General features: G+C 44.4%; 6 protein-coding genes and 1 non-coding gene across 10 annotated transcripts; 3 read left to right on the top strand and 4 right to left on the bottom strand.

The window, feature by feature from the left end:
• The first annotated feature begins 14,350 nt into the window (after positions 1-14,350).
• On the top strand, positions 14,351-41,775 carry DAP3 (death associated protein 3). 2 transcript variants are annotated; one of them, XM_065420031.1, is made up of 14 exons: positions 14,351-14,477; positions 16,991-17,052; positions 18,321-18,367; positions 26,406-26,528; positions 27,880-27,981; positions 30,306-30,414; positions 30,683-30,775; positions 31,259-31,389; positions 31,901-31,981; positions 32,414-32,572; positions 35,374-35,433; positions 37,013-37,102; positions 38,178-38,295; positions 41,374-41,775. In XM_065420031.1, exons 3-14 carry the CDS (start codon positions 18,326-18,328, stop codon positions 41,457-41,459), a joined length of 1,194 nt encoding a protein of 397 aa, XP_065276103.1. In that variant the 5' UTR covers positions 14,351-14,477; positions 16,991-17,052; positions 18,321-18,325; the 3' UTR covers positions 41,460-41,775. The 2 variants fall into 2 exon arrangements, with proteins under 2 accessions (XP_065276103.1, XP_065276104.1); XM_065420032.1 differs by lacking the exon at positions 35,374-35,433.
• A 4,689-nt stretch (positions 41,776-46,464) lies between these two features.
• Positions 46,465-61,156, top strand: MSTO1 (misato mitochondrial distribution and morphology regulator 1). 3 transcript variants are annotated; one of them, XM_065420062.1, is made up of 14 exons: positions 46,465-46,557; positions 47,301-47,436; positions 48,539-48,608; positions 54,883-54,958; positions 55,916-55,970; positions 56,970-57,111; positions 57,272-57,389; positions 57,484-57,618; positions 57,902-58,054; positions 59,210-59,341; positions 59,647-59,831; positions 60,204-60,308; positions 60,420-60,535; positions 60,874-61,156. In XM_065420062.1, the coding sequence occupies exons 1-14, from the start codon at positions 46,465-46,467 to the stop codon at positions 61,110-61,112; spliced, it is 1,755 nt and encodes a 584-aa protein (XP_065276134.1). In that variant the 3' UTR covers positions 61,113-61,156. The 3 variants fall into 3 exon arrangements, with proteins under 3 accessions (XP_065276134.1, XP_065276135.1, XP_065276136.1); XM_065420063.1 differs by lacking the exons at positions 46,465-46,557; positions 48,539-48,608 and having other exon boundaries at positions 47,360-47,436; XM_065420064.1 differs by lacking the exons at positions 46,465-46,557; positions 47,301-47,436; positions 48,539-48,608; positions 54,883-54,958 and adding an exon at positions 55,497-55,533.
• A 275-nt stretch (positions 61,157-61,431) lies between these two features.
• Positions 61,432-112,873, bottom strand: LOC135892820 (GON-4-like protein). The gene is made up of 32 exons (XM_065420616.1): positions 112,800-112,873; positions 112,031-112,606; positions 107,968-108,189; positions 106,184-106,380; positions 104,667-104,741; positions 104,266-104,316; positions 103,762-103,812; positions 103,056-103,151; positions 101,312-101,431; positions 99,714-99,884; positions 98,560-98,752; positions 96,095-96,196; positions 95,285-95,325; positions 94,436-94,539; positions 91,569-91,767; positions 87,450-87,536; positions 86,283-86,454; positions 85,308-85,452; positions 84,612-84,762; positions 83,945-84,061; positions 81,437-83,173; positions 80,600-80,861; positions 73,921-74,102; positions 73,333-73,530; positions 72,712-72,855; positions 72,096-72,239; positions 71,685-71,804; positions 71,219-71,332; positions 67,807-68,014; positions 66,025-66,853; positions 63,454-63,556; positions 61,432-62,024 (listed from the first exon to the last, which is right to left on the bottom strand). Exons 2-32 carry the CDS (start codon positions 112,578-112,580, stop codon positions 61,875-61,877), a joined length of 7,035 nt encoding a protein of 2,344 aa, XP_065276688.1. The 5' UTR covers positions 112,581-112,606; positions 112,800-112,873; the 3' UTR covers positions 61,432-61,874.
• A 1,376-nt stretch (positions 112,874-114,249) lies between these two features.
• On the top strand, positions 114,250-141,970 carry SYT11 (synaptotagmin 11). The gene is made up of 4 exons (XM_065420239.1): positions 114,250-114,411; positions 133,018-133,841; positions 137,460-137,580; positions 141,584-141,970. The coding sequence occupies exons 1-4, from the start codon at positions 114,378-114,380 to the stop codon at positions 141,895-141,897; spliced, it is 1,293 nt and encodes a 430-aa protein (XP_065276311.1). The 5' UTR covers positions 114,250-114,377; the 3' UTR covers positions 141,898-141,970.
• Positions 141,971-154,012: 12,042 nt separating this feature from the next.
• On the bottom strand, positions 154,013-179,769 carry RIT1 (Ras like without CAAX 1). Its single transcript, XM_065420035.1, has 6 exons — positions 179,644-179,769; positions 179,374-179,497; positions 177,318-177,374; positions 166,615-166,688; positions 165,835-166,026; positions 154,013-157,979 (listed from the first exon to the last, which is right to left on the bottom strand). Exons 2-6 carry the CDS (start codon positions 179,465-179,467, stop codon positions 157,749-157,751), a joined length of 648 nt encoding a protein of 215 aa, XP_065276107.1. The 5' UTR covers positions 179,468-179,497; positions 179,644-179,769; the 3' UTR covers positions 154,013-157,748.
• A 1,003-nt stretch (positions 179,770-180,772) lies between these two features.
• Positions 180,773-202,145, bottom strand: KHDC4 (KH domain containing 4, pre-mRNA splicing factor). The gene is given in 15 exon segments (XM_065419878.1): positions 180,773-182,595; positions 183,614-183,705; positions 184,553-184,665; positions 185,997-186,152; positions 186,708-186,961; positions 187,219-187,276; positions 188,525-188,585; positions 192,431-192,642; positions 192,969-193,132; positions 196,101-196,153; positions 197,431-197,510; positions 198,652-198,780; positions 201,573-201,813; positions 202,008-202,117; positions 202,119-202,145. Coding segments are annotated over 15 exon segments (1,950 nt in total). The 3' UTR covers positions 180,773-182,395.
• LOC135892862 (small Cajal body-specific RNA 4) lies at positions 192,739-192,866 on the bottom strand. The gene has a single exon (XR_010562315.1). It is a non-coding gene; the product is annotated as a small Cajal body-specific RNA 4 (non-coding RNA).
• Positions 202,146-203,024: the final 879 nt, after the last annotated feature.

The raw sequence follows: 203,024 nt of genomic DNA, 5'->3' as shown, positions 1-203,024 counted from the left end.
AAATAGATCAAAATTAAAAAATGCTCAAAACCCATAATTTTGTGCAACTGCAAAATTTTAAATCAATCAAAATAGAAAAAGTGCTTAAAAACATCAATATCAGTCAAAATGATAAAAAAAAATCCAATTCTGACAAGACTAAAGATACTTTATGTGAAAAATGTTTGTACCCCTAATCTTGCATCTTTCTTTAAGACAGTGAGATCTTTGGGGTGGAAACAGCTTTTTACTGTCTGTATAGCACCTAGCACAATAGAACTCCAGATTCTAACTGTAGCCTCTAGGCACTACTGTAATCCAAATAATACATCAGAACAGCTAGCAAACACTGAAATCTGATTGGACAGGAAGCAACATACTGCATTTTCAAAGCACTGAAATCTACTCAGAGCTTAAGAGTATGTTCAACTCACCAACAGAAACTAGTGTTAGTTGATGAGAAAATACAGCAGAAATATTTAAACCACAACAGTTACTAGACAAAATCTTCATGGTAATTGTCTTTCTGCACTGAGCATGTGTCATTTCTAAATTGATGACTTGCTAGTTCATTTGCCATTTGAACAAGCAGATGCAGTAACCATAGGCATGACTTTTCTGAGGCCCTCTAGTGGTGAACAATTTCTAGAATTAATTTTCTTCAGCTAAGCCTTCCAAATACTTGTTCTTTGGAAAATAAATGCATCACGCTGTTTTCAATACTCTACACGTATGTGAGCTGCAAACCACAAACAGCTAAGAAACAAAATGTAAGCAGTTTAAGAGCCTATATCAAAACTTACAAAGTACCCAAATTGCAATTCTTTCCATGATGGGTTGTTCTGTACTTGGCTATTACTGCTACAGAAAGACAATTAGCAGATAAGGCATCTATTTTTCAGCTCTTCATGTGCCAGCTTACAATTAATGGATCTGATTAACAAATCCTCAACTACAATATATGAAGCTATATCTGCAAAGAAAATTGATAACACTAGTGATCTCACTGACCCTAAAGAAAATCAGCCAGGACTTGCGGTATTGAACACAAACTTTCCTGCAACTCATGTTGAGTACCTGAAAGCTCCTGGCAGATGCTGTGGATGAGCTGGTGATGCCTGAGACACCGGCCTCCATGATTAATATCTCCCATTCTACCTCTCTAAACGCCTCTCAGCTGAACATGGTGACATGCTGTAACCATTGCTGATGAGAGCTGGAGATCCTCCTGGAAAGGATGATCTTATCCTAGTTCTCTGGAAACTGAGCTCCCTTTCTTAAAAGGAATAGCAAGAGAGACTTAAAATGTAACCTGGCCCGGGGCACTAATATTTCAAAGATCACTAGCTTCCCTCTAAGATGAAACAATCTTATCTGACCACTTTGTTTTTTTAAATTTTGCTCACTCTTTAGACAGACAGATCATTTCTACAGTTATACTCAAGTGATCCCAAAAGGTTCATCTTCTGTTGTGGGGTTAAAGAACCTTTGTGCACAAGTACTAGGCTCTGGATACATTCTAGACAGTTCAGATTACTGCTAGTGCTGCTGGACATGATGAAGGTTGAATGAGTCAATTACGCAGACATGAGACTAATGCTATCCCTTTCTTTCCTTAGGGTACAGCTTTCACCCACAATTTTGGTTAAGATCTTTGAATATTTAAGCCAGAACAAAGAGCAGAGCATAATAGTGGACATGCTGAGAACTGAAGAAAGAATGAATATTGCTGAGGACACTGGAGATATAATGTAAGTGAACATCTTGGAGATTCACTGATGCCAATAACCAGCTGGATTTATGGACAGAATAATGGGTTTTGAGTACTAATTTATGAATTGTCTTGTTTGCAAACTGGTTTAACATTCAGTCAATCCTCAATTTATTCTGAATAAAAATAAAATGGGCACAACTTGTCAGCATCTCTTAGATTCTGACATTGCAAATGTTGCTCATGTACTTTTTGGGGGAAGGGGATATAGGGGCTTGGATTCTGGCCCTCTTTTCTGGTATCTGGAGAGACAGAAGTTACCTTTAAATAACAGAGCCATTAATTTTATACTTTTCTGAGAGATCTTGGATAAACTATTCTATAAAAACCCACACAAGACATAACTTTTAGTGAGGCCAGAAAGTAATCTTGTGCCATATAGGAAACTGGAGATAAATAACATGTTTGGATTTTTTTTTTTTTAAATTTTATGGAGCCCCATCAATGTGCTTATTCAAGGAACTGTTTGGAGATACAACACCTTTCAGGGTATGTCTACACTGCAATTAAAAACCCAGGCTGGCCTGTGGCAGCTGACATGGGCTTGTGGGACTCGGGCTAAGGGGCTGTTTAACTGAAGTGTAGACATTCGGGCTCAGGCTCTGGGACCCCTTCCCCCTTGCTGGATCCTGAATTATTGAATTTAAACTTTCTAATTGTTTCATGGGACTTTCGGTCCCCCGTCCTTGTCTAAGGATGGTTTCCATCTTCAGCTTCTTATTACCTATACAATTGTCCTCAGTGTTAATCCATAAGAGATGCTATTAAAATAGAGGCAGAAAGTATTTTTTGCTCCAACCAAGCACCTACCAGCCAGAGCTTTTCAATCCCAAATCCTCTTCCAAACAAGGCATCTTTGATGTTGCTGCTCTCAAGCTTTCAGAAAAGATCCTTATAAACATCAGCAGGGGAGCAGAAAACCCTTGTATTTTTTTTCTGAATTCTAAACTGCTATTTAAAGAGCTGTCTATCAGAAACTAGATTTTTTTCAAATTAGTCAATTAGTCAAGTTGAAAGCATCTCTAATTAATCCTCACACCACTCACAGGAAGTAAATTGATAAGTATTATCCCCATTTTACAGATGGGAAAGTAGACACACTGCTTGTGATTCGCCCAGGGACACAGAGCAAGTCAACAGCAGAGACAGAATTAGAACTCAGGAATTCCTGGCTCCAGTCCCTATATTCAAGACATAAGACCAAACTGCACCTCCAAAAGTGATGTTTTCTACATACTGATATGCAAATAAAAACTTGGTGAGAGAATAGATTTAAGCTAGCACATGAATTTTCACGATCTAGAGTTAAAGTACGGAATGCTATGGAAACTCCATGTAATACACACCTCTTGGATCTATGCCCACCCAAGTGTTTTTTCTCCTTCTCTGTTCTCCTAGCGAACACTATGCAAAATACCTCCAACTCTTTACAGCTGTTTACTTGCAAATGAAATTTGTTGAATCCACCAGCTTGTAAAAGAATCAACACATTTTTTAAGTGATTGAAATCTTACTGTACTGTAGACTAAGCTGGATGTGAATAAGCACTTTGTCTCTTGCTGCTACATCTGGCTCCGCATTTATTCAAAATAGCAAGACTTTTTTTTTTTAAAAGGGTAAGAAGAATCAAGCTCACTCACACTGAGCTTGCAATTGGCAAGACCAGGGTAAAGTTCACATTCAGATTTAGAGGCTGAAGGAAAAATTGACTGAAACCTGATTTAGCAACAATGAAATTAGTAACTATATTCTAAACAAGTTCACAAAATTGATAACACTTATGAACACATGCCAGGTTCTATTATTTACTCATTAATTCCTTTCTATTCAGATAGCAAAAAACTCTCATCTGACCACTTATCGTTTTGCCTTCATTACTGCAATCTACTCCTCTTTGACCTCCCTGACACCCACATAATCCCTCTGCAATTCATACAAAATGCACCTTGCAAGATGATCATTTGCCTAACCTGATCTGACCAAAGTTTTCATTTATTTGAATCCCAGTGATGGCCTCCCTTCTTCACCTCATCGAATTCAAGATTCATGTAACTGCCTTCAAGCCCCTACATAAAACTTTGCCAATGCCTCCTGGTCTGCTCCTGTACGCCCTCTCTGCCTCATGATGCCAGCTTATACGCCCTTTAGTCCGCTTCTCCAGCTAACATCTCCATGCTTTCTTCTGCACTGCTCCTTACACATAGAACACTCCCTGAAGAGGGTGGATAAAAATCAATGATTTTTTAAAAAAGCAGATTTTTATAAAATTTAAATTGCATTTTTTAATTTTAATTAAGTACATTTTTCTTTTTTTAAATACTTCTATTTAAAATTAATTTGAAATTATGTCAACCTATGTTAAGACCTAAACTTATTACAATTATTAAAATCATTCAAATTAAATAAAAAATATTAAGCAGTGCACATTTGGTGCTAAAGTTTTAAAGAAAGTCAAACGGTTGAACTATCTAGTTGGAAATCACTGGCTAAGCACCTGGAACCAGAGTTTGTTAAACCTGCTTTTGTTGGCAGTAGCCTTTTCTGCATGCTCAAAGAAAATATTTTCTTCATTTCAGTTTATTCAACTAGTTCAGTTATGACTAATTCATTCAAAGTTAAGAAACCAGGAAGAAACTGGAAAAGCAGGAAAGCTTGTTTTCCTCTTTCTATGAATAAACACTAGGTGTCAGAATGAAATCTACTAATTCTAAAAACATTCAAAGACACAGGTAACCATAAACAATCAGTGCAATTCTCTAACTACAAATAACACTTCCTTTGTTTAATAAATCTGTTAGGTTTAAAGAATAAATACATTTTGATACATTTTTCTTCTTATGTCTCCAGCATATTTGAGGTAGTTTTATTTAAATTATAAATTTAAAATGCTGGTTTTGTGCAATTTTTAATTGAATTCCAATTTTCATCCAAGTAGAGTTTGACATAAGTCATGAGTAAAAATTATTAAACATCTAGCAAATAAGAAATGCATAATTCACCATTTTTAATAATTAAAATGTAAAAATTAAGAACTCAATAAATATATGTAAAGCTATATAATCGCTTAAATAAATGTGTACATATACGTGTTTCCTTCTGGTTAACAAAGCACAGAAATTAGTGTAAACTAATGGTTATATTTAGTTTCAAATGAACATGTTTTAATGGTTACCAACCTATGAGACAACATTTCATTAGGAAAATAATTAAAAAGTGCAAACGCAAAACACGATCATTTAAATCAAGGTTTCCTGTTTGCTGACTTAAATCATGATTAAAATCAGTTCTTTAAATCGATCCACCCTGTTCATCAATGAATCCACAAGACCATTACCCTCTCTTCTTTCAAGTCCCTTTTTAATTCCCACCTCTACTGTGACCCCTACAAGAAATCAATCAACGAATGATAGCTATGGTTGAGAGGCAATTGGGGATAGCTTTTATTTATTTATTTTAAAAGTTCAAATATTTGCAACTATAAAGTTGTGCAGCAGGTAACTATCTGATGAAACCATGTGATGTTATCTACATTACCCATGCTCTCTCTTTCCAATGTTTGCTCTACTCACTATGAAGTCTTTTTTCAAAATCAGACAGTAAACTTTTTCAGAGCAGAGAACATGCCTTCCTATGAGTTTGCACACCACCTAACACAACAACGTCCTGATCAAGGCCTTTGTGTACATCCATAATACGATAAGTAAATAGCAACAGTAAATACATTAATCTGGTATGCCCAACATGACTATGTTAAACCAGAGCGATGAATGCTGACTTATGGTCCATAATCATGATAAGATAATTGTTTAAGACTTTTATACCTTGTCATTTAATCATACTGTTTCTCACCTGTTCCTTTCTATTTTTGTTCTAGGGTATGTGTAGTTTCTGTGATTTTATATGAGAGTTTACGGAATTTTTACTTTATAAAAAAGAAGCAAAGATAACCTCTTACTTCAGAAAGGAATAGCTTATAGTATTCTGAAGCTTTCAACTACTAAGTTCAATGAATTTATTACTGGATGGTTCAAGTCACGAGACATTACTGTAGATTTTGTTACCTCCTCCAATCCCTTTCAACATTCTTAAGTCACCGTCACTATTCTGATCCAGAAGCCAGCTCTTATACCCCCACTATTATATTTCTATTCTTATTATATGGGACTTTTATCCATTGAGATTCTCCTTCATGGCCCTCTCTATTCAGAACTTCTCTTTCAACAGGGTATAGAACACTTTACCTATTTCAAGCGCATTAGTTTGTAGGAGGCAGTGTGAAATAGTGGCTAGATCACTGAACTGGAAGCCAGGAGATCCTGAACTGTATTCTTTTTGGTTGTGCCAATGACCTGCTATGTGACCTTCAGCAAGAAATTTTACCTCTCTGATTCAGTTTCCCCATCTGTAAAACAGGTATATGTATATAGTCTACAGATGAGAAATGTTATAGGAGTTAAATATTATACTAAAAGACAGAATGAGGGTTGAATAGGTCTATGGTGTATATATGAAATATAAGGGCTGAAATGTTAATTTCACTGTTTTGTCAATTAAGGATGCATTACAGAATATGACATGGTTTTATAGGGGTCACATGTGGTGGGTGATGCACATATTAGAATGTCTAATGAGAGTTCATGGTTTATATACTACTAGATGATGAAGATGTACAGAGTGCAAACATAAGACTGTCTCATGCCATTGGGCTCTAGAGAGTGGGCAGAAGAATATGAGAGCAGATTTAAGGTTCTTTGGGCTACCTTACCTTTGTGTTTCCAATTTTTAATTAAAAAGTGTTACTTTAATTTCCTTGATAACAATGTTGCATTTTTTTTTAAAGTTAAGTTCTCTCACCATCCTTTAATTATTGATATATATTTACTATCTTAACTCGAGCTTTATTATTTATGCCCTGCTTTATGAAGGATATGGTACCAGAGACAGTAAATCAATATTTCATTTTGAATTCTTTCTATACTGCAAAGAGAATGCCTTTAGTTATGCTGAACAAGAATTGGATTGCAATATGGAAATTAGGAACAAAGATTCAGGTTTTGTTTTCTAAATGTGTTATGCTAGAAGATCAATTTACCAAACTTTCACCAGCTATAAGATCAGAAGCATTATCAGGTTAGGATAAGAGAATCAGGCTCATAATGATGTAATTCTGCCTCTCTCCAATTGTGGGGCAAAACATGCAGTCTACATTCCACCTGATATTAATGTCTACTTAACAGCACTGAAGTTCTGGAGCAATATATTACATTTAATTTTCCATAATCGTAACAGCATCATGATTTGTATCAATGGCCCTGTGGCATGTCAATTGTTTAAACTACTTTCTATACACTCATAAGAGTTGTAGACATGAACAGTTTCAGTTCAGCAACAAACAATGAGAATGTCTTCCTTTTTATAAAGCATTTAGTATAAATGCATTTTGCTGTTCAGTATTAATGTTATATTAAGTGATTTTTAGACAATTGTTGGCTCCCAGGAGGAAATCAAGTGGAACTGAAATATAAAAATTTTGGAATAAATTTGTCTTTAAAACTGGGGGGAAAAAGCCACCACCACAAGAGACTTTTTCTTACATTTACATCTTAGAAAAGCTAATGTGTTTTTAAAAAAGCATAAGTTTTGTTTTTTTTTTTTTAAACACTAGGAACTAATCATTCTACTAATTTTACTATACTAATATCTACTAGAGAAGGTTCCTGGTTTCTGCGCTCTTCACTTCTTGCTAAACTGTGGAAGAAATTCATTGCATAATAAGAGAGATTAGAATGTTTGTTGTAATATTATTAAGGAAGTTCAAAACAAGTGCCATTTAGCTTAACTGTTATTCTTTATTGTTTAGTTACCTTATAACAAAATTCCAATTACTTTATAACAAAACTGATCTGGAGAAATAAATCTAACCTCTACTGAAACAGCATACTTGAAATGATATTTTGAATGTTTCCACAGGAATCCTTCCCTTATTCACTACGCGTATTGTATATAAATGACTTATTGCTTGTCTATCTGACAGACAAACAGAGCAATACACAGTGGAAGAGGCTATAAAGGTGCAACTAGTGTAGAAAGCACTTCTAAAAATCAGGCCAGCTCTATTTAAGTAACTAACTATGATTTAGGAGCCTAATCTTTAGATTTGAAGATTACAAAGGGGGCAAAGTTAAGATTGCACGAGCAACCCTAACACTGGCATTTCTTTACTCCTAGGTACCATATAAACACAGAGTAAGAGACAATCCTGCTCCAAAGAACTTCATTCACCTCATCCACATACCATGGGCCCAGGTTCATGTACAATAACAGACTGTCCCAGAAATAATACAAGCAACAGCCCCTTTTCCCTTCCACGGCTACCAAAAAGGCAAGGTGAATTCTCTGTGGAATCTGAAATGTCCAGATAAAGTGTCCAGTTAGTAAATAAAAGATTATAGATAAGAGTAAAGATTAGATGACTATACAGATCTATAACCATCACATAAGAACAGCCATACTGGGTCAGACCAATGGTCCATCTAACCCAGTATCCTGTCTTCCAACAGTGGCCAATGCTAGGTGCTTCAGAGGGAATGAACAGAACAGGTAATCATCATGATCCATCCCCATCACGAACAAAGGGGATTCATTTGAAGAATAACGAAAGGGACATTTCCACTGACCACTAGCATTTTCCCATTAAAATATGCAGCTGTGGTCTATTCTGTGGCCCATCCATCCCAAGAATTCCCACATAACTTAGGAGAAACCACAGAGCCCCTCAACCCTGTTAAATACAGGCTCCACTGTCAAAGGGCCTCTCAACTCCACCAACAAATTGCTGACCATATTGTTGAGCAGTCCCCCACAAAAAGTCCCATAAAATCTGCCACTGCGCAAGGAAGTAAGAACTCCAGCCCTTCAAAATAAAACAATCTACTAGGTTAACATGCTCCCACTCCTTCACAAACATGAGTAAAATCCCCTTGCCAAACAGGCCCAACAGACTAAGATCCCTTCCCACTTGTTCAAACACAGGTTTAGCTGCATCATGGGTTATCTTGCAGATAGCAGATGACTTCAGGGAACTCGGAAACATACTGAAGAAGAATGTCCAAATTAACTTTTCTGTGATCCTTCCTGTCCCATGAGCAAAGGAATACAGAAGGCAGAAGATTCTAAAAGAGAATCACTAGCTAAGTGAGTGATGTAAGGTGGAGGGTTTGGGTTTGTGAAATATTGGTCCACCTTCTATGCTGACAGACAGATGTATAGTTTGGATGGCCTCCAACTCAGTAGAAGGGGGACCAATCTTCTTGGGGACAGGCTGTCTAGAGTAGAGTAGTTAAACTAATAACAAAGAGGGCGGGCAAAATGAGGGAAGATATGAGCACTTAGCACAACAATCGAGATGATGAGAACATAATTAATCAAGGAACCTAAGGACATGAAGAGAAGAAATTATTTAATTGCCTATAAACCAAAGCTAGGAGCCTGGGCAACAAACAAGAGGAAATGGAATTGTTCATTTATGATCATAAATTTGAACTAGTTAGTATTACTGAAACTTGGTGGGATGATTCTGATTGGAATGTCAAAATCAGTTGTTATAATTAAGGCCCTATTTCATTTGCGATATTGCGGATCCTGCAATATTAGGGTTCTACCGCACTTTTGATTTTAATTAGCTTACTTTGCACAGTCCATTTTGAGTATGCAATTAGTACTGCACTAACATTAAATGCCTGTACAATGTAAAAGGCTAAAGTGACTGGACTTGGACTTTCTACAGCAGTTGTGTTAAAACTTTTAGTCTTCTGAATTTTATATTGTACCGGTCACTTTTTATTTTTTAAATGAATGTAATATAGTTGCAGCAAAATGTCTGGTTATCAAAAAAATTAGTAGGCATAACATAATACTGGAGCGTTTATATATCATTCCAGCAAATATTTCTTAAACAAAAAGGTCTACTCTGGCTTTTCCAAACTGCAGCTATTAATAAAGGTCCATTATTACTTTTCTGCGATTTTCCATGTCTTGTCCTCAACTCAGCTGCAATTATTTTACCTCTGTGTTTGGCACTGCTGGAATACTGTGTCCAGTTCTGGTGTCCACAACTCAAAAAGGATGTTGATAAATTGGAGAGGGTTCAGAGAAGAGCCAGGAGAATGATTAAACGATTAGAAAACATGACATACAGTGATAGACTCAAGAAGCTCAATCTATTTGGCTTAAGAAAGAGAAGGTGACTTGATTACAGTCTATAAGTACCTACATGGGGAAAAAATATTTGATAATGGGCTCGTCAATCTAGCAGAGAAAGGTATAACATGATACAAGGGTTGGAAGTAGAAGCTAGACAAACTTAGGCTGAAAATAGGGCATACATTTTTAACAGTAAGAGTAATTAACCATTGGAACAACTTATCAAGCATCGTGGTAGAGTTTCCATCACTGACACTTTTTAAAAGACGACTTTTTAAAAAAAGATATGGTTAGGCATTATTTTGGGAAAGTTCTATGGCCTGTGTTGTACAGCAGGTCAGACTAGATTATCACAATGGTTCCTTCTGGGCTTGGAATCTATGAACTGTTAGGGAACCAACCTCTGAATCACAATATTTCCTGACTCCTGATTGCCCTATACACCCATGTTCAAATATAGGCCTGACCATCAACAGTCACCCCTTCTCCAAACACAGGCTTGATCCTCATGGATCTCCTAGTTACTTACACTGCCCTATCACCATCGTACCCGAGCACCTCAAATATTTAAAAAGAGAAAATCTCTCTCTCACGCATTTTCCAACAATAGGAGAAATAGTCTGTGTTGTGAGCCTGTCTCTCTGTGCACAAAAAGCTTATTGAGGGAAAGCCAGGCCTAAGATGGATTGTGCATGGAGTTCTGTGGTCGTTTTATCTACTGCAGGAGAGTTCATAGACTAAGTCTACCTCCAGTGCAAGTTGAGTTTCTAAGGCACGAGCTTTGCCTATCAGTCTGCCACCCAGTCCCCTTCAAACACATGTCCTACTGCCAGGATCCCGCTCTCTGCACCTCAAATACAAGCCACAAAGTCAAGTATTCCACACCTCGCACTGGCCTGTCAGGATTTCCATCTCCCTTGCCCAAAGCACAGGCATCTCTGCTAGTGATCTTACAACACAGGGCTTCCCAACAGAAATCCCCATCTCCAACACAAAACTGATTGAACATGGAAGAGAATTCCTGCCAAATACAGGCACAACCATCAGGGATCCTTGGCATCCAAACGTCCTACTTTCAGAGAACCTTGTCCCTCAAACACAGGCAAGACTGTCAGTGATTCCCCCAATCCCATTCTATGTTATGCAAGAATTCAGGCTAGATGATCAAATGATGTCTTCTATCCATAAAAAGTATGAGTTTACCAATTCCAAATATAAAATCAGTTTGTCAAAAAGCCCCTCATATCTTCGTCTAAAACATAGGATAAACTGTTAAGGTTTCCCTGGCCACCAACCACAGGTTTAAGGAGGGGACATCCGCATCTAAACACCAGCTGAAATGTCAGAGGATTTCCTGCTCCTTCCCCACAACCACAATCTTGCTGGGAACCTTCCCTTTCCCAAACACAGGCTCGGCTTTCAGGGGTTCCCCTTGTCAACCCAAATAGAACAGATTGCCTGGGATTAATCCTGCCAACCTAAACACAGGCTAGAATGTCAGGTAGCCACCTCTCTTATCCCTTTTGACACAGGCTGGTCCAGGGATTTCCCTCCACCAGAACCACACAGATATATGGAACTGTCATGGACCCACCCCCTCTCCACTCATGGGACTGACTGACCGAGGTTCCCCACACCCACAGTCAGGAACATCAGTGATCCCTTTCCTCCCAAACATGACTCCCAAATATAGGCCTTATCAAGACTCCTCACAGGCCTCAAGGGGTATGTCTACACTGCAGCTGGGAGCAAGCCTCCAAACCTAGGAAGACACTTTCGCTATCAGGACTGGAGCTACCATGCAAATAGCAGTGTGGATGTTGCAGCTCGAGCTGGAGTTTAGGCTCTCAAGTCTATGGGGTCAGATGGGGTTCAGAGCCCAAACCACAACATCCACACTGCTATTTTTAGTGCACTAGCTCAAGCTCTGCTAGCGAAAGTGTGTCTTCCTAGGTTGGGAGGCTTGCTCTGAGCTACAGTGTAGACATACTGAAAGTCAATGATCCCCGATCCCTCCAAATGTAGACCTATCAAGGATTCCTCACCCCCACACTAAAAGCAGGTCTGTAAGGGATCTCCCCTGCAAATACAGACCCATCAGGGATTTCACTCCCCCACATACTCCAAACACAGCATTTCCCAATCCAAGGTCACGTCCCCAGGAAGAGTCAGACTAATGCAGTGAGGATACAGAACAGATGAGAAGAACTGGATGACTCTGAATCTGACTACTGATCCATCCCCAATAAAAACACGTGGCTGTGGACATTTCTGTGAAAGGCACTTGCTTTCCACCCCTACTACCAAAGGGCTCCTAATTGGCCTAAATGCTCTCACACAAGCCTGATTACTTAAGAACTCCCTGCTTCCTAATACACAAGCCAGGTTGTGATGGATTCCCTCTCCCAAGGCACAGGGCCTGGCTCTCAGGGAACTCCCCCTTCCCCCAGTGCACCGGGGGTGAGGCTGGCTGTCAGGGATCCCCCCCTCAAGGTACAGGACTGGCGGTCAGGGACCTCCTCACCAGCCCCAAGACTCAGGCATGGCTGTCAGGGATCTCCCTCATCCCCTCAAAGCACGTACCCCAGCTGTCAGGAATATCTCTCATCCACAGGCATGAGGCCCAGCTGTCAGGGATATTCCTCCCCCTTCCCCAGGCACGGGACCCGCCTATCAGGGATATCCCCCCTCCTAGGCATGGGACCCCAATTGTCAGGGATATTCTCCCCCGGGGCGGACCTGGCTGTCAGGCATATTCATCCCCACACCACCACCACCACGCAGGGGCCCTGGCTGTCAGGGATATTCTCCCCCGGGGCAGACCTGGCTGTCAGGCATATTCATCCCCACACCACCACCACACAGGGGCCCTGGCTGTCAGGGATATGCCCTGCCTCCAGCCCGCTCCCAAGCACGAGCCCCGGCTGTCAGGGATATACCCCTCCCCGCCCGGCAGGGGCCCCACGGCTGTCAGGGATATCCCCCCGCCCCCCACAGACACGGCCCCGGCTGTCAGGGATATCCCGCCTTCCCCCCCCCGTCAGGGGCCCCACGGCTGTCAGGGATATCCCCTCTTCCCCCCCCCCCGGCAGGGGCCCCACGGCTGTCAGGGATATCCCCCCTTCCCCCCCCCCCCGGCAGGGGCCCCACGGCTGTCAGGGATATCCCCCCTTCCCCCTCCCGCCGGCCGGCAGGGGCCCCACGGCTGTCAGGGATATCCCCCTTCCCCCTCCCGCCGGCCGGCGCCCCACGGCTGTCAGGGATATCCCCCCGTCAGGGGCCCCACGGCTGTCAGGGATATCCCCCCGTCAGGGGCCCCACGGCTGTCAGGGATATCCCCCCGTCAGGGGCCCCACGGCTGTCAGGGATATCCCCCCGTCAGGGGCCCCACGGCTGTCAGGGATATCCCCCTTCCCCCCCGCCCGCCGGCAGGGGCCCCGGCTGTCAGGGATATCCCCCTTCCCCCCCGCCCGCCGGCAGGGGCCCCGGCTGTCAGGGATATCCCCGTTCCCCTCCCCGCCCCCCGGCAGGGGCCCCACGGCTGTCAGGGATATCCCCCTTCCCCTCCCCCCCGCCCGCCCGCCGGCAGGGGCCCCGGCTGTCAGGGATATCCCCCCTCCCTCCCCCCGCAGGCACGGGCCCCGGCTATCAGGGATCCCCGCGCCTCTTCTCCGCCCCCACACAGGCCTGGCTGTCAGGGATCCCCCCCCCCGCCTCTCGCCCGCCCCCACACAGGCCTGGCTGTCAGGGATCCCCCCGCCTCTCGCCCGCCCCCAGGCACGGGCCTGGCTGTCAGGGATTCCCCGTACGTATCCAAGGCCCAGGAGAAGGGGCTGGTGAGGGCCGGGCGCCGCATGCGTGTGTTGTTGAGCACCATGTTTATCGGGGACAGGGTGGGGCGGTACCCCCAACGCGGACCCCCTGCCCAGGCTCCCCTCCCCCCGGTCTCCGGGCCTGTGGAGGCTCCAGTCCCCGCCCGGCCCAGCCCAGCCCGACACGACCCCCTCCTCACCGTGTCAGCGACAATACGGCCAAGGCCGGGGCCGGGTTCCTCCGCGCCGCATCCTCCCGGCCGCCCTCAGGGACGGGGCCAGGGCGGGACCCGGACCAGCCCGCCGCCGCTTCAGCCCCTTCTCAGAGAGCCGAAGCAGCGAAACCAAAATGGCGGCGGCAGCGGCAGCTCCTGCCTCAGCGCGAGCGAGCGCCTCGTGCCCCGCCCTCCTCGCGTCTGTCCACACCCCCAGCAGACACACCTCCTGCTTTGCTCGGCCCCGCCTCCTCTGCAGATCCCATTCCCTTCCAGGGCTGGGGGAGGCTGAGGGCGGGTTTAATCTGCTGGGGGTGGGGCTCAGAGAACTCTAGTCCCCGTCTCCGCGCGTTTTTGTTCGCCTTGCTGGTTTGTCCTCTCAGAGCATCCGTAGTAAGCAGATGTCTTCATGACTTCCTTTTCTTCTCCTGTAAGATGGCGGCGCCCAGGGGCGCGGTGGGAGCAGTCTAGTGGCTTGTGCGGGGTTCTTATCTGCCGGTGAGCCCTCGCGAGGTCCCGTGCTTGGGCGAGCGAGACAGGCCCTCCGGCACGCGGGCAGCTGTATCCCGCCATTACCCGCGTTTAGGGAGGGGCTGGGGACGCTCGCGGGATGGTGATGAAGCGTGTACACGCCCCTGCAGAACCTGTGGCGACGCGAATGGGGTCCTAACAGGGCTCGGTTGTCATGGGCCCAGGGAGGCAGCCGCCTAGCTCGCAGCACCGCTCCGGCGTGGCGGGGGGGTGCTGGGTCTCTGAGTTTTCAGAGGCCACAGCTGCGTGCCCTCGAAAGTTCCGGGGAGAGCGAGCCAAAAACACCATCGGGACAATGGAGCTGTGACCCCAAGGCACCCTGCGGGCGAGTGGCTTGGGGGGCAGGGCCCCAAGTTTAACGCCCTCTACCCCTGGCCCTCACTCATGGTGTCTTCTGCTTTTGCCCTCATTTATATTTGTTCCCTCCCTACAGGATCTTCCCTTTGCTATGACCTCTTCTCTATCTCCCGCACCCAATAGTGTGGCCCTTTGGAGTCTCACTGGATCCTAGCTTGGTCCATCCAGCTATTGCTTTGCCTCACAGTGCTGAACTCTGTTTGGCACAGCTGCCACTTGTCTGTTATATTTGGCTCCTAATGTGTCTTCCTTGTTGCCCTCTCAGTAATTTCCACCTTTTCCCTCCAAATGCCATGAAACCTTTGGGTCCCAGTATCCCTTTGCCACTCTTCTGAAAGGCCTTCACCCCCAGATTTGAAAGCCTCAGATTTTAGTGTTGTGAAGAACCTTTGCAACGTGGCTGACTCAGTGATGCTATTCATAACAGACATGGCAGTGATTATGCTCAATGATTCCGAAGCGGCCATTGAGCGAAAACTAACCAGTATCTTCAGTTTTTGCTGCTGCTTTTGGGACCTCTGTGGGCAGCAGTGACGTTGATAGTCTGATCACGCTGTGCTGCAACCTGCAAAAGCTCTGAATAGACTAAACACTGGAGCTAGTCATCGGGGAAAGATGGGAATAGCAGTTTGGCAGAACTGTCAGCATTTTCACTTTCCTTGCCTTCTGGGTAGATTGGGGTCACCATTTTTCACAGCAGTCTGAGACTATTTTTAATTCTTTGCCTATTAGATATCTGAAACCTTTGTAAGTGCATGTGGGGTAGCGTGAGAGGGAGAGATTGATGAGACACATTAGAAGAGTATGGTAAAGAGATATTTGGGGAGGAGCAGAGGGAGAGCATATGTGAGTGGGGTAGAAAACACACTGTAGGGAGAGAGGAGATTCAGTATGTGAATCTGCCATGGAGGGTGTGTGGCTTCTCCTGCCATATCATTTCATTTTGGGGTTCTTGAATCCAGTGGTAAATACACTGGTACTAAACATCCACTTTTTAATACTTATAAAGAAACTTGATTTTCAGATTAATGTAGGGAGAGGGACACCAGATTAGGGTTTCTCTGAGGTGGAGATGCTTGTATGTGTAACCTTCAGGCTACTTCATAGAGTTTTCACTGGTAAATTAATTGTGTGGCTGAGATGCCTCCAAAATTGCTTGCTGTTTACTTTTTAAAATTACTATTCACAAGCAATTTCAAAATAAGGTGCACACTTTAACAGTGAGGGTAACTAACCATAGGAACAATTTATCTACTAACATGGTGGATTCTCCATCACCTGAAGTCTTTAAATCAAGATTAGATATCGTTCTAAAATATATGTAATAGCTCAAATGGAAGTTATGGTTTGATGCAGAAATTATTGGTGAGGTTCTTTGGTTTTTCTCATACAGGAGGTCAGAATAGATAGTCAGAATGGTCCCTTCTGGCCTTGAATTCTATGACTCAATGAGCTGCCTCTTGCTCTCCAGAACCAACAGTAGTTGGTGTTGGTGTAGGGCCTTGTAATGATCTTCAGTGACACCCCTCTCCCACACTCACATATATGTTGGTTCAAAGCTATGCCTGGTTTGAGATGGATTCTCCATGTCTAGAGGAGGCTTCCAAGTAGCACAGTTGATGCTGCTGCTCTGAAAGTATGCTCAAAAGACTGAATTCAGATTTCCTTAGTGGCAGAATGTGAGTGGCATCCTGGATTGTTTTTGAACTTAGTCCTTATTTTAATAAGACCAGGCACAAGTCAGTGAAATAGCTGTTATAGTAGAGAAGTTCATGACTCCTAGACAAAGGGGTTAAACTCTTGTGAAAAGTTGAATTACTCCTTTCTGTTCCTCACCAATGTCGTCTTATCCTTCTATGTGCTGGCACTGGAGAGTAGAATGAACTAAGAATTTTGGCAAGTTTTTTATGTGGCAAAACTAAAACTTGCTCTTTTAAATTTGTTTCTTACTGATTGCTCAGTGTGAGATCAGAGGACCTCTTTACAAGGCTAATGTCATCCTTCCTTAAGTGTTCAGTTATTTTCCTTCCTCCTCAGCATAATGAGAATTCCAGATACGATTCCACCCAGTTAGTAACCTTTGTCTTCCTTCATAAATTAGCTTTTGTGTTTCCTCTGTGCAGAAGCTGTTAACTACAGGAAGATCAGAACCTATTGGTTCCTGAAAGTCATCCACTCCTGAGAGGTTAGTAGCTTGCTTTGAATGTATTCTATAATAACTTCTCACAAGTGAAGAGTTTTTTTAAAATCTGTTACATTTTATGTTGTGTTCTCACATGCTCTTTAGGATAGTGCTATGAAGAAAGCCTTGGGCACAAATACCCTGATTGAATTGATTTTTGGGACCCTCTGTTCTTGCCTCAATCTGTCTATTGTGCATTTTGCTGCTTTTCCTTCTGTCATGGTAACCAAAGCTGGCTGTTGAGCAGCGGACTCTGACAGATGTAGGAGCAGGAGCGAATTGAGAAGCTTTCTATGTCTCTTAGTGTTGTCTTGCATGATTCCTGCTTCATAATATCTAGTAATATTAAACTGACTTCTCTTATTCAGAAGGGGAATCATCTTTTGATTCTGCCTGTTAAAATCACAAGGAAAGGGGAATATCCATCCCTCAAGATAGCTGAGCACAAGACCAAGGCTTTCAGTCTTTAAAGCTACTTATCAAGTATGGTGCTTATTGCAAATATCTCTGGAAAATACCCTTCTCCATTAGATGCAACTGCTATGCTGTCCCCCAAGGCAGTGCTGCTGTTTTAATAACCTGCTTTACTGCTGTGAAGCACATACACACCACCTAATGCTTTGTCGGAATACTATTGGTCTATTTAGACGGTAAGCTCGTTGGGCAGGAACAGTTTGTCCTCTATGTTGGGTATAGTTGGCACTAAACAAAAATCATATATTTCCCAAAGTCCTTCACCTTGGGATTTGGGAGATGTTTACATATAAAGTTTTTGTATGATATTTGACATATTTTTAGCTAACTTTTGGAAGAGCGTGGACATAGGATTCTGAGTAAAGGAAAACCAATTGCTTGCAAGTAGTTCTAAAGCCAGAAGGAGACCGTGCAAAGTTTGTCTTCACTCTCATTGACATAAGAAATACTTTATGCCCATCTGGATACATGGTTAACCTGACTTCATTTATTCTTTTGGGAGCTCACTAGGATTCTCTCTTCATGGAACAGGCTCACAGCATGACTGATGAGGGAGAAGATGGAAGAAGAGCTCTGTGTAAACTCGAAAGCTTGTCTCTCTCACAGGCAGAAGTTGGTTCAATTAAAGCTATTACCTCCCCCACCTTCTCTCTCTAATATCCTGGGACCAGCAGGGCTACAAGAACACTGTATACACCATGGCTGATTACAGTTCCTAAGACACGCATTTGACAACTTGATAGGAGAGATCAGATATTGTGAATTGCTGAGAGTAAACTCCACTCTTGTCTTTGCAGGGATAATGCTGAGAAGCGTGAAAGGAGTGATCTGCCAGGGGCCCAAGGTGAGTCCTGCACTGGATCTGTGAAGTATCCCCTTTGCTGGATCTCTGTCTTGGGATCTGGAATGATTATCACTATAAAGGGTCCAGAATGCTATTTTTCACATTGTATTTCATAATATAAGTCATTTTGAAAACAGAAAATCTGCTGGATTTGCACTAAAGGCATCCTTTCTCAAGAACATTGAACAGCACTATTGATAAGAAGATCCACTACTGATGATGGCCTTGATTCTTTACTGTGCCTCCTGAGGGGGTATGGCCCAAGAAGGGGGGGTAAAGATGGGGCAAAGATGGCTTTTATATGTTCTTTACACCTCTGGGCTTGGCTGCAGGCCTATCTGCCCCCAGTGTGAGTTAGAACAACTGTAGGGGCCACTTATGGGTCATCCTCTAGCCCAAAGTAGCTGAAGTGCAGAGTAATGTGGTCCTGCTCTGGCCTGGCATGCCCCTATCCTGGGGACTGTGTTGGAAGTAGAATCATGGGGTTATCTTAATGACCTTATGCTTGCTAGGGAAGCTCTTTCTGCGCTGGGCTTTGTCCCTGGGGGCCAATTAAATTGGCTCTGTGGCCCCTTTATGGCAAATAGCAGCACAGTTGTGAGGACCTTTCTCTTCAAAAAGATTTAACCCTCAGAGTAACAGCCTTTTGCATGTCAGTCTAGTCATGTGACTACCTTCCTGCAGCTCTTATGGCCTTTTAAATCTCAAATGTCCAGTGACTGAGGTATGTAACTTCATCTGTCAGCAAACCTGCAACCCTAAATTGTTCCAAGTGGCCAGGAAGCAGGCTCCCAGCTTCTGAAAGCAAATGGATTATAACAGCAGCTCATCTTGCCTATTTTCAAGCTGTAAAGTTGTTTGTGCATTTATGGTTTTAATTGTAGGATTTTTACCCGCTTGTGTGTAAACTAGGAATTTAAAAGCCAAGGCTGGATTGAAGCATAGATACTTTAGCCCATGTCAAGGTCCCCATCTTTTGGAGCCATGTTACATCAGACTCTAAACTATTTTTTGAAAAAAAATAAGGGCTTGTCGACATGCAGTTTTTGTACCAATTGAACTGCTTGAAACCAGCATAGTTAAAGCAACCAATACCCCCCTTGTGTGGATGCAGTTATACTCGTATAAAGGTACCTTCATACCAATAGAACTCATCCATATTAGGCAGTTATGTTGCTTTAACTCTTTTGGTAAAAAGTAGTGTCCCCAGCCAAAAAGGGGAAGTTTGGTACTACCCAAACTGTATACAACTACATGAAAAAATACCGGGCCTGAGTTTCTAGCCCTTGTGATGGCAAAGAAAAGCTTGAATATGTGAACCAAATAAAACCAAGACAGCAATATCTTCCAGAATACAGACCGCATGAAAAAATGAGGTATGAATTGCCCTGTGCATCTCAATTAGATGCTAACTCCAAGACCGAGTGCTGGATGGTTAAGAAAATGCCAGTGCCACCCCAGAAGAGGACTGTGTAGCAGGAGGTGAAGAGTGCAGTGGGCCCAGCAACCCTACCCAAGCAGATACATCCAAGTTGCAAGGGGTCCTCCTTACTGCTATCTCTCTCTGCCTTTGTGGGAAGTGAGGAGGGGGCTTAGTGCCACAGCCCTGCCTATTTATGGATAGAGTCCAGAGTCTCAGTCTGTTTTGCACTAAGAATACTCCATTGCATCACTAGCTCAAAGATTAAACTTGCACACTCGGCATGTGCATCAGTACATAGTCTCAAGATACAAACAATGAGCAGGATTTAAAGACCTAGTGCACTACCTCAGAATGTAAAATCTACAGCTTTGTGAACACAATGCTAATGCATTAGCTTTGCCCATCTGGGGAGAATCATTAATAGTGAAGAGGATCTTCTAGTTGTTTGTTCTATTTAAATCAGGGTGACCTCTTTTGAGATGACTTCTAAATGCCCTTTTGTCAAGGACTGTATCATTCCTGTGCTGCAGAGGGAGAATATACAAACTGTTTGTTTCCAGAGAAAAGATTCCTATTGTGCAGTGCCATATTTATCACTGAGACCTGCATAGAATGTAGGGAATCGCTTTTATGGTGATTTATTGAATAAGTGCATGGCCGGTGAGGTGCAGGGATTCATGTAGAAACAGCTCCACCTTATGGCATTTGGTTTCTTGATGAATCCCTGGTTTAAGGTGTGATAGGTGGCTTGCCATTTAAGAGGTTTGAGTTAGATTACTGTCTTCTGGCCGACAGCAATTTAATATAAACGCCACTTGCTAGGACTGAGATGAATTGTGTTCAGATCGCATTTGAACAGCGTGTTCAGTTTACATACCTGTTTTTCAAAATTAAATAAATGGAATCCTATGATGAACTGAGGAGAGACATATACAAGTATTCCATGTGAATAGCTTTATAGCCTTGAGGGTGAAGTTGTAATTTTAAAAAGTCAGGACATGTAGTATGTAAATTAGTGGTGGTCTAGGTGTAAACCTTTTGGGGTACAAAATAAAAATAAAACTTTAAAATTCCCCAAACAATAACCGGCAATCTTTATCAATACCTCTTCCTGGCTCATTTGCTCTCCGTGACATGAGAATCTGTCAGTTCCAAGGACTGAGTGACATTTGTTGCTCCCATACAGGAGCATCATTACATGTAGAGGGGGGAAAAGGAACCCTTGGTAGTACAATGCCTAGTGAGTAGGGTGACCAGATGTCCCGATTTTATAGGGACAGTCCCGATTTTTGGGTCTTTTTCTTATATAGCCTCCTATTACCCCCCCACTCCCTGTCCCGATTTTTCACACTTGCTGTCTGGTCACCCTACTAGTGAGTTACTGATGATTTTCTCTATTTGCCAATGGTAACTCCTTCTGAACATGAGACTGAAAACGTTTCTATTCAGGTGCAGCAAGGTGACAGTTCGAAGACTTGATTTTGTTGATGTTGAATTATTGTAGAGTATTGGGAATGTTTTAGTTTAACCACTTAAGTGGCTTGCAAAACCAAATTGACCAATAAACCGCAGTGAACTCAGAAAATGCAGATGTGCATCCTTAAAGCTCTAGGACAGTTGTTAGAGCTGTTGCGTTGTGTTTTGGGGTAGATTGGTGCCCATCACTCAAGAGGCTTGTGATTTGGTTCTCTATCCATTCTAGCACATTTAGATGGACTTTGTGTCCAGATATATTAAAAGCTGCATCTATGGGATGGTGCAGAAAGGAGTCCCCAGATGGAAACTGCCAAAGCAGTGTGACAAATGAGGAATGTTGTGCAGGTGATCCTAAGAAATACATCATGCTATCTCCTGCCTTTTGGATCATCTGTCTTTGGGACAAAGAGAATGATCTTCACTTCATGTAGAATCCAAACTTTACTGAGGCCGTGGGATTTTGCTTTGGGAAAAGTGGAATTGGCAGTGCTGGTCTCAAAGCTGTGTAAAAATGGAACCAAAATCTTATCCTGTTTACTGGAAGACTTATGTGGGCAGGCATTGGGAGGAGTGGGATGGGGAGCAGGAAGTCTGGCAGAAGCTCTTGGTTATCCTGACTTGTCTATATAGAGCTTAGAACCTGGCTTTCATTCAAGCCATGGTGGATGTCGGGGAGGGGGCCAATAGCGGACTAGTGCAATAACTTTTCATTTCTATGACCCAGGCCAAGATTTGAACCGAGTTCACTAAAGTCCTGACTTGTCTACATCACTGATCAGCCACCCAGTGTGAAGCACTTTGAAGTCTCAAGCAGGAGAGATGCATATTTGGAGTAGCAGGGGATGTTGCAGGGCAGACTTGAGCTGCATTGGCAAGGCTGTGAGGGAGGGAGTCAGGACCAAAATAGCATGGGTGGTAGATGGTTGAAACTGAGGTACCATTGGCAGAGACTGGGAGGTTGTGGGGATGGGAAGGACTAGAACTGCAGGAGTTGTACCAGGTCATGATTGAGGTGTACTAGCAGAGCAGGCGAAGGTACTTTCACAGCCCCAGTTGTTGACACTGCTTGACTTAAGTCAGTGCTCTTAGTTCCTTGCTCTCACAAGCACCAAAATAAGTCATACATCTCTAGGTGAAAATAAAATCTAAAAAAAAAAAAAAAGGCCAAATGAGACATCTCTCCAAATTGTGTGGTGCTAAGGAGAAAAGGGCACCCTTGGGGCAAATAGAGACCACCTAGCCATATGATGATAAACCTGAAGATTGGTGGTATAAACATGGAGGGTGTTTACCTGCATAATGCCCTCTATCACTAAGGTTAGTTAAATAGGTATGTAGAGTGGAGAATACAAACTGGTTTTGTTCCTTCCCTAAGTAGAGAGAGCTGAAATGCTGAATCAGGAGCACCGTCATATTTAATGTGGATGTGGGTTAATCTGAGCGTTCTGCTTTCTTCAAAGCCCTGTGATGCCTTTCAGGTGACCCCAAGTAAGACCCTCAAATGCTGATGGCAGAAAAGCTGCATGACACAATGTGGAATTTAAGCAGCTGTTCTGTGTCTAAATCTTGGTGTTTTGGCTTTACACAGTGCTGCTCTCATCTGTGCTGGGGAACAAATGGACTGTACAGGGAGGCAGAGCAGGAAACTGCTTTCTTTGTATCTTGAGTTGGAGACAGCAACTGTTGCTGTCTGTAATGCTTAAGCAGGTTTTCATTTCTGTTTGTTTTGGCCTCTCCTCAGCCTCTCTGCCCTGAGTGTGTGGGACAGTTAATTCCCTGTGTTATCTCTGAGCTCAGCTTCTACATTCACCTTTAACATTTTCTTTCACCTTGGCCTACTAAAATCTCTTCTTTTTATTCCTTGCTACCCTTAATCCTCTGCCCTTTCTGGTTGGGACTTACAGGCACGCTTCATGAGTTTCCTATAGAGTAGCTTGTATTCGCTTAGCTGGCTGTTTCAGTTTCTCCTTCATAGTTCTGTTTTAATGAAAAATTCTGTATGCTGGGACACAGTTAGCCAGGAAATCAATGCAAGGAGTTTAATTATAAATACCAAATAGTGGGCAGTGCTGCATTAATCCCGCAGTAATTGAAGCGATTGTGGATTACTAGGCAGCTTGAATTTGCAAGGTACTAGCTTCCATTCATCACTGTAGGCAGAAACTTTACAGGAACTTCTCAGCTATAAGACTTTAATGGCTGCACTGTGCTCTTGATCTGTCCTTAATGAGATAAAAACGAGGAGTCCGGTGGCACCTTAAAGACTAATAGATTTATTTGGGCATAAGCTTTTGTGGATAAAAAACCCACTTCTTCAGGTGCATGGAGTGAAAATTACAGATACAGGCATAAATATATATTGGCACATGAAGAGAAGGGAGTTACCTTACAAGAGGAGAACCAGTGTTGAAGGCCAGTTCAGTCAGGGTGGATGTGGTCCACTCCCATTAAGGACAGCTATTATCTATATCTGGCTATTTGGACTCTCTCCTCAGACCCTACGCTACCAGCACTCCTAGCCATCTTTGAGACATCACCGACTTCCTGAGGAAACTACAATACATTGGTTTCGGAGTAGCAGCCGTGTTAGTCTGTATCCGCAAAAAGAACAGGAGTACTTGGGGCACCTTAGAGACTAACAAATGTATTTGAGCATAAGCTTTCATGGACTACAGCCCACTTCATCGGATGCATGTAGTGGAAAATACAGCAGGACCACAGAGAGAGAGAGACACACACACACACACACACACAAGAGTGATCAGTTAAGGTGAGCTTTTATCAGCAGGAAAGAAAAAGAACCACTACAAACAGTTCTTTTTCTATCCTGCTGATAAAAGCTCACCTTAACTGATCACTCTCCTTATATTGTGTATGGTAACACCCATTGTTTCATGTTGGGTGTGTGTGTGTGTATATATATGTATATGTATATGTATATGTATATGTATATATATATATATATATATATATATATATATATATATATATATATATATATATATATATATATATATATATATATATATATCTTCCTACTGTATTTTCCACTACATGCATCCGATGAAGTGGGCTGTAGTCCACAAAAGCTTATGCTCAAATAAATTTGTTAGTCTCTAAGGTGCCACAAGTACTCCTGATCTTTTTACAATACATTGGTGATCTTCCTGAAAACACCATCCTGGCCACCATGGATATAGAAGCTCTTTACACCAATATTCCACACGAGGATGGACTACAAGCTGTCAGGAACAGTATCCCTGATGAAGCCATGGCATACCTGGTGGCTGAGCTTTGTGACTTTGTCCTCACCCACAACCACTTCAGATTTGGGGACAACTTATACCTTCAAGTCAGTGGCACTGCTATGGGTACCCGCATGGCCCCACAGTATGCCAACATTTTTATGGCTGACTTAGAACAACGCTTCCTCAGCTCTCGTCCCCTAGCACCCCTCCTCTACTTACACTACATTGATGACATCATCATCATCATATGGACCCACCAGAAGGAGGCCCCTGAAGAATTCCACCTGGATTTGAACAATTTCCACCCCACCATCAACTTCAGCCTGGACCAGTCCACACAAGAGATCCACTTCCTGGACACTACAGTGCAAATAAGTGGTGGTCACATAAACACCACCCTATACCGGAAACCTACTGACCGCTATACTTACCTACGTGCTTCCAGCTTTCATCCAGGACACATCACACGATCCATTGTCTACAGCCAGGCCCTAAAATACAACCGTATTTGCTCTAATCCCTCAGACAGAGACAAACACCTACAAGATCTCTATCAAGCATTCTTAAAACTACAATACCCACCTGGGGAAGTGAGGAAACAGATTGACAGAGTGAGACGGGTACCCAGAAGTCACCTACTACAGGACATGCCCAACAAGGAAAATAACAGAACACCACTGGCCATCACATACAGCCCCCAGCTAAAACCTCTCCAGCACATCAACAGCGATCTACAACCTATCCTGGAAAACGATCCCCCACTCTCTCAGGCCTTGGAAGGCAGGCCAATCCTCGCTTACAGACAACCCCCCAACCTGAAGCATATATTCACCAGCAACTACACACCACACCACAAGAAAAACTAACCCAGGAACCAATCCCTGTAACAAACCCCGTTGCCTTCTCTGTCCCCATATCTACTCTAGCGACACCATCATATGACCCAGCCTCGCCATCAGGGGCTCATTCACCTGCACATCACTAATGTGATATATGCCATCATGTGCCAGCAATGCCCCTCTGCCATGTACATTGGCCAAAGAGGACAGTCTCTATGTAAAAGGATAAATGGACACAAATCAGACATCAGGAATGGTAACATACAAAAGCCAGTAGCAAAACACTTCAATCTCCCTGGACATTCAATAACAGATTTAAAAGTAGCCATTCTTCAACAAAAAAACTTCAAAAACAGACTTCAAAGAGAAACTACAGAACTACAATTCATTTGCAAACTTAACACCATCAATTTGGGCTTGCATAGGGACTGGGAGTGGCTGGCTCACTACAAAAGCAATTTTCCCTCTCTTGGTATTGACATCTCCTCATCAATTATTGGGAGTGGACCACATCCACCCTGACTGAATTGGCCTTCAACATTGGTTCTCCACTTGTAAGGTAACTCCCTTCTCTTCATGTGCCAATATATATTTATGCATGTATCTGTAATTTTTACTCCATGCAGCTGAAGAAGTGGGTTTTTTACCCACGAAAGTTTATGCCAAAATAAATCTGTTTAGTCTTTAAGGTGCCACCGGACTCCTCGTTGTTTTTGTGGATACAGACTAACACGGCTACTCCTCTGATACTTAATGGGATAACTCATTTAGGTAGAGAGCTCAGCTCTGTAAGGGTGGCAGATGGACTTAAGTGAATTGAAGGGGTTTAGAACGATGCAATTGAACTTGCAGTAGGGTTATACATAACATTGAGCTTTACACAATGAATTTCCTATATGTTCTAATTGCTGTGACCCCTACTTCCAGAGTAGTACATGTTACATTGACTCTTCCCTGATGTGTATAGTAAGTGTGTAAAGCTTCAACAGTTAACTGGATTTTTGCATGTAATTATGATCTTTCAATTTCTGAGAAATGTTTTTCCTCTGTAGTTGGATTCTGGATATTTTCTCCGTGCCAGTGCCAGGGCTTGGTTAAGTGCTGCGGTTAATCAGGATGTCCAAATCCCAGCAGAGAAACCCAGAACAGTATTCCGCACCAGTGAGAGCAACCCGGTGAGTTACTGCCATATTTACTATTATGTCAACTAGCCAGTTCCCTAAGTGCATCAGTGTCTGTTCTTAGGCACCCTGGACCCAGTGGTGCTCACTGACTGAGATCATATGCTACTTATGAGTGGGAATGAAGGGAGTAGGTGGTTCTTCATAATAGCCATGCCCTGCTCCTTTAGGGTGTGAATAACAAGCCTTCAAAACAGGGCCGAGACCCTTTCTGAAATCCCTTTGGAACATGTATTGATTCTTTCTCTGCAGCTGTACAAATGAAATGGGTCATGTATTGTAGCAGCTCAGATGTGGGTGAACTTGGCATCAGACACCTTTAATTTCAACTTCAGGGTCATTCTTTTCTGACTAACCTCCCCAGATTGGCTATTAAGGGAAAAAATAACCCAGCACACCCTACAGGCTTTATAATTCCAGCTGTAGTCTCACCCTCTCTCAAGCACAAAATGAAGTGAAATAAATGAATGAAATAAGCCTTTGAGGAGCTTTTCCACTGCCTCTGTAATTGGAGTCTCTTGCACTGCTGATTCCTTTGAGGTCTCTATGGAAACAGCAGCATGCAGATGATCCAGTCATGTGATCAGAGCATCTCTATAGACTGCACAGAGGAGCCCAGATGGCAAGAATTGTCTCCACTGTCCTAGGTCTAGGATTTATGTTGCCAAGCAACTGGCTTCAGCATTCCGGTTGCACATGTCTGATATATGTTTGGCAACAGCAGCCAATGCTTCTTAATGAATCAAATCCATGTTCCTCAAGCTTGTCCATATTGTGGATCCCTTCTTATGCTACAGATTCTCCTGTGGTTCATCTTCCCACCTCATTCCACAACTTTCCTCTAGAAGTTAAAATGCTTGGTTACAGGGAAGTTTCACTAAACAGCACTGAGGCGACAACATGAAAGCTAAACTCTCAAGAGAGAATGTAGAAATGGCACCTTCTTACTTAACAGCCCTGGTCCCTGTGTGTATCCCCAAATAATATCTTGATAGGGTGGAGGTATGATTGACTTGTCTAGATCAAAACTGATTTTAAAAAATAATAATTTGCAAATCCAGGAGACGCCCTGGACTGTGCTACAGCTAGTAGGAAGCACTGCTGCTTCCAGACTTGCATATACTTCACCACTGTAAAAGAAACCATTTTGTGGACCACCACCACTGCTAAATAAATAAAACCTAGAATCAAGTGTATTCTGACTCTGAGCAATATGATAATTATTCTGCCTGGGTTGTATGTTACTGCCCCACTCTTAAGGGAACCTCTGTACACAGACAGATGTGATGGCTCATCTAGAGTTCAGCCTCCCATGGTTGTTACAATTTGTATTTTAACTTCACAGGCCAACCATGCAGAGCAACATGAGGGTCAGCACTACAGCATCCCCCTCCAGGAGGTGAAGGTGGTGTTTCCACATGGACTGCCCTACCGCTTCCAAATGCAGGTACTCTGTTTCAGCGCTGGTTGGGGAGATGTGGGGAGCACTGGATGTGTAATAGGACTGTGATGCGAGGGACAGTAGGCAGCCACATTCCTGAGGCACCTTCACTGAGAAGAATACAGTTGTTTTGGGTCCATAGAAAGCTGGATTTTCTTTGGCAGTGATGGCATACAGGCATGAGTGATCCTTCCGTGGGAGGGGGCTGGGTTGAGAGAAGATTGATCTTGCTTTGCATAGTGGAAGGGGGCTGGGGAGTGGAGATTAGTGGGATGTGATTTAAGTTTCCTCAGTCTCTAACTTCTGAGTCTATAATGTGCTATGGGTCCAGACTGTCTGAGCACAACCCCTCTTGGGGACTTGGATGGTGTCATTTCTGTGTAAAATAGACTTGCTCATAAAATGGCTTTCGATCAGCAAAAAATATCTTGCTCTTTCTTTCCATCTGTGACACAGATCTCATTGTGGTGGGGTTTACTCTGCAGCTATAGCATGCTGTTTAAAATGCATTTCTGGACTCAGAAATGATCTGTGAATCGTTAATGTAAATGAACCAATGACAAGGAAGCAAGGCACCTAACACCACCTGTTTAAAATAGTCCAAGAAATTCAGTGAAACATCCTATGCCTGAGCACAGCGAGGCTCCTCCCCTTAACACTGTCATGGCTTTTCTCTTCAGGCTGTGCTGTAATTAATACGTCAATATCGATTTCCTGGCTTTGGTTTCTTGTTGTTAGTGATGATATGGTACAAGGAAAAATAAGGAAAATAGAAAGTAGAGACAACAGTAGTCTGAAGTGGGAAAACTTTGTGTTCACTGATCATTTCCCTTTCAGCTACTGGTATAACATTAAGATTGCAACAGGGTCCCATATATTCCAGGATTGCAGAATTCGCTGTCAAGTCGTCCTTTACTGCAGAATTGTGCTCCAGAATCTAAGCGTTCATTTAAAATAAAAATTTCCAGTACTCGTGGTTATGAAGAAAACTTTAGAAATGGGAACCAAATGTAACCAAAGCAATGTTGTCTTCCTGAGTGTGCTAACTGCCTGAAACAATACCTTGGAAAGGTGCAAACTGTCCTGTACAGCTTAATGAGTTGCTGACTGTGAAACCTAAAGATGACAACACAAACATCCACTGTAACTAGTATAGCCCAAAATTCCAAAGTGCTTCTCATGCCTTCTCTGCTGCCAAAAGATGCAAATGGCACTGTCAAGTGGCCAAAATCTCAAGCTTCCCTTCTCTGTTCCCCAACCTTCTGATATGCATTTATGCACTGTCAAGAAAAAAAATCTGACACATCAAAACAAACTACACCTCTGTGTAAAATTGAACTGGGGGTAAAATCCTGGCCCCAGTGAAGTCAATGGAAGTTTTGCCATTGAATTTAATTCACCCATAGTATGAAAATAAATGGGCTTCTGTCTTGGCACATATTTCATATTTAATTCTTTTAAAATGTTAGTTTTAAATTTTAAATGCAGCTATTGCAGAATTTCCAGTCTGCCATAGCAGAGTGCTGCTGAATTTAAGTTGTGAGCTACACAGGGCCATGGCTAGGGAGTATGACTATCTTGGGCCTCAAGACATCCTCTGATCCCTTTAAGAGTTGTAAGGAAATGTTTCCTACCATGTGCAGCATTGTATGACTGGTTTAGGAGCATTAAGGCGGGAAGACTTGAGGACTGGGGTTGTTATCTTCTTCCTTTGAAGCTTTGGGTATTGGCCACTGGCTACTGGACTTTGAGGGCATGTTGCAAGTTCTAGCTGGTTACTCAGGCATTGGGGAGGCAGGCAGGCAGAGGTATTGTTTAGTGTAGCTGGTAATTTTCTGACTTCAGACAGGGAGTAAATTATTTAATTTTTGGCAAAGATGCCTATAGCCCTTGATAGGTGCTCTTTTGAATATATTGTAAATCAAAATAAATTGGTCTGTTCCAATCTTGGCAGGTCCTATGAGATTGGGATTTTCAAGCTGGTTAGTTCTATTATAGCATTAATAGTAAATTTGAATTTTAAACTAATCTCTGTAACATGTTAATGTGGAAGCAATTAATAGATTTCAAGGCCAGAAGGAACCTTTGTGATCATCTAGTTTTTAGGGTACTTATCAGGAAAGTGCTTCTGAATAAGAGAGAGCAGAAAAAGTGAAGGAAGGTCATGATACAAGCTGGAAGGATTGTGACACAAAGTACAGTACACTTCTGTCAGGGCTGGTGTTACTGCAGCCCCGAAAGACTATTGTATAACTCAGACATAATCAGGGTAGGAGCTGCTGATGTGTGCTTAATACATGGCTCCTTGTTCCTATTCTGTCTCCTGTCAGATGAAGACGTTCAATGAAAGCTGCCTGATGGTGCGGAAACCAGCTCTAGAACTCCTTGGTTATCTGAAAAGCACCAACTTTGCCCACCCGGCTATCCGATATGTTATCTGTATCCTTTCTTCATTTGCCCTGCTCTAGAATGTGAGTTAAATAAGGGCAGCTGAGCTTCCTGCACACTGAGAGGGAGATGGGATTCTGACTTCATGTTGGGTGGCATGGGTCAGCCTCCCACCTTCCCCACCAATGCCCTTTCCTCACATAGTTAGATGGGAAGAAGAGGCTTTTCTGCACCCCCCCCCCCCACCGCCCACCCCAAAAATAAATCCATAGCCTGGAGACTCTCTATCTGAGGTTTTCCTTGACAGTTTATGCTGGAGATGGGGAAAAGGGAACGGGGAAAACAATGACGCTGTGCCATGCTGTTCATTACTGTGCAAAACAGGACTGGCTGGTGCTGCACATTCCAGATGGTAAGTACCCTGGTGATACCTCTGAATGCATAATGTTCTGTGCGCTGTAACTAACCTATAGGGAAGGCAAAGCAGCTGAAGACATTATAGAGTGGGAAATTTTATTCATCATGGTTTTCCCATGATTGGGATATAAAAAGTTATTAAATTAAGAGCAAAACATAAAGAAGAAAACAGAGGCGTTGAATAGTGTTGTTTCCCCTGTGCGCGCACACACAGCCTCATGCTCTGTCAGTACAAACTAGTCAATCTGGTATGGGTGCCCTGAGTTATGGATCCTGCTACATTTGGAGGTTGTGGCTAAATCCTGGTGAATGTTTGCTGTGTGGCTATTTCCCCAAGGGTGGGGTATGCTCATTATATGGCATAGTGGTTTTCTGTGGTGAATACAGAAGAATGAGGAAAAAGGACCAGAAAGAAAGCATGCAGTTACTCTTAGCTAAACAGGACAATTGTTTGTCTTGTTTTGTTTCTGCTTCACAGCTCACCTCTGGGTGAAGAACTGCAGGGAGCTTATGCAGTCCTCCTATAACAAAGAGCGGTTTGACCAGCCTCTGGAAGCATCTACCTGGCTTAAGAATTTCAAAACTTCAAATGACCACTTCTTAAAAGAGGTCAGTAGATTCTATCGAGCCCACTGGATTAGGAACCAGGGAAAACCTACAGGAACAGCTTCTTCTGGAAATTTCATGGGGATGTGCTCCCTCACTTGGAACGTCTCTCCAGTGGAATGGGGTCCACAGTTCTGTTTGTTTTTTTGAGAAGCATTTCCTGTGTTGATAGTGAAGTTATCCAATGTGCATTCACATTGGATAACTTACCATTAATCATGTAACTTATTTGGATGTAGGTTTCAGTGGGGTTGGAAATGCATTAAAGATCCCTGTGTTTGCAAAGGGGTCCCACCACTGGGGGAAATCTGAGCTTTTGGTCATTATATCACTGAGGGATGCTGCACCACAAAATACCATTCTGCAGCTGTCTTTCCCACCACCTCTGGAGCAGAGTGGGGGCTCCTACTGCCCAGGTTTGTTGAGTTGCCCCTGAAGTGGGAGCTTGGCAGTTCACACTCTCCATCTACGTTCAATTACCCTACCCCCTGCCCCAATTCTCCTTTTATTACAGATAAAAACACAACAGACATACATGTGGAGCAAACGTGAAAGCACTGAGAAGGGCAGACCACTGGGTGAAGTGGTGGAACAGGTGAGGGAATGACAACTGCCTATGGTATTGCTGGAAACTGTCAATAATATGAAAATGAGACATGAAGCCCAGTGAAGGGAATGGGAAGAAGAACTATATTTAGTGCTTCTAAAGCATTGTGCAAATATTAGTCCTGGGAAGTTGGAAGGGTTGTTATCTTCACCTTGTAGATGGGAAGACCAAAGCATGGAACTAGACCCCTCAAGGAGGGGAGACACACAGTCTGTGTCAGAGCTGGGATTAGAACTCAGGAGTTGCTGACACCTATCCCTATGCTCAATCTATTTATTAGACCATGCTGCCCCTTTGGGAGGGGAGGACAGAGTCTTAGGTCTTTTTGCTCCTCATAGAGAAGTTGGTGACAAGGCTTCCTGATTGCACATGGCCTGCATTCTCTCCCTTTGCTAATGTTGTGTACCCATCCATTTGTAGGGTTTAACTCGAGTGAAGAATGCCAGTGATGCTGTGGGGGTTGTGCTGAAAGAGTTAAAGAAGCAGTGTCCTCTTGGTTCATTTAGACTTCTGGTGGCGGTGGATGGAATCAATGCTCTCTGGGGACGGACAGCGCTGAGGAAGAAAGACAAAAGTGCTGTAGGAAATTACCTTCCTTTCTTGTGGCTAACACAAATGGAGAAACCTAAGGGGGAGGTTTTGGTTCCACCTTTGGATGATGATTGTTTCCAGGGCTGTTAAATTCTAGCAGTAATAAACAATATACCAGCTTCTCTAACTCAGAGGATTCTGCAAACTGTAGCTCTCCAATGAGGATTCTGCAATGCAGAATATGAAAGTGAATGACTTCACACAACAAAGAACAGGAGGGCATTTATTTTGCTCAACACCCTTGCCAATATACAGCTTTATTTTGTATCGTTAATTTCATACAATCTGCTTCTCCAAAATTCTTGAGGTTAAATACAATGACAGTGTTAAATAATAGCAAAGGAAGAAGGCAGTTACATGATATAAGCAAACAAGAGGCTTCCAAGCTGGATTTTGAAGGAATTGGAGAGTCACTGAGGCAGAAATATGCAAGGAGCATGGTTCAGGTGGAAGGTGCTGCAGAGGAAAAAGTTCTCACACCTACGCTGCTGAGAGTGTGAAGGCAGGAGGGGGGGCCAATGCTAGGTGAGATGTGAGGAGAGTAACATTGTATAAGGGTTCAAAAACAGGGAGGGCAATTTTGAATTGGATCCTGAAATGCAAAGGAATCCAGGTCAGTATGAGGAAGAAGCTGGGATGGGGGTAGCCTCATTGATTTGGAGAGGCCTTATCAAAATTGATAAATGCAAAATAATGCACACTGGAAAAAATAATCCCAACTATAAATACAAAATGATGGGTCTAAATTAGCTGCTCCCACTCAAGAAAGAGATCTTGGAGTTGTCGTGGATCACTCTCTGAAAACATCTGTTCTGTGTGCAGTGGCAGTTAAAAAAACAAAAACAAAACTAACAAAATGTTAGGAACCATTAGGAAAAGGATAGATAATAAGACAGAAAATATCCTAATGCCACTATATAAATCTATGGTATGCACACATCTTGAATACTGCATGCAGTTCTGGTCGCCCTATCTCAAAAAAGATATATTAGAATTGGAAAAGGTACAAAGGAGGACAACAAAAGTGATTAGGAATATGGATCAGCTTCGGTATGAGGAGAGATTAAAAATACTGTGACTGTTCATCTTAGAAAAGAAATGTGTAAGGTGGGTGGCGATCTGATAGAGGTCTATAAAATCATGAATGGTGTGAAGAAAGTTAATAGGGACGTGGTGTTTACCTCTTCACTTAGCACAAGAATCAGGGGGTCACCCAATGAAATTAATAGGCAGCAAATTTAAAACAAACTTCTTCACATAATGCCCAGTCAACGTATGGAACTCATTGCCAGGGAATGTTGTGAAGGCCAAAAGTATAACTGGGTTCAAAAAAGAATTAGAAAAGTTTGTGGAGGATAAGTCCATCAATGGCTATTAGCCAAGATGGTCAGGAATGCAACCCCATGCTCCAGACAGGGCCGGCTTTAGGCCGATTCGGCCGAATTGGGCCCCGCGCCAAGAGGGCCCCGCGCTGCAGCTCTCCACCCCGCCCCCAGCTCACTTCCCCCTCCTCCCCTCCCCTGAACGCTCTGCACCCTCCCCTGCTTCCCGCGAATCAGAGATTCGCGGGAAGTCTGAAAAGGAGCAGGGGCGGGCCGGCAGCAGCACATGGTAAGCTGGGGTGGTGGGGGCGCGAGAAGGGCTCCGGGGAGGCGCCGCCCGTTTCCGCCAAGCACGCAGGCCCGGCTCGGGTCCGGCCCGGCCCCCGCAGCGCGGCCCGGGTCGGGTCTGGCCCGGTCGGCTCGGGTCGGCTCCGGCCCGGCCCCGACCCGGCCCCCGTGGCGCGGCTCGGGTCGGGTCTGGCCCGGTCGGCGCGGGTCGGGGCGGCTCCGGCGCGGCTCCCGCGGCCCGGCGCGGCTCCCGCGGCCCGGCCCGGCTCCCGCGGCGCGGCTCCGGGTCGGACCCAAGTCCGGCAACCCCGGCCGGAGCGCGGCTCGATTCCTGGGTCGGGCCCCGCTCTTGCTAAAGCCGGCCCTGGCTCCAGATATCCCTAAACCTGTGACTGGCATGAAGCTGGGACTGGACAACCAGAGATGGATAACTTGATAATTGCCCTGTTCATTCCCTCTGAAGCATCTGGCATTGGTCACTGTCAGAAGACAGGATACTGGGCTAGGTGAACCTTTGGTATGGCTGTTCTTACGTTAAGCATTTTAATAGTCCAGGTGAGAGGGGATTAGGGCCTGGAGGAGGTCTAGTACATGACTAGATCTGCAGAGATGTGGAAGAAGAGACTGATATCAAGGATGATGCCTGGCCTACAGAGAGGGAAAGCAAGTGGAAGTCCTGAGTTGAGAAGGGTTACGAGTAAATAACAGTGTTAGTCTGTTGAGACGCCAGAGCTGCTCTTTGAGGTTCTTGATAGGTGGAATATTTTGCTCAGTTGTAGCTTTTCCCATAGAAGGGTGACATAATTGCCTTAATCAAATGAATTCACGTTATGTTTGCCATGTGGCTAATGAATTCAAATTTAGTAGTGCCTGTATGGCATGGAATGGATCATCTTACCAGGATCCCATTCCCAGAAACTGATCTAATGGCAGATGGCTGCCTGTGGAAAAGCTTCTGCCTTCTTCCTGTGCATGCTTGTGTTTTGGACAGCCCCTAAAAATCTCAATGGCATCTCTGAAGGAAGCTCCAAATAGTTCTTGCACTGCAGCCACTGTTAAACTGTTGTGCTCTGGGGTTTTTTACTTGTTTAAGCATCCAAAGGAACCTCATGGGTGGTAGAGGAGCTGGGAGACAGTGATTTCTCCAGCCAGCTGTACCTGACATTCTGTCGTCATTAGGTATCTCCAGAGGAACTGACGCTAGTCCACAATCTGAGGAAGATGGTGATGAATGACTGGGTGAGTGCATGTGTGGGCTTGCTGGCAAGTCATTGCACAATGTTCAGAGCTAAATGCTGACATCCAGAGCTGTGAGACCTACTGAGGGGCTTCCTATTGGGAATTTACAGAGCTGTGAGACTTGGGGGAGTTCCTTCTGTTTAGTAGTTTTATACTTATTCCATTTCTTCCTTTCATTGACAGATGTATTACAGGAAAAGCTTTTAAAGAATGTGGTGGAGAGATGTTTCAGTTGAGAGCTTTTTAAACAATCTTGACTGCATAACAGATGCCTCACTTTATTGCAGGGGTGGGCAAACTTTTTGGCCCGAGGGCCACGTTGGGGAATAAAAATTGTATGGCAGGCCATGAATGCTCACAAAATAGGGGTTGGGGAAGGGGTGGGGCTGGGGATGAGGAGTTTGGGGTGTAGGAGGGTGCTCTGGGCTGGGACTGAGGGGTTTGGAGGGCGGGAGGGGGATCAGGGCTGGGGCATGGGTGCAGGTTCTGTCTGGGGGGGTGGGCTCTGGGGTGGGCTGAGGATGAGAGGTTTGGGGTGCAGGAGGGTGCTCCAGGCTGGGATTGGGGGGTTTGGAAAGCGGGAGGGGGATCAGGGCTGGGGCAGGGGGTTGGGGCGTGGGGAGTGGCTCGGGGGATGCAGGCTCAGAGTGGCGCTTACCTCAAGTGGCTCCCAGAAGCAGTGGCATGTCCCTTCTCTGGCTCCTACGCAGAGGCGCAGCCAGGCAGCTCTGCATGCTGCCCCATCTGCAGGCACCACGCCGGCAGCTCCCATTGGAGTGCGTAGGATCCAGAGCAGGGCCATGCCACGGCTTCTGGGAGCCGCGTGGTGCGGCCCTGACCCTGCGGCCCAGCAAGAGCGCTGGAGCAGGGCCGAGCCGCGTGGTGTGGCCCCGGCCGGAGCGGGGTTAAGCCGCGTGGTGCAGCCCCCAACCCAGCGCCCCGGCCGGAGTGGGGCCAAGCCGTGTGGTGCAGTCCCAACCCAGCGCCCCGGCCAGAACAGGGCCAAGCCGTGTGGTGCAGCTTGCGGGCCGGCTTAAAACAGCTTGTGGGCCGTAGTTTGCCCACCCCTGCTTTATCGCCTCCAGATAGCTTTTTATTTTGTGCTGAATTTCTGCTTGTAGTGGCCAGGCCTGGAATGACTGGGAAACCATCATAGCCTCTTCTCAGATTCTGTACAGTGCCACCTAGTGAAAAAGCTATTTCAGTTCCAGCTTCTCCCAATAGAGGTAGTGTGGAGATCCTATAGCTACTTCACTCCCATCCTGAAGTCTCTGTAATCAGTGCTTCTGTCCCATTCCCTTCAGCACTGTCCCCTGGGAAGAGCTGCCCAAGAACCAGTGCTGCTTCCTTACTTACTTTCTGCACTGCATCCGGCTGGAACTAGAGTAGTTGGGTGCTCTTCACAGCCAGTACTTCTGCTCTGTTCCACACACTGCCTAGGAGAAGATGGGACTGAAGGTAATTACAGGATCCAGAAGGAAAATGCAGGATGATATCACAGGAGACAGTTAATGATTCTAGACAGGTGAGGTGTATGTCCTATACCTAAGGCTCCTTCTAATCCAGCTCTTTGTTTCAGAATGGAGGTGCCATTGTGACCACTCTTAGCCAGACAGGCTCTCTCTTCAAACCACGTTCTGCTTATTTGCCCCATGAGTTGCTGGGAAAGGTGAGTTATGGCTTCTGGCTTCCTCTGCATTGGTACATGTAAAGCAATGGAAATAATAATACTGGTTTGGGACCTACCTCCGCAGTAGATATGATGGGCTGAATCAGTCTTGCTCTGTTCAGTCATTCTTGAATGCTGTCCCTTATGCTTGGCTCAGTCTCCCTCAGGGCCATCCCTAGCTATTTTGATACCCTACGCAGCCCCCCGTGGGGGCGCTGTGTGGGGGCCCAGGACTCCGTGGGCGGGGGGAGCAGGGGAGGCTAGCCCCAGGACTCCCGGGGGGAGGGGGGATGGCCACTTCCTGCAAGAAGTGGAGTGACCCGGCCCCAGCCTGCTCTGCTCCCCTGGCTCCCAGGCTTGGGGGGAGGGGGGAACCGCCCCCCAGCAATCGCTGGCAGCACGGCTGGGAGCCAGGGGAGCGGAGCAGGCTGGGGCAGGGTCGCTCTACTTATGGGTGAGTGCAGGCCCAACCAATTCTGGAGTCCTCAGGGGAGTGGGGGTGGGGCTGGGGTGGGGCGGGGTGGAGCAGGGGTGGGGGCCCTGGGGAAGAGGTGGAACAGGGGCTGGAGCAGCACGCAGCTGCGCAGGGCACCAGGAAGTTTGGTGCCCCACGCAGCTGCGTACTTTGCGTATGGGTAAGGACGGCCCTGGTCTTCCTATTGCCATGTGGCTACCAACCTCCATATCTTTCAAATTGTTCCTTACACTCTTTATCTAACTTTGTCGTAGTCTCATTCTTCAGCTTGGCCTGTGTGTGAAAGGGATGGGGGGAACTTGCCTTTGAACATGGTGAAACAGGTTGTCCAGCCCAGTCTGCCCCAGTGCTCCTGCTTTTTGACTTCTCATTCTCAGCTTTTTGCTCTTTCACTAGCCCGCTTCTGCACAAATAACCAGAGTATTTCAGAGTTCACTTATTCTCTCCGTTTTAGTTGCCTTCCTGGGTTACACGAACCATAGAGCTATTCTTTTTTGAAGTAGTTCTACTTGAGCTTGCTTATGGCTAGACTGTGCCTTATCTCTCCGCAGCTCAGACCATTCCCTCTGTCTGCCTCACAGTTTCACTTTTCCCTTCCAGGAGGGTTTCGACACACTGGACCCTTTCATTCCCATCCAGGTTTCCAACTACAGTCAGCGAGAGTTTGAGAGCTGTTATCAGTATTACCTTGACCGCAAGTGGCTTCAACATGAGAGAGGTGAGTTCTGCCCCCCTCCCATGTGAAGGAATGAAGACAGCTGCATATACTGCAGTACTTTCAACTTCCATCTCCACCACAGAGAAAGATGAGCTCTGAGCCCTTCATACCATTATTCCAGCTGTTAACCCAAACCAAGAAACTTGTTGTTTTTAAAGCTAAGTGCTAACAATAAAACTACCTATTGTATTTACAAAATCCAAGAATTTAAAGGAATAGGGACAATCTAGATCTTACATTGCCCTCATAATAAACCTACACATTATCATCAAGCATAAAGAAATGCATATTTCATCAAACTCAAACCTTCTTTTCCCAATGGATTTTTTTTAAAAGGTCATATTTAGATCCTGAAATGAAGGTAATCTTTTATGGGTTATAATTAAATAGAAAATAGCATTGCAGTATCTTGCAATTTACATTCCTTTTTTAGAAAAGTGCTTAAACATTTCAACATTCTCAAGCAATTATATCAAACCACATATACAAAGTGTATAGTTAAATCTACATGTAGATGTGATCTTGCATTTGAGGCTGATCAGGATGCCATTGATATGTATGTTCCACATTCTTTCAGAAGGGCTTTGTGGATATATTTTGAGGTAAGAATACAGATACATTAGTAGTGCTATACTACAGCTCTCTAGATTTAGAAAAATATATTGAGTGCATAATACTGAGAGAGATCAGAGGCAGCAAATCTAATATGATGATGATGATGATACTGGGGGACATTAGTTACCCACATATACACTTGCCACATGGCATAACAGCACAAAGTTTAGAGAAGGAATTTCTCATCATTTAAAGTGTTTCCTGGCAGAGCTATTTCTTGACCACAGAAGAGGAGAGGCTATTCTCAACTTACTACTTAATGCTTGGGTTTAAGAATGACAGTTGCTGAGCCACTAAATAATAATGACCATAACACCATAATTAGGTTCAACATCCTATGGGGATGTAGGATAACAAAGTAACACAGCTACAGTAAACTTTAAAAAGGGAGACTGCACTAAAATGAGGAAACCAGACACAAGGTCCTAAAGTCAAAAGCAAAGAAAGTGAAATCCTTAGATATGACATGGATGCTACTTAAAACAATATAAGGCCTGAAATAAACCAATGTGGCTCAATGACAAGGTTGAAAACTTAGAGAGACAAAGTGAGTGAGGTAAAATCTTTTATTGAACCACCTTCCCTCACATACCTTGTCTCTCTAATATCCTGGGACCAACACTGCTACAACAAGGTTCAAAACTTGGAAATCTAACCCTAATGAAGCCAATAAACAGGAACATAAATTACAGCAGGCAGAATGTTGAACTACTCAGATACCTTCAGCATTCTGAATTAACAGTATCAACTCAAAAAAAGACCTGGACACCATTGTGGAGTGGTTAATGAAGAGCTTGGCTAACTGCAGCTATGCTCAAAAAAGCAAACTGTTACAATGCATAAGGAATAGGATGGAGAATAATACAGAAAATATAATGTTATAAGTCAATGGTTTGTCTCTTCTGGAATACTGTGAGCAGTACTAATCATCCCAACACAAAAAGGATATTGTAGAATTAGATGGTTTTGAGAGAAGGATAATGAATTATCAGGGGCCTGGAAAAACTCTTGTATGAGGCAGATTTAAAAGATTGGGATCACTTAGCTTAGAAAGGAGATAAATAAGAGAGGGTGTAGTTTTAAAAAACATAGTGAAAGGTAGAGTGGGAGCTTCTGTTCTTGTTTCATAACATGGGCTATTCAGTAAAAGTGAAGGGTGACAAATTCAGAACTGGCTGTGGAATTCAAGAATTAGCAAGAGTCAAAGAGGGATTGAACAGTGATAACAACTTTTGGATATTCTTGTTATAGTTAATGTTGCCAAATTTTGGAAGGGATATAAGACCTCCTGCTTCAGGTTTTAAGCCAATTGCTAACTATTAGGACTAAGTGGGAGTGATGGGGGCAGCAAGGGTCTGTAACAGGTCGCTGACATACCTAGATCAATTGGTAATCTAGGTGCAAACCAACTATGTGTTTGAATATGGCTAAATGTAAGCATCTAGCAACAAAGAATGTAGGCTATACTTTCAGGATGGAGGACTCAAGCTTAGAAAGCAGTGACTGAAAAAGATTTGGGCGTTGTGGTGGATAGTCAACTGAACATTTGCTCACATTGTGATGCTGTGGGTAACAGGGCCAGTACAATCCTTGATTGCATAAAGAGGGGGCTCTCAAGTGGGAGTAGCAATGTTATTTTACCTCTGTATTTGGCACTTGTGCAACCACTGCTGGACTATTGCGTCCAGTTCTGCTGTCTACAATTCAAGAAGGACGTTGATGAATTGGAGAGGATTCAGAGAAGGGCCTTGAGAACAATTAAAAGATTACAAAATGTGACTTATAATGATAGACTCTAGGTGCTCAGTCTATTTAGATTATGAAAGAGAAGGTTAAGGGGTGACTTGATTAGTCTGTAAGTACACCGCTACCTCGATATAACATGACCCGATATAACACAAATTCGGATATAACATGGTAAAGCAGTGCTCGGGGGGGCGGGGCTGCGCACTCCGGTGGATCAAAGCAAGTTCAATATAACGCGGTTTCACCTATAACGTGGTAAGATTTTTTTGGCTCCCGAGGACAGCGTTATATCGAGGTAGAGGTGTATCTACAAATATTTGATAATGGACTCTTCAATCTTGGCAGAGAAAAGTATAACATGATCTAATGACTAGAAGTAGAAGCTAGGCAAATTCAAACCAGATATGAGGAGCAAATATTGGATAGTGAGGATAATTTGAAACACTGTACTGATGGTTGGGGTGGAGCCTCCATAACTGACCATTTAAAAATGAAGATTGGATGTTTTTCAAAAAGAGATGCTCTAGGAATTCATATGGAGAAGTTGGATGGGGCTGTGTTATACAGGGCATCAATGATGACAGTGGTCCCTTCTGGCCTTGGAATCTATGAATTTATAATAAAGCTTTCAGGGCCAGTACACTGGAATCCTAACACAACTGAAGAACTTGTTGCTAATGTGGTGTTGACAGGGTTCCTTTTCTCTGTTTGTTTCAGCCAGTACAGAAGAAGGGAGAAAGGAACTACTTTTTCTCAGCAACTCTAACCCCTGGCAGCTGGAACGGATCTCTGCTTATCTCTGATACTAAGGCATCTTCGCTGGCAGCCACTGCTGGCTTTTAATCATAAGATAACCAGCCCTTCTTGCTGCTCTATCATATGCCCCCTTGGCTACTTCGCTAGGCAGAAAGAGCTGGGCTCTCTTTCCCAGCCCTGCCAGGGAAAGACTGGAAAAGCTGGGTGAGGAGGAGAGCTCTGCACCAGCCAAGGAGAGGCTGCAGGGATAGAGGGGGAAAGAACAGGGTTGGGGTGGGGCTTCTGCACCTGACCCTGTCAGGATTTCTCTAGGAGAAGCTGTGATGACACTGCGCCAACAATAAATGGGAAGTGGTGCCAGTCTGTGCTGTCTGAGGTTGAATGGGTGACGGGCTTGTGAGCAGTCTCCAGCTGTTCGCTCTCCTGGCTGCATGTTCTGTGGTGCTGGTGGGTTGCGGCAGCCCTGGGGGGTGGGAACATCTCAGGCCAGGTGGGGCTGGCCAGTGCCGGGTTTACAATGACGCCAGTGGCTCCATAGAGCTGGGCCTATGCTGAAAAGGGGCCCCGGCCTGCTCCGCTTGCACTACACCCCAAGACCCTGCTGGCTCCCTCCTGCCCACCCCTTCCTCGTCTTGGTCAGCTGGCTGAGGGCTCCTCTCCACCCCCTGGCCAAACCCCAGCACACCTCCAGCTCCAGGCAGTGTCTGCTTCCCACCACCTGTAGGGCCCCACCTGTCTCCCTGGAGCTGAGCTGCCTGGGACTGGTGCAGAAGCCTGGCCAGTCTGTTGGGGGGGTGGGCTGGGTCCCCTCCAGGCAAGTGGGTCCTGAGGGAGCTCAGCAGGGCAGGCCCTGGGCTGGCTGCCTGCTCCACTCCCGAGGGGCCGGAGCGATTCCTGGCCCCGGGACCAGCCCTGGCTGCGCTACTGGCTCAGCCCGGCAGCCGTAGTCGCCTCCCAGCAGGGCCAATGAATGTGGCCGGGAGGCAGGGCTTGGGGGAGTGGGTCTTTGGGGGGTGAGGAAGACCTGTATGTATTGGGGAGTGGGGGTTCTGTGTGGGGTGCTGGGCAGTTGTGGTGGGGCTGTGGGCAGGGGAGTGAGGTGCAGGGTGCTGTGCATTTGTGGCAGGGTCTTGGGGCACTGGCCACAGGGAATTGGGGGCTGTTGGGTGGGGGGTTGTGTGGCAGCACAGGACCGGACGGGCCACTGTGTGTCTGGCAACTGCCAGTTTGTAAATAGTGCCCTTGCACTGGGCTGCCTGGGGAGGCCCCTGCCATGCCCCTCGCTCTGGGGACTGCTCTCGCCCCGCCTGGCCCCTCGCCCTGGGGACTGCTCTCACCCTGCCCTGCCCCATTGCCCCGCCTGGCCCCTCGCTCTGGGGACTGCTCTCACCCTGCCCCATTGCCCCGCCTGGCCCCTCACTCTGGGGACTGCTCTCACCCTGCCCTACCCCATTGCCCCGCCTGGCCCCTCGCTCTGGGGACTGCTCTCGCCCTGCCCCATTGCCCCGCCTGGCCCCTCGAGCTGGGGACTGCTCTCGCCCTGCCCCATTGCCCCGCCTGGCCCCTCGCGCTGGGGACTGCTCTCACCCTGCCCTGCCCCATTGCCCCGCCTGGCCCCTCGCGCTGGGGACTGCTCTCACCCTGCCCTGCCCCATTGCCCCGCCTGGCCCCTCGCGCTGGGGACTGCTCTCACCCTGCCCTGCCCCATTGCCCCGCCTGGCCCCTCGCGCTGGGGACTGCTCTCACCCTGCCCTGCCCCATTGCCTCGCCTGGCCCCTCGCTCTGGGGACTGCTCTCACCCTGCCCCATTGCCCCCTCGCTCTGGGGACTGCTCTCGCCCTGCCCTGCCCCATTGCCCCGCCTGGCCCCTCGCTCTGGGGACTCCTCTCGCCCTGCCCTGCCCCATTGCCCCGCCTGGCCCCTCGCTCTGGGGACTGCTCTCGCCCTGCCCTGCCCCATTGCCCCACCTGGCCCCTCGCTCTGGGGACTGCTCTCGCCCTGCCCTGCCCCATTGCCCCCCCTGGCCCCTCGCTCTGGGGACTGCTCTCACCCTGCCCCATTGCCCCGCCTGGCCCCTCGCTCTGGGGACTGCTCTCGCCCTGCCCTCCCCCATTGCCCCGCCTGGCCCCTCGCTCTGGGGACTGCTCTCGCCCTGCCCTGCCCCATTGCCCCGCCTGGCCCCTCGCTCTGGGGACTGCTCTCGCCCTGCCCCGCCCCATTGCCCTGCCTGGCCCCTCGCTCTGGGGACTGCTCTCGCCCTGCCCCATTGCCCCGCCTGGCCCCTCGCTCTGGGGACTGCTCTCGCCCTGCCCTGCCCCATTGCCCCGCCTGGCCCCTCGCTCTGGGGACTGCTCTCGCCCTGCCCTGCCCCGCCCCATTGCCCCGGCTGGTCCCTCGCTCTGGGGACTGCTCTCGCCCTGCCCCGCCCCATTGCCCCGCCTGGCCCCTCGCTCTGGGGACTGCGCTTGCCCTGCCCTGCCCCGCCTGGCCCCTCGCTCTGGGGACTGCGCTCGCCCTGCCCTGCCCCGCCTGGCCCCTCGAGCTGGGGACTGCTCTCGCCCTGCCCCATTGCCCCGCCTGGCCCCTCGCTCTGGGGACTGTTCTCACCCTGCCCTGCCCCATTGCCCCGCCTGGCCCCTCGTGCTGGGGACTGCTCTCACCCTGCCCTGCCCCATTGCCCCGCCTGGCCCCTCGCGCTGGGGACTGCTCTCACCCTGCCCTGCCCCATTGCCCCGCCTGGCCCCTCGCGCTGGGGACTGCTCTCACCCTGCCCTGCCCCATTGCCTCGCCTGGCCCCTCGCTCTGGGGACTGCTCTCACCCTGCCCCATTGCCCCGCCTGGCTCCTCGCTCTGGGGACTGCTCTCGCCCTGCCCTGCCCCATTGCCCCGCCTGGCCCCTCGCTCTGGGGACTGCTCTCGCCCTGCCCTGCCCCATTGCCCCGCCTGGCCCCTCGCTCTGGGGACTGCTCTCGCCCTGCCCTGCCCCATTGCCCCACCTGGCCCCTCGCTCTGGGGACTGCTCTCGCCCTGCCCTGCCCCATTGCCCCCCCTGGCCCCTCGCTCTGGGGACTGCTCTCACCCTGCCCCATTGCCCCGCCTGGCCCCTCGCTCTGGGGACTGCTCTCGCCCTGCCCTGCCCCATTGCCCCGCCTGGCCCCTCGCTCTGGGGACTGCTCTCGCCCTGCCCCGCCCCATTGCCCTGCCTGGCCCCTCGCTCTGGGGACTGCTCTCGCCCTGCCCCATTGCCCCGCCTGGCCCCTCGCTCTGGGGACTGCTCTCGCCCTGCCCTGCCCCATTGCCCCGCCTGGCCCCTTGCTCTGGGGACTGCTCTCGCCCTGCCCTGCCCCGCCCCATTGCCCCGGCTGGCCCCTCGCTCTGGGGACTGCTCTCGCCCTGCCCTGCCCCGCCCCATTGCCCCGCCTGGCCCCTCGCTCTGGGGACTGCGCTCGCCCTGCCCTGCCCCGCCTGGCCCCTCGCTCTGGGGACTGCTCTTACCCTGCCCTGCCCCATTGCCCCGCCTGGCCCCTCGCGCTGGGGACTGCTCTCACCCTGCCCTGCCCCATTGCTCCGCCTGGCCCCTCGCGCTGGGGACTGCTCTCACCCTGCCCTGCCCCATTGCCCCGCCTGGCCCCTCGCTCTGGGGACTGCTCTCGCCCTGCCCCATTGCCCCGCCTGGCCCCTCGCTCTGGGGACTGCTCTCGCCCTGCCCCGCCCCATTGCCCCGCCTGGCCCCTCGCTCTGGGGACTGCTCTCACTCTGCCCCGCCCCATTGCCCCGGCTAGCCCCTCGCTCTGGGGACTGCTCTCGCCCTGCCCCGCCCCATTGCCCCGCCTGGCCCTTCGCTCTGGGGACTGCTCTCGCCCTGCCCCGCCCCATTGCCCCGCCTGGCCCCTCGCGCTGGGGACTGCTCTCGCCCTGCCCCGCCCCATTGCCCCGCCTGGCCCCTCGCGCTGGGGACTGCTCTCGCCCTGCCCTGCCCCATTGCCCCGCCTGGCCCCTCGCTCTGGGGACTGCTCTCGCCCTGCCCTGCCCCATTGCCCCGCCTGGCCCCTCGCTCTGGGGACTGCTCTCACCCTGCCCCATTGCCCCGCCTGGCCCCTCGCTCTGGGGACTGCTCTCGCCCTGCCCTGCCCCATTGCCCCGCCTGGCCCCTCGCTCTGGGGACTGCTCTCGCCCTGCCCTGCCCCATTGCCCCGCCTGGCCCCTCGCGCTGGGGACTGCTCTCACCCTGCCCTGCCCCATTGCCCCGCCTGGCCCCTCGCGCTGGGGACTGCTCTCACCCTGCCCTGCCCCATTGCCCCGCCTGGCCCCTCGCGCTGGGGACTGCTCTCACCCTGCCCTGCCCCATTGCCTCGCCTGGCCCCTCACTCTGGGGACTGCTCTCACCCTGCCCTGCCCCATTGCCCCGCCTGGCCCCTCGCTCTGGGGACTGCTCTCACCCTGCCCCGCCCCATTGCCCCGCCTGGCCCCTCGCTCTGGGGACTGCTCTCGCCCTGCCCTACCCCATTGCCCCGCCTGGCCCCTCGCTCTGGGGACTGCTCTCGCCCTGCCCCGCCCCATTGCCCCCTCGCTCTGGGGACTGCTCTCGCCCTGCCCCGCCCCATTGCCCCCTCGCTCTGGGGACTGCTCTCGCCCTGCCCTGCCCCATTGCCAGGTCCACAAAAGGTTACTCCTGCTCTGGGGCTGGCTTTCTACGTGCCCCGGGGGGACGGGACCCGTGGGCTCGAGGGGCAGGTGGTGCCGCTGCGCGCGCACTCGTATACGAGGTCTCGCGAGCTCCCAGCCCCTCCGGCGGTGGAGTCTAGGCGCCAGGGCGGCCCAATCGCAACGGGCACGAAGATTGACGGGCGGCGAAGTCGCACGTGACTGTTTTTCTAGTTTATGCGACCCGGTAGCTGTTGCGCCGCTTCCAATCAGGAGTTGGCCCGCCCACATTTGGCGGTATTAGTTGCGGATTGGTGGGACTCTCAAATGGCAAGGACTTCAGCCAGTGGGGTCAAGTAGTTAGGCTAAGCCCCGCCCCCAGCCCGTCCTGGGGCTAGCGGTTGAAGCATGTTCGAGGCAGGTGGGATCCCGCGGGCGGCGCTGACGCTGCAGCTGGGCAGTTACGCGGGGTTCGTGGGCGCGCACTGGTGGAACCTGCAGGTGTGGAGCCTCCTGTCCCTGTCCCTGGCCCTGTCCCGAACCGGCCCGGGCCCGGCCTGCCTCGCCCCCCCCCCGGCCCATCTCCCCGGTCCCCCGCCCCCAACGGCACGGCCTGCCTTGGTCCGCCTCCTCCCCGGCCCGCCCAGCCCATCTCCCCTGCCCCCCACCTGCCCGGCCTGCCTTGGTCCGCCTTCTCCCCGGCCCGCCCGGCCCATCTCCCCTGCCCCCCACCCCCACCTGCCCGGCCTGCCTCGGTCCGCCTCCTCCCCGGCCCATCTCCCCTGCCCCCCACCCCCACCTGCCCGGCCTGCCTCGGTCCGCCTCCTCCCCGGCCCATCTCCCCTGCCCCCCACCCCCACCTGCCCGGCCTGCCTCGGTCCTCCTCCTCCCCGGCCCCAATCCCCTCTCCCCCACCGGGCTCCCCGGCCCCGGCATAACACCGCACCCCCTCCCCCCAGCCCATCTCCCCTCCCCTGTCCCTAATCCCCGCAAAACCATCTCCCCGGCCCGCCTGTTTCCTGGCCTGGGCCGCTGATCTCGACACCCCCGGCCTAGCCTGCCTCATCCCACACCCGCTTGTCTCCCCGCCAGGGCCGCTCCAGCCGCAGATCGATCGCTGGAGCGGAGGCTGTGGGGAGGGCAATATGCGGGGGCGTAATGGGGACTGTCAGGTACAGGGCACCAGGTGTGTGGGGGGAGTTGCTCGGTCTCCTGGTAGCACCGACCGCCTCTCTCCACCGCAGGATGCTGCGTTGCGCTGCGAATCAGAGGTGCATGAGCAGGAGTGCAAGATCTGCCCCGATGTGCTGTACCGGGCTGGGCAGACCCTCAGTCGGCAGGAGACATACACACCTCGACTCATCCTTATGGACTTGAAAGGTAGGGGTGGGGGCTGCTGCATCCCGGGGGCGTGAGTGAGACCCTGATGCCAATGGTCCGTGGGAGGTACCTGGAATGGATCTTGCTGGTGGGTGTTGTCAGATGCTACTGGTGTGGTGCTCTGCTTTCTCCTATGTTGATATCACTCGGCTGCGTGCGTGTGTTACCTCTGTGTGCTGTCCCAGCTCTGCAGATAGCTGACACAGCAAACCTGACGAGAACCCCCAAAAACCACAGAGTCTAGTAAGATGCAAAGTCACGTCGACTAGGTTTATTGCGACCTCGGACACAATTGCAGTTCCCCGTAGATTACTTAGTCTACCGGGCATACTACTAATAGATGCCTCTTGGCAATGGACCCGGCTCAGTCAGTGGCGGGACTTTCCACTGCCCCCTCGGCCAGACAAAGACACCACCCCGGGGATACATTCTTATACACAGGTATAAACAAGTTACACATCACTCCTGACGTATTGAGGTACAACCCCTCTACGTAGCAAGGTACAACCCCTCTATGTAGTAAGGTGCCGCCTCTCACCTTGTACATGTTGGTTCGATCAAAACAACTCTATCTATCATTTTACCCTTTTGCCCCTGTCATTGGGATGGGTCGGCCTGTTCCATGTTATCTGTGGAATGTTCCAGTATAGTGTGTTCTGTACTTTAACTTTGCTAGGTGAATATATATTTATGCAACATCAGCCCTTTTCCTGCCAGCTTCTGTGAGCAGGGCCTGCCTCTGGCTCACAGCTTAACTTTGCTTTATGTTAGCAAAATCTTGACCATTACTTTAGTTCAGGCCTTAGGCCTCATACCAGGCCTCTGATACCAAGGTTTATATCTCAGGGCCTCCTCTTACTACAGTGGGATGCCCTCTCCACTGGGGCAAGTGACACACGCGCACACACACACGCACACACACCCTCATCCCACTCTCTCTGCAGGCGCATGATGCCTGGTAGTGCTAGCCTCAAACCTCTGTGGGGTGGGATTCATCTAGAGTGGAGAATATGGTGAGATTTCTTACTGTCTTTAGTCCCAAGTACTGCAAACCTTGACAATATACTGGGCAGCAGTTTCAGTGACCTATTCTCTTGTGCAGGAAGCCTGAACTCTCTGAAACAAGAGGGATGTTTATATGGGGACACGAAAATAGACACCTCGGTAGCATGGTGAGTGTTACCATTTGTTCTTTCATCCTCTTAGCTGGAGAGGTTACGCTGCTGCAACAATGTGGGTCATGTGCCTCCTGTCCCTCTTCTCTGGAGCCTGCACTTAGACCTAGATGGACCTCAGCTGTTGGTCTTTCCCCAGCTGCTAGTTCTTAGACGCATTGTTCTCTCTCTGCCATATCATGCTCTGCTCTAAAATGGACAGCAGTTCAGTGAGAGATTTTTAGCTGTGCCCTTTGTAGTGGCCTGGAAGCACTAGTGAATGCACTGTATTGTAATGGTGCTACTTGGTCAGCTGCAAGGCTTAGCTCAGTCACTGCACAGCTGCTTTCAGGTGTTGTGGCTGTACTATATAACCATAAAAGTTAGGTTTCAGAGTGGTAGCCGTGTTAGTCTGTATCAGCAAAAACTCCGAGGAGTCCTTGTGGCACCTTAGAGACTAACAAATTTATTTGGGCATAAGCTTTCGCGGGGTAAAAAATTAGAGGTGTCAAAGACATGTTAGGTGCTATCCTGGGTCCCCTCCAATCTGGCTTCTCCCCTCTTTCCCTAACAACTGCTCTCATTAAGGTTTCTAATGCCTCTTTGTGCTTTCAGGGCTTCTTACTCAGTCCTCATCTTTCTGAAGCTTCCAGCTGCTTTTGGTTCTGATCATAGAATCTTAGAATATCAGGGTTGGAAGGGACCTCCGAAGGTCATCTAGTCTAACCCCCCTGCTCAAAGCAGGAACAATCCCCAACTAAATCATCCCAGCCAGGGCTTTGTCAAGCCTGACCTTAAAAACCTCTAAGGAAGGAGATTCCACCACCTCCCTAGGTAACCCATTCCAGTGCTTCACCACCCTCCTAGTGAAAGTGTTTCCTAATATCCAACCTAAACCTCCCCCACTGCAACTTGAGACCATTACTCCTTGTTCTGTGATCTGGTACGACTGAGAACAGTCTAGATCAGGGGTCAGCAACCTTTCAGAAGTGGTGTGCCGAGTCTTCATTTATTCACTCTGATTTAAGGTTTCACGTGCCAGTAATACATTTTAACGTTTTTAGAAGGTCTCTTTCTATAAGTCTATAATATAAAACTAAACTATTGTATGTAAAGTAAATAAGGTTTTTAAAATGTTTAAGACGCTTCATTTAAAATCAAATTAAAATGCAGAGCCCCCCCGGACGGTTTAAACAACCCCTTCATTAACTAGGAGATAATGCAGGCAGAAGCCCAGCTGCAGAGTGGGGGCTATCCAGTTTATTGCACTGAGTGTAGCATGTATGATTACCTGCCCTGTGGGCGGGTGGCGTATGTGTGCATTCGGTGCAAGGAGCTCCTGGCCCTCAGAGACCACGTACGGACTCTGGAGGCCAGGGAACTGGCCAGGAGCTAAGGGAGGCAGAGAGGTATGTTGATGAGGCTTTCCGGGACACTGTAGAATTGTCCCACCTCCGGTCAGACAGCCCCTGCGCTGTTGAGGAGGATGAAAGGCCCAGGGAAGCAGAGCAGTCAACGGGAGCAGAGGGAAACCTTCCCATAGTTGGGACCCTCCTTCCAGACGGTACTGGGGTTGCCTCTCGCACTGAGGTTACCTCTCCGGGGGAGGGAACTCCAGTTGCTAGGAAAAGGCAGGTATTAGTATTGGGAGATTCGATCATTAGAAACGTAGATAGCTGGGTTTGTGATGACCGGGAGAACCGTATGGTGACTTGCCTGCCTGGTGCGAAGGTTGCGGATCTCTCGAGGCATCTAGACAGACTTATGTGTAGTGCTGGGGAGGAGCCGGTGGTCGTGGTACATGTAGGTACCAATGACATAGGGAAGGGTAGGAGAGATGTCCTGGAGGCCAAATTTAGGCTGCTAGGGAAGAGACTGAAATCCAGGACCCCTATGGTGGCATTCTCAGAAATGCTCCCAGTTCCACGCGCAGGGCCAGGTAGGCAGGCAGAGCTTCAGAGTCTCAATGCGTGGATGAGACGATGGTGTAGAGAGGAGGGGTTTACATTCATTAGGAACTGGGGAAACTTCTGGAATGGGGGGAGCCTATACAGGAAGGATGGGCTCCACCTAAACCAAAGTGGAACCAGACTGCTGGCACTAAACATTAAAAAGGTTGTAGAGCAGTTTTTAAACTAGGAGATGGGGGGAAAGCCGACTGCTGCAGAGGAGCATGTGGATCGGACAGAGACTTCTCTTAGGGGAGAGTCTAATGATAGAGAATCTCCAGGTTATAGTCAGGAGCAGAGGATGGAAGAGGATAAAGTAGGGGCCAGATCAGATGATAAACATTCACATAAAAAAGAATCTGATACATTCAGAAAAGGGCAGACAAATAAACAGTGACAAGTTTTTAAAGTGCTTGTACACAAATGCTAGAAGTCTAAATAATAAGATGGGTGAACTAGAGTGCCTTGTGATAAAGGAGGATATTGATATAATAGGCATCACAGAAACCTGGTGGACTGAGAGCAATCAATGGGAAACAATCATTCCGGGGTACAAAATATATCGGAAGGACAGAACAGGTCGTGCAGGGGGGGGAGTGGCACTATATGTGAAAGACAATGTACAATCAAATGAAGTAAAAATCTTAAGCAAATCTGCATGTTCCATAGAATCTCTATGGATAGAAATTTCATGCTCTAATAAGAATATAACATTAGGGATCTATTATCGACCACCTGACCAGGACAGTGATAGTGATGATGAAATGCTAAGGGAAATTAGAGAGGCTATCAAAATTAAGAACTCAATAATAGTGGGGGATTTCAATTATCCCCATATTGACTGGGAACATTTCACTTCAGGACGAAATGCAGAGATAAAATTTCTCGATACTTTAAATGACTGCTTCATGGAGCAGCTGGTACGGGAACCCACAAGGGGAGAGGCAACTCTAGATTTAGTCCTGAGTGGAGCGCAGGAGCTAGTCCAAGAGGTAACTATAGCAGGACCGCTTGGAAATAGTGACCATAATACAATAGCATTCAACATCCCTGTGATGGGAAGAACATCTCAACAGCCCAACACTGTGGCATTTAATTTCAAAAGGGGGAACTATGCAAAAATGAGGGGGTTAGTTAAACAGAAGTTAAAAGGTACAGTGACTAAAGTGAAATCCCTGCAAGCTGCATGGGTGCTTTTTAAAGACACCATAATAGAGGCCCAACTTCAATGTATACCCCAAATTAAGAAACACAGTAAAAGAACTAAAAAAGAGCCACTGTGGCTTGGCTTAACCATGTAAAAGAAGCAGTGAGAGATAAAAAGACTTCCTTTAAAAAGTGGAAGTCAAATCCTAGTGAGGCAAATAGAAAGGAGCATAAACGCTGCCAAATTAAGTGCAAGAATGTAATAAGAAAAGCCAAAGAGGAGTTTGAAGAACAGCTAGCCAAAAACTCCAAAGGTAATAACAAAATGTTTTTTAAGTACATCAGAAGCAGGAAGCCTGCTAAACAACCAGTGGGGCCCCTTGATGATCGAGATACAAAAGGAGCGCTTAAAGACGATAAAGTCATTGCGGAGAAACTAAATGGATTCTTTGCTTCAGTCTTCACAGCTGAGGATGTTAGGGAGATTCCCAAACCTGAGCTGGCTTTTGTAGGTGACAAATCTGAGGAACTGTCACGGATTAAAGTGTCACGAGAGGAGGTTTTGGAATTAATTGATAAACTTAACATTAACAAGTCACCGGGCCCAGATGGCATTCACCCAAGAGTTCTGAAAGAACTCAAATGTGAAGTTGCGGAACTGTTAACTAAGGTTTGTAACCTGTCCTTTAAATCAGCTTCTGTACCCAATGACTGGAAGTTAGCTAATGTAATGCCAATATTTTAAAAGGGCTCTAGAGGTGATCCCGGCAATTACAGACCGGTAAGTCTAACGTCTGTACCGGGCAAATTAGTCGAAACAATAGTTAAGAATAAAATTGTCCGACACATAGAAAAACATAAACTGTTGAGCAATAGTCAACATGGTTTCTGTAAAGGGAAATCGTGTCTTACTAATCTATTAGAATTCTTTGAAGGGATCAACAAACATGTGGACAAGGGGGATCCAGTGGACATAGTGTACTTAGATTTCCAGAAAGCCTTTGACAAGGTCCCTCATCAAAGGCTCTTATGTAAATTAAGCTGCCATGGGATAAAAGGGAAGGTCCTTTCATGGATTGAGAACTGGTTAAAAGACAGGGAACAAAGGGAAGGAATTAATGGTAAATTCTCAGAATGGAGAGGGGTAACTAGTGGTGTTCCCCAAGGGTCAGTCCTCGGACCGATCCTATTCAACTTATTCATAAATGATCTGGAGAAAGGGGTAAACAGTGAGGTGGCAAAGTTTGCAGATGATACTAAACTGCTAAAGATAGTTAAGTCCAAAGCAGACTGTGAAGAACTTCAAAAAGATCTCACAAAACTAAGTGATTGGGCAACAAAATGGCAAATGAAATTTAATGTGGATAAATGTAAAGTAATGCACATTGGAAAAAATAACCCCAACTATACATACAATATGATGGGGGCTTATTTAGCTACAACAAGTCAGGAAAAAGATCTTGGAGTCATCGTGGATAGTTCTCTGAAAATGTCCACGCAGTGTGCAGAGGCGGTCAAAAAAGCAAACAGGATGTTAGGAATCATTAAAAAGGGGATAGAGAATAAGACTGAGAATATATTATTGCCCTTATATAAATCGATGGTACGCCCTCATCTCGAATACTGCGTACAGATGTGGTCTCCTCATCTCAAAAAAGATATACTGTCACTAGAAAAGGTTCAGAAAAGGGCAACTAAAATGATTAAGGGTTTGGAACGGGTCCCATATGAGGAGAGATTAAAGAGGCTAGGACTCTTCAGCTTGGAAAAGAGGAGACTAAGGGGGGATATGATAGAGGTATATAAAATCATGAGTGATGTGGAGAAAGTGGATAAGGAAAAGTTATTTACTTATTCCCATAATACAAGAACTAGGGGTCATCAAATGAAATTAATAGGCAGCAGGTTTAAAACAAATAAAAGGAAGTTCTTCTTCACGCAGCGCACAGTCAACTTGTGGAACTCCTTACCTGAGGAGGTTGTGAAGGCTAGGACTATAACAGAGTTTAAAAGAGAACTGGATAAATTCATGGTGATTAAGTCCATTAATGGCTATTAGCCAGGACGGGTAAGGAATGGTGTCCCTAGCCTCTGTCTGTCAGAGGGTGGAGATGGATGGCAGGAGAGAGATCACTTGATCATTGCCTGTTAGGTTCACTCCCTCTGGGGCACCTGGCATTGGCCACTGTCGGTAGACAGGATACTGGGCTAGATGGACCTTTGGTCTGACCCGTTACGGCCTTTCTTATGTTCTTATGTGGGTGGCCAGGACCCGGGCAGTGTGAGTGCCACTGAAAATCAGCTCGTGTGCCGCCTTTGGCACACGTGCCATAGGTTGCCTACCCCTGGTCTAGATCCATCCTCTTTGGAACCCCCTTTCAGGTAGTTGAAAGCAGCTATCAAATTCCCCCTCATTCTTCTCTTCTGCAGACTAAACAATCCCAGTTCTCTCAGCCTCTCCTCATAAGTCATGTGCTCCAGCCCCCTAATCATTTTTGTTGCCCACCCCTGGACCCAGACTAATGTTTGTTTTTCTTAGATTGTAAATTCTTCTTTGGGAAGAGATCTTGATTCCTGTTTGTATGAAAATGACCTAGTATGTTATGCATGATACTGGACTGCAGATAATTAATAATCTAGTTCCTCCTGCTGCACGGCAGGTCATGATTAAACATTTGAGACCTCTGTTCTCAGCCTGAAACTGTGTCCCCAAGTGGATTCACAGCTCAACACTGAAGTCCTCTTCTATTTGCGAAAGTTCCCCTCTTGCTCCCTCTCTTCCATGGCCTGATATAAATTAAAGAAAGTTAAAGAAACTGACAGGCACAACCTCTTTTAGTAAAGTCCCATGGACCTGGAACAGAATAATTCTTTCTGCTGCTCTTCGAGGTTAGAAGGAATCATCCCCTCTGGGTAGGTTATTCTTAGGATTGTCCACTAGGTGGTTTCTTGCATCTTCTTCTGGAACATGCAGTATTGGCTATTGTAATTAATTAGGAATTACCATAATAGAGCAATGTTCTTATCACAACTCGAGCCAGGTTGTATTTAGTGAGCTAGATACTAGACTGTAAGCTCTTTGGGGTGGGGTGGGGGGACTGTCTTGCTACATGCATGTAGAATGCTCAGTGCGACCTTGTTCTCTGAGGCCTCCTTGTGCTCCTGTAGTACAAATAATGAGGGGATTTATTTTTCAGGCAGGGTAATCTGATGACTCATCAAGAAGACCCTCCTGCAAAGAACCTTTTTCTACAGGACCTCAGCAAACTGGAGGTGAGAAGCCAGAACTCAAGGTGTAGAAACTGAATGGGTTTGATTTGTATCCTAGAACCAGAGATGCTAAATTAACAGGGTTTTCGTCTTGGCAACAAGCTTTGTTAGATATTGTTGCTTTTCTTGTTGGTAGGTTTTGGTGTCTAGACCTTTCTACTCCAGCTACCCCACGTACAAACTTGGCCAGATCCTGTTGATCTGCCTGCTTGCTTTTTTTTTTGTAAAAGAACATGTGGTTGGAATTATTTCCCTCTTAAACCTTCCTAAGGCCTTTCTGAACATAAGACCAGCAGAGCAGTTGACTTCTCCATGTCTCCAGTGGCAATGCTCAAGGGCAGAGAGACTGAGAAGCTGCAGTAAAGGCAGAACTATAGGTTCTGGATTTAGTTATTGGTGATGGGTGTAGGAGGGAAAGCTGTCCTTGCACAGACTGTGTGAAAAAAGTACAACTGTAAATGGACCAGAGACAGCCATTGGAATTGCACCAACAGTGTTTTTTTTTTTTTTTTCCCAGAGGATTCAAGAGCTGTGAAAGGGTCTTTTGCACAGACAGCTGAACATTAGAGAAATCAAAGGTCTCCTGTTTTGATGTGAAAGAAATGGATGAAATGTTGTCCAAATAACACATCCCTGTAGCTTGGCAGTAGTCCTACAAATTCAGGCTGAACATCTACCATTGGTGTCCTTGATTAAGATTGCACTCCTCCCCTAGTGCCCTGCAGCATGCATTATACTAGTTGCCTGCATCACAGTACTGCTGTTTATGTGAACCACTTTGGGGTCATTCAGGATAAAATCACTAGAGAAATGAATGAGACTTTATGAACTATACAGCGTACCATAGAAGCACAGATGTAGAACAATGTTCAGAGCCCCATCCCACTATATTGCCCTGTTACCCATTTACAGGTGAGGCAAAGCCATAGTAAAACCTGTCTCTGGGGCTTTTTGTTGCAGGGAGGCATGTCCTCTGATGGAGGCTTCAGTCCCAGAGCTCTTCCTCTCAGTAAAGGTGTGTAAGTCTTCCATGCCTGTCTGTCTGTTTAGGTCAAAGATCACAGAAATGGAGAATTGTAAAACGAGTGAAATGGGGAAGGGACTTCATTGCAGTCAATCGTGAGATTAATTACGATTAAAGAATGTAAGAATGGCCATTCTAGGTCAGACCAAAGGTCCATCTAGCCCAGTATCCTGTCTTCCGACAGTGGCCAATGCCAGGTGCTTCAGAGGGAATGAACAGAACAGGTAATCAAGTGATCCATCCCTTGTTGCCCATTCCTAGCTTCTGGCAAAACTGAGGCTAATAGCCATGGATGGACTTATCCTCCATGAATGTATCTAGGTTTTTTTTTAATTCAGTTATAGTCTTGGCCTTCACAACAGCCTCTGCTAAAGTGTTCCACAGGTTGACAGTGCGTGATGGGAAGAAGTACTTCCTTTTGTTTGTTTTAAACCAGTTGCCTATTAATTTAATTTGGTGACCCCTAGTTCTTGTGTTATGAGGAGTAAATAACACTTTATTTACTCTTCTCCACACCTGTCATGATTTTATGACATATCCCCCATTAATCGTCTCTCTTCCAAACTGAAAAGTCCCAGTCTTATTAATCTCTCCTCGTATTTTAAGTCCAAATTCATCATACTCCCTCCTCTGGCTGCTTTCCTCCATTGATTGGTTTTGTATGCTAGGATTCAGCTCTACAGCACTCTATTTAGCACAAAGTATAATTTTACGCACAGGTAATAGTCTTATCACAATACTATCCTGTTGCTATGAGTCTGTGACAGGCAGGGGTTTGGGATAATGCCATGGTGTGAAGGGCACAGGAAATAAGTGTGGGACTAGGTTACTTGGTTACCAAGAGAATTATGTGTAAAGTACTGGGAGCTTGGTTTAAAATCAAAAACACTTTAGCAGAAATCCTTGTGATCCCACTGTCTGGGTTATTAGAAGTGAGTGTTGGATGGACCCTCCGACCTGAACCTTTATCTGTAAATGTTCTTCTTGCAGATGTATCTCAGCTCCCTACACAGTTGCATGTTTCCCAGAAGGGTCACCAGTTGGAAGGCAGTGTGCGGGTTTGGTCTGATTACCTCCGAGTGCGTCTGCATCCCAGAAGCATTTTCATGATACATCAGTACAACGATGATGGGTATGTTTGTTTCACTTCAAATGCAAACTGAGTCAAAGTGGTAGCTCCACGAAGGGGCACAGCTGCTGACTGCAATTTAGGGATCAGCCTAACTGGATACGTGCTAAAAGACACAAAAAGTGGGAGTGGAGTTAAATGCTCACCTTGTCCCTTCTGTTAGGGAGTCCAGTCAACTCGAAGCCTTTGGACAAGGTGAAAGCCTCCTGCATGACCCCACTTACCTAGAGGAGCTGGAAGATAGATTGCACTTCTACGTGGAAGAGTGTGATTATTTGCAGGTACATGGGGTTATATTAACCTGACCTGGTTGGGGAACTCTGCCAATTGAACTTTTGGTAGAAATTCAAACACTATTTGTCCCTTTCGGTATAGGGTTTTCAGATTCTGTGCGACTTGAACAATGGATTTTCTGGAGTTGGAGCTAAGGTGACAGAACTTCTCCACGATGAGTATTCAGGGAGAGGAATCCTGACATGGGGACTGACTCCAGTCATTCATAATGTTGGGGTAAGTGTGCAGTGGGAAAAGAGACTCTTCCTGATCTCTTGACATTAGTGCATACATTCTGACTCAGACTGCTTCCTGTAAAACCGATATTGAGGATAGATCAAAAAAGCATCTCAGTGCAGTGAGTACTGAGACAGTAGCTGCCCTTCTATCTGCCTGGCATAGCACTTTTACTTCCAAAGGAACCTAAGGCCAGGGCAGATTATTCCGGGGGCCATCATGTTTAATTGCTAAATTGTTTAAGTGCCAAGCTGTGTGGATTTTTGGCATCTTTTGTCCGCAGGTGTCCTGGAAGGATTTTTACAGGCTGATGAACACAGTCCTGGGAATTGTCCATCTCTCCAGTCACAGCTCACTCTTTTGCCCACTATCACTCAATGGAAGTCTGGGACTCAAACCAGAAGCCCCCGTTACACTCCCATATGTACATTATGATGTGAGTATACACTGTCACTGACTGTGCAGACAGACTGGAAGCTTTTGGGAACCCTGTCTGGAAAGGCCTGACCACACTAGTGTATATATTCTATATTGTCAGAACTTTGTGCCAGAAGGGCTAAATCCTCTCATGCTAAAAAATCAAGCTATGTTCTATCTAGGGGGAAGTTCTAAATAATAGCTTGTCTCGGGGAACCTGCCTAATCCTATCCCTAACGTTTGAAGTTGATTACGTAACTCTATCTCTGTATATTTCCTCAATTTTAAACCTACAGCCCCTTAGTTCTGGTCTGTCCAATAATCCTTAGATTACTGACAGGCCTGAAGTATTTACCAGCTGTTTTCTGCTCACACATGAGCCTACGTTCCAATTACCTTTGCTGCCATTTACTGCACTCTCCATTTTAGCTCTGGGTTATGGCCCTTTACAACATTAGTTGTAATAAATGTAGGTTGCTGAATTGTTTCACACACTTGCCTTGTGTTTGTAGGTAGAGCCCTGCATAGATATAAAATTTGTATACACATCTGATCAGCAAGCATGGTAAGCAGATATCCAGAGATTTGCAGGGCTCTAGTTACAGGACTAAGATGGATTCATTCACATAATTGAATTCAGTTTGCAGAGTCTCAACTCTTGTTTAACTGGTTCAGTCCAAGGCTGGAGCTAATGCATATGGGTGACTGCACAGGAAATCTAAACTGGTGCAAAGTTGTAATTGCAGGCAGACACTGACTCATTGCACTCTGATTTAATCAGCTTCTTACAATGCTAGTTGAATTGCAGAAAGCTCAAAACTTTGTAGATTCTAGAACCTGGTCTCAGTGACCTGAGCCCCCAACTGGGAATGCACAGCAGAACATATAGGATGACCATAACACTAAATTCTGTCATTGGAGAAATTACTAATGAGGTAATCAGCAATAGCAATTGTTTTTATTAACAGATTTCTACTGAATAAATGTCAACAAGTTATTCAGGCTTTAAAATGTAACATCAGTTTGTGTCTTCTGGGCTGTTTTGCTCTGCCTTGGTCATTCTGAGTAGAAACTGCTTTAGTTGGTTTGGTTAAGAAACAGAAGAATCTGAAATTCAATCTTAAATGACCTTTTCCTCCTGTAACTTTGCTGTGGTTCAATTGTTCTTCTGTAGGCCTCTCTAAACTATCACAGCAGTGCAATCTTGGCAACAGCATTAGATACCCTCAGTGCTCCATACAGACTCCATTCCTCCCAGTTCTCCATGGTACAGCTTGCTGACTCATTTAACAGCTCTGGGAGAAAGGTAATGTTCTTCTAAGAAAATCATTATCACTCAGCCCCTCCAGCCTCACTGGCCATTGGTGTAAGGTAGAAGTAAAATGGTGAATGTGTTACAATAGCTATTCTGTTTCATACCTCAGTGGCAGAATCTTTCCTCTTGCCTGTAAATTGAGCCTCTGTGCATGTGGATGTTATTACCAGCAGACATTGATGCAGCATGTTGTTTTGGATACAGATCTCTTGCATGAGTCCCCCTGATCCCCAGATAAAGCTGAGACCAGATTATTACAGACATTTCTATTGGCCTGTTCTCCCTCTGGCTCTCAGGTTGTGGCTGCAGGAGCTGCTGTACCCTTTCCTATGGCATATGGTCAGTCTCTCCCAGATGCTTTGTGCAGCTACCAGCTTGCAGTGCCATGGACACCATTGTCTTCATGTGGGGAGCAAAAGGACAGCTGCTGTTTTGCTCAGTCTGTTGTGCTGAGAGGAATTGGCAAAGAAAATCATATTGGGTAAGAGAAACAGCTAGATCAAGTACCTGTCTTTCAGAGCTGGCCCCTAGCCGTGGTGATCTCTGACAATAGGGGCTTCTTAAGGGAGGGACTCTTGCTTTTAAATCCTTACTTGTCCAAAAGAGCTGAAGCAGGTAACCTTTAGGATATGTGGAAGGCCTGCTTTGCCTGTCAGGTTACCACCTGACAGGCTGGTGTCAATAAGGGAGAATCTTATTACTAAGAATTACAGTACCCTTGCATTGTTCTAGTACATGCTGCTGGTTTTAGATCAGTATAGAACCATTGCTGGCCCCCTGTAGCTCAGTCACAGTTACCAGCATCTCAGTTCAGGTACTCCTATAATATGCATTCACATGTTTTTCTTTGCAGTAATCTTCCTCCAGGGTCACAACCCAAGTCTGCCCTCCATGTTTGTGAAACTGGAGAGGAGGTTTTGGGAAGTTACTTACATGCTCGATGCCCAGGGACATTCAGGTTGGTGATATGCTCTGACTAGGCAGCTTGGGGGATGGGTCACTGACTGCTAATTATGTAACTTCTATAGTGAATTTTGGATAATTCTTCCTCACTTTGTTTCCTTGGCAGCACCTCATATTTGATTCAGGGCCCATGTAAAGTGTTACCTCCATACCCCCAATTTTTCTCTGCTCTTCTAAACAAGCAAGGTTTCCTCCTGGACAAGCTTCCTAGCTGCTCAACAGGTAAGATGCTCTAACACACCCTATGTGTGACAAACTGCTCGGTACCATACAGCTGCATCAAACAGATGTGAGGAAGGGGTTAACACGTGGGGGTTTTTTTTGTTTTTTAAAAAAGCTTGAATTAATAAAGGATATTAACAAGCTGGCACCCTTCTAAAGCTTGCTATTTTTCAACTGTTGGCGTAGGGCCAGTGCATGCCAATGGCATTGTCCTACAGGCTTTCTCAAAACCCCTTCCCCTAGTAGAACACTTATTTTAAAAGTAGAATAGGAAGGGGACATGGTGATATACTCTGAATGTGATAACAGATGTTTCAGTGGAGATGTTTTTTCCACAGCAGTTGAAAGCATTCCTGTCCTAACAGCACTACAATCATCACCTGCTCTGTACAGTGCTCTCTACAGTTTATATAAGGAGCTGCATCGAGTGGATGTACGGCGCTGGGCTAGCTTTTTCTCTGCAGGCATTGAACTTTATGATTTTCAGGAGGCCCTACATGAGCTAAGAACACTGTCACAATGCTATAAAACAAGCTCTGAGTTGGATGAATCTGAGGATGAAGCAGACTCCAACTAACTCTACTACCTATCACCTGAGGAAGAAGAGAAACTTTAAAAAAAAAAAAAATCAAGGCACTGACTTTAAAGAATAAAATGTTACTGCAAATTAGGTGACAGTTGTGCTGCATGTGTTATACAAAGGGAGAGGGTGGCTTTAGACATCTGTAATTCAAGTATAGGATTTACCCATTTACAGCAGCAGTGTCCATCATTTATCACAACAGAATGGGGGTTTATGCTTTATAAGCTAAAATGATCCATGGTTATTGTTCAGTATAGCCTTTCCAGCTATAAAAAGATAGTAATGGAATTTGCAAAATTTGAGAGTGGGAAAGCATTTACTTCACCTGAAAACAGGACACATCTTATAAAACAATAATTACAAGTTTTTTACTGCTGTATCTGCAATAAATCACGAGGATGTTCAATTTAAATCTTTATTACACAGAGGCAGGGGTTTGGGAGCCAGGGCCTAGCCCCAATGGAGTCTTTATAAACTCTCCCCTTTTAGTCATGCAGGTCACATTTGCAGAATGAAAAGCTGCCAGAGTAACATTATTCTACTAATTTTGTGTCAAACATTAGACCTGTGCTCCTGTAGAAATGAAGTTTAATTGGTTATATATGTAGCAAGATTATCCCAAAAAGTAAGGTGCTATTTTAAGTTACAGTCCTGTGCAAATATTCCTGCCTCTACCAGAGCATCCCTCTAGCCGCAAACTGGCTAGTACCTAATGACAATGTCACAAGTGTAGTTTGTCCACCAGCACGAACGTGTTTAGTCATCCTGTTCTTCTTCAGAGAGGAGCAGATCCTTATCTGACAGCTGGTCAGTATTGCTGGTGCTTGTTGCATCTTCCTCATCCTCAGAGCTTCCATCATAGGAGGTATGGAAGAGCCTCATCAATTCCCTGAACCGGTGGGACACCTAACCATGGAGAGTTGTGATTAAATGACTCATGCACTGGGGTCTGCAGGTCCCACCCATCCATAACACCAAGATTGGCCATTACTATGAAAGCAGAAGTATTTAACACACACCAATCCCATCAAAGGAGAATGAAACAAAGGACCCAGGAACCATTTTAAAAATCTTGGACACCAAGCAGTCAAGATACAGAGTTGAGCTAATTATCTAATGTTAATAGTAAACTGTGTGTGGAACATCACAGACCTTCCTCAAGGCAAAGCCTTTGCACAATCAGCCTAGCAGGGATTTAGGCTAGTATATGATGGTGGGAAACCACAGGAGTTACATCTCTGAACAGCTCACAACTCTGCCAGTGCACCACCATCCTAAATTCCAAAACCTTGTGCAATTAGTCCCAGCACTCTTCTGCAGCGACTGATAAGCTATGCAGGTGGACTTTTTTTTTCTGTTTTGTGGCACAAGGTAGGCTTGGCACGCAGGCTAATGCAGTAACCATCTCTCAGTCCCTTAAGCCAGTGGTTTCCAAACTTTTTTTCTGGTGCCCCAGTTGAAGAAAATTGTTGATGGTCGTGACCCAAAGGAGCTGGGGATCAGGGGTTTGGACTGTGGGAGGGGCTTAGGGCTGGCATCCAGGGCTGAGGGGTTCAGGGTGTGGGAGGGGGCTCTAGGCTGGGGGTGCAGGCTCTGGGATGGAGCCAGAGATGAGGGGCTCAGGGCTGGAGTACAGGCTTACCTCTGGCAGCTCCCAGTCAGCAGCGCAGCTGCGGTGCAGAGGCAGGCTTCCCACCTGTCTGGCACCGTGGACCGCGCTGCACCCCAGAAGTGGCCAGCAACAGGTCCGGCTCCTAAGTGGAGGCATCCAAGCAGCTTAACCGCAGGCACCGCCCCCTGAGCTTCCCAGCCAATGGGAGTGCGGAACCAGTGCTCAGGGTGGGGGCAGTGCAGAGAGCTCCATGGCCCCCCTGCCTAGGAGCTGAACCTGCTGCTGGCCACTTCCAACACCGCGCCCAGAACAGGTAGGGACTACCCTGCCTTAGCCGGGCAGCACCACCAAGGGGACTTTTAACAGCCCAATTGGCAGTGCTGACCAGAGTCTCTATGACCCAGAGCTTTACATTCCGTGACCTGGTACTGGGTTATGATCCACAGTTTGAAAGCCACTACCTTAAGCAGTGGTGCTCAAAATGTTGTATTGGTGACTCCTTTCACACACCAAGCCTCTGAGTATGACTTTTTTATATTGAATACTGTTATAAATGCTGGAGACAAAGCAGGTTTTGGGGGTGGAGGCTGACAGCTCAACCCCCCCCATCCCACAATCTCATGACACCCCCGCTACCCCCAAGAAGTCATGACCCCCCCCAGTTTGCAAACCCCTTAACAGCTTTCAAAATGATCTGCACTCCTCTCACATACAAGCACTTACCTCACTAGCAGTTTTATTGCCTAGTTGCTGTGAGATGGCACTGAAGGTTTCCAGGTGGGCTCCTCGCTCCTGGCAGGTGGTAAGAATGACACGGTCGGCCTCCCTGTAAGCAATACACCACAGTTATGGACACAGCTTGGAGCAGGAGACTGACCCTACAGCCACCTCAAGTATGAAAAAAACCCCACCAGTGCACTTCAGCCTGAGTCAGGGTGGGATGCACAAAGGGACTCAGGTTGTTGCAATGCTGAGCATCATGGTGTCTAACTTTTAGGTGCTTAGAAAAAAATCACAGGAATTCCTCTGCAATCCCCAAAGCCCAAGTTAGCCACCTATGGGGAACCTTCGACTGTGCCTCACAAAGCCAGCAAAATAGGCCAGGAGCCACCTAAACTAGCCACTGGGAAATACCAGCCAGAGCTCTTTCAGAGATAGGAAACCAAGTCTGGGCTGCACAGAAGACATCTAGCTCTGCTAGTGAGCCACACAATGGAGAAAGATTGGTGACTGGCTGCTTAAGTTGTGTACAGGATTCGAAACAAAACAGCTGGGGGAGGGGGGGGAAGGCGGTGCCTGAAGAGGGGCAAGACTGCCCTTGCAATCTTTAGCCTAGTGGATAAGGTACTCATCCAAAATGTAGGAGGCACCCCCTCTTCCCCTCCTGAGGGAGAAGCGATTTGAGCAGGGATCTCCCACCTCACACGAGTATGCTAGGCTCGGTTATGGAGTGTCTCTTACATTCTCTAGCTTAGTTTAAGTATTCCATAGTTTAATTAATGTGGAACTTCAATAGGAGAGACTGAGGGAGTGCTACATCAGCATAGTCCATAGCCTAGTTGTTAGGGTACTCAACTGAGAGGTGGCAAATCCCTGTTCATATTCCTTCTCTCCCTTAGGACGACAGGAGACTTGAAGTAAAGATAGCTAACATCGTAGGTGAGTATCCTGGCCCCTAGGCTAAAGATTATAAGGGAGATCCTCCCGCCAGGGCTATGTATGAACTCATCAGAGAGGCTGGATCTGGTAGGCCTGCTCAGAGGCCACTGTCACGGAGTGTAGGGAAGTCAGGGCCCTGCACCCCCAATTCCTGCGATTCACCGTGACTCTCAGCCAGCCAGTAAAGTGGAAGGTTTATTAGACGACAGGAACACAGTCCCAAACAGAGCTTGTAAGTACAACCAGGACCCCTCAGTCAGGTCCCCAAGGGGTAGGGAGCTTATCCCTCAGCTTTGGGGTTTCCTCCGCTTCTCCAGCCAGCTCTAAAACTGAAACCCCTCCAGCCACCGCCCCCGGCTCCTCCCCAAGCCTTTGTCCAGTTTCCCAGGCAAAAGGTGTCACCTGGCCTCAACCCCCCTCCTGGGCTCAGGTTACATGCTCAGGTTGCTCAGGTATCGTCGCCCTGGTATCCCATCACCAATGCAGACAGTCTCAATAAAACTCCCACGCAACATTCCCAGGTCAATCCGTCCCACTCCCTACTCCGTCACAGCAACCTACCAGATTGGGTCCCCTGCCTACAACTTGGGCAGCCACACACCGATTTTTTCCTTGTTTGCGAAACACGCTGAGGCTTAGGTGGGACACAGGTGTCCAGATGCCTATAATAGGGCAGCTGTGTACATGCATATGCAGGAGACAGGTGCCTCGCTGCCTAGAGTGAGGCTGCAGCACACACGGCGCAAGAAAAAAAAGGAAAAAGTTGGGCACTGAGTAAATTTAGGTGCAAGAGTTAGGCAACAGCCAAGCAAGTTTTTCATGAATAGCAGGTGTGCCTAAAACTAGGACTTAGGGTGAGAGCCATGAAGATGCCTAAGTGTCTCTCTCAAGAGCTGCCGCACACTGGTGATGGCCAGCTTCAGGCATTGTGCTTAGCCTTTCGTGGGCAGGTGCATAAGCAGCGGGTTGCATAGGCAGGGGAGGCGTTGCCTCCCCAAATAGCCAGGCATAACCCCACCCCCTGCTGCGATGCTTCCTGAGTGCAGCTACGGCTCCAGTAGTCCTCCCGGCTCCGAGTCCAGCCCCCCAGTGTTCTGGGGTTGGGGCTGCACATTGCCCACCTGCCTGCCCCACCCCACCCCAGGCTGGGGCTGCCTGCCGCCTGCCCTCCCAGTGCTCCTTTGTGGCTGGGGGGCTAGCTGTGGGACTGGGCCGGTGGCCGTTGCGGGGGGGGGGGAGGGAGGGGGAGAGCTTGGCTCTTGTGGGGCCCTGGGCAGAAGGGGCGGGGCTAGCCTCCCCCAGCCAGCAGTGCATGCACCACCCATGCACAGGGGGGCTCCTAAAGAAAACCCCCTTCTTTTCCAGCCCAAAGTATTGGACTTATTATTAGAACCTGCCTGAAACAAGGCAGTATGTTTAACAGCTGGGATGAAAAAAGTGTTATGCTGCTGTTCTTAGCTGCTCTAGTAAGAAACTAGACTGGAGAGCAAGACGAAGATAGATGAGAAGACACAAGGAAAGACATCAGGAACGGGAGACAGCAAGATGGAAAAAAGGGAAACTATAGCAGCTGAGGGATGAGCCACTGCAGACACAATATAACAGGAACATAAAATATGATGCATGAGGACATACCTGGTCCAGAGAACAACCTTCTCCCCAGTAGAGCTGACTTTGCTATTCTTTGCACATACGGTGGCTTCCATGATTTTCTGCTGCTGCTCATCTTCCCTTTCCCCCTTGTCGGAAGGAACTGCTCTACATTCCAGCTCTTCAGACTGTTGCTGCACCTTGAAGCAGCAGTTACTTTTATTTGACTTTAATCTGCTCTGTGATTCCTGGTCAAAAGGAGAGACTCCAGTGCAGCCAGTACCATCTGCTTCTGATAGTACACGATCACTGGGGACCTGCAAGTGGGAGCTCTTATCCAGTAACTTCAGCCTGAGTTTTCTAACTGCTCCCAACCAATTCCTCCTCACTTCAGGTTTTCCTTTCAGAGGGAAGGACAATCTCTCCATTTCTCTCCCTCCTGATTTTGAAGGAGCGTGTCCAGGTTTAACTGATGACTTGAACTGAAGGGCTACATTCTGTTGCGAGCGCCTTCCAGGGAAATGATCAGCTCCCGTGCAGCCTGTCCTTGTAGCTGAATCAGACCCTAAAACATGCTTGGCAAGGCCAAGGGAACCCTCACCAGTCCCTCCACGTCTCTGGTTTAATCTTGTCTCACTATCACTTCCTAGACCGTAAGGGTTGCTTTTGTTCTGTTGAGGCAGCTTTATATTAAATCCAGAGTCAGTAATTCCAGTTTGACTTTCTTTTGCAGTGTCCACAACAGCAGTGACCCCAGCTTTTGCAGAGCACAGAGGGCTTCCTGTAGAGCTCAGTTCTAGGACCCTGCTATTCGGCAATCCTCCTTCAGAAGACACGCCTCTGCAGCAGATCAACTGTCCTTCTAGTTGAGATCCTGCCCAAGAAACCCTACAAGATTAGTAGGAGGAACTTCTGAAGGACAGAGATTTTAGATTGGAGCACAAAGTGCTGTAAACCAGAGAACACAGTTTTAACCTCTGCTGTGCACAGATCACTCCCCAGTGCAGTTTCCCTACGTATGTTACTGTGTAAGAGTGCTGGGTGCAGAGGTAAATCACAGCTATCGAGGCTCTGAATATCCCGTGTCTGTAAAAAGGTGTTACACATGCTAGTATCCTAATGTGGACTAGGTGCTGCCTGCCCCTTAATAGTGAAACATGGAAAACAAGATGGCAGCACCATATATGCTAGGCATCATGGTACACAAACTGAGAACCTTTGAACTTGGCCTCAGCATCTTCCCCAGCAAGTTGTAATCCAACTGCACTTATGGCCAGGAGGGGTATGCCCCCTTAGTGTATTTACACTGCCAGTCATCCTGTGTATTGTGTGTGTCAGACAGAAGGTAACCAAGGAGGAGATAATTTAAAGGAAGGCTGGGAGGAGGTTGGTTTGAATTGTTGTGTTAAGATCGGGGAGGAGGGAGCATAACTAAATAAGTTCTCTGGATAGATGGAACTGCAGGGAAAAGTGTGCTGGCAAGGAGAGCTTACATAAGTTAGTAATTCTGTGGAGGTGGCAGGAAGGCTCTCCAGTCCCATGGAGGGGAGAGTTCCACGAACAATCCAGCAGAACAGTTTAGATTTGATGGGGGCTCTTTGTTCAGGTGGGCTAAGATGACTGACATGGGGGCGGGTATACTTTGTAGATTGGGTATTTAGGCCACCTAGAGCCAAGGGGAGGCACATGGAAGGAGCTGAATTAACAACTATTTCTAATCATCCTCATTTTAACCTCAATGAATCTGCATTTAGACTTAAGACCCATCCCAATTTGTCTGCAAAATTTACACAGTGACAGTTGCCCATGCATATGACATTCACAGACCTGAAGCCAGGGAGTCTGCTTTCCTAGACATGGTTTTTGTTCTGCTCTGGCCATTCTCCACTTCATCCCTGTACTCCAGAGACTCCCCTGCAGGCTCCTTACATGTCCCAAGCTCCTTCTCTTCAGGCTGAGGGCTCAAGTCTCGTTGAGTCAGGCTGTTAGTGAGCTCTTGAGAATCTTTATTTTTATAGGATTTGCTATCACACACCTGCAGATCAGAATAAGAACGTCATAGATTACAAACAGACTCTCAGGGTATCTGACCAACCCATAGCACCACAACCCTTGTGTAGAATCATAGAAACAATGGGGCTGGAAGGGCCCTCAAGAAGTCATGAAGTCCAGCCCCCTGAACTGAGGTAGGACAAAGTAAACTTAGACCATCCCTGACACACGTTTGTCCAACCTGGTCTTAGAAACCTACATGATGGGGATTCCACAGACTCTCTTAGAAGCCTATTTCAGATCTTAACTTCCCTTATCAATAAAAGTTTTTCCAAACATCTAACCTAAATCTCCCTTGGTACAGATTAAGCCAATTACTTCTTGTCCTACCTTTAGTGGACAGGAAGAACAATTGATTACCGTCCTCTTTACAACAGCCCTAAACATATTTGAAGACTGTTATTAGATCCCCACTCAGTCTTCTTTTCTTAACACTAAACATACCCTGTTTTTTTTTAAACTTTCCTCACAGGTCAAGTTTTCTAAATCTTTTATAATTTTTGTTGCTCTCCTCTGGACTTTCTCCAATTTGTCCACATGTTAAGTGTGGTCCCAGAACTGGTCATAGTACTCTGAGGCCTCCCCAATACTGAGCAGAGTGGAACAATTACCTCCCATGTCTTGCATATGACACTCCTGTTAATATACCCCAGAATGATATTAGCAACTGCATCACACTGTTGATTCATAGTCATTTTGTGAGTCACTATAACACTCAGATCCTTTTCATCAGTACTACTGCCTCCCACTTATTCCCCATTTTGTATCTCTGTGTTTGACTTTTGCTTCCTAAGAGTAGTACTTTGCACTAGTCTTTTTTGAATTTCATCTTGATTTCAGAACAATTCTCCAATTTGTCAAGATCCTGTTGAAATCTAGTCCTCTCCTCCCAAGTACTTGTAACCCCTCCCAGCTTCATGTCATCTGCAAATTTGATAAGCATACTCTCCACTCCATTATCCAAGTCATTAATGAAAATATTGAATAATATCAGACCGAGGACTGACCTCTGAGAGACCATGCTAGATACACTCTCCCAGTCTTTCAACCAGTTGTGCACCCATTCTTAGAATAAATTAATCTAGACCGTGTTTTCCTAGAACCCTCACTATCCTCCAGTCCAGACTCAGCCTTCAACTTAGTGGTTTATGTACTTTGTCTTTAGGAAACCAAACTTCTATATCCATGAACACATAAAGGTTCAGCTCACATAGTGTCTAAGCAAGCTTCCTCCACACAGTCTTACCTCTGTCCTGGAAGAGCACAAAAATCTCAGTTATGTAACACAGCAAGGGGGGGATAGTAAAAGGGAATAGAAGGCGTATGGGAAGAGAAAGGTTAGCACAGTTAGAGCTCATAAGAGGGAGGTGCTTATTTTGGTGGTTCCCCTTTGGATTTTTGTTTTAATTAGGACTGTCAAGCGATTAAAAACATTAATTGTGATTAATCGCGCTGTTAAACAATAGAATACCATTTATTTAAATATTTTTGGATGTTTTCTACATTTTCAAATATATTGATTTTAATTACAACAGAATACAAAGTGTACAGTGCTCATTTTGTATTTATTTTTATTACAAATATTTGCACTGTAAAAAAACAAAAGAAATAGTATTTTTCAATTCACCTAATACAAGTACTGTAGTGCGATCTTTGTCATGAAAGTTGAACTTACAAATGTAGAATTATGTACAAAAAAAACCTGAATTCAAAAATAAAAACAGTGTAAAACTTTAGAGCCTACAAATCGACTCAGTCCTACTTCTTGTTCAGCCAATTGCTCAAACAAGTTTGTTTACATTTACGGGAGGTAATGCTGCCGACTTCTTAATTACAATGTCACCTGAAAGTGAGAACAGGCGTTCACATGGCACTGTTGTAGCTGGCGTCGCAAGATATTTACATGTCAGATATGAATTTTTAGTGTATGTCCCTTGATGCTTCAACCACCATTCCAGAGGACATATGTCCATGCTGCTGACGGGTTCTGCTCGATAATCCAAAGCAGTGCGGACTGACGCATGTTCATTTTCATCATCATGAGTCAGATGCCACCAGCAGAAGGTTGATTTTATTTTTTGGTGGTTTGGGTTCTGTAGTTTCCAAATCAGAGTGTTGCTCTTTTAAGACTTCTGAAAGCATGCTCCACACCTCATCCCTCTCAGATTTTGGAAGGCACTTCATATTCTTAAATCTTGGGTTGAGTGCTGTAGCTATCTTTAGAAATTTCACATTGGTATCTTCTTTTCATTTTGTCAAATTTGCAGTGAAAGTGTTCGTAAAATGAACATGTGCTGGGTCATCATCCGAGACTGCTACAACATGAAACATATGGCAGAATGCAGGTAAAACAGAGCAGGAGACATACAATTCTCCCACAAGGAGTTCAGTCACAAATTTAATTAACGCATTATTTTTTTAATGAGCATCATCAGCATGGAAGCATGTCCTCTGGAACGATGGCCGAAGCATGAAGAGGCATATGAATATTTAGTGCATCTGGCACGTAAAAAACTTGCAACACCAGCTACAACAGTGCCATGTGAACACCTGTTCTCACTTTCAGGTGACATTGTAATTAAGAAGTGGGCAGCATTATCTCCGTAAATGTAACCAACCTTGTTTCTCTTAGCGATTGGCTGAATAAGAAGTAGGACTGGGTAGACTTGTACGCTCTACAGTTTTACATTGTTTTGTTTTTGAGTGCAGTTATGTAACAAAAAAACCTACATTTGTAAGTTGCACTTTCGTGATAAAGAGATTGCATTACAGTGTTGTCTGAGGTGAATTGAAAAATACTGTTTCTTCTGTTTCATTTTTACAGTGCAAATATTTGTAATAAAAAATAATATAAAGTGAGCACTGTATATTTTGTATTCTGTGTTGTAACTGGAATAGATATATTTGAAAATGCAGAAAAACATACAAAAATATTTAATAAATTTCAATTGGTATTCTATTGTTTAACAGTGCGATTAATCACGATTAATATTTTTAATTGCGATTAATTTTTTTTAGTTAATCGCATGAGTTAACTGTGATTAATCGACAGCCCTAGTTTTAATACATTACAGTCTGGAGACAGGAAGAACAAGCCTGGGTGAATTAACAGACACCAAACAATGGGATATGCCATACAACTGTTCCTTGCCCCTACCATCCCAGTGCTCAGCCCCCTTCAACTGACCTTACAGCTGGAATGGCTGCAGGTCCTCCTCTTGCTCTTCTTTAGTTTGGGGTCACTGCTCCCTTCATGGCAGGAGCACGAACATTCCTTCACCCCATCCACCCACTCCATCTCCTGGAAATAAACACACCAGCTGACATGGACTTTCCTGATCCGCACAGAGCACTGCACAGCTAACACATGCACACCAAAACAGAAGCAGGTCACAGGCTGGCCAGTCCACAAAAAGAGCCAGAGCAGGGCCAGTCTGACATCCCCCAGGGAGAACTAAAGCAAGTAAATTGCCAACAGAGATCAAAGCAGGTGAAGTTTGGGTAGAAGCATTTTAATCCCTTTCATCCTGTAGCCTAACTCTTTAGAGACTAGGACCATTTCTACACAGACACATGTGTCTTCCTAGACATGTATTTGCCTGGAGTATGGAAGAGGCCACATGCTGTGGGCTAGTCAGATATCCCAGTCCCACCTTGTCATTGTTCTGGCCTCCAATCTCTTTCCTCTTTTTATTTTTCGAGGCTGTGTGGATCTTGGGGGTTTCCTCCTCCTCTTCTACATCTGGTAACGACACCTCTTCAAACCCATCAAACTAAAAGAAGCATAGAGGCTGTGTTACCACCACGACAAGGGGAGCTTTCAGTAGACTGAGCTTTCATACTCTCTCCTACAAAGGCAGCGTGACAAGTTCACAATAATGTCAAAAGTAACAAGTGCTGAAAGAATTTGAATTTTCTACCCCGACCATCCCCAGCCACCCACAATCCCAGATCTTTATCCCATCTCTTCCTTTCTGTGTCTGTCACCTCCCTATTAAGACTCTCAGTCTGAGGGATCCAAGCCTTCCTACTTCTCTCTCCTAGTTTAGAGAAAGGGTCTCCACCTCATACTCTTTCTCCTCTGTCCAGTTGATCTCCTCAAAGTCTCCTATGCGGCTGGCTGATGGACGTAAATGATCAAAGAAGATGGAGAATTCATCCTGCAGGTGGTCATGTCCTTTCAGCAGCTGCCACATCTGGGTCTTCAACTGTGGGAGAAAATTCTGGAGTAAGATAATGGTGGAACATGGCAATGGCTTCAAGGTCTGCGCAACAAACAAGACCCTTTGCTTGAAACAAACACAAAAGCTCAGGTGCAGTGTTACCACCCGTACTGTAGTTCATTTTTGGATCAGAGTACTTCCAGGAATCATCCTAGCACTGAAGAATCTCCCCAGAAATCTTAGGCAGAGGTTACTTGAGACAAACTAAAGCATCAACCTGCAAGGTGATAAAAGCAAGGTGGGAAAGAGAAGATACATAGGGGCCAATTAGCTGTACAATCTTGTGGAGGTAATGATAGATCAGTTCTCTCTGCTCTTACTCCAGATGGGGGGGTGTATCTCAGAGCTGGTTATACCACTGCAATCTGAAAGTCAGAGGGGGAAACACTATGGGGTATCTACCTCTGCATTCTCAGGGCTGGCTGAGGGGGAGGGGAATATATAGAAGTTTGGTTACCTCTGCAATGTCCTGGGGGAGGCAGTCTGCACAGCTTTGCAGCACTTTGATGATCTTTTGATGGTGAGTGGGATTTTCAGCAAAGCAGATTTCCAGCTGCCTGAGGAACTTCCGGCTTTTGTCAAATGCTTGCTGCTCTTCAAACTGATCAGAGAACAAGGAGGACCTTTTCACTCTGGATACACCAATCTACATTTACAGGCATTTCTAATCTGCTTTGAGAAGCTACGTAAAGTATATCCGCTCCAGCCAAGAGTTTTACAACTCACTTAGGACTGTGGACTGCAGGCCTCAAACAGAATACTGCAGTGATTGAAAACTGGTTTCAAATCTCTAACTGCTTAAGAGGTGCAGTGCAGAAGTTAAACTAGGCCACATGTTTACTGAAAACAGTTCAGATTTTTAAATCTACAGATATACCAAGTTACGGAAGGCTGTAGCTGTGCATCATGCTGCAGCATTCCTCAGCTCTGTGGAGGATCTTATGGAAAAGTTAATTAAATAATTAGCACCTCCATTCAATTTATCCCTGCCTCTATACTTAATTCTTCCTCCATTCCTGCAAGGTTCACTACATTTGTCTTCTCAAACTCTCCTGTTTGCTTCTTCCCTTTTACCTACCAATCCACACTCCAGAGCTTGCTCAGGCAAAAGAAAGGCAGCAAAGTCTGTGAGCAGCTGTGGCCACTCCTGCAGGAGGGTCTGGAGAGTGGAATACAGATCCACAGCAGTTGGCTTGTGCGTGCTGGTCTCAAACTCATAGATAACACGAAGGAAGTCTTCATACTTCCCAGGCACATTCCGCAAAGCTTCGCGCACCTGCAAAGCACATCAGACAGTTATGAGACTTTCTCCCCGCTTATGAAAACTCAGGAGGAAAGAAAAGTTAATTCAATAGCTTCTTCAATACTCAGCACTTCTACATTACTTCACATTTTCAAATTGCTGTACCAACAAACTAATTATTCTCTAGATTCAGGAGCATGGAATGGTCACAAGAGACAGAAGTGATCCCAAGTGGGTTACAAATTTTGGAAACACATCAGATCTGGATGGATTCTTCAGCTAAGTGGCTCAGGTGTTAATTCTGTTACAGAGGAAACATTTATCTGGAAATGCCAGCAATTTGATTTTCTTTATTTTAACAGAAATACAAGACTCACATTCTGTCTGATGACAAAGCTCTAAGGTTAGCCTGTTCGTTCTTACCCTGTTCAGATAGGCCTGTGCAAATGCCAAATCCTTCTGTTCCCTGAGAGGATCTCTCTCCAGAATCTCTTCATCATACAGCAGCAGCAACTTGGAGGTGTCTTTGCTGGCACGAGTCCGTCCCCTCTTATTCCTGGCTCTGTGGGAGTTCCTGTTTTTCCCAGGCACTTTGGCATTCTCATCTGAAAGCACAGTCCCCATGCAAATTCCTCATTCCAGGGAAATGCAAAACCCGTCGTTGTTGGTGCTGTGGACCATACTGACTGCCAGGAAAGGGTTCCCTTCCTTTTATTCATCATTAGGCCTGACCCACAGACATACTCTTGTCCTGCCAGAGCAAGGAATGTGTTTATGGGTCATATAAGCTCCCCTTTATTTTGTGGGAGACCACAGAAAATTAATGTAAAGAGAGAAGTGAACTGTGTATTATAAGTTTTATTGAGTATCCTTACCCCATTGAGTCAGCTGAACAGATTTCTTCTTTAGAGTGTGGAAACATTTGCCTCATTTTCACGGTCACTGAATCCCTTCCAAACTTACAGCTCAAACACACCCAGTGAGCAGAGAGCATGAGATAAAGACCAGTCCAAGGCCTTGATGCAGAGACTGAATGAACTGAGTACAGTGCATCTGATCCGTGTTACTAATGTGCCTCACATTCTCATATTTTGGAGAATTAGGGCACAACAGAGCTCGTATCACAAGGGATGAAGAGTAGGAAAGATGCTTCAGTGATGAGGGCACTAGTCTAGGACTTAGGAGACACAGAGTCCGTTTCCTGCTCTGCCACAGGTTTCCCGTGTGATCTTGGACAAGTCACTTAACCGCTCTGTGGCTCATTCCCCATCTGTAAAAGGGGAATAAGAATACTTCCATACTTTACAGGAGTGTCATGAGGATAACTACATTAAAGACTGGGAAGCGCTTTGAGATCTACTGATGAAAAGCTCTATATAAAAATCTAGGTGGTATTAATTATATTATTATTCATGAGGGTCTAGGTCTCTGCCTCTCCCTGGGCCTGCTTCACAATCTGGGAAGGCGGAGTCTGCTTTTGGAAAACAAATTAAAAAAAAAAAAAAAAAAAAGCCAGAAGCCCACAGATCCGCTGGACTTAGGGTTATTTTCAGCATCACTAGCTCTATCTTCCTCCCCATTCCTAAACCCTGTGGTTTTGAGTCCTACTTACTGACTTCACTTACACGGGGACTTTTTTAGTCTTGTTAGCAGATTCCGCTGTGTTGCTAACATATCTGGATTCTATTCTGAATTACACTGAATAAGCTGCTCCATTCTGACTGCAGAATCTTTATTATCAGTGATGTCTGATGAAGAAAGAATCCCAAACACTTTTCAGTTCCCAGGATGAGCCACCGGAAAATTCATCTTGTGACTTGTACATTCAAACAATATGACCTGTAAAGGCCAGAAAGAGACCATGGAACCCCACAATCTCATTTATGCAGTCACATTTCAGAGTATAACTGCACTGCAAGTGGATGGATAGGAGGGGACTGCAGGAGGGCCCAGGCACTGTGAGAGAACTGTTTTTGTAGACTCTTGTTTCTCAAAGCCTCTTTTCCAAAAGCAAGACAACACTGTTAAACCATGAGGAAATTACACATTTGTTGTTTTGCTGCAGCAGACCAGTTCTGTTTCCCCCCGTGACAGTCTGTACCCCTATGTTCACCCCTTTTACAAGACTATGATAAATTTTGTATAAGGTATACCTTGTGAGGTATCGTTTGAAAACTCAATACATTGCTGATCATTATTGTCCTGGTAAAATACATGTGGTAACATTGTATATAAAGTTATAAAATTCTACTCTATGACATTACTAAGACATGTTCCAAGTTTAGAAAAGCAGCCACAAACCAGTTCCTCAGAGACAAAAGGCAAACTGATGCCTCAGCCAGGTGTCAACAAAATCAAATGGACTATCACCTGGTTAAGTGTTGCCAACTTGGCTACTTTGTCACTAGATTTAGTGACTTCCTAGTGAAGAAATAAGTGTCAAAGTAACCAGTGACAAATCTAGCAACTTTCACTGCTGATTACAGTGACATTCAGAGAAAAAAGTCACCAATATGTATAGTCAAAAAATCATTCTCAAGCAGCTGAATAATGTTAATAAAATCCATCCCATGCTCTTACTACATTCTGTTGCACTCCAAGTCAATCTTGTTATGTCTCAACTGAGCATGCCCTCAGAAGGGATCACATTCCAGGGCTTCTTGGACTGAGATCACTAAAATCTGCAGGCAAGGAAAAGAAGTTGGAGGAGGCTAATTAAATGCTTTACTAAAGCCAGGTGCACTTGGGAGAGAGCAGCACATTAGCCAAGGCTTGTTTTTACCCAAATGTGTTTTCTCACTGCACCATAGTCGGATAAAAGGTGTAGCTATCTTGATTTTGGCTCCCCTTTACTCCTTCCCCTGGATTGGCCTGGGGTTAGCTGCCCAGCTGTTACATTTGATCCCACTATGGAGTAGCAAGAAAGAACACATTTGGATAAAAACAAACCCTGGCTAATGTGGTGCTCTCTGCAAAGGCCTGGTCTACACTATGAGTTTAGTTTGAATTTAGCAGCGTTAAATCGAATTAACCCTGCACCCGTCCACACAACGAAGCCATTTACTTAGACATAAAGGGCTCTTAAAATCGATTTCTGTACTCCTCCGCGACACGGGGAGTAGTGCCAAAATCGACATTGCCATTTCGAATTAGGGTTACTGTGGCCGCAATTCGACGGTATTGGCCTCTGGGAGCTATCCCACAGTGCACTATTGTGACCGCTCTGGACAGCAATCTGAACTCAGATGCACTGGCCAGGTAGACAGGAAAAGCCCTGCGAAATTTGAATTTCATTTCCTGTTTGCCCAGCGTGGAGCGCTGATCAGCACAGCCAGAATAAAAAAAGAGCTCCAGCATGGACCGTACGGGAGATACTGAATCTGATCTCTGTATGGGGAGATGAATCTGTTCTATCAGAACTCCGTTCCAAAAGACGAAATGCCAAAACATTTGAAAAAATCTCCAAGGCCATGATGGACAGAGGCCACAACAGGGACTCAACACAATGCTGTGTGAAACTTAAGGAGCTGAGACAAGCGTACCAGAAAGCCAAAGAATCAAATGGATGCTCACGGAGGGAGGGGCGACTGACGACTGTAGCTATCCCACAGTTCCCGCACTCTCCGAAAACCATTTGAATTCTCAATGCCTGAAGGGTCAAAAACATTGTCGCGGGTGGTTCAGGGTATATGTCGTCAGCCCCCCCCCGTGAAAGCAAAGGGGAAAAAATCGTTTCTCGCCTTTTTTCACTGTCACCGTATGTCTACTGGATGCTGCTGGCAGACGCGGTGCTGCAGCGCTACACAGCAGCATCCCCTTGCCTTGCGGACGGCAGACGGTGCAGTATGACTGGTAACCATCATCGTTGTCCCGTGGGTGCTCCTGGCTGGCCTCAGTGAGGTCAGTCGGGGGTGCCTGGGCAGACATGGGTGCTCCTGGCTGGCCTTGGTGAGGTCGGTCAGGGGCGCCTGGACAAAAAAGGGAATGACTCCAGTTCATTCTCTTCTTTAAGTTTTGTGTAATGGAGATTCAGTCCTGCCTGGAATATCATGCCAGCTGGAGGCTTCTGCCTCAGGCTGCTCTCCCAGTCGGCAGCACTGCACGGTCGCACCTACCCCAGCCTACCCCTTGCTCCCAGGGCTCACAATCAGATACTTAGACCTCTACATTTTGCTGCAAATAAAAAAATAAAGCTGCCGTTTAGAACTGTCCCCCAACATACGTATCCTAGGACATTTTGTATTTTACCAGTGTCAACCAAAGGCCCACGCACAAATGGAGATTCAGTCCTGCCTGTACTTCTATCCTAGTGCTCATCACAGAGTCCCATTTTCAGCTATAGGCTGAGCAAGTGCAGAATGGTGGTTACTCTACTTCGCTGTAAGCCAACCGCCCTCCCCTCCCCCCTTTGATCTCTGCTTGCAGAGGCAATAAAGTCAGTGTTGTTTCATATTCATGCATTCTTTATTACTTCATCACACAAATGGGGGGAGAACTGCCAAGGTAGCCCGGGAGGGGTGGGGGAGGAGGGAAGCAACGGGTGGGGTTGTTGTAGGGGCACCCCCTAGAATGGCATGCAGCTCATCATTTCTGCGGGATGTCTGGGGCTCTGACCCGGAGCGGCCGTTTGCCTCTCTGGTTCTTTAGTAGGCTTGCCTGATATTCTAGGCAGGACTGACTCTCCATTAGACAAAACTTAAAGAAGAGACTGACCTGGGGAGTCATTCCCATTTTTGTCCAGGCGCCCCCAACCGACCTCACCGAGGCCGGCCAGGAGCACCCATGACAGCAGCAGACGGTACAGTATGACTGGTAACCGTCTTTGCCAACTTGCAAAGGCAAGGGGATGCTGCTGTGTAGCGCTGCAGTACCGCATCTGTCAGCAGCATCCAGTAGACATATGGTGACAGTGAAAAAAGGCTGAACAGGCTCCATGGTTGCCATGCTATGGCGTCTGCCCGGGCAATCCAGGGAAAAGGGCACGAAATGATTGTCTGCCGTTGCTTTCACGGAGGGAGGATTGACTGACGACATTTACCCATAACCACCTGCGACAAATTTTTGACCCCATCAGGCATTGGGATCTCAACCCAGAATTCCAATGGGTGGGGGGAGACTGCGGGAACTATGGGATAGCTACCCACAGTGCAACGCTCCGAAAGTCGACGCTAGCCTCAGTACATGGATGCACACCACCGAATTAATGTGCTTAGTGTGGCCGCATGCACTCGACTTTATACAATCGGTTGCCAAAAATCGAATTCTGTAAATTCGGAGTAATCCCGTAGTGTAGACATACCCAAAGTGTGCCTGGCTTTAGCAAAGTATTTAATTAGCCTCCAGATTATAGTGATTCCTTGCCTGCAGATTATAGTGATCTCAGCCCAAGAAGCCTTGGAATGAGTTTCCTTCTGAGGACATGCTCAATTGAGACGTAATGAGATTGACTTGATGTGAAACTGAATGTCGTAAGAAGAGCATGGAATGGGTTTTATTAACACTTGTGATGGGGCAAGGCCAGATGGCTACAGTAAAGTAGTGAGGAACAGGTATGTTAGCCCCAGGCTAAACAAATCCCTGGTACCATGGTAACCAAATGGCAGTTGCTCCAGGTTAATTAAGACACCTGGGGCCAATTAAGATCCTTCTAGAAGGCAGTGGAGATAGCTAGATTGATTGGGACACCTGAAGCCAATCAAGGCCTGGCTGGAACTAGTTAAAAGCCTCCCAGTTAGTCAGTGTGGTGTGGGTGGCAGGAGCTATAGGAGGGAATTGTGCTGTTGGAGGAACGAAGTAGTACGAATCTATATCAGGTGCAAGGAAGGAGACCCTGAGGTAATTGTGAAGAAGATATTGAGTGAGGGGCTGCTGTGGGGAAGTAGCCCAGGGAATTGTACACATCCTATTTCCAAAAAGTCAGCTTCCATAGCTGCTAATTTTAGGGTCCCTGGGCTGGAGCCCGGAGTAGAGGGTAGGCCTGGGCTTCCCCCCTCCCCTCCCTGATTAATCACGGATACTGGGAGACAACAGAGACTGTGCGAGGGAGGATTGTTTCTCCTCACCTCCCTTGCTGGCTTATGATGAAAATGGCTCTGTAGATTGTGACCCTTGCCTCTAGAGAGAGAAGGGCTATGTGGAGGGTCACAGTGAGCCTCTGAGGTTAGCAAAATCCATCAGGAAACGCAGGACCCACGGAGTCAAGGACAGAACTTTGTCACACACTATAGAGCTGCTTGTGAATTATTTTGTAACTATACTCACCTGGGTGCGCGCACACACAATATATCTCTCACACACACTGAGGAGGTTCCAATCACCACAGACTGTCTCCTGAACCCCAGATGGAGATGATTCTCAAAGAAGGGGAAAAAAGCATAAGAATGGGGAACAGATCCCTCAAATTATTCCTCCCTTTCTTTCTACCCATGGCAGCCACAACATCTGAGGAATAAAGAAACAGCTTTGGACTGAGGGAAGGATGCTGTCTGAAAGAAATTTAGCCAGTAAAACTGTTGAAGCATGTGGTGAGAGAGACTTTTGCGTAAAATTCACTTAGCTTGTTAAGATAGGTGTTAGTTACATTTTACTTTTATTTTTTTATTACCAATTCTGACTTTTTATGCTTCATTACTTGTAATACTATAGAAAGATAGTTGTTTTAAGTTAATAAACTTGTTTATTGCTTTATCTAAACCAGTGTCCTTGGACTGAAGTGTCTGGGAAATGCCATTTAAGATAAGAGGATTTGTGCATATAATTTTCTATTAATAAAATGACAGACTTTATATGAGCTTGTGTTGTCCAGTAGAGGGCTAAGCAGTACAAGATGCACATTTCTGGGGGAAAGTCTGTGACTAGGAATTTCCTTGGTGTTGCTCCACAACAGTGTAACTCAAGAGTGGCTGGCCATAGCACTCACACAGTATAGTTAGAGTAATTTACATGCTGAAGGCTGTGTGTGAACAGACCAGGAGTGGTTGCTCTCACAGTGAAGCAGTGTAAAAGGCACCTCAGGTTGGAGAATTGAGGGGACACAGCTATTCAACAGTCCAGATTGTATCCTGAGTAATGTCACACCTCCATATAGAGATAATTAACTCACCTGGTGGCATTCTGTTGGTTTCCACCTCTGGGGCAACCTTTGTAAAAATGAAGGCAGATTTGGGTTCCTCTGCTGCATCTTCAGCTATCTCATCTGTCATTTCATCTTCTTTTTGCAAACTTTCCATTCCTTCCCCTTCTCCCTCCTCCTCCTCTTCCTCTTCCGGCTCTGAGTTCTCTTCCTGGGAATTCTCTTCCTCAGAATCTCCCTCCTGGCTCAGACGCCTCTCTGTTGCAAGCCAAGTCAGTTTTTCCATTGTCTCCTTTAGATCAAAACACCCAAAAATCATTAGTCTTTGTATGCCATTCAACTACTACCTCATTTAATTGTAATCCTAACTACTAACCCCAGGTATCAACTTAGTTCTTGCCAACTAATGATTAACATAATTAACAGTGACATGATACCATCTAACCCAGGAACGGGAGCTGCCAGCCTCCACACGGCTGCTAAAATCAAAGTAATCTGACATTCATTTATAAGTGTGAAACTGTGCATGTATTTCTTTGGTAGAGTTTTGTCTATTTTTTATGCTTGTTTGAATTAATTTATCCTGGGGAACTCTCATTAAAAATAATTTCTGCAAAGTGCGCAGAACAAACAAGGAGCAAGCTCAGCTGAGGAAACCATTACAACTCCAGAAGAATTGAAACCTGGCCATTTGCAATTTATGCTCCTAACCTAGTCTGTAAGCTCCTCAGGACAAGAGTTGGTCCTTTAATTTGTAATGTGCCATGCACACTCTTGGCACCATATAAATACACAATGAGATGGTTCTTACAAAGTGTGGCTTTATCTCATTTGCAGAATTCATTATCTAGGCTGCTACGTTTTTACCTGAAGTTCTGGCACAGAAAGCACGGACTCTTCTGATGCTGATGACATTTCTTCTTCATCCTCCTCATCTTGAGTAAAATCATCGAAATCCTCCTCCTCTTCCTCTTCTTGTCCGTCCTTCTCTCCCACTGCTTCAGGGCCAGCTGGTGTCCCCACAGAATGACCATCCACACTGGATGAGTCCTCTGGTTTCCCCAATGGACTACTGAACTCTGCATCAACATCTGTTGAATGAGAGGCATTCTTGGAAGACTCATTGCTCATTTCCACCCCAGCTGTATCAATGTCTTCCAACTGCTGCTCATCCTGGGTGGGTGCCTCCACATCTCGTCCCTTCTCCTGATGGGACGTGCACTCTTTTTTAATTGCCTTCTGTTCACTCAGATGCTCAGATGTGACCTCCATGTCCAGCTCTTGCCCTAGATCCAGTATGAACTCCTCCTTTATTTCAGCGTTCAAGTTTTTCTTCTCCTGAGTTGGGTTTGTTTCTTCAAGGGCATCACTGGAATCTTCAGGTTCAGTTTTCACTGTTTCTCCTAAATCCTCCAAATGAGGTAAGAGGTCCATGGGTAATGGCTCCAAGGCCTTCTTCTCCATTGTCTCCACAACTATCCAACTATAACACTCACTCTCTTTAACCTTCTCCTGGCTGTCATTGTCTGGAGTAGCAGGACCTGTGCTGTGTTCCTTCTTGGGGGAGATGGCAGAACATGAAGAGTAAAGCTCTTGGGGTTCCACTTTAGGCTCAGCTATGGGGAAGGAATTTTCATCATTTACAGCAAGACAGGAAGTGGCTGGATTCAACTGCTCTTTGTCTTCAGCAGTTGATGAAGCAGGAAGACCTACAGAGTTAGGAGAGGCTATCAAGGGAGGAATAGAAGAGGACACTAGAGGCTGATTTAATGGGCATGGGAAGGTGGTGGGATTTACCAACAAAGTTGTAATTGGAATAGCCTGAGTGCCCCTGCCAACTGTTGTGTTTATGGGCTGAATCATATTGCAGCCATTGCCAATACTAACCACTTTCACTGTAGCAGCAGGTACCGTAAAGATGACAGGGGCTGGATGGATCAAAGGGGCAGCCTTTATCAGAGGGGTGGATTTTGTTCCCTTTTTCTTTTGGTATCCCCTGCGGACACAAGGTTTGCGGATTTTTGAGGCAGTCAATGCTGGCATCATTTTTGTCTGAAAAGTCACAGGGGTTGAGGATACTAGTGCTGGTGGTACAGCAGCTGGAAGAGAAGTTCTGGAATCAGATTGTAAAGTGGAGAGCACGTTTTGAAATTCAAAGCAATCGCCACTTCCCACTGCTGAAGGGATGTTCAATTGCTGCATTCCTGGCATAGTCTGCATAATTGTAGCTGGCTGGATTAACCGGGGAATTTGAACCACAACTTTGCTAGGAGGAGCTTCCGATTGGGGTAACTTTACAGCAGCTTTCTGAATATTAATAGTGTTGGCACTCGGCTGCAGACAAGGACTTGGTCGAATGAGTAGGGGCTTCAGGGCTGCAGACCCTTGCCGCCTCCAAGCTCTCCTGGAGAAACGGTTGGCAAGAGGCTTCAGTGTCAGCACTATTCCCTTGGGCATGAGCAGAGGGTATTTTTCATCACATTGTGATTCCGAAGTTTCTTTTTCTGCCCTCAAAAGAGCAGATTCTGCACTGGGTGAACCTGCTGCCTCCCCAGCATCTTCTGCTAATTGCTTCAGCTCCCTTTGAATGGAGGACAAACTTGCCTGCAGGAGACAAGAACTTCAGTTATTTAAGTCCCCTGACCCTTACCACCTTCAGGCAACACAAAAAATTCCAGCGCAAGAGGCAGTGACTTATTTTGATTCACTTTATGAATAAGTATATTTTATTTACTGCCCACTGTAAACGCTGACAGGATGACACGATCCGGAAGGAGCAATGTGATCATGAAGTTCATGACCCTGATGTGTCTCTTCCAAACTGGTTTGTAAAGACTCTCTTAGCAAGAGTCAAGTGTCATCAATTCCCCAATAGGATGGTCATGTGATAAAACCCTGAACTAGGGTTTGGGGGATCTGGGTCCAATTCTTGGCTCTGCCACATACTTCCAGTGTGACCTTGGCAAGTCAGTTCATTTCTTTGTGCTTTGGTTCATCCCTTCCACACAAGGGGTTGTGAGGAAAAAATAATGGCTGAGAGGCATTTAGGTACTACAAGTATAAGGGCCCCGTAACATGAGAGAACAACATTCAAATCCCAAATCTGCACTTTATTCCCAGGGCAACAGGTGCACAATGAGAACGTTTGTCTCTCAATAAGACTGTTTGGTGCAGCGAGGAAAATGGTAATTGCTGCCTGCAAGGTGGTGGCCAGCGTGCCCTGACATACAAACTGCAACCAGCAGCACCAGTGTCACACAGCCAATATTCTAACCAGATGAATTAAACAGTTCAAGCCAACAGCACTACAAGGTTAATCAGCTCTAGGGATAAGATGGGTGGAGGCATGATGCTTCTAAACAGCAGGCACTGTACCTTCAGCCAGAATGGCAAATGCTGCTCTTCCCTCTCCACAGGGGGTTTGCACTCAGAAGGCTGGATCTCCTCACAACACTTGAACAAAATGGGCAACTGCTTTGTTCTTTTATAATACTGAGGAGATGGGGTGGTAGAAGAAAAAAAAAAAAACCAAGGTCAGCAATCCCCATCCTTCATTAGTCTAACTGCCAGAGTTACTCCTACACTGATGGAGTGTTGCTCAAATGTGTAAATATTAAGAAATGGAAAGGAGGGCTGAACAAAATCTTATGTCCTTTTTGACCCATTTCTCTGGACAGATCATTGGTGTAGCACATGTGTGCACTCACTCTACTTCCATACAGTATGCAAATCTACAGGTAGGAAGCTCTTTATTTCAGCATTATGTGAATTACAGTTGTATCAAGGTTCTCTGTAGTAGGTGTTGTGTTCTTGAGAGACAAAGCGGCAATCAGAGCAGTTGTAAAAGGTAAGTACAGAGGGTAGGGTCTCTGAAGGAGTCTTCATTCTTATTGGAAGTGAGGTATCATGGTCTCTGAAGAAATTAAGTGCAGACCGAATGTAAACTCTTAGGGGAAGGAACTGTGTCTTCCGTTATGTGTGGGCAACACCTCGCAAACATGTAAAATACAAATGCATACAAACTATAGATTCTGTCACTTACTCTGATGATATTGTCAGGGGCACGGTTCATATTGAGATTCTTGATTCTCACTGTCAGCTGATGTGCAGTCTTTGCTGGCAGGAGATACTTGCTGATCAAAGGTTTAGGAAACTCTGTCCCTTCAAAGTGTTTCAGACCCAAAGCTAATAAACTGAAAGGAAAAAAAAATTCTGCCAATGATTCGAATCAAAAGAAACTGCAAATGCTCTCAGCTTGTCCTTCACATCTGTTAACATCCCTGGAGTTTCTCAATCTGGTTAGCCACAGCAACACAGAGAAGACAGAGTATGGAATTAAAACAGCCCAATCAACTGCTGAATGCTCAACATGGTTTAATCTAATGAAACAAATTGTTAACGACGCCAACACAGAATTCGACTGAAGACACATTAATAAATCAAGATGGGGAGTATGTTGGTTCAGGAGCATCTCAATACACTCAGATTTGTCCCTCTCATCACCTTGGAAGTCAGTACACATATTGGCATGGAAAATCCACAAAAGACTAAATCTGTCTGGCCTACTGAACTAATAGCAATTGTTCTACGGCTGGGAACAAAGGGCCAAAGTTGCCATCTGATTGTGCTATTCCAGAATGTCCAAATATCCCATCAGTTGGCTACAGCACCCTACTTTTTCCCCCAAGGAAAGATGCCCCATTTTCATGTATTTTACACACTAACATTGAACACCTACTTGTCCTCTGCCTTTGTGAAGATAATCTTGTTCTGGGGGGCTTTGGCCTTCAGGGAGCAAATTGGTAACAGCTCTGGGTACATAAAGACTTTTCTCGTTGCCAGAATCCATGCCACTTGCTTTGGAAGACAGGGGAATTCATTTGCTGTGAAAAAAATCCGCAGATCAGCACAAGTTGATGAACCTCACAAGCATAGATGCTTAAATTCTGAAACTCACCATTACTTTATTGTAAAAGCTGTTGTCCCTATAACTCCTGCTGTGAAAGCAGTACAGGCTGGGGTTACTTTTCCCCCCAAAACCTTTGGATTTTGGTTTAGAACACAAGAAACTAAAACTAAGAATTTAATCTAGCCCAGCAAAAGTTACTTTTCTTTTTGATTTCCCCACAGAATTGTGTGTGCAATATCTGCTCTGTGGAAGGATGGAGCAGCTCCATTTGACTCTAATCAGTGAATGGCTTTATTTGACTCTAATCTGCCTATCATTTGGCAAAGAGAAAGTCATGACAAAAATTTCCAAAACTATCCATTCAGAATGCTTTTTAATTTTACAATTTCATAGTTCAAGTCCCTAGTCCTGTTAGTAGAACCATCTCAACCAAAAGAAAATGTCTTTGATGCATCACTCAAACCACTGGAATACATTTTTCCAATGTATTGTTGCTTTCTTGATGGATTTCCAAAGCTTGAAACATCTGCAAACATATCGTGCGTTCCAGACTACCAAGCTAAGCAATCTTGTACAATCCCTATGATGTTAGCTTACTGTGTCACATTTTCATGGCTTAAGTAGAAAAAGAGAGCCAATAATACTGAGGTCATTGCTTAAAGACATGTTAGAAACAATGCTGCAAAATAATGCTAAATTCCATTACAAATCATAGCAAAAAATCTGGAATCCATCTCATTTGAGGGGAGGGCATCACCAAAAAGGCTATTACTACCCTACAAACCTGCCCCTTCAGCTACATACCACTCTTCTTCACAGTTTTGCGAGGGCTCCAATCAACTTTGACCTGGGCATGAAAGTCTTCAATGAGCTGCAACGCTCCCTTCAAGTTACATGGTTGGAACACTGTTTGAAACTTGGGATGGAACTGCTGACGAAGGAGCATGGAACTGTGAGCAAAGTTACTCAGCTCAGTCTGAAGAGTCAAATACAAAGGAGATAAAGGGACTTGCTTTCAATGTAAATAAGTACTCGTGTATGTACAAGTCATTCAGAAAGCAAACTTGCCAGATAGGAGGCAGAGAAAGTTTCAGTTATCGTCAACCCTGCTTTTCAGAGATACCGAGCCATGAGACACAACTGATTACATTTATTCTGCTCTGAAACGGTAAAGCCCCAGCTCTGCTGTGAGTTATTACTCCCCCATTCCCATGCAGAACCATTAAAGATCATAGAGCAATCACAGAAATTGTTCTAAGAATGACCTTTTCAAGCTTTGTTTTTAATCTTTCAAAAAAAAAAAAAAATACAAAAAACATGCCAACACAGAACACTGTGTTATTGCCATTACACACAGTTACAAACTCGTTCAGTAAGCAATTGATCAAGTATTAGTATGTAGATGATACTATCATTTGAAACAAATGTTAAGGAAATATTTCTCAGCTGAATGAAGTCAGATTTTGGTTTTTTTTTAAGCTTTGCAGGGCATTCCCACTAACCAACCCACCCTCACTGGGATTTTTTGTACTTCCCTCAGCAAATGCCCACATAGGCTTCAGACAAGTATAGCATAGGCATTAGCTGAACACGCTTCTCTCACCCAAGCCTTCAATTCCAACCTGCAGCAGTCCTGCTAATCCCACCCTAGTCCTCTCTAGAGCAGGGACTGTCTGTAGTGTCAGACTGGATGGAGGTTTGTGTTAAAACTAACCAGAAAGCAAAACTAATTTTCACCTAAACTGGCATTGTTAGTGCACTAGCCCACTGCACTTACTAGGCTCCCCTCCCATGACAGCAAACTCTCTCTCACACATTTAGCAACGTAAAGGCAGCTGCAGCTACATAACAATGCCTCTCCTTCACTGCTCATTTTTGAAAATACACACCAAGTCATCTTGATTAAAGACAATGGCAGCCTTTATTTTTGCGATAGAATTATTGTATTTCTAACTTTAGCTAGATCCTTACCAGAAACATCCTCGTGGTGCTGGCCTCTGAACTCAGACTAGGGTTGGAGCTGGTAAGAAGGTGGATTTGAGTCAGGAGCTGGACATGCTGAAAGAACAGGTCAGGCAGATGAAGCTTTTCCATACACTAAGACAGGGGTCGGCAACGTTTGGCACGCGGCTTGCCAGGGTAAGCACCCTAGCGGGCCGGGCCAGTTTATTTACCTGCAGACGCGGCAGGTTCGGCCGATCGCGGCCCCCACTCGCCGCGGTTCGCCGTCCCGGGCCAATGGGGGAGTCGGGAAGCCGCGGCCAGCACATCCCTCCCCCACGCCGCTTCCCGCCACCCCCATTGGCCCGGGACGGCGAACCGCGGCGAGTGGGGGCCGCGATCGGCCGAACCTGCCGCGTCAGCAGGTAAATATACTGGCCCAGCCCGCTAGGGTGCTTACCCTGGCGAGCCACGTGCCAAACGTTACCGACCCCTGCACTAAGACACTATAATATTCAAAAATACTGGAAAATATTCTAAAGCACCGACAGGCCGAGCAGGTTATATCTCCTGGGTCTCAAAATGAGTGTTGGCTACAGACATACTTCAGCTAACAGAGAGCTTGAAAGAATTTTTAGTGCAGACATCTTAAGCAATTACCTTAAAAATACACAAGCACACACTAGTGACAACTACAGTTCAGAGACATTTCCACAGTAAGTGAAACCAGAAGTAAGAGGCTTGATGCAGGAATCACTTGGTGAAATCCTGTAGTTTGCATTTGCAGGAAATTATCCTAGATGATCACAATGGTCCCTTCTGGCCCTAAACATTTATAAATCATTTAAACTAAAACAACATGATAGTTGAGAATATAAATGCACAAAAGTCAGGAAATTCAAAATTAGGGTTCCTAGAGCAATGTGAATGGGTACTCCTTGGAATTCTGTGCACAAAATTTTAAAATTCTGCATATTGTATTTGTCAAAATAACACAATATAATCACACCATTTTCAATTATTTTAGAAATTTATTTCAAAATACCGGTCATAAGAACATAAGAAAGGCCGTACCGGGTCAGACCAAAGGTCCATCTAGCCCAGTATCCTGTCTACCGACAGTGGCCAATGCCAGGTGCCCCAGAGGGAGTGAACCTAACAGGCAATGATCAAGTGATCTCTCTCCTGCCATCCATCTCCACCCTCTGACAGACAGAGGCTAGGGACACCATTACTTACCCGTCCTGGCTAATAGCCATTAATGGACTTAACCACCATGAATTTATCCAGTACTCTTTTAAACTCTGTTATAGTCCTAGCCTTCACAACCTCCTCAGGTAAGGAGTTCCACAAGTTGACTGTGCGCTGCGTGAAGAAGAACTTCCTTTTATTTGTTTTAAACCTGCTGCCTATTAATTTCATTTGATGACCCCTAGTTCTTGTATTATGGGAATAAGTAAATAACTTTTCCTTATCCACTTTCTCCACATCACTCATGATTTTATATACCTCTATCATATCCCCCCTTAGTCTCCTCTTTTCCAAGCTGAAGAGTCCTAGCCTCTTTAATCTCTCCTCATATGGGACCCGTTCCAAACCCTTAATCATTTTAATTGCCCTTTTCTGAACCTTTTCTAGTGACAGTATATCTTTTTTGAGATGAGGAGACCACATCTGTACGCAGTATTCGAGATGAGGGCGTACCATCGATTTATATAAGGGCAATAATATATTCTCAGTCTTATTCTCTATCCCCTTTTTAATGATTCCTAACATCCTGTTTGCTTTTTTGACCGCCTCTGCACACTGCGTGGACATTTTCAGAGAACTATCCACGATGACTCCAAGATCTTTTTCCTGACTTGTTGTAGCTAAATTAGCCCCCATCATATTGTATGTATAGTTGGGGTTATTTTTTCCAATGTGCATTACTTTACATTTATCCACATTGAATTTCATTTGCCATTTTGTTGCCCAATCACTTAGTTTTGTGAGATCTTTTTGAAGTTCTTCACAGTCTGCTTTGGACTTAACTATCTTGAGCAGTTTAGTATCGTCTGCAAACTTTGCCACCTCACTGTTTACCCCTTTCTCCAGATCATTTATGAATAAGTTGAATAGGATCGGTCCGAGGACTGACCCTTGGGGAACACCACTAGTTACCCCTCTCCATTCTGAGAATTTACCATTAATTCCTACCCTTTGTTCCCTGTCTTTTAACCAGTTCTCAATCCATGAAAGGACCTTCCCTTTTATCCCATGGCAGCTTAATTTACATAAGAGCCTTTGGTGAGGGACCTTGTCAAAGGCTTTCTGGAAATCTAAGTACACTATGTCCACTGGATCCCCCTTGTCCACATGTTTGTTGACCCCTTCAAAGAATTCTAATAGATTAGTAAGACACGATTTCCCTTTACAGAAACCATGTTGACTATTGCTCAACAGTTTATGTTTTTCTATGTGTCGGACAATTTTATTCTTAACTATTGTTAGCAAGCATGTCTGGAAAAGATCCAGGAAATGTTTTTTGACAAATAGATTCCTTACTGGGCATATTAGCATATCCATATGGCTCCACCAAGCAAGAGGGACAGAGTCTCACACGCACACCCAGCTCTCCCCCCAATCCAGAAATGGGGCAAGCAGGCTCAGCCAGCAGGATGAAAGTGTGGGGGATCCAGGTGTGTGGTGAGACGGTTCAGGTGAAGGTGGTTGGGGCTCCGCGGGGGGATAGGTGTGGGGGGGATGGGGCTCAGCACGGGGGTCATGGGGCTTGGTGGTCCGGGTGCAGCTGGTTGGGGCTCAGTGGGGTGGGGCTTTGAGTGGGGGGGCTCAGTGTGGGGGTGATCTGGATGCAGGGCAGACAGGAGGGGCAGCTCACCATAGTGATCCCTTCCCCTGCAGCTGGGGAGAGATGGAAGCAGGAAGTGGGGCTGGATGTGGAGCTTCCTGCAGTCAGGAGCAGCCCATGCAGGGGAAGAGGAAGCCCTGTTCTCCCCGCAGCCCAGCTAGGACTAGCAGCTGCAGCCCAGCACATGGTAGGAGCCACCAACCAGGGAATCCCCAGCCCTGCGCCTCCCTGGCTCCAGACACACCACAATAGCAAGAGAGATAGACAGCCCAGCCCCCCACCCCAATCCCCAAGAGAGTGATTTACACTCCTTTGCTGCTCCCAACACCCAAATCAGACATGTGCCTCCCCCATCATGTGAATCAGTTTTTCTGCAGGGAAAGCATAAAATCTGCAGGGGACATTAATTCTGCACTTGCGCAGTTGCACAAAATTCCCCCAAGAGTAAATGGGGCTATTACACACACTTTTAGTGCTCTGCATTACTGTTTCATATACCTATGTGAAAGTTATCCCAACACTATAGGAATTCCGGATAAACACATTTACATGAGCCCAACTGGAGTTCCATATCTTGGTTTACTGCTGAAAAATTAAAAGGGTCACATACCACATATGTGAAACCCATGCTTACACAGCATGGCTCTCTCATAAACCTGTGTGCTTCCACCAATAGAAAGAGACAGTCTGCTACTGGGTTTGAACTACTATATCTGGGTCATCAAGAGGACCTTATGCTGATGACCACAATCAGGGGTGCTGCGTCTCAAGTGAATGGTATGCAATTTTCAAGCAAAAAATATGTCTCCCAGTCTGACAGTGAACCACTGATAACTGCTTTGACTATGGTATTTCAACCAGTTGTGCACCCACTTTATAGTGAACGATTTCCAGCTAAAAGGATAATATTTTCAGAAAGTTAGAAGGCCACAAAAATAGGGGTTTAGAATTAAATCATTGCTTCAACACAGTCAGATTAAAGCATGACTGCTACAGCTCTCTCACATCTAGTTAAGGACGATGGAATTCACCTCTTGACAACCACTTCCCTTGGATGATTTTAATTCATTCCAGAAAGTGGTACCAGATTGTAGTGCACAGGTCTGCTTCACTAATGTTGTGGTACCAGATTCCAGGGTACAAAATGTGTACCTTATTTCAATAGGCAACTTGCTTGAGTGCTTCCTGTAGCATTGATGGTGCCGCCATGCTATGCAGAGGCCTTTGCCCTGCAGTTCACAATGAAGCTGTGATAAGATGGTGTAATATTTGTGTTTGATAATTACTACATCTCTTACCTGCTGCATTTGCTGATGCAGCCTCTTTCTCTGCCCCATGTCCAAAACTAGGGTCTGAAGTGGCTTCTCAATTTGAGGTTTAGACCTCTCCATCTCCTGTGGCTGCTTGGTCGAAGATTTCTTTATTCTCAGCTGTTCAAGCTGTTCCTTCACAGTCCGGTGCTGTTCATTGAGTAAGTTGGCCAGAGGCTCTTCAAATCTGTTTCAGATCAAGCAAACAGTATTATGCCAAGTCCATGACTTACAGACAACGCTCTTAATGACCTGGTTTATCAAGTAGATTTTACTTAGTTTCTGAAAAGCACAATTAAAATATTAATTACATTTCTATAGCACCTTTCATCTCAAAGTACCCAAAGTATTTTATAAACCTAATATTTACAAAAATCCCTTCACCTACCCCAGCAATGCTGCCTCTCCTGGAGTGGGACACAGCACCTATTCATTCAACAGCCCAAAGCAAAAGTTAATTTCCTGTCCTAAACGGTTAAGGCAAATCCTGTGTCCTGTTAAAGCTGCAAGAATTTAGAGAATCAGAATAGAATTACCTGAGGTAAAGTTTGGCCACCACACCAGGATTAATAATCCTGTTCTTAAGAAAAGTGTCATGGAATCTTTAATGACCACGAGCAGTCAGGGCTTTAGTTTTACATCTGAATGCAGCATCTTCAGAAGCACTGTGCCACTCTAACACCATGTTGGGGTACTGGTTAGTTACAGACTCGGATAAAAGCATTCCCTACTCAGTCACCTGTATCATTTCCTGCACCATCTTATTCAAGTACTCAGATACCACTGTAATGGCCATGGTATAAGAACCTAGATAAGACATTGCTAAAAAGAGATCATTCAAGAACTAGACCAGACCCGACCCAAGCTTCTGGGATTAAACAAGATCACAGCCCAAAGTACTATGGCTGCTGGCTATTACCATCATCAGTCCCAATGAGATCACTTGCAGCTCTCCAATGCTGTCGACACACTTTGTAAATATTAATGAGTGCCCGAGTTTTACTCAGCAGGCTATTTTATTACACGTTTGTTACTGCTGCAGCAGAGAAGTGCTGTAAATATTCCTGTCATTGCAAACAGCTTTAAGTGTCAGCCTGCTTATGACAGAGCTCTATAGATAGCCCAATCAACACTCTCCCATCTCTGACCCAACTAGGATCAGCTTCACTTCCACAACAGACCCAGCATGTGCGCTCAAAGCTAGTCACAATCAAGGCCCCTCTAAGACATTTACATTACAAGATACTAAAGGGAAGGAACCAATGGAACAAATAGGTGAAATTTTCCCTCAAAATTACCTCCCTAAAGTAGTCCAGGAACAACATTATGTACAGATAATATCAGGGAAGAAGAATCCAATTAGGAGGAGGACTTACCCTACCTTACCTCATACAGACTAGGGAAATGAGCATGAAATACCCTTCACAATAAGATTGTAGCTGGTTTAAGATTTCCACACTCCCCTCCAGTACTGCTCATCTGGAGAGAATGGTGCAGATGCCCAGCAGTCACTTTAGCTCCCTTCCCAAACAGATACAGCTTAGTCTTGAGCTGAGCTGCCCCATAGACAAGGAGACTTTATTCAAACTGCAGTTCACATTCAGCCCCCCAGTTACTGTTACCATTTCAATAGTAAGCCACTATTTGTCAAAATAAATATTAACTAAGAACAAGAGAAGGATCATGAGATCTGAAGCCGATCAGCTCCAAGTCATTGACTAAAATTTAGCCCATGCTAATAGTTATCAAAAAGGCGACATATGTTGTCCACAGCTGACAGCTGCTTCAGTCCCGTGCCCCTACACAGCTCTGCCAGTCCAACTCTTTCCTGACTAGCAGCACCCATCTGTTCAAGAAGTGATGTGCACTGGGAGATTTGCTAGGCAATGGCCAGTACAGTAGAACCTTAGAGTTACGAACTGACAGGTCAACCACACACCTCATTTGGAACTGGAAGTATGCAATCGGGTAGCAGCAGAGACACACACACCCCCCCCACCCCGCCAAAAAAAAAAAAAAAAAAAAAAAAAAAAAAAAAAAAAGGAAATACAGTACAGTACTGTGTTAAACGTAAACTACTAAAAAACTAAAGGGAAAGTTTAAAAAAAGATTTGATAAGGTAAGGAAACTGTTTCTGTGCTTAGTACCAGAGGGGTAGCCATGTTAGTCTGTATCCACAAAAACAACGAGGAGTCACCGGACTCCTCGTTGTTTCTGTGCTGGTTTCATTTAAATTAAGATGGTTAAAAGCAGCATTTTTCTTCTGCATAGTAAAGTTTCAATGCTGTAAAGTCAATGTTGAATTGTAAACTTCTGAAAGAACAACCATAATGTTTTGTTCAGAGTTACGAACATTTCGGAGTTACGAACAACCTCCCTTCCCGAGGGTTCGTAACTCTGAGGTTCTACTGTACTTGAACAGCCCAGCTCCTCAACAGTGCCTTCATATTACCAAGAAAGCTGGAGGTAATAAGTGAGCTCCTCCGGAGGAAGTTAAAAAAGCTGTCACCCTTCAGCTGTGTTGCTAGAATACAATCCAGTCCCTCAATGACCCCTCTTTCTGAGGTCCACTGCTTTTCCTCCAATAAAAGCCGCTATTATACTCTCCTTCAGGGCATTGCCTCCTTCTTCCTGGCCCCTCACTGAGAAGCACTGTCCGTACTGGCTCCCTCCATGATACCTACAAATTGCAGCAAATACACTGCTGTATCAGGGAGTCAGAGCAAAAGGGCCATGGACCCCATCGCCATCTGGATGGTATGTGTGTGGCTTCCATCTTCTTTCTATTACATCTTATTTGACAGCTGGGTGCCCGGGCACCCTCTACAGTTTTTATTGAGACCACACAGTCATACCTAAGCGCCTGTGGTGTGTTAAAATTCGGCCGTGACTCTGCAACGGTGTCCTCATCCTCTGGGCCTTCATCCTCCATGTTGGAGAAACCCATCTCATCCTGGAACTGATAGGAAATAAAGCTCAGCAGTTGTCAGGTATATGAGGCTCTGTCTGAGGTTCAGTGAATTACTTTTAGTACAGAGGGATTTCTGGCTCAGTATAAAATTATTCACAATGGACCTATACTGATGTCATCAGCAGCAGACACGCTCAGCCCCCTTGGGTCTTCACTGGGGTACATGCTTTAGCCTCCTCACAGTTGCACATACATGACAGGACCCCTTGCACTGAGTTTATGCTGAGACATCCAGTAAAGTCCCCTCTCTTTGGCTTACGATGGCACCTTCAGAGACCCTCTGTCAGTTCCAGGATAGAAAGACTCCCACATATTGTTAAAAGTCACTTAGACCTGGTGTACACTACAGAGTTAGGTCGACATAAGGAAGTTTACGTCAACCTAACTCTGCAAGCGTCTACTCTAAAATGCAGCTCCCACCAATGTAACTCGCCCATTACACTGACTTAACTCCACCTCCGCGAAAGGTGTAGCACTTAGGTTGATGTAGTTAGGTCAATGCTGCGTCAGTGTAGACATTGCATTGCGTACATCGACAGTTGCTGCCTTTCAGAAGCCGTTCCACAATGCCCCACACTGACAGTTAAATCAGTGCAAGCGATCCTAGAGAGGACACGCACCACTGACACAAGGAGTGCAGTGTGGACATGCAAAAACTATTTAATTACTGCGGTGGCTGTATGTTGACATAACTAAGGTTGACTTTAATTATGTAGTATAGACTTGCCCTTACTGTCTCAAACAGCTCCTCCATCAGTTCATTTACTTCTTTCTCTGTAAGAGACAAGATAGGGTGCGTGAAGAAACGGTTAGTGATCCAGTAAGAAAAATTTCAGCAATTTGTCATCTTCTGAAAAGGAAATCCTGCAAACACTTGCAAACTTTCCAACACAAGTGGGAAGAAAGGGGACCCTCTCATATACTCTTACATTTTCTCTTTGTGATGGGGATCAGCCCTGAAGCATCCAAGTACAGCCTGCCTCTCAGCCACTCAATCCTAATCCCCTGTGAATGCCAGAATGGCTTCAACTCCTTGATCTGTGATTTAAGAGATCAGCTTCCCGCAACTGTGGTCACAAGGTTTTCATCCAAATTCAGGCTGCTATTTCTCCCCACACGCTCTCTATACGCCTAATGATGCAGCTCTGACCCCACTTCACAGCTGAAGGCCTGAGCAACACAGTAAAGTCCTTCAATACAACCCTATCTAACCTCCTTAACGCCCACACCAGACCCACAGAGTATCTTGGCTAGAGTCTCATTTTGTCTAAAACAGAACTAAGTAGCTGTACCTGATGGCAATGCTGGACCACTGGCCAGATCCATTCATGCATTTATGGGGAGTCATTACTATACAGAGGAGCTGGTGAAGTTAACAGCATGGGGGGGCGGAGGGTGGTTCTATTTTTTTTTTTTTTTTTTTTTTTTAATTAGCCCTGCCTTGCAAAACCTTCGCAACAAACACTGAAGTTTTCAATTTGGATCAACAATTCTAACAGAAGCAGTGCTGAAGGAGCTGAGCTTAGGTTATCACAGTACTTACTGGTGATTCTCACAGCACGATCATTCCTGAAGTCTTCTGTGTCTGGTTCATCCAGATCTTCCAGGAAGTTATACTCAGGGTCATCATCATCATCTGCCTCATCTAACAAGATAAATGTTTGAAACATATTTTTTCATAAATCAAACTGTAAGGGAGACCGTGCTAATGGCAACCTGGGGAGAAACACTGGGCTTACTGGCTATCCCGCCAGATAGAGGCAGGACTTGAGTTAGTATTAGTTTTAACAGGGTCCCAGTTTGCTCAATTGCTGTGGTAGCAATAACAAAACTATCTTCCTTTCAATCTGCACTTGTAGCACCCTCATTTCTTTCCCTAGTACTTTAACCATTCCTGTTTAGTAAGGACAGACTGATTCTCCACTAACTGTAATTTGTGTCATCTAAATTTGCAGAAAGTGAGTGTATAATGCCACTATTCTAATCGGTGTGTTTTACACCCACTGTGCACAGGTGTAAGAGATGACAAGAGGCAAGACAGAGAATCAACCTCTGAATTATTTTGTTTCTTATAAGAGCATAAACTATGATGGTATATACAACATGGTGCCCCTCACGTAAAAACACCACATTGATAAATAAACTCAAGGTGTGCCCTATACTGCACTTTGAAGTTAGACACTACTACAACAAGAAATAGGTCCAACTGTATTTTCTTATCTGACAAACAAATCCAAGCTCCAGGTTCTCACTGGATAAGTCATTTTAAGATTTCCTCCTGCCCATCCTGGGGCTTTACTCTTCCATTGAAGTCAATGGGATTTACTCATATAATGTTGTGAAAATGGCAAATGTCATTCTGCAATGTATTAACAGGAATGTCATATGCAAGATACAAGAGGTAATTGTTTCACTCTACTCGGCAATGAGGCCTCAGCTGTAATACTGTGTGCAGTTTTGGGCCCCACACTTTAAGGAAGATGTGGACACTGGAAAGAGTCCAGGAGAGCAACAAAAATGGTAAGATGTTTAGAAAACATGATCCATGAAGAAGGTATTTTCATGCTACTACTTCTAAAAGAGGTCAATGCATGTCCGCGTCAGTACCCAGCCCAGGCAAGCTAATGATCCAACCAGCAGACCAAATTCAGTGATGGGTATATGCCACCTAAGGCACATTATGCTAAGAAGATGATTCCAGCAATGATTCCAGCCTCTCCTAACATTAGCCTGCTTCAGTAGCCCTTGTTAAATTCAGTTTGCAAACGAAACTAAAACCAAAGCAGTTATATTAGTCCTTATGACAGGTTCAATATCTATTCACCTTTCTCAAATGCTCTGTTGAATGAAAGGTTCAACCGCATCAGGAAATTCCTCTTTTCTTGTAAGAGGTTCAAGATGTTATCTTAAAGCCTCAGCATTCCAGGGAGTTGTGGGACTTTACACACAGACCTCAGACATGCTTTGTTTTCAGTCTTGGACTTGACTCACCAAGATACTCATATGATGCATGAGGATCAGAGGGTAAACGGTCTCAGAAGCATTACAGCAATTTGTCACAGGTGAGACACTAGGAAGCCAGCATAATCAAATAAAAGTAACACAAAAGAGAAAGGCAGCACTGACATTAAACCAACAGCTGGCTTCATCCTGGTAGTTATGGAAGCTGTCTTGTGGAAAGTTTCAGCAATGGTGAAGGTTGAAATGTTAAATACTTCACTCCAGTTTCAGGGATCAGGTTATGTGAACAGCAGCTTCCAAGTTTCGTTTTAATTTCTATTATTAAACATTTATATTATATATTTGCATTCAAATGATCAATCAGGATCAGAGACCAATTGTACTAAGCACTGTGCAAACACACATTAAGTCAATGTTCTTTCCCTGAAGGGCTTACAATCTAATGAGAAAAGTAGAACAAAGTGCAGGAAAGGAAGCCAGGTTTAGAAAAGAAGAAGAAATCTCCAAAATATCTGACACAAGAGCATCCACTGTGTTAGTAGCCATTAAAAGATCTCCGTATAAGCAGACTCAGCCAGCCAAAACTTCTCATCTCTAGATCCATTACTAAAGCTCATATTACTGTAGTATCTAGATGCTGATACAAGCAGTGTGTTGGAGCATGGGGAAGAAAATAAAAAACAATAAAAACAGCAGAGCTGGCTAAACAGGACACTGGAGTATTTATAGTGCAGTTGAAATGCACAACACCCTCATTATTACTCATGGGTAGCAGTTAGCATATATACTAGTACACGAGTCAATGCATGTTTAGCCTTGAAGAGAGGATTGAGCCTAGAACCAATACAACATAGACATGTGGAAGGTTAGCAAGGCTGTTGGCATGCAGAACATATCCATGTTACTAACCAAGCTAATGGCTGTACATGAGACTGCCTGGTATAGACAGGAAGAGAAAGCTTCAAGCTTCCCACAGAACTCTTAATCAAGGTCAGAGATGAAAATGTCCCCACCAATACCACTAAATAACCAGGTATTGCTGCGTACCCTCACTCTCCACATCATCAATCATGAGTCCCCCAAGCCATCTTTTCCAGTCTTCATCATCTGCAGTATTTGGGTCATACATGTCTGGTGTGATATCTGGGGCACGGAGCTCAGCCTCCAATTGACCAAGAGGAACATCCTTCAAGGGTCTCTTTGATCGGGTGCGGAAAGCAATGAGGCTATCATCCAAAGACTGAAACATGGAGAGAAAGCACAATGAAATCACAGCCGCCCCATTATTCTTCTAATTTCTTTGATGTCAGGCATTTCAGTGCAGCCAAAAAACCTGACACCAGAAAAATCTGATTCTTGACACAAAAAGATTCATGTTACTTTGTTGTTCCCTCCAAGAGTAACATTTAATTAATCTGTAGTTATTACACTAACATCACTTATAAATATCTTTTCAACATGCACCTCATTCAAACCTATTGCCTTAAGAGCTTTCTTCCCCTTCAATATTTTACTCCTTAGCAGTTGGTTTATCCTGTCCATCCCCGCTGCTCAGTTATCATCACAACAGCTCCTTTCCAAGACAGGAGCCGGACAGAACAACTTCTACTAGAGTCTGTATTATTGCAGCTCCATAGATTCACTGAAATACAATCATTAACCCACTACACCAGCCTCTTAGGTCTCTTGCTCCCAATTTTATAGTCTACTGCTTCCCTGCTGAGCCACAGTGTCACCTAAAGGGAGCAATTTACACGATCAGCTTAAATTTGGCAAATGTTACACTTTGTAAAAACAAGATTTATAAAATATAACAAAAAGAGAAACATTTCAACAATTTAAAAATTCCAAACACTTTAAAAGAAACATCTCCTGGAATGTTTTAATACCTGAGCAATATAGCGCAAAGAATGCAAATGTGAAACTGATGGAACTGATTTTCATTATCCGAGCTGAGAGAAATGCAGAGTGTAAACAAAGGGCATAATTAAGGAAAATTAATTGATTTGTACAATTCTCTCACTTTTAAGCATCTTAAAGTGTTAGCAATGTGCTTGATTGCAAAATTAAGTTGACAGCTTGTAGAGGGACTCAGCAGACAGGTTTTAGACAGTACAGATCAAACAACCACCTTCCATCAACAACAATACTGTTATACTTGCACCACAGTGTCATTTCTGTAGTATCCCTACTCACATTACCTGGTAGGAATCCATGCACACTGGGCTGGAGGCCAGTTCCTCATCCACAGCATGCAGCTTCTCCATAAAAGTGCTATCCCCGCTCTGTTTCGGTTTAGGTGGTGGTGGAGGTCCCATGGGAACCACTTCAGCACTAATATGCCTAATAAGGGGTGTAGAAACCTTCTCCACCTAATCAAAAGAAGTCCTTCATGTTAAAAATATTTTATTTAAGTCAGTCTCTCCAGGGCAGGGATTGTCTTTTTTCTGTTTGTATAATGCCTTGCACAATCAGGTGCTACTGCAATACAAAATAAAACACGGCATCGCAGGGGGAAATGGACTCTCCTGATTCTGGTAGACTTGATTTTTAGCAAGCATAGTGGTGAGAATGTAACTATTGAGAGCTCTGCAGGAGAGGAGAAAATTTCAAAGATTTCAGTCTAATCAGTTCCCAAAATTATCAGCTCTAGAAGCATTTTAACTATATGAGATTAAATTGGTGATAGGAGACAATGGCAGGGAGAAAGGGAGGGAGAGAAAAATCAGTACATTCACCATGTTGCCTCTGATCCCATACACTGTGCCATAGGTGAAGGGTTAATAATTGCTTCTGAAGAGAAAAGATAAGCAGCACCATATCCTTCCTGTTTACTGCAAAGAGCATCATTAAAAACAGAAAAACTAGGCTATTTGGGGAGGGTTGAGGGGTATGTGAATGTGGGGTCCCAGGAAGACCTAACTTCTAGAAAATACAGGCTCAAGAAACAGAATAAAAAGTTTTCACTCTTTAGAAGCCAGGGAAAGCCAGACTCACTCTTGCACATAGCACACAGCATTATCTGTTCTCATGATCACATATTCCCAACCTACAGTTGCATATGAGGGAATCAGACAAAATGAAGCTGTTAAAATCATGTTCCTTGCTCATCTCTTGAACAGATCATCCCCCCTTTTTTTTTTAATCCCTCCAATAACTCTCTTCCTTACACCAAATCAAATGTAAGCTTCTTGTCCTAATCTTCACAGCCCTTTCCAACTCTTTGCCTTTCTACTTATCCATTATATATCTCTTATCGCATCACCCACCTCCCCCATTCACATTCCTCCACCCACAATACCATCTTTGGCAGCCCACAGCCACCACAAACATTTTGGTACTTTTTTCCACACTACTCCTTATTCATAGAGACTCGCCCTGTGCTGATGCATAAGGTCGCTAATGTCTCTTTCAAATCTCTCCAAGGCCCATATCTGTCTCGATGCCTAAGAAATCATCCAATGTTTAATGGCTCAGCTGAGGTGCAGTAGGAGGAGTTAAGTACATGTATGTAACTAGAAAACATATTATATATATAATAAACTGCATATATTTTAACTGTCTCTCTCTCTCCGATTCTTTGTAAACTGCTATTCATAGATTATAAGCTCTTTGGGCATGGTTGTATCCACCTCTTTGTATAGCACCCATAACAATGGGACAGAGTCAAATCAGCACCTGAGTGCTACCATAATATAAATGTTAACAATCAACATTTATTATGGATTTCTCACTGGTGACTTATAATGAAAGACTGACGCTATTTCAGAAAGTACTGGAGCTTTGATGTTAACTGTACCTCAGATAGGGTTGCTCCCTCTTCATCTGTCTCTATCATATCTGATGATTGCCTTGTCCTAGATCGCTTTGCTCCCCGAGGAGAAGAGGCAGTGCTCTCCACATCACTTTCCAACAAGCTCTATAGAAGAAAAGCAAAGCAAAACACAGTCAAGTAATTTTGCAATCACTAACGTACCCTTTTTCAACTAATATCTCATTCCAGTGATTTTCTTTTAACATAATGAAGTCAAAGTCTCAGTATACTATGAAGGAAAGAATGAACCAAAACCAGTAGGATAATCTTTCAGGGTGGACACCAAAGGATGAACCTTAGAAAAAGGTTGGAGTGAGGTTCTGGAACAGCCTCCCAACAGGAGTTGTTAGGGCACACACCTTTAATTAGTTTTAAGGGATCTGGATAAATGTACATGTGGTATTGTATGATGGGGTTGTTTGTGATGGTAGCAGGTAGGGCTCAGCACTCCTGAGGGTCCCTTCTGGTTTCTATCTATCTGATGTTCCTAAAAAGCTCATGCCTTCGGGGGTGCAGCTGTTCACCTGCAAGCGTCAGGAAGGGATTCCCCACCCAGTATATTCTGGGTTGGTTTGTCTGTCTGCTTCCTGTGAAGCATCAGAGATGGCCACAGCTGGAGATATGACATTGGACGGGGTGGGACAGTGCTCTGAGGTAGTACTAAGAATTCTGTCTCTCAGATGCTTGCCTGGTTGGTTCTTGCTCACAGGATCTAACTGATTGCTATATGTGGGGTCAGGAGCAAATTTTCACCCAGGTCAGACTGACAGGAACCTCGGGGTTTTTTTTGCCTTCCTCTACCACATGGGCTGCGAGTCACTTGCCAGGATTACCTGGGTATATCTCACGTAACCATTGGTGTGCCTCAGTCCCTCCTAGTCTCTGCCTGTGGGATGTAATAGTTCAGACTCCTGAGGGCTAGAATATCTTGATTCAATTTCTGTTGTGGGATTTAGTGTGCAGGTGCTGGGTGGCATTGGTTGTCTGTGATATACAGGAAGTCAGACTGGATGACCTGGTGGTCCCTTCTGGCCTTAAATTCTATGACTCTATTAACCAGACTCTCCTACATCCCAGGGCAGTGCCCTAACCACTGAGTTAGAGCATAATTCTCGCTCTCTCTAAGGCCCAGTGAATATTTAAACATTTTATGCAAACTAGAAAAGCTTCAACAGGAGAGACAGAGACCCTCCCCAGAATAACTCATGCCCCAACAATTAGGGCACTCACCCAAGACATGAAAAACCTGGGTTCAAGCTGCAGATCCTCTCAGGAAGAATGGGGATTTGAACCGAGGTCTCCCACATCCTGGATGAGGGCTCTAACCACTGAGGATTAAAAGGGGGGTGGGGGGAGGGAGGGAGAGAAACAACCTCTGACTCATTTTGTGCAGGACCTAATCCAGTAGGTGTGCTCTAAGGCAGCCTCTGAGCACACATACCAGATTGGACCCTGTAGGCACCATAGATGGGGGAACACTCAGTTTGAAGATTCTGCTAGGACCTAGGTGTGAGCTAGGCGCCCAGGCACCAGGACTTAGGTGGCTGTGCACATACCCCCTGGCAGATTTTTAGGTACCTAGGGACTTTATCAGCAGCAACTCAGCCACCTACGGAATTAGACAGCAGCTGATTTTGAATATCTATATTTTGGATTTGGGTACCTAAAGTGGCTGTTCGGCATTTAAATCCCTTTGTGGATATAATCAGATGTGTTTAGCCATATTTACCTCTTCAGCAGTCTCATCCTCATCCTCATCCTCAGGCTGGTATTCCTCATCAGATGAATCATCTTCTTCAAGGGGAATGTCCACAAACTGAGGAGGCTGCAGTGAAACCAAGGGAAATATAAGAACTTTACAGGTTTAAGCTAAAAGTTTTACGGTTTCAAATGCCCATACCACAGGACATGTGTGGAGAAGCTCAGAGAAGGAGCCAAGATAAGGAGAGAGGCTCCAGAGGATGTGGAACTGTATCCAAGTAAGGCTTGTGGAATGGGTGGATTCAGAGGTGCAAGGACAGGCCCAATTTACAATATTAAAAAGCCACTGAATGAGCTCACAGCATCTCATATTGCACATACCTAGTCTATGAAACCACATGCTTCTAGCACTGATACCCTTGTCAGCCTATTGTTTGTTACACTCGTTGCATCATATGTAAAATTAGACTGTCAACTCTCTGAGATAGGCAGTGCCCAGCCCTCAGTGGGGTCTCTGGGCAGTACCACAATACACATAATAAAACACAGAAGAGGAAAACAAGCTAAAAGTCAGGAGAAGGGACAGTCAGAGAGAAACAAAAGGCCAAAGATGTGAGCCCAAGGTGAATCAGATGAGTATATTCACTGGAGGTTTTTGTGTAGGGATGCAAATCTGCTTGCAACAGACTCTGCAGACAAAGGAAACAGCACAGATTCACCTTTCAGTTGCTAACCTTGATCTCATTAGCCTTCTTAATTGGAGAAATATTCCATGCAGGGATTACCTAATGGAAATAAAACTATTATTAATAATCCGTGTAACATCAGATTTCATAGTGTTAAAACAAAGGACCATCTGCGTTTTGTGATCCTATTTCCCCAATTACCCAAGTAACATCTGACCTTAAAATATAAGCTTTCTAAACCGCTCAGCAGATTTGGGCGTCAGGCAACAACTCCCTCCTATATTAGATACTCTAAGTTCACTTTGTGCACTTTACCCACTCCAGCTCTGATCTGGTACATTTCTGTTCATCTCTAAGGAATCCCTATTTTCTTTATTTAAGATCACTACAAATATGGGCACACGCACACACTTCACCTTGTAAAATTTTTTAGTCTTAGGAATAGTTCACAGAAAGCATCCTCGGTCTACAGTTCCTACTGCCCCAGAGGTCAGTAAAGCATCTTCTATCCTTTCCCAAACCAATGGGAAAAAATGCAAATGACATACTCACCACTCCTTTCTCCACAACTTCCTTCAGTTTAGAGCGAGTCATTTTTGGCTCCTAAAAGAGTTAAAAAGAAAGCAAACTCTTAGCTATAACATTTTTCACCAGTCTCTCTTTATGGAAAATGTCTTTGTTTCTTGTTGCTACACCACCTGTCTGACATGGTGGGCATGACATCTCTGCACTAAACTCTATACCTGATGATTCTGTTTAGCAGCTAGGTTCCAACAGAGCAGTTAGTGTCTCAAACTGCCTAAACATATTGCAATACAAGTTCTCCCACGATCCTACCTTTAGCCTCTTCTCTCCCCACATCAGATCACTAGCAAGATTCAACAGTCAGAGCAGCGTCTGAAGGTACCATGCATATGGATAGATAGCAATGGGGGGGAAAGCTTGTTACTCACAAACATGGGCATGTCTTCTGTCTCACTGATGGCTGCTTTCATCATGGCAACCACATGCTCATTTGTGATCACTTCCTGCAGGAACATAAAAATTGGCTTCAAGTCTCCTTTTTTATTTTTGTTGTGAAAAAGAATCAGACCTCAGCTCAAAATAATCTTGGAAATGTGGTGGGAGGTGGAAAGAGGACAAGAAAATATTAAGTGCTCCTCTTATGATAAAGTGCAGGGCCTGCATTACATGCAAAGATTCTGTAGAATGAACCTATCAAACTTTCTAATGCTATTAGGAGGGACAACAGTGCAGTCTATACACACATCAGCTCTGTTCTTCTCACATAATGTAAAATCCCAAATTTGCTGGTTTTAAGAACATGAGAAAAGCTACTGTGGGGCAGCACTGGAGAATTTGCATCTTAAAACATACATTCACACATGTAAGACTGAGAGTATGGATCTATTCCACTGCTCCAGGGCAAGTTTAATGCTACAACATTTCAGAGCACACTGATTATTAGAGAAGAGAGATACAAAAAAACAAAACTGAAAAACAAAGGAGAGCTTATAGAAACTAAAAATTGAGGAGATAAGACGAGATCAGAGACTCTGGCTCCTGAATCCAAATATTGTAACTAAATTGCCAGCATGGGGCGCTCTGGGAAGCAAATGACCACATCAGCGCCAGGCTGTAGAGGAAGGTAAACTTATTGCATTCTGACATTTACATAGTAATAACTAGAGAATCTGCCTGAAACAAACAGTGGCAGTCACTTGTCACTATAGAGAGAATGGACAAAGGACAAATTCCTGTGACCATCAGGCATGGAACATTATTGGAATGCAAAGAAAAGCTTAAAATAAGCAGTATAAATTATTATTTTGAAAACAGCATTGCTGTTCCCTAGGCTCAGTTCAGGGATGACTGGAATCTGACAACAAGTGCTTCACTACAGAATTAGCTGGCTCAAGTTTTGCACTAGGTAGCTCCGGGGATGTGGATTTTCTCTCCACTACAATTCATTCCCATGTGGAAATTGTGTGATAGTATAAAAATATTTTAAAAATCAGTAGGCGGCCTTTGTCACTAAGTACACTACATTTCCATTAACAGTCCCACCAGAATTCCTGAAGACCTTTACCAAGAAACCCAGTCCTCTCAGAAAATATGAGGTTTGTACATTCCCAGTTTATGTCCTCTCATCCCATCTTAATAGCTCGTGCCTTTGTCCTGGACATCTCAGGTGTGGTACAACCATTTGCAAAAGATCACGCCACAGGAAGTAAAAGATTAACATCTGCTAATGACAATGTAAGTGACCGAGTTCTGGATCAATTCCACCTATAACAATAGATAGCTCTAGCTTTACTAGTCTGTGAATCATTACTGTGTTTACCCGGTTTATAAAATCCTGTGCAATCCTATAGGCTAACCTCAGCCTAGCCAGCATTTTCCCAGGAAGATACACAGGGTCTATTCCTTTTCTTAGTACTGACATACATCTCCACTCCACCCCACTCACATGGAGGATATTTCGCACATTGACGACGGTCAAGTTGTGCTGTTTCGCTCCATCTTCTAAGGTGCGATCAAGCATGTCATCTAGTTTGATGTCACAAGCCAAGGACGCCTCCTCTTCTTGGCCTCTCTCTTCACGTTTACGTTTGGTTGCCTTCCTCCTCTTCTTCCTTCTCTCACCTTCCTCTAAATCTTGCTCCTCTGCAGATTACCAATAAACAATTCAGTTTCAAAATACAAGACTCAACCTCCCACTCAGGCAGTGGGACTCTCCAGAAGATAGAATGCAGCAGACATTAACAGGTCTCATCTGCTTTCCACCTACTGATCACGAATAGGAACCATGAGTCACTAAAACATTGGTATTTTAACCTGCTCCTATGCATGTTATAACTAGCGCAGGAGGTCGGGGGGGGGTGTCAAACTCACTCTTCGGGAGAAAGATGGATTCCATCTTTAGTTACAGTATGTGGGCTGGAACATAATTTTATAACCACATACAACCCGAATCCACAACAGACTCAGACAGACAAGAGTGCACTGATCCTTCACAACCACGAGAGCTAAGAACACATTTTTCAAATGGAAGACTCAGATATTGAAAAATCTGAACAAATCACAGAGGCCACAAATACATTAAGCTAGGTATTTGACATCTATGCTCTAGCGACTTCACAGAGCTGCCATACTAGCCACCTTCCCTCCTCCTGAAGGAGTTGCCATGAAGCAACCATGCAGTCAGGCTGCAAATCAGGAAAATCCTGGAACCCAGCACCAGCGGGCAGGGGTGAAAGTGAGCCGGTACGGGCAGGTACTCAATACCAGTAAGAACCCGCACCAGCCCATACCCAGACCACATTAAAGCGCTGCTGTGGCAGCACTTTAATGTCCCTGCCCCATTTGCCTCCCCTGTCAGCAGCCCTGCTGACAGGGGGGGAGGGGAGGATGGGCAGCAACGTTAAAGCACTGCCGCGGCAGCACTTTAAGGACAGTCCTTTGCCGCGGCAGCACTTTAACGTTCCTGCGCCCCCACCCCAGTCGGCAGGGAGCGCAGCAATGTTAAAGTGGTACCGTGGCAAAGGGCCCTGCAGCGCTTTAATGTCCCTGCCCCATTGGCCCCCCCTCCCCCGCAGCCTCTGACAGGCGGGGTGGGGGGGCAAAGGGAGCAGTTGCTCTGGGGCTGGCGATTTAAAAGGGCCTGGGGCTCTGGATGCTGCTGCTGCTAGCGCAGCAGCGGCATCCGGAGCCCCAGGCCTTTTAAATCAACACGGGAGCCCCGGATGGCGCGGGCCAGGCAGCCTGAAAGGGCTGGTTGGGGGATGCTGACCCACAGCCCCGCCCCTTCCGCCCAAGGCCCCGTCCCTTCCGGGGGCCGGAGCCGCCCCCCCACCCCCCGGGCCTGTACCAGTAAGTAGCCTACCTTACTTTCACCCTTGCCAGTGGGTTAGAAAACTTATCAGACTTAAAATGCTTCTCAAGCCTAAGTGTATTGCTGACTCAGGAGAAGAGAAGAGCAGCATCCAAGCTCTTCTCTTAGGAGGCCAGTGTTTGGGCAATAAGTGAGACGACCACTGCAGGGATCAACTCTAGTTTGTTTCAGAACATGCTCCTCACTGGGCCCCTGAGGCTTAGTCAGCTACTGAATTACAGTGCAGAAGTTTAATATTTCATTCAAAATGGCTGAACCCAAAGGCTGGATTCCTACCCCAGTTTTGTGCTTCCTTTCCAGAGAATTTCTAGTTGTACTGTGTCACCATGTCACAGGTTCTCCTCCTGCAAGACACTTACCCAGTGGAATAAACAGCCCAACGTTCTCAGTTTCCTCATCAGTCTGCTGCAGCTGCTCCCCTGTTTTGGTGTTTTTCAATGTCTTGATCGTGGCAGGAGCTTTAATCGGCACCAGCAAGGAACTTTTCACTTGGGCCACTTGTTTTGGAGAGTGGTTGTCAGATGGATGGGGGTGTCTCTGCAAAATTACTTCTACCCCTGTATGCAGTTTAGGAGATTTCCCTGCAAACAGCATATATTAGGGTCATTTTGTTTAAGGTGCTTCTCTCCAGTTAGCTTTTCCTCTTTTGCACAAACCTATGATCCAAATACAGTAGGGATTCCACAAACCCTACAACAATATAGGTCTCATGGGTTCACTATTCAAAGCTTGTGAACTTCAGAAAAATGGGTCACCTAGGCTTCTGATGCTGCCTCATCACTTCTACCACTCATTTAAAAAAGTAGACACCCATATAGATTCATAGATTCTAGGACTGGAAGGGACCTCGAGAGGTCATCAAGTCCAGTCCCCTGCCCGCATGGCAGGACCAAATACTGTCTAGACCATCCCTGATAGACATTTATCTAACCTACTCTTAAATATCTCCAGAGATGGAGATTCCACAACCTCCCTAGGCAATTTATTCCAGTGTTTAACCACCCTGACAGTTAGGAACTTTTTCCTAATGTCCAACCTAGACCTCCCTTGCTGCAGTTTAAGCCCATTGCTTCTTGTTCTATCCTTAGAGGCTAAGGTGAACAAGTTTTCTCCCTCCTCCTTATGACACCCTTTTAGATACCTGAAAACTGCTATCATGTCCCCTCTCAGTCTTCTCTTTTCCAAACTAAACAAACCCAATTCTTTCAGCCTTCCTTCATAGGTCATGTTCTCAAGACCTTTAATCATTCTTGTTGCTCTTCTCTGGACCCTCTCCAATTTCTCCACATCTTTCTTGAAATGCGGTGCCCAGAACTGGACACAATACTCCAGCTGAGGCCTAACCAGAGCAGAGTAGAGCGGAAGAATGACTTCTCGTGTCTTGCTCACAACACACCTGTTAATACATCCCAGAATCACGTTTGCTTTTTTTGCAACAGCATCACACTGTTGACTCATATTTAGCTTGTGGTCCACTATAACCCCTAGATCCCTTTCTGCCGTACTCCTTCCTAGACAGTCTCTTCCCATTCTGTATGTGTGAAACTGATTTTGTATAAGTTGAACAAGTAATAAGTGCTTTTGCTACCTCCTGGATTTTAATCACAAGTGTTCAGATATATTAGAAATCACAAAAACTCCTTTAAATACATAAGTCATATAGTGTCAGGAAAAAATGATGGTGTGAACAAGCTGACAAATTAGCATTTTGCCTACATCATAGTTTCTCCGTGCTCCCTGTGATACACTATGGTTCTGAAGTCTCTCCTGCCACTTGATGTCACAAAACCCAAGTGTTGTAATAAATCTGTATAAAGTTATAAACTTGCATTACAGCCTAGGGAAGGTCTTGCTAGGGATTGTGGTGGCTTCCCATTACAAGCCCTAACAAGATGGACCTAATCTTTCACCTGTGTGAAAGAATACTATTCTGAGAATGAAAATATAGGGTGACAACTCACGCACAGACCACCAATAGCAAGAAATGTCCGAAAGGACATTTGGTTGCATTTTGGTCAGTTTTTACACATATCTAGCCAAATGTTTATTTTTTAAAAGTAATGCAAGGATGATCACTTAGCTAGTAAGCAGTGTAGTTGTAGCCATGTCGGTCCCAAGATATTAGAGAGACACCAGCAGAAGTTTGTCCACTAAAAGATATTACCTCACCCACCCTGTCTATTTAGCTAGTATTTAGACAGCACTTTCAAAATGCAGATATTTGTTTTGAAGACAATCTTAAATCATACAAAGTATTTTACACTGTACATTACCTGTGAAACTTACTGATACAAGATATTGAGTCCAACCACTTAGTAGGGTTCATAAAGGTTAAACTCAAATGGATAATGAGGACATCAGTTACATTAGACAGGATAACTAGGGAGTTGCAACACTTCCAGCTTGTGTAGACTGAGCTTACTGCACACCAAGGGCTCCTTGCATCGCTGTATTCTACCCAAGGCCCTGTGTGACATCCTCCTACCTCTCTCTATTTCAGGGACTCCCTGCAACTTCTCCCCCCCCCCCCCCCCCCCCGCATTCTCCTCTCCCCCAGTAGCAGGAACTCTGTGTGTCCCCCATCCTCCCCTCAGCAGAGTTCCCCATTCTCTGTCCCCAGCTGGGGCTCTGTGTACATCCCCATGCTGCCCATACCAATGTCCATCAATCCCCCGCCCCCAGGGGATCTGTGCACCTTCCTAGTCCTCCCTCTACTCATCCCAAGTTCCCCTATTTGCCTCCTATAGCAGGTGCTCTGTGTGCACTGCCATTAACCCCTTCTCCCTCATTCCCCACTTTTTCATGCTAGGAGCTCTGTGACCTTCTTCCCCCATCCCCATACCTGGGTCCTCCAATTTGCCACATGCCAAGGATTCTGTGTGCCCCATTCTCCCCCCCACCCTTGCCAGGGTCTGTGTGCATGCCCTCTTCCTCACTTTCTCCCATGACCCGCATCCCCCATTATTTTTCTGTCTGGGAGATAAGTCATTCAGGGTATCATCATGTTAAATTCTATGGGTAAGATGAGATAGGATATTGTTATTCTGGAGGTGTTAATGGGTGCTATCAACCAACCGTTTGACCGACAAACAATTGCAAAGGTGCCTGAAGATGGCAGAGACTCCCATGTGTCCTCCATTTTACCTTTTTCTCATACTCCCCAAAAATCAACAGGCCTGTTGGCCACTGATGCCTAGAACATTCCCTGAGATTTTGGAATTCATTGTACAAAAGTGTTCAAAAGTTATCATATTACACACAGACAGACAGAAATGCAATCAAGTTGAGCGTAAAGCCTTTGCAAGCTCAGCCAAAATTGTGTAAATGATGTAACGCTCAATGCTTCAGGACATAACCCAATCACTAACAACCTGACATTAGAAAGAAGTTGCTTCTTAGCACCTATTACTGTCCAATGTCAGAAATAAACCTCAAGTTCTCCCCCAGTTCCCCATGACTTTTCAAAAAAATAATAGTCAAAACAAAAGTATGTTTACCAACTTCCATAATACCTCATAATGCAAGTCAACCAGGACGCTCATTTTTATATGCTCAAAAGTAACAAGTGTTTCCTTATCTGATTTTTATCAACAGATAGGAAGTACCCTATCAGATTAAAGTAATGCTTCCTCTAGTCCAATATCCTGTCCCCAACTATGGTGGATACTCATATGTTTCAGAAGCAGATGTAAGAAATCCTGCAATGGAATAACTTGCCCACAGAAGAAGTTTCTTCCTAACCCCTCAGTAGATGGCTGGCTTATGCCTAAAGCACCATGGTTTATATCCCTTCTAAAAGAAACTTTTATCGTACCAAATAAACTCTGGATATTCTTATCCCCATAAACAGATTATCTTTTTTTGACTCCTATTAAACTCTGGACCTCAATAATATCTAGTGGCAATGAGTTCCCTGGATTAAATGTTGTGGGAAACAGCTATTTCCTTTCATATTTTAAACATGTTGTCCTTTCAATTTTATTAAATAATATCTTATTCTCTCTGACTTTCTAATTCTTTGGTTTTTTCCTCTTTCTTCTGAAGATTTTCTGCCTTGGACAGAACAAGAAAGTGGCTCTAAGAGCTAAATTGTAGTCTCCTTCCTGACAAACACCGCCACTCCCAGAACTAACAAAGCATGTGGAACAACACCACTTATTCAACTGGTTTCTGCTGCATCCCATTCCCCATCCTTTATCTATATATTGGCTATCTAGATAATAAGGGGTTGAATTTCAAAACTGACGCACTCTTGTAATAAGAGCTTAAATTCAAGAGTTTATATTTCAGCAGGGCTAAAAATCAGATCAAACATTCTATGAGGCAGAGACCTAATCCCCTTTTGTTTGTAAAATACCTCGTGTGCATCTGCTGCTGTGTAAATAATGACAGCAGCAAGCAACCCATATCAAATTAATTTACCTTCTTCAGTGAATTCTTGATCCTTACCCTGCTCAAGAAATTCAGTTGCCGACGCAGTTTCTTTTGTGTTCTGTTGACCTTCACCACTGTCCTGACTGAGATCTGATCTACGTTTCACTGTGATTCTTTTCCCACTCCTCAAGAAATTCTCCACTGGTTCTTTCCAAGCCCTTTGGCTACACACCTGGGAGGTCCCTTTTCCCGGGATTATGTTTCCTTTAGAGGCTCCACCATCAGTGGTTTCCAAAAAGGGCAAATCCTCATCCAGTATGATAGCAGTGCTTGCAGAACACACAGGCTGTGCGCCAGTCTTGTCGGCAGCTGACACGGGCTGAGTATCAGTGATGTTGCTCACTCGCCAGTGCTTTGACACAGAGTCTCTGAGCTCCTCAGCGCCGCTAGGATTAGAAGACTCCAGTTTAACAGACTCCGCATCTGAGAGGAGAGCTGCACACTCCTTGTGATAGCTCAAGTCGACGGAAGGACTCTGGGGCCCCACAGCAACAGCTCTTCTCTTCTTGCAGGGCAACATCTTCAACGAGTGCGACATTGTGCTACCAATCCCCCAGCTCCACCCTGAAAGAACAAGTGCAATTTCTTACCACAGCAAAGCCCACCCCTGGACATGAGACCGGGGCCCTCCCCCATAGCTATACCCACGACAACCCCTCCCGGGCGGCCCGGCCTCAGCGGTCAGACCCAGGAGCCCGCCTGGCGGTACCCCCGGTTTACAATAACGGGAACCTAAGCGTCCCACAACGCCACGAACCGGGAAACCGTAACCCCCACGCCGCCCAGACTCTTCAGGTCCATCTTCCCGTCCCGCTTGCCGCCGCTTCCTCCAACGGGAAACGGAAATTACGTCCGGACTCCCGTGTGGAGAACAGCGCGCGCGCCGGCACCGCCATGTTTGTTTGGGAGCAAAGGAAAACGAGCCGCCATAGTTCCGGGCGGAAGGTAAGTAGGGCGCCGCCATAATTGTTCCGGGCATGGGGGAGGGGGCGAAAGTATGACCGCCAACTTTAGGGGGGGGGAGGGGAAGAGGGGAGAAAAGGAGAGCCGCCATGATTGCTACAGACCGAGCTGGGGTCGCTGCCCGGGTTCTTGGGTATGTAGCTGAGACCCCTGCCATGTTAGTTTGGTGAAGAGACGGTGGGGCGCCGGCACCGTCGTAGGGTGCAGAGCTAAGGAGCCGCCATGTTGGTTGTTTTCCGTCTCTTTACCGCGCTAGGAGCGTCTCCTGCGGAGGTTTATTCCCTCCGCCCCACGCGTGCGTTGTGTGGGAACAGAACAGACCGGAATCCGAGGCTGGAACATCTGCCTCGGGGGGGCAGACCATGTATGTTACACACGAGAGGCTTTGGGGAGACTAAAATCTGGTATAAACGGCACAGTTCCGCGCGAGGGGTCTGCGCCTGCTCGGGTGCGGCTCGCAGGCGATACTGAATTGGTCCTTACAGCCTCTGCGTCACTGAGCGACTGTGTCTTGCCCGAACTCACACAGAGGGAGCCTAGAGTGAAGCAGGCTTCTCCCAAAGCCCAGGCCAGTGCCCTGCCCTAACCCTTCTTCACTTTGTCCTAAGTCCTTGATCTCTTGCTGTCTCTTTCGCACAAACCCACCCTCCAACCGCCCACCCTCTCTTTTGCTATTATATCCGATTTATTGCATAGTACGATTCATTGCCCTCAGTTTGCTACAACTGGAATGATCCGGTATGGGACATGTCCCCTTCCAACTCTGCGGGAAAGATCTACCCCTACAACACCCAGTGCAAGCTAACACACAGGGAGGGGGATATCTCCAGCATGGGCTGTATCACTTCCTTAGCCCCCGCCCAGTGCAGTAACCCGCCCTAGATGCACATACTACCACCCTAATGTGAGATAAACCAACTCCCTAATCCCCCCTCCCCGCCCCGCCGTATATAAATACCCCCACCCAGTGTGGGATAGACCGCCGCCCAGGCCCTGCGCTGGCTATACACCCTGTGTGGGATACCCTGTCTCCCTGCCCGGCTTGCCGGTGGAATACACTCCTCAACCTCGCAACCCTGGTGCTGGATACGCCCGCCTGTTGCCAATGTGGGTACTATAGGGTAAGCGAATCCACAGACATCTGCCCACCCCGTCACGGTCGGCGTTTGGGCGGAGTTTCCTCTTCGGGTGACATCGGAGAGGGGCGGAGACTAATCCCCAGATCGTTCTTTGTGGGCGGAGTCTGCGCTGCATCTGGGCCAGTCGGCAGCTTCTGCATCCCAGGCTCGGAGCATCCTCAGGGCGGAGGCTGGTACCGGGGGAGCCCAGTGTACAGGATCCCGCACCCCGACTGCACCTGTTCAGCTGCACCATGGCTGAGATCGCCAGTGTCCGTCCCGGCTTAGGTGAGTGGAGCTATGTCACCGGGTCCTACCCAGCGCCTGTCGAGACCAGGCCGTGCCCAGCGCCTCCCCTCCCCCATCGAGACCGTGCCGTGCCCTCCCAGCCCCATCGAGTCTGTGCCGTGCCCAGGGACTTGCCCCTGCATCCCAGCGGCCGTGCCCAGCGCCATCCTGTCCGCCCCCTCCCATCGCGATTTGGCCGTGCCCACCACTTTCCTCATTCTGTAGACCGGCCATACCCAGCAATAGCACCCCTCTCAGCATGCCTAGGTCTTAGCCTCCCCTCTAGAGCAACACGATCAGTGTCCACCGCCGGCCAACTCCGGCAGTCTGGGTCGGTGCCAGGGACTCGCCCAGGCCGATGCGAGGGGCAAAGATGCTGCGAAATGCTCTGCCAGATACAGAAAATGTAAACTCCGCATGTGGGAATAGGGAAACGGGGCGGGGGCGAGTCCCTGCTGCCCTCCCATCGGACGGGGTGCTGTGGGCAGAGTTCTTGTTACTCCCCGTTGGGGCGGGTTGCAATGGCTAGGGGCCACTCTGCTCTCCGTTTTGGGTGGTAGAATGCAGTCGGGGGGCTCTCCCCACGGTTGTGGTGGGGAGGAGTGGGGCAGGGTCTCTCTCTCCGCTTCGGGGCACAACGACAGCACTGCGATAGGAGGTTGCGAGGGAGGCCGGGACTGGAGCTGGCGCTGCCCTTCGGCCTGATCTCCATCCCCGCGGGTTGCGGGGGAGCAGTTGCGGGGAGCCTGGGCTGCAGCGCAGCTACGGAGCCGCTGCTGCCTAATGGCTTCGAGCGGGATGACGTGATGTCTATTCCGGGCCAGGCAGCGCCCCGGCCTCTGGCTGGAGCCTTTGTTCACGGCTCCCTGGGGGGGAGAGACGGCTCCGAGGGGGCTGCCGCAGCAACACAGCTCCCGGCTCCAGAAGCAGGTTCTAGCCCTTAGACGAAGCTGGATAGATGGAACATTTTTTTCTGCACTATGTACTTGGATGCGGACAGGGCGGTTCTGGGGAATCTAAGCCCTGTTCCCAGAACTGAAGAGAGCGGCGCCCCATCGCACATACCCTCCTTCCTCATTCTGGAACAGCCAGGATGCCGGTATCCCCAACCCCTCTGTTTCTTATCAGTCTGAAATACCTTCTGCTCAGATCAGTCTGTTAATTGTGTGGGTTTGGAGAGATGCTTGGAGGCTGTAGCGCTGGGAATGAGGGGCCCTGCTTTGGGGCCAGGGACACATTGTGTTTTAAGAAGCTGCTTAATCCATTCAGTGAATCACTAAGTGTAAAATAGTCTGAAATTGTGACTGCTCAGTGTTATTGTCTGGTGCACATTGTACCATACACTGCAGTCTGTGGCTGAGTAATAGGCATGGCTGTTGGTCCCCTGGGTCACCAACAAAAATGTTTCTCCTGACTTTCCTAATGAGCAACATTTTAAATAAAAAAGGAAATTTTAGCAATTACTTTTAAGACCTCAGGACTTGCCTACATAGCAAATGATGGGGGGGGGGGGAACAGCAGGTGAATATGTGGATTTCTCAGGAATACAACCTGCTCCCCCCCTCTTTCCTCCAAATCTGAGTCTTTCCCTTTAGGCTACTCTTGAATGAGGCCTCATGGTTAAAAAATGGTTGCTACATTTCCTTTTTATTCTCAGGTGTTATATAAAACACACACACACTCTCTCTCTTATGGTAAGCACACAATGTATCTATTTATATTTACAACCTGTGCAAATCACTGTGGAATCTAGGTGAGTTTCACCACTGATAATTGGTACACTATTGCAACATCATTAAGGAACCCCCAAATAGTATTAAAAACAAAGAAAATTAGAAGTGACATATTCTGCCTTTTAATTAGTTTAAATATTTATAGAGTGAAATTTAACTTATGTGAGGCCCTAATTTTAAATTAGTACTGGCATGGTGCTAGTACTGGGAGCTTTCTAACAAGGATGAAGACAAAATTCCTGCCCCATACAACTTATTAACTAAAGATAATGTTTAATTCTTGCTGTATAAAGTTGCAAACTGTCTAATAATCACTATATGCAGTGTCATTGTAGCCAGTGGGTCCCAAGATATTAAAGACACAGTGGGTGAGGTAATATCTTTTATTGGACCAACTGCTTTTGGTGACAGAGACAAGCCCTCAAGCTTACACAGAGCTTTTCTTTAGGTCTGGAAAATTTACTCAGAGTGTAAGGTGGAACTGATGCTAAACAATGTTTCACCTTATATAAGCTGTGATACTCTATAAGTTAAAATTTATGTAATTTATTTTAAAAAGTTTCCCAGACCTGAAGAAAAGGTCTGTGTAAGCTCAAAAACCTGTCTCTCTCACCAACAGAAGTTGGTCTAATAAAAGATATTATTGTGACGGGTTCCCCAGGGTGCAGTCTGGGACTGTGGGACTGCTGTGCCCCCTAAACCCTCCAGCCTGGGTGTCTCTCACAATGCTTTGCTAGTGACAAGCAGCAGACCCCTCCAGGCGCTGTTATCGCTCAGCACAACCGCATGTGGAGTCCCACACCCAGCTATATTGCATGAATGCTCCCAGAGCCACTCATGAATTAGACAGGGAAAGGCACCAGCCAAATCCCCCCAGCTCCCAGCCTTGCACCTCAGGAATATACTGTCTTGCACTGCTCAAGACAAGCAATGCAGATTTATTAATTGGTTCACCACTTCATCAATGGAAAGTGGATATACACCAGCCTTTGCAAACCTGAGCAGTTATACCACACACTTCATACAAACTCACAGTAAAATAAATTTATTGTCTACAAAAGATAAATTTTAAGTGATTATAAGTGACAGGCAAAAAGTCAGAGTTAGTTACCAAAATAAAATAAAATGTTAGCATGCAGTCTAAACTTTCAACCCTATTAGACTGGGCAACATCTAGATAAAGCAGTTTTCGCACCCCACTGGATATTGCAGTTCATAGTACACAGATTTCACCCTTGAAACCTGGGCCAATCTCCTCTGTTGGAGTCTTAAATCTGCTCAGTGTCCTTGTTGCTTGCAGCATAGATGAGGGCAATCGAAAGATGAAGCATGGGCCTCCGTGTCCTGTTTTATACCCTTAGTCCATGTGCCTGGAGAACACAAGGCCAGGCATGTCTGGTGGGCATTGCTGAGTCCCCAGGCAAAGTTGAGCAGTTCCCCTGGTGTGGTCTTATGCAGGTGAATCATTGCATTGTAGCTCCCTTGCTGGACAATGGCTGGTGATGTCTGTTCAACAGCATCCATCCAGGTGTTGGTTACCTCCCTTGTCATTGTCTCTGTAGGGCTAGTATCTGGGCGCCTCCCAAACCCACATCATATTTTAGTGAAAACCATACAACACAATTCTTATAATTTCATATGCATTGATGACAGGTTTCAGAGTAGCAGCCGTGTTAGTCTGTATCCGCAAAAAGAACAGGAGTACTTATGGCACCTTAGAGACTAACAAATTTATTAGAGCATAAGCTTTCGTGGTCCACATCCGAAGAAGTGGGTTGTAGCCCACGAAAGCTTATGCTCTAATAAATTTGTTAGTCTCTAAGGTGCCATAAGTACTCCTGTTCTATATGCATTGATGATAAACATATTTAGATAGAACAATGTCTTTCAGCAGATCATAACCTTTCCCCTGATACCTTATAAGACATGCTTTAATGCAATATCACAATTATATACAGATGAGGAATATGGGGATTACAGGAATGTCACAATTATCTCACTCATCATGTCTCTCTAACAGTCCTTATGGCACGCTTATAAAGAAGCCATCAAACCTTGCTTCTGCAGATAGACCATTGTTAAATGGTTTGGTTCCCAGCAGTCTTTCTTGTGTTGTGCATTACCAAAGTACATTCTGCATGAGGGACATCCAAATATTTGTTTGTGCCATTATTCAAAGGACTTGTCTACACACAAACTTGGACCAGTTTAACTAAAGATGTTTTAAAATCAATTTAGCTTAACTGATGCAATACCCTATATGGGCACTCTTAAAGCCGTTTAAAAATGGCATGTATCAATTTAGGTTATATCAGTAAGGTATCTACCTATGCCCTTAATAATGTACACAAAGGGGTTTGCATTGGTTTAACTAAATACATTTAAAATCCAACTTTTAGTTAAACTGGTGTGTGTAGATATTGCCTAAACACTTCCACTAATACTAATTCTAGTTAGCTGTGTGATTTAGTTACAGTATTACAACCTTTCAGACCTAGAGAATGTCCTTGGCCTTCTACTGTATAATTGTACACTTGTACAGACTGTCTCAACGTGTTTGGTCCTTTTATTCATACAGCTCTGCACCTTTTCCTGAAACAATCACTCTTCCCACCCCTTCTAGTTCTTACTTGCAGAGAACTTATAAAATAATAAATGATGTAAGAAACATAGGTTATTATTCAACATATATAAGTGCCTCCTGGGAATGAATAAACTGTGAGAATCACAGAAAGTCCTGATTAAGAATAATTGACTGCTTGACAGAGTAGGCTTGTGCTAGTTAGTTTGAATGACCCAAATTTATAAAGATATTTGGGTGCCCAACTTCTACTGAAATCAATGGAAGTTAGGAGCCTAATTACCTTTGGGGATCTGGGTCAATCAATGTCCATGACTCATCTGGTTTTAAAAGCTAAGGTGGCTTGCCCTCAAGTAAGTACTCTGAGGAGGAAAAGCCTTTGCACCATGCACCTCTGAGGCCTGAGTCTCCACTTTTACACCATTTGTATGCCTATGTAACTCCATTGAAATCAGTGGTGTCATACCAGCATAAAACTAGTGTAGCAGAGTGGAACATCAGGCTCCTTTTGTGTGCCAGTGTTATCACCGAGAGAATAAATAGAATCTTATTTTTTATTATTTTGTATTATGGTTGCACCTAATGGCCCCAACCAAGACTGGGGGTCATTGTGTTAGGCTGTATAGAAACCCATAAGAGGAATTCCCTGTCCCGAAGATGTTGAAATTTAAACAGGCAAAAAGAGAGAGAGGAGGAGGAGGCATATAACAGACAAGGAGAATGAACAATGTGATGGTTTGAAAATGTCATGTTAGTTTAATGATCTTCTCGCCCCCTGTTTGGCTGGGGAGTTTTGTTTTTGATTTATTTACTAAGTGGTGCTCTCTTAGGTGGGGATTAGCTGATCATAAGGATGAAAGAAAGGAGTAGAGACACTGAAGGGAGGAATGTGAGAGTGATTGGGGAGGGAGGAAAGGGCAAAGCACGAAGGACAATAGGAGTAAGGAAAAAGTGAGGAAATTGGTTGGGGGCAGATGGGAAAGACTGTTTGGAATAAGCTTTGATAGGAAACTCTACTGCTTCTGAATGCAGAGGTCCCCAGTTAGTTTCTTGCAGGAGTGATTCATCATTTGGTGCTTACTCACTAGAGAACTGTGCTGTTGCAACTTACACCACTATAACTACACCAGTGGTCAGTAGGGTGCCATGTTGTTCTGAGTGCACAAATGCAGTGTATTTGCTGCTGCATTGTGAGTAACTTTCCAAGAGTTACTGGCACAGCTCCTAGAAGATCAACAGGATAGGTGCATTAATGAGATGTGGATCTTCTAAGGTCCACGGTGCCTGTGCTACCTTCCCCCGCACTTCCTAAAGTGCACAGTAGAGGATTGTGGTACTGTAAACCTCCTGCAGTCCGCATCTCCTTAGACCACGGGTGGGCAAAATACGGCCCGCGGGCCACATCCGGCCCGCGTACCATTTCTGTCCAGCCCACCAGGCTCTTTGGCTGCCCCCTCATGATCTCCAGGCCGCTAAAAGTCCTGTGGTGCAGCAGGGCGCTCAGGCAGGCTGCCTTCCTACTGTGGCCCCATGCTGCTCCCGGAAGCGGCTGGCTGCTGCTGGCATGTCTCTGCGCACCCCTGGCAGGGGTGGGGGGAGGCGGCTCCATGCGCTGCCCCCAGCACTATCTTCACTGGAAACTGGCCAATGGGAGCTATGGGGGTGGTGCTTGTGGGCATGGGCAGTGCACGGAGACCCACTGCCCCCCTCCCCAGAAGGGTCGCCCAGGAGCGGCGTGGGTCTATGGCAGGCAGCCTGCCTGAGCCCTGCTGCGCCGCCGGCCGGGAGCCGCCTGTGGTAAGCACCTCCTGGCCAGAGCCTGCACCTTGCACCCCCTCCCGCACTCCCAGGTCAGAACCCCCTCCTACACCCAAACTCCCTCCCAGACCTTGTCCCCCCTCCTGTACCCCAATCCCCAGCCCAGAGCCCCCTCCTGTACCCAAACTCCCTCCCAGACCCTACACCCCCTCCATTAATATAGTAGAAATGTGCAGCCCATGATGACTTACCAAAATTCATGGAGTGGCCTCCCTGAAAAAATTATTGCCCACCCCTGCCTTAGACACATACCATGCAGATCAGGCCCTTTTAGTGCTGTTTCCAGTGCCTACTGGTACACCAACTTTTCCTTCCACTCCCAAAACTACCAGGGGGATGGAGGGGCAGGAATAAATTTCTGCACATCTTAGGCAGCATATAGGAATGATTCCCAGTTTCTGTAGACTGCTGCAGGTCCCCAGTAGGAGAAAGGAGAAAGTACTCCTCCCTCTATTCTCCTCCACATGCACCCAAGAAATTATCAGGATTTAAAATGGGATTGTATATTTATATGGATAATAAAAACATCCAGAGTCACAACTGCAAGTTTTTGAAGGAATATAAATTCTCACGTTTCAGGGCATACCTCTAACTCAGTGGTTTTCAAACTGCAGGTCACGACCCAGTACTGGGTTGCGGAATATAAGGCACTGGGTCGTGGCGGCTCTGGTCGGCACTGCTGACCGGGCCGTTAAAAGTCCTGTCAGCGGTGCTGCTCGGCTAAAGCAGGCTAGTTCCTACCTGTTCCGACACTGCGCTGTGCCCCGGAGATGGCCAGCAGCAGGTCCGGCTCCTAGGCGGGGATGCCACGGGGCTCCGCACACTGCCCCCACCCTGAGCACTGGCTCCGCACTCCCATTAGTCGGGAACCGGTCAATGGGAGCTGGGGTGGGCGGCAGTGCCTGCGGGCAAGAGCCTTGCAGATCTCCTTGCATGCCTGTGCCTAGAAGCAAGACCTGCTGCTGGCTGCTTCCGGGGCACAGCGTGGTCCACAGTGCCAGGACAGGCAGGAAGCCTGCCTTAGCACCCCCACTGTGCCGCTGACTGGGAGCCGCCCGAGGTAAGCCTGTGCCCCAACCCCATGCCCCAATCCCTACCCCTGAGCACCCCAAACCTGGAGCCCCCTCCTGCACCCCAAGCCCCTCATCCCCGGCCCCACCCTGCAGCCTTCACTCCCACACCCCAACCCTCTACCCCAGTCCTGAGCCCCTCCCACAGCCCCTCATCCCGAGCTCCGTTGGATCGCTGGTATCAACAATTTTCTTCAACTGGGTCACCAGAAAAAAAGTTTGAAAACCACTACTCTAATTAATGGAGGTTCAGTAGCAGCCTTTCCTGTAGGTAGGCTGTTCCATAGCTGCCTCCTGAAGGGTTTCTTGGACCTTCTGAAGTTGTTGGTACAGTCCACTGTTAGAGACTGGACTAGATGGACCACGGTTTGGAGGCAATCTGGCAATTCCTATGTACCTAATACACCAGTCTGCTCTCCCTTGTGTGGTCCTCTAGAAGCAGAATGGGACCTTATGCTTGAGGTCTGCAAGGGGCTCCTGTAAATTGCAGTGTCTTTGTCAGGCAGCATAATTTTTATTTCTTTTGGCCAGAATGCGTTTATAGTTAAGGCAGAGGTTGTAGTTTAATTATATGTTATAAATAGGGGCTTAAAACGTTCAGAAACAAAAAAATAGCCTTTTCAGCGGAGTCTTTTTAATTCCTGTTCCCAGCCCAGAGTTGTGTGTGGGGTTTTTGTTTGAAAATTTGCAGGTGGCTTTTTCTGCTGTTTTTGAGGATTATATAGTATTTTGAGATCAGAATGAATAGGGACAGGGATTACAGCATTTTGGCATGTAACTTGTAATATCTGCAAAGGTGTCAAGTATCAGGCGGTAGCCGTGTTAGTCTGTATCCACAAAAACAACAAGGAGTCCGGTGGCACCTTAAGGACTAACAGATTTATTTGGGCATAAACTTTCGTCGGTAAAAAACGTCACTTCTTCAGATGCATTGGGCATAAGCTTTCGTGGGTAAAAAAACCTCACTTAGTTTTTTTACCCACGAAAGCTTATGCCCAAATAAATCTGTTAGGCTTTAAGGTGCCACCGGACTCCTTGTTGTTTTTATCTACAAAGGGTAACTGTAGTGATTTATACAGATAATCTGTTAACAATTATTTGTCTCTCTTCAAAGAGGATAAGAAGACTAGTAAGACATCCTATGTCAGAAGCAGAATCCAGTTCATATGGAGGGTACAGGGAGTATTAGAAATAAAAACAACCAAAGACATGTCTACTGAATTGTAAATGTCATCTATGAACACTGTATGCTCTAGTTATTCTAGTCACAGATCATGGGACCTGAGGCCAATTTATCATCACGCAGGTCAGTTACCTTTGGGAAGTTGTGTTTCAGTGGCAGTCCAAGAAGAAATTTTTTTTCTAACACTAAGGACAAAACAGTGAATAGGATACAGATATTGGTATCCTGAGAGAATTCAAGGTTTTCACTCAGCTCACTAAATGTTAATCTGTTGCAGTTCAGCTAACTATCAAATGACATCCTCTTTCTTCTTAAGCCCAAAGAGCATTTAAAGATGATAAAATGAAAAATCCAAGATGTTAAATACCTTTCTGATTTACCACTTTCAAAGTTGCATTGTTAAAAAATTGGGTCTAGCTGCTGTGGCTGGTGTAGAACAGTGGTTCTCAAACTTGTGTACTGGTGACCCCTTTCACATAGCAAGCCGCTGAATGCGACCCCCCTTAAATATATAAAAAAGTGTTTTTTATTTATAACACTATTATAAATGCTGGAGGCAAAGCGGGGTTTGGGGTGGAGGCTGACAGCTCGCAACCCCCCATGTAATAACCTCACGATCCCCTGAGGGGTCCCGACCCCGTTTGAGAACCCCTGCTGTAGAATGAAAGTCAGGACAAAAGGTTAGTTTTTTAAGACTGTGCTGCCCATCACTGACTAAGATTGTAACAACACAGAGATCAGGCTGATTTCTGGTATTTTATTTTATTATGGAAGTAGTTTATGCAGGTCTCTCTGACGTGCTGTAGGCCAGGGTTGGAAGAAAGATGGGATTGAAAGCTTTCCTCTCATCATTCAGTTGAAGTATGATGGGGATTTGAGAAAGAGCAAACAGTGATGAACAATGATGGGTGAATCTAAAACAGGTCAGATGATCTGTTCAGATAACTTCCCCCACCCCTCCAAAAATAGATGCTTGGTTGCACCTTCAGTAGTTTCGTTTTTCTCTAGCCCTTCTCTTCATAACCGCACAGAGATTTTCTTACCTTTGAAAACCCTCCCAGAAGTTAGCTCTACACTAGAAAAACAACACTTGCTGCAATTGTAACACACCTTCTGTCCACACACAAGTATTTACAACAATCCACAAATACTGCCAGCACTATTCCAATTGTACTTAATTGGAGTCAGGGTCACACTGTTGTACCCTGCACAGAATCACTGCATCTTTTGGCTTCATCTATGCTGGACAATTTAGATGTAATTCTCCACTGTTAGAAGCTGTAATTTAGAAAGGGCTCAAGTGTTTTTTACCACCATGTTGTCTGCCTCTGAGTGGGTTAGGACAACAGACTGGTAAAAATGCTTTCACTATTGGTACCATGATTTGTGGTGAATTATAGCTGTGAGGTTGTAATGGGCCCTCCTTGCAGTTCCACAATCCCCTTGCAACCTTTTTAGTGATCACACTGCAATGGCTGCTGTACCCTTCTGAGCTACTGCAGCTGAATCTAGGGCTCAAGTTAGGCATAGAGCAACTTGGCAAGCTAGCATTTTTTTAGGTGGCCATCTTCTACTACAAAATGTCAACTTTCATAAAAGAAAGTCTCCAGCCCTTTTTGTTTGTAAAGAAAACCATCAACCTGGACTGTCATGAGCTATCAAAATTCAACTTCTTAGTGTGGTGTGATAGATCTCTAGGACCCCTGTCTGTTTGCCACAGAAAAACACAGAATCTGCGTTTTGAAAGATAATCATTAATTTTTACATGTTGTAAAAAATAAAAACATATACAATAGAACCCCGATGATCTGATCTAATTGGGAACAGGGGCAGGTCAGATAATCAGGAGAATGGGCAGGGCTTAGACTGTCATCTTGAAAATTGTAAATATATCAATAAAACATTGTGTTCAACTGATGTGTATATAGCGTGGCTAGGGTAACTAAAGTTCAGCGTTTAATTTTAATTGTGGGAAAATGTGGATTTTTTTATTGGAGAATTTTGGGTTTTGTATAACAGAAAACTAGGATCCTTGGTGATAGGCAACCGCAATGTCTGCTACTGCAATGACTGGAGGGTTCAGACACTCTGAACAGCATTACACTAGCTGAGATGAACACACTGCACCATGACAAGTAACAAAGTTCAGCTGAACTGTTTGCTTGTAATAATGCAAATCTCAAGTGCAGATGGAGCTAGTGTGCCTGCTGGGACTTCAGACTGCTGTTTTATGCAGACAAGACCTTGGGCTTCCCCATCAGTCAATCTCAGTGCATGCAGATCTTAATGCAGAAGAAAACCAGAGACCAAGATAACACAATTTCCCAAAATCCATCAGACTTCAAGAGAATCTTCAAAGGCACAGGAACCACAGGGGGATATCATTAGTCTTTTCTTTTATACCTGTAACAAAAATGTCTAGTTTTTCACAACCCTAAATGTAAAAAAAAAAAAAAAAAGTTATTAGTGCCACAGTTTCAGGGTAACTATACTTCTATTCCCCCCCTGTGGTCTACTTCAGAAGTGCCCAGTCAGATCTCTGGTCTCCAGCTGTCACCTTTCTATGGGCGTAACCCTTGTCTCACTCCCTTCTGACCAGGGAGGCGGGATTTAAGGCTGCAAATCTCCCTGCCTTGCACAATATCATCCCCGGCAAGCCCCTCTGCCTAACGACCAGCCCATGTTACTTTCTCTCAGAAGACAATGAGTGTTTTTACCAGTGACAGCACCATTCTTCCAAGCAAATACATTTATACATAGGTCAAAAACATTACAGGGAAGCTATAAAAAAATAAAAGTTCCTATATGCATGCTAAAAGCTTACAATCCATCAGTCTTATGAAGTTCTAGTAATCCAAAGGCTGTCCAAACCTTCCGCAAGTGGGTCCTGTCTGTTTGCCAAATCAAAAGAAAGCCATGTATCAGCTTTTTATACCGAAAGGCCTCTTTATCCAAATCTCTGGAAAAATCAAGTTTCAATCAGTATATTCAAACACCCCAGGGGGTGGTGTTTCTTTGGAGTTGTTTACAATCTCCAGGGTAATCACCCCCTTATAACTACTCCCCTACTCTTTTTAGTTCCTGGAGGATCCGTGGTAAGCCTCCACCATGGAGTAGAACACAATCATGCATAAACCATTAATAAATTTCATACAATGGACCCCAAAGATAGTGCATGGGATTGCAATATGTGTCACAATTAGAATCACACAGGCCTGTAGCTAGGAAAGCAAAAATAGGGAGGCAAGAAATTGTGGGTCATCACCCTCCTGGCAAATTTTAAACTAGCAAGTGCAACTTCCTGTATTTTAGAATATTTTATATTTTAGGAATTGCAAATAAACTGTTTGTTGTTGTTGTTTTTTTTAAACCTGAGGCCTGCTCTGAGCAAAGACAGACAACTCAGTGTTTAAATCACCAGAAGCCACCTGGAGCCCTGTCTACATTAATGCTTTCACCATTGCTTCCATTGGTGGAGCTGAACTGGTGGTAATGATGGTGTGACGCATGGCTAAAAAGGGTTAAACATCCTGCAAAATAGACTCAAATTCGACCCTTAAAGACATGTGGGGAGGTAATGGTTGTGTTTTTGTGTATTTGCATATATATGGATAATGGGCAACAATGTAATCAACAGTCCCTGTCTATGCTGTATTCTGATCATTCAGAGATCAAAAGAACATCCTAGCATTTAAAAGAATTGTAAACATGGGACCTCTCTGTATTCATCTCTCTTTGAAATGTATAGAAAATCATCTGTGAATGGTGGAGGAACAAGCAAATTGCCTTATGTTAATTCTATAGCCAAGTACCGGTGATGGACCTCCTTCAAAGTCATCCTAATTATCTTTTGTTCCTGGAGGAACTCCAACTTGTCAAAGAGGACATGAAATTGTATAAAAGATCCTTGGGTCCTGATCCTGTTCATCTCAGATCTGCCTGAGGCTTCATACAGGGGAAGCTTAGGCCATAAGGACTGAGATCCCAGTCCTAACTGGATCATCCTGAAATATAAACATTGGACTATAACCTATGGACTATTTCTGAAAGAACTCTTTGCAACTATAAAGCTCACCATCTCGTCTATGAATCTGAATCTTAAGAATTGAACTCACGTCTGTATGTATATTAATCTTTTAACCATACTCTGTCTTGTTTTTTAATAAATTTTAGTTTCATTAATAAGAATAGGCTGTAGCGTGTATTTGGGTAAGATCTGGAATATTCAATAACCTGGGAGGTAATATGTCCAATCCTTTGGGATTGGTAGAACCTTTCCTTTTATATGATGAAATAAGATTTTCAGAAATCATCATATTTGACTTAGATACCTGGATGGAGGCCTGAGGCTGGATCACTTTAACGGAACTGTGTTGTTTGGACTTCTGAGTAACCACTAAGGTAATAAAGAAGCTGTTTTATGCTGGCTTGGTAAATCTAAGTATTGGAATATCCACCAGCTTTTGGGGGATTGTCTGCCCTATTCTTTGCAGTTCACCCTAATTGAGTGACCACAGCTGGCCTCCACTGGGACCCTGGCCACAGTGGCGTAGTTGTGCTAGGATTACCACAGGTTAATTCGGTTTTTGGATCAGTACCACACGCTTGTCAAAAATTAATGTTGGATATTGGAGAGTTTAAGGGTTAAAAATCAGTTACAGTGAGTGACCAATGATCAAGATCCTGACAGAAAAAGCCTGGAAGAATTGTGCTCACAGAGGGGGTTGTCTTTTAAGAAAAAAGCCCCAGAGCACAAATTGAAAAGAAGCAAACCCAGTGAAAATGCTTGCAGTGAGAAACCAGCAGCAGTTTGAACAAAGAATGGCATATCTTCAGTTTCTGGAAAGGCAAAAAATAACTGATATGGAAAGAGAACACCTGTGTTTTGAACATGAACAGAGAATGGCATATATTCGATTGCAGGAACTAGAAGCTAAGGCAAAAGTGGACAGGCTTAAGCTCCAACTCAAGCGAATAAAGGAACAACAGGAACTGTATCATCCTGAAAAGCCAGCTCCTCTCAACAACAAAGATGGGGATAGAATCTATCCAGTTTGTAACTATGTTGGTATGTTGTTCGACTCTAAGCAGTTATCTGTATGTGACCAAATATACCCCAACACTGCCACCTTTTATGTAAATGCTTTTACTGTGATCTCAGGTGAAGGTGGCCCCATAACTTGGGCAGAGAATGTAAAAGTCAATGGTAAAAGCTATTTAGGGCAAGTTACAGCTACTAACATCACTCTTGTTAAAGCACATTTTGTCAAAGAGGAAGATTACTTACCAGATCAGTGTGTGAATATTGTAATCCTCTATGAGTTTACTGTAAGTGTGCCTTTAGCCAAAATCCACCTTGAATGAAATGGTGTTAAATATGAAGTTATAGCTGGTGTAAGGCAGTTATTGCCTAAGGATCTTTTGATTGGGAATGATATTAAAGCTTTGTTCAATCAGGTTGATATAAATCAGTCACAGGAAAGAAATAATCCTGAACCTGTGTCTATTAGAGGGCAAAGACTTGCCTATGGAGTGTTTCTCCAAATGTTTGTCGGATGAAGATAGCTGTTCGTCTGTGCAAGAAGGCAGTGTATATGTGGAAGAAATTTCTGAGTGTCTGATATCTCAGAAGTAAATCTGCTATTAGATAAGGCTCAGGGAAATGTTTCTCTAGAGCAAATTAAAGTTAGTGATCAGATTAAAGCCCTAACTGAGGAAGGAAAGGGTACATACAGTCTTGGTAAGTGAAGAATTGTTAGCAAGTGAAGTTTGTGAAAGTAAGCCTGAAAAGGGTAGAGATGATTTGTTTAAAGCAGCTCAGTGTAATGAGACTCTTATCTATGGAGAATAGCAGTTTATCTGTTGGGAGTGGCAACTTGCCTGTTAAGGAAGCTGTCTCACTGTCTGGGTATGTGTCTGAAATCAACCATGGGTGCTGAGACAAAGAGAAAGATATCTCCAATTGTCTGTTTTGACTAGCAGCATGCCTGCTGAGAAACAGTGTCTCTAGTTCTCTGTCTGTAAAGCAGACAGAAGAAGCCTATCAGCCTATGATGGTTGAAAATTTATTAGTTAACTCAGAGTTGATTCTGGATACAACTAAAGCCCAGGAAGGAAGTGGTCCTAAATTTGTGTCTGCTAGGGATAATGACATTATAACTAGGTTGCATCCAGTTAATGTCATAAGTAGCTCCCAGAAACCAAGCGATTCTGGTGCTTTTATTTTGCCTGTTGCTAGTGTGTTGCTGGGTAAAGATATAACAACCTTGTCTGATCAGGTTGATATAGCCAGGGCACAAGGAAAGCATGAAGGTGATTTAACTATGTTACCCACTGACAGTGTGGAAACTTAACAAGGAAGAGAATGCTTCTAATCTTTTGACTATGAAGTCTGGCAGTTTACCTGAAAGGGGATTGTGTAAAAATCCTCCTGATGGGCCAGAGGTGATTCTGGATGTATGTGAAACTCAGAAGGAGGTTGGTGATTTGTCTGTTGTGCCAAAGTCGGCTCTGGACATAAATAAAGCTCAGAAAGAATTTGTTGCAATGCATGATATTGCAGAAGGAAAGGAATTTCTTGGTGAAGTCTATGAAAAGAAATTGTTTCCATTGACTCTTAATGGGCCATTGTTGATAGTAAACAGTCTCTCTTCTGAGGAAAGTCTGTTGGTGCCTAATGGCCAAAGTCTTTCAAATGAAAATGAATCCACTGAATTTGCTTAGGAAAAATCTACTGTGAATAGCTTAAAGGAGGCTTCCTTAGCTAATATTGAAAGTGAACAGTCTGTGTCTCAGGTTGAAGAAAGAGTCTGTATTCCTGGTTTTACACAGCAGAGCAGCCTTATGAATAGACCCATAGATACTTTGGATTTGTCATGTAATTTCTTAGTAAGCTCTAGTGCAGGGGTTCTCAAACTGGGGGTCATGACCCCTCGGGGGTCACAAGGTTATTACATGGGGGGCGGGGGCGTGAGCTGTCAGCCTCCACCCCCAAACCCCACTTCACCTCCAGCATTTATAATAGTGTTAAATATAAAAAGAAGTGTTTTAATTTATAAAGGGGGTCCACTCGCAGGCTTGCTGTGTGAAAGGGGTCACCAATATAAAACTTTGAGAAACACTGCTCTAGTGCATCTGATACCTTGTGGATGCAGAAATTGGTAGGTGAAAAGCAGGAGAACTGTAGTTCAGACATAATGATAGAAAATGGTTGGGTCTCTTTAAGGCATGATGTCCATACAAACTTCCTAGCTGACAAGAAAAAAAAGAAAAGCAAGCTAACTCTTAAAAAGCAAAATGCCCTTACAAACTTGCCTCCCTCATCTTCCAAATACTAAAACCTCAAGGAAGTGATTAAACTGAAATCCTATGTTAAGAAAAATCCTAAAGTAAAGAAAAAGCTACTAAGGTTCAAAAGGGACATTGAACAAGCTAACCTAACAAATGATTTGTCTAAACAAAAGGCTTGGTATGACAAAAATGATTATAAATGTACACACGATAGAACTGATGTTAATATTAGTGCTAATAATTGTAACTAACATGTTGGCTAATACCAAAAACTGTAAAAATGTACAAATGTGCCTAATCTTTTGGAAAAACCCTTGAACATGTTAAGAGTGATACATAAGAACACATTTTATGTTAAAAGGCCTTATGATACTGATATTTCATAGTTAATGCCTGTATCTAATCTTGAAACTGTACACAGGAGAAAAGACATTGCAGACCTAATGTGCTGTGCAAAAAAGGGAAACTGAGATAAAACACCTCACAGCCTTCACGGCTGAATGCCAGAGTAAGTGCTCTCTGAAGAACATTAATGGCTATGTTAAGTCAACACATAGACTAAACCCTGGAATCACAAGTGTTTCACAAAGTATGGACTAAGTTTCTAACTTGGGCCAAAGCATGCATCAATAATTTGGCCTTACTAAGAATTCAATGTAAACACAGCACATATCAACGTTGGAAGGTCCTTAAGGTGTATCCAGGAGCTTTAATTTCTCCCTTCCACACCAGTCTCACGTTGAGGGTGTGAAGCACGGCTAGAAAGGATTAAACATCCTGCAAAATAAAGGACTCAAATTCAACCCTTAAAGACTTGGGCAGGTAATGGTTGTGTTTTTGTGTATTTGCATGTATAAAGAAATGGTCAACAATATAACCAACAGTCCCTGTCTATGCTGTATTCTGATCATTCAGAGATCAAAAGAACATCTTAGCATTTAAATGAACTGTAAACACCTCATCTCTCTTTGAAATGTATAGCAAGTCATCTGTGAATGGTGGAGGAACAAGCAAATTGCCTTATGTTAATTCTATAGCCAAGTACCAGTGATGGACCTCCTTCAAAGTCATCCTAATTATCTTTTGTTCCTGGAGGAACTCCAACTTGTCAAAGAGGACATGAAATTGTATAAAAGATCCTTGGGTCCTGATCCTGTTCATCTCAGATCTGCCTGAGGCTTCATACAGGGGAAGCTTAGGCCATAAGGACTGAGATCCCAGTCCTAACTGGATCACCCTGAAATATAAACATTGGACTATAACCTATGGACTATTTCTGAAAGAACTCTTTGCAACTATAAAGCTCACCATCTCGTCTATGAATCTGAATCTTAAGAATTGAACTCACGTCTGTATGTATATTAATCTTTTAACCATACTCTGTCTTGTTTTTTAATAAATTTTAGTTTAGTTAATAAGAATTGGCTGTAGCATGTATTTGGGTAAGATCTGGAATATTCAATAACCTGGGAGGTAATGTGTCCGATCCTTTGGGATTGGTAGAACCTTTTCTTTTATATGATGAAATAAGATTTTCAGAAATCATCATATTTGACTTAGATACCTGGATGGAAGTCTGAGGCTGGATCATTTTAAGGGAACTGTATTGTTTGGACTTCTGAGTAACCAGTAAGGTAATAAAGAAGCTGTTTTATGCTGGCTTGGTAAATCTAAGTATTGGAATATCCACCAGCTTTTGGGGGATTATCTGCCCTATTCTTTGCAGTTCACCCTAATTGAGTGACCATAGCTGGCCCCCACTGGGACCCTGGTCACAGATGGTAGGACTTTTTTCTTTGGGGGTGATAGGGAAACACCCCCTAGTGAAACACTCCTTTAGAAAGCTTTCCTCTCTCTGCAGCTGCAGTCTACCAAGCTATGGAAGACAACAGGTAATGACACTGAGAAAGGTGTGGAAGCAGAGAAATTCATTGTCCATAAATGGGAATGGTTAACATAGAAATAAACTTTTGGATGAGACACAGTGGGCATTTCATATCACATGGCACTCTTCTCAAAAGTAGGGATGTTAGTCTCAGCACCTGGTTAAAATCTAACTAAAATTCTCCTAGCAGGTTGACTTTTATGATATTCTACACTTCCTGCCTTACACACTTGTCTAGTTTCAATATGCACTCTTACTAGCTACCACTTTCCACCCCAGAAACAGTTGCATTTAGTGGTCAATGAAGTGATTCCTCTATATGTACTCTGTAAGGCTCATAAAATGCTATGGGATCCTTCAGGATGAAAATCCTTATGTAAATGGAAACAAGTTTTGTAAATTTTTAATATATACAAAATTATAATTGCCAGTCTCCAAAATCTATAGCAGTGTCTGAGATTCAAGTATTTGAAGGGGTGGGAGGTTATAGTCCTAACAGTCAATTATTTTAGGGTCAAAATGTCTAATATTTAAAATTACTTAAGTGTGACAGAACTCTGGATTCTAAATAGTGTAACTACTTATTACTCAATTGCTGATATTAAAATAGAAACAAGTACTATTTTTAAAGAAGATATAAAGTGTGAGAGCGCCTCTTATGGCCCATGAAACTGTAGTTCCCTAGTAAACACTTTTACTAGAGCAGTGCTGACATTGATGGTGATGACATACAAAATTGATTTGAGAGAATAAGGCAATAAAAATTTGAAGATGTTATTAAGCAAAACCTAGGGCATCTATAAGTGTGGGGAACCGAGTCCCACATGGAAAAGCACAATTTTAGAGAAATAATTTCAAGCTCCAAAGGAATTTCTGTCACCAAGATCATTGAGTAATAAATAGACCATATTTACTTGATAGGTTCATTGGTTGTATGAGGTGTAGGGTATTTTCTTTAATTAGAATAACATGCTTTTTTAAGTGCTGTATGAACATACTCGTCCTAAGGGACTATCTCATCCCTAATTGTTTTGTCTCCTTTACAGATGTGCCTCCGATTGTGGCAGGACTTATTGGTGCCACGGTCCTTGTGGTGTCTGTCTCAGTAACAGTGTTTGTGTGGACATGCTGCCACCAGCAAGCAGAAAAAAAGCACAAAACCCCCCCTTACAAATTCATTCACATGCTGAAAGGCATTAGTATCTATCCGGAGACCTTGAGTAACAAGAAGAAGATTATCCGGATCCGCAGAGACAAGAACGGCACTGTCAAAGAGACTGGAAGAGGAAACCTTTTGGTAGATGCGGCAGAAGCTGGTTTAGTGGGCTCCGAGAAGGCACCAAATGGGATGAATGCAGCCCCTTGTATTGACCAGCTCCCAATAAAAGTGGATTACGGAGATGAACTAAGTCCAGACCAAAGCATCACTCCAGGTGGGAGCAAAATCTCCTCCCCATCTTCCCCAGAAGAGGATGTCCTGCTGGGAACATTGACTTTCTCAGTGGACTACAATTTCCCCAAGAAAGCATTAGTGGTGACCATTCAAGAAGCCCATGGGCTGCCAGTGATGGATGAGCAGACTCAGGGCTCTGACCCCTACATCAAGATGACAATTCTTCCAGACAAAAGGCATCGAGTGAAGACTCGTGTGTTGCGCAAGACCCTGGACCCTGTGTTTGATGAGACCTTTACCTTCTATGGGATCCCCTACAGCCAGCTCCAGGATTTGGTGCTTCACTTCCTGGTATTGAGCTTTGATCGCTTCTCTCGAGATGATGTGATTGGAGAAGTCATGGTGCCCCTCGCTGGAGTGGATCCAAGCACTGGAAAGGTCCAGCTCACCCGGGAGATCATCAAAAGGAACATACAAGTAAGTGACCTCTCTCTCTGAGTTTGGAGACACACTTCACATGCTATGCTTGACCCTATGTAAGCTGATCCCCAGCCAGGCTGAGTTTTCTTGGCATGGGACTCACAACGTCTAGGAACCAGGAATACAGCAAACCCTTATTCATGTGAGTAGTTCTTACTTGTACTAGTCCCATTGAAGTCACTGGGAGAAATTGTATCAGAAAGGCTTGCAGGATTAAATCCCAGGTTATGTATGTTCTGGGCCCTTGTCCAAAAGTCGCTATGTAAATGGTTCCGAAGTCAAATACCCCCAGAAGTACTTGTCTCCTCTTATATTTAGTGCCTGATAAGCATTTCATTAATGATAATCATTTCATTTAAACCCCAGTGTTTCAAACAGCTAGGTGTCACTGCTGCAAAAGTGAATCACAGCATGTCACTATAACCAAAACAGTAAAGTGTGGACCACATCAGCCAGGAGGGAATTTTTAACAGAGTCTATAAATGCTGGTTGACTCTTGTAATTTGCTGCTGTGTATGTGTATATATATATATATATATATATATATATACACACACACATACACACATACACACACACACACATATATATACACACACACAGCAGCAAATTACAAGATTATATATATATATATATATATATATATATATATATATATATATATATATATATATATATATATATATATATGTCTCTTTTCTAATTACGGGTTAATGCTTTATTTTCCATTTTTGTTTAGTACCTGTCATACAAAATTAGAAATAAAGCATACTTGGGTATGGAAATTTTAATACACGTTGATTTGTTTTCTTGTACATTTCTAAATTGAAAGTAGTTTAGTATTGATTTGTTATACATTTTATCTTTAACTCACTGGGGCCTGAATGCACAAAAGGAGTTTAGGCATTGTGATGCTTAGTGTCACCATGCCTAACTTTTCGGCACCTAGAAAATCACTGCAATTCACATACTGGGACAAGTACTCCAAATCTACTAAAGGTCAAGATTTTAAAATGATAGTAGAGAAGTACTGTAGTACTCCAGAAGTGAATGTGTAACACGGGACTCTGTATTTAAAAATTAATTATTCCATGGCTATTAAACATTCCTACCTGATTTTTATATTCTGCATATCCTTCACATTAATATTTATATTACAATAGCATCTGAAGCCTTCAGCTAAGATCAGGGCCCCATTGTGTTAGGCCCTGTGAAAACACATAGTAAGAGACAGTCCCTGCCCCAAGGAATTCATCTAAATAGACAAGATAAAGGGATTATCATCATCATCCCCATTGTACAGATGAGGGAGAGAGGCACATAAAGATATGTCCTTGGCCACTGTAACCTAACAAAAGCCTGTGGCTGAGCTGGGAATTAAACTCAGGGTCTAACATATAATTACTAAGCAACAATTATATTGCAGAATGTATATTTATAATTTTCTTCCCAGAAGTGTTTACATTGTTTTGTATGGCAAAAACGATTAAAATTGTACAAATAAAAAAATGCTGATCTATGGCAAATGCCATTATTATAATCTGACACCATTATTAGGCAGCTTTCTAACTGGTATTTGGGAAGTGGGAATTACATCTGGTAATATAAAATCTCATTCTGTTGGAGTTCAGAAATTCCTCCAACTGCTTTTGAGGGACACATTAGCTCTGAGCTGAAATATGGTAAAAGCAAGCTATCAAAATTATAGGATGTTGTAGGCTTGCTAGAGTATACAGGGTCAGAACATGGGGTAAATGAAAATTTTAAATGAAGTAGATATCATTATTTCTGCATATAATTGTTAATGTTTCTGTTTGTTAATTGTTAATGCTGATTTTGGTGAACAAATGTGGTTAAAAGAGTGGCATAATCCCCAAGAAAGACTGATTTTTCATCTGAATCAAATAGTTGACACATTAGTCAGGGCTTTGGTACTAGATTTCACATTTTGCAGTTATAGTGCATTGTATCATAACTGTACGCACTACTGTACAAAACAAACATCTTCTGGGCTGTTATAATCCCTGCTTTGAGTACTGCCTCTGGAATAAAACTATGCAGTGTTGTTGTATCTGTGTTGGTCCCAGAATATTACAGAGGCAAGATGGATCTTTTATTGGACCAACTTCTGTTGGTGAGAGAGGCAAGCTTTTGAGCATACACAGTTCTTCATCAGGTCTGGGAAACACTATAACGCACTAATGTCCCCCCTCCCTCCCCAGCTGCCTTCTACTCCCTCCTTCCATGACTTGAGAGGTGTTAATAGGCCATTTCACCTTGAATGGTCCCTTGAAATGTATGTTAACTATTTATGCAAAACTGTCTGTTCTACCTTGTATTTAACTGAGACATACTGAGTACATTTCCCAGACCTGAAGAAGAGCTCTGTGTTAGGGTAGGTCTACACTTAACATTTAAAGCGCAAAAAGTCCCTTTTTTGCGCTAAAACCGCCAGAGCGTCTATACTTGTTAATGACTTTTTGCGGTCAAACTCAGAAGTTTAACCGCAAAAAGAAAACCACCTTCCCGAGAGGCATACAGCTCTTACTGCTGTTCTTTTTGCACTGCTGTGAAAGGAAGACACGTTCTAGCAGTGTAAACACCCTTTGGCCTCCGGAGGCTATCCCACAGTGCCAAAAGCGACCACTCTGGCCAGCATCTCTGCTGCTCTGACGTCCGCCTCTCCCCCGGTAAGCCACAGGACATTTGAAGCTTCCTTTCCCTTTGTCTGTAGATGTGATGGGGAAAGCAGCCAGACAGCAGGTTTTTTTAAAAAATGCCATGAAGAAACCAGGAAGTAATGGGGCTCCTGAGACATGAAGCAGGGCAGCACGGGGCACTGAGCAGGGACCCAGAATGCCTTCCGCTTACCCCCTCCTTCCCACAAGACCTATCGAGAGAGATGCACTGTGGGATAGCTGCCCTACAGCGCTGCTCTGGTGATGGAAGTGCTGGTCGTGTAAACACTTTATGACGCCTGAGGAATTGAGTGAGTACACAAACCAGCACTTTACTTCCACCGGTTCCCTATCACCGGTGAAACTTACAGTGCAAAAACTCTGCAAGTGTAGACATACCCTAAGCTCAAAAGCTTGTCTCTCACCAACAGAAGTTGGTCCAGTAAAAAATATTACCTCACTCACCTTGTGTGTCTGATATAAAATTAACACATATAACGAACGGTAGGTTCATCTCTTGGGATTGCTGTATCTGTGAAATTCCTGCAGGCAGTGTTCCTGCTCCTCTCTTTCTACAGTACCTCCTGGTAGGAAAGGCTGGCACTCATGTAACTGTAAATACTGAGTTCACGTCCCCCAATTCTAGCTGAACATTGGTACTTTCAAAAGCTTTCCCAATAGGAGCCTCATATTCCCCCATAATTACAAATATTGAGCCTAATCTGGTCATTGTTTTCTTTTCACAAGCCAACCTCTGAGGCAGTGATTCTCATTTTTTCCATCGTGAGACACCCCCTGGGGATCTCTCTCCCATCTAGTTCAGGCCAGGCCAGGCCTTCCCATTTAGCAATATGGGAAGGGTAATGTGGTCGTGACCTCCTGGCACCTGTTCATTACCTCCCAGGTCTTCTCAGTTGTATCTGCTTCTTTTCCACAGAAATGCATTAGCAGAGGAGAGCTGCAAGTCTCACTGTCTTACCAGCCTGTTGCGCAGAGAATGACTGTTGTGGTGCTGAAAGCTAGACATTTGCCGAAAATGGATATCACTGGCCTCTCAGGTAGAAGCTATTTTCTCCAGCCTATTAATAGTTTACTGTACTTCACCTGATGCATAGTTTGTTCTTCCCTGTAAACACAAAGGGAATGCTGTGAAATGGAGTGTTAATTTACACTGTATTTACTGATCAGTTTTTTATTGGTTAACTCGTCAACTAGATCTGAAGTGTTTGTTCTTCCATTTAATGCCTTGAAGTCAGTGCAACAATAAAAATTTACCACACACAGGCATGAGAGAGAACAACTTTTAACGTGGCATGCTGTGTGTGTGTCAATGCAAAGAAGGGCTGCTCTACCTTCATGCTAGTGTGTGTCACACTTCTACTTGCAGTACGAAAAAAACCAAACTGCTTGCTGGGGGTGAAAATACAAGACAGAAGGTTGGGGTCGGGGGGGCTAGATGGAGGTGCAGAAAAGGCAGAAGCATTTAATAAATATTTCTGTTTGGTATTTGGAAAGAAACAGGATGATTTCATATTGCATGAGGATTAACTTTTTTTTTCCCCCGCAGTCCAAGGAGGATTGGAGAGAGCATCTACTAGGGATAAACATTTTTAAGTTGGCAGGCCTAGATAATTTGCACCTAGGGTCCTAAAAGAGTTGAGTGAGGAGCTCTCTGGCCTGCAGGTGGTAATTTTTAAGAAATCTTGAAATACTGAAGAATCCAGAAGACAGTGAGAGTGCTAAAATCATGCCAGTACTAAAAGAGGGCAAGTGGGATGACCCTACGTAATTAGAGGCCAGTTAGTCTGATATCAATCCCAGGCAAAATTATGAAAAAGCTAATAAAGGATTCAATAAATAAAGAATTAAAGTATGGGAATATAATTGCCAGTCAACATGGTTTTATGGAAAATAGGTCTTTCCAAACAAACATTCCATTCTTTGATTAGATAAGTTTAGTAGAGAAAGGTAACTGTAGATACAATACATTTAGACTTTTGTAAGTGTGAGGGTTCTCGGGGTGCCTAGAACTGTGAATTACTTTGTTTCTCCATGCCTCCAGCATGAGGGAATTATGCTTGTTCTTAACTGGGTGTCAGTATCCTAACACTGCCAGCTATGCAAGCACTCTTCTCAGGGCTATGACAGCCCTTACTTTGCCTTGCAGTTTAACACTATGTCCACCTCAATCCCCAAGTCCCTTTGAAGCATTCCCCTGTGATATCTAGCCCCTGACACTAGCTACTCACAGAACTACCAGGTCCGCTATTCCCAAAGGAACAGACCATACCAGCTTGTAAAATTCCACTTAGGATCAGCACTTTGCGTAACATCACAGCACTTAGCTAGCTATAGGTATAGTGAAAACAAGAGTAAGTTTACTATCAAAGATTCAAGTGATAGTGAGTAAGAATATTGGAAACAAATGGTTGCATATAAAACAAGATAATATACTTTCTAGAGACTAAACTTAACTACCAGGTTAACCTCCTGTCTAAAGAAGTTTCTCTCACCTAGAATCCTCTGCAGCATTTTAAACCAACGTTGGCTGAGATCCCATTTTTATGAATGTAAACGTGCTGTCTGTTTACTTCCTAGGTCAAGGATGAAGGGATGTCTTCTTTGCTTCCTAGCTATACCCCCAACATTCATTGTCTTAGCTCATAGCCAAAATAATCACACATGGCTTGTTTTTCCTGGGTGCTGCTTCCCTTTTTATTTCACATCTCTTTATACGTTAATAGGCATCCATTGTGTTAGCTTACAATGCGTAATTTATATCCTGACACAGAAATACATTTCTTACCTCCTGTTTGGAGGAAAACATGTTTTTCACCTTTGCTGGTGACTAATATCTTGAGATACAAATTTTAAAAACACATTTTTCAGTATATATGCATGATGCTTTACATAGTATCTATATACTCAGTGTTTTTGTAGTAGTGTGGGCCCCAGGATATGAGCCACACAAGGTAGGTGAGGTAATTTTTATTGGCCCAACTTCTTAACTTAAAAAGATCACCGCACCCACATTGTCGCTATAGTGCCTGTACATACGTTTCAGAACAATATTAATACCAGAATGACATTGGGTTTCATTTGAGATCTCACATTACATTCTTTGGTGAACTAGAATGTAAACACCAACCTCATGAAATTTCTATAACCACTTCCGAGTTGGCTTTAAGAGGTCCATGGGTCACAGAAAGCACTTGACTTACTAATTCATGACATTCTGATTTAAAAAATAGCACTATACACATCAAAGCACGTTAAATGGCTTAGCAACTGGCCTACAGCTCTCAAAAAGTAGTTGTTAATGAGGAATCAGCAAAATGGGATATTCCTAGTGGAGTTCTGCAGCCATCTGTTCTAGCTCAACACTAATGATTATTTTAAGTATCTAAATAAAAATTACTGTTGATAAAAATCTGTAGATACCAAAGACCTATGTTAATGACACGGTAGTTAGAACAATCTGGATTGCTTGATAAGCTGGACTAAGTCAAACTCAATGTGTTTTAAAACAGCCAAATGCACTGTCACTGGGGGGGGGGGGGGAAATGCAGGGTATACATACAGAATGGGGCAATTGAATCCTGAAAGCCAGTGACTGAAAAATAGTTAAGGGCATAGTGGACAAAACTGAACATGAGCTCCCAGAGTGATGCTGTGGCAAAAAGGGCTAATGTGATCCTTTTATTTATAAACAGTGGAGTAAAGAGTAGGATTAGGGAGGTGATTTTACCTCTGTATACAGCATTGGAGAGACACCCCCGCACGCGCGCACACACACACTAGAATATTGCAACTAGTTCTGGTGTCCACATTTTTAAAATGTTGAAAAATTGGAGAGGGTGCAGAGAAGAGCTACAAGAATGATTTGAGGGATGGAAAAATTGTCTTACCGTGAGAGACTTGAAAAGCTCAATCTGTTTAGCTTATCAAAAGAAGATCAAGTTGTTACTTGATTACAGTATATAGGTATCTTCATAGGGAGAAAACACCAGTTAGTAAAGGGCTCCTTCAACTAGTAGAGAAAGGCATAACAAGAACTACTGTCTGAAAGTTAAAGCCAGCTAAATTTTCAAATTAAAAATAAGGTACAAATGTACAATGAAGGTAAATTAACTATTAGAAAAAAACAACCAAGAGAAATGCAGATTTTCCATCCCCTGAGGTCTTCAAAATCAAGACTGGATGCCTTTCTGGAAGATATGCTTTAGTCAGACATGAATTATTGGGCTTAATACAGGGGTAACTAGGTGAAATTCTATAGCCTTATTATTGAAGAGATCAGGCTATATGATTTAATGGTCCTTCCTGGCTTTAAAAATCTATGAAACTAAAGATTCAAATCTTCCTTATCCTTCTAAAAAAGGCATGAGAGAGCTTCTACTCCAGTTCTCCAGTCTGCCATGGAGACTGCCAGTCACACAAGGAAGATAAGCATTTTTTCCTCTCAAAATAATAAAATAATTTTTGATTGGGGGGAGATTGGGAAGTAGGAAGTTAGAATAATAGAATATCAGGGTTGGAAGGGACCTCAGGAGGTCATCTAGTCCAACCCCCTGCTCAAAGCAGGACCAATTCCCAACTAAATCACCCCAGCCAGGGCTTTGTCAAGCCTGACCTTAAAAAGTTAGAACAAAACCGTTTTTGCTTCTTTACCCAGTATAAAGAAGGCCTGGAAGGGCACAAACTTCCCTTTCTTTTTATTTTTGTTTTTGCTCCCTGAATAGATCTCTTTTAATAAAGTTTTTCGTTTGGGGAATTATTCATCACTTTGGTTCTTCACCTTTAAGGGAACCAGGGATTTAAACAAACTTTTTCAGATATTTATGGGAGGATGAACTTTTATTTCTGTTCAGATTCTCTGATTTCCATGGTCATGGTTTGGCTTTTAATGGAAGTGGTATAGGGTTGGAAGGGCAGCCAATGTGTAGGGAGCTATGGGGTGCTGCGATGTCTAACCTTTAATTCATTTTTGACCTCTTAGACATACTATTCCAAAGAGTATTATTAGGCTGTGTTATTGGTTTGCTTTTTTCTTTTCTCTAGCAGACCCCTACGTTAAGGTGAACGTTTATTATGGCAGAAAACGCATAGCAAAAAAGAAGACCCATGTGAAGAAGTGCACTTTGAATCCCATCTTCAATGAATCCTTCATTTATGATATCCCTGTGGATCTCCTTCCTGACATCAGCATTGAATTTCTAGTCATCGACTTCGACCGCACCACAAAAAATGAGGTGGTAGGTCGGCTGATTTTGGGAGCACACAGCATCACCACTGGTGGCGTGGAACACTGGCGAGAGGTGTGCGAGAACCCCCGAAAGCAGATTGCCAAATGGCACAGCCTGAGCGAATACTAGCAGAGGCTGCAGCAGCGACTGCTGGCTCATAGAACAGACTTAAACCTTGTTTTAGTCATAGAACTAAACTTTTGTAAGATGCAGCTGATTGGTTCTCAAGTGATGTGATTTTGCAGGGCACTAAATTCTAAAAAGCATTAAATTTAAAAATACCACAAATATATGTAAGTGTAATCACGCTATTGCATGCCTAATACAAACTAAAATTAGTGTAACTTACCAATATCAAGTTGCAGATTTTAATATTATCTGTTACTATGGAAGTTGTGTTTGTGCCTAACTGTCTTTGCTGGTATTCACCACAACTGCCCTCTCTTTATTAGGCTTCTCCCAAAGTTTCTGAATTCTGCTGTTTAACCTCTAGTTTCTTGTTAGTTCATCTGCCCATAGATTCTTGCTGTTCTGTCCTTTGATTTGGAAGCATTAACTGCATTTCCATATATGAAGGTTTAGAATTCAGCAATAGTGCAAAGAGGTACAAGTAAGAATGGCGCTCTCCTTTTTAAAAAAATGCCTTCTAACCTGGTATTGGAATATTTGGGATGCATCAAATATTTATCCTGAACCAAGTCCCATATGGCAAAAGCAAAGTGGTCAGGTTGCTAGTATTTCAATTTTAGATGGTTATACCTTCAAGCATGACTTTATAGCTGTATACAGTCATACATACATATATGTATACAGCTATAAAGTCATGCTTGAAGGTATAACCATCTAAAATTGAAATACTAGCAACCTGACCACTTTGCTTTTGCCATATGGGACTTGGTTCAGGATAAATATTTGATGCATCCCAAATTCCCACAGATCACAAACTGTATTTTATTTAAATCTATGTATGTATAAAGGGTCCATACAGAACATTATAAACTAAATTTGTCTGATTCATTTTAGGGCAACTGAGGCTAATTCTCTAAAAGGATTTTTAATTCTACCTGAGCATTATCGTCTTCTAGACTGACAGTGAAATATCTGAAATTAGACAGGAAACTTTATGCTGGAGAAGGCTTTTAATGAATATAATCAATGAATGATATAGCCTTCTCCACATTTGATTTGAGATTATATTAGATGTACTTTTTTACGATTTGTTTCTATAATAGCCAGTATTCAAAGCATTAGACTTAATTTATATTGAGAAAAATAAAAAAACTGTCTTCTCAAAACATGAATTAAACTCTCAAATGAAAGTACAAAGCATTCTGAACTATCCTTACATTTTTGGCTTCCAAGAATTAGAATTTGCTTACTGTCATCTTTGGAATTTAAAAACATTACTAGATAACTGTGACTTGTAGCACTTTGTAGGACATTTGCCTGAATAGTCAACAACTTCTTCGTACAGAAGGACATAGACCCAAGTTCTGTAAAAGAAAACAAAGGGTGGAAGCAGTTGCATTAGATCTCTCTGTAAAAAACACTGGTCTAAACTTTTGTACAAGATGATAATATCTTGACAAAGTAATCTGATTTGGCTTCCTATAACAAGTCAATTTTTATTTTAAACATTATTGGCAAGCTGATCATAAACAATTATAACAAGAAACGTACTAAACAGCTCCTCTGCCAGGATTTGAGTTTGTTATTTTTAAATGCTACACATTAAAAACAAAGAAGAATTGAGTGGGCAGAAAGGCACACAGAAGACTGCAAGTTTTCAGTATTCATTTTGTTGCTTCCATGCACCCACTGTTCTGTGCCCTGTGGAATGTAAATAATGTATCATAAGTACATTTTTAAAAGTTCATTTATCGGTTTACAGTACTTGAGACCACTGAATTTTAGAGCCCTGTTGGAAAAACATGATACTCACAATGTTCTTACTATTGAAAGCAGAATAACTGAGCATGTCTTAGCCTCGTTTCCTCTCCAGCCATAACATAGAGCAACTGCTGCTGGGTTGGCAAACAACCTAAGTTTTACCACCCATTAATGTCTCAGCAGCAATTTCTGACAAGCTGTCTTAGTGGAAAGATTCAACTTTCCACTGACAGCTTTTGTTGCTTGTAGGAACTCCCTTCAAGAGAGTGTTTCAGTTTAGCTGTGACTGTTAATGGGTCCGGGACTAATAGTGACATTGAGACTGAAGTCCTCTCAATATTTCTAAGTCTTGCAGTGAAGTAAATACAGTGTGGGCTTCCCCATATGACTTACCAGGACATCTCAATCTTGAACATGATTCCTGCTTGAGGTTACAGTAGATTTTGATCTTTGTCTTAATTCCTTTGTAGCTCTTACTCTATTAGTGGCGCTCAGCCATGAACAGAAGAACGGATTTTCCTCTGGAAGCTGGTGTAGATCTATTTAAATCCTGGTTTTTGCACTGAGCAATCTGATTGTTAAAGGTTAGGATCTGTCACTATTCCTTCCATATTCTTCCCCCACTATAAAAATGATTACTTGTGTACATTCCATTCAAAAATAACTAAAAAGTTCCCTTTTTGTCTTCAATGTGAAAAGTATACTTAAGCCTAGATCATCTCCTTATTCCGATTCCTTAGTTGAAAAAGAAAAGATTAACATCTTGTCAAGGAAAAGTGCTCAGGGTAAATAAACTTAGGCTTATTGGGCAGATGTGAATAGCTCCATTACTCCTCAGGAATAATGGGAAACTGAAGATGTGCAGATAATTTTTCTTTGGTGTAAAACTGACAGTTACTGACAGCTGCCTCACCGTGGCATCTCCCAGATGTGTTTTTTCTTTACCTTGTGTCTTCTGTTGTAAAATTAACTTGGACAGTTACAACTTTGTGGTAAAAAAGTTAAAAAGCAAAAAAAACCTAACTTGAAATGTGTGAAACTGCATAATACTGTATGCTAATCTACAATATGTAATGCTATCTTGTATGTTGAATTTGTTAACGCACATTGAGTGTGCAAATAAAGATTGATTCACTTTAAATAGCTACTGACTGTGGACCATTTGTAGAAATCAGAAGAATACAAATATGTTTTTAAATACAACTACACCAACTACTTTTAAGAATTAATTTCTAAAATCTGCGGTCCTGCCATAACCTGTTATGTTTCATAGAAAGCAGCAGCTCATGTACAAGAAAAACAAAGTAATAGCTGAGCAACATCAAATGCAGAAACCAAATTAATTAAATCTACTCGTCCCTTCACCGCATAGAACTATATCACCATCACCATGACGGCCCAGTGTTTGGACAAGATCAGTTCATGGATGAACAAAAGCTGTTTGGAGTGGAACCCAAGCAAGACAGAGATGATGCTAGTAAGCAGAGAAAAACCACTCGTGAGAGTTTGCAGTCCTGATGCAGGCTCCTTTTGTGACGGTGCACAGCCGCTATTAATCAGTTCAGTCTGTCTTTTAGGAGTGTTCCTGGAATCCTAGCCCTGACACTAAGCTCTCAGATACCTGCATCTAAGGGCTGGTTACTCTGAACTAAGAGGTCAGTGTGTACCAGAGAATTTTTTAGTGCATGGTAGCGGTGTCCACACGAACAGTTTGCGCATGTCATGCTAGTTCATTTTAGATTTATGCCCGTTTGCCACACACTAACTATTCATCTAGATGAGCCCTAAGACTAACACTTTCTACCATTTCTGGTTGGCTAGGAGATGTTGGTCAATCCTGAAGGACAATGATCTGGCCACAGTTATACACTCCTTCATCAGCTCCCCTCTGGACTACAGAAATACAATATATCTGGGCATGAAGCCATCAGCCCTTAGGAAATGCCAAACACAACACAACACTTTAATGCGTCTCCCCAGCAACATAGGCTACTGTGAGCACATTAAATCTGTCCTCTCCTTGTTTCACGGGCGTCCCACAGAATATCAATTTAAGTTCAAGGTCTCAATCCTCATCTTCAAGGCACTCAATGGCCTCAGTCCAGAACATATAAAGATTGCCTAAAGCTCCAGGATGAGCACCTTGGTCAACAATTCAGCTCCTCAAGCACAATGGAATTTTCTACCATATGGGGAAAGCTTGTCTATGTAAGAGACAGCTTTCCCAAGGGACTGTCACAGGAACTAAGGACCATCACAAATCTCACTACCATCCGCTTCAAGTGCAAAGTGCACTTTTTTGATCACGACTTCGCTAATATAAACACATAGCAGCATGTATATTAAAAAAAAAAAACCTTACCAGAACAAAACACTACATTGGGATAGGCAACCTATGGCACGCATGCCAAAGGCAGCATGCAAGCTGATTTTCAGTGGCACTCACACTGCCTGGGTCCTGGTCACCGATCCGGGGAGCTCTGCATTTTAATTTAATTTTAAATGAAGCTTCTTAAACATTTTAAAAACCTTATTTACTTTACATGCAACAATAGTTTAGTTATATATTATAGACTTATAGAGACCTTCTAAAAATGTTAAAATGTATTACTGGCACGCGAAACCCTAAATCACAGTGAATAAATGAAGATCTGGCACACCACGTCTGAAAGGTTTCTTGTTCATGAAATAGAAGAAAAAAAAAATGGAGAAAAATAAAAAAAAGCCTGTAAAGTCAGACTTTACCTGAACTTTCTGGAAAGTTTTATGGCATAAGGGATGAGGTGGCTTCTGGGTCTTTGTGAGATTACAGGATAAGCATGTCCTTGTCTTTGGGTCAGCTCTCTTTTTCTTTGAGTAAATCTAATAATCTTAAAACACAAGTCATTTGCCTGTCATATGCCTTAAACAGCCTTTCTATAATTTTTATTCTGTACTCATAGACTTTGATTTTTCACTATTATCCATGTTGCTTTTAGATATTTTTGATAAGCCATCAGCAGCAAAATAAAAAAAAAAACAGTCAGATGTAAAGATTATTAGCCATTCACCTTTAATAAGGCCATCTAGTGGTTTAGCTGCTACAATGCAAATCAAGTTACAAGCCTTCCCGTCTCATGTGCATTTATTGTGCAGTCTCACTTTGAAAGACATTACCTCATTCTATTGGTCTTGGCTGGGTTGTGGACATTTCAATATCACTTCTTTGCTGCGACTAATGTGTTGGTCAACAAAAGACACCCATAATTATTTTTTCAGAGACTATCATTGCTAGATTACTTGCAGCTAGCCTTATACAAAGTGAAAGGGAAATGAGAAGGGGAGGCAAAAAGAAACATCCCTCCTCATGGGACTTGACAACTCAACTACCTTTAGAAAAGGAAGAAAACACACGTATTAGAAAGTTGCTGAAGGCCTCAGTAACCCATCTTCCAGACAAAGTTTTGCTTAATTTTTCTAATCCTGAAATTGTACTAAGATTGCTACTTTAATTTGTCAGGCATTTCAGCAATGTGGATTTTTTTTTTTTAAATACTCTACAGTACAATGGTTCCAACTCCTAGAACTTCTATCACAACATAGACATCCTGCTGTATGCAATACTACTAGAACTGACTTTTGAAGCGTCACAAACTGGCACATTGGTAATCATCAACAACTATGTCAGCAGAAGCTTTAGCTTTAGTCATAGCAATAACATTATGTTACATCACTGTTTACATAAACATATACAAAAACGTGTGACAAACCTGTAGCAGCACACCAGAATATCTGGAAAGATTTTTCCACTACATCTGGAGTGTATAGCAGACAAAGGAATTAGCATAACTAGACGCATATACATTGAACAAAAAACTTCCCAGGAAAGGACACAGAGGCAGCGAGAGGTGCACTGTACTTTTTATTTATTTATTTTGTTTTTTGTAATCAGTTATAAAGTAGCTTATCTTAATGCAAAATCCAATATACTGCTGAAGTTGATTGGCGGTAGACGTAGGAAAAGGAGGAAAATTTTTATTAGAATAGCTTCCTACCTTGATAAAACCTAAATTATGCAATATAGCTTCAATGTATAACTAGCAACAACTTTCTAAAAAACGGTTACTCACCTCTCGTAACTGTTGTTCTTCTAAATGTGTTACTCGTATCCATTCCAATTAGGTGTGCACGTGCTGCGTGCAGAGTCGTTGGAAATTTTTTCCCCTAGCAGCACCCGTCGGGTCGGCTGTGAAGCTCCCTGGAGTGGCGCCTTCATGGCGCTCAATATATGATCCTGTCAACCCAGCGCCTCCTCAGTTCCTTCTTGCCGGTTACTCCAACAGAGGGGAAGGTGGGCGGGTGGGTTTGGAATGGATATGAGCAACACATCTCAAAGATGAAGTTATGAGAGGTGAGTAACCGTTTTTTCTTCGAGCGATTGCTCATATCGATTCCAATTAGGTGACTCCTAAGCCTTACCTAGGCAGTGGGGTCGGAGTTAATGAAATGCTGATTGCAGCACTGCTCTGCTGAAAGCCGCGTAGTGAGAGGTGAAGGTATGCACCTAGGACCAAGTTGCTGCCCTGCAGATTTCTTGGATCAGGACCTGGGCCAGGAACGCTGCTGACGAGGCCTGGGCCCTCGTGGAGTGTTCCGTAAGAGCCGGGATCAGTACTTTGGCCAGCTCGTAGCATGTGCGGATGCATGACGTGATCCAGGAGGATATTCTTTGAGATGAGACCGGGAGCCCTTTCATCCAGTCTGCTACTGGTACGAACAACTGGTTTGACTTTCTGAACAGCTTAGTGAGCTCAACGTAGAAAGCTAGTACTCGTCAAACATCGAGGGAGTGCAGCCTCTGCTCCCGGTTACTGACATGAGGCTTAGGGTAAAAGACAGACAGGAAAATGTCCTGGCTGGTGTGGAAGTGTGACACTACCTTGGGGAGAAAGGCCAGGTGTGGCCTGAGTTGCACCTTATCCTTGAGGAAATCCATGTAAGGTGGGTCAGAGGTGAGGGCCTTTAGCTCAGACACCCTCCTTGCAGAAATAATGGCGACCAGGAAAGCTACCTTCCACAACAGATACAGGAGGGAGCAAGTTGACAATGGTTTGAATGGGGGCCCCCCCATGAGCCTGGAGAGGACCAGGTTAAGGTCTGCCTGATCTGGGGATGTAGGCAGTCCAGACCTTTGAGGTGAAGGCAGATCGACCAGACGCTCCTGGGTGGAAGGCCAAGATAGCAGCGAGGTGTACCCTTATAGAGGACGCTGCCAGGCCTTGCTGTTTCAAGTGTAAAAGGTACTCCAACATGAGAGGTACAGGCACCTGGAAGGGGGTGTGTGTGTATGATGTCGGTCACACCAGCACGAAAATCTCTTCCACTTTGCCAGATACGTAGCTCTAGTGGAGGGCTTCCTGCTGCCGAGGACCTCCCTTACTTGTTTTGAGCACAGAAGTTCCATGGGGTTCAGCCACGAAGCCTCCAAGCCGTGAGGTGGAGGGACTGCAGGTCGGGGTGGTGAAGGCGACGATGGTCCTGAGTAAGTCAGGGAGGAGAGGTAGCGTTACCGGTGCGTCCACCGACGGCTCCAGTAGCTTAGTGTACCAGTGTTGTCAGGGCCACACTGGAGCTATCAGAATTACCTTTGCCTCCTCCCTGCGGACCTTGTGCACGAGAAGAAACAGGGGAAAGGCGCAGAGCAGGCGCCCTCTCCAGGGTAGCAGGAAGCCACGTTTAAAGTGACATGTTATTTTGGGGAAAGATTACTTGGAACTGACATGACAACTCTGGAAATGAGAGTCCTCAGATTCCCTTTGTCCCTTTCAGTCTGGCTGACACAAAGATCACACCAGTCTGACTTCCTAGTGATAGGCAACGGTCATGCTGATTCTTTCAGCAACTTTTGATACTGGTGACCAGCATTTCTTTTTAACCACACCTTGTGACCCCTCACTGAGGTACATGGTATTGAGCAATTCCCTTCTTTCCCCTCCAAGTGATACTCAAAATCTACTTGAGCTTATGGGGAGATTGTTAGGCAATTTAGACAACCATGCCTTCAGTATGCAATGATACCCCACAGCTCTATGTCAGTTTTATCAGACCACGATGGTGCAGTATTTCCCCATTGCCCAGCCAAGAAAGAAAGCAAGATTGTTGAAACTTCTAGACAAGCCACAGATAAGGACAGTGGATTGGGGAAGAATGCTGAGGGCGTAAGTGCTAATTTCTGTCTCTACTACCAAAAGGGTTTGCTCACTCTTTTTCAAAGGTTCACAACTTGAAATTATTCCTAAATCATAATAGTTGAGGCTAGCTGATCAGTAACTAGCTTGCTTTCAGTATAATGACCACGAATCTGGAATTTACTCCCCTAGCTGGTCTTAAGCCCAGATTTGTTGCCCACTAATGCTCACTACAGCACCTCTCAAACATTTGTGTGAAGGACAGGGAGCAAGATGGAGTTAGCAGGAGACAGATTGTTTGCTTAGCCAAGAATACTGTCCTGTTTCCTTTTGCCCTGATAAGAGGCCAATTGTTTCGTGCTTTTATTGACATGGAAGTGCACATATTATGCATCTCAAGGCAAGCATTGCTTTAATAGAGAAGTATTTAAATACACATCGATAAACTCAAAATTAAGGATTAACTCAGCAACCTGAACTCTGACACTTAAAAAAGTAGAGTATTTTAGTCCCCTAGCAGGGGAAGTTCATGCTCTACTGGTGCCTCAGCACAATGATGGCTCTACTTCCCTGCAGAAAACAATTCCTTTTCATCTTGGTCTCCCCACCAGATGCATCCCACCTTTTCCTTCTGATTCTCACTTTCACAGCAGATTTTAAACTCAAAGGGAGCTGGGCACAGCATATGGGGAGGGGTCAGGATTTGCTGTTTTCAACTGTCCCACCTTATGTCATCGGCCAACAGAAGTTTCTGGCATACAGTTACATCTGGCCACCTCCACACCAAAGATATTAATCAGTTTGAAGGTATCCACTTAGCTGTTTTTTAAAGAGAATTGCTACAGGAATGATAACTTTGGAATTTCTTGACTTTTGCCTTGAAAAGCTCAGTTTTAGGGCTGGTCTACACTTCGTAGCTGAAGTTGCGTATCTTAGATCGATTTACCTCGCGTCCTCACAGTGCGGGATCAACGGCCGCGGCTCCCCCGTTGACTCCGCTTCCGCCTCTTGCTCTGGTGTTCTGGAGTCGACGGGGAGCGCATTCGGGGATCGATTTATCGCGTCTAGAAGAGATGCGATGTACCCTTAGTTATATTTTAATGGGGGGGTTTAACATACTGTTTGGTAATTATAAATATGTTTTGTGAATATTGGGATCAAATTTGCTATTTTCCATTTCTCTGGTCCTTCTCCAGTTCTCATGGTAAGGTCTCTGGGGCAGGAACCATCTCTTTCTATGCGTCTGTACAACACCTATGACAATGGGGTTCTACTGAAATATTAAAAAAAACCAGACTCCTTTCAAAAAATAATTGCCAGCAGTTCCATACAGCAGTATCCTTAAGGTCATGGAAAAAACATTTGCAAATATTTGATTTCTATATACCCCATAACAAAAAAAAAAAAGCGGCTGCAAATTTACTAGGTCTTCATTACATCGTAGTTATCCAAAAACTTTTTCTTTAATAAAGAGGTTTGAAGAGTGTTGTAAGGTCATGTCTAACCTCTTGCCAGAAGTGTTGGATATAGATGTTCCTTGTGATTGACTAGCAGCTGACAATAATGAAGTTGGCAAGGAACATCTTCCTCCTTGCTACTTACATAACTTACATCACCACCTCTTGGTTGGTGGTGATTGGACATCTAACAGTGAATACCAGTGAAAATGAGGTAGGAACAGAAGAGGCTAAAATAGGGAAAGAACAAGTTAAAAATTACTTAGACAAATTAGATGTCTTCAAGTCACCAGGGCCTGATGAAATACATCCTAGAATACTCAAGGAGCTGACTGAGGAGATATCTGAGCCATTAGCGATTATCTTTGAAAAGTCATGGAAGACAGGAGAGAGTTCAAAGACTGGAAAAGGGCAAATATAGTGCCAATCTATAAAAAGGGAAATAAGGACAACTCAGGGAATTACAGATCAGTAAGCTTAACTTCTGTACCCGGAAAGATAATGGAGCAAATAATTAAGTAATCAATTTGCAAACATCTAGAAGATAATAAGGTGATAAGTAACAGTCAGCATATATTTGTCAAGAACAAATCGTGTCAAACCAACCTGATAGCTTTCTTTGACAGGATAACAAGCCTTGTGGATAGGGGGGAAGTGGTAGACGTGGTATTTCTTGACCTTAATAAAGCTTTTGATACGGACTCACATGACCTTCTCATAAACAAACTAGGGAAATGCAACCTAGATGGAGCTACTATAAAGTGGGTGCAAAATTGGTTAGAAAACCGTTCCCAGAGAGTACTTATCAGTGGTTCACAGTCATGCTGGAAGGATATAATGAGTGGGATCCCGCAGGGATCAGTTCTGGGTCCGGTTCTGCTCAATATCTTCATCACTGATTTATATAATGGTATAGAGAAGAGGTGGGTAAACTATGTCCCGCAGGCCAGGACTTTCCTGCCTAGCCACTGAGCTCCTGGCCCGGGAGGCTAGCCCCTGGCCCCTCCCCCACTGTTCCCCCTTCCCTGCAGCCTCAGTTCATTGCGCCAGCAGAGGGGCTGCGAGCTCCTACTCCTGGGGCAGCGCAGCTGCAGAGCCCGGCCTGACCGGTGCTCTGTGCTGCGCGGTGGTGTGGCTGGCTCCAGCCGGGTGGCACGGCTGTGCAATGAGAATGCCTGTTTTCACTTTCAGGTGACATTGTAAACAAGAAGCGGGCAGCATTATCTCCTGCAAGTGTAAACAAACTTGTTTGTCTCAGCGATTGGCTGAACAAGAAGTAAGACTGAGTGGACTTGTAGGCTCTAAAATTTTACATTTTACATTGTTTTATTTTTGAATGCAGGTTTTTTTTGTACATAATTCTGCATTTGTAAGTTCAACTTTCAGGATAAAGAGATTGCACTAAACACTTGTATTAGGCAAATTGAAAAATACGATTTCTTGTTTTTATACAGTGCAAATACTTGTAATCAAAAATAAATATAAAGTGAGCACTGTACACTTTGTATTGTGTTGTAATTGAAATCAATATATTTGAAAATGTAGAAAACATCAAAAATATTTAAATAAATGGTATTCTATTATCAGCGAGATTAATTTTTTTAATCGCTTGACAGTCCTAATGTAAATGTATACATCCAGGAACAAAGAAAGTAGCCCATACTTACAGGATGGGATGCATAAACAGGGGAATCTTGAGGAGTAGTAGAGAGGTTATTTTACCTCTGTATTTGGCACAGATGCAACTGCTGCTGGAATACGGTATTCAGTTCTGGCGTCCACAATTCAAGAACCATGTTGATAAATTGAAGAGGGTTCAGAGAAGAGCCACAAGAATGATTACAAGATTAGAAAACGTGCCTTTTAGTGACGGGTTCAAGGCACTCAATCTATTTAACTTAAAGAGAAGGATAAGAGGTGACTTGATTACAGTCTAAGTACCTATATGGGGAACAAATATTTAATAATGGGCTCCTCAAAGACAGAAAGGTATAACATGACCCAACAGCTGAAAATTGAAACTAGACAAATTCATACTGGAAATAAGGCACAAATTTTTAACTATGAAAGTAATTAGCCACTGGTACAATTTACCAAGGTTTGTGATGGATTCTCCATCACTGACAATTTTTAAAATCAAGATTGAATGTTTTTCTAAAAGATCTGCTTTTGCAATTATGTTGGGGAAGTTCAATGTCCTGTGTTATACAAGAGGTCAGACTAGATGATCACAATGGGACCTTCTGGCCTTAGAATCTATATACAATTGGTCAGTTCAGTAGGTAGTTGAGCAGTGCTCTTCCTCGCGGATGTTAACCTCTCAGATAGACTCCAAGAGTAATGCTTTTTGCCATCTATGGCGGGCTAGGAGACCCACCCTGGCAGATGAAGAACTGAACTGGCCCCAGTTATACATGCCTTTGTCATCTTCCATCAGGTTTACAGCAATGCAATATACCTGGGCATGAAGCCTTCTGCCCTCAGGAAACTCCAGCTAATTCAGAATGTGGCTGTGCATCTTTTCAGAAAGATGAACTACTGCAAGCACATCAAATCTAGCCTTTGCTCTCTACATTGGCTTTCTATTTAGAATACTGTGTCAAGTTCAAGGTCTACCACAAGAGTAAAAAATGTTTATGCAGGAGATAGGGTACTTTTTCAGAAGCTGCTCCCAGATTGCTGAACAAATTCCCACCAGACCCAAGAACTATCACAAACTTCACTACCTTCTTCTGCACATGCAAAGTGCACTACATTTATTTCGCTTTCTTTAATATGAACACATTTTTATATTTATTTTAAAACTCCAAACAATACACTGCACACATAACAGAGTATTAGAGAAAGCGAACCACATGAGACATGTGCCATGTAGCTTAATGCGCTACAGGCACTCATACTATCATGTTAAGATTGGTACAAGAACGTCTATAAAATAAAATAGGATTACAAATGCTTGTTAAATAAATCCCTCATGATACCTGAACCATGGAACACTGGTGTCTGCCTAACTGAAGGGGCTGAGGACTTGAGAGCTCATATGGATCAGATAGGGGTGCAGATAGAACCAGCCCAGATCAACAACACAAAAAAGGTGATTATAGTTGCCTTTCATTTATTATAAAAACAAAAAATTTCAGATTAAATAAAAAACCTTGTAAACTGGTGGAGGACTAAATGTTTTTAAAAAGGAGTTGTACAATAGCTTCAATTAAAAAAGAATATTAACCTGCCTTTTTTAAAAGGGTATCAAAACAGTTGCCCCATTGTTAGCTAGTAAAAACTAAGAGCAAATAATACACGAAGAAAACGATACAAAGGGAAATACAGGATTAAGTTCTCCTGTATGCTAATATCAAGTTTTCCAGACCAAAGTTTAGCTGCTTACCCTTCTAAACACCATCATCTTCCCAACCCTCAAAGTCAAAAAATGGCAACTCAAAGACTCTTATATAGTACATACAAGTCTGAACTATTATATTAATGAAAATTCTCTCTCACTCTTAAGCAGGTCGTAGCACCAAACTCTTCTTATGGTACTTCTTAGCCTTGCATCTTTTAAACAGTTATTTAGTTTTACAGCTCACCTTCTAAGCTCCAGCTAGTAAGCTAACTCCACCAAAAGTTATGCGCACGCTACAAACTTTCTACTTATTTCTGAGCCCCCAGCCGCAATGTTTTCTATTGACAGTCTTAGGCACCTAGGATTAAAACATAAAATACAAACATTTATATTAAAAATTCTGTATTGTGTCAAATGAAATAATCATTTCTTTGTGTACAAATGTATACATGACAAAAATAAAACAATCTTCTTGAACAACATTGTGTAAAAAAGTGCTTGCTGTTCAGATTTATTAGTTCCACAAGCAACAGGCTCAAATGGAATCACTCAACATTGAATTTGTTAAAGGGCTAATTTAAGGCACAGAAATCCCACCATTTATCAAAAGGCAAGAGTAGGAATTAGCCCCATTAGGTTTTATCGCTGCTCACATGTTATGTTTCGTTAATGCCTGCAAGTTTTGAACATACTAGTAGCTGAGTAGAATTTCAAGTCAAATTTCTATCCTTGAAAAGAAGTAGGAATTAAAATTGTGTTTAACTTTTAGAGAAAGCTGGTATTGTCTCATCTTTTAATTAGAAACAGCCTTTTTTTGTGTGCGTGCGCTATTTCTATATTTTTTCACTGATGTTTTCTGTTGTGTGGCTTACCTGGGATTTTTATCTCATGGTTATAGACAGTACTTACTCCAATACTGAATAACTATTAGGGCCTTAATTTCTAAATCAGTAACTATGGTAAAGGTATGCAATATTGCTCATGAAGTTAATTTTAACAAAATATTTCATCTTACACTGCAACAAACAACTAAAATACATTCTAAATGTTCTAGATTATTTTGAGCTACTTTTTCCATGTAATGGATTGTGGCACAGCACAGCATAACACAGGTGGATTTGCAATGGAACTTTATAAGAAAGAACCCAGAAACTGATTTATACAACTTTGTAGTCCAGGTGCACAGTTTTAAAAAAGCAAAAAAATAAAACAAAAGAAACAGAGAAAATTCTATATCCGTTTCTCTGATTTCCTACACAGAAAATCAAACTTAAAAAGCTTACATTTCCTATGATGCTGTTTGCAAAAGAACAGGAAAAGCTAAGCAGTTTAGTGAAGGAAATCATGAGGGCTCACCCATTTGTCCTATTTGTTGCTTTCATTGAATCCTTTATACACAAATCTTAACATCTCTGCATTCCAACTCTGAATGTACAATGATCGTGTGTGTCAAACTAAGGCTGAAAATACAGATCTGACACCAACCCAGTACAGTCAATGTAATTACTGACAAAACCAATCATAGAATACAGTTGTGATACTATACTTGTGGGCAAGGAAGCACTTTCGTTTTAAATTCCAGTTTTTAGAGTTTGATTTTCTGAGAAATTATGTTTAGCCTACATTTTCTCTTGCCATTTCTGAGTTACCTATGTGAATTATGTTACTTAAAAAATCCATCTTTCATGCTATTTTTATACTTGAATAAACTCTGGATTAAAAATCTTCAGAACTGACATATATATATAGTCCTCCATGAGGAACATTTAATTTGCAGCATTTGAAAAATGTGCTGCTTCACAAAACACCAGCTTCCTAACCAGCGTAAGTGATCACTGGGCACAAATATCTACATATACCCACTTGAGTGTGTGTATATGTAGGGATATCCATGTATATATCATTCTCAGGACTGACATTAAGCCCAGGTAATCATCATCTTCCCCTCAACTCCCCACCTACTTGCAATGGATGAGTCTCACCAGGTTCGGAGTTATTTCTGCTAGGTCCTATTGCCAGCAATCTCTAATTTTACACTCTCCCTCCACAACACAGTGCAGTGTGGGGTACAGAGCCTCAAAGCATAAAAAAATCTGTAATGAATCTGTGTTTGAGACTTCAATCTAACAATATTGGCTTCTTTAAGAAAAGAACGTAAAATTTAATGCAAATACATAAGCTAATGCAACATTACAGATAAGATTTTAAGCATGCAAGTCAGGAAAGTCAAAACTCTACTTTCCTAGAGCCCCTGCAACTCTATCACATTGCACATACTTTACTATGGCAGTACAAGAACACTATATACATTAAGAAAATGCTACATATTCATGCAATGTTCTCAAGTTATGGCTGCCATGGGAATCAATTTTAATTTTCCTGACTTGTTTAAAATCTAAACTATACTGTTGCATTACACGTGTTTCTTATAATTATTTTTATATAAACATGCACATGGAGTCCATCATTACTTGTTTGTTGGAAAAATGCACAATCAGACCATAAAGCAATTTCAGCATGAGTTCTTCTCACTGACATGTGCACGCAGTTTGTTCCATTAGTCTGCTATATGTGCTTCACAAACATTATTTTCAACACTGATCTTGACAAGCCTTCTCATACATTGTGAATTACTTTTCCAGAAAGCAGCAAACTTTGTTGTGCAATTCTCCAGGAAAGAGGGAAAGAAAAAAAAACAAAACATCCCGACAACTAAGTTAGGCTCTAAGTAAAAGTTCAAAGACATTCTACATAGTGCGGTTTTCATTATGCTGAGATCCCTTAAGACAAACATTTAAAAGTGCAGGAACATACGTAACAGCATTTGCAACCAACTACATCAGTGACATTTGCTGGATACAAGTCAGAAAGTGACAGTAAACAAAAGTAAAACCCACTGCTGTGTCATAGACCAAATGTTCTGAAATGGGGGGGGAGGGGGGAGAAGAGGAAGATTACTTTAAACAATGTAAATCGCAGCCCCGCCCCCAAAACTCCCAATAGTTAGATTTCCTTTTAAAATAGTCAAAAAATAGAGAAAGCATAATGCTCAAAAATGTAGGTCACTGGACTGCTTTGACTACATATTCCAGTTCACAGTTTGACAGATACACCCCCTCCCCTTCAGGTCACTGAATCTTTCTTCTTTCGGAATGGTGACTTTAGTCTTTTCCATACGCTGCTTTTGGGTTTGGATTTTTTTTCCATGGCCATTATTGCTTCCTTCTCTTTCCTACGGATCTCTCGCACAAGAGCATGAAATACATCATCGATATAATAGCGGAATGCGGCTGACGTTTCAAAAAAAGGGCAGCTGAATTCTCGTGCTAAAGCTGAGCCTTCTTCTTTGGAGACCTTCAACAAAGTACATATTTGTCAACAAAGCAAAAAGTGTTCATTCCTTCCCTCTTTCTGCTCCCTTTGCCTGTTCCTCTCACTCTTAACCATGTGCATTCTTTCACATTACCTGCTCCTTTTGGAACATCCCCTTTCCATGCATCTCTCTGAAATCTCTCCCTAAAATCAACTTTTCTCTAAACTTTTGTTTACTCCTACTCATTCACCTGATCTTTTAAACATCTGTACTGCATCCTATATCCATAAAACATCCAGCTCCTTGAGGTAGGGACTGAGTCATAATCTGCATTTGTAAATAATGCTTACACCTTTGGCACTATACAAGTAATAAATAGAAAAGGGTTTTAATAGCACTAAATGCAAACAAATTAATCAATCTTTCAAGACCTGAAAAATTAATAAAAACAAATGAGAATGATTGTTAAGGTGGAATGACAAGACACGTATTAGGTCACAATTAATCCATTTCCCTGACAGTGTAGGAGTGTTCTCTACTGCAGGTTTTCTAGCCTTTTGTCCAAAATTATGGTGCTTCAGCCACATTCCTGTGGAGACTATTCCACTGACTAAAACATTTTAGTCAGGATGATTTTACAGATATTGAGACTATTTTTTTCCCCATTCATAATTTTCTCTCATTTCATATTTAAACACCCTTTTATCAAATAATTAATCTCCCTTGTTGGTGTTAAACCTGCAACTATCTGAAGGGCAACATGCAACCTCCCCAAGTTGTCAATAGGAAAGTTATATTTCTTCACATCAGTCACCACCTGTGATTTTTGGTGGTTTTCTCTGAATGCCATCCGATTTGTCCATCTTTCCTCCCAGAACTGAGCACAGCATTTCAGAATATGGGCACACTGGAGCATATGAAGGGACTCTTGATTCCCTGTCCTGTGATATGACTCCTCAGCATATATATCCAACAATGTCCATGGCATTTTGCTCTCATATCACATTGGAAACTCAATTTCCTGTGCAACCACTACCTGTGGTCTATTTCAGGGTTACTATTTGCCAGATTTTTTCCCCCTCACAGTGAATCTGTAATTTGGATTATTCTTCCCCAAATGTTCTAGCTAACACTTTCCCAAGTTGAATCTTATTTTATTTTCTGCCCTTTCTAAATCCCCTTTTATTATTTCTCTATTCTCAATGTACTCACAACCCTTTCTAATGTATTACTATTTGCAAAGTTTGTTCAAGTGCTGTTTAATCCCCTGTGCAGATGCACTCTCCTTTCAGGATAAGAGAAATTGAAAACATAACGGGAGTTGAGGGTTAGAAATTCTAGTGGCAAACAAAATGGTTACCTACCTTTTCGTAACTGTTGTTCACGTCCATTACACATTAGGTGTGCGCGCACTGCGTGCACAGACGTTGGAAACTTTTTCCCTTAGCGGCTCCCGTTGGGCCGGCAGGGGATTCCCCGCCAGCGTGGCGTCACATGCTGGTGCATATATACCCCTGCTGGTGCATATATACCCGTCGACCAGATCCCCCTTCAGTTCCTTCTTGCCGGAGACTCCGACAGAGGGGAAGGAGGATGGGAAGTGTAATGGACGTGAACAACACATCTCGAAGAACAACAGTTACGAAAAGGTAACCAACCGTTTTTTCTTCGAGTGATTGTTCACGTCCATTACACATTAGGTGACTCACAAGCTTACCATAAGATGAGGGTAGGAGTCATGGAACAATTGACTGAAGCACAGCCCTGCCGACTGCCACCTCCTCTCTGGCCTGTTGATGGACTGCGTAGTGGGCTGTGAATGTGTGCACCGACCACCAGGTGGCTGCGCTACAGATCTCCTGGATCGGAACCTGCGCCAGGAAAGCTGCTGAGGACGCTTGAGCCCTAGTGGAGTGAGACGTGATTGCCGGGGCTGGCACCTTGGCGAGCTCATGGCATGTGCGGATGCAATCCACAATGATATCCGTTGTGCTGAGACAGGGAGTCCTTTCATCCTCTCCGCAATGGCGACGAACAACTGCGTTGACTTGCGGAAAGGCCTAGTTCACTCCAGATAGAACGCCAGGACCCTACGGACATCTAGAGTACGCAGGCTACGGTGACTCGGGTCAGTGTGTGGTTTTGAAAGAACACTGGTAAACAAATATCCTGTCCCATATGAAATTGCGATTACTTTAGGGAGGAATTTAGGGTGTGGCCTAAGTTGCACTTTGTCCTTATAAAAAACTGTATAAGGGGGCTCCGAGGTGAGGGCCCTCAACTCGGACACCCTCCTTGCGGACGTAATGGCCACCAAAACGTCACCTTCCAGGAGAAGTGAGTGAAAGAGCAAGAGGCTAGGGGCTCAAAAGGGGGTCCCATGAGCTTGGTCAGGACCAGGTTAAGGTTCCAGGGAGGGACTGGTGGGCATGAGTAGGGAAACATCCTCTCCAGTCCCTTGAGGAACCGGGCTACCATGGGGTTGGAAAACACAAAGCCCAGACTCCCCCGGCAGCCAGATGCACTCTAACTGAAGAAGGGAGCGAGACCTTGATGTTTGAGATGCAGTAGGTATTCCAGGATGAATGGAATGGAGGCCTGAAGCGGCTGTATATGTTTGGGCTTACAACAGCAGGAGAATCTCTTCCACTTAGCCAAGTATGTCGCCCTAGTGGAAGGTTTCCTACTGCCGAGAATTTGACGTACCTGAAGAGAGCACTGGCTCTCCATAGTGTTCAACCACAGAGTTTCCACGCCATGAGATGCAGTGACTACAGGTTCGGGTGGAGCAGGCGCCTGCGGTCCTGTGTGATGAGATCTTGGTGCAGGGGCCGGGCAATCGGGGCGGCCGCTGACAGCTCCAGCAAAGTCGTAAACCAATGTTGGCAGGGCCAAGCTGGGGCGATGAGAATCATTACCGCCCTGTCTCTGCGAACTTTGAGGAGAACTCTGTGGATGAGCGGGAGCGGTGGAAAGGCATACTTCAGACTCCCGCTCCAAGGGATCGCAAAGACATCTGCGACCGAGCCCACACTGTGGTTTTGGAAAGAGCTCATTTGGGGAAATCCCCACTTCTGGAAGATCGATTGCAAGACATCCGATCTCATCGACCATTCGTGCATGCGGTACGACCTGCTGAGATGATCCGTCAGCTCGTTTCGCTCCCCCGGGAGGTATGACGCTACGAGGTGTACTGAGCGACCTATACAAAAGTCCCATAGGAGAAGGGCCTCTCGGCAGAGGGGAGAGGATCAGGCTCCGCCCTGCTTGTTTATATAGAACATGGCGGTGGTGTTGTCTGTCAGAACTGTCACGCTGCGACCTTCTAAAGTAGTGTGAAAGGTTTGGCAGGCTAGGCGAACCGCCCTGAGCTCCTTCACATTGATGTGGAGCAACCTTTCATCCCTGGACCACAAGCCTTGCGTCCGTAGGTTCCCCCAAGTGCGCTCCCCAGTTGAAGTCTGACGCGTCTGTTACCAGCGTCAGAGTGGGCTGTGGTGCAGCGAATGGGATCCCCTTGCAAACCGCCTGCTGATTGAGCCACCAGTGCAGGGAGTCCAATACCTGGGCAGGGATTGTCACTACAAAGTCTAAGGGGTCTCTGCCCAAAATGCCGTTAGCCTTCTTGACAACAAGGGCACACTGTTGACTCATATCCAGCTTCTCATCCACTGTAACCCCTAGGTCCTTTTCTGCAGAACTGCTTCCTAGCCATTCGGTCCCTAGTCTGTAACAGTGAATGGGATTCTTCCGTCCTAAGTGCAGGATTCTGCACTTGTCCTTGTTGAACCTCATCAGGTTTCTTTTGGCCCAATCCTCTAATTTGTCTGCTGAATAGGTCTAGACGTTTAGCCTCCTTGGCCTTGGGAGCCGGGGCTTGCTGACCATGTCGTTCCCGTTCATGGACCGCTGAGACGACCAGCGAACAGGGGGCCAGGTGACAAAAGAGGAAGTCATATCCCTTGGAAGGGGCAAAATACTTCCTCTCTAAGCCCTTTGCTGTTGGCGTGCTAGAGGCTGGGGTTTGCCAGACCGTCTTGTAGTTGGACTGGATTGACTTTATGAGCGGGAGCGCAATTCTGGAGGGGCCTTCGGGGCTTAAGATGTCCACCATAGGATCCTCCTGCTCTACTGCTTCCTCCACCTGTAGGCCCAAGTTCTGGGCTACTCTGCGGAGCAGCTCCTGGTGCGCTCTGTGGTCAATCGGAGGAGGCCCTGACACCGCTGTGCCCGCCACAGCTTCATCTGGGGATGACAAAGAGGTGAGGGCCTTCTGCGTCTCCTCCTCCAGACCTCCTTGCCCTCCCTCGCAAGCTGGGGGCTCATCCGGGTCCTGCCTGACTGCCTGCCTCGGGACAGCACCAGGCTCAGTGCCGCTTCCGCTCTCCTGTGTTCTGGAGAAGCGTCTGGTGGCCTGGATACCGTGGCCTCCTTGGGCGCAGAGGGGTGCCTGTGCGGGGACCGGGACCAATGCACCGAATAGCCAGATCTTGAGGCTCTGGAGGAGGGCCCTTCCTGTTGGTGATAGTGGCCCTTTTGGATACCATGGGCCTGTCCTGGCGGGTCTCATTGGGGATGCCACGGGGCTCCCTGCTAGGCAGTGCCCTGCGGGCATAGCTGGAGCGGCTTGAGTCCACCTCGGATTCCGAGGAAGGCGACGTCGAAAGCCAAGGCGGTGCCGTAGAACGGTGCTGCTGGGAGGCTGGAGAACAGCTCCTCGCCGACTGGTACCGATACTCCCGGGACTGGGATTGTTGGCTTGTGCTTGGGCTCGGGGACTTCGGTCTTATGTCGGCTCGGTGCCGGCCTGGCGATGGCGCCGGGGAGCGGTGCACTGACGGGGCCGGTGCCGTATGTTGGCTGGAATCCGGTGCCCTCGAGTCCCGCTGAGTCAGGGGCAACTGGGAATCCACAGAGGCTGAGCTCGACCCGGACCGACGTTGGGAGCAATGCCGGGATGGTGACCTCGATCGGCGCACCATTGCCGGCTTGCCTCTGGACAGCACTCTTGGTGATGGTGCCGGAGGCTTCTCTTTGGCAGGGAGGGGGCTTGCCACCGACAACTCGATCAGGTCCTTTGCCGCCTCAAAGGTGTCTGGTGTGGAGGGCTGTTCTAGGAGCTCCTCCAGCCCTTCCTCCGCACTCAAGGCACTTAGCCCGGGGCTCAACGGGCTCGTCGGCACCGGAGCCACCGGTGCCGGAGCATGTCCTGGGGCAGCACTGCCCTTTTGAGTGCTCGGTTCTTTTGCTTGCGTCGCCTTCTTATGCGGGGAGCGCTCTCGGCTTTTAGGCTGGCCCTGTGACCATGCCGGTGAGGTCGAACGGTGCCGGGGCCTGTCTTGTTGCCTCGGTGCAGTATGCTTGCAGTGCCCCACCGGTGCCGGATCGCGAAGTGACGCTGGCGCCGAGGCCTGATGGCCCGAGGCCAAAGGTTGCAGCGCAGCCTCCATGAGTAGCTGCTTGAGGCGAAAGTCTCTTTCTTAGTCCTTGGCTTAAAAGCCTTACAGATCTTGCAGTGTTCAGTCTGATGCGACTCCCCCAGGCAACGGAGACACAAGTCGTGGGGATCACTAATAGGCATAGGCTTGCGGCACGTGGCACAAGCCCTAAAGCCTTGGGTCTGCGGCATGCCCCGCAGCCCAGGGCTGGTGTTGGAGACAACTTCCAAAAACCTAGAACAAAGGAATCTTAACTATCTACTATTAAGAAATGCTAACTACTGATAACTACTAACTACTGATAACTGCTGATAACTATGCTAAGGGACACTCGCAATTGAGAGATAGAGAGCTGTTCCGACGCCAGGGGGGTCGGGTCGGCAGGGGTATATATGCACTAGCATGAGACGCCACGCTGGCGGGGGCTCCCCTGCCGGCCTGACGGGAGCTGCTAAGGGAAAAAGTTTCCGACGTCCGTACACGCGGCGCGCACACACCTAATGTGTAATGGACGTGAACAATCACTCGAAGAAGAAACCCAGGTTTTCAAAGCTGAAAACTGATGAGTTTGAGATTATGTCATGTCTATTAACATTAGTATTCCATAATAAAACCACCTGTAGTTTAGAGATCCTGCATTCTGTGCTTACCACCATTGCATCACATCCCTCTTTCAACATTACTAATACAAATATTACATTTATTTTAAACATTAAATCAAGAGCAAAAAATGTAATCTAAGGAAAAGGAATAAGCAAATACACTTAGGATAAACCACAGCATTATGTTTTAAGTAGGGCTGTCGATTAATCACAGTTAACTCATGCGATTAACTAAAAAAAAAATTAATCGCAATTTTAATTGCACTGTTAAACAATACCAATTGAAATTTATTAAATATTTTGGATGTTTTGCTACATTTTCATATATATTGTATTCGGTGTTTTAATTGAAATCAAAGTGTTTATTATTTTTTATTACAAATATTTGCACTGTAAAAATGATAAACAAAAGAAACAGTATTTTTCAATTCACCTCATACAAGTACTGTAGTGCAATCTCTTTATTGTGAAAGTGCAACTTACAAATGTAGATTTTTTTTTGTTACATAACTGCACTCAAAAACAAAACAATGTAAAACTTCAGAGCCTACAAGTCCACTCAGTCCTACTTCTTGTGCAGCCAATCGCTAAGACAAACAAATTTGTTTACATTTACCGGAGATTATGCTGCCCTCGTCTTACTTACAGTGTCACCAGAAAGTGAGAACACAAGTTAGCGTGGCACTTTTGTAGCTGGCATTGCAAGGTATTTACGTGCCAGATATGCTAAACAGTCGTACGCCTCTTCATGCTTCGGCCACCATTCCAAAGGACATGCTTCCACGCTGATGACACTCGTTACAAAAATAATGTGCTAATTAAATTTGTGACTGAACTCCTTGGGGGAGAATTGTAGGTCCCTGGCTCTGTTTTACTTGCATTCTGCCATATATTTCATGTTATAGCAGTCTCAGATGATGACCCAGCACGTTGTTCGTTTTAAGAACACTTTCACCGCAGATCTGACAAAACGCAAAGAAGGTACCAATGTGAGATTTTTAAAGATAGTTACAGCATTCGACCCAAGGTTTAAGAATCGGAAGTGCCTTCCAAAATCTGAGAGGGATGAGGTGTGGAGCATGCTTTCAGAAGTCTTAAAAGAGCAGCACTCCGAAGTGGAAACTACAGAACCTGAACCACCAAAAAAGAAAATCAACCTTCTGCTGCTGGCATCTGATTCAGATAATGAAAATAAACGTGCATCGGTCCGCACTGCTTTGGACTGTTATCAAGCAGAACCCATCATCAGCATGGATCCATGTCCCCTGGAATAGTGGTTGAAGCATGAAGGGACATATGAATCTTTAGCACATCTGGCAAGTAAATATCTTGCGAGGCCAGCTACAACAGTGCCATGCGAACGCCTGTTCTCACTTTTGGTGACATTGTAAACAAGAAGTGGCAGCATTATCTCCCGCAAATGTAAACTTGCTTGTCTGAGCAATTGGCTGAACAAGAAGTAGGACTGAGTGGACTTGCAGGCTCTAAAATTTTAGATTGTTTTATTTTTGAATGCAGTTTTTTTGTACATAATTCTACATTTGTAAGTTCAACTTTCACGATAAAGAAATTGCACAACAATACTTATATTAGGTGAATTGAAAAATACTATTTCTTTTGTTTTTTCACAGTACAAATACTTGTAATAAAAAATAAATATAAAGTGAGCACTGTGCACTTTGTATTCTGTGTTGTAACTGAAATCAATATATTTGAAAATGCAGAAAACATCCAAAAATATTAAAATAAATGGTATTCTAGTATTAACAGCGTGATCACAATTAATATTTTTAATCACTTGACAGACAGCCCTAGTTTTAAGATATACACCTTCTGAACTCCTTTGGGTAGTTTACCTGTCGGAGCGGTTTCAGATCAGATTTGTTCCCCACAAGAACCACAGGAGTGTCATCAGTGCGCCGAACCCGGTAGATGAGCTGTTTGAACTCACGCACTTCATGAAAACTGCGTCGGTCCGTGATTGAATAACAGATGATAAATCCCTCACCTGCCCTCATGTACTGGTCCCGCATAGCTGTAAACTCTGCCTAGAAAGAATGTTATATTTCAATTCTCGTACAATTCTCTATCCATTCTAAGAACAGCTATATGCCTCGCAACATACTGGTTTGCTTATGCCACACATTGTCCACTGGAAAAAACTGGAGATTTTATGGATTCTCCCTATCTGAAATATTACTTAAACACCTGAAATACACAATTAAAATTGCAACATGTAGCAGTCAGTGTTAAAAGAACGTTATGAATGGTTTGTTTCCTTTCTGTCCTTTAACACATCAAACAAAATACTGTGAAAATTTGGGACCAATATACGAAGCAAATGAAAGGCATGAGTTTCTGTTGCTTCAGGGAATGGGTAAGAATGTTGGCACCTCTTCGTTTGTATATATTATGTATAAAAAAAGGACAATGGAAAATGGGGAAACAATAAAGCAGGGTACAAAACAAATGCACATTGTGTGGCTACCAACAAATACAATATGTTGGGGAAATGGGATAATTCAGGAGACAAAACTAGAAGAAAAGTGAGAGACAAGCAATACATTTTTAAAGGATCTCTGTGAATATGCCTGGCCTTTAGTTCCATCCTATTCATATTTTTATTGCTCACATACCTGTCCTGCTGTGTCCAAAATGTCCAAATTTGCAGGTTCATCATCAATCCGTATTTGTATTTTATAAGCATCCTCTGTGGATTTAGAAGAAGGGTAGGGGGTAACAGAAGTTCAGTAAAACTACAGTACTGATCTCATGCATACAACAAAATACTACTACTGAGCATTTGATATAAAGCAATGGAAAATACTTTATAAAATCAATTGTAATAATGTAAGAATTCAGTTTTGCACGCCTTAATAAAGACATACTCTCTCAGGCTACATCTACACTACAGGGGGGGTCGATTTAAGATACGCAAATTCAGCTACGCGAATAGCGTAGCTGAATTCGACGTATCGCAGCCGACTTACCCCGCTGTGAGGACGGCGGCAAAATCGACCTCCGCGGCTTCCCGTCGACGGCTCTTACTCCCACCTTCGCTGGTGGAGTAAGAGCGTCGATTCGGGGATCGATTGTCGCGTCCTGACGGGACGCGATAAATCGATCCCCGAGAGGTCGATTTCTACCTGCCGATTCAGGCGGGTAGTGTAGACCAGGCCTCAGACTAATGGGCCTTTCCCAACTGAGGTGAACAGGCAGACAAATAAAATAAAATAATCCTAATGGCAGCCACCAACAGAACTGCCAATTTCCTAAAACAGGATAAATTACTAAGTATATGTCTACACAACAAGCACAACAACAGCACAACTATGCCACTGTAGTGTAGACACTGACTACAGCAACGGAACAGGTATTTCCGTCACCATAGTAAATCCACCCCCTTGTGAGGCAGTAGCTAAATTGATGAAAGAATTCTTCCATCAACCTAGCTTCGTCTACAATGGAGGTTAAGTCATCCTAAATACGTTGCATAGGGCATGAAATTTTTCACAGTCCTGTGAGACATAGTTAAGATGACCTGAGTTTCAGGTGTAGACCAGGCTTTAGAAAGATAAACAGATCTTTCCCTCCAAATTAAACTAACCCAAATTAAAAAGATAGTTAAGACCCAGACAGACTGCGAAGAGCTACAAAAGGATCTCTCAAAACTGGGTGACTGGGCAACAAAATGGTGGATGAAATTTAATGCTGATAAATGCAAAGTGATGTACATTGGAAAGCATAATCTCAACTATACATACAAAATAATGGGGTCTAAATTAGCGATTACCACTCAAGAAAGATCTTGGGAGTCATTGTGGATAGTTCTCTGAAAACACCCACTCAATGTGCAGCAGCAGTCAAAAAAGCGAACAGAATGCTGGGAATAATTAAGAAAGGGATAGATAATAGGACAGAAAATAATGTTGCCTCTATAAATCCATGGTATGCCCACATCTTGAATACTGTGTGCAGATGTGGTCGCCCCATCTCAAAACAGAGATAGTGGAATCGGAAAAGTTTCAAAAAAGGGCAACAAAAATGATTAGGGGTATGGAACGGCTTCCGTATGAGGAGAGATTAATAAGACTGGGACTTTTCAGCTTGGAAAAGAGATGGCTAAGGGGAAATATGATTGAGGTCTATAAAATCATCACTGGTGTAGAGAAAGTAGATAAGGAAGTGTTGTTTACTACTTCTCATAACACAAGAACTAGGGGGTCACCAAATTAAATTAATAGGCAGAAGGTTTAAAACAAATAAAAGGAAGTATTTCTTCACACAGCGCACAGTCAACCTGTAGAACTCCTTGCTGGAGGATGTTGTGAAGGCCAAGACCATAACAGGATTCAAAAAACAACTAGATAAATTCATGGAGGATAGGTCCATCAATGGCTATTAGCCAGGATGGTCAGGAATGGGGTCCCTAGCCTCTGTTTGCCAGAAGCTGGGAATGTGCGACAGGGGATGGATCACTTGATGATTACCTGTTCTGTTCATTCCCTCTAGGGCACCTGGCACTGGCCACTGTCAGAAGACAGGATACTGGGCTAGATGGACCTTTGGTCTGACCCAGTAGGGCCATTCTGATGTTAAAAAACGTCACCAAAAGGTGCTCAGATGTTATAGTCATGGGCACACTATAAGAACCTGAATAGAAACTCAAGTTCTCCTTTCCGTTTGATCAGATTCTCCTGTCAACACTAATGGGCTGAGTGACAACTCCAAAAGAGGTAGACTGAATAAAACAGACAGCTAGTGTGAGAAGATCTCAAAGCAGGAGCTAGTAACAACACTTTATTTGGAGACAAAGATTGCAGAAGGTCCTGATCCATGGCTAAGGCTCCTACGCGCCATGGTAATACAAATAATAAACAACAGTAAAATCCTATAGGATTTTGAAAAATCATGGTGCCATGGCCGGCAAGTATCGAAGGCGGGGGGAGGTTGTGCCTCCCCAAACAGCCTTGCGTGATCCCGCCGACACTCCACCCCCAGACCCCTTCCTGCTTCCTGTTCCCGGGCTGTGTGCTGCCGGGGTCTTTCCCCCCCATCCGGTGGCCAGAGCCCCAGGTTGGGGCTAAGGGGCTAATGGGGGCCAGCCTGCACTCCGGGGCTGGGCGAGGGGAGGCTGCGCTGCCCTCCCAATGTGCCGGGGCTGGGGCCCATGCTGCCTGCTCACCTGCCTGGCACTCGGGGGGGGGGGGGGGGAGGGTGGGGAGGGGGAAAGAACCATCCGCCCTCCCAGCACTCCAGGGCTGGGCCATGCCACCTGCCAATGGCCGGGGGAGCTACGCCGCCTGCTCAGGTGCTTCGAGGCTGGTGGTGCTCGGGCAGCCTGGGGTGGGGGGAAAGAGGGGAGTTGGCTGCCACGCCAGGAAGGGGGGATGGGACTCTGGGCTCCGGCGGTAGGGGCAGGACCTCAGGCAGAAGGGGTAGTCCGGGCGGCGGGCAGAGAACTCCATGCGCTGCCTTCATCTTCAGGCACCGCCCCCCGCAGCTCCCACAGCCAGGAACGGGGAACTGCGACCAATAGCAGCTTCAGGGGAGGTACCCGCAGGCAAGAGCAGCAGCGGAGCCCTCTGCCCACCCCCACCCCAGGGACGTGATGCCGGCTGCTTCCGGGAGCAGCACGAGGCCAGAGCAGGCAGGCAGGCAGCCTGTCCTAGCCCCAGTGCGCGCCGCTGCCACCCTGGAGCCACTCCAGATAAGTGGTGCCGGACCGGAGCCCGCCCCCCGAACACCTCCTGCACCCTGCATCACAACTCCCTGCCCTGAGCCCCCTGCTGCACCCCACACCCCTCCTGCACCCCCAACCCCCTGCCCTGAGCCCCCTCCTGTACTCTGCATACCCTCCTGTGACCCAACCCCTTACCCTGAGACCCCTGCCGTACCCCACCCCTCTCCTGCGCTCCAACCCCTTGCCCTGAGCCCCTTCCTACACAGTGCACCCCCTCCAACACCCCGCACTCCCTCCCGCACCCCATCCCCCTGCCCCATCCCTACATTCATGGTCCTGCATGCAATTTCTCCACCCAGATGTGGCCCTCGGGCCAAAACGTTTGCCTACCCCTGCTCTAGAGTCATCTGCTAAAGAAAAGTTAAGGTTGCCGGCTCTGCTAATTCTCTTGGTTTATATGTGGAAGGGTAAATCTGTTGACTCATAATTTCGACAAAAGACATGGGAAAATCAAATGGAACACGCAAGAGATAATTTAGCTGAACACAAGCATTTTGGGCACTTACTCTCCCCCTCCTTTCAATCTGCTGCACGTTTATAAAAAGTAGCAATAACAAAAGGAAACAAAGGCAGTTATGTATGACAAACTATCACACTGCACAGCAAAAGTGGTATGACAGAAGAGATGATGGCCATCAAGAGGTCTTATTTTTGTTATTAGTCTGTTAATTGTGACTGGCAGTTAACTTATTTTAGTCTTTAAACTTTTTCTGCAAGTATTTAATAATACCTAGCTCCCATATAGCACTTTTCACCAGTAGATCTCAAAATACTTGAAGGGAGATAAAGTATCATCATCTCCATTTTACAGATGGAGAAATTAATTCATAGATTCCAAAGCCAGAAGGGACCATTGTGATCATCTTCCTGGTCTGACCTCCTGAACAACATAGGCCATAGAAATTCCACAAAATAATTCTTAGGGTATGTCTACACTACAGGATTAATTCGAATTTATATAATTCGAATTTAGGAAACCGATTTTATAAATTCGAATGTATTCGGCCACACTAGGCACCATTAATTCGGTGGTGTGCGTCCAAGCTACCATAGTAGCATCGATTTCCAGAGCGTTGCATTGTGGGTAGCTTTTACATAGCTATCCCATAGTTCCCGCAGTCTCCACCCCCCTTGGAATTCTGGGTTGAGACCCCAGTGCATGATGGGGCAAAAAACATTGTCGCAGGTAGTTCTGGGTACAGCCTCCCCCTCCCTCCCTGAAAGCAACGGCAGACAACCATTTCGCGCCTTTTTTCCTGAGTGAACTCTGCAGACTCCATTCTGCATCAAGCATGGATCCCGTTGTGCTCCAGAACGCAGTCTTGAACATTATAAACACCTCGCGCTTTCTCGTGGAGTTTATGCTTACACAGGACCAGAAAAAAGAGGCGAGGAGGAGGAGGAGGCGGCGATTGCAGCGCAGCGACCAGCGTGATGAGGACATGGACACGGACACAGAATTCTCTGAGACCGCGGGCCCCGGTGCTTTGGAGATTATGATGTTAATGGGCCAGGTTATAGGCTTTGAACGCCGATTCTGGGCCCGGGAAACAAGCACAGACTGGTGGGACCGCATAGTGTTGCAGGTGTGGGACGATTCCCAGTGGCTGAGAAACTTTCGCATGCGTAAGGGCACTTTCATGGAACTTTGTGACTTGCTTTCCCCTGCCCTGAAGCGCCAGAATACCAAGATGAGAGCAGCCCTCACAGTTGAGAAGCGAGTGGCGATAGCCCTGTGGAAGCTTGCAACGCCAGACAGCTACCGGTCAGTCGGGAATCAATTTGGAGTGGGCAAATCTACTGTGGGGGCTGCTGTGATGCAAGTAGCCAAAGCAATCACGGAGGTGCTGCTACGAAAGGTAGTGACTCTGGGAAATGTGCAGGTCATAGTGGATGGCTTTGCTGCAATGGGATTCCCTAACTGTGGTGGGGCAATAGATGGAACCCATATTCCTATCTTGGCACCGGAGCACCAGGGTACCCAGTACATAAACCGCAAGGGGTACTTCTCAATGGTGCTGCAAGCACTTGTGGATCACAAGGGACGTTTCACCAACATCCATGTGGGCTGGCCGGGAAGGGTTCATGACGCTCGCGTCTTCAGGAACACCAATCTGTTTAAACGGCTGCAGCAAGGGACTTACTTTCCGGACCAGAAAATAACCGTGGGGGATGTTGAAATGCCAATTGTTATTCTTGGGGACCCAGCCTACCCCTTAATGCCATGGCTCATGAAGCCATACACAGGCAGCCTGGACAGGAGTCAGGAGTTGTTCAACTACAGGCTGAGCAAGTGCAGAATGGTGGTAGAATGTGCATTTGGCCGTTTAAAAGGTCGCTGGCGATCCTTATTGACTCGCTCAGACCTCAGCCAAACCAATATCCCCATTGTTATTACTGCTTGCTGTGTGCTTCACAATCTCTGTGAGAGCAAGGGGGAGACCTTTATGGCAGGGTGGGAGGCTGAGGCAAATCGCCTGGCTGCTGATTACTCGCAGCCAGACACCAGGGCGATTAGAAGAGCACACGATGAAGCGCTGCGCATTAGGGAAGCTTTGAAAACCAGTTTCATGACTGGCCAGGCTACAGTGTGAAATTTATGTTTGTTTATCCTTCCTGAAAACCCGCCCCCTTTATTGACTCATTCTCTGTAAGGAACCCACCCTCCCCCTTCCCCCAGCTTGCTTTCAAAGGAAATAAAGTCACCATTGTTTAAAAATCATTTATTCTTTATGAATTGATTATAAAAAGAGGGAGAGAACCTGAGTGGGGTTTGGGAGGAGGATCAGCGGGAAGGAAAAGCCCAGTAAAAAAAGGTTAAGAAAATGGCAGCCTTTTGCTTGGGCTGTCCACTGGGGTGGAATGGGAGGGTGTACGGAGCCTCCCCCCCCGTGTTCTTACACATCTGGGTGGGGAGGCTATGGAAAATGGTGAGGAGGTAGGGGGGTTATACAGGGGCTGTAGCGGCACAGAACCTGAGTGGGGTTTGGGAGGAGGATCAGCGGGAAGGAAAAGCCCAGTAAAAAAAGGTTAAAAAAATGGCAGCCTTTTGCTTGGGCTGTCCACTGGGGTGGAATGGGAGGGTGTATGGAGCCTCCCCCCCCGTGTTCTTACACGTCTGGGTGTGGAGGCTATGGAACATGGTGAGGAGGTAGGGGGGTTATACAGGGGCTGTAGCGGCACTCGGTTCTCCAGCAGCCGTTCCTGAAGCTCCACCAGACGCCGGAGCATGTCTGTTTGCTCACGCAGCAGCCCCAGCGTTGCTTCCCGACTCCTCTGATCTTCCTGCCGCCACCTCTCATCTCGAGCGTCTCTCCTCTCCTCACGTTGGTCCCTTCTGTCCTCACGTTGGTCCCTCATGTCCTCACGTTGGTCCCTCCTGTCCTCACGGTCACTGGCTTCTTTCCTATACTTGCAAACCGTCTCCTTCCACTCATTCAGATGAGCTCTTTCATTCCTGGTGGATTGCATGATTTCGGAAAACATCTCTTCTCTCGTTTTTTTTTTACGACGCCTTATCTGGGATAGCCTTCGGGAAGGAGGAGGGAGGCTTGAAACATTTGCACCTGCTGGAGGGAGTGAAAAAAGGAGAGAATTTTTTTAAAAGATACATTTTTCAGAACAATGCTTATACTCTTTCACGGTGTATACTATTCACATTACATAGCACATGTGATTTCTGTGCAAGGTCGCATTTTGCCTCTTAATATTGAGTGCCTGTGGCTTTGCTGCTAGAGATCACAGACGCAGGTCGGGGCAACAGAATTCACCTTGCATGCTGCCATGGTAAGCCACTGTCTTTAGGCTTCTGCGCCCTGCTTTCCCACATACCAAGCAAAGCCCGTTGTGCTGCAGTTTTCCTGTTAGCTTGTTTTCTGCTGCTGAAGGTTAACACCCCCCCCCCCCCATCCAATTCTCTGGGATGAGTGCTTTATCCCTCCCCCCACCGCCTGGCTGGTATCAGGGAAGATCCCAGCAGGAACCAAACTAACCCCCCCCCCCACCCGCCATGAATTCTCTGGGATGAGTGCTTTATCCCTCCCCCCACCGCGTGGCTGGTATCAGGGAAGATCCCTGCAGGAACCAAACTAACACCCCCCCCCCACCCGCCATGAATTCTCTGGGATGAGTGCTTTATCCCTCCCCCCACCGCGTGGCTGGTATCAGGGAACATCCCTGCAGGAACCAAACTAACACCCCCCCCCCCCACCCGCCATGAATTCTCTGGGATGAGTGCTTTCTCCCTCCCCCCACCGCGTGGCTGGTATCAGGGAAGATCCCTGCAGGAACCAAACTAACACCCCCCCCCCACCCGCCATGAATTCTCTGGGATGAGTGCTTTATCCCTCCCCCCACCGCCTGGCTGGTATCAGGGAAGATCCCTGCTAGCAAAACGCGAAAAGCTCTGGGCCAATCCTCCCCCCCCCCCTTGCACTTGGCTAAATGCAGGGAAGGATTTCTTTTCAGCCACAGGCAAACAGCCCAGTAGGAACGGCCACCTCAGTCCCCTTAATTAAATTCCCTTATTTCAACCAGGTTACCCTAAGCGATATCACTCTCCTGAGGATTACACAGCAAGATAAAGAACGGATGTTGCTTGAATGCCAGCAAACACCGGGACCATACGCTGCCAGGCTCTGTCAGGCAATGATACCAGATTACTTGCTACTAGCATGGCGTGGTCAAGTGTCCTACCATGGAGGACGGAATAAGGCTGCACTGCCCAGAAACCTTGTGGCAAGGCTTTTGGAGTACCTCCAGGAGAGCTTCATGGAGATGTCCCTGGAGGATTTCCGCTCCATCCCCAGACATGTTAACAGACTTTTCCAGTAGCTGTACTGGCTGCGAATGCATCCCAAGTGCTCAGGGCAAATTAATCATTAAAAATGCTTGCTTTTAAACCATGTTTTATATTTTAAAAGGTAAACTCACCTGAGGTCCCTTCCATGGGGTCATGGTCTTGGGTGCTGGCTTGGGAGGCTTGGGAGGGTACTTCAGTCAGGGTGAGAAACAGTTCCTGGCTGTTGGGGAGAACGGAGAGCTGGGTGCTCTCTGCCAGCTCGTCCTCCTCCTCCTCCTCTTCCCCTTCCGCGGAATCATCAGGTGTCCCTGATGAGATTATCCCCAGCTCGGAATCCACAGTCAGAGGTGGGGTAGTGGTGGCGGCCCCCCCTAGAAATGCATTTAGCTCAGCGTAGAAGCGGCATGTCCGCGGCTCTGACCCGGAGCGACCGTTTGCCTCCTTTGCTTTTTGATAGGCTTGTCTGAGCTCCTTGACTTTCACGCGGCACTGATCTGTGTCCCTATTGTGGCCTCTCTCCATCATGCCCTTGGAAATTTTTTCATAAGTTTTGGCATTTCGTCTTTTCGAACGCAGTTCAGCTAGCACTGAATCCTCTCCCCATATAGAGATCAAATCCAGTACCTCCTGTACGGTCCATGCTGGTGCTCTTTTTCGATTATCAGCCTGCATGGTTACCTGTGCTGATGAGCTCTCTGTGGTCACCTGTGCTCTCCACGCTGTGCAAACAGGAAATGAAATTCAAATGTTCCCGGGGCTTTTCCTGTCCACCTGGCCAGTGCATGCGAGTTCAGATTGCTGGCCAGAGCGGTCACAATGGTGCACTGTGGGATAGCTCCTGGAGGCCAATAACATCGAATTGCGGCCACACTAACGCTAATTCGAATTGACAAATTCGATTTTGGCGCTACTCCGCTCGTCGGGGTGGAGTACAGAAATCGAATTAAAGGGCCCTTTAATTCGAATTAAATGGCTTCGTTGTATGGACGGTTCCAGAGTTAATTCGAATTAAAGCCACTAAATCCGAATTAAAGGTGTAGTGTAGACCAGGCCCAAGAGTACATCTTTTAAAAAAAGCTTCCAATCTTGATTTAAAAATGGTCAGTGATGGAGAATCCACCATGACCCTTATAAATTGCTCCAATGGTTAATTATTCTCACTGTTAAAAATGCACACCTCATTTCAAGCATGAATTTGTCTAGCTTCAACTTCCAACCATTGGATTGTTTTATACCTTTCTCTGCTAGACTGAAGAACCCATTATTAATTATTTGTTCTTCGCACAGAGAACAAATAGACTAATCAGGTTATCCCTTAAGATTCTCTTTATTAAGCTAAACAGATTTAAGAAGGTCAATCTATCACTATAAGACAGGTTTTCCAATTCCCATTGCTCTTCTCTGAACTCTCTCCAATTTTTCAGCATCCTTCTTGAACTCTGGACAACACGTCTTGTATACAGTATTTCAGCAGTGACCACACCAGTGCCAAATACAGAGTTAAATAACTTCTTTACTTGTACTCAAGATTCCACTGTTTATGCACTCCAGGATCACATTAGCCCTTTTGGCCAAAGCATTGAACTGAAAGCTCAGGTTCAGCTGATTATCCACAATGACCCCCAAATCTTTTTTAGAGTCACTACCCAGGATAGAGTCTCCCATCCTGAAAGTATATTTGTCCCCTAGATTACCTATATACATTTAGCCGTATTAAAACACATAATATGCTCAGTTTACAAAATGATCCAGATCACTCTGTATTAGTGACCTGTCCTCTTAATTGTTTACCACTCACCCAATTTGTATCATGACCAACTTTATCAGTGATTATTTTGTTTTCTTCCAGGTCACTGCTAAAAATGTTAAATAGCACAGGGCCAAGAACAGATCCTTATGGAAGCCTACTAGAAAGACACGTGCCCAGTTAGGATTCCACATTTACAATTACATTTTCAGACATATCGGTTTGCCAGCTTTTAATCTATTCAATGTATGCCATGTTAACTTTATACTGCTCTATTTTTTAAATCAAAATGTTGAGAGGATGAGCTCGAATGCCTTACAGAAGTGTGAGTATATTACATCAATACTATTACCTTTATCAACCAATCTTGTAATCTCATCAAAAAAGATACCAAGTTAGTTTGACAGGATCTGTTTTCCATAAACTCATGTTGATTGGCATTCATTATAGCCTACTTTAATTCTTTATTAATCCACTCCCATATCATCCATTCCATTACCTTGCCCAGGATTGATGTCAGACTGCCTAGCCTATAATTACCCAGGTCATCCCATTTAAATACTGGCACAACATTAGCTTTCTTGCAGACTTCTGGAACTTCCCTACTGTTATACAACTTAATTAAAATCAGCATGAATGGTCCAGCGAGCTCCTCAGAGAGCTCTTTTAAAATTCTTGGATGAAAGTTATCTGGACTTGCTGATTTTAAAATGTCTAACTTTAGTATCTGCTGTTGACTCCTGGGGGAATTCTGCGCCATTGCACAATGCAGAATTTGTGCAGAAATTATTGTTGTGTGCACAGAATTTTCTGTAAATATCTTTAAAGATCTGGCCATTAGTTCTGTTCCTAGCACAGCTCATAATCCTCTTCGCAGACTTTGGACTCGTAACAACTTGTCTAGCTATTACTGACATGATTATGAATGCTTTGTTTGCAGCTGAGTTTCTGGTTTTCTTTAGCGTATAAGGTTCACGGTAAATGATTCCACAAAAACTACTTTTTAACTTGCAAAAGCAGAGACAGATATTGGAGAGGTTTTTCTTACCAATGGTAGGATCATGGTCCTCTGGGAACCGGTGGCTGATGAACTGCATGGTCATAGCTGAAAATTAACATTGGATAACTACAATTACACAGGTGATTTCCAGTCCTCCTGATTAACCTCACAGGCGTAGGTGGGGACATGATAATGGTTCTTTTTGCGGATACAGACTAACACGGCTGCTACTCTGAAACCAGAGAATATTTAGAATTACTGATTACACAGATTTCAGAGTAGCAGCTGTGTTAGTCTGTATCCGCAAAAAGAACAGGAGTACTTGTGGCACCTTAGAGATTAAAATTTACTTGAGCATAAGCTTTCGTGGGCTACAGCCCACTTTCATCAGATGCATAGAATGGAACATATAATAAGAAATATATATATATACACACATACAGAGAACATGAAAAGGTGGAAGTAGCCATACCAACTGTAAGAGGCTAATTAATTAAGATGAGGTATTATCAGCAGGAGAAAAAAAAAGCTTTTGTAGTGATAATCAAGATGGCCCATTTTAGACAGTTGACAAGAAGGTGTGAGAAACATTTAAATGGTACAATTGGCATACTATTTTGGCATTCGCTAAAAATTGGAGCACTTCATAGGGAAAATGCACATTTTGTTCACCCTAAATCTCAAAGGCGATATGGTAAAATGTACTTATCAGTAAGGCTACATTTTAGTCACAGGTATTTTTAGAAAAGGTCATGGACAGATCATGGGGAGTAAACAAAAATTCATGACCCATGACCTGCCATGACTTGTATTATATACCCCTGACAAAATCTTGGGTGCCCGGGGTGGGGGTGTCGCCTAGGGACACCGTGGTTGCTCGGGGGGGCGGGAGGCTGGGGGTGCCATGGGTGCTCAGGGGTGGGTGGGTGGGTAACGGTACCCCCGCTGGTGCTGTGGGGATAAGGTGGGCAAGGCTGGCAGGCTCCCTACCTGGCTCTGCGCAGCTCCCCAGAAGCAGTAACATGTCCCTTGGCTCCTAGGCACAAGTGCGGCCGGGGGCTCCGTGTGCTGCCTCCGACCCGAGTGCCAGCTCCGCAGCTCCCATTGGCTGGGAACCACGGCCAATGTGAGCTGCGGGGGCAGTGCATACGGGCAGAGACAGCGCGCAGAGCCACCTGGCCACGCCGGAGGCGTGGGAGGGACATGTCACCGCTTCCGGGGAGCCCCGAGGTAAGCGCCTCCTGGATCCCACATCACCTCCCATGGCCCAACCCCCTGCCCTGAGGTTAACCCTAACCGAGCCCCTTTCCACACCCAAACTCCTGCTGGGGGGAGGGGCAGTGGCCCAAGACTGCCCCAGGAGCGGCCAATGCAGCTGGCCCAGGGGCTGCCCAAGCTGCTCAGGTGGCCCCCGGGCCAGCCGCACCGGCCACTGGAGAAGTCACAGAGGTCCCAGAAAATCATAGACTCCGTGACAGACTCGCAGCCTTACTTATCAGTATGAAATTGTGAACTATATTCACACCCATTGCCTATTATTGAACTATATACTCACCTATTGCCTATTACTTTCAACTATGGGACTAACAGCTTAAAATGGTTTAATAAATTAAACGTTTTATAGATAACATATTAGAACTCTGCAGTGTTTATCCTAATCAAGGATTTTCACACATATACGTTCTATTATTGAGAATACAAAGGTAGGGGCTGGGGAAAGATATATTTTTTAAAAATCTCAAACCAACCCTTATGTAGGTGACCTCTACATTGAAGCAAAGCAGATTGTCCCCCTGAAGAAGAGCTCTGTCTCACTCAAAAGCTTGTCTCTCTCACCAACAGAAGTTGGTCCAATGAAAGATATTACCTCACCCACCTTGTCCCCCTCACAGTGGGTACCTCCACAGTACAGCAGCGAGCAAACCCATTCTTCAGCTATGGGGGCCGCCGCGCTCAGCAGTGACTGAGATTAAAGCTCTGCCCCATTACAGCTGCTCTCGGACCTTGACCAACCCCTGGGGGTTCGGAGACGTCCCACGCGACAGCCTCTCCCCTGACTACTGAGCCAAAGGGCGCCACACCCCGGCAGGCCCGAGACACCCACCGCTCTTGCCCACGCCGCCAGCTCCCAGCATCACCAGTTTATACTCGCGGGATTGTCCTAAGGCGCCACCGCCCTGGCGGGCTCCAGAGTCCATCTCCCCCGGCGCCAGGAAAAACGCCGCCGCCTGCAGGGAGAAAATGTGTGTCAGGAACCGGCCGGGAGGGGGTGGAGCGGGCCGGAGCCACGGGGTCTCCACAGGCTCTCTCCGCCCCGGTCCCGCCCCAATCCGAGACGGGCTGCTTCTCCCCCACCCCAAAACCCGCAACTCACCGTGTCAGGGACTCCGGACTTCTCCGCGTCGCATCCTCCCGTCCGCACTGACAGGGCCCGTGGAGGGCAGGACCCCACCGGCCCAGGACCGGCGCACCACCGTTTCAGACCCTTCTCAGAGCAAACCAAAATGGCTGCGGCAGCGGCTCTGCGGCCTTAGGCCGAGCGAGCGCTTCATGCCCCGCCCGCGCATGGACCCGCCCCTTCCGTGTATGGGATGCATCAGGAGCAAGGGCAGCGCTGCACCCAAAGGTGGAAGAGGGACTGTCCCTGAGTCCCTCGCTGCCGGTCCTTCGTCCTTTGGGCAAATCGCTTACCTTCCTCGATTCTTCTCACACACCATCTTCTAGTGAAAAGCAGCCTTTTGTGTATAACTTTAATAGGTGGTCAGGCCGGTCAGCAGGGTGATCCTCTACAGCTGAAACGCACTTCCTTTCCCCAGCCACCCCACAATATCTCCTAAGCATTTAATTTTAAAAGTAAATTTACTCAGCCAGTTTCAGGCTTTTGTACATTTATTTCTGCTAATAATTAATGTCAAAAAGACTATCTGGTAGTTTCTAGCTACCTCGCTATAATTAGCAGCAAGTAAACATGGGTATGGTCAGATTTCAAAACACTGGGAAACTATTAAACGGAGAGACTGGCCCCCTTGACTTTGATTTCAGTGGGACTACTCATCCTCTTAAAGAAAAGCAAGTGCATAAGTGTTTGCAGGACTGGGGTTTATTAAAAATAGTTTATGGGAATTGGTTTTAAAAGCAGGTGATAAGGTATGGTGCTCTAAGCATAGCATATACATATATATAAATAAAATCAAACCCAACAATAAAAGCCCTGCCAAACCAAAGCACTACATTGCATAAACAATTCTGCCCTTGTACAGAGGTTGAGAGAGAAAGAGAAGGGGAAAAAAAGTCACGTGATAGAAGTTAGTCACATTGCTTAATGCACTACCGAAAGGGGCTCAGATAGTGCAGTGATGAGGGTAGCAAAAGAACCTAAATAGAACAGAACAAAAACTTCTATTTTTTTTTTTTAAATTGTAGACCAAGTTTAAGTGGAGAATTTCCTTTACATTTTTTTATTTCTAGATTGCTTGCTACTACAAATGAGCAGAACTAAATGGTCCAACTGGTTTAAAAAAATCCATTTTTTGATACTATTTTAAAAGATGCGATATGTGGCCCATTGTTTTTCTGCTCCTTTGCACTCACACAAAGTTCTGTCAAATGGAAAAAATAAGCTACTGCTAATGTCCAGTTATGGTAGTCTTAGCGACCTGTAACAATAAAAAGGTACAATATTTTCAGACAGAAAAGTGATTTTCAAGTTGGGTCCCATTAAAAACGGTTAAGGTTTTAAAACCTTTTCTTAGTAAGAATATTTCACCAAAGTCTGTGTCTGTTAAAACACCAAATTAAGACCGAGGTTGTCACCATTCCCACCCCAGGTGACTGTGCTGTACCCAAGAAAGTTATCTGATAGAGCTGAAGAAAAAAGATGGAAGCAAAAGAAATATTTGTACATTTATTTATAAGGAAATTATGTTTCTATAATTATTTACAACATGTAGGAAACCAGAGAATAAGTTTATACAAAGCCAGCCAGCCTGCAAGGTAGTCAAAATGTGTAAAAGTTACACTTATTACAATACTTCAAACTATTACTCATGTTTCAAATGCAGACCTGCACCTCCATTTACATTGTGTCCCACCACACATTAGTGGATTCACACATCAATGTTATCAATACAAAAGAGTAATCTTTTGGCAACAGCTTGCCATGATAAGAAAGGCCCCTTTGCAGTTCCAGTCACTGTAAACAATCCACAATTTATTCAGAGGTTCCGCTTCTGTGCTTCAGTGTAATAGCAGTGCTTGCAATCAGGTCTTTGGAGATGCACAAACCAGGATGCTATATTTCTTTGTTAAACAGTCATAAAACAAAACTGGTGGAATCAGACTCGGAGATTAACGACAGACTGACACCAACATGACAAGTATATCACATGGACCAGCTGAAGGTGGTTAGAGTGTACATACCACTGATATACCAAGTATGTCTAAGTATTAGTAGCAAGCCAAATCCATCCAAAATAGAAAATTATGTGGAAAACCTACATTTCCCCCCCACACTCCAAGAAATTTGACTAGGATCAAAAGTTATTTTGAGTTACTGAAATTGCATTTTGGAATTAAAGGGGGGGAGGGGGAGAGAAACACACATGGGAACTGCTTAAAGTAAATAAAATTAGGAATTTAAGGAAACATGATCTTAAAAATTGTGTAATGCATAGATTTTCCTTTCTCCAGTGAAAGTCCAAACATTGAGGACATCTGTTGTCACCACTGACTCAAACACAAGTTGACAAAAGGAAAATTACTTAAAATAAACACACAAAATCTGTATTTAAGTCAGCCTGGCTGGCTGTCTCCATTTCTGAAGCTATCCAGGGCACATGGAAAATGCGCCCTGTTCTTGTTCTGTGAGCACTTTCCCTCATTGTATAAAAAGTCCGTGCTGCACTGAGTTTGTGATTTCAAATAACTTTTCATAGATGACAAATTCACTGCAGAAATATGGATTGTAAAAATATTATAGAACCCCTTTCAAAAGGGAATAGTGCACCTTTAGCAGCTTCTGTAAAGGTAAGAACAATGTACATTTGCAAAGTTCGTTTTGTAATATACATGCATTATTGCTAGAGAAAAAAGGTGTAACTGAGGGTACAAAAACTGTTCTATAGCTTCTATGGTGCCATCCAAAATGGCATCTGTTGTTTAGCTCGTTGTTGTGAGGAAGGATACTGGTATCCCAAACTCCATCCCTGTGAAAAAGTACTTGCATTTTTATGGCCACCATGTTCCTCTTCTTCATCTGATGAATCTCCAGTATAAGACACCAATCCAAACCCCTTTTCAGCAGTTTTCATCTTCTTAGCTGGATGATCTAGAGGAAAAAAAACATCTCCCCCCCCAAAGGAAGAAAGAAAAAGATAAAAATACCCCAAACAAGTTAATTAATAAAAAAAGACGTTAATTATAAATTGTTAGTTGGACACCATTTTGAGGTCACAGGGTCAATGGTCACCCAAGGTCGCATGTCACACGAAACAGCACCAGCAACGGCACATGTGATCCATCAGAACCATGTAAGAGAGCAGAGAAAGAAAAAAGAAACACAAAAAAAAGGTAAAGTTAGCAAATGAGTTTAAGTGACTGCAATTTCACCGTTAAGAGATAAATATGTAAAGAAAAGTCCAAATTTAATCATAAGAAGTCTAATACAATGGCAAACTCTGGCATCAATACTGGAGAAAAACTGAGGTTAAACTAATATACTGTGTCTGAAGGAAATGTGCAACTTTCAGGGCATTTACAAGTACAAGGATTTAAAATGTTCTCTCAAGTAGCAAATATTTGCTGCTACAGAATCCTATGAAAAGATGGAATCCACTAAGGATTTCTGTTAGTTGTGGACCACTTCAGGAGAATGTCTACTAGACACATGACTTATGTTAATGACTGGTTTAATATACAGAGCTATACAATTTGAGCCTGATGGTAATGTAAAACTATGTGATATACCGGTGTTACAGAGCAATTCTTATGAGCTGTGCCTGGGCTGATTATCAAAAAAAAAAAAAAAAAAAAAAAAGAGGCCTTCCTTTCTTTCAAAATAGGAGTTAAACATATCACAGTTCCTAAGGCTTTTCTAACACTCATTTAAATATTTACCTTAGCTCTCAGAAACTAGATATCTCATGTGTTGACAGTTCAAATCTATGTAAGAAATGCATGGGTTTAAAGCCAGTGGAACAGACCCATCCTCTCACTTAGAGTTGCAATCCCAAGGACAGCCCAGAATTGATTGGGCTTTTCAGTATTTGCCAAAGTCAACATTATATCAGTGCCTTGCAAGTCAAGCTTGCTTTTGCATATGAATTTGTTTTGTCCATTGTGCTCACCGTGGTTGCCCAATAAGGACCCCGATCCATTTCTTTCTTCGGATTCTGTTTTCATTCCGATCACTGGAAAAGCTGGTGGAGGCATCAACTGCCTGTTTTAATAAAAGTATTCTTTAATTATTAAATAATTTAATAATTTTTAAATAATTATTGACCTATTTGATTAATTTAATTATTCGGTAATTAAGCAATATAAAGTATTGCGTTAAGAGGGATTTAAAGAGGAGAGAGAGAGAGAGGGTGTAAAATTATACAACATGGGATTGGAGTGAATTCTAACATCTTGCTAAAGATCTGCCAGAAACAGATTAACATTGTCTTATGATTTTAAAGGAAACATCCTGCTTGCATGATATTTTCCCATCAAGCACAACAACAAACTAAGTAGATGGGCCATTTCATGGATAGCTCATCATGATCAAATTATTTGGAAACTTAATAATCTGATCACTTATATTTCAAAATACCTAAGAAAGTTATTCACTTAGTTCTAAAGCAGATTTGAGAGTTTTTAAAACTTTACCAATATCCCAGATGTATTTTTTCATGACCTCAAATAAGATCTAGAACATTATTTCTCAACCTCTTTGAATTGGCAATTCCTTTTTTGAAGTAAACAAAAAAAAAAAAAAATTTGCAACGCCTTCACATTTACTAAACATCTCATCGAGAAGCCTACATAATTTGTGAGTGTTTCAAGATGTTGACAGAGAATACTTAACCTTGAAGGTAAGGGTTTGCAGGGAGTGGGAACCAAAAATCATCTTTAGATAATAAGAAAATTTTCAGTGCCTCACAACCCTTGTGATTGGCTTTTGTGACCCCTGTGTGGGTCACAGCCCACCAGTTGAGAAACACCGATTTAGAAGTTCAGCTTTTCTTTAGGATTAACATATATGACTGTAATCCTTTCATACTTTAGTTAAACACAACATTTACCTGTCCCTCTCTCTCTCCTTTCCCGAGGAACTTGCTGGCTTCGATCCTGCCCCATCGATTTCACTCTGACTGGAGAAGCCTGTACCTAAATTAGTCATATGAATGGGTCCATGCTATGAGCAGAAAAACACATGGCATTAGCAAATCTACAACTATGATATAAGCTACATCTCCTTAATGAAAATGTCAGGAAGACCAACCTTTCGGAGTATATTGCAAACTACAGACTGGGTTTAATATTTCCAATTTTCTGGGTCTAATATTTTTGTGATTGCACTATACATAAGAGATCAGGAAATATCTATGGCTCTCTAATGTAGTTATTCAAAATGCTTTTCCCTACAGTATCCTGAACAAGGTAACTTATGTATATAAACATCTATGAATTGTCACAAAACATTTTGTATTGCATCTGTAACCACAGTGTCTTCTGTAACCAGTGTCTAAAGCCCAGATTTTTAAAGGTATTCAGACTCTTAAAGTGCTTTAATCCCTTTTGAAAATTAAATTTAGGCTCCCGAACCAGTTAGACGTTGCAACACTGAGCACCGCAATGCCTAAATACTTTTAAAAATCTGGGACCAAGTGCTGAGGTAGAAGAGACCTTACACATCATCTAGCTCATCTTCCCCACAGTGCTTGATTGTACAGCCTTTAAGCAGTCGGACAACTATCTTCCTTCATAGGCTAAAACAAAATGCTATTTGAAGCACCAATTTTCACCTCACATACATTTGTGGGTGCAAACATATCTGCCATTTGAGATTCTGATCCTGAGTAATTTTTTAAATGTTTTCTGCCAAAACAGCCTTTTAAATGCAAGTTTGGTTAAATTTTACCAGGGGCAATTTGGACTCAGGAAAATACTTCAGGCATGAGAAGGCACTTTTCCATGGTGGAAACTTCCCTTACACATGGAAGTGTCTGAGGAACAGTGGTAAATTATATTACATTTTTATTAAATTAAATATGGCTGTTTGTATGGAGTAAGATTTTTATCATGACTTTATGCCTCATGCTATCACAAACAAAAAAAATTAAGTCTAGTCTTACTGTAATCCTCCTAACTACTAAAACTGCTAAAAACCTGAATAGAAGATTCTGGAAGCAATCAATATACTTTTTCTCACAACAAAAGCAACAATTGCTTTTCATTATGGAAGACAGTGAAAGGGAAAGAATTATTTAATTTTTGTCTGAAAGAAATGGGAGGCACTAGATGCAAATGGTGCATCTGTTCCAAAGAACAGAAGTGTGAAGTCTCATTTCACCACTCATGATTACATTTAAAATTCTATTTAATAATTCACTAGCATCTCCTAAAGGTCTTAGATGACAGTCATGAAACAACTCAAACTACATTAAGAATGACCCATTTACAGCAAAGTCTCTTTGTAGGGAAGGGAACTGGAGGCAGGTACTAAAATTGCTTATTTTATTGCACCTGGTATCCCAGCAGTCCTGACTCTCTCTCATCTGGTAGCTCCTCAGTGAAGCGCCTCTTTTGGCCCTGAGGCTGCGGTTGGACTTGTGGCAGTGTAGCAGTCGGCAAGGTTGTTTTTACTGGGGCAGCAGGAAGAAAAGGCCCACTCAGCGGACTCTAGTGACCACAAAAAATTAAAAAGATCGTATACTATCAGATTCTTACATGCTAACAAAGATAATGGTTTAAACTGATTAAAGTTTACACAAAGGAATAAAATATAAGGAGAAATTAGTGAAGTGTAAGTACTAAAAAGGCCGATAATTTAAAAATTGTATTTAGTTTAAAGGCCCACTAAGTAGCAAAGTTGTGGAATGCTATCTTAAAGTGATAGCTATTCAAACCTGCGCTACCAGTGTAACTGTAGTGCAGTTTATGACAATGCCTGTGGGAATTAAAATTATTTCCAACATTAACAAAGATAACAGGAATTCAAGAAATTTCTGCCTGACTAATGGATACATGCTATGAATGGAGTTGTCATCTCTTAGGTGATTGTAGCAGTACTTGACTCGAAGAGACCCAACAAAATAGCAGAAGTATTTTATACAAGCATATCCTGAAGAAGTCGTCATCTTGAGTCTTAGAGCTACTATAAAGATTTTTCTGTTAGCAGAGGCAGAAACTTGTTACCCAAGAACTTTAGGCCAAGTTACGCATCCCTTTCCCTACCTGGCCGGTGCTAGCTGGAGGTTGTACTTGTGAAATTGGATACTGTGTGGGCACAGGTGGTACTCCTGTGGGTAATGCTGTTAACACTCCAGGTGCCAGTGGCACTGCAGGTGGTACTATGCCTGGTACTCCATAAGGTGGTTGAACTGGCTGCTGAGGAGGAGGAACAACAGGGTAACCGGACTGGTAGCCATTGGATGGATAGTATGATGGCTGAGGAGGTATGCTATTTATAGCAGCAGGTTGTGTGAAACCTGGTGGGGGAGAAAAATAAAAATAAAAACAATTACTTCTAAATCAGCTGCAGAATCTAAAAAAATCCATTTAATTGACGAGGAAAGGTAAAGAAGGTCAGCTGTTGTTCACTGAAGATAAATGAGGGGAAGACTTTCAAAATTAACAGAGAAAAATAAGACTGTTGCCCAATACCATCTGACTGATATATATGTAAGTGTAAATATTGCTCATAGAAACAATGTAACTTTCAAACTTCAAAGATATTAACACATACCTGCTAAAGGTACTGCAGTGGTTATTTGATTCACAAATCTGGAGTATTCAGCATGAACCTTCAAAAGACATTAATAGATTAGCAAATAAACGTATACCATGTCAGACTAGCTCTTTGGGGCAAAGAATATTTCTTACTACATATTTATCCAGCAACTAGCACAATGTGGCCCTGATTCTAGGTTCTACCAAAAGCACAGTAACGATAATAATAATGATAATGATCCAAGCAATAAAAGGAAAAGGGCAAAGCTAAGTCACTGGTATGGCATGTGAGCATGACAGATTTCTATCAGAGATGTATTGTTGGAGTCACTAAAGGTTAGATATGACATTCTGAAGTATTTTTATCCTTAGAAGTTCACTTTAGAATGTCCAAAAGGCCATGAGGAGCCCATATTTGAGTGCTGATAGTACAAGGAAGAATTTGGCACACCAGATTGAGCTGTTTTTATGCACTATATCCTAACACCATAACAGAGAAAGAGATAAGTGGATTCTACATACATCTGAATATGAGCAAAACATGAATTGGCATTGGACAATGTTATGTTGCAATACATTGCGTCTCCTGAAACTCTCAAGAAAGTATAGTAAGATGGCGCAACCACCATGAGAAACAGTAGGGTCTCTGTAGGTGGTATGCACCCTGATTAATTTAAGTTTTCTGCTGCTGCTTAAGAGGTTCCTTAATGCAAGTGTGTTCTGAAAGTAATTTAATATCCCTCCCAAGGGTATGTGCAGAAATGTAAATTTTACTGCTTTTGGGAAGGGCACTGGTGGGGGACGCAGAACTCCTCCAGCAGGGGTGGGGAAGCAAACTCCTCCGCAGAACTCCTCCTGTTCCTGGGCTGCGGTGGGGAAAAGTGAGAGTGCTCTTCTCCCCAGGGGCTGCAGCGGGGAGAGAGAACTCCTTCAGCCCTGGGGCTGTGGCAGGGAGAGCCCGGGGCTAGAGAAGTTCCGCTCTCCCCGCTGCAGCCCTGGGGCGGAAGGAGTCCCACTCTCCTGGGGCTGCTGTGGGGAGAGGGGAGCTCTCTCGCTCTCCCTGCCGCAGCCCAGGAGCAGGAAGAGTTCTGCATCCCCCGCCGATTACTGAGAGGACCCGTGCCCATTTGCCCCCTCTTGCACACGCCCCTGCTCAAAGCCAGTTGTTTCCTTGAGACATACCACCACCAGCATGTCAAAGCTTATGAAAAGTTTTGCTGAGAGCATAATAAAAGCAGTTACAACACTGAGGCATAGCAGAGCTAAAAGGGACCCTAAAATCTCATATTTATGTGAATAAGCTGCCATGAAAAGTCACTTACAGTTTGTAATAAATTCTCACACAGCTTTTTGGCAGCTGCCAGACCTTCTGGTTTTGGATGACTGAAAAAACAAGAGTCAGGAACTTGAAAAAAGTGCATTAGTGGTCTTGCTTTTTTATGGCTGAATTTTATGACTAGACTTGGGTGCTTCTTCCTCTTTACTTCCTCCATTGGTAGCGTAGCACCAGGCCTTTTCCCTATCCCTTCACATAGGTGATCAACTGCTTGTCTGCTCAACAGCACATCTAGACCTCTGAACTTTTACTGTCATTTAGAAAGTAAATGTGCCCCCACTGCCTTTTAAAATGAAAGTTCAAAGAGGCTCAGCTGCTGCAAGAAGTACTACAGAGGTCAGTAACCTGATTGGAAGAAGGACATTGTGTTTTCCTTTTAAATTCTACCACTTATAAGACACTGGCATTAAAAGGAAAATACTACATTCTTCCTGTAGCCCATCTTCTCCTCTCAATAACAATTTGAAGGTGCTTAGAGTCTATAGATATAGTAGTGTTTTATGAAAGATTTAAACAGGGGCATAACATCTGGGCTTCCTAGACCACGGGATGCTATTTGAGGAAGGACTGCTAGGCAGAGATGGCGTTCACCTTTCGAGGAGGGGAAAGACCCTATTTGGACACAGACTGGCTAACCTAGTGAGGAGGGCTTTAAACTAGGTTCGACGGGGACAGGTGAGCAAAGCCCGCAGGTAAGTGGGGAACATGGAGACCTGGGAGATGGGTCGGAAACGAGAGGGAGTGTGGGCTATATTGGCAGAGAGAAAGGAGGGTCAGGACAAAGATCAGGAAAGATCAAACCAGTATCTTAGATGCCTATATACAAATGCGAGAAGTATGGGTAATAAGCAGGAAGAACTGGAAGTGCTAATAAAGTGCTAATAAATAAATACAACTATGACATTGTTGGCATCACTGAAACTTGGTGGGATAATACACATGATTGGAATGTTGGTGTGGATGGATACAGCTTGCTCAGGAAGGATAGACAGGGGGAAAAGGGAGGAGGTGTTGCCTTATATATTAAAAATGTACACACTTGGACTGAGGTAGAGATGGACATAGGAGATGGAAGTGTTGAGAGTCTCTGGGTTAGGCTAAAAGGGGTAAAAAACAAGGGTGATGTCATGCTAGGAGTCTACTACAGGCCACCTAACCAGGTGGAAGAGGTGGATGAGGCTTTTTTTAAACTAACAAAATCATCCAAAGCCCAAGATTTGGTGGTGATGGGGGACTTCAACTATCCGGATATATGTTGGGAAAATAACACAGCGGGGCACAGACTATCCAACCAATTCTTGGACTGCATTGCAGACAACTTTTTATTTCAGAAGGTTGAAAAAGCTACTAGGGGGGAAGCTGTTCTAGACTTGATTTTAACAAATAGGGAGGAACTCGTTGAGAATTTGAAAGTAGAAGGCAGCTTGGGTGAAAGTGATCATGAAATCATAGAGTTTGCAATTCTAAGGAAGGGTAGAAGGGAGAACAGCAAAATAGAGACAATGGATTTCAGGAAGGCGGATTTTGGTAAGCTCAGAGAGCTGATAGGTAAGGTCCCATGGGAATCAAGACTGAGGGGAAAAACAACTGAGGAGAGTTGGCAGTTTTTCAAAGGGACACTATTAAGGGCCCAAAAGCAAGCTATTCCGCTGGTTAGGAAAGATAGAAAATGTGGCAAAAGACCACCTTGGCTTAACCACGAGATCTTGCATGATCTAAAAAATAAAAAGGAGTCACATAAAAAATGGAAACTAGGACAGATTACAAAGGATGAATATAGGCAAACAACACAGGAATGCAGGGGCAAGATTAGAAAGGCAAAGGCACAAAATGAGCTCAAACTAGCTACGGTAATAAAGGGGAACAAGAAGACTTTTTATCAATACATTAGAAGCAAGAGGAAGACCAAAGACAGGGTAGGCCCACTGCTTAGTGAAGAGGGAGAAACAGTAACAGGGAACTTGGAAATGGCAGAGATGCTTAATGACTTCTTTGTTTCGGTCTTCACCGAGAAGTCTGAAGGAATGCCTAATATAGTGAATGCTAATGGGAAGGGGGTAGGTTTAGCAGATAAAATAAAAAAAGAACAAGTTAAAAATCACTTAGAAAAGTTAGATACCTGCAAGTCACCAGGGCCTGATGAAATGCATCCTAGAATACTCAAGGAGCTAATAGAGGAGGTATCTGAGCCTCTAGCTATTATCTTTGGAAAATCATGGGAGACGGGAGAGATTCCAGAAGACTGGAAAAGGGCAAATATAGTGCCCATCTATAAAAAGGGAAATAAAAACAACCCAGGAAACTACAGACCAGTTAGTTTAACTTCTGTGCCAGGGAAGATAATGGAGCAAGTAATTAAGGAAATCATCTGCAAACACTTGGAAGGTGGTAAGGTGATAGGGAGCAGCCAGCATGGATTTGTAAAGAACAAATCATGTCAATCCAATCTGATAGCTTTCTTCGATAGGATAACGAGTCTTGTGGATAAGGGAGAAGCTGTGGATGTGGTATACCTAGACTTTAGTAAGGCACTTGATACGGTCTCGCATGATATTCTTATCGATAAACTAGGCAAATACAATTTAGATGGGGCTACTATAAGGTGGGTGCATAACTGGCTGGATAACCGTACTCAGAGAGTTGTTATTAATGGTTCCCAATCCTGCTGGAAAGGCATAACGAGTGGGGTTCCGCAGGGGTCTGTTTTGGGACCGGCTCTGTTCAATATCTTCATTAACGACTTAGATATTGGCATAGAAAGTACGCTTATTAAGTTTGCGGATGATACCAAACTGGGAGGGATTGCAACTGCTTTGGAGGACAGGGTCATAATTCAAAATGATCTGGACAAATTGGAGAAATGGTCTGAGTTAAACAGGATGAAGTTTAACAAAGACAAATGCAAAGTGCTCCACCTAGGAAGAAAAAATCAGTTTCACACATACAGAATGGGAAGAGACTGTCTAGGAAGGAGTACGGCAGAAAGGGATCTAGGGGTTATAGTGGACCACAAGCTAAATAGGAGTCAACAGTGTGATGCTGTTGCAAAAAAAAGCAAACATGATTCTGGGATGTATTAACAGGTGTGTCGTGAGCAAGACACGAGAAGTCATTCTTCCGCTCTACTCTGCTCTGGTTAGGCCTCAGCTGGAGTATTGTGTCCAGTTCTGGGCACCGCATTTCAAGAAAGATGTGGAGAAATTGGAAAGGGTCCAGAGAAGAGCAACAAGAATGATTAAAGGTCTTGAGAACATGACCTATGAAGGAAGGCTGAAAGAATTGGGTTTGTTTAGTTTGGAAAAGAGAAGACTGAGAGGGGACATGATAGCAGTTTTCAGGTATCTAAAAGGGTGTCATAAGGAGGAGGGAGAAAACTTGTTCACCTTAGCCTCTGAGGATAGAACAAGCAGCAATGGGCTTAAACTGCAGCAAGGGAGGTCTAGGTTGGACATTAGGAAAAAGTTCCTAACTGTCAGGGTGGTTAAACACTGGAATAAATTGCCTAGGGAGGTTGTGGAATCTCCATCTCTGGAGATATTTAAGAATAGGTTAGATAAATGTCTATCAGGGATGGTCTAGACAGTATTTGGTCCTGCCATGCGGGCAGGGGACTGGACTCGATGACCTCTCGAGGTCCCTTCCAGTCCTAGAATCTATGAATCTCTTTCTAAACAAATCCAACCAGAACTACACTGTACCGTGTTCTTGTGCAAAGCAGTAAGTTAAGATTAAACTGCATGCAATTTTACTTCTTAAGAAAAGCAGTTGCTACATTAGAGACTTTCATTCAAGCTTACTCAGCTGTCAGATGAGGATATTTCTATGCTTTCAGCATAACCTGAAATTACATTCAGAATAACTACATCGCACGGCTTCTTAAAATTACCCATACCTTATGTAGATGTACATAGGTTCAAAGGCTTCTCTGCCTGAAGCTGGCTCTATGCAGCCTGAGCCCTTCCCACGTAGGAAAACCTTGGCACCAGTCTCAATTTGAATGTGTTGTAAGTAGGAGCAGCCAGGCCCTTCCACCTTTTCCTTCACATTAAATGTAGGTACAGCATGTTCCAGACCAACAAATAATTTGTCCTGAACATAATGCATCTGCAAACATAACAGTAGACAGCTAATCATTCCATGTATAAAGTTTACAACTCATTTTCAAAGGTTAATTATTCTGACTTCTGTAAGAGGAAGTTTAAATGTTGGATGGTACAGTGAGTCCTCTGCTCTTCTGTAAGTAGGACTGCTCTCTCCGTCCCCTTCCTATAGGAGGATGGTATCAGCAGAGCCCCACTTTACAGACTCCACCTTGTTAGTCCTCCAGTTATCACAGTGAATAAAAGTTTAAAAAGACAAATTTATAAATGGATAAATCTTACAATATGAGCATAAAAATACCATAAGAATCACAGGTATGCATTACATACCCCTGATTGGAATGGAGGCTTCTGGCCAACAGCGGGAGACAGTTGGGCAATGGGAGCAGGCTGGTGATAAACGGTAACTGTAGCTCCATTGAAAGTTGGACTGGAACCAGTGGCAGCTTTCACTACTCCATTAGTAATTATTTCTTTAATTCGGTTTACAGCTCCTGTTGGGTATAACATAATACCACTTTAATTTCAGGAAAAGCATGCTACCAAATGACTAGATCTTCGGGTTCTTCATACTTTAAATCCTTTCCTTTGATTGGACTACCCAAACCAGAAACCTGCTCTTGCTGTAAACAATATCTGCATTACTGGCTTGCCTGATTTTAACAACCCAGTGGTGGAAAGTCTTCCAGGAGCAATAAACTGCTGCAATCATACCCCGTTCCCTGGATCTGTTTCATTCTGACCTCTTCAGCTGAGTTCCAACCCTTAAAGTGACAAGGTGCTAAACAAAATACAGCCCTGGCATTCCAGTCAGTTTACACAGGAAAAAAAAATACTCTACATTTATACTAGTATTATACACATGCTAACTTTGGAGTGCTAAAAGGACATGTGGCCAAGATACCTGACCAAAAGCAAACTAAGGCAACTGATAAAAAAACGTTTTTTGTCTACACAGTCACTGTACTGCAATTCTACTCCTGGACCACTTAATTTACCACATCCTCACATTATTTGTTATATTAAATATCATTTAAATCATGTTCCCACTACTCCACATACATTTAGACTACTGAAAACTAAGTCATCTTTAGGATTTTACTGATTTCATTTAATCCTTAACAGAAGAGAATCACTCTTACTGATACTATTACTAGATAGATGTTTGCCCTTATTTCCATTATAAATGTTAGGGTTTTTTTATTTTATTTTTTGCTAGCAATTTTTCACCAGATGAAACTTGGGGAAGTGACTTCACCCAGGAGAGAACTATTTTCTTAATTTTCATTATTTAAAAGATCGGATTATAGATATTTTTAAAAGAACACAGGCATTTTTAGTGCTGTTTTCTCATCATGAACACGAGTACCTTTCACATGGAGCTTAAGAGCACATTGTTCCTGGGATTCAAACAAATCATTCTTTCTCCATTACGTTAACCATTCCCAACTGACTTTAGTCAATTATTAATTTAACACTTAAACAAGTAAAATTACAAATGCTCTCAGGGATCATCACCATCATTCATGAGAAACAAAACAGGAAGCATACCACCCATTGATTAGAAATCCTAAAAACAGTTTAAAAACAAAAGTTCCACAGCATCACTTTCCAGTCTCTAATATGAAGAGTCCATGGGCCTCCTCCTTACCACTATCCATTACTCCACAGTGAAAGTCTTACTTGTGAATTCTCAACCTTTATGATTTTTTTAAACTAGTTTCCTATTTTTCAATCTAGTTTTTGTTTCCCAAAATAGGCTAAAATAAAAGACCTGTTTATATTGGGGAGCCATGTGAATATTAAGTTCTGGTAAAAACATTAGAACTTAATAGCTCTGGTTCCAGCTCATTTGTGCATCCTAGATTCTGGGTGGAATTTTGCTATCAATATGCTTGGAGACAGAATAGTAATTCAGAATTTCAAAGTGAGAAAAATCAAAATACTTGAAATTAAAATGTAAAAATACTGAAAGCTCATGTTAAAGGAGTCTATGGTTCCAGATGCAAAATACCACCATAGCTCATTTACAAATATAAATAAAAATGATGTACAGAATCACAAACAATGTAAATGCAAGCCACACTATCTCTGTATTAGTCATTAATGCATAAACATAGAACAAATAAATATGGTTGATATGGAGCCAGATATTGCCCAGGTGCAATCCAACAAACAGAGGAGCAAAGGTCGCTTTACCCCACCTTTGCAACTGCTGAATTCAGGTCTGGTTCAGGGACTGGCATGACCCACAACTGCTGTTCTAACCTACAGCTGTTACCCCCACAGCTACCTATGAAGCTGCTCCTCAGCCCAAAATATCCTAACCACAAAGTGATCCAGCAATATTCCAACATTCCATTATGATGGGGCCTGCAAAGGAGGATAGGATGTGGTGACCTATGCTATCCCTGTGTCAACAGAATTCCCAACATGGGGACCCAACAGGTATTCTGGCCAGAACTGGGGTCCCTGTGTCAGACTGCAAGTGGTAATAAGATGCGTTTTTCCCCCCCAGTAATGTTTAGGATAATCTATGCAGTTGGGTGATCTATACTAGCAATTATTTTAAAATATCTGTATGTAGAAATTACATAATTGAAAACTGCATACATTGACAAATCTGTACATTACAGGAAAGGTTGGGCATATGAGGGCTGCAAGTAGTGTAAAGGAGGTAAACTGGGAGGGTGAACTGACAAGAAGAAGAGATGGGAAGTTGAACAACTTCACTTATTCCTTTGTTTTTTTAAAATTTGTCTTGGTTGGCTATGCAATCTAGCCTCTCTAATTCAAAACTCACCTTTTGTAACAACACCACTGAGGGCTAGTCTACACTGGGAGTTTACACTGGCATAGCTATGTGTCTCAGGGGTGTGAAAAATCCACACCTCAGAGATGTAGCTATGCTGACCTAAACCCCTGGTGTAGACAGTGCTAGGGTGATGGAAAAATTCTTCCATCAACCTAGCTATGCCTCTCAGGGAGGTGGATTACCTTCACCAATGGGACAACCCCTCCCGTCGGCATAGGCAGCATCTACACTACAGCACTACAGTGGCGCAGTTACAGTATTGAAGCTGTGCCGCTGCAGCGGTTTAAATGTAGGCGTGTATCCTTAGATTTGAATATACATGACCAGAGAGAGGGCCTCTCCACCTATGCCCCACCATGCCAGTTCTTGCTGTGTCTCACCTGTGGAAAAGATGGCAGATTATTCCTTTTGATGGTGGGGCTGCACCTGAGCTCAACAAGTCACACCTTGTGGTCCATCAAAGCCTTAGTTTGATGACTTGTAGGATGCAATGGAAGATGCTTCTGACTTTTCAACCAACAAGGGATTTACCATTAGTGCATGAACTGTTACTTTCTCCCAGATGATTTACAGCTCATAATAAAAATATATATCAAATTAATAAAAAAACACAATAGTACAGGGACACAAAACTATGTATTACTTACTGTCAACTAGCTCCCGTGTCTGCCCCTGGACATGGAGATACAAAGGCCGATCCCTATTAAAAGAAAACCAAAACAGTCTATGGAGGCACTGACATCACCATCCAGTAATGAATTCATCCCAATTCCATTATGGTTTTGATAATGCTACGTACTTTTCCTTAATAAGTATAACAACAACAATCCCTGCTGAATTCTGAGAGAAATGGCAGCAAAGCAGAGATCAGCAGCCTAAGAAAGTGTAAATAAAAGTAACTGAGTATTTCTTAACTATGTATTTTTCATTTAATTTCATGACCCTTGATAGGCAAAGGCATATAGTCCACATCAAATAAGGAACTTCTGAATTTTTTTAATGAATGAAGACTTCCTAGATTATTAAAACCAGGAACTTGAAAAATATAATTACTTTTCATCATTTACATTGCATTTACTCTTTGGATTTCACTCATCTGGTTCAATTGCCCAAGCTTTGTCAGTTTCACTTTCTGGTTTGCGTATATTAGCATGCTGCCATCTCCCAGACTTTTACTGTGACGGCCCAAGAGGTGGCAAGCTCCACACCAGTGTGCTCCTCACTAGGAGTGACATCTTGGCTCTACTGAAGCTAATGGCAAAACTCCCATTGACTTGGAGCCAGGATTTCACTCTTAACAGCATGCAAGCCATAATCCAGAGTTCCATAATGAAGCACATAACATCTCCCACACACATGCTATTTAATAGTGTAGCAAAATATTAAATATGCATTTACAGAGCTGAAAAAGGAAACTCCACCCTGGTAGCATTCATGAAGGCACCTATCCTTGAGCTGGTTATGTAAAGAAAATGTACCTCAAAATTTACATCATGCTGTAATTCCATCAATAGCATTTTGATAAACTACTAATTTAAAGCTTCACTTGAATCTCAAAGCAAGAATTCCTAGTCTCAATGTAAATAAGTTATTCTTGAAATGCTCATAATACTACACATTGAAATACTTGACGATAGAGATAAACCTTCACAGGTAGTAAAGTTCCTGGGAGCAGCTGAAAGCAGTTTTGATTTCATATTAGTTCAATTATTACCATAGTTATTTAGTATTTGCACTGCCGTAGCGATTAAGAGCCCTAGTCATGGACCAGGATCCCACAGTGCTAGGTGCTATACAAACACAGCTAGACATGCAATCAGTGTTTCAGCCTGATGATAATTAGCCTATTAAAAGCCTCCATAATAACCACAATACTGACTTACCCTGCTAAGTAACAGAGAATCTTTGAGGGTAACTATATATATATCCACATAAGTATCCAACCATGATGCCAAATAATTTAAAAGAACTACAAACCCAGGTCCTAATTTTGCTTTCTCCTCCACAGTCATGAACCTCCCTCGAGTAGAGACAGCTGCTCCACTCAGACGACTTATCTATAGACATTAAAAAAAAAAATTTGAGTAAAGCCCTACTTGAATTGGAGGACGATTGTAAAATAATTGCTGCTGAGTTGTGGACAAGACATGGAAAATAGCAGAAGAGTAATCACGGACCTTTATTAATGTGGAAAAGCCAGAGAAGACCTACTTGTTTAAGAAAAATTTGCTGGAACAATATAAAGTGTTGATTTTAGAGATGTTACCTGATAGAGAGATTATAAACACTACACAAAAGTTACATTGGGCACTTCAGTTTACCTTTAATTATACAAGACAACATTAAATTACATTGAAAGAACATATTTAAAGCTGAAAAAGGGACTTTTGTTTGTTTGTGGTACCAAATTACAGGGGTTTCTTTAAAAAAAAATTAAAAAAAATAAAAAAGACTACAAATCCTCTGGCTTCAGGATATAAGCTAACCTCTCACTAATGGGCATTAGCAAGACACTTCTTTCAGGGGCAATTTATTTCACTTTGTTTCTTACATTTTTATTTGAAGCATCTGATACTGGCCACAGCCAGAAGTCCAGAATAGATGGACCACTGGTCCGATCCAATATGGCAATTCCTATATTTCTACAAAGACTGTGCAGAGGTGTTGCCTTTATAGGCAAGAGAAGGGGAAAAAATCAGGAAAATCAATGCATTTACAAATGTTCCAGCTATGTGAGTAATCAAAGTCATACCCAAGATAAATAAGACCATCTGGAACAGAAGGCATTTCTATTCTAACGTCATAAGTAAGATTGATTTGATCAGTCCCTAGAAGATAAGCATTCTAATCTAGTTGTTCACCTCTAACATGGATTCCTCAAACTGGAACATTAAAACTAACTCATGGGAGAGCTGAATGTTGGTCCAACCACAGTCTATCATGTCTCAGCATGTCTATGTAAATTATTTTGAATATTTTTACAAGCAGTCACATATTTCACTATTATATTGCATAGTTTCAAATTCAGAATCTAGTCACTCTGGCCAATAAATTACCATGTGGCTTACAGACCCCTGCTCTCTCCCTACCCACAACCCAAACACTTTTGCTAGGAACCTTCCCTGAATCAATGAACATTAAAAAAAATTAAAAAAAACAGTTGAAAGCCAAAGAATTAGATGCAGCTTCTTTACACACCTCGTCCTGAGTTTGTCCTCTTGTCAACAGGTTTCTGCATGTGAGGGGCACATCATTGATTTCCACTTCTGCTACTACAAGGTCATCTTTACTTTTGCTTGTAGCCGGACCTTTCCCTGGGGCCTGTAGCTTCAACAGACCATTACAAATCTTTGATACATGGCAATGCTCAGTTTCACTGTATAATAGGACAAATTGACCTGAATGGTCCTTTAATACAAACAACGTTGTCTTTCTATATCTCCTTTCACTCCCTGAACTCATTTGCTTTACAAACAATAAAATAAGTTATTAGTTATATCTAGTACTCATTACTTACCTAGCTCTTCACATCTTCAAACACCCTGTATAAATACCAACTGATTAATCCTTCACAACACTTCTCTGAGATGGGTATTAGTATTCCCATTTTACAGACAGAGAACCTGAGAAAGGAAGGTCTTTGTGGCTAAGGAACTGGATTCCTGTGAGATTTTGGACAAGACAATTTCTATTTGCCTCAACTCCCCGTGTGTAAAATGGGGATAATACTTTCTTTCACACTTAGTGTAAACTGTAAACTCTTCCAAGCTGGATTGTCCTTTACTATGTGTTGGTACAGTGCATAACAAAATGGGGCCCTGATCTCAGTTATAGTTTCTAGAGGCTATAATAAAACAAATAATCATGATAATAGAGGCACAAAGAGGTATAGCTGGAGGAGGTTACAATCATTTTGGAGGACAGGATTAGAATTCAAAATGATCTTGATAAATTGGAGAACTGGTCTGAAATTAACTAGATGAAATTCAATAATGTCAAGTGCAATTTCCTAGATTTAGGATGGAAAAATTAAATGCACAAATAGAAAATGGGGAAGAACTGGCTAGGCAGTAGTACTGCAGAAAAGGATTTGGGGTTATAATGCATTACAAATTAATTATAAACCAATAATCTGGTGCTAATATAGTTTTGGGATGTATTAACAGGAGCATCATACATAGGACACAGGTAACTGTTACGCTCTGCTTGGCACTGGTGAGCATATTGTGTCCAGTTTTGGGCACCACACCTTAAGACAATATGGACAAACTAGAGAGAATCCAGAGGAAAGCAACAAAAATGATGAAAGGTTTAGAAAAAACAACTTATGAGGAAAGATTAAAAATATTGGGTCTTGAGAAAAGACAATTGAGGGGGGACCTAATAGTGAAATACATGGTCTCATTGGTGTTTACGGAAACAAAGTAAATTAGGAAACATGAGAAGTTACAATACACTTTACAATACTCAAACATCCAAAGAGTGGACACACTTCATGCACTCCTTCAACGGTGATTTTGAAGACTGCTTCAAATCAAAATACCTCCCCATGTTTCTTTCCAGGAGGTGCAACACCCTACTGAGGCCAAAAACTTCAGATCCTCATGTTGGAGCCCATATCATGAAACAATAGAGAATGAGGTTCTGTGATTGTTTCATAGGAGATTAAACTCATCAACCAATGGTTTCAATTTCACCAGTTAGCAAAATTCTGAAGATTCCTGGGAGCAAGGAACTCAAAGAAATGTTTACTACATAAGCCCATAAAACAGATTTTCAAAGCAAGTTTTAGATAAACCTTCCATCATTTCAATATTTTTACTCAGTGAATAAAGACTCTGACAAAATAAGGACTACAATTTTTAATGCAACTTCACAGCACTGGCTCTGTTACATTATGCAAACTTGGTGGAATTGATGGCTCTTTCTACCATCAGCAGGTACTAGAAATGACAGTGTAAAAAGTACCATAAATATCCACAGTTTTTAAATAAAAGTTTATAAACATTACATGTCTACTGGCTAGAACAGAAGGCTAGGAGGCAGAAACATCTGAGTTTCAAATGTGGCTCTACTACTGACTAGGGGGTTCCTCTACACTACTGCTGGAGGTATAATTTCCAGTTCCGGTAGACACATGCATCCTAGCTTTGATTGAGCTAGCATGCTAAAAATAACGGTGTAGTTGTGGCAGTGCACACATGGCACAGGCTTAGAGTCTCAGACGGAATTATACTCAGACAGCTAGACAGTGCTGCTGCCCGCACTGCCTCGGCTACACCGACATTTTTAGCATGCTAGCTTTATCAAAGTTTGTTGGGATATGTAAGGGTTAAGTAAAGACCTGGGTAACTGCTAGCATGGTATTAGGGAGGAAGGCACAGGCAGGCACTGTCTCTTCGTTTGATAAATAAAGTGCTACCCCTCTCCCTTCCCTTTTCCTCATTCAGGATTAATACAGCTGCATAAGGAATGTGGGGATCTAAAAGATACTCTTTGTATAAAGCAGTGTTATCTCCCCCTCCCTTCCTTTCCCAGCTACATAAACGAGCTTGGGGTCATGGCCCCTTCATCCCTCCCCTGTGAACTGCTGATTAAGGGAACATGTGGCTACAATTACTGCATCTGACGAAGTGGGTATTCACCCACAAAAGCTTATGCTCTAATATGTCTATTAGTCTATAAGGTGCCACAAGACCCTTTGTTGCTTTTTGCAAAAAAAAAAAAAAAAAAAAAAAAAAAAAAAAAAAAAAAAGTATCTTCAAGGTAAAAATTATTTGTAGAATATGCGAATGCTGCAAACAGTAATCAGGGTCTGGGATAATTATATTCAGCATATAGCTATTAATATTCATTGTATAGGCGTTCATATTACTCAATAAGGGTTTTGGGGGTGTTGCAGTAAATGTAGATATTTACATACTAACAAATAAAAAAAAGTGTGCCTAACTAATTCAGTGCTTACTCGGCAATTGGGTTGAGGGGAATAAGCACTGCAATAAAAAAAAAACCTGTCTACTCAATCTAGACACTAGGTATTTTGGTAGCAAAGTATATTCACGTATTAGAGCACACATAAAGAGAGGTGGCCACAACCCCCTACCCTGCCACTCACTCACTTTGTCTGTGGTGTTCGATGTTGGTTTCAGTTTTCCTTTAGCCATTAGCATCGCATTGATTTTCGCTGCCACAGCAGCAGCTGCATCCAGAGCCCCTGAGGGGGCCGCAGAGCTCTCAGAACCCGGCACACCGGAGACGCCATCTCCGCTGCTCTGGAAAGGGCGGCCAGGCAGTGGGGCTGTACCAGGGAGAATGAAAAGCGCAGGAGACGGACCGGGCTGGTCCCACTTACTGCGGCGCCTGGAAAACAAAACACGCTCAGCTTCATCTCCGCTCCGACACCCCTCACACTTCCCACCGAAGTCTCCAACCGTTTCCCCCCCACCCCAAGCCGCAGCGACCGTCCTCGGCCCGGACCCCCGCGTTGAAATGCTGACTCCAAACCCCGACCCACCAACCAGAACCAGACTCTCGAGTCCTGGCTCCCGGCTCACCCGCCAGCGGCCCCAGAATCTCGCTGCCCAGTGCTCCCCGCTGACATGGCTCCGACCCGGCTCAGCCACCTCCGCTCCAACCCCTTCGTCATTTCCGCCAGCTCCGAAAAAACTGACGTAATTTCCGGCCGTTGTCATAGTGACCGCATGGTTCAAACGACTTCCGGTGTCCGATTCCACAGGAATCCAGTCACTGACGGTACCAAGGCAACTTCCGGTCACTGGGCCCAGTAGGATGTTGTTGATTAACGTGCCGATCCGGTCCGGCAGTGTTCCTGTTATATTATTTGGCTTACGAAGGCACTTTCGGCCACTGGTCACGGCAAGACTAGGAAGTGGCAGGGCAGCAATGGGTTTAAAATATCAAATCTGCATCTCCGTTTTCGAAGATTGAGGCGGATCGTGGCTCGTTCTCCGCAGAGCTGTGAGAGAGAGAGAGACCAGGGTGGGGCTAGCATTTCTGCAGGACGAGATCGAGGGGCACTATAGCACAGCCCTGGGCGGAAAAGGTGGGTGGCATATTTCTGAAGGTTAGATCGCACGTAGCTGCTGCAGAGCTGTACGAGGTGGTGAGTTATTGCCCCTCAGCCTCGCATGCTGAGCCTGTTTCTTCTCCTCAGCCTCCTTTCTGCCTTTAATCAATGGCTGCTAGTTAGAGTAGCCTGCAGCAAGAAGCGGTAACACAAGGGATGCGGCCCCCAGAAGGCAAACAGCACCCAGGAGGCAACCCCGGCCCCCCCAAAGGTAATCCCGGCCCTACAAGGCAGTCACAGACCCTTGAAGGCAAACATGGCTCTCAGAAGACAATTGCGGCCCCCAGAAGACAATCATAGCACCTCGAAGGCACTCATGGCCCCAGACGGCAAACACAACACCCAGAAGCCTATCACGGCCCCCCCGAGAAGCCAATTGAGGCCCCCAGAAGTCAAACACAGCTCTCAGAATGCAATCGTGGCCTCCACAAGGTAATCACGGCTCCCCAAAGGCAATCACGGCACCCAGAAGTCAAACACAGGC

The sequence above is a fragment of the Emys orbicularis genome, chromosome 20 (assembly GCF_028017835.1).
Source record: "Emys orbicularis isolate rEmyOrb1 chromosome 20, rEmyOrb1.hap1, whole genome shotgun sequence".
NCBI classification, from domain to species: domain Eukaryota; kingdom Metazoa; phylum Chordata; order Testudines; family Emydidae; genus Emys; species Emys orbicularis.
The sequence above is the reverse complement of the archived record's forward strand: the minus strand, read 5'-3'. Positions and strand labels throughout refer to the sequence as shown.

Bases quoted from the DNA above. Each gene is read 5' to 3' on its own strand.
- DAP3 (XM_065420031.1), top strand. From the start codon at position 18,326: ATGCTGAGAAGCGTGAAAGGAGTGATCTGCCAGGGGCCCAAG. The intron at 37,103-38,177 runs GTGAGTTATGGC...TTTCCCTTCCAG, and splicing joins CCCATGAGTTGCTGGGAAAG to GAGGGTTTCGACACACTGGA. The intron at 38,296-41,373 runs GTGAGTTCTGCC...TGTTTGTTTCAG, and splicing joins GTGGCTTCAACATGAGAGAG to CCAGTACAGAAGAAGGGAGA.
- MSTO1 (XM_065420062.1), top strand. From the start codon at position 46,465: ATGTTCGAGGCAGGTGGGATCCCGCGGGCGGCGCTGACGCTGCAGCTG. The intron at 47,437-48,538 runs GTAGGGGTGGGG...TCTCTTGTGCAG, and splicing joins CATCCTTATGGACTTGAAAG to GAAGCCTGAACTCTCTGAAA. The intron at 55,971-56,969 runs GTGTGTAAGTCT...TTCTTCTTGCAG, and splicing joins AGCTCTTCCTCTCAGTAAAG to ATGTATCTCAGCTCCCTACA.
- LOC135892820 (XM_065420616.1), bottom strand. From the start codon at position 112,580: ATGTCGCACTCGTTGAAGATGTTGCCCTGCAAGAAGAGAAGAGCTGTT. The intron at 71,805-72,095 runs GTGGAGACCCTT...TGCTTCTTTTAG, and splicing joins CAGAGGAGAAAGAGTATGAG to TTTGATGGGTTTGAAGAGGT. The intron at 63,557-66,024 runs GTATGTCCTCAT...TATTGCTTACAG, and splicing joins AAGGTTGTTCTCTGGACCAG to GGAGGCCGACCGTGTCATTC.
- SYT11 (XM_065420239.1), top strand. From the start codon at position 114,378: ATGGCTGAGATCGCCAGTGTCCGTCCCGGCTTAG. The intron at 114,412-133,017 runs GTGAGTGGAGCT...TCTCCTTTACAG, and splicing joins CAGTGTCCGTCCCGGCTTAG to ATGTGCCTCCGATTGTGGCA. The intron at 137,581-141,583 runs GTAGAAGCTATT...TCTTTTCTCTAG, and splicing joins GGATATCACTGGCCTCTCAG to CAGACCCCTACGTTAAGGTG.
- RIT1 (XM_065420035.1), bottom strand. From the start codon at position 179,467: ATGGACTCTGGAGCCCGCCAGGGCGGTGGCGCCTTAGGACAATCCCGC. The intron at 177,375-179,373 runs GTGGGTGTCTCG...GTTAATTTTCAG, and splicing joins TGGCGGCGTGGGCAAGAGCG to CTATGACCATGCAGTTCATC. The intron at 166,027-166,614 runs GTATGTGAGCAA...CATTCTTTCTAG, and splicing joins TTTTGGACACAGCAGGACAG to GCAGAGTTTACAGCTATGCG.